Genomic DNA, 223394 nt, shown 5'->3' on the forward strand with positions numbered 1-223394 from the left:
GATAGGCGCCGTACCGAGGAAGTGTACTGAGTCAGAAAAATGACAAGCCGCTGCTTCAAAGTGTTTGAGAAATAAAGAGTGCCAAGCAAAATACACTTATCCTATTTCAATTAGTAAGCAAAAAGTTTGGACAATGTAAAATACATTTCGAGCCCCGCTTTGAGCACAGTATATACGCACCTTGCGCCGTTTGGACAAATCGTAATGACGGATGAAAACGCTAATATGTCTTCTGCAGCTGTGGCTAAAGCTTCCTGTCATCCACCCATTCACTGCCTACGATATCCTCCGAAAAAGAGATTTTCTGAGCCGCACCATCGTCATCCACGTTCACTGTAAGCAGTGAGGCAACGGATGCATGCAACTACCCCGCTCATGTGCTAATTGTCGCCATGTTGTCAGTAAAGTTTCGTTCGTTCTCCGTCCTCGCTTCACCGTTGGAACTTGAAGCTTCTCGGACGATGATCGGCAGTTGTTGATCAAACGCAGGCAGGAAACGATGAGATCAGATGTACAAGAAATATTTATAGGTAAACTTTTCTATATACATGGCAGGTAAAACAAATACATTACAAACTTGAACAACTGAGAAACAAAGTCTCACTCTTCGACTGTCTCAATGACTGTTAGAGCCCAGACTCGTTTTAACGTACATAGTACGGAGGCTCACTGATCTATCAGCAATCCTGATTTCAGCCAAGTCTCCGTACTATGTACGTTAAAACGAGTCTGGGCTCTAACAGTCATTGAGACAGTCGAAGAGTGAGACTTTGTTTCTCAGTTGTTCAAGTTTGTAATGTATTTGTTTTACCTGCCATGTATATAGAAAAGTTTACCTATAAATATTTCTTGTACATCTGATCTCATCGTTTCCTGCCTGCGTTTGATCAACAACTGCCGATCATCGTCCGAGAAGCTTCAAGTTCCAACGGTGAAGCGAGGACGGAGAACGAACGAAACTTTACTGGCGCAGCCGACAGGATCGGCAAGCCCCACAACGAGCAACGAGCAGCGAGCCAGGCGCAAGGCATCAGAGGGCCACCAGCCAATTCCGCAAGGGTTGCACTTCATCTGGACGAGGACGTCAGGCGGCGCCCCCAGCAGCAACGGGTGAGCGGGATTCCTTGCGTTTTGTCGAGGTTGGCATGGCTGTTGTTCAGTGAGGTTAATGGTGTTCACGCGCAGAACAGCAAATCCGATTGAGGCTAACGTAAACATTGATACTGCATCTGAACAAACAGAGGGTCAGAGACGGCAGGAGCTGCAACGCGTCGGAGAGACCGAGTCTGAGACTTGGCTGAAATCAGGATTACTGATAGATCAGTGAGGCTCCGTAATATGTACGTTAGACTTGGCTCAAATCAGGATTGATAGATCAGTGAGGCTCCGTACCATGTACGTTAGACTTGGCTGAAATCAGGATTACTGATAGATCAGTGAGGCTCCGTGCTGTGTACGTTAAAACGAGTCTGGGCTCTAACAGTCATTGAGACAGTCGAAGAGTGAGACTTTGTTTCTCAATTGTTCAACTTTGTAATGTATTTGTTTTACCTGCCATGTATATAGAAAAGTTTGCGTATAAAAATTTCTTGTACATCTGATCTGCATCGCTTCCTGTCTGCGTTTGATCAACAACTGCCGATCATCGTCCGAGAAGCTTCAAGTTCCAACGGTGAAGCGAGGACGGAGAACGAACGAAACTTTACTTTGTCCATGCAAACTTGTTAATCTATTCTGCCCACCTAACTTTCTGCCACCTCCTGCTACGCTTCCCTTCTCGGAATCCAGACCGTAACCCTTACTGACCATCGGTTATCTTTCCTCCTCATTACTCCTCATTACAACTCTTATCCCCAATTCTTCCCAATACAGCTCCCTGAACACCTCCTGTAAACATGCTGTGAATAGCATTGGAGAGATTGTACCTCCCTGCCTGAAGCCCTTCTTTGATGGAATTTTGTTGCTTTATTTATGGAGGACTACGGTGGCTGTGGAGCCGCTATAGACATTTTTCAGTATTTTTACATACGGCTCGTCTACATCCTGATTCCGTAATGCCTGCTTGACTGCTGAGGGTTCGATTGAATTAAACGCTTTCTCGTATTCAATGAAAGCTATATATAAGGGTTGGGTATATTCAGCACATTTCTCTATTACCCGATTGATAGTGTCAATGTGGTCTACTGATGAGGAGCCTTTACGAAATCCTGCCTTGTTCTTTGGTTGACAAAAGTCTAAGGTGTTCCTGATTCTATTTGCGATTACCTTAGTAAATACTTTGTAGGCAACGAACTGTAAACTGATCGGCTTATAATTTTTTTCATGTCTTTGGCATCCCCTTTCTTGTGGATTAGGATTATGTTTGCGTTCTTCCAAGATTCCGGTACGCTCGAGGTCATGATGCATTGCGTATACAGGGTGGCCAGTTTTTCTAGAACAATCTGCCCACCGTCCTTCAACAAATCTGCTGTTACCTGATCCTCCCCAAGTGCCGTCCCCCTTTCCATAGCTCTCAAGGCTTTCTTTACTTCTTCCGGCGTTACTTGTGGTATTTCCAATTCTTCTATACTATTCTCTCTTCCATTATCGTCATGGGTGCCACTGGTATTGTACAAATCTCTATAGAACTCCTCAGCCACTTGAACGATCTCATCCATATTAGTAATGATATTGCCAGCTTTGTCTCTTAACGTAAACATCTGATTCTTGCCTATTCCTAGTATCTTCACTGCTTTTAGGCTTCATGCGTTCCTGAGAGCATGTTCAATTCTATCCATATGAAACTTCCTTATGTCAGCTGTCTTACGCTTGTTGATTAACTTGGAAAATTCAGCCAGTTCTATTCTAGCTGTAGTGTTAGAGGCTTTCATACATTGGCCTTTCTTAATCAGATCTTTCGTCTCCTGCGATAGCTTACTGGTATTCTGTCGAACGAAGTTACCACCGACTTCTACTGCACACTCCTTACTGATGCCCATAAGATTGTCGTTCATTGCTTCAACACTTAGGTCCTCATCCTCAAATAAAGCCGAATACCTGTTCTGTAGGTCGATCTGGAATTCCTCTATTCTCCCTCTTACCGCTAACTCATTGATCGGCTTCTTATGTACCAGTTTCTTCCTTTCCCTCCTCAAGTCTAGGCTACTTCGAGTTCTTACCATCCTATGGCCAATGCAGCGCACCTTACCGAGCACGTCCACATCATGCATGATGCCAGGGTTAGCGCAGAGTATGAATAGGGGAACCATAACATCGAGCACTATGACGTTTCTTGATCTTGTTCAGGAAGGCGTCAGCGTGTCATTAAGCGTTTGTTTCAGAGAAAATTAATTCAAGTTACGTTTCTTTGCATCACAATGTCGGGTGTAAACAGGCAAAAATTGAAAGAATTTTATTAGAGGGTGTCGAGTACTCTTTGTGGATCACGTACAACAAGAATACAGCATTATTACAGAATATAATTCAAAACCAAGTGGACTTATTATTGAAGTGTAGTAAAATGTAAGTACCTCCACAGTTTAACTGTGGAGGGTGCACATAATGAACAGGCTAAATAAACAGTCTTGTATATCTGTAGCACACTGGATAGACCATTCGCGCCATGACAACAGGATAAAGTTGCCCCTGAATCCAGAAAGTCTAGTGGGCAATTAATCGGCCATTTGGTTCTCACCACTTACAAATCCCGCGAAGGACGCGAAAACACCACGACGACACGCCACTGTACGCCAGCAAATAAAGACAACTTTTTTATTGTGAAGCTTTCTTTGCTTCTTCCTTCGACTTTTTCACTTGTGCTGTTACTGTCTTGCACGCTGTGTCGGAGAAGGTTCAGAGCGTACATATACATGGAAGGAGCGTGAAAAAGAGGAAAGGCGGCGCATAAACCTCGTTTGGACCTTCCCATCTCGTTACATGTGCACAGTGCCCTCTGGAGCTCCCTGCGCAACGTCACATTAGGCTCTTGATAGCTGTAATTATCCGTGACCCCCCACATAAGCATTGCAGAAACTGCAGCCCTTACCGTTATCCTAACGTGGAAGTCCCGAAGAGAGGTACATATAATCTTAGAGAGAGGGCAGGGAGAAGAGGCGGACAATGGGCAGAACCGGGGTATTCACGAAGCGAGTGAATAACACTCTTGCCATTCTTCGCTCGCAGTTCTTATACAGGGGGGAAGGACGGGACAGGGAAAAGACGACGGGAGAAGATAACGAAGCCCTAGTACTATGGACACGACAGCGGTTGCGAACAAACTGAAGGCACGCTACTGTACGTTTCTGCTATTTCTAAAAATATAAACACCATGTAAATTTGTCAAGTGGACAACTGAAGCAGGGTGTGCAGACGCAAACCCGCAATTATTCACCGTAGGGTATAGGTGAAACTACTGAAGTGGTCGCACGTCAAATCAGCATTTATGTACCCGCCGCGGTAAGATTAAATTAAATTATGGGGTTTTAAGTGCCAAAACCACTTTTTGATTATGAGGCACGGCGTAGTGGAAGACTCCGGAAATTTCGACCACCCGGGGATCTTTAACGTGCACCTAAATCTAAGTACACGGGCGTTTTCGCATTTCGCCCCAAACGAAATGCGGCCGCCGTGGCCGGGATTCGATCCCGCGACCTCGTGCTCAGCAGCCCAGCCCAACACCATAGCCACTAAGCAACCGCGGCTGTTTCCGCCGCGGTAGCACGACAGCGGCGAACACAGTCGGCGATTGTCGAAAATCTGATCAGCGGGTCAAGCGCGTCGGCTTTTATACATCAGTCATCGAATGTTCCAGAGTAATCGCTGGGACCCGCGTGCCTTCCACAAAGTTCTCCATTATTCGCGTCGCGCACACATGCAATCAGATTACACAAGGCTCGGTCACAGAAGCGGATGGAAGCATCGATAACATTCCAGAAACTTCCGATACATGCCGGAAGAACCAGAAATTCCGGAAGAAACCAGAAACTTCCGATACTCTTAATATTGACCCTAATATTCTGAAATGGATTGAATGTTTTCTCAACAACCGTACCCAGTTTGTAACAGCTAACAATTCCGCATCCCCGCACTGCGCCGTGAAGTCAGGTGTTCCTCAAGGCTCCGTCTTGGGACCGTTATTATTCCTAATTTATATAAACGACTTACCTGCCGTAGTTAATAGTTCTATTAAACTTTTTGCCGACGATTGCGTTCTATACCGTGAAATAACTAATCAGCATGATAACTTTATGCTTCAGAAAGATCTAGATAACATTTCAAGGTGGTGCTCACAATGGCTAATGTTCTTAAATCCGACTAAATGCAAAATTATGTCTGTCTCACGTCGCTCGAACTCACCAACTCCTTTCGGCTATATTATCAATGAAACCAACCTTGAGCCCGTGACTTATTATAAATATCTTGGAATCCAGCTAAACAGTAATCTTTCGTGGCATATGCGCACATCGAATATATCACGAACAATGCAAACAGATCTCTTGGCTACATTCGCAAGAATTTCTCAAAAGCCCCACCCCATATGAAGTTACTGCTCTACGAAACACTAATTAGACCGAAGCTAGAGTACGCGTCATCTGTCGGGGACCCTGGTCAAAAAACACTAGCAGATACCATTGAGTCAGTTCAGAACAGGTCAGCACGTTTCATCCTTTCTAATTATTCCCGCACATCTAGCGTTTCTTTAATGAAGTCAAACCTTGGCCTTATTAACTTGCACATTCGAAGAAAAATTTCCCGTCTCTGCCTTTTTCAAAAAATCTTTTACCAAAACAGCTCGCTTAAACAAGACTTAATTTCAGAGCCTTCGTACATGTCGTCGCGTCTTGATCATCGGTTTAAAGTGTTCATTCCTTTCTGTCGCACAAATGTTTTCTCTGACTCATTTCTGCCGAAAACCAGTGCCGAGTGGAACCGCCTTCCCCCCTCCCCCTCCATTGCCTGCATAGAGGAGGCATCATCTTTCACGACTGCAATAACGGATTATATTTTGGAATTTATCACCTTAATACTAATAATTATTTGAGCATGTATTTTTTATTGTTATTATTGTACCCACCCCCTCTGTAACGCCCTTCTGAGCCCTGAGGGTACTGTAAATAAATAAATAAACTGTAGAAAGGAAGTAGCGACCCCGGTCGGTAAGAAGTTGACAAGGAGTGCCGTGGTGAATAATGATGCTGTGGAACAAGAAGTCGGCTACGTCTGTAGCACATGAGTTTGGAAGGGCTCAGGTGACCGCGAACCGAGTTGTATAATCAGTCGCGACAGCAATGCACTTGTTGCCTGAGTCAGGTGTGGGGAAAGGTCCCAGGAGTTCTACACCAACATGACAGAAGAGTTCGGCAGGAACTTCAAGAGGTTGGAGTCGACTAGCAGGGATCACAGACGGCTTCTTCCGGCGCTGACAAAACTCACAAGAAGCGACATAGCGGTGGATAGATGGTACAGACGAAGCCGAAAGAATCATTGCCGGACGCGGTCGTACGTACGAGATGCCTCGAGGTGACCAGAAGTGGGGACATCGTGCAGCTGGGACCTAATAAGTGGTACGAAGATGCTGGGGAATGACAAGCAGCATCTCAGGTCCATTGGGGTATATGCTGTGCCGATATAGGGCCAAACAATGAAATCTTCCTTACCTCAGTAAGGAAGCCTTCATTGCGGTGAGGCTACCTTATGTCACTCTGTAATACCACAGTCACACGGGCACTTTCAAAGTCCTTTGAACCAAAGATCCTTTACTTCAAGGGAGAATGCGCGCTGTCACACGGGCACAGCAAAGGAGCCCTACTGGAAGGGAGCTTTGACTCGAAGGAGTGCGCGTTCGTCCTTTGAAACCTCAAGGGAATACTCTCGAACCTAGAGGGCGTCCGACAGCAGAAAAAAAAGATATCCAAAAATATGGAAGTTCAATTTTTACGTCTTCAGAACAAGCTTATAAGTACGAAATACTAATACTAAGGTACTAAACACTTTCGGGACACCCGCAATCTCCATCATGAAGCCGCCGGTACAGCAGCGCCGGCACGGCCTGTCGTCAGCAGCAACATCGACATGATCGACACAAACACGGGCAACACGGGTGCCACGTGCGATTTGTTTCTTTGGCGAGCGGCAGCTAGGCATTTCAAGTCTCCTCGGCTTTTTTCTGCGCGTCTTCCCTCGTCACTTTTGTTTAGTAGTTCTGTATTTTACCTCGTTTACGCCCACCAACCGCTGCCTAGCCACAAGGAATGAGCGCCTCCGACTCCTCGCAAACGGCAACCCAACAGACGGCCCCGCCGCAACCACGAACAACGTGGGGCAAACGGGAGACATGGGCTCTTATAAGTCTTTGGGAAGAGCATCTAGACCACCTGAGAGGAGAGCGGAGGAATGCTAGAGTATATGATCGCATTGTGCAAGGACTCGCCAGGCTCGAAATTATCCGGACAAGGAAACAGGTGCAGAGCAAGATCGACAACCTCACCCAAATGTACAGGTAAGCCTGGATATTATGTGCTGCACATTGGCAGAAACAGCGTTGGCACTTAATTTCCAGTCATTTAAGGCTAGTATACTGATGTCGTGAGATGTGTGTTTGGGTTCATGCGCATGTTTTCGTCGATCGGCCGTGGTTCATTCAACGCGGACTGCATTGTTTTATTTCTTTGTCTTTTTGTATTTGGTGAAGATGCACTTGATATGCCCGCCGAATTGAAACGTTAGACGCAACAGCTGAATTCCCTCACACGAGCACTACCGCAGCGTCAGTTTCAGATCCATATGTGCTGTGCTTGTCTTTCAAAAAAAAAAGGGAACGGCTGGGAGCGTAAAGTTAAGTGTGTAGTGGGATTTAAGTGGTGTGATTTAAGTGTGTAGTGTGATTTAAGTTAAGTGTGTAGTGTGAACTGTAGTGTGATTTGATGGAACATAAAATTCCCTAAAGTATTCATTCCCTGTTACCAAGACAGCTAACCATGTCTACTGGATGGTGCAAAATTCGCTGGCCTGCTCAGCGACAGTGAAAATTGTTCAAACAGCAGTGCGTGCATGCATGTTAACTTTGAGAGTTGCGCAAATGCTAGTTATGTCATGCTTAATCGAGGTCACTGGCACACGGCCACTGTTTATTTTGAAAGTATAGCGCTAAAGCACATACTGTAATTTTCTTCCTGCATGAAGTGTGCTTACTATGCCTATGGATTTTGCCTAGTTCATGCAATAGCACTTATGCTGTTCACCGACCTTTCCAGAAGTTGGGCAAAGAAACGCACAACAGGCTCTGCACCTGTGCCATGGATGTATTTTAAGGAAATACATCGCTTTCTTGGAACGCTGCCAGCGAATGACCAGTCGCTGGTAGAAGAAAGTGCAGCGCACTCAGATGCCACAGTTGAACAGGCAAGTTTGTCATGATAAACCTGTACAAATGCATGCTCATAATAGTGCATGAAGCAGACTCAGCATGACGTGCTTTTAAATGCATAAGAATGGACAAGTCAGTACAGCTTCGGATAGGTATGGCTGAAAACGCAAACAAAACAAATTGCCAATTGAGGCAGGACAAGTGCTCCCGGAAATTTTTTATTCAGAAGAATGAAAATTGTATACATAAACTGAATGACAACGAGGTGACAGAAGAGCATGGAAAGCAACATGATATAAAGGCATGATTCAAGTGCAGTTTAATGATGCTGTTGAATTGTTTACACACATCAAGCTTAATTAAAATGCTTCAGCAATTTCCCTTGCTCTCGTCGTACCTTTATTACAGTAAAGAACTGATGTGCGCTCAAGCTGTAACAACGCCACATATCAAGCAATGTACCTACATATGCAGACAAGAATGCCCTCTAAAGCATTGCAATGTGCATGCAGGCATATAATGAGGTAGTGCCCCATCTTCTCATGTATAGCGCTACAAATCGCATGCTTTCTGGTAAAACTGGATGCAGAAAGTGTGCAACAGGAAGTTTTTTGGTGTCGTGACCACTAGATCCACAATGTAAAAAATGCCTATAGAAGACAAGTGTATGGTTTTGATAATCAGATGTGATAAGGCAGCCTTAATGAGCTAAGTAGGATGCTACTAAATCAAGTTTCACTGTTGTGTATGTGTGCTTAAGATACAATTCTTTTCACCCTTCAGTTGATCTGTAGCATGGAGCATGGCTACGAATCGCCAAACAACGAGGATGAATGGGAGCTGGAGCCATCGGAAGCTGTCCCCGCATCAGAACTAGCAGATGAGGCACCATCACAGAGAAGTCGAATAACAAATGAAAACCAGCGTCGTTCTCGAAAGAGAAAGCTCACAAGCACAAGCGAATTTCAGCGGGACCTCCTTAACGAGCAACGCCTGCTTCGGCAGGCATTGGAATCGGCGACCAAAGAAGACCGGGTGCTCAGAGAGCGACAAATAAATGCTCAAGAAAGACTTGTTGGACTGCTGGAGCAGTATTTTAATAAAGATTGACGGGAGGTCGCGTCCCGCATTTGTTGTGACCTATTAGTCATTTCATCCTTGTACCTAGTGAAGAATGAAACTGATGCAGCTGTTGCTCAGCTTACAGCGTCAGGGCTGCAGGTTGTGCATGATGCTGGAATTCTTTAGTAGTACAGAAGCATTCTTAATAGATGTTTTCTATTGTGTACATGCAGGGCTTCTCCAGAAAGTAGTAGGACTGAACTAAAAAAAAATGTATTCACAATTTTGACACATCGACTTAATACTTAGCAAAATATGCCCGGTCTGCATCAACGCAGCATTTTCAGCGACTTTGCCAATCACTGAAGGCTCACTGGAACGCAGAAACTGAAATGCTCTTCAGCTTCCTCGCTACACCCCCCCCCCCTTGCTCTCATCCCTCCTGAAACAAATTGTGCCACTCAAACGCACTTCATTATGCAATGGGTCTCACTCACAGTTATGCAGTTTGATGCAAAACTTCACTACGTAACGCTGCTCTAACAGACGATTCATTCTGCAGATGACGATGCACTTTTAAAGTGGTTCAGCTTAAGCTCTATCTACACTCCCTGAAGGCTTGCAGACGACTGGCGCAACCGTAGCTAAGACCCCCACCACCCAACCAGTGCAATAACATCTTCCTCCTTCACCACGTTGTGGTGGGAAAAAAATCAGTGCTACTACTTCCCAGACAAACCTTATATATTGTGATACAAAGTGCCAGCATCAGCTGGCGCACATCAGCAACGCACATGTACAAAAGGGACCACAAAACATGTTTTCAATCAGTCCAGTCTCCTGTCATATTGATACAGAACTGCTAGTTCATTAAACAAAAATGGCAGTTGAATAAATGTTACAAGACGTAATTGTTTGTCGGAACTATTGGCTGTGCTACAGCAGAGCCGCCACCTGCTACCCACTATGTTTACATGTGCTAGGAGAGCTTAAAGGTGATCTGTGTTGCAGTGCAGTCTGCCTATAAATGCTGGTTTGCACTTTTGCAGTGTGTAAAAACATCTGGTCTTGCACTGTTATTGCATTGTAAGGTCAGTGACTGAACAGTGTAAGATAAGTCATTCAGCTTTCAAATTAATTTTCCTACTTTCTCTGCTACAAAAGAAAAAAGTATTGTATGAGGATCATGATTGTGTTTGACATACCAGTTGCTAGATGCAAGAGACATAACGGGGAGCTGTTCAGCAGCTCCTATAATTGGCTATTTACTGTGGAATTGTTAGTTTGACTGAAGGTAACAGCTATTATGAGCCTACAGAAAATGTTGATAAAAGGCCTGCAAAATATTTGATACTATTTCGCATCACTGTAATGCATATAATCATGCAGGCAATTTTGTTGTTTCTGTGATAAAGATAACTTGTGAAGCAACATGATGACCCCACTAACATGCTGTTATTCAGTGATGTAGCTATTTTGACTTAGAAACTGCTTTTCTATTTCACAGAGAATTCAAAGGGGGAAACAAAAACACGTGGATATGTATGCATACAAGTGGACAATGAAGAGCAACGCAGCAAACTGAACACAGCCCTGCATCACAAACTTTGGTGGCCTTCACGCTCGCGGTAATATTCAACGAGGGCTCCTCGAACATCTGGTCCGCTTCCAACTTGCACATCTGTAGAATGTTCAGGTTGCACATACACCATACTTTCAATATCAGACTCTTGCAGCCACTGCTGTGAAAGAGAGTCTGAAAAGTGTTCACATATGTTGTGGAGCACACAACAGGCCCTTACGATCATTGGCACATTCGTAATGTCGGCGTCCATTTTCTTCAGAACCAGCCTAAATCGAGCTTTGAGCCTCCCGAACGCGTTTTCAACAATCCTTCGGGACCTTGATAAATTATAGTTGTACGACCTGTGCCGATCGTTCTCTCCAAAGCTCTTGAAGGGTTTCATCAGGTTAGAAGTCAGCGGAAACGCCTGGTCGCACAGGATCAACGGTGGTACCACAACTCCGCTGATTGTTGCTGTTGGGGCTTGGAACAAGGGTCCCTCAACCATATCGGCCAATACTGACTGGCGGTACACATACGCATCGTGACAGCGCCCTGGTGAACCGACGTTCACGTACCTGAACCGGTACTTATGGTCGACCATGGCGAGCAATATGATGCTGTACCTGCAAAGAACAACGTCATAACTATTAAGTTACATAGCACAAGAAAATAAAGAGCAACGAATTACACTTACACAGGTCATAGTGCACCACTAAGAACGAGCGTTATGACTGGTGAAATGTCGAAACGCGCAGCAAGCCTAGCATTTATCTTTTAATTGCTTTGAAAACATTTAACGAAGGCAATGTTAAATGTTAATCCTTCAATTTGGTGAAACGTTTTCATCAACTACAGCCATAATTATTCATCACGTCAACGACAACAAAACGACCTAGAGAGAGATACTTACCAGCCTTTGTAGTTGTAGTAATCACTTGCGTGCTCCTTTGGCGGCGATACTGGTATGTGACAGCCGTCCAGGGCCCCGACGCCTTGCGGAAAGTCACACACTGCCTGAAATTCTTTTATGTGCGCTGGCATGTCGTCCGGTGAAGGCATTGTGACCCATTCCTTCTCGAGGGTGGCAACAACAGTCGCACAAAATTCCCTGTAGATCACGTTCACGGTAGAACGACCAATGCCAAAGATGTCTGCTATTGCCCTGTCCTCCGCGCACGAGCACAGCTTATACAAGCTCACCGCCACACGCTTTTCTAGGGCGACGCACTCGCGCATGTTGGTCGCTTGCCGTTGCATTGCTGGCCGGCAGACGTCAACCAAGTATCTGAACGTCGTTTCTGATACCCGGAAAGACTGCTTGAAATGCCGGCTGCCAAGGTTTGGTAGCGTTTTCTCGAACCATTGTTCATGGCGACGATAGGCCCAGACCCGTCGCTGAACTGCGCGTCGCGATGAAGCGAGCGCCGTCAACAGGCAGTTGTTGGCGATGAGACGCCGCCGTATATCGCGCACCTTTTTGCTTGACGCCTCGACGTCCATTTCTAACGATGCCACTGCAGCAATCGCCAGTGCTATTTCATACTTTTTTCGCGCATCTTCAGCGTCGTAGCTCATCTTCACAATCGTTGCTTTGAAAACAGGCGAGAACACTAAACCTAACGAACTGAAGCAAGGGCAACAACGAAGAATCGACGCCAACATGCGGTATACGAAGCGGCACACATGGTGGCCATCATTACAATAAATACGTCTGTATTTGGTAAAGTAATGCCTTTACTGCGCGTGCATTTTGTTTTGATGTTTCTATGTATTAAAAAAAATAAATATTGCTGAAAAAATATACATAAATTTATTATCAGACGCATTTGAGCCATATTTTTTTTATTACTTACGAGGCGATGGCAGCGCTAAGGATACGTTGCGGTTTCTGTTAAAAGCTTCAACGGAGACCATCTGGAGACCGTGTAGCACCGACACATCTCCCTTGAACTAATGGGCCTTTGAAAGCTCAATGCTCCTTAACCTCAAAGGACTTTGAAAGTGCCCGTGTGACTGGGGTATAAGCTTCCTTTCTGAGGGGCCCTCGGTGAAGGCTTCCTTGGCGCTTCCTCAGCATAAGGTAGCTCCAAAGCTACCTTCATGCGTCCTTACGCCGCTCCTGGCCCTGAACGAGCGCTTCACCTCACTGCTTAACCACGTGACGTTTCTTTGCGCATGCGCGCTGTCGCCCACCTGCGGAGAAGCGCGAGCACGGTACGTCTTGCCATGCATGCTCGTTTCAGTCACGCGTGTGGCATGAAAGCGTTGCTAGGCGTTGTACGACGCCGGCGTGCCAGCGTTGATGGAGCACATCAAGTTTTTCACTCTAATGCGCTACATTTTTAAAGTTTAGTAAACAAAACTAGAAGAAAGCGTCCACGCTTCTGTATGTTAGCTCCTCAAATTAAAGAATGTGCCACGATACAACATTGTTTTATTGAATAATGATTTTCGCGTAAAGCTTTTAAGAAATAATCTCGAACCCAGGTATGCGGCAACCGCTCCTTACGTGAGGACGGGTGAAGGGGGCTTTCAGTGTACGCTTGCTTCCTCCATCGCTCCTTCGCTGTAAGGAGGCCTCACGTAAAGCTAGGAAGCAGTCGAAGGAGAGGAACGTTTCATTGTTTGGGCCATAAAGTGCCGCCGTGGAGTAGAAACATGCGAAGGGACAGATCACTCGACCCAGATGTGAGCTGGTTTACGATGCCGTGTATGTTTGGCTCTCGGCGCTGTTCAGTAACTCAGTCAGCGAAAGCAGATAGCGAAAATACAGAACCAAAAGCACCGGTCCCAGGAACAACAAGAGGATCGACTGGGTGGCGGGACAAGCAGTCAGCATCTTGGTGTAAACGGTCGGGCTTGTAGGCAACTGTGAACGGGCATTCCTGTAGACGTAGCGCACGGCGACCTAGGCGACCGGTAAGGCCTTTGAGGGACTAAAGCCAGCGGAGCGCATGGCGGTCTTTGGGTACTGTAAATGGCCGACCATATAAGGAAGGGCAAAATTTCGCCACTGCCAAGACAAGTGCAAGGCATTCACGTTCAGTAATGGAATAATTCCGCTCAGTTTCAGAAAGCATACATACAGCTGGCGTATGCAATCACGCGGTCGTGGCCTTGCTGATCTTGGCATAATATTGTACCGATTCGATGATCACTGGCATCAGTGCGGACTTCTGTTGGAGCAGACGGGTCGAAGTGCACCAGAATGGGCGGATGTATCAGGAAAGAGATAAACTTCGGGAAGGCGATTGCTCATTCAGGTCCCCAAGAAAATGAAACGTCTGCATTGAGAAGAGCAGTAAGGTGACAGGCGACTAACGAAAAATTGTGCGTAAAGCTACGCAAGTACGAGCAAAGGCCAACGAAGTTCCGGACATCTTTAGTACACGATGGCATGGTACGGCACGAATTTGTCCGGGTCTGGGCGCACACCAGAAAGTAAAAAAGATGACCGAGAATCTCTTATTTGGCGGCGTCTGAAGTGACATTTAGACGGATTAAGTTGAAGGCCAGCATTGCGAAAAGCAGAAAGAACGAGCGAGAGGCGTTCCAGGTACGTGGCAAATGTAGGAGCAAAACCGATTACGTCATCTAAGTAGCAAAGACAGATGGACCACTTGAGGCCATGCAGGAGTGTGTCCATCATGCGTTCAAAAGTAGCTGGAGCATTACATAAGACGAAAGGCATCACTTTGAACTGGTATAAGCCATCAGGCGTTATAAAGGCAGACCACGTTTCGGGGTCCATGTCGTCGACGTCAATCTGCGCGTAGCCAGAACAAAGGTCGATGGAAGAAAAGTACTTCGCACCGTGGAGGCAGTCGAGTGCGTTATCAATGCGTGGTAGAGGAGAAACGTCTTTGTTGGCGATCTTGTTGAAGTGCCGGTAATCCACGCAGAAACGCCAGGTATCGTCCTTCTTTTATTGCGATAGCAATTGTATAGACACTCCAGGCGCATTTCTGCTGTCGGCGTCACCGTGAGGTTCCGTATTAGTGAAGCGTGTGAGAGTAAGCCGGCGAACGTGGTTCTAGGTCAATTCGTTTGCATGATGGTCGATTCGCTTATTGCTGCCGCGGTTCCTCACTCCAGAATTTTGACAAGTAGTTTCTACGCTCATCGAGCGAGATGTGTTCATGTCTACCTGTGCGCGCGCGACACCGTGCTGGTTAATTTAGTTAAAACACGTTGGCGGGCTAGTTGGTTTGAATCCATTACAGAATGTGTAAGCGCGACTGAACAAGGATGTAGTAAGTACCTAACAAACAAAGGCAGCGCCGTCTCTGTGCGTCTGTTTCTTTCTATTTAACTAGGACGACAGGGGACGTCCAAGGAGTGGATGACGCTTCGACGATTCCTCGAGAGAGCATCTTCTGGAGATCCGTTTGAGGGACTTATCGTTTGTGCAAGGACACACGGTATGGTCGCCTGTGAATAGGGTGCGCGACGCCGCTGTCAATACGGTGTGTCGTGAGAGAGGACTGCCTAAAGGGCGACCATTCAGGCCGAAAATGTCGCTGAACGAGGAGAGCAGGTGGCATAACTGGGCGGAGTGGTGAGGCGGAAGTTCGGGAGCAATCATGTTTGCGAACTAAGGAAAGACCGCCGGCAAAGAAGATGAAGAGTCAACAGGAGACGACGTAATATCAGCAGTCAAGGCTCATAATTGGCAGTGTTGGTAAGAAGGGCGTCAGACAGGGAGATACGATCTCTCCAATGATATTCACAGCGTGTTTACAGGACGTATTCAGAGACCTGGATTGGGAAGAATAGGGGATAAGAGTTAATGGAGAATACCTTAATGACTTGCGATTCGCTGATGATATTGCCTTGCTTAGTAACTCAGGGGACCAACTGCAATGCATGCTCACTGACCTGGAGAGGCAAAGCCGAAGGGTGGGTCTAAAAATTAATCTGCAGAAAACTAAAGTAATGTTTAACAGTCTCGGAAGAGAACAGCCGTTTACGATAGGTAGCGAGGCAGTGGAAGTGGTAAGGGAATACATCTACTTAGGGCAGGCAGTGACCGCGGATCCGGATCATGAGACTGAAATAACCAGAAGAATAAGAATGGGCTGGGGTGCGTTTGGCAGGCATTCTCAGATCATGAACAGCAGGTTGCCATCATCCCTCAAGAGAAAAGTTTATAACAGCTGTGTCTTACCAGTACTCACGTACGGGGCAGAAACCTGGAGGCTTACGAAAAGGAGTCTACTTAAATTGAGGACGACGCAACGGGCTATGGAAAGAAGAATGATAGGTGTAATCTTAAGGGATAAGAAAAGAGCAGATTGGGTGAGGGGACAAACGCGAGTTAATGATATCTTAGTTGAAATCAAGAAAAATAAATGGGCATCGGCAGGACACGTAATGAGGAGGGAAGATAACCGTTGGTCATTAAGGGTTACGGACTGGATTTCAATAGAAGGGAAGCGTAGCAGGGGGCGGCAGAAAGTTAGACAGATGAGATTAAGAAATTTGTAGGGACTACATGGCCACAATTAGCACATGACCGGGGTAGTTGGAGAAGTATGGGAGAGACCTTTGCCCTGCAGTGGGCGTAGCCAGGCTACTGCTGCTGCTGATGATGATGATGATGACACTTGTATGGGCTTGCGGGTGTCTTCGTCATGTTTGGGCTGTAATGGCCTGTGCAGTGTTAAAAGGCTGCGGTTACAGGGATGGCCACAGGTGTACAGGGACGCTGCGAGCCCTCTCAAAATAAACCCAGACATTCCGCACGTCACGTTCAGAAATCATGTCCCGAACAATAATACTAATTAACATTAAGATATTATAAAGTCCAACTCGCTCGAGTTTGAGACGAAGTTTGGATATTATAATTTCTTGCACATCTTGGGAGACGACTGAATTTGTTAATAAAATAGAAACAACCAAACTCTGGTCGACGTCGTGGAGTACAGCGCTTGTCCGAGTCCACCAGGCACAACGCATGTGCTAGTCAATTGCACAATTCGTGTCTAATTCGCAAAAAAAGTAACTTTTTTCTCTCTAAATTTTTCGCACCACACCCGAGCTATACAGATAGTTTTTTAGTTCACGCGAGTGTACTATATGTTTCCGCATGTCTTTAATAAAAAAGATAAATAGGGAAAAGGCGGGGTGCCTTCAACCCCGTTAAATTGGATCGTTATCCGTGCTTAAGATAAATGTTCTCACACATGAGCACTATACACCCTCACGTTCTTGAGGGGTACTGGGAGCTTCTGCGTTGTCGGCGCTCCTCGATGTCGTTTAGCATGCCAGTTGCCCCGTGTCGCTGTCACGTGCACGCTGATGTCCGCTCGTTCTGATGCTAACTTTTCAGAACTCGTTAGCCAAAAGACAACCAAAGAACACCATGGCGAAAGCCCCACCTCCGTGGTGCACTGTGCCAAAGAGCGAATGGGAAAAAACAAGAGGCACGGCAATGTATTGTAAAAAGACATCCTTTATTTCCTTCTTGCGCTCAGTGAAAGATATACTATAAAGATGTCGCTTTGGGCAGGCACGCACACACACGAGCGCACACTCGCACACGCACGCAAGGTACAAAGTTCTCGATAAAGGTTTTCAATAGATTAGCATATATTACATACTTTGGAGCCACGGCGCGTGGCTCGCCTATTTCAAAGTCTCTGTCCATGGAACCCGGCACCACGACAGGATCGGGATGGCTTCGTAAATGTATCTCGCTTTGTTCTTCAGATCTCAGGAGTACACCGTCATCAAGATCATCTGCGAATGGATATCGGAAGGAAAGGCATAAGATCGCGCTCATCCAAAAATTAACGGCATTGTTGGCGTCAGTTGGTTGACCTGGAGCGCAGTCGTCGTGCTTCTACATTGTTTGTGCATACAGCAGCGCCACCATATATCCGAGGGTGGTTTTCACTCCACATTTAGCTTTAGCTTACTTTAGCGCTTACTCCACAGTTTAGCCTAAAGTTGTGTCTCTAAATGCAAACGAAAAAAAAAACGTTTTTTATATCTCTAGTAAACTAGATCGTCACCATTATGCCGTGTTTACATTTCCCAACGATATATAAATGAAACTTGCGGATATAATGCTTGCAAATAGACTGGGTAGCGAAAGCCTCCTGTGCACTGTACAGAAAAACGTCCAGTGCCGTTCTTTTTTTCTATTTCGGGGGAATGTACTAAGAATTCGTTGCTAATCTCCTTCCTTTGCGAAATTAGTTAATATTTGGGATTGTCGTCTCTTTTTTCCCTTGTTTGGCTACTTTGTAAGAGACCCGCCTGATGGCTTAATCGTTATGGCGTCGTGCTGCTGAGCCCGAGGTCGCGGACTCGATTGCCATTCGCGCCGGCTGCATTTCAGTGGGTGTGAAATGCAATAACGCTTCTGTACTTAGATTTTCGTGCTCCTCAAAGAGCCCCCCACGGGGTCAAAAATTAATTCAATGCGTCCCACTTCGGCAAGTGCCTCATAATCGTATCGTGGGATATTAATATGTCCCTTATTTAGTGCTGCTTGAATGGCCAGACCAACTCACCTCTTCCAGGGAGATGGTGTTCTCCTTGAGCTTCTTTTCCACTTGACTGTACCTGTCTGCGAACGATGACAATAAATAAATAAATAAATAAATAAATAAATAAATAAATAAATATCCAATTGCTCAGTTAGCAATAAGACGTCAAGGTTTAAACGTATTGTCTTGCGTATATTAGAAATTTTGGATACTAATCGAGTAGTCACTGCCACACCATTCACATTCGATTCGAGAACTCACTATTCGAACTTGTCGAATATTCGTTTCTGTCGAATATATAGAGGACAGAAACATTTATTGGGGGTGGTCTTGATGGAGACAAAACGACGCATTTGAGGACTGTTCCGAATGATTCTGCTGTAGGATAGTTGCGGTTAATGCTTAAGCTCACTGCTTGCTGAACGAACGCACGGGGCAGATAACGTCTGCTCAATAATTTTCAGTCATTCAATGAGAATGGCTTGCCTTTATAGGCAGCCTATATACGAATTTGTTACCTGGTCAGTCACGCCTGTGTCTGCATCCCTTTAAAACAATGGGCGATGTTGCAGTCTCACATTTCTCTTCTTCAGCGAACACGGCACTGTCCGTGGAACTGGTAACATCCTGTTACATTGTTTCTTTACTGCCATTACCATGATGCTCAGGCAATTGAAAGCAGTTGTATATCATTTACAAGCTCTTCTGTAGTCCGGACCTCTACTTGTGAACTATATTACACAAGCGTGTCAATGTATAATTGTCTGATTTCGTTTTTTTTTTTTTTTTGCCAACTCAACTCCGCGCAAACTTTGTATTCCATGTTGCTTTAAAAATGTTAAAATATTCGATATCCGGTAGTCGTCTGTTTCGAATATTCCCGTTCGCTTCGATAAAAAATTTTCACTATTCGAACACCCCTTTAATACGACTTGCGTTGACGTAATTCGGACTGCGCAGCTTACCATGAGCCAGGTACAGCTTGACTAGAGCTCCGATGAAAGCCTCCGCTGTGATGGTGCAGTCTTTGGTGTAGCGGATGACCAAGCATTCCAGTACCTTGTTGCTCACCGTGATCCCTGCGCGCGTTGAGTTCAAACGATAAAGGAAAGCACGCAGCGGACAGGCACTCATCTTAAGCATCTAACACTCTTGCTTAGTAATCCCGCCTGTCGTACATATTCAAAACTCAATACAAATACGATACAGATTCAATGCACATTCAAAACTTTTTACCTTCGTGTGACACTCTCGCTTCAAGCAAACTGTAGAGCAACGGTATCATTGGACGACTATTCTTAAGACTACGTCTGCAATTAAGGCTCTCTCGCTAAGACATACGTCGTTCCATTACTCTTCAATATCTTTGTTGGGCCTTATTTCGCTCCCCGTCTTTTCCTGCGATATAAATTTGACATGTTGAAGTTAACCCGCCGCAAACATTTATGGAAAACACAAATTACGTTCAATAGAGAGTGACTTTTCACTTTTTCTTTTTTGTTTCCTCTACGCTAGGCTTTCTTGTTATTTGTTTTTGCGATATTGTGAAATGCTATGTCTTGTGCGATATTAGGCGTTATGCATTATGATCATTGTTTCTGCACTGTTTGAAACAGCCGTTCTTTCCAGGACACACCATGCAAACACGACGGTGCCTGGCACGGCATGATTGAATAAAAATATTCTTCTTCATATCATCATCATTATTATTATTATTATTATTATTATTATTATTATTATTATTATTATTATTATTATTATTATTATTATTATTATTATTATTATTATTATTATTATTATTATTATCACATCTTGTGAATTAACACTGCTATATAGGTTCCCTGAGCATGTTCTGTTCGGGCAGCTATTGAAGAAAGCTTGCGTTATCCTTTTTATTTAATTACCTTCAGGGCGTTACTGCGTTGGTGAGGACGTGGCGTGGAAGGAATGTAAAAAAAAAAGGAAACAAAGGGAAGTGCACGAACGGCCGTTCCCAAAACGAGAACAGTTATGTGCATACTGTGTACTTAAGCGACGACTGTCTTTCATTATTTAAAACAGAAAATTTGAGACAGAATAATAATTCTTTGAAGGACGAAGGTCGGCATTCCCAAAAAATGTAATTGCGCTAAACTTGTGCGTAAGAGAAAGTGCCAGTCAATCGCTATGTCGGACATATTATTGAAGGCGGCCGGCCAATGGTAAACAACACTTCCGAACGAAAAGATTTGTGAATGAATTTAGCGCAATATTCGCAACAAGGGTGGACAAAAGAAAATTCTCTGTCGGATCGTTTAGCAGTTTAATGAACTAAGATTCGTTAATTAACCTATTAATTGTCGAACTTATACCGGCAACGCCAATTGAACTTTTACGGCTATAATGACGAGCTCATGACAAATTGACTTTTATAACGAACCAAAAACTGTTGCAAAAATTTTGCGAAAATCCCTCGAATCGGATTGTTATCATGCGGTGGAACTCTCATCACAATTTACGTGCGGGGCGACGTGAATTATTGTACGTGTCTCGCACTGATCTACTTCAAGCCGAACCGCTTTCGGACTTCCCGTCGTAAATCATTCAGTGCCTTTTCTGTACCCCCCCCCCCCCCATCCCGAGGCCACACAGAAGAAATCTACACGGTCATTAGGGGCTTCGGCGTACTTCAAATATCTACTCTATTATATCAGCCATGCTTCTGGCGACAAAGATCACCAGTCGCTTACCTGCCTCCCACAAAAGCGGCCTCAGGTTGAAGCTGCTTGTTCGCCCTTTGTGCGGCCGGTCAAACTTTACGAAGACGCCCTGCATGTGGAAGAAGAAAAAAACGAAAGGCGGAGAACATGGGTTAATGCTGCGGCAGTCACGAGAACAAAGCGCCGCTAATGGAGATAGCCACCCCCCATACGCACCCGCCAAAAGTGCAGCATGCTCAGGATTAAGGGCACGTCCTTGATGCTGATCTTTCCGTTTATGACGGGCTGGTGTCCGGTTAAGGCTTGGTAGCAGGGAGCAAACTTTCATCGCAACATCCATGAATGTCAGTAAGATAGACTCTCAAACAGGTATAGGCCTCACACGCAACGCGAATCAAGCACCCGTGTTCGTCCCTCTTTCTATGTGTGCGCATTGGTTAGCGCTAATTGCATCCAACGGTTACGCCAGACCAACTAGCCCGACAGTTCAGCCTCCAATATTTTTACGCCCTAAGATGATACCGGCGCACAGTACCAGTGTTTCGTCTTCCGCCATTTTAAGTTCCTTTTACTGCGGTTGGTATCGGGTTGTTAACATTATTTGGTTGCGTACAAGTATTTTTTTTTTCACAAGCACCGATGACAATTAATTACGGCATACATGTCAGTCGGTCACTGTTGTCCACTTATCAGTCGGTTATTACTTTTGTTACTTTTTAATTCTTTTTTCGACAAAAAGGTGCTTTGTCGTAACAATTGCCGTCACATGTGACAAAGCACTGCCGCCAGTTTCGTTATATCACATAAGAATACATCGCATTTATGCCGCGAGTTACCCCCGTAGTCTACGAAGGAATGACGTAATGTTACCCAAAGAATTATAACAAAAGCACGATAGACCTTACCCCAATCGATACCTGCTGCTTAAGAATCCCGAAGAACATCCGTTGCATCATGCCTGCTTCTTGGTACGTCAAGATTATTGAAAGCAGGTGTGAAACTTCGAAGCGTGTGCGCGGTGTATGTGCGGAATGTGAACGCCCGCCAAACTGGGTGCACCTGTTAGGTGCTTGCCTGTCTTCGCCTGAGCTTTCGGGGAAAATACGTTGCATACATTTAGTTTCCTGGTGTATCGTTCACTCTTCTTAGCATTGTGCTGCTTCGCGCATCAAAGTGAGATAAGAAATACCTCGGTACTCTACCAGTTCACGCACTCGTCTGGCAAAAAGAGGAGCGAGAATCCAGTCTCGTGAGAGGGCGGGCTATTCCGCTCTTCAGTCTACACGGCTGATATCGGTTGCGTCTGACGACGTGCATGTGTTTGAGCCAGGAAGGAGCCTATATATAACTGTAGGCTGCCGCTATAAAAGCTTCTTCTGTTCGCTGCACTGGCGTCCTTGAGGTTTGGGCGCCGATATACAGTTCGATAAGCCTGCGGCGTTCTCTCTCTCTCGAGCTTGCGCTGTATATATATTCGCAGGAACGCATCTCTCTGTGCGCTTCATTAAGCACCGCTTTCAGGGTAACTGCTTCCGTAGTACGTGCGACACACTACCCAGACAGCCCGCGGATCCAGTACAAAAGGATACATCCTTCAGCATGACGAGGTGCCGGCACAACTCCAGAGTAGGCTTCTCCAGCAGAAGCTGCGTATCTGAAAGGCACAGGTTTTCTGCGCGGAATAAGCACAGCGACCTCCGTGAAGATACTCGCACAGACACGCACCACTGGCATCAATTCAAACGCGAACTACCAAAAAAAGAAAACAAGGCAAATCTGAACATCTATAGCTCGCGACTACTTCAAAGAGCAATGTGCAGTGATTTTCTAAGCGTAATGCAGTCCGAAAACTATACAAGTCGGATCTTTGATTACGCTAATAAGCGTCGCGTTGTTAACGCGCAAACATGCATACGCGATACCTGATTTTGATTTCCCCCCCCCCCTCCCATTCCTGTTTTCGAAAACACCTGAGGCAAAGAAGGGTATACAGAAACTTCTTCCAGCCCAGCAATTTATTGGTCGTTGTAGCCGGAATGAGGTGAGGTGAGTAGTACGGTGTGGCAACAACTTTATACAAGCACGTATGCAGTGCAACATGCGCTTTTTTTGCAGAATATATTTATATATATCGTTCATAGACAAGCGCTAGAAGAAGTTTAAAGCTGCGAATAAAAAAGGTAAGCATTCGCTGTAAGAGGTTCCACTTGCAGTATTCAAGCCAATGACAGTTGTATCCCACTACACAACCATATAGTGCGAGACCAGTCGTCCCCATCAGTAACGATGATTTTTTTTTAATCTGCGGCATGAGGGAGGAGTAGGGTGGCTTGAATACAATGCTGCCGGCGGTAAGTCTTTACTTTCGAGCACAGGTGTGGAGGCGAGGGCCCACAGTTACAGTTACAGTTACAAGTGGTGAGTATTACGTTGCAAAGCCATAAGTATAGGCTATGAGGAACGCTGGACTGAAAGGTCGGGAGGAGAGTACGGATTAACTTGAACTCATTTTCTTATTTTTCAAATTGGCAAATGCTGGCAGACACGCGTCCAGTTAGCGAACAGAAAAGTACGAAGGCTCAGTGGTGCACGAAAACTCATACCCATGGGACGCCAGCTATTTTTTACATTTATTTTTATTTTTATTCCTTTATTGGGGGGGGGGGGGGTATTTTTGAGGACCCACGGAAGCCCAACATGATAAAATTTCTGACAGGCGTTATTACACTCGCATACACGCTGCACTGAAGAATGAGAGAGCATGCATTCAGTAACAAGCAACACAACGATCCGGCTATTGGTCTGTTCTTCGAGTCACTTACTTCTGGAGATGGCCCGCAATATCTTGAGCAGCATGTAGGCGTCAAGCTCACATGGTAGCTGCAATAGATGGATGACACAAGACGTCAATCAAATACGCGTCCAAGAAAATTTTCGCCCGTATCTTTTCCCCGAGAATTTTCCACTTCTTGTCACACTACATGACTGGGAATAATGCACAACCACACAGTAATTATTATGCTTGAATATGTGACAGCGGCTACAAAAGAAGTTGAAGGAGAGGAAGGGGACCGGTTGGCCACTGCTGTCCCAAAGGAGGCACAAAAATTGCCTGCCTGCTCTTTAGAAAATGAATGAAAGAATGAATCAAGTAAGGAAGGATTAATTAATTGATTAAAGATGTATCGTCTCTGGAGGAGTCACTACACTAAGCAAACCTCAGTCGAGGGTTCCGCTCCTTAGATCGAAAGGGGGAGAAATAATGTACTGAAAGAACAAAGACAGGAAGAAAGGACGCGCTAACACGTCGTAACGGCTACAGCAAAACTACCGCTTCAGCTAAACTGATATTACGGCACTTGTAAAAAATTAAAACAAGAAATTAGCTCGCCGCCACACCCAATATTGAAGCGTAAAATGAAAATTGCATTATATATAAGCTATGCCAATTTAAAAACGCTTTCAGACCGTGGCATGCTCAGCCCAAAGGTAAACATATGAATACTTATGATCACAAAAGTGAAGCTAAGTCACTTGCTGAAGTAAAAAGAAAAAAAAAGGGGGGGGCGGGGCATTTATATACGCGAGGATCTAGGTAACGTCGAGGCACATAAGCTCGATGATGGCAGTCCAAACCACCAACAGTCTGATTTTGCCATCCCAAGAGCTCTTTCAGGAGTGCCGCGGGATGTATGCAACATGCAGAGCGTGTACCAATGTCATGTGACCGAGAATATCGTAAAATGTTCAGTGTGCGAAGAAGAGATACCTCAGCCGAGTGCTAATGTTTCGATGGGGACTTGTTTTCTTCGAAGATATATATATGGGCACGAACTCTAAAACAAGTCTCCTTGTCGAAAGGCTGGCTACGGGCTTTCCTCACACACACACACGAAGGACAAGATGGACGGCACGTGCAGTCTACCATAGAGCAAAAGCTGGCTCTGGTTAATTATCACTACTTGCAGGACCAAATAAAGTTTTCCATCCATCCATCCATGCCGTAATCGTGAGTGCATGTAATGTTGCTTTCACTGCTCCCAATAAGCTAGGTAAGATATGCGCTGCCGTACAGAATAAAAAGGAGCGGGTAAAAGGCAAAAAACGAACAGATATTTGTCCAGTGAAGCACAATAAGAACAACTGTTTTACTGACTGTCGTATGGGTGTGGTTTATAAAATTCCCCTTAGCTGTGGCCTGTTCTACGTAGGGCAAACGGGACGGTGTATCAAGCAGAGGCTAATGGAACATAAAAGGTCGTTAACCGATGGATTGCCTTCTATTCTTTCGCTACATTGCCGAAAGTGTAACTGCACGCCAGAGTTAGATGAATGCGCGATATTGTACAGGCATAAGAATGAAGATACGCGTCTTATGGTAGAGGCATGGCATATCTATAATGGTGGAAGTGCGTGCGTGAGTCAGCCTTCGATTACTTTACATAAGGAAGAGATTAAGTGCCTTAACAGTTATCTCTCACGTAGGCCGGCACGTGTACCCGATTGACACGTGATGTTACCATTCCTGAGCATGCGCAGATGAGTTTTCTGTCTTCTTTCTTTTTTCGCCTCAGTGCCCCCTTCAGTTGATAGTCGGCGTTCGTGTTGTCCACTTCTCTACTCTTGTGTCCTGTCTGCACGCCTCACTTCTATTTTGCATAATGAATCCTTACCAACTAGCTCAGCTTTCTGTCGTTCTAATGCATGTAAGCATGATATAGCTACCGGCAAAGCAGAATGGCTGGAGATGATACTAGCCACAATTTTAAAATGGGTGCAGTGCGTGTTCGCAACGGCACATCACACCACACTGCACCACGTCATACAGTACACTGGCCCATATGGACGCAATAGTTTCCTGTCACAGACAGAACCTCACTGCAAGTCTCGTTCGGTCAAAAGCCATTCACGGCGCGCCGGACGCTGCCGGTTTGGACGCTGCCGGACGCGCCGCGGGGCTCACGGACTGTTGGCGCTGAAAAAAGCACTCAGCGCCAGAAGATGGCAATCAAGTGTATAGGGCCGTGTATCTGCCTTTTGAGCGTCGCCTATTGGAAATGACAAATAAAACTTCGGCGTACTAGAAGTTACAGCTTGAGTGATATCGTGAACAAACACTAGGAAGAACTCGAAAGCAATATTTTTTGTAACCTGTTTGGGAAGTAACTAGCGTATGTAATGCGATCTTGTCTGGTTGCCTGGATGATCTCCGTTTGTTCTCGCAACTTGCCCGTATGTTCTCCTTTGAGTGCCCGGATAGCGGCTGGCTTTTGGCTCGAGGTCACGTGAAGGTCGCCGATAACGGGAGCTAAAAGCATTTCATGCTTAAAAACAAATTTCCTCTGAAAATATTTGCGCGCACTCATCGGCACTCCCCAACGGACAACTGCTCTCGTTCATTTTTTAGGTTGCTAGTGAAATAGCAGGCCGTATAAGTGCAGAGAACCGACAATGTTATGGGCAAACGATACGTACCTTGTGCGCTAGCTTGGAAAACATGGCAGGTCCTTTTGGCTGCGTGAAATATAAAAGGAGATGACAGATGTCAACTTACTTTCGTGGTAGAAATTATGACACAGCTTCATCAAGATATCAAGCTAAGCACACTGGGTGGTGTGAAAAGTAATCAACGTTGCAGCTCCTAATAAGTAACCAGAATGATGCGTGCCTTGCAATAATTTAACCTGGGGGCAGGGAAGATATTCTGCAAGTGTCCACTTAGTGTCCATTTCGTCTACTGCTGAAGCGCTGATTGGCTGGGCTAGGTTACGCGTCAGAAGGAGACAGGCGCGCCTAGCCAATCAGTGCTTTAGCAGCAGACGAAATGGACATGTCCACTAGGTGGACCCTTGCAGAATACCCCCCCCCCCACCCCCACCTCCCTTACCCCTACCCGCAATGACAAGTTCTTCTCCGGATGCCGCTCGAAGAGCCAGCGTCACTGAGCTGCCTTAGGGCGAGATGTTTAAAGGACGACGTTCGTTCCGCAGTGGTATTTATTATGACTACTTAGAAACTAACAATCGCGGCAATGGCGCCGCGTTGTCACTGAAACACTGTGGCGTCTTTCTCCATTTTGAGTTCAATATGTCATAATTTTCGGTTATTCATATTGGCAAAACGAGGCTAAAAGACATACCTCAATGTGGAAATGTTTTGTCGGCGCTCAGATATTCCATGTTTCTCATATTCCCTAAAGAAATACGGTATATCGACAAAAATCGCACATGAAACTCCGACAACAATGACAGCGTTACAAAACGGCACACAGGAAGGAGGTCACCGCACACCAGCTCTGCGGCCAAAGTTCAGTGGAGCTCCGTACGACGAGACTATTCCAACCACTGGAACGGATCGTAATAATGACCCGAGAACCCATACCCAAGCCAGCCAGCGGGCTAAGCTTGGCCCCGGCCCGCACCAAATGACCTTCGATTCGGACAGGTGGACTATGCATTACAAAGCCGGACTTGGGCACGACAGTGATTTTTTACTGCAAGCGATACTGCTCTAGATACCGAGATTCTTACTGCGCGTAATATAGGACTACGCTGTCCCTGCCTCTGTACTCTGCCAACTATCACCGAAACTGCGATTTTTTGTTGGCATCGATGTCCGTTGACGCTGGCCGTAGGTAATATAATAATTTTAAGAAATACACTATGGCGCCAGCACCATTACAATAAATGCTGAAAACTGCACCTGCACGCCGTTTTCTACTGACTCCGCCGTCTCACCACCTAAAAATACGGGACTGCTGGCAAATGGTAAGATTACAGGCACAGGGACAGCACCTATATGGCTCGCGTCGTTCTTGCACATGTTTTGCAATGACTAACGTGGCCCCTCCGCAGTGTTACAGGAAAGGAGGTCAGCAGCACGTAAAAAGATGTATAAAAAAATAAATGTGGCGTTCCAGGACCTGTACTGAGCCCTAAACGTAATGTTTTTGTGACACCCACCGCGGTATAGCGCAGTGACATGGCCTTGCGCTGCTGAGTTCCAGGTTGCGGGTTCGATCCCGGCCGCGGTGACCGCACTTCGATGGGGGAAAAATGCAATAACGCTCGTGTACTTAGGTTTAGGAGCATGGTGAACAACCCCAGGCGGTCAAAATCAATCCAGAGTCTTCCACTACCGCGTACCTCTTTATCAGATTGTCGATTTCGCGCGTATATAAAACCCGATAATTCTTGTTTTTAGTGACGTTAGTTAGTGAGCTGCTTCCCCTATAGCAATGCGTTCACGTGGCTGCAGGCAACATTTCAGAGAATGCTTGACTACAACACATCAGTCTGCCCGCCGGTTTTGTGTAGCTGGTGAGACCCGCTGCTGTAGAGCCTTTCCTTAGCCAAACTCCGTCTATATATAGCGCTGGCCCGCGCCATGAAACAGCGCTGTTGTTGCATGATAGGCATTTTAGCAATCACACGCGCGTGTTGGTCGGAATCCTATTGTGCGACACAAGCGAATATTGTGCAGCACGTGCCCATTCGACGCGTCTCCTACCTCGGTGGTCTTGAAATGGCAGTAGAGACGCACATGCGGAGTTTTGAGAATTCGCGTAAGAGTGCACGCAGAATACTCACATGACCCGTGGTCCCATTCTTTGTCAAGCTCAAGTTGCGGTAGATTAGGTTGTCGTCGTTGACTTCCCTGCGATATAAGTGAGTGTGAGACGCCGAAATAATAACGTCGATATTATATCGGGGGAAAAAAACACACTGCAGCGACTACTCCGGCTCTGAAATCATTTACTGCTAGAGCAGCAGCTAGGCTCTCACTGCGGACACCGCCGTCTTCCCAAGAACAACTTCTTTGTGCTGCGTACATGTCATTTTCGCCCACTGCTGTGGCCTTCCAAATACATGCGCCAACGCCATCACTCCAATAGTCTGCACGGAGCGCAAAACCCCGCGCAAATTGCCAAGCGCGATTGTTGCGCTACAGCTAAGTGGTTGGCGCGTCCGGCTCGCAACCGAACCCTGCCGCAGGGGGCATAATTTGAACCCCAAGCGGTGATGGCCGGCAATATTCAGTGTAACAGAAAGAGCCGACGGACGCAGCAAACACAGCTTCGGGCTCTTATAATTGCTGTCGCAGTTGAAAAAAAGAGAATGACCTTGCTTTTGGCAATTATGTAATAATTTCACTGAAGTCATCGCTCACAGGCTTCTTATATCTTACTTTATATTTCCGGGCCAATAAACATAGAACACAGTAACAAACGAAGTCACTTAAAATGAGAACTGATGCTCTTTGTCTTTGGACTTAGACTATGTACCCAGTTTTCATGCGGCTAAGGCTCTTAACTACGAAAACGCGGAATTGTTGCCCTGCCTCAGCGGGCCACCTTATGGGGGAAGAACGCAAAAAACGGCCGTGTGACCAAATGTGGTCAATGCGTTCCACATTCTTTAAACATGAGATGAGATGCAATACGGTTGATTGTCGTCGCTTTTACGACTTCGGCATAGTCAACTTATACTACAAGGCAAGAATTATACAGATAATCATAAAAATCAGACGAACAGGCGGTGTGGCGGCATATCTTTAACCGAGAAAATCAAGCGGTCGATATCAATGCGGCCTCTGAAACCCGTCGTCCAATGAGTTCACAACCAATTGCTAGAAGCTAACGCTACTAATTCTTTCGCAGTAATTAATTCTGGCCAATGGACGACTTGCAGAATGGTGCGCCTCCGCTTCCGTGCACCGGCAGTACTACAAAATTTGATTGAAAAACGAGGCATAAGTTTGACTGCGTTTCGGCGAATTAAGTTCGAGTTCTGGCACAGATGAAGTGATTTTGCTTTGTTTATGTAAATACTAGGCTTCTTACAAAATAAAAGCTGCGTGTTCCTGACGAAAGTGTTATCTTCGTATGAATATTGATGACGTGATCAACAATAAAATTCGCTAAGACATTGATAGTTCGTTCTAAAACCAGTAACACAAAGGCACACGTGGACCATGTGTCTGTGAGGAAAAATGAGCTGTATTAAGAAACTTTGGTTGGAAAATACCTTTTTGCTCATGCGCAGTATATTTCTGGGCAAAACCAAAAAGTGCCAATGAACGAAACCGTCAAGCTTTAGCTCAGCAGACTAGTCATGTGGCAATTTCCGTCTCACCACGCGTCGGGCGTGCATGAAGCGAAGGAGATCGCGGCTCGACATAGAAGCTCGCTCGTGCTCGCAATACGGCACGAGGCGTGGACAATCACGTTAGTATATGGGCAGTCTGCTATAGGCGCACACTTCTGCACGTCCCGACGGCGCTGCGTCACTCAGTTATCGCGTTAAGCGTGTCTCAAACACGCGGCTAAGGCAGCTCTAGTATGCAGCCTGTGTGGCACCATTCGAATGTTTAACCCTCCCGACTAGGCCACACGAAATATAGGTAAATCCTAGCCTTCGAGTACGCCACTGCACATGCGGCCCGCACTTCAGTTGCGCAGCGTCCACACGACTTTGGTCCCTGGCACGGTAAGTGACGGAGCGCCCGCCCGCATGCATTGCTGTGCGCACAATTTGCGCTCAGACTGGACGAAGCCATCTTTTGTTTCCGTAACCACCGCATCACGGCCACGCATTTTGTTGTTCGCGCTTTTACCCTGCAGACTTTCTATCAATGGTGCCGTTTGCTGCAATGGTTCAATGCTGTGAACCTCACCAGTCTAACCCGTTCGCCCCAATGTAACCGAATTGCCGAATTGTAAACAGTCGCGGATGACATACACGAAAAAAAAAAAAAGTGGGATGCAGCAGTCGGGTATACATAGTCTCGTACAACCCGCTATTCCGTTACCCATCCTGTACCGACAAAGCGGCATAACGGCCGCCGCCGGTCAACGAATGTTCCCCGTAGACGTAACGGGAAATATATCTTTTAGTACGCTCCTCGTGGCCGAGCCGAGAACATTACCGTGTCCGCGCGTATACTCGGCGTAACGACCTTAGCACGCTCGCGCAGTCGGCGCGGGTCGAGGAACACATTACGCCAGCTATGCACCGCGTGTCCGGACGCCCCAGATAGAAGAGCTCCCCTATACAGATGACGACGCACCACACGTTACTGTGCTCGTCGGTGAAGATGCGCAGCAGGAAACGCGTCTCGCAGTTGGGCGCACTGGTGCAGGGCAGCACGATGTAGTCGCCGGCGGGCAGCGTGAAGAAGGTGACCGTCTCGCGCGTCGTCGTGTGCACCGTGACGTCCAAGGGCCGATGCGTGGCCACGAACTGCGTCGTCAGCCGCGTCAGGTTCGCCGGGATCTGCGGGACAAGTAGACGCGGGCGTCACTAAAACAAACAAGCAAGGGCGTCCGTGGTGTACAGCTAAATTGGAAGCACTACGTAACGCGCTGGATCGGTAGAGTGTTACATTTCAAAGCAGTAACCAGGCTGTGAGGACTGCCTCAGCCAAAGGGCTCTGGATTATTTTCGACTACTAATTTCGAAACAATGCAGTCGTGCTATTGCTATTCCACTACTTGTCGCGCTCTGTCACTGGCCTCTAGCAGTGCTCTACCTATTCGGTCCCCGAGGTACCGCTTGAACAAAGGTTTTTGCAAAAGGGAGCGACGTTGGACACAAGAAATGAGCACGGAAACCACAAAAGCACTCGTGTGGTGTCTGGTCTCCGTTCTCGTTCTTTGCGCTGTTCCCACGCTTTCTTAGAAGCTGTTTAACCGTAAGTAAATTTAACCTAGGCTTTTCTTCACCTTTCTGTCGGAATAGCCGAAAAGTGATATTGAAGAATAGTGGGATACGTCGCTCGAAGGGTAGTGTTGACCTCAACCTTGTGAATTTCTAAAGTCAAGTGGAGCGCGCGTAGCAGCGCAGTGGTTAGGATCACGCGTTTCAGTCAGGTGGTGTACTATCATTATTTACAGACTACAACCCAACTCACGCTGGAGTACAAACGCAAATAGAGAAAGCTTTGGCGTCTCGAGTTACGGTAATGGGACAGTAAAAAGAAATAGGCGAGTTACCAGTGGTTGAGATCGAAGACAAGCTAGATCTTCCGGTGCCCATTAGGGTATCATGTGGTTTGTTGTTCCATGCTTCTCTATGTTTGTTGTTCGTGCGGAAAGAAAGACTCCCCCAGAAGATATTGTCTTTATTTCTTCGACCTTCTACCGCTGTTGAGTCGCCTTAACTTCATGTATACCGTATACCCTGTTCTTACATAACATCTTACTCTTACATAGAGTCCATTACCTAACCTTTACTTTTCTTTGCTTTTCTTTCTGTCTTTTTATACTCCATTATCTCCGGGATCGGCCACATGTCTTTTGTTGAATAAAGCCACACTTCAGGTTCCGGTTTTAGGCACTCGCAGTTTGAACGAGTGCAGATATGTTTCATTTCGGTATTTCTTCGTTAATGGGGCATTATTATGTATTGCTCCAGTACGTAACTCTCGCTAACTTCGTGCATCGTTTTCGTTTCAAGCTTCATTTTGACGCCCTTTTTCGTTGACCTACGTGCACCAGAAGGACTAAAATCGTCTAATTTACGAGGCGACAGTGGTTAGACACCCAATTTCCACGAACCCCAAATCCATCTGAACTCGGCAAAGAAGACCTCGTCTTCAAAACAAGAATTCAAGCTCTATTTCTTCTATACGATGCCAAACAAGATCGCTCCTACTCGGAGAAGAGGCTTGGTGACCCAGAAAAGACACGAAAAACGAAAGAGCATTGTGGCGCCTCCGCATGCACAAGCTCGTCATGACGTCATGGTTTTTGACGGCGTCTGTTCGGGCCTAGCTAGTTATTTTTTTTTTATTTATAAAGGCTGAATATAGTGAATTACAAAAAGAAAACAGACTAAACTTAGCAAGTTTCAAGAACTTTTACTGAGCCACAACGGCCCAAATCCAAGAGTATACTTTGAAATCCATAACGTCACAATGACGTACCACGGATGAGGTTTCGGCTCGAAATGAGAAAAAAAAAACTTTTACCTTGATTTTCTGTTCTATTAAGCAACCTATTACCGTAACATTACCAGAAAATAGAGTATTGAAAGAATACTTTTTGAGTTTAACCTGTTTCAGTGTTTCTCTTAGTGTCCCGTTACTGTGCTCATTAAACTAACAATATACGTATACGGCGCTAGCGCGTGGGTTGAGGATCCGAGGCACTCAATGTCTGTTTCTGAACAATGTTTGCAGGAGCGATATTTTTGAATACGAGTGATTTCCTGGTACCTATACTGTCGCTTCGTCGTTTCGCGCGTCTCATTTTGAGTAAGGACAAAAAGGGAAACATCCACAAAGCTATTCGCGTGGTTGATTCACAGTGCACCGACAGCGCATCAAAATGAAGTCGTGTAAGGCAGCAACACGGCTTTATTTACTTTGGGTATGAACGGGCTGAAACGGTAATAAAGTAGCCTCTTTATAGTGTTTATACACGTACATTGCATGATGCAGATTCAAAGCCGTCTTGCTCGTCCTTACAGTGGCACTGCCAGAGCGCCCCGAAGTGACCACTCGAATACTACATAACTTAACACGTGGCTTCGGAGGATCGAAAAACTATTCCAACAAAATAGTCCTTCGGTAGGTTACCCTGCGATAGCCGACCGTCAGTAAGACTGCCCCAATTTTATTCCCCCCAAAAATTGGCTCAACTCGCGTGACTGTTCGTGTATGATGCTGGAAGCGAGCAAAATGGAGGTGTGTTGGGCGCACGTTTCAAAAATTTGCTATGCTGGCGCGTTCGCCCACGCACGTTTCGTCATGTCTAGAATTCACGGCTGACAACTGAATGCTCGTAGCCATACCTATACGTGTAGCACCAAGTGGTCGTGATCAGCGGCTAAATAATGCAAACATAAATGACATTCAAAGTGAACAGATGTCATTTCTTTGTTCATGTTGGATAGAAATAGGCGCTTGAAGTACCACCACGCCTGTGGCTTGGTGTTATCTCAAAACCGCCACAGCGAGCACTATTGGGGGCGAGCTTCACCACTGGAAAAGCTGGTGCCACCGTCGGTGTGACGTGGCATGAGGGATCGTGTGGACACAGCGGCAGCGTCGGATGCTTCGGAAGCGCCGAAGCGAACTGAAAACGAAAGTTTAAATTCCCACCTGCGCTGCGGTTCTGATTAAGTGATGAGGTTCTCCCGCCTTGTGTATCTGCCTGACAGCATTTGAAAGCACTATAATAGGTATTGGCTGCCTTTGGAGGCGTGCAGCATAGGCTACTGTTCGGTGCCGCAGTGCCAGACGCCCGCAACGGAAGCCGGCGTCAACCTTATTCACACGTAGCCGCAGGACAAGAAGCTGCGTAAAGCTTGGCTCGCGAAACTTAGAATCGGAAAACAGCCATCGGCTGCAACTCGGGTATGCAGCAAGCACAGACGCGAAGAAGATTTCTGCTACGGTGCCGGGACTGCGATGTTCGGTGAGTAGCAGAAAATGCGGACTCAGACACTCGCCAGCGCCCCCTGCGCGGCTTATGACATGACGCTTTAGTTGGTCTATGAAGTTGTTGATGCTAGATTCTGGCAACTTCACTGGAATGGAAAGAGAGCGGTAAGAAGCACATTAAAAGAAGGCACAGCACATGGTTATGTTTGTGCTATGAATTGATGTACTGGATTACGAAAAAGAAGCAGCGGGAAGTCTCACGCTGAGAAAACCGCTAAACATACAGTGCGACGCAACTTTAGAAATAATATTGAAACGTCCAAGAATTTAGAAGAAAAAAATTTTCAGTCGTCGCGACGGCACATAAAGTATAAACCTTATGCAAGCGATCTTGCACGCGACGGCGACAAGCGATGCGATGGAGATGACTGTCGCGTTCGCTCGTCGCCTACGAGTCGTACCCCATGCGATTGACGAATTCGAGCGACGTCTGCTCGGTGTTGCCGGTTGAGGGCACCAAATACACGTCGAAACTAGCGTGACGCGTGCTCATCAAATTAAGTTGATGTATTTTACTGTAAAAACAGCATAAATATTTCTCGAGGTCTTGCAGTAGGTTTTTATCATTGCTCGCATAAAAATTCAATCGTTTGCTTGTTCCGTGCGACAATCGATAGTATTTGAGCGATGTACATCCAGTTCCGGCTTCGCGCTATAGGCTAGTCGCTCGTAGCCCTTCCGGGCGTCGAGCGGCAAATTCTTGATTCACAGAATCGAGCGATCGAGCGACAAGACCGAGCGATCTGTTTAAGCGACGGCCCGTTTTGTCGCTCGCCGCCGTCGCTCGTCACCGTCGCGCACAAAGTCGCTCTCATGGGGCCTTCACAGTAGCCGTAAACGTCGAAGTCTCTATAACGAAATTGTTTTTGAACAGCTCTGATAGCGTCCACGCAACAATGATTGCTAGTGTACTGTCAAGTGCTCATATGCTGCGGCCTAAAGCTCACGGCACGGTGCGAAAACGCGCTCGCAGCGAAAGTAAAACATTGTGCACGGACATGCATGCAGACGCGCAATCGGTCGCTGCGAACCCGTGCGATCACTGCACTGAGGCTTCACTCTGTTATGCTCCATTCAGTTATACAGACAGCCCACTATAAGAACATATTTCACGTAGTTTGATCTCAGCGTTTGCCTACCTTTCACTCAAGGAGCCGGTTCTGGAGACTCCATCTTTACCGTACATATTTGGTAAAGAGATAGTGTCTGTAAACGATTATTTTCCTGCAGTTTGCGCAAGATTATTATATCGACAGTCAAAAGCTTCACTCGTTTTGAGAGTGCTTACATAAATGTCCAGGAGGGCTGCCGCGTAGTGTTTTTATTGAGCGCCGTAAGCGAAACCCGTGAGGAGCGCGCCGCGTTATCACTCATACTAAGCGAGACGCTTCCGACAGATATGGCGACTCCGTAAGTCCTTTCCCCCAATACATGAAACAAAAAGGACTGCTTCGTATCCTCAACATAAAATTCAGTCTAAGTTGAGGGGCGCTGATAACGGGTGTCCCTCCGATTAGCTAATGGCTTTAGGCAGGGCTTCGCAGAAAAACGAGGACAAATATGGAGACATATGAACGTACAACGAGGACTGACAGTAGCTGCGACCAGTTCTTGTACATGTTCCTTTATTCATCGACGTGCTTACGCGATGCCCTGTCTGAGTTCTCAGAGTATATGACTACTAGTTCAAACCGAGGCTTTATTGTAAACGCCTGAAGGAGGAGGGGGTGCTGATTTAAGTTATATCATGGCGCAGTCTATAGTTATTGTTTTGGCAGTCGGTCCTTTTAATATACTTCCCATTCTCTCGCGATAAATTACAGGAGCAGGTGCCCCCTCACTAAGCTCCTTCTTTTCTTTTTCATATTCACCACAACATTTGGTATGTATATAGACAAACGTGTGTAACTCCTAAATGAAACCGTGATGAGGAGTTCTACTCCGGAAGCTATTTAGCGTATGATAACGAGGCAGGTTGCGTGCTGTCGTCCGAGCGACCTGCCACAGAAGCGCCACAGCCGCTCGCGCGTGACGCCAGTGCATCCGAACCTCGCTGTGTGCGGGCTCTGCCGAAAAAGCTCGAAAAAGCCCCGCGGGAATACGATCCTGCACGCGACTATGGCACGCAATTGCTTTTTCTCGTGTCCCCTGGTATAGCACCGCCGGCGCGACTGCTTTTACGACGTGGCGGCCGGCGTTCAAGGTTGTGCACGCCACCTGCACAAAGCGGGTTAGCTCGCGCCAGCGTGAAATCACGCGACGCGAACGACCGTCGGTTGTTTAGACGGTGAGCCGCATAGGGACACCGAGAAGAAATCCTTCGTTGTCGACGGATGCGCAAACAGGACCGACGAAGAGCCGCCAAGTGGGCAAAAGTCGAGAGAGTTGACGAGCCTTTGTTCAGACGCTCGCGCTCATCGAGGTTAATTGAAGCACACGACGGACGAAATCGCTCGTTTATCTTCTCCGAACCCACGGGGACGTGACTCGGTAACAGCGAACCACGCTTAATGGCGTCGCGGACTATATCGGTGCCGCTAACGTCGTCGCAGTCTGTCAGGTGAACAGATCCGTGATCCCGCTTGACGTGCGAACTAACCTGTATTCGGCGAGCGGAGTTAACACGTATGAGTGCGTAACCTCAGGCCGCGTCTCATTTCACAACCGCCAATGCCGGTAGACTATTTTCACATTTTTATCATTGAAAGATCCCATGACCTTACAGGAAAACATCGCTGCTGAAATAAACGCCTCCACCACCATTAACTCTGCGCATAAGGCCAAGTGTATATACGCTATATCTACTACACAAAGGGTAACATCTGCAGCTTTCTTCGCATCAGTGCCACAGCTGAGATATCACTAAAACATTTTTTGACCACTTCAGCATTTTCTGAGCGGACCGCCTTAAACGGATAAAAAAAAGAAACGGGAAGAGGGGGAGGAGCGAAGTGCTAGGTTCAGATTTTGCAAGAGTAGTTGCAATTTCTTGGTGCGAACACAATCTGTATTTCTTTTTCTTGGAAGCTGGCTTGGAAGGAAACTTTGCTGGCTACTCAAAAAAAAAAGTGAAAGGGAGGTGAGGGGGGGATGTCAAGTAGTAACTCTGACTACAGCGCACACCCGCATTTTACGTACGCAATACGACGGTTTGAGCCTTTAAAATCGCAATGTCATCTCTGAAAACCGCAAGCATATACTTTGCTCGAGCTCACGTCAGTAGTTCGACTGCGTAATGTACCGTTCTGTAGGCACACGATTTTGTCTCTTCGTTGCAAGTGCTCTTCCATTTGCGAAAACATCATAGTCATGATATTGACACTGCAAGCGAAACGGCACATCGCTACGCCAACAGCGCACAACAGCACAATTACGACCTTATAGATATTGTAATACTGCAAATGTCGGCATGCCGTGATATTACTAACCCTCCCCCTAACCACCGACATAACTGTATTAGAGAAAAGTATAAATAAATATATATTGACAATCCAAGGAATCTAAACATGCTTCGGTTCTAAGTACCCTCTCTACAAGTTCAAGTTCAGAAAAGCTTAGAAGAGTGAAAGAAGTAAGAAGAAGAAAAAAGAAAAACAAGTAGTAGAAGAAGAAAAGGACAAAGAAATGGAGCGCTTAAATTTAGGTTATTTCCGTTAGAGTAGTAATTCTACGTTTAGTGAAGACATCTGCAGCGAATATGGTGTACTATAGATAACACATGTAAATAGGTGGAAGCAATGAGCGATGCCCACCACATGGGACACGACGTCGAGAGAAACGCACAGTGACTGAGTACGATTTTATCGTGCTTTTAATACGCAGTAGAAACGATCACCAGAACTCACGAAGATGTGAATAGACGAGGTGCTTTATGTTCTCACATATGTCAAGGCGAGCAAAACACCTTACATACACTATATACGACATAGCACATTTGTATATCGCCAAGAATCGGAGCTCACCTCGTATATGGCGAAACCAACGGGGTGCAACGTGGGCTTCTTTCCGGCGTCTCGTAGGACGTCTGTGACGTACTGCTGCGTCACGGACACCACCATGTGGCATTTACTTGAGTTTGTCTTTGGGATTTGCACGTGGAACTGTGGGTTGCATCCCGTGGTCTCTGTCGGAATAAGTGAAATGAAAAGAGAGAGAGAGAAGGCGGATGAGAATAGACCATGTAAGGCACAGAAATTAGGCTGGAACGAAACGTTATCATTGTTTCATAAGCAGGACAGCAAGATATTTATTTTGCATGTTTAACTAATAATTGGGACGTATAGCGTCAGCTGGGCGTTCATTTCGACAGCGCTAATGAGGTAAGTGCAGAAGGAAATCGCACCTTGCAGATGACTACACCCCCAAGCCGCTGCACTTTTTATATAGCGATTGTGGTAGCCCATGGAGTTCCGTATATAGACTGATTGCTGCCCCTTCACACCGGGCATACTTAATGGGGTATTTTGACTATTTTACGTTGACAATATTTAGAAATATCTGAGTTTAATGCAAGTGGGTTGAATTGGGGTACAGGCCCCAGCACAGCTGACTCAATCACGGGAACTGTGTGCGATAGCATTTGTTGGCACCGTCCAGCGGATGTTACTTGGTCGAGACCTTATTTGCAAGCGGGGCCTTGTTGGAAGGTCAGCGCTATAGTCGCGCTGCCCTCTGTGTAGCGAAGACAGCCGCTGTACCCCGCGCTACTGTGTGACAATTCACGTGGTTCGATAAGGCACGCCACCATTTCGCGTTTTGGTGTATATTGAGGCTCGCCTGACGTACGGTGAGGTCGTTGGTAAAATAGACCAGCGAAAGCAATTTGCATACCAAGCCGGCACAAGTCCCATCTGGGAATGCATGCTCAATAGAAATAGACTCGAACCCTGTGACTTACGGTATAACGGCACCTACGCTGGCCTTCGCAATATTTCGACCAACTATAGAGTTAAAGAATGCTGTGTCATCAAGCGATCGACTATTCTAAAACTATTATATCATTTAATAAGTGGCACAGAGTGCATTTTCATCTTTGACAGCAGCCGTCACATTTACTTAATCTGTAAAGCTTTCAGTGCTACAAGGAAACGTTTTACGCTCGGCACTTCTTTAAATCTGGAACCCATACAGAGCGTTTTCTTTTCGTTTCACAGCCTCTCAGTGGGACTGTTTGATGCCCGGCACCACTTAGCTTCTCGAAGTCTCTGTAAGCTTGAAGGCGCGAATATTGTAGCATCCTGAGTTTTAGGCGTACTGGATACCCTGCATTGTCCACTGTACAGTTTGTACCCTGGCGTTGAAGCGAGAAAAACAGCAAGAAATTAAGCTTGCGCTTTAAGTAAAAGCTACCACGGACCTGGGTGGCTTGGTCCCCCACCGGCGTTGTACCCGGCCCTCCAGCGACGCCTGGCCAGCACGGCGCGCCAGGGCTTCTTACTGTGGAGCGCCGCCTCTTGCATCCAGTCGTCCGGCCCGATGTGCACAAGGTCCAGATGCGTGAAGTTCAGCGTGAAGTCCTCGAAGGACATCCTGCGAAGGAGAGCCATGCTATACGTTTTGTAGCACGATGGCTCGCCCTCGGCGTCGCACCTCGAGCTCGCGATTTCTTAGCCGAGACATGAGGGCGTGGCTACCACACATTGTACGAGTACGTGCGGCCGACCTCTAAGTGCACGTAGTTGTGAAAGAAACCCGCGAATACAAGCAAAATTGCCGCGCGAATGGCCGCTCGAGGCACGTTGCGTGTATTCGAGGGCTTCTTTCACGCTCGGAAAAACAATTTTAGGTAGCACGTATTGAGAAACAGGAAGCTCTATCGGGAGGTTTTCATGTTGCTCTACAATTTTCTCACTGACACTTTTTCATCTAATTAAAATATTTGAGAAGTTGATTAACGAATTAAGACTAATTACGTGATTAGGCGGAATGCAAACAAATAATCTTAATATCTCCAAGCGACGGCAAAACAGCATTACCTTGGTTCTGTCCATGCTACATGGCTTTTGCATATTTTTAAATCTTGGTGCATGATAGTTGGGACACCCTGTATAGAATAACCATGGCTTATTGTACCTTGTTCCAGAGTGGCTGTTGCCTTGAAACATGGTATTAAGTGTCCACGATGTGCGCGCACTATTTCAGTTAGAAGCTCTTGAGGCCTTTGAAAGACAGTTTCTATGATCGTTGTAAACTGTGAGCGTGCATCGGAGGGAATTCTGCCGGGAAGCGTGCGGAACACGTGTTTGAACTTTGTCATCTATGGTTGTCGAGGCAACCGACCAGAACTCTCCATCGGAGGGCGGCTGCCGCAGTCCGAGCAGCTGCCGGTCCCTCTCGGAGAGGCTGTCCCACTCCCAGGAACGGTCGCTCCAGGGCCCGTTCCACTCGCCGCGGCCCCACGGGTTGCGCAGCCGGATGAGCGTCACCTCTCCCTGTTTGACGCGCACCTGCAAACAGCGCCGCGCAATTCGCATTTTTCGACAGGGAAATGGCACGTACATGTAACATCCCTAAGAACGCTGGCGAAACGCCCTTTATCGACCGCAAACGTCAACGTCACGAAAACGAACAAACTAAGCTAAGCGTATTCACGTATAGCACCCGCCGAGACGTTGTTTCAGTGTGGGTTACGCACTACCCCTGCCTCCGTAAGAAATTTTGCAGATGCGACGCTGTAAACCGATTCACAGCTTTAAGCGTCCTTAAGGGTGCAAATCGATCTATAAATCACATCCATAGGCCTTTACTGCTGTAAGGTTATGAGTTATAGGCAAAACACACTCTTAAAAGTGTAAATCGGTTTACAGTGGCAGGTGGCCTCTGCCAAGATATAATTACCACACGTATTTTGCGCACTTTAGAACTTATCTCGTTTTTTTCTTGACTGATTATTCTTTTTCTCGTGGAATTCTCAGCGCGTTTGTGTATGATGAACATGCCACAGAAGTAGAGTATAGCGTGCCGACATCTCCCTACACAGCTAACAAAAATTAAAAACAAAACGCAATTTGTAAGTCAAATGAACATGAAGCAAACTTCAGCTAAAGCACTTCGTGTGTAGGCTCATGGCATTGCTGAAGCTAAAAAAAAACAATTTGACATCAATAAAATCACGGCAATGTTTTACTTCATTGCCTCCTGTATCAATGACGCGGGGCGACACAGTCAAATGGGCGACGGCAGTTTGTTCACTGAAATGCGTAATACACTGCTGGTTACGGGGACGGCCAACGGTAATTAACGAGAAACCTTTAACTCTTGCCACAACGCCGTAAGTATAGTTCTGGGCTAAATCGCTTCGCAGTATATATTAAACTGCTGCTGCCGATGCTTGCGCTGCAAATGTCTTCCTTTAGGTACCTATAGGTGTTCATTTCGCGGCCATACGAAACACTGAGAGAACAGCATACAGTGAAGTGGGCAACAAAAGTGCTGCATCGCTGGATGCGTTCTCGTAGAAACGAAACACGAAGGGAACAAAACGAACGGGAAGGAACGGCATGGGCTCCGAAAACGGGACTTCGTGCCACCCTTTCACGTACACGTCAATGAAACTAGAATCGGGATAACTGCACTGGTAACCCCCTTTTACGCTGCTTTACACTACTTCATGCAATATACCACGAGCAGGCTTGAGCATACAGCTCGCATTGACCCAAGCAAGATGGAGGACTTGGTGCCTGAAGGTAAAATTAGGTGTGAGAGTGCGAACCCAAGAGCCACCATCCATGCCACCAGCTTCCCTTGCTTTCTTTTGGGTTCTAACTGCGTGAAATTGGAAAGAGCCAATACAAGAAGCATAAAATAAGTTCATGTGCAGAGTGAGTATACCGACTAGTTTGTTGAAGCTGAGCGTCACAACATATACATACAATTGAAGATGAACTGCGCGTGCACTGGTGGACAGATGCCCATAGGACCGCAGTATCTTTCTTGGTTGACATATTCTGCTGTAATAAATTTTTGTGATCTTCATTCACTGGTTATCTAACCGCGTGTGCATGTGCAGTTGATCATCGGTTGTACTTACATAATTATGAAGCTCGGCTTCAATGAGCTATGTGGTATAGTGGCCACTTGAACTTCTTTTAAGTGTCTTCTTCTCCTGCGTTGGCGTTTTCAAGTTCGCGCAGCTAGTACCCAAACGTTAACATGAACCAATTAGCCCCTCACGATGCAGTTGCTTTCTCTTTATCACGGCGCATGACCTTCGCCTTTGACAGTGCCGCGCGCAAGCGTTGACGGCCATGTGTGAGGCAACTCGGATGTGTGCTGAAGCTAGCTTGCGGAATTACGTATGTTGTCTGAGACACACTTGTACACAGTACTCAATGAGACGCACTCAGGGAGCTCTGTACAAACACGTGAGTGATAGTGACTAAGCACGCTTATCGGAGAGCCTTAGCACTGCGCAGGAAGTTCTCTGCTGTGCTGTGCATGGCCGTCGGCGTGACTGCTGGCACCGGAGCGACGTTCGCACATACTGTGCTTTTCTGTCAGTAGTCTGCGGGCAGCATGGTTGTTGGAAGGTAGAAATATTGCGCAGTTCAGGTTATCCATGGGTGCACAATGTACCTGATTAAGTTTTCGGTGTCACTTCATGCAGCAAAATGGCCCTAGACAGACTAACACACTATCTTACGGGCAGGCTTGAGAAAGACATGAATTCAATGCTCCTATGACATTGACCGTGGCAAATCACCCAGCGAAAACCGCTCCGCAGTGACCTCTCCGCAGGGCCACTAACTTCAGTCGAAATTCGCCCTTGCAGTCACGCACCGGGTGCATATTATAGACCCCCAAAACACGGCACTCGCTAGCTCTCCTTTTTCTTGCATTGGTATAGTATTGGTATAGTTGACCATAATTCTCATGGACATGATCCGCTTCTCATATAACTAAATTATCATCGTTCTGGTAACTGCACGAGGATAGCTACAGCTCGTGTGACCCTTTCGCCATTTGCCAGCTGCCCACTGCAACACACTGAATTTGCGCGCGCATCGACTGCTCAATATCACAAGTGTGGTTGACGGAGCTCAAGTCTAGACCTTTCACACCGAAAAGAGGCTATAAGGACAGCAGTAGCCGCTTTTCTGTGTAAACCCATATTAGTGCAACCTTTTCTTCTAGACCACGACATGCACGCCGATTATTACTAAGTACAATAGTAAAGAGCTGCGTACTGCTAAGTATCATGACGAAATATGTGCGACCCTCACCTTTGCTATCCCCGTCACACTGTAGGCATGTTGCGTGTATAATCCATTATTTAGTCGTGCCGGGCCCTTGTGATGGTCCTAAAAAAAAGGACAATGTAGGAAGTGTTAGGTCACATCGCTTCAAGCACAAATGCTGGTCACAGGCTTGCCGAGGACAATGCGTGCTATCAGCCGTATATACCGGCTTCTAGAATCCTTCGTGGCCGCATAGGTGGATTGCACAACATGAAGTGTACACTCACTAAGCCATCGCTATACTCGCCACGCACGAGTAACATAAACAGTTCTTAAATGAAAGCGACGAAAAGGACTAATGCGTGCAGAACGTCAGAGACCTAATGCATAGATCGTGTAGCGAAGTCAGGACAATGACGCTTTCAGTTTGACTACGAGCTTTCATGCACGGTACGACGCTAAGAAGGTTTTGTTGTGCAGCAATATGACTCTAGTAAACCTTTCAAGCGTATAGGAAACGCCGAAGGGTCATGTGAATGGTGCAGAACAAAAAACAGCGCCGCCTCCCCACCGGTATGATGCAGGCGGCCATGAGTGTGGAACGGGGCACCGCACTGGACACCATGGAGAAGGCCATGGGCGGGTCCACGTGCGCCATACGGAAGGTCTGCGCCACGCCGCCTGTCAGGTCCTGCAACGCGCGGCCCGTGTGGCCAGCCTGCAGCTGGTCGTAGCCGCCATAGAACCTGCGTTACGGGCATCCAGATGGATTGTACACGTGAGCACGGAACTACTTTATTTGCAGCAGTCGATATACACAGCCTGCTGGAGCAGCAGATGATAAAGGCTGGAATCCCGTCACGGAGCGTTCTGACCATTCTCAGATTGCGACGGTCATGACGTGCTACATGAAGGCAATCGTAAACATTATATTTTCTCTAAGTAACAATACTATACACCATATCGTCGAGAGGAGCATCTAGGAACTACACCGTAGCCAAAAAAATACATCGACAGCATATTTCTTTTACTTCTTATTAAGCGTCATTACGCTCGAACATAACCTTCTGCATTCAAATTTAGTCACTTATCTGCTAATTTCTGTACGATACTTTATTTATTTAATGATCATATTACTTCTCAGGTTTGCTTTATATTGTGCTTAGTCTAATTCCCACGTAAAAAGGTTCCGTTTGATGTGCTTCATTTGGGAACTTTTCCTGCGCATATTCCTAATTGCTTATCAAAAAATTTAATTAAATTAATGCAAACGAAGAAGCTGAATTTAGATCCTGTACCCGGTAACTCCGACTCCCGTGCACATCATTGCGGAATCAGACGGTAGTGATCGAGAGAGAGCCAAGGCACGAGGCTTACTTGGCGTACGCCTTCTCGAGCAGCGCCGCCCAGAACTCGCTGGGGTCGGCCGAGTGCATGTAGAAGAGGCGCCCCCGGTGCGTGGGTAGCCGGTCGTCGACAACCAGCTCGTGCCACTCGCCGAAGCGCCAGAAGCGGAAGCGGAACAAGCCGCAGTATCCCGGCCCGAAGCCCTGGTCGGACGGCACCACGCGGTCCAGGAACCGGGGCGTGCTCGTCAGGCACGAGATGGCCGACAGTAGCCAGCGGTCGCCTGCGACGGCAGCAAGGATAACACCGTTCAAGTTCTGAAGCCTGCCTCAGGGGCTGCGAATGCGGCTTTGACGCTGGAAAGCCAAGCAGTACGCGGTGCGAGAGAATGTCCTTGTGGTCGGAGACCTGTTTGATTCATGCAGGGTACGTTTATGCAGTGCTGCCAACTTCGAAGTGACTGCTTGCCCTAACGACAAGTTTTTCAGTTATTTCTTTTGTCAAAAAATACTGGAACCGTGGTCAAATCAGGTCGATGGCGCAAAAGGCCATTCGTGCACTAGTGGAGGTCCGGCCTGAGAAGTGACCGCATATACTCCTTCTGTGCATCCATCCGCGTGCGCCCGGTGCTCGTGCCCCCACTTCCTCCTTCTTTTCCTCTTTCCCATTTTCCTTAACTGTCAGTGTAGGGTAGCAAACCGGACGCTCGTCTGGTTGACCTCCCTGACTTTCCTCTCCTTGCTTTTCTATCCTCTCTCCAGAGCTCTTGTATTGCCCGCTTACGCCTCTTATGACCAGAATGAACGCACTCTGCTTGGGAGAGGGAAAGGGAATATTCTAAGACAGACAGAATTATGGGACACGGCTTCTGGTGAAGGAATTGTCAGCAATAGTAAATAAGATTCTTGTGCCAACCAGACGACCACAAAAGGAATACACATAGATAGAACGTGCGCTGTGCTGTCTGTGTGTGGATTCCATTAGTGGTCGTCTGGTTGGTGCAATAATCTTCGAATTTACTGTCATGCACTAACAGTTCCAGTGACATGCTATTCCTGAGTTGCGAACATTCCCTTTGTTTTTTAAGAGTGCACTACTTGTGAGATAGGCACTAAAGCTTCCCCTCCCCTTATTTTTTTATCTCTCTCTTTCGGTTACGGAGACAGGGTAGGCTTCAATGCGGAATTGCTCTCTTCCTCAATGCGACCAAAGAACATGAGCACCGTGAAATTAGGCGTGAATCAAGAACTGCGGAACTGGTGAAAACAGTATAATTTCAGCCTTGAAAGGATTCTCTGACAGTGTATATACTTTATTCTGCGTAAAACAGCACACATATGGATAAAACGGCCGTACAGGACTACACATATATAGGTAGTCTTAAATTCTCAGGAAGAATTAGTGCCATCAGTGGTGCGGGAGATACGCGGCCGTGTGCCATTCCGTGCTTTTGTACGCAATTCATGAGACCAGACAGAGAAAAAGAAAGACAGGGAGGTCAACTAGACTTCGTCCAGTTAGCTACGTGGGGAAGGGGGAGTGAAAGAAAGAGAAATAAAACAAAAGTACAAGCTACGCACCTGCACTGGACGATGCCCAGCGCTTGTACAGCTAGGCGCTCAAGTCTGTCGCCTTCAGGTACTAGCTGTAGAAGAGCTCGCGTGGTTTTCTAGGCTGATGAGTTCATTCGTGTTACTCGCGCCTCTTTTCTCTAATGCCGAGTAGCAGGTCAGGAACTTGCATAAGGCTGATATCTCAAATTTCCTGCCATAACAAATGTCTCTCTCTTTTCAGCTCATTCAGGAACAATTTGACAAATTTCTGATAGGGATTACTCAAAATTCTAGAGACCTTTACGACCGGAACTTTGGGTACCAGTAAAAAAAACGTGGTTTCAGATGACTTGTCGGTACGGCGCCGATGAAGTTGTACCAAGCAAAAGCCAGTTGGAATAGATGACGTCCAGGTTAAGGCTGCTATTTAGGCCTGTTGGTGTGCCATTAGTATAGACCTACACAGCGAGTTACGGACAAAGTCGACAAGAAGAAACAAGTGATACACACACGGCGTTAACTTTATCCCCGTGTGTATTATCATTTGTATTTTTCTGTCGTCCTAGAAAGCGCTGTATGAGTATCATTTGTTTCGTTTCCTCCTTGTCCGTAACGCGCTGCGTAATCAGGGCGTCTATAGTCTGCTGACTTGGTCAAGTGAGAAGCCTCCCCATAAAATATCATCATGCAAAATAATATTTTTCTTTAGTTAAACCCTTGTCAACACTTACTGCAGTCTGCTGAAATCTACGGCCATAAATGCATGCATCGTGAAACCAGATTGTGAAAGAACCCACACGCGACACCGCCATTCTTGATCTTGTGTGTATCGCGCATCCAACACGCTATTTCTGCTAATGTTCTAGAAGAAATCAGTGATAACAAGTTAATCCAGTTTAATTATCAATTTAGCGCTAATTAAAAATATTGATCCAGCGAAAATATACTTATGACTACTCTAAAGCAATTATCTCCGCAATCAGTAGGTTTCTTAACGATTCCTTGTCACCTTTAGAGCATGACTTCAGAAGCCGTTATGTTGAAGAAAACTGGTCACTATTTAAGCACATGATTTTGCGCGTAAGGGATTTGTTTATCCCAAAACTTTGTATTTGTCCCAGCCTGAAAAGTCCTTGGTTTACCCTACACTGGAAACGCTTAATAGGAAGAAAAAAACGCGCTTACCGCACTGCTATGTACACTAACAAGGCTGATGCCTGGGTTAAGTACAGAGATATTGCACGTCTTTGTAAAACTGAAATAAAAACGTCTAAGGATTCATTCTTCAATACCACACTACCAGGAATTGTAAAAACTAATCCCAAGCATTTCTGGAAAATAGTTAACCCTGGAAAGTCTAGAGTTCAGCCTAACATAAAGGACGCATGCAGGCCCGTAGCTCTTCCCCGTCAAGACCGCTAACCAACTTAATAAGTCATTTGCCAGCGTGTTTACTATGCTGAAAGGAACATGCCCCCATTATGTATCCTACCTCATTCTCAGTGTATTAGCATGCCGAATGTGGTTGTGACTCCGGAAGTTTTAAAAGCCGTATACACCGTCTTCCTAATAAATCGAGTCCTGGTCCTAACGGTATATGCTCTAAATTACTAAAAATTACTGCTCCACACTCATCCGTTTTTCTGTGTATGCTTTTTGAGCAATCTATAGATGACAGTACCCTGCCATATGACTGGAAACTCGCGCACGTCATTCCCATCCACAAATCCGGCAATCGCGACGACTGCGGTAACTACATACCGATATCATTAACGTCAATACCACGTAAAATCTTTGAGCACATTCTTTACAGTAACATCATACAACACTTATTAAATGACAATTTGCTTTTTCCGAACCAGCATGGCTTTCAGGAAGGAAAATCCTGTGAAACGCAGCTTTTCGAACTCATCACAGATATTCGATCACTCGGTTATTCACTCTTTAGGCCAGATTGATGCTGTGTTCATAGCTTTTTCTAAAGCATTCGACCGGGTTCTTCATCATCACTTGCATGTAAAACTTCAAACTTTTAATCTTAATGAAACCATTTTAAGTTGGTTTTATAACTTTTTAACCGATAGACCGCAGGCTGTCCTACTTGATAACATTGTTTCTTCACCTACTGCTCTTAAATCTGGAGTTCCCCAGAGGTCCGTCTTATGCCCACTATTATTCCTTTTGTACATTAACGATCTTCCCAATAATATCTCGTCGCAAATTCGTCTTTATGCAGGTTACTGTAGCATGTATCGTCAGATTAATGAACCCAACGGTTCTCTTCTTCTGCAGGCTGATTTGACTACATTATCATCATGGTGTGACATGTGGCTAATGCAGATTAATGTTAATAAAACCAAGGCATTGACATTCACTACACGTCACTCGAAATTATCATTTTCTTGTAATACCAACAATGCTGCCATTGAGCTGGTAAATCAGTTCAAATACCTGGGTGTCATCATGTCAACTAACTTAACATGGAATCAGCACATAGAATACATCGCCAGCAAGGCGAGTAAAACACTGGGACTAATACGTAAAACACTCTACATGGCTACGCCTGACACAAAGCTTCTGGTGTACAACACTCTAGTCAGACCACAGCTGGAATATGCCTCTGTTATGTGGTATCCGCATCAGGAACACTTAACGCAGTCATTGAAATCATTATAGGATCGTGCGATTCGTTTTATAACAAGCAACTACACACACGACAGTATTGCACACCTTCGAAACACCTTGAATCTTCAAACACTTCAGCAACGAAGACGCATTTCTTTACTTCATTATTTCTTCAAACTAGAACATATTCGCCCTGCTTCATACGTCTCCCAACGCACTGATCATCCATTCAAGTTATACCTATCCCATTGCAGGACTAACTTGTTCAAATTTTCTCCTTTGCCTTTAGCTATTAAAATTTCGAATGAGTTGCCGAAAGACATTGCGTCTATCGAAAATTGTGATGCATTTTGTGCCGCTGTATCTTCTGTATAAGCCTGCGCCTTTTCTTGTTTTTGTGTTGTCCGTTAGGGTACAATAATGTCCCCCCCCCTATTGTAATACCCATGTGGGGTCTTTAAGGGTACTGTAAATAAATAAGATAAATAAATAAAACACAGCTGCCATGATAAAATACCGAGCCGCTCGCTCGACACCCCCGCTAATTATTTCGTTTTCGGAGCGACCGATCACTCCTGTTATTCTCATCGTTGCATTTTTATTTTTGTTCTTTCCCTTTCTTTCTTCTTTCTGTGTGTGTGTGTGTGTGTTTGTGCTTGTGTAACGCAAGAAGATCAAGTACGGTCGCTTACATGCCCCTTGCTTCTGAAAGGAAGGAACGAAGCGAGCACGCTTCGCCAGTTATTCTCCCCCTCCTCCCGGAACCTGATCGACCTGCCTGGATCTGCGTCGGCGGAGGCGAACGACGCTGTGATTCTCGAGCGGGGGTCAACATAGCTAGATTTCCGGCGGATGAATGTAAACAGAACAGCGGAGGAGGAGGCCATTGAGAGAAGCCACGCAACGCCGCAAGTCGCCCACTAGCACACGCCTACTATCTCTCTCTTTTCCTATCCACAACCCGAGCCTTTGTTCGCGCACTCTTGCCGGCCAGTCGACGCATTTCTCCTTTCTTAAGTTACATATAGCGGAAGTTTATCGTTTTTTACTCCTGGCCTTCTGCGAGTGACCTTAGCGGCAACCCAATTTCGCTCTTTCCGCTACCGGGCACCTCGACCATCGCTTCTCAGCGCAGCACGCTATAGCTCGTTCAGTGGAATTGACGAACTGAACTTTTTTCCACGAGCTCGAAGGGCTCCTAAAGAGATCACGCGGCTACGTGCCGCTATTCAACGAGCACGACATAGGCTTTGCTTTCCCCAGGCGTGTCCGCACGGAACAGCGTCCCCGCTCTCGTTGAGTGCAAAGAGATGCTACGAAGGACAACACCATTGTGTGACCCTGCAGTAACCGCCCGCTATTACGAGGGCCAGTTTGCGGTCGCCCTGAACGTGGTAAAAAGCTGCTGGAGACTGCCTACATGACCCGTCCGTGTGGGCCGACGCGAAGTAGGTGCACCATTTGCAAAAGGGCTGACACAGCATGGCACAACTCTTGCTCAGCTCGAACGGCCAACGTTTACGCGGGTCCTACACATATAGGCAAAATTCCATCCGACCAGCGGTCTCAACCCGCGTCTGTCTAGTTCGCCCGATTTCATGATGAACGGAGATTGACTGCAGTTGCAGCTACATCGTCGAAAAATGTCGTAGGGGAGCTTCAATCTAAAGCAGCGGCAGAGCCCTTGCCCCCAGTGTATATATATATATTCTCTTTGTCTGAAATATTGACAATCGCATGACGCGGCAGAGTAACACGGAGCGGCGTAAAAGTTCAAGAAGTTTGCTCAGTTACGTGTACACGTAGGGGTCACCGTTACATTCCTTTTTTTTTCTGAAGAAAAACTTCTTTTTCTAATCTTGTAAACACACAAGGTGTTTAGCTGAACTTCACAAAAGCTGGATAACTCTGGGAATCTGCCTGTCGGGCTCGTCTAAGCGCTGGGGAGATGGAGTGAGACAGCCAGCCTGCACCGAGTGGAGTACAAATGTCGATTCAGCCAAATGGCTTGGCTAGATGCTTTTAAATGCAGACAGGTCAAGCCGGTGATTACCAGCTACGTGAGCAACCAGCCAACCACGAACTCTGCTCGAACCTCTATATCCGCAGTAGATTCGGTGTGCCTCAGTGCTACTTCCGACTAGGGATGTAAGCGGTTGAAAAAAAAAAAACATCGGAAATTTCGGGGGGGAAAACTATTTTTTTTTTTCAACTAGGATAAAATTGAAAAAAAAAAACGAAGAAAAACTGCCAGTGCTTCCCTGCAGAATTCTTCTGTTGCGATGCGACTCCTTTCGGCGTATCTAAATCTTTGGCCTAAAGAAAGAGTTGGGGAGTCTGCGAAGCACCTGGATCCATCCACGTGGTGGCAAGGGCTTTGCTTTAACCAACCCTCGAGCCCCGTCGCCTGTAGCGTACTGCAGATTCCCCCTTCTTCTGTGCCGTGTGAAAGAAGCTGGCCCGAGCTTGAAAGTGTGCACACCAAGCTACGCAACAGGCTCGCAAGGTATCGCGTGAAAAAGCTTGTGTACGTTCACTCGCACCCGTCCGTTACACGGCGAAGCGTTGATGCCTCAAGCGGAAATTAATCATAAACAGATATATAGATACAGATGTTGGTCTTGACGCTTTGGTGTGAAATCAATGCCTTGATGTGAAAGCGTCCCTACATTTTGAACCCGGAAGCTCTGCTGAGACTTTTGTGATGCAGTAATGTAACAATTATATTCTGTTCAGTGTTGGCGAAATAAATGCGTGGGGTTTTTCATAGCTCTGTGCGCAATCGTCTTTTTCTTTTCTTCAAGTTTTCTTATTCTTCTAAAAAGAAAAAAGAAAGCTGAAAGCAAACAGTTTTTCTACCGCACCTCAAAATTTTATGAAATTTTACATCTCTACTGACTCGACTCCCATGGCGTCATTTCAGAAATGATTTTTAAAAAAAAGATGTGAAAAGCCGAAAATTAAGACTGAGGCGGTAGCTAGATCAGGATAACTTACCCAGTTCTCCTTGCTCGACATCAAACCGCGACGAGCCTTCAGAGATAAACTTTGGTCTGGCACATATTTCCTGCGGAAAAAAAAAATATATATGACAGTGAAGCAGCGTGGCTGAGGCTTTGCAGACACATGAAATGAGCAGTTCCTTTAGTGCATGAAGCGCAGCGAAAAAATACCGTGATGCAAACGTTTGCGCTGGTAGCTCCGTCTTAAGTTAGAAGTAGTGACATCATAACTAGCGCATAATAATTTCGTTGTGGCGGCTGTTGTTGTTTGAGAAATTTGGCACTTGCCCTAGAGCAGAGAGATTATCCAGGGTTCGCCGTGAAAACCAACATGATATGGCTTCACATTCCCGCCAACTTAATAGTAAACAACAGATATATTTCTAAGAACAATAGAAAGCAGCTGAAAAGGGAACTGGAGGTCCTAAATTAGGCTTGTGCTTCCCCCTCCTTGCATTACTTCTTTTTTCCCGTTTCAGCCTTGCGGGCGCAACAACAGGGCGGAGGGCCTGTGCGGGGTTTCGTTTTGTGCCGCTGCCTTTTATTAACTATATATATATATATATATATATATATATATATATATATATATATATGTTTCACGTTCGTGACGGGGCGTGTAAGCCTCGTGCACCCCAGTGCACACAGCAAATGCTGCCTCGTGCTCCATCATTCGCTGGCCGCGCTTGAAATTCGTTGATGTCCTGGTGGCACAGCTAATAAAACAGTTTTCGATGGTTTATTAGTGACTTTAGCTTTGGAATGTCCTTCAGGGAAATTCGGAGAAACTTTTGTCTTAATTCTCACGCTCTATGGTAAAGTAATGACAACTAATAGCGACGACACGTCATTTGAAATGTCGCAGCTTTGCACGTTGTTACATGTGCACTGGAACATCGAATCAATTCGTTCTTCAAAACTGCACTTAATCAATATGCGCCTGAAGAGCTTGTGGGGAGGCAGAACGACTTCCGAACGACTTCCGACCGAACTGGTATAGTCTTTGTTGAGGAAGTGTTCGTGCTTTCCTCCATTTTAGTTTTTAGCTTTGAATGATATTGCCCGATGAGGGGAGAATGTTCAAATTCAAATTTATCTCCTTTGAGAAGAGGAGTCCGGAGAAAAAAGCTGCGAGAATAGCTTGACAGGGGGCTCAGGCACATGTTGCTTGACAGCAGGAACATGAATACATCAGTGACATTTGAATACGTCATCAGAAAAGTAGATAACTGTAAAATGAAAGGTTGCATACGAATTGCATGCCAAAGCTGCGCCTATACCTATATATACGTATTTTTCTTGAAAAAGAAAGAAAAAAGCTACTATGTGGCTGCTTTGGCTGCTATGCATACACCTCACACACGTATATCTAAGGAAAAGAAGATTTCGGTGGTACATCCAGTCGAAGCGTCAGTACTTAGAAGGGTTTGGAAGGGAAGCTTAGACGTTCCAAAATGGTTGAGGTTCGGAATTTTTCAATATGAGTGTTTGTTGTCGTCATGGCGACACCACAGTCATTGCCGAGGTGATACTATACGGCGACGACATACGACAGCGTCCTATACGGCGACGCCAGCAGTCGAGGTGGAAAGCGCCATTAATAGCTGTCGCTATAAAATTTATAACAATAAAAAGAATGGTGACGTTGTTCGTACTGTTGCAGGAATACCTCCTTGCCCTACATCTTTTCGGCTCAGGCGTGGTTTTACGCAGTCGAATCACGTTACCAGTCGCTGATAAATTGTACTTTTAATCCTCCTTCTCTCTCTCCATAAGGCCCAAGCAGGAAGTACTGCACCACGCGTCTTCCCACGGACGCAGTGACATTGCTGGAGATTTGTCGTTACAGCGCGACTACTGGAGCGTGAGAAACAAAGCAAGCGTTGCGTGCCACGCCTGGTCTGAGCGTTCATAGAACCAACATTGAAGGCTTTAAAATGGACGAGTTAGCAACGCGCGTCGAAAAGGAGCATCGTTTGTGGATGGCCATTGCTAGTAGTTAAATCCTTCGGACACTCAGACTGCCTCGCCAAGCATTCGCTACGGAGCACCACCGCGAAGTACGACCTGAATCTCGACAATCGATGCGCCTATACTATATACATCGCGCATAGATATGTATCGCCATCGCCGAACATAAATCAGGCTCGCTGAAAAACAGCATGCGCCACGAAACATTGAAAAGAATAAGAAGCTGGACCTATAATCCGCAGTACCAGCATCGCTGCCGATAAAGGGAGAGATAGATTAAAGGTGGTGGTAGAAACGGCGGGGGCAGGGTTCGAGGTATTAGCGTAAATTATTATACCGTCGTCGAAAAATATATGCTTTGTTTTGTTTTTGCTCACGAACACTGTCATATAAGTACCGTGCGCTGACCAATTGCGCCACTGGAGACCGACTATTCCGTTATTACCGTGTGCCTTTAGTATAACATACGCATCGCATACACTGATGCTTGGCGGGAGGTCAATTTCGCACTAAAACGCTTCCAAGGATCGGCGCGATTGAAAGCCAAAATCAGCAGAGTAGCGAGAGAAAATATAAAAAATTCATCGACGATTATGATACTTTCTAATGCGAATTTCGAGCGCAGCTGTTTAGGTGTTTCGAATTCGCGATATATTGTGGCAAAGAATTTTTCTGAACGACAGGGTGCTCTCGGCGACGAAGCTTAGCCTCTGATCGGGCAGCTAGTTTAGCAGCTGCGGCAAATGAAGCCCTTCCACTGGTTGCGTCGCTCACTGTTCAGAAAGAACTGGCTGACACTATTTTGTATTATAATATGTTGTCAGGTGGTTTGATCTGCCGTTGTTAAAAGCACTCGGCTATCACTTCGACCGATTGTCACGTGGTAGTCGCAGTGAAGAACGACACAGGAAACTGTGGGTTACAAATATAACTATTGGGCGAAGTTGCGCCCAGCAAAACAGGTAACACTCAAGCACAACAATAGCGGAGAGCGGAGTCGGTGATCGTCGAAAATCTGATATGCGGGTCAAGCGTGTCGGCTTTTATACATGACTCGTTGAAGGTTCCAATGTATTCGTTAATGTCTGCGTGGCTTCCAGAAAGTACAGTCAACCGACAGTACCCCGCGAGCGTTATACAGGGACATTAGGCTTGCCAACCTGCCCGCGCCTTCTAACGGCGCGAAGCGACAAGGTTAGCAACAGTCGCGCATGCGCACCAAGTTCACTCGATGCGCAAGTTTCGTCTGCTAGGCTCTTCCTATACCACTACGACCAGTACGACACAGCCCCTGGCACGATTAGTTCGGCGCAAGCTTCCAGCCTTTGGAGATAGCAGGAGCGTGTGCCCCTGGTTTATGTTTTCTTTCTTTACTTTTTTAGCGCCTGCTACTCTAGTGCGCATGCACAGGAAAATAATAAAACGTGCAAAGCTGCAATGCAGATGTGCGCTTTCTTCTTTATCTAACGGCGCATGTGCACTACAGCGGCATTTATCATTAAAATATACGCGTCTGTGTTCACGCGCACTTGCTGTACCCGATAAGTAGGGAAGCTTCCATTGAGTTAATCGCAACAGGGACGGTGTCATGCTGTGGGAAGAGCCTAACAGACGCGCTTCGAGTGAACTTTGTGCGCATGCGCTACTCTTGCTGATCTCGTCGCTTCGCGCTGTTAGAAGGCGCTGACTGGCCGGCCAATCAACGCCCGTGCGGTATTGTTAAAGAATCGGTCGAGTCTACTACAGAATTTGCGTCGCGCATACAATCAGATTACAAATACTATGGCGCCATCTCGTAGTCTTGTGCGGTACTCTGCTTTCCTCCTCACCCTTTCTCCATACTCTCCTCCTCCACTTTCCGCCTCATGCTTTCACTGTAGCATCCTCCTCCGCTTTCCTCTTCGCGCTCTCTTCGCTATCGCCGCCTTTCATCCCCCGCTGCGCTCCGCGTTCGCTCGTTCATCTTTCGCTGTGCTCCTTCGCTCGGTTACGAGTTACGACGCCGAGGTACGCCGACGCTCAACGCAGGAACGGGCGCCTAAGAGCTGCGCTCTAAAATAGTAAAGCAGGGGCTGCGGTAAGGTCGATGTGCAAACCACGTTCTCGACTACGGAAGCGGAGGGCTTCGTTTGTGTTGCGGAAACAGAGGTGGTTCTGCAGCCCTGCATAAGTCTTTGCCGCCATTTGCTTCGCCGGAACTCCGTAAAGCTGTATTCGCACGACGGACTGAATTCCGCAGGTGAGCATGACGTAACTCAGTGCAGCCGATTCACGCCGCACACAAGGATGCCGCAGATGGGCTGCCGACGCGATACGTTGCAGCTGAGCCAGGTCAAGCCCCGTCTGCGGACTGAATCAGCGATCCGGTCCGTCGTGTGAAACCAAGGACGCGATGCCTTTTCCGATGTTATTCCTTTTCGCACTTCGTCAGTGGTCAGAACGGTCTTCCACCCGCGTTATCAATGGGGTCAGCCGGCTGTGACCGGTGAGTGACAAAACTGGCATAGAATCAAGCGAAATTAAGGCAGCCCTACAACATTACGGCCCAGCTTAATGAGTTCTTGCCGCCATTACCATGGCCAAGGCGGCCAGTGTGGCCTAAAAAATTCGACAGTGCCTTAACCACCGCGCCTCCCTCTCCAGGAAGCTCAAGGGAACAATATATGTTCGATAATCTCCGCAGTTGTGTTCCGCCTGTTATAGCGCCTTCCTGCAAAGTTTAGCGCTCTTCCTTCAGTGTCGGACACACTATAGAAAGTACACTTCCCACAGCGTTGTAAGAGGGAAATATTCGTAAATGAGCATGTTTTAGTAACACGGCCATACTCCATATAGTCACCGGGCGGAGCTTTGCTGCCGCTTGCCAGGTGTGCTGTTACGCGAATAAGCCCGTCTTCAGAGGGTCTTCACGGAAGGCGCGAAGCTCAATTCGCTAAAATACCGTTTCTATCTAGATTCAAAAGAATCTTATACACCAATACCGCATATAGCTTATCATAATTAAAAAAGAAAAGTTCGAAAGTAGTTAGCGCTGTGCGGACTGGCTTTACAAAAGATCTTCATTTGTGAGGTGCTGTGCCTATTACGGCGATAATGGAAACGCCAGATGACGAAAGGCGAAAATATTCGGATTGGGGAGAGCCGGAATAAAATAGTTGTACGTATTTTCACGGGCACACGTGTCTTGATTCTCGAAGTTGTCTTGACAAAAAATATCAAGAACAATCACCGTTCTGTGCGGCAATTCGCACGGCATGCATTATACCGGGTGAGCCTGCGGTGAGACGAGCACGCAGCCAGGTAGTCTCCCATCCCGCGGTCATAGTCATACACAGGTATACTATACCGGCTGTCCCACCTAACATGAGCCAACCGTTAAAAATATGCAAATTAAGATTATATTCTGAGGTTTTACATGCCAAAACCACGATTTTATTCGGAGGCACGCCATAGTGGGAGAATCCGGAAATTTCGACCACCTGGGATCTTTAACGTGCCCCCAATGCACGGGACACAGGCGATATTGCATTACGCCCCCATCGAAATGCTGCCGCCATGGCCGGGATTTCATACCGCGACCTCACGCTTAATGGAACTTGCTCAGCAAGTTGATATTGATTCATTTTACCTATGTTTAATGCGCAAAAAACGACACACAGCACATAAGAGAGGACAACGGGACCAGAGCGAAACTCACTACTATATTTTCACAGAAGACACGTACATATATCCTCAGTCAGCGCCTGCGCAGCAAGCACACTCGATCAAGCACAGCCGATCAAGCATAGGCTATAGTCGATCGACCATAGCCGCTGGCCACTATGGAGGGTAAAAAAACAAACAATGCAAATGCCACGTAGCTGGACAGAACCAAGGTAATGTTGATTGCCGTTACTTGGAGATGCTCAGATTATTTTTTTGCATTCCGCCTAATTAGATAATTAGTCTTAATTAATTAGTCAACTTCTCAAATATTATGATTATAATAAAAGTGTCAATTGAAAAATAGTAGAGCAACATGAAAAACTTCCGAACCAGCTTTCTGTTGCTCAATACGTGTTACATAAAAGCGTTTTTCCAAGTGTGAAAGCAGCCCGCGAATGCACGCAATATTGCCGCGCGACTGGCCGCTCGAGGCGCGCTTTGCCTCCATTCGCGGGCTTCTCTAATGATTGGAAAAACACTTTTATGTTGCAGGTACTGAGCAACAGAAAGCTCTAAGTACTATATATATATATATATATATATATATATATATATATATATATATATATATATATATATATATATATATATATATATGATAATAAGCCAACAAAGCCACCAAGGACAGCACAGGGGAACTTACTTGTACGTACTAATCGACTAAAAGAAATGGCAAATTAATAGAAATGAAAGCGGATGAAAAAACAATTGGAGCGAACACACTTGTTCGGGTGCATGCACTTACGTAAGGCCTCATCCAGACGACCTGGGCGCTGGCGTACTTGTTCTTGGAGGAGAGGGCGCGGTTCGAGGGCGGGAACTCCGGGTCCTCGAACAGCGTGCCCCGGTCCCGGCAGAGGCGCTTGAGGTAGGAGTAGCCCGGCCCGTGGCCGTTGGCCAAGCCGCCCTCGGACACGCCCATGGCGCTGCTCACGCGGCCGGCCGGCGGTCCGCGCTGGCTGCGCGAAACAAGATGCCGCTGACGGGCGAGCGCTTCCGCCGCGCATGCATGCACGTATGCACGCAAACAGACCCGGTGCTGCAACGCTACACCCGTGCACGATCGAAAACAGAGCGAACGGACGGGGACAGGGCGACAGACGCAGGAGCGATTGCCGTCTGTCGAGCTTCTCTGTGATTGTTCTGTTTTTTTCTCCTCGCGGCTGTTTTCCGCCATGTACTTACAACATTAACCCACACAACCCTACGTTGTTCTGCATCTGTAGGCCGCTGATCTCAATAGTTCCCGCATGGCGACGGGTACGATATGTAGAGATTAGCTGCTCACACAACTCGGAAGCGCTGCGGAAACTAAACGCCAAATTCACATACTTTTTTTTTTTTTTGCGCTCGTAGCATTAGCTCGAGCGCCTGCCTTAATACTTTCGCTTTCACGATTGGCCGGTACCTGTTCGTAAAGACAATCTACTCCGAATAGCGTTCTCAATACGTTTCCAAGAAAGCCCGCACAGCACGGCCAAAACCGTTCAGACACTCCACCGCGAGAGAGGTAAAACCATCATCAGGCCAGCCTCTTAGAACAGACGCGTTGCAAGCAAAATCGCTACGTTTGGTACTTCTCAAGTTTCTGCTTACAGTCACAACTCCCCGAGCGTTCATTGTAGCCGTAGTTGTATCTTCAGACACACATATTTGTATATAGAGGCTGTGTGGAGCGTGCAGTAAGAACGCTCAGATAAAAATACTTCCAACACTTCTGTGCCAGAATGTTAACGGGTACCCTAATGTTAGCCGCCGCAGTGGGTTAGCGGCTATGGTGTTGCGCTGCTAAGCACGAGGTCGCGGGATAAAATCGCGGCCGTGGCGGCCGCATTTCGATAAAGGCGAAATGCAAAAAAAAAAAAAAAAAACGCGTGTGCATTGCGTGCATTGGGGCCACGTTAAGTTTTCCCTAGCGGTCGAAATTAATCCAGAGTCCCCCACTACTGCGTGCCTCATAATCAAATTCTGCTTTTGGCGCGTAAAATCCGAGAATTCATTACCCTAATGTTGATAATGAACAAACTACTTAATAATCCCCTTATAATGCATTATATATATTTGGTCACCCTATCACGCAACTACTAAAATTCGCGACAATGTGAACAACGAGTTGGTGAAGAATACAAAAATGACGCTTGATCGCTACAGCGCTGTCTTCACATTTTACTATTTGGTCACCTTTGCTAACGCACATTTTAGTTACGCCTGCCATGCGGGGCACGCGTGCAAAGGGCAGGATTTAGTTCAGTCGCCTTATCTGCCAGAACTGGCGAAATAACGCAGTCACAACCTGACGCCCTGACAAGGTCAGGAGAGGGGGTGCGCCGTGAGCCCGCACGACGCTGTGGGCGGCGGACGCCACAGCTGCCGCTCGCCCCGATCGCGTGCGACGCGAGACAAACATGCGTGGGCAGGAGGAGCCTGCGATGCTGCTCGCAACCCCATTGAAGACATGTGGGAGGCATGACAGCGGAAGCGCACCCCTACGGCCATCTCCGCCGCAGAGGTGTTTCCTCCGCCGGCAGACGACCCGACAAGAATCGCTTTACATGCGTTCGCCTTTATCTGCGAAGGATGCCGAATCACGATGCGCTGTCGTAGGAAGTGCGCGCAAGGTTTTCTTCTTTTTTTATTATGGTGTAACGTATGGAAATGACGCCAAACCCCTTTCCTCATGTCGCCCGTCATTCTTTGCTTCTCATCGATGAGAAGTGAGTGAGTGAGTGAGTGAGTGAGTGAGTGAGTGAGTGAGTGAGTGAGTGAGTGAGTGAGTGAGTGAGTGAGTGAGTGAGTGAGTGAGTGAGTGAGTGAGTGAGTGAGTGAGTGAGTGAGTGAGTGAGTGAGTGAGTGAGTGAGTGAGTGAGTGAGTCCTGCTTCACTGTGGCTTCGCTCTGGAAACGCTGCTTTCTAGACAAATATCTTTAAAGATAATTTCTAAAAAAGCGGGTGCCGAAGCCGGGTGCACATCGGACTTGCGGACACGCTTACATGCGCCCGTGTAAGGCGTGGCGTTGCTTGCTAGGCAGAGTGAAAGTTTAAGGCCAAAAAGTGTGGGCGCTCGCCGCAGAGGCACTGCGGTGATTAATGGAGACGACAGGGAAATAACAGATGCTCACGTTCTCATTTCGCCTCTTTCTAGAACAAGGTTGCATGCGTGCATGATGCGAGTGGAGGTGGGCTGTTCTTGGAAGATTAAGCTATATAGCGTATTCGGAGAAACTATAGGATTACGAACGAGACCATCCTGGAACGCCGAACTGTACAGTCGTCACACCAGAAGGTAGCCAAGGCACTCTTGAAATTTTTGCGTTCGAGTGGCCTATTAGAGAGACTCTAGTTCTCACGGACGTTCCCAACCTCCTCTATTTATTTGTTCTTGTCTTTGCTTTTTATCCGCTCTTCTTTCTGTCTTTCATTTCCCCTTACCCTTCCCCCGGTGCAGGATACCAAACTAGAATCTTCTCAAGTTAACTTCCCTAGCTGCGTTTCCCACCCCGTTTATCTCTCGCTCTCCTTATATGCTATAAACGACTTTACAGGCATATACTACGTCTCGCCAACTACATGCAATGAAGCGAATGCTAAAGGGGATCCTGTCAGCCAATCAGTAACGAGAGCCAGCTGCACGCTGCAGAGAAGGGAGGAAGGGTCGGCCATTCTGCGCTACTGATTCTTCCTTGATGCTTCCATTCAGTCAACGTCGCGTGGAGGACAATCACAGGCGTACAATGGAGGAGCCAGGTTCTTGCGGTTCTCTTTTTTTGAAGGGTTGGCGCCACCCATTGCTTTGTCTGCACTGCACGGATTTAGCCAGATGGTGTATATATATGTAGGCCCATCATTCTCATGCTACGCAAGAAACGATGAAAACGGCGATTAAATAAAAGGAGAAGCCGTCTAATTTATCTCGCTGAACTTTTGTCAGCATAATGAACAAGGCATCAGTCTGTAAAAGCCTGCTCCGTATAGAATTCGCACACAGCAGACTGTTTCGCCAATACACATAGTTGTACTGTGGAGCAACCGCCCCAAGATTTTGACGGAAACGAGACAGCTGTCTCTTCCGTGAACCCGTGTTCACGCCTCAAGGTTGCTCTGCGTCAAAGCCCGTCTGTCCTGTCGCGGCTTCATCACGCGGCGCCTTGCCCGCATTTCTCGAAAACAAAGGCACGGACCGCGGGGGTAAATGTCGCCGTTCCAGTCTGCACGCGAAAGTCGCGCGGCTACAGCGCGTGCCTCACGGCGCAGGCAATCTTTCAGCGTGCCGCTATTCCACGCGTTATAAGATAAACACCGGCGAACGACAACTTATTGACTGGCTTTGCACGCGAGGCGGATTACACGTGCCGCGCGTGGCTGCACCGACACTTTGATGGGCTGTTTCTCGAGCGCTCGCTCGAACCCTCCCAAGGCCAGCGTGACTGACAACGGAGATCGGGGCGCGGGCAATCATTTTCTCTTCCGCCCACCTCTGAGCCATCGTTGTTCCTGGGCTGCAGCGATGACGCCCGCTGTCTTGGCCGATCGAGCGGAGCGGCGTGCAGCTCGCGCACCGCGGCACGTGCGTGTGCCCGCGCCGCACGCATCCTTCGTCATCGCGTCGCGGCAAGACCCGCGCACTATGCGATTCATCCGCAAGGGGCACCGGGGGCAGAACCTTGTCCCCCCCTGCCGCCGGTGTATCCCACTGGCCGAGCGGCCCGTTTGTTTGGCCTGCCCAAAAAGCGGGCCTAATTGCCGGCTCGCGACGCACTAGGCCGCAGCAGCGAGAGCGCGACGCGGCGCTTTTTCCGCTAGCCCGCGTGTAATAACGGTCCCTGCCGAGCTCGGGCTCGGTATACGTCACCGCAGCCAACCAACGTGCACGAAATGGCGGCGGCGGCTTACCGCCTCGCCGCGGTACGCTGGCTGCGACCGAAAAGGAGTGTGTAGTGCGCGATGAGGTTATCGCAAGGACTCCACGTTGTCTTTTCGGATATAGTTGAAGATTGTATTTGATTGATAGGGTTTACGATCCCAAAACAACGCAGGGATTATAAGAGACGCCGTATAGTGGGGAGCTACGGGTCAGTTATTGCCGTGGGTTCATTAACGTGCGTGCACCAAAAGCACGATACACCATGCAGGGTAAATTTCTGCGTTCCGCCCACATCCAAAAGCGGCTGCCGTGGCTGAGAATCGAACGCGAGACCTCGTGTTCAGAAGCAGAACGCTGCAGTCACTGAGCAACAGCGGCGGGCCTGGGAGTTTCGATTTGTATTGGCTTAATTCCTGTATAGCGGAATAATTTAGTTGATGCGGCTGGAATGTCGTCATCAATACTTTACCGCATTCTTTAACGCTTTAGTGTGACGCTATTGCGTCACCTCCCGTTACGGCTGCTTACACGCCAAACTTCTCATGGCTATAGTTCCTTTGCTCCTTAATATCTCATAATAATCGCGTTGCCGAATTCTTGCGCACTCCCTCTCCGGTTGCTAGGAGATCCAAGCGTCAGGATGATGCAGACTTTTCTAGTAGCTTATTCTTCACTTTTTAATGCCAACATGCACGTTTCGCGTGCAGGCATAATGAAAGAACTTAGGGGTACAACGACCCTGTACAACGACACGTTATCGTAGCGTGCTAAAGTTTGTTCAAGGAAACCAAAATATTGGTAATTCGCCTCAGTTGAATGATATATGCCGGCACAACCCTTAGGCCCACTGCTGAGTGATCTCGACACCAAACACGGCACCCCTTATACATATTTCGCTCGTCTATGTCACAAACAAACGTCCTATCGGAATTCGTACACCGAACATTTTATGCTTCGGGCGCAGCGACACTATTCAGCAAAACTCGTGCTCCGTCGTCAATGTGAGACTCACATGCATGACTGGTAGATTGAAACATGAAAGGCGTGTTCATTTATAGACCGAACAGATGTATTACATAAACAAGAAGATAGTCATATGCTTCTGTTCTCTTACATCATTTACTATAACTAAGGTACAGAGGATATGCCACCCCTGTCACTGCGGTTTTAACGTGTTTGACTTGTAGGCATATGTAGATCTGCTGTCAAAAACTCACCTTTCGAGTTGCACGATACCTTTCTTTTGTTGAATAAAAAAAAATATCGCATCAGTTGGCATTGCAGTCTTACAGATTGCTCAAAATTTTATTTGACAAAACCTATTATTGCCGCGCAAGGCTGCTGTATAAAGACTTAAAAAGCCCGCGCCTGCTAAGTATATATATCTAGTTTATAATTTTGGCTTGGCAAGAGCAAATGTATCTTCGTAGCGAAAGTACACAGCCGTTCTTGAAACTGTGTTCTACATCGCTGCGTGTCTGCAGCTTGTGTGACATCGGCATGCACCTGTCGGTAACCTTTCACCACGCGTATTATATACCTCGCACAGATGTTTTGGGAAAGCAACTAACCTGATGGTCAGCGTCACTTAGTTTAAGTACAGAAGACCAGTCCCATACCTGGCCCTTGCACCAATAAACACCACACATTCATTCATTCAGAAGACCAGTCTAGTTCTTTCGAGGAGGGGGGGGGGGGGTGCAGACCTACATAATCTCCGAGAGAAACGCTAGAACCGCAACTCTTTGCTGAATCGTATACCCGCGGTGGTTCCGTTGCATTGCATTGAGCAAAAAAGGTGTTCAGCGTTGTGGGGAAGAAGAAAGGGGATGTGAAACATGGTCAGGATTTGTCGAGCGACACTGTTGCATTTTTTACATTTGTAAGGCACGGGTCTAACGCATATTTCTGCTGCAGTTCTCGATATAAGTTAACTTGTGCAGTAACGTAAACGAAACAAAGTCAAGCAATGAGTCGCACTTTTGAGACAATTGAGTGAGAAGAATTATGTGACAGCTATCATCTTTCGAACAAATTTTTTCTAACAATTTTTTTCAACACTGGAATATGGAACGTATCGTAAATCGAGGGCTATAGTTCATTTCTTGCGTTAAAGTGGACTAGACGCAAGTCTTCAGGAAGAATGCCAGCTCCCATAGCGAAACTACACCTCTATACCTATATGCTGTATACCTTGCACTCTCGTCTCTATGCTGTCCATCGTCATCCTTCTTCTCCTCCACTTTCGTCTCCTTTTCGTTTCCCCAGAACCAGTGGCAGTCCAGAGCTTGATCCACGTCAGGCCGACCTCTCGGCTTTTTTACGATTAAACTCTCTCTTTCCAGAACATGGCTATCAACCCTCCAACATGGAGTGAGCAACGTATTGTGACAAACGAGAAAAATACGTCGTCTCGTCTTTTTCAAACTCGACAGTTGCCTGATTTTTACGTCACAAACCTGCACTCCTAGCTGTACTAGTTATGAGCAACACAGCATTAGAGAGCTCCAATAACATTTGAAGAACTCCTTAACGAGCCCGGACACGTACCTTGTAGCACCATGGGAAGCTTTAAAATTTCGCTTTATCAGAGTGCGACCGTCACAACCAATAATCGAACTAATAACTACGTGCTGAGCGCCGTGACCGGTATAGAATGCCACAAGCGTTGGGCGACTGCGATTGCTGTTCGCGTATTCTATTCACAGCACTGAAGCTGCAACGGCGCCGTGGCTGCTATAGCTGTCTGAGGTGCCCTGAAGGCCGCGTGTGGCTTGCCGGGCGGCAAAGCACGCTGCTCGAGCTACTCAGTCCCCAACGTCATCTGCTGTAGCATACATTAGAACACTATTAAAAGCTGCACAGGTGGCATACCTTGCTGTACTCGACATCCGGGACGTCTTCATTCGATAAACGCGATCTTCCTAGCTGTATAGACAGCGCTGAAAAGCTGGCGCACGGCCGCGACGACGCGCCGAGAACTTCCTGGACAGTGGCGTACCATTCGCGTGCGCGTCGGACGAGCGCCTCCCTGGAGTCTCTCATCACATCCGCAGGTGTGCTGAATGATGCGTGTAATTTCCCTATTTCTGCATAACTTGGTAATGGTGGCCATGCCTCGCCGGCTTCCAGTTGACCAAGAACAGCGCACGCGCATCTGTATGCTCGCATAGGCGACCGTGCTTCGTGGTATCGCTGGAGAGGTGGCTCAGGTTGGGATGGCCTAACGGAGGGCTTCTAACCAAGTACCTGCGCAGTGTTTTACTCCGCCCCTGTCGCAGCACCTTGTTGATCAATTACATCGGTGCGAACGGGACCAAAACGTTGCCGTAAGCTTCTCGTCCCGCGCTATGTTATTTACTGTTCGAACACTCCGTTAGTTGAAGTGCTAACAAAAGAGGCATTCGACATCTGTGTGCTGAAAAGCATAGCTCAACACTGAATGGGTCGCTTATTGCTCTGCATTTCGTACAGGTATAAAAACAAGAGTAGGTTTTATTGGCTCGCCGGAAATTGGTGACCATCTGTGTTCGCTTTGCAAAAAGGAAGTATTCGATATACGCTTCGAAAAGCCCCTAAAAAGGACATGATCTGAAAAAAAAACGCACCATACGAATACTTTTCTTGTTGTTGTTTGCATTGAGAAAGGCGACATTCAATGATGCCGTCGAGGAACCGCATGTATAGAGAATATTTAATATCCACAATATCTCTGATATTTGCCCTTTTCAATATTATTCACACGCTTGGCCATTTCACCGAAGCTCAGCACAATATCGGAGAACAGCGAATGTATACACATGCACATTTGAAACCATAAAGGACAAATTGAAATTAAACAATGGGTTCCGTGTCACTGGCATGTTAATGGCGCACTGATACGGACAGCGATACTATTCTGACGTATTTCTTAAACTGCAAAGCTTCAGCACGCCAGGAAAGTACTCTGGTTGTTTTTGGTACACTGAACTTCGAGTACTATACCATCGCACACAACAACAATATTGTGGTTGGTCTGTACGACTTGTTCAGGACATTGCGCAGTCGGACTGTAATACGTGCACCTCTCTATATGCGATGTCTGCTCAAAGCCAAGTAGCTGTGCGCGCTGGAGTGTCATGCGTCAGCTATACTGACACATCCGATTTGAGAGGCCTTCCGGAAAAGCGTGGTGCCGACCAGTTCCCCAGCATGCTTCAGCGAGACTCTACTGAAGGAGCGGGCGTATAGCAGAGTTCTACCAGTGAGCAAGAACTAACTTGTCTCACGCCATTCTTTCTCAGTGTAGCTGTGGTTACTGGAATCCATTATCCATGTTTATCAATGAAATGTAGAGGCTGTGCTTCGGAGTCGAGTGCTGAGGTGGGTATTTCTTAGGTATGTTCTCAGGTAGGTTTGGGCACAACGTCTTGACCTGTCTGAAAAAAAAGCAGTATATAACGAACATCAGCCATTTCTCGCGGTATAGGGTTTTATCTCTTTGTTTTTACTTATTTACGTGAATGTAACCGCGGTGCAAGTCCATTGAATTCGACTAACTTATGTCGCACGAAAAAAAAAAATACAGCATAATGGCGCGACCAGTAGAGACAAAGTATCTATAGGTCCGGAGACACACATTGAGTATACACGTAAGCGACACATTTATTCCGTGACAGGACTAAAAACAATGCAAATCGCACAACAGAGCTCTAACTAAAGAACACAACACGCACCTAATAACAAGTAACTGCAAGGATTCACGCGAAATTTTGACTTGCTGCAGATTCTATTGTGCGTTTTTCTCCGCAGTCAGCGCAATCATTTGCATTCGTCTTTTTGCCAAATATTTTACACGCCCTCCTTCGTTCAACTAGTGTGCAAGGGACGGTATTGCCAAAAAAAATAAATAAAGGTTGCAGCTTCAACCATAATGCGAAGCCGTGGAGCGATAGTTTGTGGAATATTACGCGCAGTAGGCCTTGCATTGTTTCGTGAGATATCGGTTGGAGTAAACATTCACATTGAGGTTGTTGTCATCTGATGCTGGCGCATCACGATCATCGCACCTCGTCACGTTTTTGAATCAGGCAATCGCGATTAATGCGAAGGAGAGTGAGCAGCATGATAAAAAAAAAATCCCGGGCACGTGACTCTTATTGTCAACGAGTTTCACCTCAGCATGTGAAGGCGTTTAGAGCAGGCCTTGTGTCGATTCAGAATTCTCTACTTCCATCGGGGGTCTCGTGCAATGATGACCCGACGCTCGTAAGGCTCCTACTTCGCTCTGATATACATGACAGTGCAGCAGCAGGCCATTTCGATCACTGGCTATGGCGTATGCACGCCGGTATATATGCATCTAAGGGACGCACGGCCGCGCTTTCGTCAACACTTGGCTCCGAACCGCTATACGGCGCTGATATATCATTCCAGTTTACTGTTTCTTTCAGCATCTCGCAGGGCGTTCCCTTACCGTGCGCGCGGCTATAGTCGCTTTAGTACGCACCGTAGGGCTTGTATGGCGTTCGCTGCTCTCACAACGTCCTTAAGCGCTCGAAAACAGCGGTGGAGAATGTATATACGCAAGACATCGGTAAAGGACTGCGGAGAGTGAAAAGATATTGTTTCGGGTCCTCGCATATATATATATATATATATATATATGTTCGCATGCGACCATTACCATTTACCGTTCTTCCCGCCTTGTCTTTCCTTCTATTTTTTTTTTAATCTTGCCAGAGTATCCGGGCGCTTGTAAGGGAAATCGGGCGCCCGACGTATAATGACGCGTCCGCTGGCGCTCTCAAGGCGGCTTCTCCAAATGGCCCGCGGCGTCGAGTGCGCCCGCATGTGTACCAGGGTATATACGCGAACTGGCTCGCGCGTGCTGGCGCGTGATATAACGACGCATTCTTTCCATTCGCGTATAGTTCTGCCGCACGCTATCACTTTTCCTGTATTTTCCTCGGGGCAGCGGCTCGCGTTTTTTTTTTTTTTTTTCTGTCCATGAATGTGTGTGCGCGCGCGCGTGTTTTCCTACTGGTCGTCTCCCAACAATGGATTTTCGCAGGCGTGGTGCGGCCACGTACGTGTTCACGATGCAGAACGTCTTCGGAAGTCTTGTTCTTCCTTGCGGGCCTCGCGCCAGCTTGGCGCCCTCTTTTTTCGTAAACAACAGATTCATCTGTTCTCCAGCCTGCCTTTGCTTTCCTTTCTTGTGATTTTTTTATTATTATTAATATTTGTTCCTTTGGCTCGCTTTAGTTTAGGACCGTAACATAAATCCCACTCGGGGGCGAAACGAGGAAAGGCACAAAAGAATTTGAACCGCACCCGGAAGAATTCAGTAGCTACGCGCGGTCGCTCTCATTATTTCTGTGAGCGTCCGTAAAGCATGCGCTGCTCAAAGAACCGTGTTTAACATGACTATAGCGTCGCGAGAGCTGGGGACAACGCTTAACAAGCTTGGCTACCTGCAGTGCACGTGTTCTCTGTAAAGGTAAATGAATAAAAATATCGACAAAAGCGAGCTATCTAGTTACGCCGTCATGTCTTTAGGCTGCTATCACGTGCGCGAACCAAAGCATGGCTTTCAGAACTGTTTTTTTAGCCACTCTTAGCAATGTAAATATGCGTGCCTGATTTACTTTCAGAACAACGAACACGCCTTACGCGTATTCTACGAGGTCAGTGAGAACGTGTGGTGGAGCCGTGCGTCCTTGCGTCGTTTACGCTCATGTCAGCGGATGGTGAGCTAAACTATATCGCGTGTGCATTACAGGTACGCCTATATAGGTCCACCTTTGTTACTGTAACACGTGCACCAAACATTGTCCGCTTGACGCACGCCGGTGCAGTGACTCATCAGTCGTTTATTTTGGCATTTTGCCTCTAATGGCAGTTTGCAGGAAATGCGTTTGTGCACTTCGACACGCAAGAATAAGAGAAGAAAAACAAAAAAAGAAACGAGGTTGGAGGTTTGAAGAGGCAAGTGACCGCTTCTGAGGGTTTCGTTCGTAGGGTGGCGCACAGCAACCATCTGTAAGTTCATTTAAGCTGAAAGGCGCACTGATGCGAAAAAAAAAAAAAAACTTTGCACATATTCGGAGTATAGGAGGCCATTAAAATTCATACGCCTTGAACACGTCAAGGTCGTCTGAATCGCAGACCAACAGACAGACTGGTCGCTAAAGAACGCGCAATGGGTGCAGTTGCTGCTTCCTTTACGACGAAGTTGTCCTCGCCATGAAAGAGGCTTCATTAGAAGGATGGCTGGTTACGTTAGAACGTCGCTGCTTTCACGCTAACTTTCAGTTGAAACAAAATCGGGCTGGGAGAGCCGTTATAGTTCGTTAACCGATATAATGGCAAGAATTTTAAAGGTAGAAGCAGTCCTGCCAACGGTACAATCAGAGTGCGGCGGTGACGAAAAAAATATATATATGGGGTTCTACGTGCCAAAACCACGATCTGATTATGAGGCACGCCGTACAGTGAGTGACTCCGGATTAATTTGGACCACCAGGGTACCTTTAACGTGCCCCCAATGCACGGGATGCGGGTGTTGTTGCATTCTCCCCTACCGAAATGCAGCCGCCGCGGCCGGGATTTGATACCGCGACGTCGTGCTTATCAGCACGACACCATGGTCGCTGAGCCACCGCGGCGGGTGTGCAGTAAAATGCGACATACAAGTTAAGCAAAACGTGAAGGGAAGGTAATGTGCGCCCGGTGGCGTGGACCCGTTCCGCCACGAAATTTCAGAGAGGCGATATAAGCTCATTTCATTGCCAGTTCATGGGCTGTACCCATTACGCAATAAAATCATGCCGTAAATGAGAAGCTTAAAGCTACAGCGCCGCATAAATCATGGTTTTTGAAACTCGTCTGCTTGCGTGTGACGATTCGTGATGAGTCAACCCCCATGTAAATCACTGCTTCAAATCAAGTAACCAATCGCCATCGTCAGTCCCCACGACAAACGCCTATGTTCAATGACTCTGGTCAACAATACTAAAATCAACTCGCCAGCCGACCACTATCTGTTGTCACGTACAAGTATTTTCGGGAATTCAACCATCAATTGCTGACGGTGGCTGTATAAATTCCACAGCGCTGCATAATTTTCTGTGACGACAGAGCTTAGGGCTTCGATGAAGGTCACTATGCGAGTCTCGCAGTTTACTTCCGTTTAGTGACCTGTCACCCGTACAATTTGATAGCTCGTTCCGTATTCCGCTTGCACACTCGACTTCGCTTGCACTGCGCGTGGAAAAAAAAAAACGTATAGGCGTCTTTCTCGTGCAACACTTGCGCACGCGAGTAGCACAGACTTTCACCGTCTGGAACGTTTCTTTCTTAAGTTAGTCCGCGAAAAAACAAAATATTATTTTGCGCCAGGTATACGGCGTGTGCGGAGTTGTGTCTGTGTCATTTGGTCAAGCACTCCCAAGGAACCGAAGGAAAGCCACGAAAGCTATATCGCCGTCTACAGGTCATGCTGTTAGTGTTACGTGCAGCTTGCTCGGCGGAGTGGTGAATGTTGCTGCGCCAGTCGCGCGCCGCCGTCCGAACAAAAAGCAGCTGGCCCTGTTCTTAAACGAAGAAGAGGGAGTTGCGATCGCTCGCGCGCGGAGTTCGAACTGTGTTCCACCGACAGCAGCGCTTTGGGACGCCGCCTCGCCCGGACGATAGCATCAAAAGCCACCAGAACCGCGCGTTGCTCACAATGGACGCCTATAGCTGCGCGCGGAGGAACGTTGAAGTCTGCGTCACAAGAAGAAAAAAAGAAAAGGGCGTCGTTGTCATTGGCGTGGCGGAGCACATTTATTTATTTTTATTTTCGCGCCATTGTTTCTCTTCCGATCCACAGTTTTGTCGTCTCCGCTTATCGGCACGCGTGGCGTTAACAACCACTGAAGCCGGTTCTTGTTCTCGCGCTTTTTTCTTTTCTTTTTCTTTCCGCGTTGCGTTTGTTGCCCGCCGAGAGGAGGCCGCCCGCTTTTTTGCTCCCGCGCGTGTCGCGGACAGCAGGGACAATTTTCGAGCTTTCCGAGGCGCGTAACGGTCCAGCAGTCTCGAGGAAGTGCGGCCCTGTGACACGTCGGAACGCAGAACCGCGCTGCGCCGAAGACGGCGACGACAGCCGCTGCAGGAGGCGACGAGTGAAATCGCGGGGCGAAAGCGGCCTGCGATTATGTCGAAATACCCCGTGGTAAATGCGTTTTCCGACCCTACCGATAAATGCAGGAGCGACATCCGTAGGGCACCTCGCGCGATATATCGCACATAATAATGACGCTCGCCTAGCTCTGCGCAGCGCCACGCCTGAAAGACGCGACCATAGCGGTTGGAGACGTCCTGCCACAAGGCTACTTCCTTTTAGTCCAACATACCTTGCACTGTAGTTGCCTGGTGAGTAATACACGGTGAAATTTCGATTTCTCGGAGCAGCGTTCACTGATTTTTCAGGTGAGCGAGTTGTCCGTTTAGCCTCGGAGCCGTGTTCATTATTCTTCGTACAATTCTTCCCTGTGCGTGTATATATATATATATATATATACACACACACACACCCGCCACGGCGACTCAATGGCCAGAGCGTTTTGCCGCTCAACACGAAGTCACGATCGAGTTGGCCGCGGTGGCCGCTTTCCGAGTCGGAGGAACGCATTTATTTATTTACATATACTGCAGCCCAATATAGGGCTATAGCAGGATACTGAGGTATCCGCGCAGAACAATCCAAGGCCGCCGAAATAAAGCCGGGCGTCCATCAAAACACCCCGTCCCCTCATTACGGCGTCTCTGATAGCCCACGTCAATTCCGACGTAAACCCCCTGGTATTATTTCCGCCGTATGTGGCTTCTATTAGTATATCAGGGCACGAGCGCGTGCACTGATCACGCAACCAACGGGGGTCGGGTACGTGCGGCAGGTTGCCATCCGTCGGTCGAACGGCAGTGGTTATACTGGAAGTTGAAGATATTCGTTTCTCAAGCCGCCGCATTCGGGACACGTGATTTAAAAGATGCGGGATCGATCCTTCCCGAGTACATCACTGGTCCTTGCTCAAAATTAAGCGCACTTGGCCAAGATACTTCACGCCCCGTCACGTGCGCGCCTCGACGGAGCAAAGCCGGCGGAAGGGACCAGCTGCTGCCCCGATAGCGCGCCATGTGTTGCGTGAGCGGAGAGGGCGACGCTGCGTCACCCTCGCTCTCGAAGTCAGTGTTATCCGCGCGTTCCTTGACCGCGCAAGCTCTCGCCTGCGTTCTAACTTGGCCTCGGTAATCGCTCTAAATAAATTAATGTATATAAAAAAACAATAAATTCGAAAGGAAAAACGTTCGCTGCAGTGAGTCTAGAACCTATACGACCCCACGCTCAGAGGCCGAGTGTCTCACCCACTGAGCTAAGCCATCGCCCCCTTGATGCCAGGCCCGTGCACTTTGCTTTCTGGCATCATGCTACCTGTACCGAAATTCCCATTGCCAAGCCCGGCGTGACGAAGGCGGTGCCGTCAAAATCACGCGGCTTACTCAGTAGCGTCCCCTTTATATAGATTCTATGGCAGTCGGGCAAGGTAGCATGACGTGACGGGTCGAAGTACACCGGCCTTGAGCTAACTAGGGTCGATTGATTGATGTTTTATGTTTTATGGCGCAAGGGCCAAGTATGGCCAAAGAGCGCCATGTCCGTGGTAATGAGTTCTATGAAGTTGGTGTGACGTGGCTGTAAAGAGGCCTTAAAAATAGTCGCTCTAAAGTGCGTAAAATATGTATAATAAGATTATGGCGATGAGGTATGACGTGTACTATGAACATTAAGATGCATTTAAAAAGAATGATACGATAGGTACAAATATATCAGGTTATAATATGCTAGAGCACTACTGCCTCCTTAGAGCCCTTGAAACACAAGGGCCTGGAAGCATGTGCTATGCAAAACAATTATCGCAGCGGCATCCTCTGGAGCGAGGATGCTCTACGAATTTAATGGGCTTATAACGTGCAGAACGACATCATTTAAGAAGTTGAGGACTGCCTTGGTGTTGAAAAGCGGTTCCTTACCAAGAAACATAGCCGGGTGCAGAGGGATGTAATAAGGGTATGCAAGCAGAAAATGTTTCTTTATCTCCGTTTCGGCTTCCCACACTCCAGAAGCACATGGAGGACGGTCAGCCTCTCGCCGCATCTACCACAGGTTGGAGGTTCACTTCCAGTAAGCAGAAAATTATGGGTGCCGAGTGTGTCTTATTCTGAGACGACAGAATAGGACGTCTGTTCGCCGAGATTTTGTTGGGGAGGGCCAAAAACCTAACTGGGGCTTTATAACTTGCAGTTTATTATTTGTTTGCGCGTCCCACGTGCACTGCCAGTGGTTTCGCAGTTGCTTTCGTAAAAAAGGCCTCAGATCTGTGACAGGCAGATCTGCGGTAGGGTTAACAGCTTGCGATGCGATTGACGTGGCCATCTCGTCCGCCAGAACTTAATCTTCGATTCCCCTATGGCCAGGCACCCATCATATTATGATATTCTGGTTAAATGAGTACGCTTTACAGAAGATCGAATAGAGTTAATTAAATACGGGATTTTTATGTTTGCTGAGTGACATTAAGACCTTCACGACGCTTAGAGAGTCTGTATAGATCGCTGCTTTTGGAAGTTTTGATTTTCTTATATGCTTCACAGCAGAAAGTAATGCGTAGGCCTCGGCCGTAAAAATGCTTGTTTCCGGATGCAGTACATCGGATTCCGAGAAGGATGGGCCGACGGCTGCATAGGATACCCCGGCATTTGACTTCGAAGCGTCTGTGTAGAACTCTGCGCAGGAGTTCTTGTACTGAAGTTCTAGGAAATGCATTCTGATTTCGGCCTCAGGGGCGTGCTTTGTAACTTTCATAAGGGATATGTCACATTGTATCACCTGCCATGCACTCCCAATGAGGTAAGAGCTTGGTTAGGTGCATTAAGCGATGCTCGAGGAGTGGGACATGCATTTCATCGCTAAGCTCCTGCACACGCAGCGACAAAGGCTGTCTTATAGAGGGGCGATTGCTGAAAAGTGTAGCGCGCGTCATATCGGTGACGGTACCAAAACATGGATGTTCAAGATTAGAGCGCACTTTAAGGAAACATGTAAAGCTGATGTATGATCTCTGCAGGTGGAGTGACCACTCATTCGATTCGGCATATAAGCTTTCAATTGGGCTTGTTCTGAAAGCGCCCGTGGCTAAGCGGATACCTAAGTGGTGAACAGGGTCTAGCATCTTTAGCGCGCTCGGGGCGGTAGAGTTATATACCACGGCACCATAATCTAATCGTGACCGAATCAGGCTCTTATAGAGATTTATTAAGCACTCCCTGTCGCTACCCCACGTAGTCTGGAATAGAAGTTTCATTAGGTTCATTGTTTTCAGACATTTTTCTTTAAGATGTTGAATGTGTGGGACGAAAGTGAGTCTATTGTCGAGTATAACACCTAGAAATTTGTGCTCTTTGTTTACAGGTATCTGTTGTCCACACAGTTCTAGGCAAGGATCCGGAACCAGGCCTCTCTTTCTTGTAAACAGGACACAAGAACTCTTTTGAGGATTGATCTTAAATCCATTTTTCTCTGCCCACTTTGACACCTTGTTCAAACCATGCTGTACCTGTCTCTCGCACACTGCGAGGTTGCAGGATTTGAAACCTATTTGAATGTCGTCCACATAGACGGAATACAGTATGACCGGTGGTAAGGAAGCACGAAGTGTTGCCATCTTAGTAATAAAGAGTGTGCAACTGAGCACGCCTCCCTGGGGTACACCAGTTTCTTGTGTAAAAGGACGTGACAGCACATTGCCGACTTTTACCCGGAAGGTACGATTGGACAAGTAGCTTTTTATTACGTTTAGCATATTACCATGAATGCCCATTTCTGACAAATCTCTCAAGATTCCGTAGCGCTATGTTGTATCGTACGCCTTCTCCATATCGAGGAATATCGATAAGAAAAACTGTTTGTGTACGAATGCGTCACGGATATTTTCTTCAATACGTACTAGATGGTCGGTTGTGGAGCGCCCTTCTCGGAAGCCGCACTGATAGGGATCAATCATTTTGCTCATTTCAAGGAAATGGATGAATCGCCGATTAATCATTTCTTCAAAAACCTTACAAAGGCAACTTGTGAGGGCTATCGGGCGGTAACTTGCCACTGAGGAAGGGTCTTTGCCTTGTTTCAAAACAGGGACCACAATGGCTTCTTTCCATGCGGTTGGAAGGTACCCTGCATCCCAGATAGTGTTGAAAAGTGTAAGTATTGTAACTTGCGTATCATTGTGTAAGTTTTTGAGCATTTCATACATGATTCTATCAGATCCCGGTGCAGAGCTCTTGCATGCACTCAAGGCAGCTCTCAACTCTGCAATACCGAAAGGACGGTTGAAAGGTTCATTTTGTAGACATTTTCTGATGAATGGCTTACGTTCCTCTATTTGTTTGTATTTGAGAAAGGATTGTGAATAATTTGTTGAACTTGACACGCTCTCAAAGTGCTCCCCAAGTGAGTCTGCCTGATCTTGCAGTGTATTGCCCTGTGTATTTACCAGAGGAAGTGAGTATGTTTGTTGCCCTCTAATTCTATTTACCCTGTTCCAGACTTTGGCCTCATCTGTAAACGAGTTAATACTCGATAAAAACTTCTGCCAACTTTCTCTTCTGGCCTGTCGGCGGGTTCTTCTGCCTTGGGACTTTACTTTCCTAAAGTTCATAAGATTATCTGCAGTGGGGGAAGCGCGCAGCAGCCCCCACGCTTTGTTCTGTTTCTTACGAGCGATCCTACATTCGTCGTTCCACCACGGGACACGCCGTCTGCATGCCAAGCCACTTCCTTCAGATATGCATTTAGATGCGGCATCTATAATGAAGGCTGTAAAATACTGCACAGCAGCACCAATTCCTAAAGAAGACATGTCAGCCCATGAGATACATGTGAGAGTTCGAAATTTCTCCCAGTCGGCTGTATCAATCTTCCACCCACCTAGGAGCCTGTGGAGGATATTCATTTTCTTTAGATGTTCTTAGTAGTATACGGGGAAGCGGTCGCTGCCGTAAGGGTTGTTGGTAACTTCCCATTCGAGTTCAGGCAGTATGGACGGGGAAAATATGCTAAGGTCTACTGACGAAAAGGTTCTGTTTGCAAGAGAGTAATATGTGGGTTCCTTCTTATACAGCAGCCACGCACCAGAAGAAAAAAGGAACTGTTCAACGAGACGACCTCGCGCATCGATACGAGAGTCTCCCCACTAGCTGCTATGTGCATTGAAATCGCCAACAACAACATAAGGTTCTGGCAATTCATCTATAAAGGACTGAAATTCAGATTTGTTTAATTTGTAATGTGGGGGTATGTAAAGCGTAAATAGTGATGAGTTTGTTTAGCAGAACAACTCGAACCGCCACTGCTTCGAGGGCCGTTCGTAGCTGTAAACGTTGACACGCTATGCTTTTTTGAATTACAATGGCAACACCGCCCGATGATGCGATAGCATTATCGCGATCTTTGCGAAAAGTAACATACTGTCGAAGAAAGTTTGTGTGTTTTGGTTTTAAGTGTGTTTCCTGTAAACACAACACTTTTGGATTGCGTTGGTGGATGAGTTCTTGTACATCACCAAGGTTTCTCAGAAGACCTCTGAAGTTCCATTTAATGATTTTTGTATCCATATTTAAAGTAAATTGGTGCTGTGTATACGGAAACAGAAGTGATGCATTAGATTACACAGCCCTTGCGAGGCCCTGTAACCGGGGTTTTGCCTTTTCTGAAGCGTTCGAGGGAGCCTCGCCGCACCTTAGGCACTTGGTGCGCCGTGGGGATAGGTGTTGTGTCCAATGCCTCTTGTGAAGCGCCGGACACGCGCTCTTGCGAGCGAGAAGTTTTTCGAGAGGGTCTCACCTCAGAAGGCAAGACCCGTGCGCCCACCAGCCCGGAGGTCGATGGGGCTCCCTGTGGGATTTGGCTGCGCCGGCTGTTGCCAGGGCTGGAAGGGGCCGGGGAGGTTGAGGCAGCCTCGGCTGCGCCTACCTTCGTGGCCGCTAACGGTCCGGCGGGATCGCTGCGTGTAGCGCAGGTTGCCGCAGATAACTCTCGTGGGGCCGGCAACCCAAGGGTAGCCTGGCCTGTTTGCTGGTTGGATGGAGTAGGCTTACCTACTTCCACCCTGGGGGCAGGAGCCAAAGGTACCAGCTCGCTGCACGCAGGCTGGGCACTTGGCAATGGCCGCTGCGACGCCGCCCCCCGACGCGCCGCATCAGCATAGGGTGTGCTCTGGAAAGGTGAGCACCTCTTACGGGCTTCCTTAAACGAAATGTTTTCTCTGACTTTGAGGGTGATTATTTCTTTTTCTTTCTTCTAGTTCGGACAGGAGCGTGGGTAGGCTGGATGGTCACCACTGTAGTTCACACAGTGGGGTGTGCCACTGCAATTGTCGGAGGGGTGGCCCTGGACTCCACATTTTGCACAAGTTATTTGACCACGGCAGCTCTGCGAGCCATGGCCGAACCTTTGGCATTGGAAACAACGTCTAGGGTTTGGAATATATGGTCGGACTGTTAGCCTAATGTATCCTGTTTCAATGGTTTCCGGAAGAACGCTAGCTGCAAATGTTAAGACGAGGTGTTTGATCGGAATTGCTTTGTTGTCCCATCTAAGGATAATTCACTGTACATCAGTCACATTTTGATCTTTCCACCCTTCCAAGAGTTCAGCTTCTGTCAAATCCTGAAGGTCTGCCTCTGACACGACTCCACGTGAGCTATTCATTGATCGGTGTGGTGTAATAGAAACTGGTATGTTACCAAATGTCACCAGACTGTCTAGCTTCTCGTTGTGATTTTTTTGAGGGATCTCCAGAAGAAGGTCTCCGCTTGCCATTTTTGTCACCTTATAACCTGACCCTAAGGCTTCGGTCAAAGATTTTGAAACTATGAATGGTGAAACGAGTCTGGCCTGTTTTGCAGCGTTCTCGCTGTGTACAACATGGTATTTCGGGTAGGTTTTTTTTGTGCGGGTCAAACATGTGCTTAAGTCTTCGGTGCGTACCCTCTTCTGAGGGTGACGATCAAGTAGGCGGGGAAATGCGGGTGTTCCCATGGTATTTCGGTTCGTTTTCGGTAGCAATGGCGGCCACCCACTACGGAGCCCAACATGGGGACGCTGCAGAACTTAACTCGTAAGGCTGCAGGCGCCAACCGTACATTGCCACTTTAACCTAATATATTATACCCAAGGGAGGGCACATACACAAGGTTAACCCTAGCCGCCCTAGGAAATTAGGAAGTGACGGAAGGGAAGAGACGATAGGACAGTGAAAGAAATAAGATAAGAAAGAAAATAGATTGAAGAGGGGGACAGGAAAAGGTGACTGCCGATTTCCCCCGTGTTGTCAGTCCAGGGGTGCCGTCTACGTGAAGCCGAGGCCAAAGAGGTGTGTTGTCTCCGCCGAGGGGCCGTAAAGGTCCAACAGCCGGCATCGGCTCAACCCCCAGGATCCCCTTTTCCCCGGACACGGCTAAGCCGCGCACGGCTACGCGCGGGAGAGGCCAACCCTCGTGTGCTCGGGTACCTGGTGTCGCAACACACCAAACGCCTGGTGACGCAGACGCCCCTGCGGGGGAGCTAACTAGGAGGTGTTGGCCAAGCGTCTCAACGCACTCGCTTGCCCGCGAGGGGTTCATAACTCGAAGGAACGCTCAGCGGCATAGTTTCAACTGGACATTAACCCTTTCGCATTCACAACTCAAAAGAAGTACTTAGGTCTCTGGATTTTTCTAATCTTTCTTTTTATTGTTATTACTACAAAACACTGTTATACAGCAGCGCCATTGCAATCATTGGCGCGGCCGGTTGTTTTAAGGGTCCTGTGTTCGTTCACAGTCTATCGTTACGCGATACGCTGTGACGTCAGCGGTGAGAGTATGCGGCGTCGAAGAGTCGTTTATCCTGCGCAGCCATAGGAAGAAGTTGAAAACGAGAGCTCGGCGGAGGCGGCGCGGTCCTCGCCAATGGGTTCTTGGTCTGACCATTGGCGCGTGACTGGCTGGCCGGCGGCATCCGGAGTGTCGATCTTCTTTTTGGATGCGCAACACCAAAAACAGGGTCGATGTACCTCTTCCAGGCCGATCTCCTCTACCTTCTTTGGGCATCATTTCTACATTGTTTCTTCCTTCTTCTTTTTTTTTTCTTTTCACGTCACCGTTCCCACTTATAAAACCATGCACCCCCCTCGCCCCCCCCCCCCCAAAGAAACAGAGCAAAAGCATTTCCGTTGTCTTCTTTCCTCAACATCGCATGTACCGGGCGCGTGTTCACGGCATAGCCGTCTGCAAGTGAAAAGGTAGGCGGTGTCGCGCTTTGGCGTCGACTCCAAAGGCACTTGCCGACCTGTTGCGTCGTTTGAGTACGAAAATTGCGCGCCACGGTCCTAGAAAGGGAAACGGTGCTCAGTGACCTGCGTAGGGACTCTTCTGGAACAGAACAACCTCTGCTATCACTGACGTCGACGAATTATATTTAAAAAAAAAGTAAACTGAAAAATGCAATACAGCCTGACCCCAACATTTGTGCTATGCTTGAAGTCTGTCCGACACTATTCAGTGCAAGATTACACCGGTCCACTGCAGATGCCGCCGCATCTGGAAACCCAGATGAGTACAGCATAGCGCCAGGCATTTCGGCGGAATGTTCTCAGGTGTAATAATCGTTTCCGGTGTGTGTGTGTTTGCGTGTGCGTGCGTGCGTGCGTGCGTTGATGGCATGAAAGAAAGCGTTGGTGCCCGATATTTGCTCTCTAGAGTTTCTTTCATGTTTTCAAATAGGCGCGTATTCCTAATTATAGACCTACTGGGGATGTCATCCGAGCACTGTTCACATCATTTCATGATATAATAACTATGAATGAATTTTGGGGTTTTACATGCCCAAACCACGATTTCATTACGAGGCACGCCGTAGTAGGGCACTCCAGATTATTTTTTACCACCTGGGGATCTTTAACGTGGCCTCAGTGCACGGGATACAGGCGTTTTTGCATTTCGCCCCCGTCGAAATGCGGCCGCCGCGGCCGGGATTAGATCCCGTGACCTTGTGCTTAGCAGCGCAACACCAAAGCCTCTAAGCCACCACTGCGGGTCATACAGCAAGTAAGAACGTGGAATTAAATCGAGAATTTAACCTATTGAAGACGTACCAACTGCTTGCATTACCACCAGGCGTGTCACCTTTCTACAAGGCTGATAGCAAAAAAAAAAAAAAAATGTCAATTTCCTCTTCGGAGTTTTCCGATAAAGTTTAGCTTCAAGAAAAAGTTTAACGCGTTTGTCGACGAACACCACCCAGCCCCACAAACCTTATGCTAATGAGCGTTTACCGAATGAGCGTGTTTACCGAATCCACCAGCGAAAATCGCGACCCCTTCCCCCTACCCCCACTTGCTGAAGGCATTCAAACCTCATTCTTTCGTGTTGAGGCCAGTGTCGTCACTATTTGGCCGCAGCACTGACACGTATATGACTTAGTAAACATTAGTTACTTCCAGGCAACAAAACGAAAAAAGAAGCAAAACAAAAGCTTTTAAATTGTAACGCTGCTGTCTACAATTAAGTACTTCTTTGAGGTGGAAAACAAGATAGGAAGACGAGAGATAATTGATATATATATATATATATATATATATATATAATTGTGTAACTATAATATGATGATAAATTAATAGGTGTAATTTTTTAGCCAAATGTTTATCCTATATTATTTCGAAATTCGTAACGCAAGTTACACTGACAAAGAGCTTTTTTTTTTATTTCAGAATCATCACTTTAGGAGACATATTCCGGCCGCGCAGGGGTAACTACAGATGGTAACAACCGACTTATTAAGCAATCCTATACGCTACCTAATTTTAATAACGGAGCTTTGACTTATCTAATACATAGAATTTCTTTACACAGCATACATTGTTTATTAAGTTTCTTCTAGCAATGTATATCTACTAGGTTATTATTTTTTATTATTAATTTTTCTTCTGTTCTCTGCACTGCTGCTTAATAATAATGCTATTTGTTTTGTGCACTTGACAGGAGGTCCCCTTGCAGCTTCGTGCTCGGGGACCTCCTTCTCTATCTTTATTTATGTATTCCACTTTGATAAGTCAATAAAGTTGCATGATTCTGATTCTAAGCTTTTTTTTGTCAACACGGCAACATTCGTCATGTAGTGCCGCTTCTCCGTGCTTCTTGCATTCTTCGAGGGTAAACGTCCGGCCTCTTCAAGGCCGTCGACTGCATTCACTCGGAACAATTCGCGGACATAAATGTTCCGGCTGTCATTCACTGTGAGCCTTAGGCCGTCTGTAACAATGACTGTCGTCCTGTCTCGTTCACACCAAACTCATTACTCAGCCTCGATTCGCCTCTGCGTGTGTTCGTACTTCTTTCACATTGTGGAAGAGTAAAGCGCTTGCTTCCATCAATCACGTGCCATCAACTTGCTGTCTAGCGTAATCTCTTTTTCATACGCTCACCGCCTTCACGAAGACTTGTATAGCTGAGACGACAGCGGCGTTGCTTCATTTTCTTTTTTTTTTTTGTCGACTTATTTGAACTACATACAGTCGTTCTACTGGCTGTCCCAAGCCCTTACTTCCTCTGATGGATTCTCGCCATCGTCCAAACTGCGTTCTCCGTTTGATCGCAGCGGTTGATCAAACGTGTCGCAACATTTCTGCGATGATAGGGTAGGTTTCAAATCAAATCAGTTTTTTTCCAGAATAAATTCTCAACAAACTCGTTCGCTCGTTTGTTCGAAGAAGCTCGATGTAGTCCGCGTGCTTGACTCCCTGATCATGTAGCCTACGTCCGACGCGTACTCGCGTCACCTCGAAGCCAGCGCGGGAATTCAGTGGCTATGGCATTCTGTTGCTGAGCACGATCGAGGTCGCGGATTCGGTTCCTGACCGCGGCACCTGCATTCTGATGGGAACGCAATGCAAGAAAACGCTCGTGCTTTAGGGTGCACACTACAGGAACCCCAGGCGGCAAAAATTAATCTGAAGCTCTTCACCATTGCGTCAACTATTACCCTTATGGGTTGTTTTGGGACGTTACATCTAGTTAAACCTCCACAAGAAACCAGCCATAAATTTTGTCTCCCTGTTGTCCAGCAAAGAACTGTCGCATCGCGTATCTATGCAGGGCCGGAGAGCGTAGTTTTCGGAAGAACGTTTTCTCGTCGGCGCGCGCACACCTACTTTGAGTGCTATATAGGCAGTGCCTGAAAGCCGGACCAGTTTACTGGCGCGGCACCCCGACACTGCTGGGTGCTTGCTTTTCGTTTTTTGCGACGTTCTTCCCAAGCAGCCGTCGCCGTTGCGAGGGCTTGCACGGAACGTCGTTTTTCCATTCACTAAAGCATGGGTGCATGCGCGGGCGTTCAGAATTTGAGTGCTAGCTGGTCGAATAATTCGGTTCGACCTTTGGATGTCTATATAGTACGTGAATCGCGGGTGACTTGAGCCATCGAACACTTATCGCTGCTGGCGTGGTGCCCAAGTACGCATACCGGTATGGCTGTGTCGCACAGAAATAGCTTGAACAGCGCGTATCTTCTTGGCATGAAACTTCGCCGCGCGTAACTCATTTTCGCCGCTGCTTGACTCAATGCGGAGCCAATGCTGCACTGCCTCTGTTTGCAAGGATCCGTGAAGCGATTCGACGCCCTCCAAACCACAGGTGTAAATGAGCCCCAGCCGAGCGTACCTAATCAGATCGTACGCCGCCGAATCTACATACCTTACGTACAGTATATATGTAGATGACGTGCGTTCTAAACGAGCTCAACGAACCTCACTGGCCGGCTGCGCACACTGCGCGGCCCTATATCCTGGAGCGGCTTCTCTCTTCGATCGGGAACGCGGTGTCCGGACGGCGCACGGCGACGCTGTGCGCACGCACCCCGTGGCGTCGTGCCGAGCTGTGACGGAGCGCGGTGACAAAGCCGCACCGCTCCACATTCATGCGTCGCCCGTACGCGCACGGCAATTAGCACCGATCGGGCGGAGGCGGGGCGCCCGGCAGTGACGCGTGCGCGCTCTCTCGACCGCGGCGCGGGAGGAATGCGGCACGCTTGGGCTGCGCGCGAGGGCGCAGGAATGTTTGCGCTGCGCGCGGTTCATTTCGATCCGGCGCGCCGATAAGACGCTTGATTAAAGGCTCAGCCATCCCTGGGCCTCTCCGCGAAACCGCTACGCACAGCACACCAACACTCGGAGAGAAGGGAACGCCCTTCATTAGTCGCTCGCTCTCTGGACGCTCGTTTTCAGGGTGAGCGTTCCGCCGCGAAAGCCGCGGTGCGCCGACGTGGTGAGGGCGCGCGGAGAAGCGTCGGCGCGCATCGAGAGCCACCGATTCGATAAGAGAAAGTGAGAGCTCGTAAATCCCAGGGGCGGTGAGTAATAACAATCGTTCTGTTCCGAGGGGCGCGAAGGCGCGGGATACACGTTATGAAAGATGCGCTTTGTAGAAACCAAAGCTTGATGGGATAGCATGCTGAGAGAGAGTCGGCGCAGATCGCAGGGTACCATAACTGCGACGCGATTTCAACACGCGGGGCACGATGACAGGGTCGCTTTTTCAAGACTTTTTTGTTGTTGTTGTTCGATGGTATCGCGTGACAGCGGCAACCGACAGACGAACGCTGTAGCTATCACGGCATCCTATAGAGCCAGCTTATAGAGAGCTATAGAAAGCTGTAAACAAGAGACAAAGTACGACGAGCTGTATAGATCGCACCTATATATGACGGCATCCATGAAGCCACACAGCGGTTACTGCACCTGCTGCCTAACACAGCGTCCCATGCATATTAATTGCGCCGATGTGCGTCTAACGCAGTTTCTAACGAGCAGTTACTTTACATTTCCAGCGACAGATAGTGCAAATGCAATATTATCGAGGTGACAGAATATCCCAGACCACATCGAATACTATACAGAGTCGCGTGGTACAGCGAGAGAAATATCACGTCTGCAAAAGGATGATGAAATGTGTTTTAAGGGAGTTGGGGGGGAAGGAGGTGAGGTGGGAACAAGAATTTTGATTTGCGTCGATTTGCGTGTTTTCGGTTATAATGACTTCGACATGACAAGCCGAGGCAAAGAAAAGAAGGAACCGCTGGTTATCTCCAGGCGGAGCTACAGCCTTGTAAAGCCGGAAACTGCTCTGGCCGCGCACCATCTTTCTACGTGTCTAGTGCTGAATGTGGCGCAGGGATATAGAGGCGTAAGTTGGTTGCCTATATGCCACCAAACACTGCCAAGGAAACGTGCTAAGGTCATCAGTTAAGAAATAGATTACACGGAACAAAGGCTGGATGCTTCGACAGCACCCAAGCACTCCATTCCACCCACGGTGTACTCTTCGCTACACCATATATAGTATATATATGCTGAAAATCATCAGACCGGCAGTTTTGCTCGAGCAACTTTGCCGCAGGCAAATAAATAAATAAATAAATAAATCCGCTCTCAGTCTTTACCACGGCGATTTACTTTCAACGACTGCAAACTACGAAAGTGCACGCGCTCAGAGACCCCTGCCTACGTAGACATAAGGATGGTATGGCTTGTGTGAAACGCTGGTCTCAAGTGTCTTATCCCTTCTTGACCAAAAGCTTTGTGGGCTTCTTTGAGCTCCATTTTTGAGAGAATCTCTTGGTGTGGTACATAAAGGGAGATGTTTGTTGTTTTTTACGAGCAGCTTTCATTACGTCATATTTAATTTCGGCTCCAGTTTCCAAACCTTTTAGTGCAATGGAGTGCGCTCCTCCATTATTTACTCAAGTGGTGTGTAATTCACAATTGATTCAAAGCTGTTTTTGTGGTTTCCGTTCTCAGTAACTGTTCCCAGCAAAAAAAAAAAAAAAAGAAGCTGACAGTGGCGAGGTTGACAAACGCCGAGGCGTTGCTAACCAAAATTGTGGGGTATTTACTATAACAGTGAATGTGTGTGTGTGTGTGTGTGTGTGTGTGTGTGTGTGTGTGTGTGTGTGTGTGTGTGTGTGTGTGTGTGTGTGTGTGTGTGTGTGTGAGAGAGAGAGAGAGAGAGAGAGAGAGAGAGAGAGAGAGAGAGAGAGAGAGAGAGAGAGAGAGAGAGAGGCTTGGCCGGCGGCACACCTAGCAATAAAGGAAATGATTGCACACCAGACATATGTTTGTCATGTGCCTGTTAAGTGTTGCATATATACGGGAAGTTGTCATTTAGCTTTTTTTTTAATTATTGCAAGTACCAGATGCCCGCGCAAGCCCAAATGCTCCGTGAGCATCGAAACAGCGTCCCTCTAGACTGCAACTCCAGAGTCGGAAACATTTAGTTGAGCGGGTCAGACAAGACAAGTGATTATATTACGTACTCTGCGCATGCAACCTGCGACCGCATCGCGAATTATTGTCTCAGTGAAGCCGGTTCTCTAGTGCCAGCTTCTGCATAATATTTTACGCTTATATCCAATATACTCGTTTTCAAATTGATTTGCCAAAACATATATATATATATATATATATATATATATATATATATATATATATATATATATATATATATATATATATATATATATATATATATATATATATATATATATATATATATGTGTGTGTGTGTGTGTGTGTGTGTGTGTGTGTGTGTGTGTGTGTGTGTGTGTGTGTGTGTGTGTGTGTGTGTGTATATATAAACGTCTACCAATCAACGATATTTTATTCGGGAGCCGCATTGCAGGGGACGTGTGCTGGCTGGCGCGACCACTGATTCATGGCGCGGCCGTCGCCATTGTGTCTGCGGCGGAAGAGGCAGGGTCGCTTCTCGGAGCGCATCGTTTATCGTCGTCGTCGTCCAGGCTAGCATACGACAGGGCACCCCCCTCTGGGTCAAGTGCTACTCCGTGCCCTGCGCTGCTTATCGCCGCCATTCATACGCGTACACCAGCTCACTGGCACTGGCGAGGGCTCGGACGGGTTGCCTTGCCACGCTAGAGGTTCGCGCGGCAGTGTTACGCGCGCTACTTCCTCTGGCTACTGCCGCGCTACCCGAAGGTGATCGCGCTGCGGTAGCTGAGAGAAAGAGAGCCAGACTTACGTTAATAAACAAAATAACAGATAACAGCTTGACCGTGTGCGCCCGGCGTACGTGCTCCAGATGGAGAATGAAAATGAGGCGACACTTAAAATTGGGCTCCTAGGCGCAGCTGTCACACACACACATGCGTAGGCAAATTCTTGAAGCGCGCAAAGTCTCATTGACTTCCTGTCGGCCTTCGTTGCACGAGGCGCGCAGAATGTCAAGAACTCCTTGCACGTATAGCACAAGGTACGATGGGACGGAAGCCTAGAGCGCTTCATATATATATATAAGGGCTGTCTCATCCATATATGGGAACACAAAATGTAAGCTTACAGCTCGCGATCAAATGTTCGCTATGTCTGTTCACTTCAAATTATTTTAATCACAAATGTCGCTCCGTGTCAACGAAAAATGCTTCTTCTAATATTACCGGCACCAACGGACGAATCCTGAGCGATCGAAACGGCAACCCGTCCGCTTCATCCCGGCTCCTGTGGCATCCTTGATTTCTGCGCCGCACGCTGTTGCCTCCCGCTCAGTGTTTGCTCCTTAGTCCTTACAAAACGTCTTAGCCCAAGTTAACCCGCTAGAAATATGTCTTCTGTGCTCGTATTAATAAGTCTGACCGCAGCTGTACGTAGATAAGTCGACATCGTAAATTGCCATCGCGTCGTGCCTGACAAAAGCAATATCTGTGGTCTCGGCATTTGTGGGATGCCAGAATACCGTCGTCATTTTAAGATATAAGTAGCAATACAAGTTGTGATGCCACAGAAAAGCGATATCAAAAATTAAATTCTGGGATGTTGAGTTGCAAAAGCCGCGATTTGGAAATGAGGCACCTCGCAGTGGGGAACTCTATTTTGACCAACTGGGATTCCTTAATGTGCACCTTATGCATGGTACACGGGCGGTTTTGCATCCCGCCCCCCATGGGAAAGCAAAATAATAGACATATTTAGTTCAACGTATGCCACGCTCTCGCGTCCGCCAGCCAGTTGCCTATCAACAGTGCGCGTGTACACTCTATACTAAAAGGGACTATAGAGAGTACTAGGGTGTTCTTGTTCAGCTGCACCAATTTTTTTTTAATTTCCTGTGGTTGATAACAACATTTCAACTCTTAATTTCGATTACTCGATGAGGCGGACATTACTTCTACGATAAATAAAAATACTTAATTAAATAATTAACATCATTGCGCCAACTAACGTCTTAATTAAGTATATTACGGCACTTATATAAGCCTACGAATTGATCAGCTATAGTGAGTTCGCAAAGTGTATCCATTTGGAACGCATTCTTTGGAATGCACCAGTTTCGAGACAATAATTTTCAAAGTGTCCGACAAAATGCATTGGCGTTCCAGTTACTTTTTTAAGAAAACGCAGTTCTGTGCATTGAAGGACAAAAGTAACTGCTGGAACACAAATGCATTTCGTCGGACACATTAAAAATTATTATCTCGAAACTGGTGCTGTCCCGAAAATTCATTACAAGTGGATCCGTCTTGCGAACATACCGGCTATAATTCGTACATTGAATTATGTGACATAGAATAATTATTGTAAAAGTTAATTAGCTTAAGTATGTTAATTATTCAACTAAGAATATTGGCTTCTGGTAGAAGTAATGGCCGCGTCAACGAGTAATTTAGATCAAGGGTTAGAATTGTGTTATCTGACACAGGTAATGTTTAAACATTTGGTGCAGCTGAAAAAAAAAACCCTATATATACAGAACGTAACCTATTGTAACGTTTGGCGTTGTGTACGCGTGCACGCATCTCTTTCTTGCTCGCGAGCTATTTGCGGTGCAGCTGTCGCGACATCACGTTGCTGGCGAGAGCGCTTTGCAGAATGGTGGGCGTTAAGGTGAGCGAGAGCAAGAAATAGAAGGCATAGAAATAGCCGCTTTAATAAAGCAATTATGCACTTGAATGCGTATGTTTGTGGCAGTGAGAACGGAGCCAGCCACCGACACATCTGATAGCATATGGGGTCGCATATGCGCCGATTTGTTTTATGAGCGCTGTCCTATGTGTGAGCCATTGGGCAGGCAGCAAGCAGCAGCCGCTGTCCGTCAGCAAAGAACGGAAGGGTTCGCGTAGAAAGGTTCGCTTTAAAAGAAGTTCTCTCTTTGTTCCACACGCATGTTCTGGCTGCGATTGCGTTCCAAAACAAAAACTGTGGAAGTGAGAGTGCTGATTTTGCTTTGTTAGTTATTGCCAAGGTCGCATAGGCGCACATTAACAACTAAATCGGTGCACCACGACCAACAAAACAAAAATCAGTAAACATAAACAGATTGGCTATGACTTAGTCTGGCCGAAACACAGTAGACAAAATAGCTATAAGAGTTGAACCAAAATAACTCTGTATTTTCTAAAGGTTCTATAACGCTTCTCGAGACAGCGCGCTGAGGAACACGCTGAATCAAGGCAAAAAGAAAAAAAATTATTGAGCGGTGTCCATATCGCGAGGTATTTGGTGGTTATTTGTGGCTACGAGGTTCAACACTCACCTGAAATGGAAAATTTATTGTGGACGCAGCGCTCATGCGTATTGAGTACGTGACATGCAGCTGCGTACTGTAAACTAAATCGGTGTAATATTATAGCGAAAAACAGAGATGTTTGAAGAAAACATAGCCTTTTTTTTCGAATGCCGTGCGCAGCAGAACTTGCTCGCGTAAGGGGCATGATGCTGGCTTTATCTGCGAGCTAAAAAAAAAGTCAGAGCTGCTTTAGCGAAACCGATCAGGTGTGTCACTTTAATAAAACGCGTGTCATCCTGTCACCTGATGTCATACTGTTGTACACGATGCGCTTTACGCTTTCCAATGTTACGTCAATCTGAAAGAGACTTAGTTGCGCATATCGCAACTTCTAAATAAAAAAAAACAGCATCCTTGCAGCTTTGTGCATCATAATATGTAATTAGTACCGACTGAGACCGTCCGCAAATGTTAACTGAAACGGAGTAAAGCTTTTGGATAACGTGTGTTGCCGACGAATTATGGGTCAATAAAAGTCACTAATGGTCGACAGACGATAAAAGCGTATGTACAGTCGCCGAGCCGACAGCGTCAAATAGTCAATCATTTTGCTTTTACAGGGTAACAAAAAAACAAACAAAAAGCGATGTCATCGTGTTGAGTGGGCGGCCGGGTACCTTTTTCACCGTTATCCGAAGTAAATTTGGTGGCGAATATTCTCACCATTTTCGTGCAACAAAGGCATTGTACCTAATCATGACCTGTGCAGGCTTGGCTGATCCTTGGACGAGACTTCCTGAGCATCCAGCTGTCGAATGCGTCAGTTATATTGTTTCTTGCGCCATGCATAATGTGCTTTGTGTCTGAGGCCGCTGTTTGTTCTATGCGAATCTCATCACAGACCGCGCTTTGCAGCGCGAGACTCGGGCCTTGAACAGCGCGACATTCATGACCCGCAAGAAAGCATTGCGCACTGCGCGCAGCCAGGCGCTTCTGTGGCTCATCAAATGCTCTTCGTAGGAGCATCACGCTAGTCTGACCCCCCCTCCCCCCCCCCCCCCGTAGAGACAGAAAGCGTGTATCATGCACTTCTTCTTTATCTCTACATTGTCACAAACATCAGCCGTATGTCTTTCCTCTTAATCGTCTGGGTACGTGTGATCATCATGGGCCACGCTATGTCATTGCCGAGTCACTCGGTCGGATTAAAACACTGTACGAACTATTGCCCAAATATACATTGAGGTGCAAATGGCTATTATATGAGGTTAATTTACGTTGATGCATTGGCTAGTTGGTTTTCATATTCAGGCGGAACAGCGCTAAGGACAAACGCAAGTGCAGGTTCATGGAAAGCGACACACCACTCTGAGTATCAATTGATTTGTTATTGCGACAAGCATTTGAATATGCTAGAATGCATCGTCAAAGGCACAAAAAAAAACATGAAAAACATAAAGAGAGGCAGGGCTTGGTCATCCTTACACAATGGTGTATGCGCGCAGAAAGTACGTCTGGTCACACATAGGTTAGCAGGTAAATATGCACTTTCCTCGTCAAATCGCAAAACATTCGGCGCGCTGACACACTTCTCTTTGAATAGCGATATTCCATGGGCTTCGATTATTTCCTGGGTCACTTCTTGGCTGCTGTTCCTTTTTTTTTTTTTCTAAACCTTTCCACTTTGCGAATTCAGGCCGTCAACAGCCCACTTCTTAGAATGCACACCCAGATGGCCACTGACATCTTCCTCTGTGAAGGAGTTATGAGGGTCGGCAACAATTGTGCGGTTCAAAACGTCCTACACTTGGGATGAACGACCATTGGCGCGATTACCTCCAATATTGTCTATTAGTGAGTGGCCTGTCCTCCTAGCAGACAGCGTGAATGCTCTCCAGACCTCCTAACATACATAAACATTTCGGCCACGGCGGCCGCATTTCGATGGGGGCGAAATGCGAAAACACCTGTGTGCTTAGATTTAGGTGCACGTTAAAGAACCCCAGGTGGTCAAAATTTCCGGAGTCCTCCACTACGGCGTGCCTCATAATCAGAAAGTGGTTTTGGCACGTAAAACCCCAAATATTATTATTATACATAAACATTTCTGCAAAACATAAGCGAAGGTCGAGGTCGCCGAACTTCAACTTTCAACTCTCCTTATGTCGGGTAAGCCCGAGCAGCTCTTTCTATGCAAAGCTTCACAAATATAGCAATTTGATCGCAAATATATCAATCAGAAAAACCGGGAAATTTTTGAAGCATTTTGTATCTCCAATGAAAACGATTGCTGTGTCAGTGCTCCTTCTGTTGTACTCGGGAAAAAGGAACTTGATTATCTCAGGGCAAACGGGTGTGTCGAATCAGCTAGGTAGGGCGGGAGATGAGCAAGATTGTACTGAGTGATGTAAAAAAAAAAAGAGGGAAAGGTTTTTTCACCTTTTTTTTCACTTTTTGCTTTTATTCCTTTCTTCTTTTGGTTTGACACTTCTGATGACTGTTGCCTAGACCAAGGAAATATTTTTGGGTGGTCCTGCGCACTAGCAGCCCCCCCCCTCCCTCCCCCTTTGTGCATAAAGCCCTGTTTTCCATGAATAAAATTCAGTTGCCGGCCTTCGTGTTGTCTTTCTCTTCTCGTCCGTGTTCAATTGTGCGCTGGAACGATGTTTCATATTGCTAATCACAACCAACTAGCCCAGCTGTCCATACTTAACGCTCTCAGTAACGGTTACATTACCAACCTCGCGCACTCTCTACTTGTCGCTCACCCACTAAAAGACGACATCGCTCTCGTCTGGACTCCAGCACATCAAGAACTCCAAGGCAACGAAATGGCTCATGCCGCTGCTCGAGGATTCACGGACCGAGCGGCCGCAAAATTGGGCCTAACTCTAGAACACAATGACTCCCAACAACACACCAATAAAGACACACTCGTCACATTCCATGAAATTTGCACACATTACAGACACCAACGCGTAATGTATCCACCTCTCTCTGTGCCTAGAACGCGCCAGAGAGAAATACTATGGCGCCAACTGCAAACTCGCACTTTTCTTACCCCGCGCCACTTTGCACTTATTCTTTGCCGCCACATACCCGACACCCAAGTGTCGCTTTTGTCCTGTCCCGATAGCAGATCTCTCCCAAATCATGCGGCGAAGCCCCATCAAAACTCCCCCGCCCCTCCCCCCCCCTCGCATGCTCAAACCATTAATTAGTAGCGAGGAGTTGTGGGAGACTGCCCTGCACATCTCCGATCCCACCCTAAAGGACCGAGTCCTGAGGTGGGCTGAGGAGGTAGCGGAGGCCTACCAGGACAGGTAGACGGACGTCTAGCCACATAATGTGGTGAAGGACGCCTGCTGGGACTGAAGTACTTAGACCTCTTTCTCTTCCCCCCGGCCCCTCCCCTCTCTTAAAAGGGGAATAAAGTTCATTCATTCATTCACGCTCTTGTTACTGGGACGTCCATCATATGGATACGTGCTCGCTTACTTTTTTTTCTTAGAAGAGTTTCTTGCTAGGCTAGCTGGTGAAACATTGCTTAATGAACAAGAGACGCGAAGAGGTGCCTTTCCTTTTTTAATCTGCTTCCGCCTATATCCTGCATTTCGCAATACCTCTTGCGCAAGAAAAAGCGAGGGAGGGGGATGTGGGGAGGGGGGTGTTTCTTGGAAAAGTTTTGAATGGGTGTCTGGCTCCTCCCAGTGTGTGTGTGTGTGTATGGGGGGGGGGGGGTGATATGAGCTAGAGACCTCCCGCCCCTTTTCCCTTCCTAATACGGCGCGCATCTAACCCCACTTCCGAAGGGATCGGTGTGCATCGGGCCAAGCGGTGGCGGTCGCCAACAGTGCACGCTCTGAACGTTCCGTCGCCTTTCGGAAGCACACACATTGTGTTTGCGTTGGAGTCGTCGCCAAAGAACCCACCGTTGCGCGCCGGTGGCCATGCAGGGGTGGCGGTGAGGGCGCGGTAAATGATCTGCTCTATCCACGCGAGCGAGTATACGTTGTAGCCTCTATATTCCATTTCAAGCTCCGCACACGAAAGCTTTGTCCGCGAAGGGGCCGCGCATGCTGTGACTTTCCAATAAAGAAAAAAAATGACCGTGTATGCTGCAGGAAGTGGCTTCTGATGAGATTTGGCGGGCAAAAAGGCGTTGAAGAGAGGGCGGCGGGTGGGAAAGAGGTACGCAGGGCGGAGTGCCGCGCGGCCTCCCGGCAAGAAAGTTGGATTGTCATCCGGACTCGCCGCCTTTTGTTCACCTCACTGGTCCGCGTCTTGAAGTTTTGCGGGGAAAGATAAAGCAGGCGAAAGCATTGTTCTCCGCGTTCTTGACTGACGGCGCATATATTGTTTTCTCAAGACTGCGCGCGAAAGCGGAAGCAGACAAAGTGGACCAGTGGACAAAGTTTAGCGTGACAGATATAGGCCAGACGTTTTGGGGAGGAGAGGGTGGGGGAGAGGGGCAATGATATCGCACCCGTCTGCACGGACAGAAACAAAAGACACCGGTGGGCTACCGGCTTCAGGAAATGCGGAAGACGAAGTGAAAAAGAAAGTAAGAAAACACGCTGAAGTGTCAAATGACGCGCAAGTTCTCCAAAGGTGTGGAACTGAGATTGGCGCCCTGTCAGTCACGAAAGCAGCCGAGAGCGCGCGGTCAAGCGGTTCGATGTAGACACGCGTGAGAAGGAAGCTAAACCGGCGGATATACGCTTTCTTCTACGCACACGGAGGCAGCGAGCCGTCGAAAAGAACGCTTTCTGTTCATTGAGCCGTGGACATACGATGTACGAGTCACGATGGATCAAAAGCTTTCCATCTGCGAATCAAATGGGAGGCTGCATAAGAATACAATATGTATCAGGTTATCTCACCCAGCGAGCGCAGCGAGCTCTTCAACGCAGAAACGCTTCGCTGCCTTGGCCTTTACACAAAACTCCCGTCGAAATCTGCGAGAGCGATACCCTGGTTCTATAAACGTTGCTCGCTCATTGCATAGCGAGGGTTTCAACTTTGGCAGCGTTGGCTGTTTTGAGGTAGCGTACGGAGGTTTATCGGCCACCTGCCTGCTGTCAAGTTCACGATACGCCTGCGGTTGAAATGGCTGTTGCAAATCTGTCGCTATATGTTTGTGAATGGCGCTGGTTAATACTACCTGGGATATAAGCTGCTTTTTTTTCTTCCGCGTCTGTTATCCTTTCTTAAGAATATTAAGCTTAATTGTCGCAAAATTTTGCCCTCGTTCATGCCGAATTCTGCATATTCATTTTTAAAAATAGTTAATTTTCTCTGTGATCTTTTGGCAAGTTGTCTCCTGGCTTCATATAGTTGTTATTAAAAATGGGGCCCCTAGGTCCTCCTGGCGTGCTATTCTGGACATTTCCAGATACCGCCATGTTGTGAAGTTCTGTAATGGCTGTATTTTGAGCCAATCAGAGAGGCCGAAGCAGCCTTCTAGGCCAAGCAGAGCTGACAAGATGACTCATTCGACAACATGCTGGAATTCACTCATGTCCAGTGTAGCACCCCTGTGTGATCCTTCTCGATCAAAATGTTTAGTGAAACATACGTCTTCATTGTGCTACTCTTCCATCGTCGCGCTCTCTTTGCTTCGCATACAGTCGAAGTGCCACGATTATTTAACGCGCTCGCGATAGCAGTATAGCGGGCTTTAACCTTGTCAGTCGTCTTAGTCTCGCACGTGTTCTTTTCACGACTCCTCGAGTGGTCGGCTAACGCGTTTCTATCTACAAGCCCGAGTACTTATATAACCTTCTGTGAACATGCATATTTCAGACCCCATCAGAACACCTCCTGCTGATACCAAGTCAGCTTCACTGACTTATTTCGTAAGGGGTTGCATGCGTGTGCGTTTTACATTTTATTTACCTATTAATTTTTGGCTTTCCATGCTCCCTCTTTATCTCCAAACGATAAGGAATGGCGGCGCACTTTTCTAGTAGTCGCAAAATGTTCAGTGCAGATCGAAGCTGTAGAGCCTATTGGCAAATATGCAAATAATTTCTTTCCGGTATAATAGCTGCTGTGGTTTTAATTTTTTAGGGATGCAAAGAAAGTGCGCGAAATTTGAAAGCGTACCACGTTACTTATAGCAGGCGCGCAGTCTCCGCGGTCTCGTCACTTTGCTCCTTAGACCGCAAGACTGGCGGACGCCTCTGGACAGCTGCATTGTCCTGGGGGTGGTCGTCGCATGCACCGTGGCCCGAAAGTTATTATTTTCTGACCCATTGTATTGTTCCTCGTGCTAAAGTTAAGTAATTAGTCGAAAATTGTTCCAATCGCAACATGTTTTTTGTCTTTTTTCGCTTTAATAAAACGACTGTCTTTGTCGACGCGCGCTTATGTTTGTGCTTGTGTTTGTGTTTGTGCTTCGCCTGTGAAATACGAAGTGCATCAACAGTTAAAACGACTGCATATTTGCTGCTGTAAATTTGTCCCCCCCCACCCCACCCCCCGGTATGTTGCTGCAGTACGTTAGGTGGCCTTCAAGCTGCACTAACCTCGCAAAACCAGGTTTTTGTGCTACGTCCTACGTGTTTATACGGTGCGATAGAAATAAAGTTCAACTTCAAGTTTAAGGTAAGACGTATACGTATCCATTTTCAATTGATGCGCAGAATAGCGCAGTTATAGACTTTGCATTGAAAAAAAATCACGAGACACGGTCGAGTCCACACATACGGAATTAGACGAGAGAGAGTACAATGGGGCCCCTATATATGTCACAGTAAAGAACTGCAGACGACGCGTCCATGTGAAAACCGTCTCGAGACTGCTTTCTTACATACCTTCTTAGCATAACGAGAATTGAACGCGATCTTGCATTTAAGGTTGCTCTTATTTTTATCTTTACTTGATTTGGTACTTGGGTCCCATTTTCGCATGCGCCTTCTTTTCTCTCTCTCTCTCGCTCTCTTCTCTCTTTCTTTTCTTTTTGGTACGTCCTGAAATTCAACCGAGCCAGAAGTAGTTCACATCGGTCACCTCTTTCGGGTCATCCACATCACTGGACTCATCGCCCATTAAATAAAAGACCAAGAAACGCCTGTACGTGTTTGCTGTTCGCTTCGCTCAAGCAGAGTGGAATTGATATGTATGTACCTTTCTTTTCCCGTCTCGGGTCGAGCCTCAGCCCCTCCTCCGACGCTCTCGCAACGAAGTTGGCAACTCTATCGAAGCGGCTATTTTTCACGCAAAGTTAACTGCGCCGGCCCCCTTCCGCGCGCGTTGTACGCCATTCGCGGCCGCTGGGCGGAGCACCACGTGCGGCGCGCGTGCATCGGGTGTTGTACGCACCACCCATCTGCCAGCGAAGTCGCACCCCTGCAGCTCGGACAGCGCGAAGAAGCGCGCGCTCGGTCGCGCGGCTTTGCAGCTGCAAACGACGACGCGGGGGCAGCGCGAGAAATTGGCGCGCCGCTGATCCCCCCCACCCTTTAGGTATAATGCTGACGGAGCAGCTACTCTTTTAACGCGGTCATCCCTGAAGAGCGCGTTTCCGCTTCTTCTAGCCCATGTAATGACCACGGCGCCGAATCGGCTCTTTCTGAAGGAAGAGAGAGAAAAGCGCAAAACAATAAACGGGGAGCACCTCTCCCCCTCTCCTCCGCCTTTTTAAAGGCGCGCGCTCGGTCAGAATAAACGAGCCCTCGTTACGCTGTGGGGGCGCCCGTGCAGGGACGGCACGCGCTCCTCTGCGCACGGCGCCATCGGTCAAGCGCGCACCGCACCAACGAACGCAGCGCGCGCGGCGCGACCCGAGTCGTTGCGCGCACGAGGTCAAAGTGCTGACGCCGAATGGCCGCGGAGCCAAGATTGGCGGCGCTCGGCACGAGGACGCCTTTCCCACACTCCGCGAGCCACCTTGCGCGCTGACCATCGGCGCTACGCGGAGCCCACAGAGGTCGCACACCCCCGCCACAGCTTGAGGAATCTATTATCGCGCACCTCGATCCAAAGCAAGCGACGCCTCTGCTGCGCGCCCTCAACCCTCAATCACTCCGTACACATGCACTCGCGCGGGCACGCGCGCGTGTAGTATACTCACGCAAATGCGGGTTCAGGACGCGATGTTCAGGGCTCGTCATTATAGAAGGAGCCAGGCACGGTCGTGGCGGCGGCAAGGCAGGTGCATTAGGAAATCAGAAAGGTTGCTTGATTTGTTAACTATTACTCGCAGCAGGCGTCTCTTCACTAAAGCTTCGGTTCACTTAGATTTCAACGTGTGCGTTTGATCTGAATTTCATCTTCTTTGTTTTTATTTTTAGTTTAGCAACATCCGGCGACATTCCCCCAGCCGCAGCAACACCATCGTCATCGCCTTAGATTTAGCGTGCTGGAGACTCCAGTACATCGTTCTCTGTTTTAAGTGCAACAAAACCTACCTTCCGCTTTTCACTTCCTTGTATTAATAATAGTCAGAATATTACAAAAAGAAAATCTTTCGTCAGTGCTGCGAAATCATCCAATGTTTCGCCCGTTCTCAAGAAATATTCTGAGGAAGATAGCACAGCAACTTGAGCAATGACGATAGTTGTGCAAGGTATCAACACATAAGAAGCACACTACAACACGTTATAGTTGCATGCATGGTTCGGCCTATTCCGACTCCGTGCACCCACCTGATCACTCAACTCCATTCTATCGGGCTTGGGCCGCACCCATATACTGAAGTGTACATTCTTTATCGGGAGGGCCGCGGAGACGCATGTAACCAAACTACAGACCGACAACGATGCGCAAGTCGTTCGCACGCTGCTGCGAATCTTTACTGCATGCAACTGACACCGCGCGAAACCCTGAGAGTGTTACCGCGTGTTAATAACGCTATTTGGCCCCTAGAAGCTTGAGGAGTACCCTTTCGCATGTATAGTCGGCTGGGGTGGACTGCTGTGTTCGCCAGGAGAAAGCAGTTTGACGCGGACAATCAGCGCATACTCTGCTCCAGGTGTTGAAACCTTTGGTGTCGCCAAGATTGTAGTGTATTCCAGTACATTATATTTCTAGCAACTTCGATACGTCGAGCCGTATAAAGCTGCAGAATCTTGCTGCCCCTCTGGCCGGTGTACGTGCAACCTTCCTTTGACGTAAAGTTTTTTCTGAGTAAAATACATTCAAATGCCGCATTTTGGCACTTGACAATTTAATTCTTATTTACAACTGCGCCAGACAACTGTAGGTTTAAGAGCTAAGCTTGCTTGGAGAATATTGGATACGGATGTCAATATAATGTTGTTCTACAGAATATTTTCGGTTGTGTTACAAAGTGTATGAAACGTCTCATAGATGGCCGACGCCATCTTAGGAGCTTGCAAGTAATACCCTTTCGCGAGGAAGTCGGGTTGGGCGGTGAGGGGCAGGTGACTGATGCCGCGCCACTTTACAAAGTGCTGCAAAGTTTTACCTGAGCGGGAAAATTGAACTTGATGATTTCCACCATGTAAGTAGGTATACGCACGGCAGGTCAAAAGGCATTCAACTCGGCTCCTGTCCGTTAATCGGCTCACTTTACATGTCATAAACAAGGAATACAAGTTAGTAAACAGGCTGTTGACGGAGAGTTTTTTTTTTTTTTTGATCATGCCACAGACAGCGCGCACACTTTACGAGAGCGACATTTCTCCCAAATAAATACAATCGCCTTACCAAAACTGGACTCAACCTCGGCAAAACATATATATATGCGAAATATACGATATGCATGGTCGTAAATATATTTTGTGCAAGTGTACCATTTACATTTTAGCGCTGAAATTATTTCAGGCCCTTCTCTGCATCACCGGATTCACGGCGTCTTTCACATAGTCATTGCGCAATTATAAAACGTTACGCACCATCAATTCAGAAGCTGCATTTTTAGCGGAACTTGTACATATTCGCAATTCAAATCCTCCTGCCGAAGCGCTCACAAAGTTATGTGCCATGCCGCACATAAGATTATTCGTGTGGCAGGCTGCTCGATTCGACGTGCTGTTTTCGTGATACAGTAAAATAAAATAAAAAGAAGAACCCGCCTCTTTTGACTGCATACGTTGATTCCTGTGACCAAATGGTTGTTATCTGGCACCCTTTTATAGCACTTTCTGTAAAACAACCCCGTAGCCAGGTCCACCGAAAAGCCTTGCTGCGTTTTTTTTTTCGTTCTTTTTTCCTCGTTTTGATAGTTTATTTTAGCTCTGGAACTGGATCACTGGAGGACAGCGCGTCCGCAAAGAGTTGCCTCCACCGCTTGGCCCAGTCGCGAAAAGTATATCCGTTCCGAGTGCGCACGGGGCGGATATTCGAGTGACTGTACCGTACGGTCTCAAGGAACGGTGCAACCCTGCAGTGAGGCTCGAAGAAGGTTATTTCGCACGAGAACAACGGGCCGCGGACGATCGGGTGGACTCCCAGCACGTACGCCCCGCGCACTGACGCCCCTTCTATAGCATACGTACAGGCGCTCGGCGCCTGCCGGGACCATGCGTGCTCGCTTATTTTCTCCGACGGTCCCCCAAATCAGACGCAAAGAAAATGCGGCCAAGCGACGGCGACGGGGAAGTTAACCTTGTATTCTTCCGTCCGCTTTGACTGAATTGTGTCACAGGGACTGGACGGATTCTTCACACCACCAATCTCCTTCCTTCTCAGTGTAAACAAGAAAACGCAGACTCACAGCTGTGAGAGAGTGCCGGCCGGAGGTTTCCGCGCGATTCCATATTGTTGCCTGTCGAGCGCTGTTTGGCGCGACGTGCGTGTGTCAAGTATATGCGAGTCGTGGCGCACGCTTAGTCCACCGGGCCACCGCCGCGTGGGATTCGCATATGAGATACTCGCAGCGGTCGGCGCCTTTGGGAGTCTTGCTGCCGCTGCTGGCTCAATGTACATTCCTTCAAAACACGACGGCCACCGTTTTTAGAGCCGCGCGGGCATAGCAAGGCGGGCGGGCGGGCGGGCGCACTGCGGTACTCAACCCCCCCCCCCCCCCACCCCTCCCCAGCGCGTGTCCGTGGGAAGTGGCGCCCAGCGCGCATGTAGCGCTTGGGCCGCGCGAATCGGTGGGCGGAAAAACAGCGGACGGAAACGGAGACTTCCGTAATTAGCACTCGGGGGTTCCCTGGCCGCTATTCCCAGCGGTGAGAAAAGAGCCAGTGGGTTACGCGGCGGCGGCCCGCTCCCGCTGGCTTGCCTAACGGGACTGGCCTCCACCACTCGTCCTCTTCACTTCAAGTACACACACGCTATACGACCGCGCCGTCGTCACGCATCGTCCGGTATACTACTGCCGGATGTTTCTTGCACACCCCGATCCGTCGCCTGCTCCCCGACCAACGGTGGGCCTTTGAGCGCGCCCATCGTGGTACTATATAGTATACTATGGAAGGTATTATACCTATGGTGTCGCTTATGCAGTCGCCGTCTTTTTTTCTTTTTCCTGGATTCCTGCAGTTGAGACACTGCGGTATACTGGAACTGGTATACTGAACCAGAGCTTTCAACAATCAGCAGCTTTCTGTTGATCAATACGGGCTACGTAATTGTGTTTTTCCAAGTGTGAAAGAAGCCCGCGAATACCGCGAAGGCTGCTCGAAGCACTCTGCGTGTTTTCGCGAGCTTCTCTGATGCTTGGGAAAGCACTTCTAATGTAGCAGGTATTGAGCAAGAGAAAGCTGTGTCGGGAGTTTTCCATGTTGCTCTACAATTTTCTCATTGACTTTTTTTTTCTAATTATAGCATTTGAGAAATTGATCGAAAAATTAAGACTAATTATGTGATTAGGCGGAATGCAAAACATAATCTGAGCATCTCCAAGCGCTTACCATGCTCATGAAAGGCAAACCAACAAGAGAAGACAGGTGCGTCCAGATCCTATGGATACCAGCCCACACCACCGACTCAACGGGACAGGACAACCCTAACGCGGCGGCACACAACGCACCTCGAGGACTGACTTTCCGAGCTGCGATGAACGTAGACCCATCGACAGGGCCGTCCGAATTATGGGAATAGGAAGACAGATTGACCAGGTTCAGTGACATCACCAACCATTACAAGATGCAAAGATGCACTTATCCTCCACCCCATCCACAACTCACTAGATCGCAAGCTGTGCAGTGGCGACAACTACAGACCAAATCCTACAAGAGCCCGATACTAATGCACGCTATACACTCTAAGAAGAATTCCGGGGAAAACGGGAGTAACTGGGCAGTTCGTCCTAAAAAGGGCGCTTTCGTCCCTCAAGGGAGTAACTGCATGGATGTGCGTGTCGTGTGCAAATTTTGGAGAGTAAGTGTTTAGTCCCTGGTCAGAAAGAGAGCAACGGGAGGACGAACGGCAACAGTTACTCCCCATGCGCTCCGCTGTTTTCGTCCATGTCGTGGAGTGATGCGGCAAAAACTGTATTGTCTATAAATCGTGAATAGTTCGAAGTTAGTGCGCTGTCTATTGAACTACATGCAAAGCAGCACTTTGCCTCTTCGTGAGAAAATTGCTTGAAATTTAAAGTTGGAATGTGAAGAGCCATGGCCTTCGTGGGCACACCATAAGTGAGCGATACACATTAAACGCGCAAGTCATTGATAAACTGCCAGATTGTGCTGGTCGATAGTACCTAAGTTCATTCCGTTCCAAGGAGATAACGAACTTAACTGAAGTGGTGTGTAGCTCAAACGGGACACACTAAGCGACAGAGCAATTGTCCGTCTCTGTCGTCTTAGGTGCCCCGTTTGAGCTCGCATATACACGTTTACATCGCGTAGTACCTAAATTTAAAGCACCCTAAGAATACTCGGGCAGATTTCTTTTCGCACTCGCTTATGGTTGCAGGTACACTCAACGTTACACTCTCCCCGCACAGCATACACAAAATGCCGAGTCGCTTTTACATTGCTGCACCTGCATGCCAATGCTTAACATGTCTCAATTTCCTACCCCGTCAAGCAATCTCCCGTGGCGCAGTGGTTACAGTAGCTGACTTGTGGGCGCGAGGAAGTGAGTTCGAATCCTCCTTTCGGGCACATTTTTTTTTTTCTTTTTTTTCAGCTCAGTAATCCTTTTTATTAGTGTATAAATGCCTAATTTTATTAATTCCACCTTTGCGGAGCATCGGAAATAATGACCGTTACTCCCTTGAGGAGCATCGGAAAAGAGCAACTGTTAGTCCTCGGAAGAGTAACTGCATGGGGAGTAACAGTTCATCCCCTCGCACTTACCCCCTAAAGGGAGGAATGGTTGTGGCAGATCAGTTGCTCCCCTAAAGGAGTAACCTCAATACCCCATTTCCTCCTTTACTTCTTAGAGTGTATATCCAGAAGTATACACAACAGATAGATGCAAAGTTTGTGGCGCCAGAGCCACGCTACAACACATGCTATGGGAACGCCAGGAACTAATACAGGCCCAGAAAGCAGTTCGAGCGCTTTTTCGCTACCTGAGGGCAACAGGCTTGAGTGCCCGACTATAGACATCCTACACCTAAGTTCTCTCTCTCCCTCTTTCACTCCCCATTCCACTCCCCACGTGTAGGGTAGCAAACTGGACTCAGTCTGGTTAACCTCCCTGCCTTTCCGTCTTCCCTTCTCTAATACAGGACAATGCGAGCGCAGCCTCCATCGACTGCCTCCGCTCGCGATGGCAGGCCGCGCTGCACAGCTCAAACCTAGACCAACTCTAATCAGTCCAGAGGGCCAAGGAAGCCGCCGAGAGGCAAGAACTCTTGGCCGTAACTTCGGCGGGTGCCCCAGCCCGCTAACTCGCCGGACGCGAATCGTTCCGATTCGAAATAAAGTTTTCTCACTCACTCTCCAAGCGACGGCAAACAACATTACCTTGGTTTTGTCCAGCTACGTGGCATTCGCATATATTTAATCTTTCGCTCAAGTTACTTGGAACATCCTCTACAGAACCCGAGAGGAACCATTTAACTTAAAACAGCGGAAGTGAGTTGGGAGAGCAAAAAGTGCCGAACACGTTCGACAGAACCGCCCGCTCGAGCGCATGGCTTTTTTATGAGACTGTAGGCTCTTTAGCGGCAGATCGCGTCCCTGCGGAGGTCCCTCTAACGACGCCGTTGCTATGCTTCGCGCGTGGATCGAAGGATATGTCGTAGAAAAAGTAGAAGAAAAAGAAAGGCAGGGAGCTTCGAAAACGGGAACAATTCGCCGCTTCCGGGCCCCTCCCCTGTCATTACGTGCCCGTTCTGGCACACAATGCAGAGTGGTGTGCGCGCGCGAGCTATATATCTGCATCTGCAGCCCGAGGTCGTAATGGCAGCTCGGCACTTCGCGCGCGGGGCCACCCGGAGACCGATTAATGTGCGCTCGGCCCCTCCGCCGAAGCCCAAGTGATATGACGGCCGCGCCGCGAGGGTGTCCGTGTGTAGTACATGCGATCCCTGCTGGGGCAATTATGAGTCGGCGCCAATTAGCCCCTTCGATACACGAGCGCCGCTTCGTTCCATTGCCCCCCCCCCTTTCGGCGTAACTAGTGCTATGTATACATACGTGGGAAGAGTGCAGGCACGGGGGCACCGCCTTCGGTGTCCGCATAGTTCTGCTGCGGAGGCCTCTCCCTTCGAGCTCCAGGCGGGAGAATTCTGGCATTATATGTATGCCATCTGCCGTAGGTTGCCGACCACTTCACCTAGTACGATATGTGAAACCTGCAAGCGCGCTCCTCCACAAACGTAGTTCGACCTAACAAAGATCGCGGACCTCGTGCTTGAATCGTAACTCCACGAAATCTTATTGAGTGGCCTACAAAGGCATAGATTTCGCAAAATTAAGACAATGAAATAACGTACGAATTACATTGCTTTGGCGACAACAAAGCTTATACAGGAAGACTATATTACGCATGTTACAGAATGTGGTGTTGTTCCGTGCGACTGTAACAGTAGGGACACATTCCAAGTGACATCCATGGCTCCAACGTGAATGCCACCCGACCTCGATCAGGTGATCCGATGATCTGTTAAGAGTTGGGTAGAGAAGTCAAAACAACCCGACATACCTTTCTGTACATTTACTACCATGACGGCTATATCCTGATAGCATGAGCTTGCAACCTATGTGAAGGCGCACAGAGGCATAGTCAAACTGAGGGCTGCTGAGACGGCCGTGCCACTTCTGCTGCTGAGCAGGCTGCGTCGCAGATTACCCCCGTCCTCCTGGGTCCGCCGCAGAGGACGCTAGCTGGAGTCGTCACCGGTTAAACAATGCCGTAAAAAATTAGAGCTTTTCTTTGAAGTAAGACTGCATTTCCGTATTATTTGGCTGGCGAGGGGAGAAGAGGGAAGAGCAGGAAGAGGGCGATAGTGGGAAAAGAAACAATGCGGAGGGGGGGAGGGGTTAAACTGGCTGCGCGAATGAGAAAAGCACGAATAAAATGAAAGACCTGGACAGACGGCGAAGATGACGCAAAGTAGGAACGAAAGTACGAGCGTGTCGAACATTGTGACGAGAGAAGTCGGGGCGCGGCCTTCTGCGGCGGATGCTCTGCGCACGAGCGAGGTCAGCACGACGACGACGACATCGTCCGGAGGGAAGGCGTCAGACAGGAGACAGTAGAAGAGTGGGCACGGGGGGGGGGGGGGGGGGGGCGGCTGGCCGCGGGGGCTTCCACACCGGGAGGAGGTCGCGCGCGAGAGAGAGCTGCGCAGGTAGCCTGCATGGCCCGTAGGAGGTGACCGCGAAACGACCTGGGCACGACGCGCGACGACTCGCGGAAGCGCGCGCTCCGGATGGAAAAGAAAGCGTGGCCGATGCGCGACGCAACGCCATCGGCCCGTTCCCAGGCGACCGCTGTTCGGGGAAGAGGACGCGTCGTCGTGATCGCGCTGCTGCTGCTGCTGCTGCTCGGCGGCCTTTCCCTTGAAGCCGCGCGATCTGAGGGGGGGGGGGGGGGGGGGTGTGCTGTTTTGCTGCGCCGTGAAGAACGTCCCAGCTGGACGGCGCGTTACGCACACAACGGGGCAGGCCCGCGCGATCATCGCGTCGCTAGTGGGCGGCGGTGTGCCCGCCGCCGCCGGATTGCTCCAGGCTCCCGTGCTGCTTACTGAGGGCGCGAAAGCGTTCGAATGCGGCCGCGCCGGAACCAAACGCTTCGCTCGCTCGCTTCTTCTTTTGCTGTTGTCGTTATTGACCTCGTGATCGCCGAGCTGTGCGCTTTATTATTCGGTGCCCTCCCCGGCGGGAAATCGCCGGCGCGGCACAGTGGGAAATGGTTCGCCCTTGACTGGGTCCCGATGAACTTAGCGCTCGTGTTCAAGGGCGCAATCATGAACGTGACGACGAAGGGCAATGGTGTTGCCGAGGGAGGCTGATTCTTGGCCGGAAACAAAGAAATAGAAGTCTGCTAATAAGCTATCTGCTTTCTACGTCGTGATTAATTCCTTCTCGTGATCTCCACACCGAGCCGAATGCAAGCAAAATTTGCCAATTTTCTCGAGCCTTAATTTCGCTAAATTACCCGCCGTGATTGCTCAGTGGCTATGGTGTTTGGCTGCTATGCACGAGGTCGCGGGATCGAATCCCGGCCACGGCGGCCGCATTTCGATGGGGGCGAAATGGGAAAGCACCCGTGTACTTAGATTTAGGTGCACGTTAAATAACCCCAGCTGATCCAAATTTCCGGAGTCCCCTGCTGCGGCGTGCCTCATAATCAGAAAGTGGTTTTGGCACGTAAAAACACATAATTCATGTTCTTTAATTTCGCTCATTACGCCCTACTTATGCCACCACACTTGAATTGTCCCGTGTCCCCTGGCCACGGGACAATGCAAGTGTTCGCGCACGTGTGAGATGCGCGCGCTCACTTCATCGTCCTATTTCCTGAACAATAAATATTGTAGATATGGGACACTATCATATTGGCGAGGGAAATGTTATCGAACGGGAAGAGAGAGAGAAAGAAAAAGATAAGAAGAAAAAAGCGTCGAACTTGAATCACGCCGCGCGAGCATGCATATGCAAAACCGAAGGTGAAAAATGGTTGCGTCGCGAGTCGCTTCGCGTGCATAGGCTATGTTTCGCGAGCCGACGCCCGTTCCCTGCATGCGGCACACGCGTGTGTCTCTTGCCCGGTGCTGCAGCAAAGAAAGGCGGGGTTCGTGCACGAGAAAGCGCACGCGATATGCGCGAGCAAAAGGAGCAGCGCGGCGGTGCGCTCAGTGGTGGCTGATGCATGCCGGGCTTCCTCCCCCACCACCTCTATAGGCCTGCGCGATCGGTGTTATTGTTCCTTGGTCGCCGACCGACAGCCGTCGAGGCGAAGGAAATTAGTCTCCGGCCGTTCTCCGATCGACATTTTCCCGTGACGCAACGTGGCAATGCTTGCCAGCCGTTCGAGGTCATGGGAAGCAGCCTTGGATGAGGCGCGCGCAGCGGCAGAGTAAAGGACGCCGCGTTCGAACGCGCGAACAATATGAAGCCTGAGCAGAGCGGCACCGCCAAACTCGCTCGGGGACCCAGCACGAGGAGAGAGCGAGTGGAGCCGGCGAGCCACCTCGCGCGGCGTCGTCCCATACAGTGAGTGTGTGTGTGTGGCCTTGGAAAGGCCGATCATGTTGTGGTACCAGATCCATGACCGCTGATTAGACGAAACGGAGGACCTCGCAGCGGAGAACAATAGCGAACGCGTAGCGTATACGCGGGCGCACACTCGCGCGTGTATACGCTGCGCGAGAGGCGAGGTTTTTCGACAGAGCGCCGAGGTGTTCGGCCTCCAAATACGATCAAAGCATGCACGGAATTCGGCACTCCGAATTCTTTCGACCGAGCGGGATGATGCGCGGAGGTCAAGCGGAACGCTGCAAGGATGGTCGCGAAACAACGGCGCCGGCCAGTCTATATAGCAACGGACAGCTTTGTCAACTGGAACGACGTTCAACAACAGCACGAAACAGGATGTTCGCCGGAGAGAGTTTCACCGATGGAATGACCCCAGGTGTTCGTGTTCCTTGCGACCTTTTATTTATTTATTTATTTATTTATTTATTTATTTATTTATTTATTTATTTTGTCTTTCTCGTGACGGTGGTGGTGGTGTGAGTTTAGGGGTAGCAAGCTTCCAAGAGACGAAAGTGTGCCTTTGCAGTGTTCATTTAAACAGCCCATGGAACACAGAGGGTGCTAAGGAAAAGTACCGCATACTACAACAACAAATCTTGTTGTAGCATGCGCGCTGGGGCTGCAGTACCATACTTACTCTTTTACCCTCTTTTACTTTTACATTTACCCCTTGAAAACAAATGATCAACTGCGCTTGCAAAGAATTAACAACGTGCGCCACGCCACGTCATATCCGCGGCGAATCCAATTATTTTCTGTACTGCGGAGTTTGAATATAGCGCACCGCCTACAAGCAACGTCGATATGTTGCAAGTAAACAGCACTGGCATAGTGCGGGTTTCAGCAGTAGTGAAAATTATTCTTGAAGACAGCGCTCTAGTTTCTTTCTTTCCTTTTTTTTTTTGAGGAGGGGGGGGGGGGGGCATCAGAAACTGAACTACAGTGTCTATTCAATATTTTAAACAATTAAAATTGACTTATTAACACCATATGAAGTCCACAGACCACTGCTGGCTTCATATGATAAAAATGGAGCCCTTCGGTCCCTTTGATCAGTTTTCAAAAATTCACCTATTGGCATGAAAGTATTTTCTTTACGATGACGGAACTGAAGTGAGTGCCAAAGCCATATATCCATATATGCTGGCAATCCAGAGACAAGCACCAGTTTCTAAATGACCGTCCGCAAAATATGTGGCCCCGTACTCATTGGTCTTTCACGTATTACCTATGCCTATAGAAACGTCCCTCGCGCGCAGTGGTAGAAAATTATAGAAAGGCACCAATATTATTTGTGACTAATTCTTTAAGGTTTATTTTTAAACTGCTTCTCGTCTCAGGGCTGCTGCTAAAAAATTAACACGCCTTGAGTCCCGAGTGACTTCACCTGGCCAATATACCGATTTCGGCATGTTCAGAGCGCATGCGCATCGACGCTTCCTGCGCCATCTTGACAGTGACACTCGTCGCCTTGCCGCTTCACTTGAGTTTAAGGCAAGCAGAATGCCGAATAGAATGCCATATTGCGGTCTTCCTCCCGTGAATTTTAAGGGGAAGTCGGAGGGAGAATGCGTCTCCTCAACTCCGCTCCCTATTATATTATATATTTATCCTCACCTCCCTGCCTTTTGATCTCAAAGCGCCAAGTAAGTTTGTCATTGTAAAAACACAGCATGCATCTTATCAAAATCGCTCTTCAGCCCGCTAAGGACTACTACTATATCCCCGTATGCATCGTGGTAGCGGCGGCGTAGTGAAACTCGTCATGAAATTGGTCCATTGCGATACGTATCCTAAACTTATTAATTAAGGATTCAACAGATAGAGACAAAAAAGGAGAGAGAGAGAGAGAGAGAGAGAGAGAGAGAGAGAGAGAGAGAGAGAGAGAGATGAAAGAAAGGTTAGTTCGGCTTTGTCGAGTTCGTTCACCTTAAGTGTGGAGAGGGGGATACAGGGTTGAAGGACAGGATTTTAGAAGAGTCAGGTGTACTAGACAAGGGCACAGCGTGTATATAGGCAGGCACTCAAGTCCGTCGCTATCAGGTACTGTTGCTTTGTTAATTAAGTCGCTAATCATGCTAAATACGCGCATCCTGATGTACCCTACACAGATAGCGATGTCTTGCTGGAAAAAATTACCTCCCTCCGGAAAAGGAAGAAATATATTTCAAATAAATGTGGTTTCATCTCAACTCATTCGGAATTTTTGGTCTTGTGGGCAATGGATTATGCATTCGCAGTAACTGGCAGTTGTACGCGAGGAATACTATTGTATTTATCTACGCGATATAAATGCGGAGAATATCTGGTCCATTATAAACGACATTTTCAACCATATGCGGCTAAAATGCGTGTAAAGGCCGTTATTCTGCAGGAAGTGCATTGATGTACCCGTTAATAGAGGTTTCCGCACTGTGACAAAATGCAGTACGGAAAAAATCTTAACCGGAACAGCGATTCCTTTCACGGCACATTTAGATCTCCGTATTTGTCGAAACTGATGAACGATGTTTCTGAAGCAGTATGTTTTTCTTTGAGTAATCATCATCATCATCATCATCATCATCATCATCATCAGCCTGGTTACGCCCACTGCAGGGCAAAGGCCTCTCCCATATTTCTCAAACAACCCCGGTCATGTACTAATTGTGGCCATGCCTTGCCTGCAAACTTCTTAATCTCATCCGCCCACCTAACTTTCTGCTGCCCCCTCCTACGCTTCCCTTCCCTTGGAATCCAGTCCCTAACCCTTAATGACCATCGGTTATCTTCCCTCCTCATTGCATGTCCTGCCCATGCCCATTTCTTTTTCTTGATTTCAACTAAGGTGTCATTAACTCGCGTTTGTTCCCGGACCCAATCTGCTCTTTTCTTATCCCTTAACGTTACAACCATCATTCTTCTTTCCATAGCTCGTTGCGTCGTCCTCAATTTAAGTAGAACCCTTTTCGTAAGCCTCCAGGTTTCTGCCCCGTAGGTGAGTACTGGTAAGACACAGCTATTATACACTTTTCTCTTGAGGGATAATGGCAACCTGCTGTTCATGATCTGAGAATGCCTGCCAAACGCACCCCAGCCCATTCTTATTCTTCTGATTATTTCCGTCTCATTATTTCCGTCACTACCTGCCCTAAGTAGATGTATTCCCTTACGACTTGCAGTGCCTCGCTGCCTATTGTAAATTGCTGTTCTCTTCCGAGACTGTTAAGCATTACTTTAGTTTTTTGCAGATTAATTTTTAGACCCACTCTCCTGCTTTGCCTCTCCAGGTAAGTGAGCATGCATTGCAATTGGTCCCCTGAGTTACTAAGCAAGGCAATATCATCAGCGAATCGCAAGTTACTAAGGTATTCTCCATTAACTTTTATCCCCAATTCTTCCCAATCCAGGTCTCTGAATACCTCCTGTAAACATGCTGTGAATAGCATTGGAGATGTCGTATCTCCCTGCCTGACGACTTCAACTCTTTAACTGCAATATATATGGCCCTGAAAGTCATGAAGTAAAAAGATAATTGATGAAGCTTTGCTAGTCGTATTGACGCAATGACCGCGAAAATTCTCATGTCGGCCACTGCTATAAAGCTATTTCAGGTAAATCTAGCATATACTGTCGCTGGCAGTGGGCAGACCCGGATTCCTCTGTGGGACTTGACCCGACGTGACCTACGTTCACCCCCCCCCCTCCCCTACGTCAGGGAATGGTTTCTCTCTGTATTCTTCTGTGTGGCCTGACCAGTGTGCCGACAAGGCCCTCTACCAGGGAGCAAGAGAGAATGAGGTTGCCCAGATTGCGTAGGGTATAAAAAGGCCAGCTAGACGCCACGTAGACATCTCTGCCCTTGCGTGAAGGGCCACGCATGCCGAACGTTTCTGTTTTGTTTTTTTTTTGTTTTTTGGAACGCACTGCTCACCCGTAATGATGAATTAAACTTATGTTATTGTTTTTACATCACCTCGTCTTCTCTGGCGAATCCTCTCCGATGGTCAACCTGGTTCGAGCTCCAAGCAGACGCTGTTGAAGGTCACCGAAACCCCGTCCCTGTAACAACTGGTGGCAGCCTTAACAGTGCCAAAATCACGATTTGATTATGAGACGCGCCATAGTGGGGGACTCCGGAATAATTTTCCGGACCACCAGAGGATCTTTAACGTGTTCGCAATGCACAGGACACGGGTGCTTTTGCATTTCGCCCGCATCGAAATGCGGCCACCACGGCCACGATTTCACCCCGCGACCTCGCGCTTAGCAGCGCAACACGTGCACAGCCTCTAAGCCACTGCGTCGGGTGGTGCCGAAGTCGTGCTATATCCATATATGCCAGTAATTCTAAGAAAAGCACGAGTTTCTAAATCGTAGCCCAAAAAATTCTGCTAGTAGCAAATCCAAATCACTTCCTATGTGCTAATTTATTTATTTATTTATTTTAATTTGAATGAAGAAAAATTGGAAGGTAGGCTTCGTGAGCCCCCTATACTAGAATCGCCAGATACATTCATCAGGCAGGGATTTAAAAAAAAAATAGAAAACGCAAGGAAAATATCAAATAGCACTATACACACACGAACACGCCCCCAAGAACCATACACACACTCGCTGTGCGGGCACCAGCAGCTGTCAAATGCTGCGGTCAGGGGCAATGCAAGTGTTCGTTCGTCCGTCTTTTCAATCGCTGTTCCGTACGGTCAACACCAACGTATAGCCAAGGACGCAGCACGTAGAGAGATAACAAACTTTATTTGCTCCAGCGGCAAGGTTCTGCAGAGCGCGGAGACGCGCAGTTCGGAAAGATGCTCGTTGACAACGCGCCCGCACGCCGCTGCTCGCGGGTTCGCAAATCAGGCGTCGAGGCAGCGCGACGGGATGGCCGAGAGACGACGATGGCCCAAGCGACGCCTCTCCTCTCGCGCCCCACGTGCGCATGGCGCTCGGCGAAGCGCGGGTGGCGCAGCCATTTCAAGGTGCACGCATCACGGCCCGCCGAGCGCGGCGCAGGCGCGACCTTCCGCCGGTCGTCTCCTCCAGCGGCGTCCGCAGAGAGACTCGGCCGGCTCACGCATGCACGCTCGCCATGCGGAACACGCTTCTTTTGTGCCCGCGCGCTGCTCACCGTTATACAGAGGCGCGCGCGACTCGAAATACATCCGCGCTGAAACTGCTGGACGCGGCGAGCGTGAGTTACCCCCGGCCGGGCACACGCCCGGCGCCGAAGACGGAAGCTGAGCGCCGCGCCGGCGTTGGTGGCCGGAATCGCGGAAAGCCGCGCCCGCGCACACAATCTCGGCCCGCCGCCGCTGCGCTCGCCATTATTATCTGGCGCCAAGGAGCGTAAAACAAGCGAATATATGGAAGCTGCAAAAGTGAAACACGCGCCTCGGGGCAACGAGAGAGCGGCTCCTGTTGCGTGTCCGCCAAATGGCCCACACCAGAGCGCGAGCTGGGGAGTAAGCGCACGGAAGCTGGTGTGTACAGGGTGCTGGCATGATTATTTCTTTTTTTCTCTCTCTCTTTTTTTAACAACCCGTAAGCCTTTCGTTATGTGCGTCTATTACATTCCGCGATTTGCATGAATTTACGCTGGGCGCTACGGGAACTTCTTTCTTGGCAGCCGCTGTCCTGGCAAGCACAAGTACAGGCCTCGCACGGAAGGCTATATAACGCGAGGCCTCTACTTCTCCGTGGTACCAGCTCGTGCCACCAAAACAAAACACGCGGGACCGCACAGATCTCCTGCCACGGGCGTACGCGCTTTGCATTATTTATTTATTTTTTTTTTGCGCAGCTATAAACTCGAGGCGTGGGGAGGTAGGGGGGATGGAGTGCCTGAGCAGCACCTCCTAGTAGCGGACGCTGTCTTAGGCGGAAATGACGAACGAGGTACATTGCAGGAAGTCAAACATGAAATTGTTCTGTGCGCAATTGTGGAAATTACCATTACGCAGGACAAAGAGGAAAAAAATGGCGCCACACACACACACACACACACACACACACACACACACACACACACACACACACACACACACACATATATATATATATATATATATATATATATATATATATATATATATATATATATATATATATGTATGTATGTATGTATATAGTAACGTTCCTTGACGAAGGCCGGACCCCGTTTGAAACGTTGGAAATTAATAAATCGTTTTTTTTTTCTATACGTGTGTCCGCATGCTATAAAGAAGTACACACATACACATTATTATAGGAAACATTGGTGGCGCTTTCTAGACAATCACATGTAAGAAGACAGGACAGACGCAAACTAACAACTGAGGTTTATTCCAGAAAAAAACACATATATCAGACCATACCAGCGCAGGCGCATCAGGGTATCAGCAGCGTAACAGAAGAACAACACAAAATCAGAAAAAATAACCGTTATCGCCTTTGCGCCCGCATTGGGAGACTTCACGCCGGAAAGAAGCAAGGTGGCTGCGGCGTGAAACACAAGAACCCCTATTTAAATTGCCAAGTTGGCGTTGTTTATCAGATTCCCCTGACATGCGGCAAAACCTACATAGGCCAGACGGGCCGATGTTTGAACGTGCGAATCCGAGAACACGAAAGATCAATTATAAACCGGGAGCAACGTCATTTACCCATGCACTGCTTAGAACATAAATGCAGGCTTGTGCTCAACCAAGTTAAGATCCTGCGCAAGTGCAGTAATGAAAAAGCACGTGAACTTCTTGAGTCATATTATATAAAAAAGAAGGGACAAGCATGCATCAGTGACACATCAGTCATACTTTACAATAGGGAGGCACGTTTTCTTGATAGTATGTTTAGGTGAGCCACGCCTTTGGTTTTTTCTGATTTTGGGTTGTTCTTCTGTTACGCTGCTGATACCCTGATGCGCCTGCGCTGGTATGGTCTGATATATGTGTTTTTTTCTGGAATAAACCTCAGTTGTTAGTTTGCGCCTGTCCTGTCTTCTTACATGTGATTGTCTAGAAAGCGCCACCAATGTTTCCTATAACAATGAACCAACTTGCCCAACAATGCATACTGCTAAACATACACATTAGAACGACAGAAAGCTGAGCTACTAGGTAAGGATTCATTATGCAATAAAGAAGTGAGGCGTGCAGACAGGACACAACAGTAGAGAAATGGACAACATTCGTTTTGTCCACTTCTCTATTCTTGTGTCCTGTCTGCACGCCTCACTTCTTTTTTGCACATACACACATGTATATATGCTACCGTTTTTTTTTCTCTTTTTTCTTTTTTCTCGAACATCTTTTTTTTCTAAATTGCCGATATGGGGACGCATGACGTTTTCCCTGCTTTTATGGCGGGTCTCTGGAAGGGGCGTAACTTACATGCATGAGAAATCGCAATCTCCGAGTCGGGAATACCCGAGACAACGGCCTTCGCATATCGAATCGAATAGCACACCCCTACTACCTGGACATCACAATTTGTCGTGCAAGCAGTGTCCGGATTTTAAGATAGCCCACCCGAATTGCCCGAATTTCGCGCTATATGCTCCATGCGATTATTTAAATAGCTGCATGAACTAAAATAGCAAAGAAAGCACAAGAGGAAGAACAACAACTACTGGATATTAGGAGGATACCATTAAGGAAAGATTACCTTTTGAGGAAGCTCTTGACGTACTTCAGCTTAGTGTTAGAGAAAACGGATCAGAATGTATAGTGAGGACTTTGTTTGACCCTCCTACCTAAAAATTTTGCCAAGGAGAAAGTAAGAAAATACTTAAAAAGAAACGAAGTCCCAGAACCAGCACCCCTAAGGTTGCCATGGGAAACATCGTAGTCGTAGGACTCGTACGCTTGTGCCCGAAGTCTAATTAGCTAGATTACAAAGTTCTGATAGGGCTTGACGCCGGACGATGTATGTACGAAAGTGGAAAGGACTGCCACGATAATATCGTTCCACCGCTATTTCTTTTTTCTGCTTTTTTTCTCCTCATTTATTTCTACATTCCTTTGTCACTAGAGCTAATTTTTATTATTGGGATAGCTGGCCCTCCGGTAACATATTTTCCCAGGATCTTATTATTTAACAAAACAAACAAATAATCATTTCTTCCTGAGGTTTCTTGGTCTTCTTTTCCGCACATTTCCCTTAAACGTATTTGGCGCGAGAACTCGAGTCATCTCTGAACACTTCCGCTCATGGAAACGTCTCCAACATCTGGTCACTACGTCGCTTTCCCGACCCTGACAATATGTACGATCAGTTTAAATAGAGAGCAATGAGAGAGATAGGAAGAAGACATGCAGAGAGAAAGCATGCGCGTGATGGTTTATTCCACAAAACACATCACGATTTCTTACGTTGGTTGCAATAAGGACAAGCTGCAGTGTGGGGGCTAATGAACTGGCATTGGCACACGGGAGCTGAATCAAAAAAAAAGGGAGCCGCACGTAAGAACTACGGTTGTGCGAATAGTAATTTTTAGGGCCGAATCGAATGGCGCCAGAAGTGATTCGAGTTTAATCGAGTATCGAATACTTAAGTTCGAACAGCTTTCGAATTATGAGCAGCCGTTTTTGCCAATAATATACAACGATGGTTGCATCCCCGTATTCACAACGTTAGCAATTTCCTGTCATTACGTCGTGAAGCATTGTTTATGAGAAGCACGAATACAGCACTGGGAAAAACTAATGGGCAGTTCGTTTGCATACTCGGGACAGCTCGGCGAGTGCGAATGATCGCGCTTTAGCTGGAAATGTCTGGCTCCAGGAGGGACTACGTAACTTACCGAGTTTTACGTTTACTATGGCCGCCCCCCCCCCCCCCCCACCCTCATGCGAAATTTACCGTACTTTCGCTCTAGTATAATATTTCATCGTCTAAAGATGACGATTTCAGATATTCGAACACTATTCGAAAAGTATTCGCATTCACAAATAGTGAATATTCTATTCGAAAACCGATTCGAATAGGACAATATTTGATTCGTTATTCGAAACTTTCAAATATTCGCACACCCTTTCCGAAATAATTCACGATTTGCCGGCATCCGTGCGTAGGCCGTGTCACGACAGCTAGCAACACGATATTTATAGGGAGCCGGACAGTCATGACGAAGCTGGTCTATATGTGTACGGACAGCACTGATAGATGGCCATCCCATCACGTGAAGTGTCAGACGCCGCTCTAGAGCTCCCCAATATCGCTGCAGCTTCCGCATGCTGTTTGAACTATGCAGTATCTGGAGGTCCATAGAATGCATGGTTGACTGACATGCCTGTAAGCGCGCGACACACTGCAGAATCCCTTTTTCGTGAAGCTTGAGCTTTTACGTGTGTGTGTATGCGGCGCAGGAACTGCCACCGGATTGTTGGACGGACTGGTGTGTGTGCGTGATTTTAGCCGAGTTTTGAGTGCGTACACGTGCAGCGGTATGTCTTCTCTGATATGATATTCTCGGTTTTGTGTTTTCCATGCATTACCAAAAAAAAAAATATGTACGAGAAAAGAGCTAAGCCAGGACATGCATAGCACCGCTAACTCTCCAAGTATGCGATCGCATATACTTAGATTGTGATGGTCGTGACGTCTCGACAGCTGCGCGCGCGTGCCTCACGGGTGACCATGAAAACACCCATTTATCAAAGTGAAATTTCTATGGGTCGTACTACTTGAGATTTCCTGCACACTGCGACAGGACCGCGTATACGCTCAACACGCCTCGAGTTTTCTGTTGGTGAAGTCTGCGTTCAGTCTCTTGAACATCTTGTCTTCCAGCATGGTAATTCAGTGCTCTAACCCTTAGAATCACACACATGCTTCTCCCGTGCCGAAGTCGCTATTTAAGACATCTGGCGTGTGCGTCACGTGTCAGTTTCTCCCATTATTCCCTCGTCGCTGCTAGCGCTTTGAGAAGCTGTGTCAGACTGCACTGCCTTATAAACCCGCCCACATTTTTCATGAGACGGATGCCTACAAAGTGTGCGAGATCCGTCTATAATGCTATCACATTAAAAAATCCTACAGAAAATTAGAATTGCCTACTAATGCGTAAACATTCTTCGGCTCGGCTGCCAGTTCGCTTTTGCTTACTTATTTAGCTAGCTTATGCATGTCTACCCATCGCTACCAATAATCTACTATTACACTATTATGACGATTGCATGTATTAACTTGACAAATTATGGATTTATTTTGCAGATATATCCCATTAACTGAACCAAAACGACGTCACAACCGTTTTTTTTTTTTTGCACACCACAGCTTTTTTCCCCTTTTCTCCTTTTTTGTTACGACCTTGGCGCGGTGACGACGACGTCATCAGCTTCTTTCTTTTTCTACAGCGAATCTGTATATGGCTAGCCGATTCGTCCGTCCGTCCGTCCGTCCGTTGGTCGCCTGTACGCCGAAATCTCCTCCGGCGTAATCTCATGTGCATGCGCGAAAAAAATAAAAGAAAAGGGATAAATAGGCGTGCGATTAGCCAACACCCCCTATAGATAGCACAACGTCTGTTTACTCCGATTCATGGCGTCACGCTACCTGGCCCGAAATTTCCATTGGCGAGGCTGGCGTGATGAAAGCGGTGACGTCCAAATCACTGTTGCCTACTCGGGAGCATCCCCATTAGATTCTATGGCAGTCGGGCCAGGTAATATGACGTCATGAATTGCAGTGAAAAGGCCTTGTGCTATATAGGTGGTGTTGGATTAGCTGCGCCAGTAGTGACGTCGTTGCCCTCCGTCGCAGCCGAGCGAGCGCGTAGCAGTTTCTCTCCGGCTCCGAAATGGGCAGGCCACGCGCCATACGTACCCTTGAGGAGCAGACAGCTTTAGATCAGCAACGTAGCGAGCAGAACTGGGATTGAGCTCGTTTACGCCGTCCCGATGCTGCAGCCCGGGTACAAGAACAGGCTCGTGCCGCCGAGCCCAAGCAGCAACTGCGTACCGAGGATCCGGCAGCTTATACCAAGCCGTCGTTTATGAACCGTCGGGATTAACCCAGTGATAAACACCGGGGCCGTACGTTTCAGGTTCGCTGGTTAACCATCTGTACGGAGTGTTTGGGCGGTGATCTTTTTCCTTTGTAACGTTACCAATCATCTACTATTACACTATTATAGCAAATACATGTGTTGACTTGACCAATTATGAATTTATTTTGGAGATATAAGGCATCACGGGACGGACAGATTTTGCTAGGGTAGTCGCCAAAGAATGCTTACGCATTAAAAGAAACAAGAAAGCCCTTTCCGTGGTTGCAACTCTGGAATTGGCGCCGAGTTCGAGTCCCAATCCTGGCGACCGCTTTTCTTTTTTTTCTCTCTCTCTCTCTCTCTCTATTTTTTTATTTTTTTGATGGAGACACAATAGGAAGGTGCCTGTGTACAAAAATTGGAGTGGTCATTAGGTGAACATCGCGTCGTTGGAATTAAACCGGGGCCCCCAACTAACGGCGCATCCTCCAACACATAGTGTGGAGACAATAAATGCGTCGATTATTAAATATTATTATTACAGTTTCCATTCGAGGCAATCTTACAATAAATAAATTGCATTAAAGCGCCGCTTTTCACCGTGCTTGCCACGACAACGTAGATGGAAGCCATAGGTCTCGGTTTACTTCATCCCTAGCTTCCGCAGCACTGCACGGTTTTCATAAAACGGAGCGTGTGCACACAGGGCTACAAGCGCGGTTCGACATACCATCGACGAATAACAAGCAGGCGTCGCGTGCTCGTGCGACTCATACGCCTATCGCAAACCCCTCTGCGCGTTGCGAAACTGTGGCGCGTAGACGTCGTGCATGCGGGCGAAGCGGGGGCAGCCGAACAAAGGGAGTGCCCACGCTCTTGGGAACTTCTTCGCCGAGTTCCGGCGAAGAACAGCCACACGCCAGAGATGCGCGGCCAGGCACGGGGCGTCCGACTACCCCGTGTCAAGGAGCCTGCAAGGCGAGGAGCGACGCCCCTGTTTGATGCACGCATGATGCACACGCGACTATTCTTCGTGGGCCGGCGCCGCGTGGGCAAAGCGCCACGCCGCTTCGGTGCGCAGATGCGCCCCGACGCTCCGCTTACCCGGGTCGCACACGGCTGCCCAAACAAAACAGTCCGCCTAGCTTTTACTTTCTGCGTTTCTGTTGGAATGAGCCGACTAATGCGAAAAGAGACGAGTCCGCTTGCAAGCGCAACATGTCGACGGATGCTGCTGCTGCTGCCTGGTTGGCGTTTCCAAAAGACCGCCGTAAAGTGCAGTTTGTTTTCCCTTCCGTCGCATTCACGAGCAGAACCCGTACAAAGTTGGCGAGAGCTAGGAGGAGCATGAATTAACGAGCGTGGTAAGTGTCTGCCCGAATGCATGCGCTCGCTAATCGCCACGGTTCGCCCAGCGCGGCGAGATCGTTTCGCTGCACCTGCGGATCAGCAAGAAACACATGCATTCGCGAACGCCGCTCTTTTAGAGGCACTTTACGCTGCCTTACGCTGAAGCTTTCCCCAGCTGACAACAGCGCCAGAACACATACATAGCGAGTGGTGGAAGCGAAATGGGATGAACGCAATAAAACTATCTCCGAGGTGACATCGATTGCTTATCTCAAGGCAAGATTTTCTGCGATATGAAAGTGTCCAAATTAGCATGCTCCCCCTGATTATCACGACCGAGAGTAGAAGTGCGAACATATCCGAGCTTCAGAGCTCAGCAAAGCTCGATGCGTAACCTTCAGAAGAACGACGAAGCGTGGGTCGTTGTCATTTGGAATATAGTGTATATTCGCATCCAAATACGGCATAGCGGCCGGTGTCAGCGACGCATGAGGTTATAAATGAGAGCGTCGTAGCGTCCCATGACCGGTGCAAGGTGTCTATATATAGGCATAGACGACAAGTTGTAATTGGAACGCATGCAGGGCAGGGAAGGCCTGACCGATGACATTACCGTGTAAATACAGATTGGGATCCAGTGAAGTAAGATGCAGGCTTGCGAGTTCTGTATATGCTTCCAAAAACATGTGCAATCGGAAGCGCATGATGCCTACGGCCGTTGCGTGCGCTGTAGTGTTGCTGTATGAACTGCATGCCTATGGGGTGCTGCTTTCATTCTTTTCAGATCTGCATCCTCTATAGTTACAGCCTGTACAGACGACCGCATGCTCCGACACCCACCCCCGAAGCAGCACAGGGCGATGTGCTTTCGAAGAGCCTGCGCACACCAAACCTGCATGCGTGTTGCCTCTTTGGAAGCTGCCATCTCGCTGGGTAGTTGATTTTGACATACCGTTTCTTTTTTTGTGCACCGGGAAGCAAGAACTAAAGAAATACGTACTTGATCAAAGCTTTGTTTGGCCGCTGCAACACCTATACAAACTTAGGCACAAATGTCAAGCGCCATAAGCATACGCTCCACGTCGTCAAAGGCATGCAGTGCCTGATGCATGCTCATAAGTTCTTCTAAACGCGAGTTTTCCATGGAATGAAGAGACAATTTCGTAGGTTTTCCATGCCAACCAAAACTGCGATGTGCTTATGAGACATGCTATTGAGGGGGAAGAGCGTCGATGGCATAACGGTTACAGTATCGAGCTTCTGTGCTAGAGGTCCATTCGAATCCTGCCACTGGACATTTTTATTTATTTAAATAATCACAGAATCGCTATAAGGACGAAGTAGAAGAATTATGGGGTGTTACGTGCCAAAACCATGATCTGAGGCACGCCGTAGTGGGGGACTCAGGAAATTTCGACCACCTGGGATTCTTTAACGTGCACCTAAATTTAAGTACATGGGCGTTTTCGCATTTCGCCCCCATCGAAATGAGGCCGCCGTGGTCGGGATTCGATCCCACCACCTCGTGCTTAGCAGCCCAACACCATAGCCACTAAACAACCACGGCGGGTCAGGGGTGTAGTAATGAATGCGATAGCAGCATGTTAGAATATCGCGTGAAGTGATAAGGCTGCGTAGCTGTTGTGGCAGTATGAATTGCAGCAAACATATAAGCTGGCTAAGTAAACACGTTTAGCAGCAAAAACCGCACACCGGCCTTTCTTGATTTTTTGCGCTACAAAAATTGCCTTGCAGTAAACGCCGACTCGCCCAATAAGAAGTTATCTTGAAGTAAAGACGGGTCATGTGACGTGTGAAGACACGTGAACAGAGATAATTCGATGACCGCAAGCAGCAACCGTTGTAACTTACGGGGTAGCGTCGCCTTCCAGTACTGCGGCATGCTAACGGAGGGCACGGTGTGTGCGTCCGAAATTTAGCAATTTTTAACTGCACTGTTTTTTCGGTGTTGTCGCGTAGGCTCGGCCTCCTGTTCTCGCAGAGCCACGTATGGGCGCATCCGGCGTTGACCCCTGCAGTGTGCGCCGCCCGTGCAGCAGCAAATTGTTTCTGCATCTGAACCAACCGAGCAGTCTTGGCGCGAATGCCGGCTCCGTCTTGCTTCAGTGCGATTACCTTTTCGCTGGGGCCTCTCGACGGGCGTTCTGACAACACGCGGGGCCATGTTTGCGCGACGCGGTGCATCGCTGCCCGCCCCGACAGGTACTGCTATATGCGACTACTACGTGTGGGAAAACGACGGCACACGCCGGCAGGGTCCGCATATAGGCTGCGTTGCAATGCGTTCCAGCAAACAAAACCTGAAGTCTTACAGCTTCTTCCGAGCACCAGTCTCTGCGATTGGAACACGAACACGCCTAAACATCTTTCGTCACCTGGCGTTCAAATTCAGGCGCAAAGTGGAATCGCACAGTTAATGTGAATAATGTTCTTCAGAAAACGTCTTAAAATTAAATAAGTTAGCATTTTTATGTAATTATTGGCGACGGCGAAAAATCGCGTGGCGTTTTCAAATAAGTCATATTGCAAAAAAACGCGCCAAGAGTCTCAACGCGCTGGCCACGCGAGTGAGAGAGAGAGGAGGAGGAGGAGGAGGAGGAGGATGAAAGGAAGGCAGGGATGTTAACTAGTCAAGAGTCTGGTTGGCTACCCTGCGCTGGGGGAAGGGAGAAGGGGAATATAAAGAAGGGAGCGAAAGAGAGAGTGGAGGTACGCGGGAAATTCTTAATGTTCTATGCAGCCTACTGAGGCATGCGCACGTGGTCTAAGGGTTAGATCTCTGGGTTGCTGTGCTTTTAGGGGTCTTCTGTTCAAATCCTGCCGTCGGACAATATTATGTGAGGCTATATATATATATATATATATATATATATATATATATATATATATATATATAGTATGTGTGTGTGTGTGTTTGTGTGTGTGTCCGGAACAATTCGGCGAACAGTGGTCCTAGGGTGCATAGTAGTACATATATAGGCCCCCGTTTTTAGGCTGCACTATCTCCGTGATCGGCCCACGGTAAGAGGCTACAAACATACACGATACTAAATGTTCCGGTAACTCGCCAAGCAAAACTTTGCCTTCAAAAAAACGCGGTGCATGAACGCGGGCAGCTCCGCTATCGTTTCGAGCTCAAGAGCGCCGCGTCTCGCGATGAGGAAGACCGCGCGTGTCCTTGGCCGCGTTTCCGCGATGGCGCTGTGCCAGAAGCAGGCGCCTTCCTCCCTATAAGCAAGTGGGCGCTCCAGCATCTTCCGCCTCCTCACGTTCTGCGAACGCGTAACCTGGCGGCAGAAGCACGAGCAAAGGGGGAGCACGCGCCAATGCCCGCGTATACATGCAAGAGCCGCAGCAGCAGTAGTCGCCAAACGACGTCGGCCGACTTCTCTTTCCCCTCGCACCCCCTGACGAGTTGATCCAAATTAACACCTGACCCATCACTGCTATACTTGCCTTGGCTTGCGAGCGCCGCAGTACGCAAGCCTATAGCAGCCACGTCGTCGTCGGCACCGTACACGAGGACCTGCAGAGACTGACGTGTGAGACGAGCGCAGTAAACGGAGCGCGACCGGTGGGCTGCTGCGAGGGCCGCCGTTTGGGCCGCCGTTAGTGCGCGCTCCGCGCGGTTTCTGCGTACGCAAGAACTGCCCGCGCCGGCCGGGCGTTCAGGCAGCGGACGCCCGGCGTTGGGTGCAAGAGAGAAGGGCTCAAATACGCAGGAACCACTGCCTCCTCGAAAAATGGGGCAGACTATATACCCCGCGAGGCGGACACGTAATAATCAACGTGTCATGTTCGGGAGATTACACGGCACGTGATTTTGCAATTCAAATTCCCCGACGCCGAGACACGGAGCAGCGCTATATACTCCGAGCGTTAGCGGCCAATTATCGTTGGCGCCCCATCTGCGGTAGATAGTCGTGGGCCAAGGGCCGTCTTCATGATGGAAAAACATAACCGATGATCTCGCGACAGCGAGAATGGTGCATGATGCATCGAAGGGAATGAGGCAGACGCGGAGCCGATGTGAAAAGGGCGCATCGCTGTTAGGCTTGGTGTTAATGATGCTATATTCACGTCGCCACCTTACCATTAGCGCACTCGTTAACGTATTTGTCGTCGTCGTCGTCGTCGTCGTCGTCGTCGTCGTCGTCGTCGTTGTTGTTGTTGTTGTTGTTGTTGTTGTTGTTGTTGTTGTTGTTGTTGCTGTTGTTGTTGTTTATCCTCAAAGTTCAAGGAAGACGTTCAGAAGAGGTCAAGAAAGCCTCTCAAGACTTGAACGAAACATTTCATTTTACATCTAAAAAATTCGCGCAGTCCTCAAATATGCTTCTGTTGTTTCGGACACTGACGCTTTAGAACGCATAAACAAAATAGGAACCATTCAGAGCAGATCTGCCTGTTTTTTCATGAACTCTTATCGCTGCGAAACCAGTGTATCATAACACTAAAAAAAATCGTCTCATGTGGGACTCAATTCAACTTTTTCGAAATTTTAAAAAACTCCTCTTCCTTGGCCCTTGCGCCATTAAACATCAAACATCATCATCATCCTCTTCCTTGACCAAATTGACCGCAGTTGCACTGGTATCTCTGGGCACTTATATATCAAGCCACCATTATACATTATAAGGAAAAGGAAAATGAGCAGAAAATGAAGCTACTTTTGTGCCGCACAAAAGTTCTCCTATCAACGTTCTTTCCTTCCACCAATTGAGCATGGAAGTCGTTACCTAACGCAATGGCTACTGCTGATGCTAAGTCATTTCCACAACCATTGTCCCTATTTGCGTCTCTAAATGCATTTAAGTTCACGTTATTTTATTCAGATAGCTGCAGTACTTGTATATTGCTCCCTTCGTTGCCTGCCTATTATTTGCATCAGTGTCGATTATTTCTGTCTTTTTTTCTTTCGTGTGTTGCTGCCCTATGATGTATTTCCTTAATTATGCCATTCAGAATCTTGAGACTTTCCTCCACGTACAATAGTGCCCTGAGGGTGAATGTAATGATATAAATAAATAAATAAATAAATAAATAAATAAATAAATAAATAAATAAATAAATAAATAAACAGAGGCATCGTCGTAAGACGTTGATGAAGATGATAATAGCAGCAAACGCAGTGGAGCTCGCAGCGGTTGATTGTGGAGAAAGTGGAATTTTCCTTAGAAAATAATAAACAAGGAAAACAAACAAACAAACAGGCACACTCTAATGACAAATGTGTCAAAGTAACTATCGCATATCTGCAGCAACGGGCTCGACACGCACGCCTTCCGCCCCGACACCGCGCACGAACTTGTCGGTCATGTGGCGAAGCCAAGTTTACTGTAGTGTGACGTCATCGGATGGCGGAACAGCTTTCGCTTTCCGTGCTTTCTGTTATTTGAAAGGGACACCGAAGTTGTTCCGGATTTCATCGTGGATAGAAGAAAGCACAGGGGGAACAAAAACAAGCAAGGACTTGACGAAGGCTGTGGCGGAGGGCGGTCGAGAGGGGGGCGTCGCCTTCTCCCACTCTCTGCGAATCGCCGCAGGCCAATTAAAATTCAGCTAAATTATGAGGTTTGACGCCCGGAAACTGTCCCAGTGGGTTGTGAGGGGCGCCGTAGTGGAGGACTGCGGTCTATACCTATTATGAACACCTGGGGGTCCTTGGCGTGCATCCAAAGCACAGTACACGCGAGCGCATGTGCACTCCGCAGCCAATCGGAATGCGTCCGCCGCGGCCGGTGGTCGAGCCCGCGACTTCGCGCGAAGCAGACCGCCACAGAGAAAAGTATAGGCAGTGGTGTCTCTAACGGATTGATGCTGGTTCTATTCCTATACAAGCATGCGATCGGTGACAACGGAGAGAAAAGAAAGAAAAAAAAGCAAGAACGGAAGAAGTTCTCAGAGTGTTCACCAAAGGCTCTTGTAGAAGATAGAGTAGAGGTGCCCTCATGCTTTCTTCCTCTTCTGCAACTACGTTTACGCACACCTGACAACGTCGGGGCGCGCCGGGCCGAAATCTGGTCGTCGGCTTCACGCAAAAATTCGATGGTCGGACCGAGGAAGCATCGGTGCGCCTTTAAAGGATCTATGTCCGCGTCTTAACGACGCCGAATGAGCATGGCTCAGCCCAACTTTTGACCCGACGCCCCCCCCCCCCCCTCCCGTCCAGTTCACGTGAACTTCGATGCCACAATCAGCCTTCAATCCGGTGCGCTAACAGAAAGTCTGCATAATTGACCCCATTAGCACTACGGCAGCCATATCCTGCGCTTTCTGTGAGTGCTATAGATAATACCCGACTGTTTAATGAGAGAAAGCCGACGAATTCGTCCACATTCCCGTCTGTTCCACAGTTATTGAACAATAAAAACGAATTAATCTCAGGGATGCGTAAGCACTTTCAACCGTTGCGATGGCCCAGAGGCAACGTGCACGCAATTTTGAAGCTGCGATCCTGGCCTCATGAACGCGTGTGCGCACTCACATACAAGGATGTTGTTCTTGTTGCTATTTTGTTTTAAACGCGGACATATAGCTTGTGATTGTGATTGATATGTATCACAATAGCTATTAAAGTACTTGTGACGCCCTCAAAACACTCTCAGTTAAAAAAATCCTTCTGGTGTTAAACTTGCTGATCTTACACGTGTTGACTGACCTGCTTACTGTGTTCAGTTTATAAGTGTTCATGGTTAGTTTCTTTTTCCCTTCCCTGTCTGTTTGTACTGGGACTCGTCTTCCGAAAACGTCTTATCCTGACAGTCGTGTTGTGTATAATACTGACAGTTATGTAGTGTCCGATTGTCCTTTAAAAAAGGAAAGAAATAAAGAAAGAATAACTGCTTTTTGTGTAAGTTCCATAAATCACTTCGCAGAGCTTCGTCATCGGCATCACAATGGCGCTTTTCAGCTACTTCTGAAGGGAGAATTATGCTGTGGAGATGACGTTCAGAAAATGATGCTTCTGCTGAAGACGCCAGTTTACTATAGACATCATGGGATATATACTTCCACGGACCCGCGACAAACATTCAAATGTTTGCAAACAGGGCTGTAGCATGACTACACTTGCTTGACAAGCGTCCTCGCGTCTCAAGCTTACCGGGGATAAGTCGACGTTGAGACAACTGTTTTCGTCAACCACGTAGTCCACTATATCATATAACGTGGGTGCTTCCCCTCGCAGCAGCATGCTTTTGTTTTTCTATTGAACATTCCGCAGAAGCAAAGGGCGCCCCCGTGCCCGGCGTGGGCTCCCACATAAGCGGGGCCTTTCTTCTACGATAACTATAGCACACTCGCCCAACACTTCACTTATGTTGCTGCCGTGTATTCCTATGTCGTATGCACTCCTTCTTTTGTCCTTCTCTTACCGCTGAGCTACGACGAAGGACATGAACATTTGTCACCAGGAATATTTGTCATTGGCCCGCTGCGCTTACTAATACCATGCTTGCTGTCATACTTGATTGACCAGCGCCCATTCTTGCGAACAGCTCTAGCGTATACGTACGTTACCCGAATCAGGCGCCGCCACAGAAGAGCTCTATTGTTACAGGCTTTATACGACATCCCTGCGCGTTTCTGCCTTGAGGCTCGCGGTGCAGAAACCCTGCTCCAATAAATGAACGTCCACTTCCACCCACGAGTCTGAATTTACCCACAAGACCTGAATTTACTAAATTTTCTTTTCAAAACCATTGATTTGCTTTGTTGACAGGAATCTACCTGATAAATTTGACGTCAATCCGATCACTTTTTGCGTGTTGTTACTCTTTACGCCGTCTGGCCCCATTTGTAGGCCAGGCGCGCTGCGCCGCGGCCCGGGCCCGCGCGCGCTTCGTCGCCGGATGGGAGGGCGAGACGGAGGAGGGCGCACGCGGAAGTGGGCCATTAGCGACTTCGCCCCCGCTCAGCAGCAACAGCAGCAGCGCGTCGGCCACACGAAGAGCGAAATCCGGTCGATCTTTCGCCCCCCCCCCCCCCCCCCTGCGCAGGCATGAGACACCCCCCTCCCTCCCTCCGATGCAGTTCGCAGCGGGCCGGTCAATGACAGCGGCGCGTTCAGCAGCAGGCGGCCGGCCCGAGACATTCGGCGGCTCCCCCGAAGAACAATGGGTCGTTCATTAGAACGCCCCCGAGACGGGGGCGAACCCTGCGCGCGAGAAAGTGTTGTGGCGTAACTCCGATGGACAGGACTGGACGTCCATTATCATCCCTTCGCGGGCTCTTCCAGGCGAGGGTGGCGGTGAGGCGACAGCTGCCAGACCGCGCTAACAGCGAACGAGGCGGAGGCGATAGAGAGAGCGCCGACAACGAGATGGGATGACGGACGTCATCCCTTCGGGCGAATGGACTGTGAGCCCACTGTCGCCTAGCAGCCTTTCACTCTGTCAGGGCTCACCACTTGGTCCGCAGCCGATGCGCGGCCAGCCGGCGCAGTTGTGCTCTCCTGGACGTTCTTCATTGCTGTGTCAGTAGCTGTAGCCGCAGTTTGGAGCATCTTGTTTTTTTTTTTGGAGGAAGATAGGCCCGGTGTTCTTTCAGGCTTAGTACTAATGTCTTGGTACTAATGTTAATCAGGTTTGTCCTATTTCATTTTTCTTGCGGTCCAAATCAAAACGCAAAAAAAAAAACAAGGCGTCAGGACGACTGTCAGCTATCTACTCGCGTCGGACGCCCGCCATCAGTGCCTCTTGCCGTCCCCGTACTCCCAGTACCCGTGACAGGAACGTGTTCTGGTTAAATGCGCGCGTGTGAGTTGCGACTCGCAACCGCCGGCAGCATTCGGCGCGCCCTCATGAATGCATGTCTACGCCGATATATTATTATGCATAAATCCAGGTGGGCAGATGTTAGGGATTCCCTGGCCTCTGTGTGACACCTCACATGGAGTGGCCTCTGCCGACAAGACAGGTTTATGGGGCTGCACGCAAAGCCCTACACTCGGTCGCATAGAGCTGTCAAGTTGTGTTGAATGCCATCGCAATGGCACCTGGTGCTAGAACCACCTGTCCTTCGTTCGTCTTTTTGTTTCCGGACTACTGTAACAACCGCACACAGTAACGATCGCATAATTTTTTGCACACCGTGCCCTGGGCTTATTGGGCAGATCTAACCGTTATCTCGAACGTACAGCGTAGCAGCGCGCTAAGCCCAACGCACTCAAGTGTTTGTGTCCGCTCCCGCTAAAACACATAGCAATCACGATGTGGGGCGTATGCCAAAACAGTGACTCTGAGCAAGTTAGTGAAGAATCATGTCGAAAATTCAGCGCGGAAGCATAGAAAGACGTAATGAAGATAGCGATTAGATACGAGCACTGAGGTTTATTTCGGAAGCAGGCACAGTATATGGAAAAAAGTATGCAAAAAATCACTCCAAAGTACAACGTATCTACATGTCACCGGATCAAAAATGAGTCGACGAAACATATCATAAATGGCGAAACGCATGAGTCATCTCGCGTCGAAAAATGAGCAATTAAATAAATAAATAGATAGATAAATATGGGTGTTTTACGTGCCAAAACCACAATGTGGTTATGGGGTACCCCGTAGAGATACGACTCCGGATAAATTTTACCCATCTGGGATTCTTTAACGGTCACCCGATGCACCGTGCACGGGTGTCATGTCACCCCTATCGCAATGCGGTCGGCGCGGCCAAGGATTCGATCCCGCGCCCTGGGGCTTCGTAGCGCAATCATCCGCCATAGCCACTATACGCCACCAGGGAGGGGGGGGGGGGGGGGAGTCATCTCGCCTCAAAGTCTTGGAAAAGCACATCGATACTGTTCCGACACGCGGAGGGACAAATTGACGAAGGCACACAGTGAGGTATATATATTATACTGTAGATAAAAAGAAAAGGAAAACCTCGCCGCTGCGTCTCACTGGCTATGCGTTGCAGCACGAACTCGTGGGTTCGATCCGGGCTTCGGCGGCCGCATCGTCGTTGGGGCGGAATGCAAGAGAGGCTGTGTACCACACATTGGGTGCATGCGTTCAAGAACGCTAGTTGTTCAAAATTAATTCGGAGTCCCGCACTCCGGCGCCTCAAATGATGCCTCGTGTGTAGTTTCGGAACGTTAAACCGCATAAATCAATTAATTAAGGGGGCAAGGTGTGTTAGCCAGCCCTCCGTACCGCCTCATAAAAAAAAAAAGCGCTGTCTTATATTCTAATGCATGCGGGATGACGCCCCATGGCGCTTCGCCGTTTCTAATGACGATTTTCAATTCCTTTTAGAACTGTTGACAGACGGGGTCGGTTTCGCTACGGTATTCTTCGCATATGCGCTTGCGCATTTTTCTCCGGTGTTATTAACCTCTGTTTCTGACATAAACATCCGTTAGTTGACAATCAGTAAACGTACTGGGGTCTGCTTTCTTACGTCTTTGTCTGATTCTGTGTTGAAGTTTCGACATGAAGTTATATACTCACAGAATAAAATGACTGACATACACGCGTGACAAAAGTACCAATGTGGTCACGAGATAATGGCCTGAAAGATACGTAAGCTTAGGTGAGGTGGGATCGAAAACAAAGCGCCACATGACACTGAAATCTAGCTGTGCTGGTGCGTTTGAGCTAAACGGAAATTACCAAAACTGACGTGCTCGCGTAGACAAGTATGACATACTGGTATACAGTGGTTCGTGATGGAGGAAATCATAGCGCTCAGTGAGATTGCAGCGCTGCGTTCCGTTTGCCGTTTACCACGAGGTGTTATGTGACATACATACATACATACATACATACATACATACATACATACATACATACCAGATGTCTTTGTGAAGTATATATATATATATATATATATATATATATATATATATATATATATATATATATATATATATATATATATATATATATATATTCTTTTTTCAGAGTTTAACAGCGATAAAACGCAGCGCAGGTAGCAGCTGTCTGTCCCATTCGTTTCGTGGCCGTCGTGATGATCCAGCGTTCACACGCGAGGAGCTGTCAGACGGCCGAGTGAGAGGGATGGAGAGGGGGAGTACAGCCATAACAACCAGAGCACGAACTTGTCCGCGCGAATGTTCCAGCCACGAGAAATAGGAAAAAAAAAAGTGCATAACGGGAAGTTGCGGCACAGTATAGTTTCCGCGTTTTTTGAACGACTTGGGATGATGTCGGTTGAGGTATAGTGGGAGGGAGGAGGGGGGTTGCGACGAAGGCGTTTCCAAGGTCAGCCGCTAATGGCAGCGGCTGTATACACGCCTTCCTGCTCGCATCACTTGGTCGTCCACGGTTGGAAACTTCAACACGCGCCTTCCACTCGCTCGACGAGCTTCATGGACCGCGGAAGAGGTCAAGTTTTTCTGAAAGTGCTCCGCTGCCGCCATGCATGCTTTCACTGCAGCACGCGAGGGGCACGCACACACACACTCCTCTCTTCCTTCTTCACAGTTGAGAAAAAGAAGAGCAAGAGACTGGGGGGAGGGGGATGGAGAGGAGCGGGGATAGGTGAGTGCTAGCGAGCATCCGAAGTGGCGTAACGACGCGGCGGAAACCGGCGACGGCGAGAGAGAACGGTCACCTCGCAAGAGTTGCGCGGCGGTGCAAATGTAAGCAGCCGAGGCGAAGCGCGCGCGAAAAGCGCCGACCAGCCGTGGCACGGAAGAGATGCGCGCGCGATCCTTTTTATCCGCTCGCGGAAAAGGCTTTAATTGCCCCAGAGGAAGAAGAGCGGGGTCGGGCCGATTGGCGCAGCTTCCTGCTCGTCAACTTTTTTTTGCCGCCCGAACTGCTGCCGTCGGCCGCGCGTACACCCGAGACACGCGCCGCGCTATCTTCAGACCACCACCCTCTCCCCGCGAGCCATATAAAGCATGTGTCTCTCTATTCTACACCCCTCCCCCCTCCTCTCCTACCTGCATACCCAGCTTTGATGCCTCGGCGAGTAACTGAAGGAGACTCGGTCTTTTCATATCTGTATCGAGCTGCCAATTAGACGCGCTGCCCCTGTCACGCAACCGAATTCGCTGTCGCTGCCTCGCTCTCGAGCCGCTGGGCGAGCCTGCCTGTAGCGCTCTGAGCGTCTTCGCGGTACGTAGTGGAGATCTTTGCGCTCAAGTTTGAGCAAGAAAGAGAAGCGGGACTTTCATTTGTTATTCTACTTTAATTATTTGGCGAGGCAGAAAGCGAGAATAACGTGCTGTCCGTTCTTCCCCATTCATTCAGCTCATTTCCGCCTGATCAACGAATTTGTCCTCTTTTTTTCCCGCAACAAGAATGTGTACCGATACAGCGTGGCGATTCCTCTCACTCGATTCTTTCCACCGCTCAAGACTAGGTGGCCCCGGGGATAATGTGGGCGGAGCGCTGCTCGGACCACTGACGATGCGCGAAAGGTAAATAATTTCAATAGGATCGTTACATTATGCCGACCCTGGGGCCATATTTTACAATGACCCAGATAATTTTCCCTTCGTTTGGCTCTTCTTCCGTTGCCTCGGACGCCACCGTGCCGCAATTATCGCCGAGGCATAACGGATGACATAACGTAAGAATGGAAAATGAAACGGATTACTACAAAATGGCGCCCCATGATTGCGTAGCCGCATTAGTGTTATTGCAGAGTGTTGAAACGCGCACTTTGAAAATTTGTGACCTGCAATTAAGGCTGAAATTAGGATAAATTGCTTGAACTAATTAGCATGTACGAGCATTTGTATCGTACATTCGTTTTCTTCGTGTCGCTTCCTGCATAGCTCACCCCCCTTCCCCAATTCACCGCAGCCATTTAAGGGCAAAAATGTGAATAAAGACATGTAAACAACAACCTCCCAAAGCAGTAATAAGTTCACCTTGCGACACTTTCGTTTTCTTCACTAACTGCAACACGAACGGTGTGAGTTTGGACGACTGCTCTTCTTTCGCAAAAAAAAAAAGAGAGAACAATTATTTACTCTTGATAATGATGACGATTTATTGGCATCTGGTTTGAAACGGGGCGGTGACAAATAGTCACTAGCCTGCTTGAGTTACTCGGGTATGCTATACATGCTTTTAATTATAGCATTTTGCATTATTGTTTTCTCTCTCTCTCTCTCTCTCTCTGAGACGCTGTAGCATTTGCTGTGTGAGTGCCCGGCTTGCTCGTCCGCGCGCGCGACCCTCGCGCAAGTCTACCGTGCGCAAAACCGGCCATGTGCAACGGTCGACGATCTTCTGCACCCTTCGGGCTGCATCTCGAGGCAGAAGCTCCTCTCCCGCGCGATCCTGGCCTTTGACGAGAACGTCGCCCTTTCTGATCGGCTCACGCGTCCGGCGTTTCGGCCGCTGCTTCTCTCCCTCTCTCACCCCTCTTTTCACTCCCATTCCCCCCTGTGCAGTGCGGTTGAGGTGTCCTCTCCAGAGATACAGTTACTGCGCTGCACTGCGCCCAATATTTTCACGTCCGTTAAGAATCTCTCCTCAAAGCTTCTCTACCATGTACCGATACCTATGCCTGTAACGGATCCGGTCGTATCAATCTCTTCCCTGCTTTTTTCCCGCGAATACTACAAACGTCTCTTGCTTATTTCGACTGCTGACCAGTTGATGCTGCCGTCCGCTTTAAATCCAAGCGCTTCTGGAAGGACGTGCACTCCTCCTAGCGGAGGCTCCTATACATCGGTCAGAGACGTAGCAAAGTAGCTTACGATTACTCACCGTTGCACTCGAGTGAGTTCAAAATTTATTGGTTTTGTAAACCGTTAAACTTTGGTTCGCAAGCGATCTGCGCACAGTGTCTGTGCAGCCTGATACCCGCGTCGTTTGATACCGGCATTACGGGGGAAAAAAAAAAAAGAACTCGCGTTAGCTGGTCATTGAGAGTGCGGCAGCGTGTGTGGCGTCCAATTGACGTATCTTCGAAGTGGGCTAACTGCCTCGGGATCGACATGCGAGCTAGTCGATAATGTATCGTAGTCGACCAGTAGTCTTTGATCTACCCTGCTCATATTCTGTCCTGTTAAAGTGTGCCAGATACGTATGTCGATACAAATAAAGTGACAATCAGCAGTCAAGTGGAGGTGACACTAATATGCGCACTTCTGCGCTTATATGTATACAGCTGTCAAATATTGTAAATCGCTGCGGTGAGTCCAAGCAGAGCCAGCTGCGTGCCTGCCAGCTGCAATACAACGGCGTTCTGCTGCGAGAGTTGGAGTTCTAGACTTCAGCGTGGACATGTTCGACGAGAATGAATGACGGAAAACGCACACGCAAAGAATGATTGCGCTGTGACGAGATGCTCATTTCCCCTGGGCTGCCGAGCGTGAAGCGCAAACGTTTGCCAATCTTTCCTGCGGATGTTTGCATGCGCATAACGACCGGCGATGCCGAAGGAGTCCACTCCCCGGAGCCAACGAGGGCGACACTCTTGAGCGAGCAGCGGCTAGCTGCGCGCATGCGTCTACGAAGCTTCCTCCTCTGTCTCGGGCTGCATGCTGCGACTCCGCGGCACTTAGTGGTCTGCAAGTGGGGACGGCAAGGTCTCCGCTGTTCTGGTGAATCGCGGCATCCCCGCAACAATGGGTGCGCCTTTCGAAAGCCCAGAGACAACAAACCCGTTCCAGGGCACACACAAACACATGGCTGCCGCCGGTCCGTTTATTTCTGCGAAAGAAGAAGGGCGACCGCCGTCGATTGCGAAAACGGCGCGCAAGGGTTTCGCAGTGACGACGACGGCGGCCGGCGGTGTCAACAGTGCGCGAGAAGTGTGCCACGCGGGTGGCCCAACGCAACCTAAACATCGCTTCCTGCCCTCCTTCCGCGCACGCGCGTTTAGCCTCCTCTCTCTCGTTGAGACGCACACCTTCAGTGTGTTTTTGTGCAATCGCTGCATGCTCGACGCCTGCCGCGCACAGCAAGGCGACACAGTGGCGCATCTGTTTTGCGAGCAAACCGCCTTCCCCGCGACAAGAACACAATAAAAAAAGCGTACGCGATTTTTTTTTTCTTTCCCATTTGCCAGCCGACAACGATGTCTCAAGCTTCATTGTCATCTCACGCTCCGAGTCGCAACCTACCACCGTGCTGTCTTTTCTTCTGCGCCACCGAGCGATTTCTGGCTTGTCGCGCCTTTCGCCGCGGCCTCCCATGTTGACGCACGGGCCAAAACGTTGTACACATGCCGAGCGGCCCCCATCGTGACAGTCACGGCCTCTCAAATACATACATTTCGTGAGTGATGCAATAAGACAAGTCAAAAGGGAGAATGTGTATCCGGCAGATTACGGCTATTACCTGCCGTGTCCACTTTCGGTGGCCCCACCCGGTTGCGTCAGTCTCACGATTTGCCCACTCTTCTTCCCCCCCCCCCCACCCCATTTTTTTTTTTTTTAAGTTTGTAAGCTGCTCGCGAAAACGTCTCAAGTAGGCAGAGAAACAACATCGCTGCCTGCTCTGCGTCGGCGTCCAGGCTGAAATCTGCCGCGGAGTGTAGAGCAGGAATTTGAGAAGAAATAATTATGGCCGCCTCGGCGGCCGCGCTTGCGGCAGCTCTGACTATAACGGGCAAGGATTTCGGTGAACGTTCCCGTGTATGAGACAGATGCAATATCCAACGCCTTAACTCATAACAGCTTCCCGTGTGCGTTTGGCTCCCTCACTTGATTTTCCATGCTTTTGCCTTGTGTTGTAGCCGTTCCACGAGTAAAATGGTGAAAATAGTTTTGGTCGTGAGCTCCAAAGTCAAGAGTTTAGCAAGGGCAGAGTTTCTGGGTTCCAGAAGAAACAAGCCGTTTCAGAGTTCAGTGCCCTATTATATTGACTTTTACTTTCCAGGTATAATTTCCTCCGCACAGATTTACAACAAAGTGATGCCATGAGAGACATGATTCATCGCAGACCGAAAAGAAAACAAGAAAAGAAAAAGAATATTCTCAGCTTAGTTGCACTTCTGCCTCTCACTTTCGCATTCCTCCACGCACAAATAATTAATTATGCATGCTGCAGAAAAAAAGGAGAAAAATTAAGGCAGTATGTGCTGAGCGGAGAAGTAAAATCATGAGTGTTGATTACTTTCATCTGCATGGCCGTTGCGCTGCTAAGCGCGAGGTTGTGGAAGAACTCCAGTGTGCCGTGCATTGGGTGCACGTCATAAAATCCCAGGGGGTCAAAATTCATCCGGAGTCCCCCACTACGGCATGCCTCATAATCAGATAATCGTTCTGGCACGTAAAACGCCCGAATTTAATTTTTAAATATTTTCCGCTGGTTTTAATTTAGTGGTCTCTCTCCACATTGAGGTGATCACGTACTCGCGTCAGCGATTGGTCTACGCGGCCACGCCTAGTGATTGCTTAGTCTCGATTACGCTGCGTTTTGCGCTGTGTTTGCAGCTGCGCTTTCCTCGAACGAGAAGCCCCGCATCAACAACTATCCACGCGCTTAAGTTCGCGACCAGCCAGGCGCCCCGACGATCTTCCTCCGTCTCCTCGAGGGGAACGCGCGTGCCACTCATCGAGAAAAAGTAAGTCGGCCCGCACGCACGTATTCGGTCAGAAAAGCGAGGCCGAACTTCCTCCTCCATCGCCCGCCAGGCTCATAGGTCGTCTTCTTCGTACATCTGCGTTACCTGCGTCAGCTCTGCAGCATTTGCATACGAGCAGCGCCGTTTCCTTCCCGAGCTGGGCTGCCGCCCCCCGTCCCCCTTCTTTCAAATTTCGGCCCTTCTCTGGCGCTTCTCCGAAGTAGCACGAAGCGAAGGATTCCTGTTTCTTATTTTTCTCGTGCCACCGCGCAAGCAGTCCTCCCCCTTCCAACCTCCCTTGTCATTCCATCGGGCGATCGCCGCATGAACTCTGGAGGTTGCTGCGGGCGCGGGGTTGACTGCTGCCGCGCGCCCCTCGGGGGCGCGAGCTCGCGAGAGCGACCGCGCTCCACGCTACACGCCGAGGTCAAGCCGAGCACGCGGGGTCCTCCTGCTCAGGGCGCTGCTGAGACGCTCCCTCTTTGGTCACCCGTTAACACAGTTTTCTTACGCGCGCGCGATGGGGGCCCGGTTCTGGTTGCGCGGGAAGGTCCCGGCGGAGCGAGTAGTAGTGACCCGCCATGCGAGCGGGTCAACGACGGCTGACCTTGCTGCGGCGGCCCTAGCGCGCGCGCTTTGACGCCCGGACAAGGGGAGCGCCGTGTTCGGCGTCTTTCGCGGACGTGACCGCGAAAACGGGGCCGCGCGTCCGAAGAAGAGCACCGCGCGGGGGGGCTCTCCCCTCTCGTCTTGTCACGCGCGCCGTTCAATACCGTGCTCGGCTGCCGTGCTCATTTGCGTGTCGCCATTGTGGCCGCGTGTGCACCAACACACGCCGTTTCCGGACCTCGCCCCCTCCCTCTTCCCCAAAAGCGTGCGGCCACAACAAAGACGGGCCTCTTAATTCTCTCTCTTTCTTCCTCTTCCGGAGTTGTTGTTACGCGCGCGGTAATTGTAGTAAGTAGTTGCGTAACGGTGCGGCGTTTTCGGGCCCCGCTTCCCCCTTCTGCACTCGTCCAGCTGCTCTCATGCCCCAGACATTTTTAATTACAAAATCGCACCGAGCGTTCCAGCCAAAGGTCACCCATCGCTTACGCCTATTACGTAAGGCGCCCTGTGGTCTGGGAGGATAAGCGTTTGTGGTGTGTATACCGTACGACTGATAAACATAGCCGGAATTAAGAAACGGAACGTAATGGAGGGTTGGGGAGTAAGGATTCTTTATCCTCACTCCCCTCTCCTACTCTGGCATTTGTTTTGTTACAGTCAGACTGGCGATCAATACAGGGATACAAACGAATGTCAGACAATTATTGCTTTGAAAGTTTCCCGTAGTAAATACGAGACACTGCTCTCACTTGATTCGCACTCTCGCGTATTCATTTTCCCGAGAATAAACTGAGGCGAGTGGACCCACTTCGCTTTCCGATTATCAGGATTAAAGGCCAATGGGTACTGATCTTTCAGTGCCTTCTTAAACCGAGAACGGCTAACTGAAAAAAAGCTGTCGTAAATACCCTATGTGATATATACCTTATGTGACGTCTAGTTCAGTATACGTAGGGGGGAAATGTTGCTATCACAACAATGTGCGACGTGCGGTCTTGCGTGCGAAGTTCATTGATATTCCAGTTGCCCCGTAGAGGGCCACTCAATTTCTTGTGCGCCTGAAGGCGGCCCAGGAAATTCACCCACGTTATCAGAATTCTATAGCATATAATACCAGGACACGCACTAAACAAGGCAAAATGTATACCAGTGTACGGTCCAAGTGCGCGGAAACACACGAGGGCCACAGCTTCCGGATAGGCGTGCAGTTGTCTTATGTTATAATTGCGAATAGGCTTGTAGTCAACGTGCGCTACCGAAGGATACACAACTTTTTCCTCGTTAGAGAGAGGCCCAGTTAAGGTGCTAGGCCCGTATTCACAAAAAGCTCTTAAGCTACAACCATTCTTAAAAGCTATTTCTAGCTAATCGTGATGCTGGACATATTATCGAAAGGGGCCAGCCAATGCCAAAGAACACTTACGAACGAAAACCTTTGTGAATTCGACTCTTTGTCTTCTTTGCCCGCAGGGTTACCTCTGAGACGTTCTCCAAATGCACGCGATGTAGCACGGTCGTGCAACGTCCCCGTAAGTGTTGCTGTTTTATTTTCAACGCGTACACAATATAAGAGCATCCCTGTATGTTTCAACAGCAGTACTGATTTTACGAACGAGGTCTGCCGAAGTCGCCTGACGATGTATCACTTCTCAATAGTTACAGTCAATAGTTATGCGAAGTATCCAAGTACTGCGGCATCAGAAGGACGCGGTAACCACTAAACGACGCAAAAAAAACAAACAGCGTGGCAACTTCTTAGTGGTTTCTAGCCATTTCGTTGCCTTCCGTGGTAGCAAAAGTGGCAACAGCGAACTCATCTGCGCATTTTCTTTAGTGTCTGCGAATTTTCTCGTGACTCTTGGGAACGTCCGTGGTCAAGAGAAAAATGAACATAGCTATTACGTACATATGTTTATCTGCGGCTTCTGAAATTCGTGCAGGAGCAGGACAAGGAAACCCAAGGACAAGAAAAAAGTAGAGCTAAATAGTTCAAGATTTGGTCTCAGAAATACCGCAAGCATAGATTTCCAGAACCGCGTGCCTGTTCATTGTGAGATGTGTACAGTGGATTATCGTACCTTGGCGCAGTCCGCATGGTACTTAAAGTGCGCCGCGAATTCCGCAAGTTTGCAAACTTTCTTTTGTTCTCACTCGGATTACTAGAACTTGTCTTGGGGGCTCTCTTCATGTGCCGCCTTGTGTGGCGCTGACTCCACGTTCTACTGTGCAGTTCGCCTTATTCTAGACATATTCGCGAAAAAATATTCATAAACTGCGTATTTCAAAGTAGTTTCTGTTGCACATATTATCCACCCTTCGAGTAATAGTGTCCTAATTAAACGCATGACTTAACATTTAAGCAGAAAAATACAGAATTTGAAAGGATTGCGAAGGCAAATTTAGAGCCCTATCCAGAAAATTAGTTCCAGTTGCATTTACTATCCTCGGAAGGCAACAAAAAGCAAAACTCTCAGGAGCAAGCATGATGTGTGTTAATTTCTACGATAATGCTAGAAAGGCCTGGCGAAACCGCGCAGTCCCGCAGAGGTCTTCATGCAGACACGCGATATTCGACAAATTAGGGCTATCCGTCCAAACATTGCTGCAACGCATCGCGGGCAAATGCCACACCACGCCTACATCATATCTCAACGTATCATTGTTCCGAAGAACTCGTCACTTCAAGACGGTCCCGATGTCTCGCCAGGACAGACTACTTCCGCGATGGAGCATTTCAAACACACCTTTACGGTACGGCTGCTGAAACTAATCCGTCCTTACAATCTTAGTATAGATATGTCGGCACCCTTTCCAAGCGAACATCCTCGCAAACCGCGCGCTCACGAGAGCGTTCACAAGGCACGTGCGACAATGCTTCGGAGTCCGAGGCAGCACGGAACGCCGACGAAATGGGCCAGGATCCGTTTACGAGTGCTACACGACACGCTGACAGGACAACCCCTGACCGAGGCGTCGTCAGGAGTAGTTGTGTCAGCACGGTGCTCGCGAGCACGCCAGGGGATCGCCGCACTGTATTATACCGCACATGGCCCGCGGAATCGGCGACTCACCAGTGCGCATGGCCTCGACGTCCGTCGATAGCAGCAGCTCGTCGGCGCGCAGTTTTCTCCACTGGCGACAGGACGATGCGGGATCCTTTCGCCGCGACAACGGGGAAGGGGCACCGGCAGTCCTGCTGCCGGCCGGCTTCCTGGTCTCGAAGCGACAGCCCGCAGGTCACGCGGGCGGCCGCCGCGGTCGGCAGCCGTCGTCGTCCCGCGCGGAAGCTGTCACAACACGGCAGAGCAAACGGGCGAGTTCGAGACGGCGCGAGCACGCGGAGCTCACTGGCACTTCTCTCGGGCGGACGCAAATCATCGAGCGACGCAGGTGCCGAGGGCAGCGGCGAGGAGGGCAGGGCTCCTCGGAAGGAAGGGAACCGAAACTAGCCGGGCAACCCTTCTTCCCCCCCACCGCCTGTTTCTTTCTCTCTCTCGGAGGCGAGCGCGATTGCGGGGCGCGCATACAAACACACGCAAACTTTGCGAGCGTGCAACAGTTGCGATGTGCCAGGTCGCGTAACGCAAACAGCGAGCGACCGGCAACACCGATGGTGGGTGACGTCGCATGTATATGCGGGCTCCGAGATCCCCGAGCGTCTGACCGCGACAGCGGTCGCCGCCTCTTGAAGATGGCGGGCTCTTCTTACGAGGCGACTACTGCGCGACCCACTGCGGAGCCTGGTGCGCGTATGTAGCTACTTGGCCCATCATATAAGATTTCGCTCACGTCGTGAGGAGGAGCCGCGTCACTCGGGGAGCACTGCGAAACAGTGCTTTGGTGGGGCTGCGAAGAAGTAAAAAAAAAAAAAAAATATGGCGCTCTCTGTTTTTTGTTCACCATCGTGCAGCTATTTCCCAGAATTCCTTTGCGATTCCGCCCAGCAGCAGCCTATTGCCTGTCATTGAAACCGTAAAGGCTGCTTTCTGAATGCTGGTACTCACGAGCACCTCAGACTTGACTGTCACAAGCAAGCTAAATACGAGGGAAAGACATAGCGAACGGATATCGAAGCGTTTTTCTTTCAGCAGCTATACGTATTTTCAAATCTCAAGAAAGATCGTAAACTGGGAACCATTCTCAGGGCCACGCGTGCTCAGTGACAAAAGAAGTGATCGTTCCACTTTTTTTTTAAGGTACACAAAGAGAGGTTTTTCACTATCACCATTACCAGTTGTATAAAAATTAGAGAAAGAGAGATCGAGATAGCGCTATGTACATACGGAGAAACTGTCATTAACCAGTTGCCATAAGCCGAGCGTCAGGCAGAAAACCCATCTACCACTACTAGTAGTAGTCATTAGCGTATCGCGCGCACCCTTTCGAATAGTGCAACAGCATATACGTACTTTCAGATGGCTCACATCTCCCGTAGTGCACTCCTGAAGATTCAGGAAATCAAACTTGGATTAGTGAGCATTGAGCTATTCTGTGAATTTCACAATTCGAAACGTGACCGTACCAGTTTTATTTATTTATTTATTTATTTGTTTGTTTGTTTGTTTGTTTGTTTGTTTGTTTGTTTGTTTGTTTGTTTGTTCGTTTGTTTGTTTTGACTCGCTGGCTGGTTTCATCGTGTACCGAACATGCTGCCTTTCGAATTGCAACAGGAAACAAGTATCCAACTGATCATTAATAACCGCACAACTATTCCGACGTTTGACCCGCCGTGGTTGCTGAGTGGCTATGGTGTTGGGCTGCTGAGCACGAAGTCGCGGGATCGAATCCCGGCCACGGCGGCCGCATTTCAATGGGGGCGAAATGCGAAAACACCCGTGTACTTAGATTTAAGTGCACGTTAAAGAACCCCAGGTGGTCGAAATTTCCGGAGTCCTCCACTACGGCGTACCTCATAATCAGAAAGTGGTTTTGGCACGTAAAACCCCATAATTAAGAAAGAATTCCGACGTTTTCGACTTTCGTGTTTCCGACGCGACAAAAATAAAGTAAAAAGCAAGCTTATTTTTCTTCTTGTTTCCGAGATGAGCTATCCGCACCTGGATGCTGTCACAGTGCTCCAGTAACAGAAAGAAAGAAAGAAAGAAAGGGTTCGCTTGACGTTCTAGCCAATTATAATCACAAAGTACTACTATACATTGCATGTGCACAAAGTTTCTTAGTTTTCTTGCAGTTCGCCACAACGATTCATTATTGGTCGATTTTGCTGCTCACGGTGCTACACAACATCAGGTATTAAAACTGTGACGTCCCGCTAAACTTACAAATATTGCCATAATATAGAAACTCGAGAAACTGGGACCAAATTCACGAAGCTTTTCATTCGTAAGTTCTCTTTACCGTTGGCTGGCCGCGTTGCCTAATGATATGTCCAGCATCATGATTGGCTTAAATTTGATCTTGAGAACAATTCTAGCTTAATCGCTAGAACCACAGACGACATCAGATTCAATTTAAAGCTCTGGTTCAGATCCTAAATGGAATCATAGTGGTTATGACTTGCTCTCCGAAAACTTGACATATGACGATATACTCTACGCAACGGCACTGACTCGCGGTGACATACGTATGTTGCGTACATAATCTGGTAATACCACTTTGCGATTCGGTAGAGTCAATGTCTTTTTTAAGTCAAATAGGATCCCCAGACATTCGCCCGTCAGCGTGTATTATTCGAAATAAGTTTCTAAATTATATTCGCAACTAGCCGCTGTTCGATTCGAGGACGAAATCAAATAGAAAATTCGGTTCGTTATTTCTATTTTTTTTTTCGGTATGAGCTCACCCCTTATTGTTTATACAATACTGTTCGCACGTGGGTGCATTTCCTCGAATAAATGAACATGCGTAGTTATAACCACTATAGCTTCCATATTATCCAAGGCAGAGCAAAGCACGCAGTTGCGCTACCATGGGAGAGACAAGCCACGTGCGTTCCCGTATTACTGGAGCATTAATTCCTCAAGCGGCGCTCTGGGCGACGCACCCAGATGTATTAGAAACCTTCAGGTAGTTAATATTGAACTTTTCTTAACGTGCCGGTGATCGAACACGCCAAGTGTTTACGTAAACAACGAATGTGTTTCACCCAGGTTTAGTTTGTTGTTGTTCAGAAATGCTGCCTTCAACGAAAATTGTTAAATGGCCACAAGAACAGTCAGAAATTTGAATTCTGAAAGATTACACGTCATGCGCTCGCACAAAAATAAATTCACGTAGTGGGTACAAAAACACAGACCCAAGGCTAATAACAGGTGTTGTTAAATCTTGCTCCATAGAAGTCCAGGAGCACATGCATACCACGGAGGCGGTGCTTTCTCCGCTAAATTTTTAAAAAAATCGGCAAAGACATTTATGATTACTGACGTGTGGGAATGCGAAAGCATTATACTGTTTATAGACCTCGGAACGTCATGAACGCGCTCACTTTATACCCTCATGACGTAGCGCCACCTCCTGCCCGTTGACTGCGCCGTCGCGGGCCCAGTGAAGCGCCCACTATAGACCACACCTTTGGTCAGCCAGATGGGTGCGATGTGACGTTGCAATAACGCACGCACTAGGCAACACCTTTATAGTCAGCCAGAAGCGTGCAGCCGCCGTGGCTTCGGGGAAGCGAGCTCGTCTCATACCCCGGTGGCCACGGCTCGATTCCCACCTAGACCGAAATGTACCAAATTTTCTTTTCAAAGCCATTGATTTACCCTGTTTACGGGAATCTCCCTGAGAAAATTCATTTCGAGCATTTTTGACGTACTTTAGCCCCTTGCGCCGTCGGCCATTTTGGTATTATCTTTCGGTCACGCCGACGCTGACGAATTTTCGCGTAATGGGGCATATAATGCTTTATCATTAGGAAACGAACTAAAGGAGAAAACTAATAATTATAAAAATAAACGCACCGCAGCTTGAAGCTCAAGTACTGACGCAAGTATACGCCATAGAGCCACCGTCGGAGTCCTTAAGACCAACAGGGGCTCCAGATTATTCGGAGAACATAATGCAACGCACCAGAATGCGCAACATCGTATGTTGAGCGCAATGACCAGTTTAACTCGTAAAATTTGTAGTGCAGGCAACATTCAGACCGATCTGCGGTAAAGGGACGCATGGCGTTGCCTGATTCATATTGTCGTACGGTTGTCTTAGGTGTAGCGATTCCGACTGTAGCAATGCGAGTTTCGTTTTTTGTTTTTCCAACCAAGGAACCCGTCTTCAATTTGACAGCGCGCGCAGAAAGGCTGTCAACGCGCGCGCCAGCATCGCATCGCCGCGCCGGACGTGGCGGCTCGCAGCGACCAGCCCGTTCACCGGAGCCGTCCCCGCCGAGCCGCTCCCTATATCGGCCCATCATCGGCCAACGCTGCACGCGTTCGGGGTCCTGCAGTTCCACCTCGCGCTTCAAATCACGTGTCCCCATCTTGGCCACATATTTCGGGGCCGTGCGTCGCTCCTATCCTTGTTTCTCCCGTGGCAGGCACGGCTCGCGGCGCGATCCGATCCTGGCGTGACCAAAGCGTCACGATTGGCAGGGCATTCGCGAGCCGGCAGTGCGCACGACACGCCCCATCATCGTTAACGTCGGCGCTGCTTTTTGATCGCGTCTGCTATTGCCACTTCCACTGTTTTTCTCGTGTATTTACTTTTTTGTGTTTCTGACGATGAGCTGACGCTGCTGCGAAAGAGAACGTCTGAGCGTGATGCACGTGCAGAAGAGCTGTCAACAGGAGTTGCGCACAACGCGGAATATTAATTGAGAAGTCTTTCGACGCACCACAATGTGTTCGCTATCGTGGTTGTTCCGAGTACATTAAACGGCCGCGCTACTCAGCGCACTTTCAACACGGAGCCGAATTTCTCTGCGATGAATCGCTCTGTCGAGGTGGCACGAACATAACGTTGGTTGTGTTGCCTTCCTTACTTCCGAAATGCGTTACTCGGCTACGGCGGGGCTACGTTTACCGGCACTAGCTCGAGTTTTGTACGGCATGGCTTGTGCCACGAACATTAAAACAGAAGGCGAAGAGAAGATTGAAGGCCCTAAAGCTTCATCCGCTCTGAACTGTGCCGAGAAAGGCACAGTTCAGGGCGAGAAAGGATAGGTTGATAGAGTTTGTCTGAGAAGAATAAATACGACAGATATTAACTGCGGTGGCAGGCCAGAAGTTGAATTTCGGATTCCTGAAGCATGCAATTCACAGCCGCATTAGAGGAGTGTGGGAAGCAAGAAGCTGTGTGTCGACAATGTGACGAACAGATAGATAGATAGATAGATAGATAGATAGATAGATAGATAGATAGATAGATAGATAGATAGATAGATAGATAGATAGATAGATAGATAGATAGATAGATAGATAGATAGATAGAAGCAGACAAACGCAGGCAAGCAGACAGACAGACAGACACCAGCAGGCAGGCAGGCAGGCAAATCCTAATCTTATACAAAACTTGTTCTCACAGTTCTGACGTAGCTTTATCCTGCATATTAGTTCTTCAGTAACTCTTTTCGGAATCTCGTACGTTCTATTTCACGAATATTAGGGTATTTCGTTCTCCATGCTGGTATTCATATTTATTTATAACGTATTGTCCGAAGACCACGCAGGGCGGCTTAACAAAAAGCAATTCGTAAGAGAAACATTACACAAAAGTAGAAGTAGTCAAGATATGGTTAAGTACTAGAGGTTGATCATGACTAAAGACAGAACAAAATTACTGCGGCAACGAATGAAAGACTCAAGTACACTATACTTCAGTCTAAATATTAAGTAAGTTTGGCGCGGCTAATGTTAAATTTGCGGGAATGAAGCAAGTTCTAGAAGTTTGGCTATCTATCTATCTATCTATCTATCTATCTATCTATCTATCTATCTATCTATCTATCTATCTATCTATCTATCTATCTATCTATCTATCTATCTATCTATCTGTCTGCTATCTATCTATCTATCTATCTATCTATCTATCTATCTATCTATCTATCTATCTATCTATCTATCTATCTATCTGTCTGTCTGCTATCTATCTATCTATCTATCTATCTATCTATCTATCTATCTATCTATCTATCTATCTATCTATCTATCTATCTATCTATCTATCTATCTATCTATCTCTTTTTCTTGTGTGAGTCCGAGTATGAGCGCTGCTGCGCATGGCTCCTGATGATTCTGATTTCGAGTGAATCCGGCTTGGCCTCCATTTCGGTTACTCAGTAAATTATACAGGGTGTCCCAATTATTATGCACCAAGTTATATATATATATATATAAAAGGAAGGCAGGGATGTTAACCAGTCAAGAGTCCGGTTGCCTATCCTAAGTTGGGGGAAGGGAGTAAGGGAATAAAAAGAAGGGAGAGAAAGAAAGAGATGGGGGCAGGGATACGTGCACGAACAGCAATGCAGTCAAAGGCTTAAAAGACCAAGACTTAAAAAAAGAACAATCGCGTTACTCGAAGAAGACTTAGTGCATATTGTTTCCAGTACAGCGGAGTAGCCGCCAGTAATATTTTCGTTACTGAGATTTAATGAGGTAATTATGGTTATTTATCTAACTCGAGAAGTACTGTCATAATTATCAAAGTGTCAATGAGGCATTTGTAGGCACCCCCAAATGACATCTAACTACGGTGCTTTCAGTGACGTACTAAGTGCGTACAATTTTTTCCGGCTCGTAAAGAAACCCTACGAAAAATGAAAAATACCACGTGAATGCTCTCCTACCCCCATCATAAGGCAGCGCCCTCAAATGAGCTGATTGAAAGCAACTGCTTTGCATGTGGGAAACCCGACAAGAAAGCGCATCAACTTGATAATGGTATGATAGGAGCACCAACAGCAGGTTTCGCGGCTTCGCAGCTATTCTTTCCTCTCATTTCTAAGTCACACTTATTATCCGTCTCTCAAGGTCGTCTGATCACATTAATAACAAAATCCCCTCGATAACGCTGCCGAAGCGCCACTCTGACCACGCACGAAACGAGAAATGCAACCGGGAATAGGTATAGAAAGTTTCAAAGTCCCGGCTCTGCTTGCACCGCATCTAAAGAGTGCGCGCGCAGCTATATTTCGCGCCAGAAACTTGCTTCAGACCAAAGCCAAATTAAAGGGGTGCTTTTATTTTTTATTCGAGTGTATACGAGCTGCAAAAACAGGTTCGTGGCAAAAAATAAAAGCGAAATAAACAGACCGGGAAGCTATTCACGTGTAGAGAAATGGCAAAGGTAAAACCGATGCGTTCAAGAACGCAAATGCACCACTTCTAAATGAGCCGAATTAGCGATCGGCACGCCTGCAAAAAAAAAGGGAAAAAAAAGAAAATCCACGCAGAATTTTTTCTGGGATTTATCTAAATGATGCGTAAGCATTTCATAGTACTGACGTGGGGTTTCGTGATAGTATGCTGGTGTGTTTCGTACAGTTGCGAGAACGACCGCGAAAGAACCGTGAAACGGAGAAGCGCGGTTGCAACACCCAATTGTGAAGTGAGGCCTGCACCAGACGACGTAGAAGAGGCGAGTAGAACCAATGTTCACTGGTGTTACAGACAGCACGCAGTGGATGTAGACGTGCGATGAAATTACCAGGGAGATGTAGAAGAAGAAGAAGAAGAAACTTTAGTAAAGAATAGTCCGGCAGTTCTTGATGTGGTGGCCTCAGGTGACGGCTCGAAGTTCTTGGACTCGAGCGGCATCTTTGGCTTGCCGGACGGCCCAGAGCTGGTCTGCCAGCTCTGAACTTCTGATAGCCGCCTCCCAGCGGCGGCGACGCCTACGGAGAAGGTCCCCGGCGGCTCCCGCATCCGGGGCGGCGTCGGGAAGAACGGAGCTCGAGCCTTCTCCTACTCTGGCAACAGCCGCGATTCTGGACGCGTCGCCAACGGAGCTGCTTTGATTACCGTTTTTGCCGGCACACTCCCAGAGCATGTGTCGCAGCGTTGCTCTGTGTCCGCATGTTTTACACGCGTCTGTTGGATACAAACTCGGATAGCAGTGGTGTAAGATAGCGGGGCTAGGGTAGGTGTGTGTCTGGAGCAAGCGTAATGTTACGGCCTCGTTCCTGTTCAATTTATCGTGCGGTGGCGGGAATGTGCGTCTTTCGAGTCTGTAGTGTTGGGTGAGGTCTCTGAACGTGGTTAGGCGATCGCCCCACGCCCAGTGTGTTTCTTGTTGCTGTGTTTCTGTTGTAGTGTCCCGATCCGGCAGATCCGATGCCCCGCTCTCGGGGGCGGAGGCGGCCTCATAATCAGCGGCGGCTCGGCGTGTGAGACCTCGAGCCGTGGCGTGGGCCGCCTCGTTTCCCGCGAGCGGAACATCGGTGAGTGCCGGGGTCCAGAGGAGGAAGACCGTAGAATTTTGGGGTTGCGAGGGCGAGTCGCCGTCGTCAGAAATTTCGAGTATGCGGGCCGCTTCCCGCGAGACACGACCACGCGCGGTTACCGAGTGATAAGGATCAAGGCATAACGGGAGATGTAGAAAATGAAAGAAATATATGCAAGATTTATTAGGTACACTGAACCATTGTGAACCGTGATCAACCGTGCACCGGCGGCGGCTACATCTAGCGCGGTGGTGTGGCCCGTATCTTGAAAGCAACTTACGAAAGCAGCTTCGTCGTTGTGCGGGGCGAAGATATAGACGCACGAAGTCCAATTATGATTTGAGATTGGCTAGACGAACGCAAAAGAAAATACAGCGTCACATGAGCAAGCTGGCTTCGCGACAATGGGTATCCTTTCGCGAGTCCCTGGATCCGCGAAAACCTATGTCGCTCATATGGAGGACCGTTCATGGCCTTCGCGTAACCTTTGGTCAGCGCCACCCGTTTAAATCTCTGGCACTCCATCTACAATGTAGAGATATTGACGTCGCTGAATCTTTCTGCAGAAAGATTGCTGGCGAAGCAAATTCCGATGGAACGGGTACGGGAACGCTCGACCACCCACTGTTCTCACGCGATCCTCGCATGGAATGCCCTTTTTCTATGGAAGAACTAGAAGCTGTGCTGGCTTTGTGCAGGTGTTCCTTAGCGCCAGGACCTGACGGCATTACATACCGTGCCCTGTGTAAACTAGAAGACCAAGCTCGGAAGGCACTCTTGCTCCTGTACAACGACTCCTGGCAGACGGGTACGGTTCCGCAAGAATGAAAGTCAACTCGCCTCATTCCACTTCTCAAAGCTGGCAAGTCGCCTTTGGACATTTCCTCATACCGTCCGATCGCACTTGCCAGCTGTGTCGGAAAAACAATGGAAAGAATGATTTTAACACGTCTGGAATGGTACTTAGAGCACTAGGAAATCTACCCAGATGTTATGGCCGGATTCAGACGTGGCCATTCGTCAACAGACAACGTTTTTGACTTGATAACATTTGTGCAACACCAAAAGGCCTGTAAGCGACTATCTGTTGCTCTCTTTCTAGTCGTTAAAGGGGCTTATGATAATGTCACCCATGAAGCCATCCTAAGCATGTTAGAAGCCGTCGGACTTGGTGGTAAGATATATATGTGGGTGTGCAGCTACTTACAAAGGATACCATTCTACGTGCACACAGAAAATGGCCCGACATCCGAGCATTACGGTAGCCGAGGGGTCCCACAAGGCGGAGTGCTTAGCCCGACTCTTTTCAATCTCACCCTCTTTGGATTAGTTGACAACCTGCCAAGCACCGTACGACTTTCCATCTATGCGGACGACATCTGCATTTGGGCATCAGGTGTGACACGACTTCAGCTTCGCGCTCGGCTTCAGAAGGCAGCCACAATGACATCTTGCTACCTTCGTGAACAAGGACTTGAAATTTCATGCGGTAAGTGCGCAATGGTGGCATTCACGAGGAAGCGAATTTCTGCTTACGGCGTATCTATTAACGGGCAACTTATACTATACAGCAAAAGTCACAGGTTCTTGGGAGTCGTAACTGACAGAGACCTATCTTGGACTCCGCACGTGAATTACGTGAAAAAGCGGCTGACTGCTATCTGTCACTTGTTCAGGTTCCTTGCAGGAAAACGTTTGGGAGTATCTATACACGCTATGTTACAGCTGTACATGGCGTTGTTCGTTGGATTCCTGCGATACAGCCTGCCTGCAATATCCAGCACCTGCAAGCCTAACCTGCGTACGATTCAGAGTATTCAAGCCCAGGCCCTTAAGATATGTCTTGGCTTACCACGCAGTGCATCAACGGCTGAAACCATTGCCCTTGCGCAGGATTACCCAATCACAACGCACATTACCGTTGAGACAATGCGTATGCATTTCAGGCATTATGCTAGGACCCCTTCCCACCACTTGGCGAGCCTCACTGCTGCAAGGCCCTGCTCGAGATTTAGCGGTATTGTCAGTGCACATCGTGCGTCGTTTACTTCAGGGTACGCACCTGCGACCAAGCCAGCGTTTCCTCCGTGGTGTTTGAGTCGTCCACAAGTACATATAATGATTCCAGGACTACAGAAGAAGACAGATCCACCGGCCCCTGCTCTAGAACAGCTGAGCTTACTTCTTTTGCATGAAAAGTACAGCAACCACGTGCACATCTATACCGATAGATCGACTACGTCGTGCAGTTCTGGTGGTGCCGTGGTTATACCAACGCGAGGAATGACACTGCGGTTCAAGACATTGCATGTCACGGCCTCAACTGCGGCAGAACTAACGGCCCTGCGTCGAGCACTGCAATTCATTGATTCTGAAAGACCTAGAAAATGGGCTGTGTTCTGTGATCCAAAACCGGCATTACAGTGCACGCAGTCAGTTCTCCGACACGGATGCCATGACCAATTGACATATGAAATCGCGAAACTTTACCATCCCGTACAACAAAAAGGTCACGAGGTCGTCTTTCAATGGGTACCTGGCTATTGTGGAATCAGTGGCAATGATTCCGCCGATAACGCTGCTCGCACAGCACACCAAGAAGAGCACAGCGTTCCAATTCCCCTCTCGAGGGCAGACGCTGCAAGGTAGCTTCGACACCTGGCACGCAGTCTCACACTGGCCGAGTGGAACTCGCCAAACTTACGACTTACACGACTGCATCGACTAAACCCCTCCCTGCAACTCCGGTCTCCACTCGGACTTCCTCGACGTGAAGCTACGCTTCTCTGTTGCCTTTGGTTAGGAGCTGCCTTCACAAAGGCATACTCTACATTAATTGGAGTGACTGACAGTGCAGCATGCGAGGTCTGTGGCACCGAAGAAAACATCGACCACCTGCTGTGTCACTGTCCATGATACACCCCAGAGGGACAAGAACTTGCCAAAGCTTTCCAAAAACTGGACAATCGGCCGCTTTCTGTGCAGGTGCTGCTGGAACAGCGCTCCCATCGCCCGTCGGCCCATAAAGCGGTGAAGGCGCTTTTGTGCTTCTTAAGAACGACGGGCTTGTGCGACCATCTGTGACTATTAATGCAATTTCTGTAAGACCACACATGCCAGCGAACTCACCGCAATTTCCTTCTTTCCTTCCCTCCTCTCTCTCCCTGTTATCTTTGTTTCCCCCTTTCCCACTCCCCCGGTGTAGGGTAGCCAACCGGACATTATTCTGGTTAACCTCCCTGCCTTCTACTTATCCCTTTCCCTCCTACGAACGCGGAAAAATGCGGCATGTGCTCAGAGCTCCGTGAGCGCTGTGTTCTCGCCGCTTCGTTGGCGTTGAGGTGAGAGGCTGCACGCAGGTGAGAGATAGAGATTCTTGTTTGAGGAAGGAAGAATTGGGGTAAAGTGCAGCACAGTAACTGTCTCTCAGATGAGGACACCTCAACCGTGCTGCACAGGGGGGAAGGGATAGAAAAGAGTGGTGGAAGAAAGAGGGATGGAGCAGCAGCGGCCGAACCGCCGTAGGCGTGGGGAGGGGGCTCAGAGACGATCAGCTAGGGCGATGTCCTCGGCGAACACCAGAAACGCTCGGAAGAGGCGCCTCTGGCTCGAGATGCAGCCCGAGGGGTGCAGTAGGTTGTCCACCGTTGCACAGGGGAGGTTGAGTATACGGTAGACTTTTGCGAGGGCCGCGCGCGTGTTCGAGAAAGTCTGGCACTCACACAGCAAGTATTCCAACGTTTCGGTCGCGCCGCAGTCCCGGCAGAAAGGGGGAGGGGCTCGCTGCTGTGGGCGCTACGTTAAACGCGATCGTATTACGGGATGGACGCAGGGACGGTTTTTCCGTTGGGTAAGGATAGAAATGCTTGCGCATTTAAAACCATCCGATTTCAGCGGGCCCTTATTATCTATCAATTCGTGAGCGCCGTTGAACACGAGCTGCTACCTAGAGGACGTGTTCGAATAGGTGTCCTTCTACAGCTACGCCGTACTGAGTCCACTTTACCACATCTTCTGTAGGTTCCTTGATGACCGACGCTGGAATTCTGCGGCAGACATCCGTTACTCTTGCCTTGAGCTCATCTAACGCCCGCCTCGATCATGTAAACACGACCTTTCACATAACACCAAAGAAATCGAGTGAAGAAAGGTCAGGTGACCTATAGCCGGCCAATTTACAGGCCCGTGCCTTCCAATCTATTTCGCATGAAAAGTCGCATCCAGCCAGTCTCGTGCTCGGTTGCTGTTGTGTGCTGCTGCTCCATCTTGCTGATACCACAGAAGTGGAAGACGTGACAGCGGGATTTCGCTGAGAAACTGATCCGCTTCTTCTTCAAGCATTTCGTCCACGTAAGGCTGTCCACTCAGTGTGTGATCGAAGAAGAGTGGACCGATTATAGCACCGGCGTAAATTCCGAACCCCATGTTGAGCGACCACTGGTACTGGCGCCGATTGCACTTTACCCAGTGTGGATTGGAGTCACTTCAATAGTGTGCATTATGCAAATTTTCATGGCCTTTTCTGCAAGAATTGGCTTCATCTGTGCACGTGTAATGGCTCAAAAAAGCCAGGTGACTCATCGGCTTTTGTGAGGACCCAATTCTAGAAAGTTAGACGATTATGCAGGTTCCTATCTTCCAAGCACTGGTGCAGGTTAAGGTGGTACGAGTGAAAGGCCGAGTCATTTAGAATCCTCCAAACTGATGACTTTGAAATTGGCACGTGGGCGGCCGCGTCCCGCACACTAGCATGAAGGTTTGAGGCCATAAATGCTATAACATCCGTGCGTAGGCTAAGACTAAAGTCATCCGCCGCTGTTTCTGGAAGCTGCTGGTTTGTCTCATGTTTTCATAATTTCTGATGATAGTCAATGCGTTTGGTCTACCTCCACACTTCCATGACTGATATATATTTGCGGCCTTCCTCTTGTTGCCATTTCAGCTCCCATGGCAAGGATCATGAGAGACAGAGAGAGGGCAACGAAAAGGGAAAGGTAGAGAGGTTAACCAAGGACGTGCCCGGTTGGATAGTTTACACTTGGGGAGGGCGAAAAGGGAAGAACAGGTCATGCTTCAAGTTCTACTCATTAGAGATAGACATGGCGACTGGGACGAAGCAAAATGCACCTTTAAACATTTGCACTGACGTTGTCAATTGGCTTTTGTGGCAATAGGTATTGTGGCAAAAAAAAAATATTCCGTGCACTTTATCTACGCTAAGACAACAGCTACGGCAGCTTGTATCCAACTGAAACCAAACGCGTCGTGTTACTTCGGCCAGGGTGCGGCAGATAACGCACTAGCTCGATCACAATGTTTTTCTTTAATTACTTTATTTCGTTCTGGATAACTCAGATGGAGCCTGTTCGAGGGCGCTGCTTTATGATCCGGGTGGGAACGCAGCCATGTGGTATTCTTCATATTTCGCGGGGTTTATTTATCAGTCGGAAAGAAAATTAGTACGCACTAAGTACGTCGCTCAAGATACCGCAGTTAGATGTCCCTTGGCTGTGCCTACAAATGCCTCATTGACATTTTATTATGATAGTACGTCTTGAGTTAGATAATAAATAACAATTACCTAATTAAATCTCAGTACTGAAAAGATTACTGGCAACTATTCCACTGTACCGGAAACAATTTTATCTAGGTTTTCTTCAAGTAACGTAACTGCTCTATCTTTAAATCTGGGTATGTGGGTGCATGATAGTTAATTGAGACACTCTGTATATATTTATGATGTCTGCATGCAAGTGACGATGTCTTCATCGCTAACAAAAGTTGTAAATTATTAGAAGAATTTCTTTTTCATCAGTCGTTAGCATTGCTTACTGGAAATGGAAGCAATACTGAGACGCATATCATTCACGTGCATTTCACACACCATTGATAGAAGACTGCCGAAAAGGTCACTGAAGTCTGCGGGGGGGTTTCTTCCCCTTTAATTTCATTTTCACATAATTTCATTGCCTTAAAGACACCGTAGTAGGAGTATTACATAAGGGGTGGGGATACAACATATACAAACAAGTGTTATAATGCATTCAATTCTGTAAATAAAAAGTTGTTACATCTTGAACAAATTGTGAAGAGCAGGTGACGGCAGCGATTTGATGAGGAAGGCCATTCCAGTCTTTAGATGCTCGGTAGAAAAATGAGGCTGAAAATGTATTTGTGCCTGAATGTGGTTGTGCTAGCCACTGGAGATGGCCAATGCGTCGTGGCCGGCGTGTTGGGGGAACAACGTATGGTGGCCGATTAAGCGTCGAATAGTAGAACCTGAGGGAGAGGGTGGCACATTTTTCAGGGTCAAAAGATCACGCAAAGCAATTTGAAACGAGGGGAACATAAAGCAACATATTCATTCTCTGGGTATAGGCTGTTCGTACCCTTAAATACAATTTTTATTGATTACCTTTATCTCTTTGAAAAATATAAAGGACGTTATCCTGTGTGTATGTTTAAATATATTGTATATGCACGTGGTGCTTACAGTGGAAATTTAAAACAATGTTGAAGTGAGAAAATACGGATGAGGCAGCCACCGCTAGTGCTTCTAATGCGCGGGTCCTCCTATTGTCAGGATTTGCAGAAATAAAGCGAAAGTATGAATTAAAAGCCGTGCACGTCCGCGCAAACAACCATGCAGTAAGCTATTAGCCCCAATAAAATTTTAGGTGAAAAGGTCGAGGCAAGTCATAAGAAACCTGAAATGATGTGAAGGACAAAACTCTGGTAATGATATTTTAGATGGGGGGGGGGGGGGGGGGCTCTGCTCCCTCCAGAATACTCCGGAGGGTGCTCTGGCCTCTGAGCCCTCTCGTAGTCGGTGCCTATGGGTGCCATCCTCGAAATTCGGTCCAAGTCGATATGCCTTGCAAACTCATTAGCTGCAATTCGTACTTTGAAATATATGCTATCGAGTAAATCATTTAAAAATTAATTACCCTGATTATGTTAATTATTCAATTCAGCATTCTGATTTTTTGTAGAAGTAATGGGCACCTCATCGGGTAATTAACATCAAGGGTTGGGATTGTGTCATCTGTCACAGACAATTTTTAAAGATTTGATGCAGTTATAAAGAAACATAAAACCACTCTATATAGTGTGTGCACGCCGTACGAAACGAAGCTTTTTAGAGGAAGATGACCAGGTTTTATTAATATGGGTCAACCACGTCAGGCGAATCGTAACCGTAACCACTAGATAATCGTATTTATTGACCTCAGTCAAAGCGCAGTTACGGGAATACTTATTCTTTAGAGGTGAGTTCTAACTTGCACTATGCATGAAGACGGATTTCTCGCATTGAGTTTCGTAGTCCGATCTTCACAGCACTCGAAAACGGGATGCAAGCCATCGTGTTCTCCCAGTAATCCCAATGAAGCTGTAAAGGTATACTTGAAGACTCACCAACCATCGCTTGTCCTGCATTTCTCTCAATCAATATTCATGGTCAGCTTGCCTTACGCCTTCCACGCTTCAAACTTTGACAATATCATGTCTCCTTGGGTTTCTTCATTATACGTGCTGTCGAGAGGCATAGCAGCCTGAAATTTGTTAAGAAGGGAGGGAGGAGGTAAGTATGTCAATTGGATGAGTTGTGGAAAATCATCGCTTTCGTTATATGCGCTTTAAATCAATTTGATAGTTTTAAATATGTTCCGCGAAAGAACTAATGGTTGCGTACCGAGTCCAAAACTTAACAGAAATAGAGTAACTATCTTGAAGCTCCGAAGTTGTACTTGCAGAAGTTTCCTGGGGGAGTGGAAAACCGACGCTGTCAAAGAACTACTGGGATAAGGTTCAATTTATGGCTTCTTGTTTCTGGCATGGCTTCTGTGGGCTCGAACGAATCAGATTCCTTCTTTTTTTTTTTTTTATGATAGCGACCTTCGATCGTCTCTAAAGATGTACGGAGCTGGTTCTGTGTATAAATTTAAACGTGCTCCCATGAGTGGGTGGGAACCAAACGATCTTAGGGCTACACGCACACCGCAGGGGAACGCGACGTAGACGGCCTTTAATTTGCGTCAGCACACTGCCCACAACCCCGGCACTTCCTTTTCTCTTACTTTCTTTCTTGCTTTTTATTGAGTAAGCCGATCCGGTAGAGCCGCTTTCTCAGCCGTTATGTTTTCAGTTGAAATTTGTATTTATCGTCGTCAGGATCAGTAATGTCTCTTCCGGTAACGATTTTGTGTGCTCTCATTCGATCAGCGGCTACTGTTGGATCGCTGAGCCCGTACCGAGGAAATATCCATCTAATACTTCAATACAAATGAGGTGGCTTATCCTGGAGGACAGATCGCCTTAGTCGGAGTTGCGTTTGTTTTTGATGGCAAGGAATTAAAGCCGCGGTTGTGCATTACAGCTGGAACCTCAGATATATCAATGTTTAAAAATGTTTGACTCAGAATGCAGAACGATGCTGCGGTTAACTAAGAATTGTTAAGAAAGCAAATCGCAACAAATATTTTCTACCCAGCGCGTGAATGAGTACATCGTATAAGCAACATATTAGGCTCTAGAGAAGAAAGTGCTATGGCCATCTAGATTACACTTTACAAGGAAGTGGTGGACGCAATTTATCCGTTCGATATTGCCGTCGTGCTGACCGTGATGCACACGTATACCCGAGTGGCACATAAGCTGGAAGTGGGAAGAAGGGGCAGTTAGTGTGGACGTAACAGATAAAATGATCGATTCGAGACTTGTTTTTAATCGGATTAGAATTTGCACTGATAACAAACACTAAAAAACAAAGATATTACGTTAGAATTGATAGTTGGGCGTGTTGGTTAAGCATGATCTGAAGTGAAGGCGCAGTGTTGGAAGTGTGTGTGTGTGTGTGTGTGTGTGTGTGTGTGCGTGTGCGTGTGTGTGTGTGTGTGTTCCTTCTTCGTCCACCGTCGTTGTCGCGCCTTCACGTCAGCTCATGAAAACAAAGATACGTTGCATCAAAATCGCCATAAGAGCGAGGGGCACAGGCTGAGCACGCGAGTGGCCTCGCAGCATGCAAAACTTTCCATGTCGCGAGCGACTTCGATGTGCAAGGTGTGTTAGCTGAGGCACTCGAGAAGGCGTTGAATTGAAGGGACGCGGAATGTATCAGGCACACTTCCGTCGCTTGAAGCTTTCGCCAGACATCGGCGGTGATGGGCGTGTCTGTGAGTGTTTGAGACGAATTCGGCCTCGCACGTTTTTGCAGGCGTGATTGGAAAGACGCAGCCGGCTACTCTTACAGAGTAAACAAAAAAAAAGAAAGAACAAAGTATAGAAAGAAAGAAAGCTAGGCTCCCAATCTTGACAAGCCAATAGTTCAAAATCAGACAGGCATACTTTCTTGCAGCTGGCTTGCATCATGCGCTTTAGAATAAGAAGGGCGACATGTTGCGAAAGTCGATTAGTTTATATCAGTAACACTGAAGTGAGTGCGTACCACTGCAAAAAATGGGCTCCAAGGCCCGCGAAACAACGTTGGTGCTGCATTGGCCTAACTTTCAAAAGGAAGTTTTCAAAAGAAGATCGCCTTTTTAAGATAACATTTTTAAAAGGTATCTTGTCAGTATTTTTGAAGTGACGAAATACTTTTGTGAGTACCTAGTACTCTATCTCAAATACATTTCTCAATTCGGTATTTCATACTTATCTAAAATAGCCTGTGTCAGAGTCGTTCAACTAGGTCGCTTGGACGAAGGAACCTCAGCGCCTCCGCGTACGTATTGTTTTCCTCTCCGTCTCTCCCTCTCTCCGTCTCTCTCTCTCTCTCTCTCTCTCTCTCTCTCTCTCTCTCTCTCTCTCTCTCTCTCTCCTCGTGTGCCTTGTGTTTTCATCTTTCTGTCTACCCTTACCTTTCCCACTGTGCAGGGTAGCAAAGTTAATGCTTGCCTTCCGGTTAACCTCCCCGCCCTTCGCATCTCATTTCACTTTTTCTTGATACGCTAGAGAGCAAAGAAATTCAGAAAAAGAAATTACTCATTAATCAATCACCGCATTAACTGAATTATAACTTGAATAACAATTCATTTTTCTTTTTGTACAAGTGTACACTCCATGGCCAAAAATAAAGGTGAGAAAGTTGTTCCAAGTTTCCTTGATATGTGAAAGTGTGTTTAAGCACAATAGGGTTAGAATAGACAGCCAAACGGGCTGCAGGGACTTGCGGCAAGACACTATGCTATATATGCGGCATCTGCACGCACAAGCCTAAATGACATTTACTCGTACCCCAGGACATCGGCGGCCCGATCCAATGGTATTCTGGGGAACCCAACTTTAAGGAGGAATGAGCTTGCTCATGTCAGCCATGCTTGGCGAGAAAACACCAGTACCCCTTTTGCCCTGGCCACATAATGAGATCCTATGTGTATTCCCTCGAAAAAGCAGTAAGTCAAAGCACCGCAGGTTTTCTTCAAACCGCTGTTACACGCCCCCCCCCCCCTCTCTTCACTCGTATGCAATATAGTTAGTCGTTTTATTATCTACCCAAACTGCCAAACAGTTTGTCGTCATGTTCTCGCTTTAACTTTTCGATTAGATCACTACACCATGCACGCGAACGTTCAGCAGGTTTTCTAGAAGTTCGAAAAGTAAAAAGAAAATTAAATTCTGGCGCTTTGCATGCCAAAAACCACGCTCTTATTGTGAATAACGATGTAGTAGGAGACTCAAAGTTAATTTTGACCACCGTTATTTAACGTGCACCTAAATCTAAGCACACGAGCTTTTCTTTTTTTTTTTTTTTTTTTGTATTTCTCACCCACCAAAATGCGGCCGACGCGACCCGGATCAAACCCGCTACCTCGAACTGAGCGGCTTAATGCCATAGTCACTAAGCAACCGCAGCGGTTCCAATTAGAAGAAAATGTGGCGAAGTAGTGCGATATAAATTGGTGCGGACGCAACGCGTTAATTGTGAACACTCTTGCTTTCACGTGCAGCGCACACGCACGAGTTCAGTGTACGTTGGCGAAAATATGCAAGGTCACTTAGGCATATACAAGCTGGTTCTAAATCAAACTCTTAAACGCGTGCCTAGAGAGAAGCGATATTATTATTACCTGTACATACTGACGCTTGTATGTATAAACCTGAATACCGAGCCCTGCCCATCGATTCCTCTTTTAAGCTACGACTCCGTCCGCCGCGGTGACACAACATGCCGCTGTTTAACTGCTATAAGCACCAGGTCACGGTTTCAATTCCTGGAGGCGGCAACAGCATTCCGACGGGGACGCATTTGCAAAATCGCTCGTGCCACCTCATGTTTCGGGTGCGCGTTCTAGTACAACATGTGCTAGTAAAGCTGCAATCGGGGCCAGTTTGTTATAAATTATTTTGGGTACAAACGATCTGTTCTGCGCAAAAAAAAAATAATACTAGAACGACTTCAAGACGGGACGGGACACGCACCACACAGAACGTGTGTGCCGTCCAGTTTTGAAGTAGTGCTTGGTTTTGGTCGAAACAGCGGCGTTTACCCAAAACAACTGGGAATCAAAATTAATCCGTATATATAGGCCTACACTATACAGCGTCTCACAGCCCCAGTGTAGTTTCGGGACGTTAAACCTAATTCATCAACATCCGATGTTTAAGCACGGCAGTGGATGCTTCGGACATCAATAAGCACATACCTGTTGGCGGTGATAACATTACTTTTACGGCGTTCGTTACTCCGAGAGCGCCCTTTTATGCTGACGCGTCCTTCATCTGGGGGCGGAAAACACGTTGGATAGCATCAGCAAAAAGAACGCTGGTCACGCGACCATAATTTTCTTTTCCACGGAGAAGACAGGGGCTAACGGAAACCGAAGAGGTGAGGCCTGTTGCCTTCATTATTTGCTACTTTAGCTAACGTTAGTAAAGAGATATAAGAATAACGATGAAATAGAAGAAACTGAAAAAAATAATAAGATACAGATAAACCATTCTGCTCTCTGTTTAGGTAAATTATAGATTATTTGTATATCTCTTGTCAAAGTGTATCTTTTTTGCAATAAGTATGTTTAGTTGCTTCCCATTCATATTTATTTAGAAGTGAACCGCGGCTCACTTGCTGCTGGACTGTGTAGGGGACCGCAGCCTTGTCAAGCTGCAGTTAGCGGCTTTTTTTTCATGACCCCCATATTTCTCATGGAGAAATAAAAGTTCATTTGATTGATTGATTGATTGATTGATTGATTGATTGATTGATTGATTGATTGATTGATTGATTGATTGATTGATTGATTGATTGATTGATTGATTGATCGATCGATTGATTGATTGATTGATATAGCAGGTCGTAAACAGAGAGGGGTAATAATCTCCGTAAGTCCAGCCTGCTTCTGCATCTCCAGTCCGGTAGACGAAAACGAAAACCAGTCCATATAGCCATAGAGCCATACTCCTGCTCCAAGGTGCAAGAAGGCTATGAAACCTAAGCAGCCTGCATGGATGCCTCAAAAGCTGCAACGAGTCTTGCGCCAGGTGCTGCTAATAACCGGCGAGCAGTCAGCAACGCGCCCGGCCGCCCGGCCGCCCGCCCGCGCGCACGCACGCACGCACGCACGCACGCACGCACGCACGCACGCACGCACACGCACACACACACACACACGAGCACGCACGCACGCGCACACGCACACACATCGTAATAATTGTAATGACCATGTATCTTCGGCCATGCTAGACTACTTCAAGGCACGAAATATGAAATTCTCGAGTTGAATACTTGGACCTGAAACAGAGCGTTCGACTCGTATTATTCGCACACCTATAAAAAAATAAGAATTCTTCAGTAGAATATTTCAAAACTTGAATAAAAAACTCAGTGCCCTTCCACTAGAGAGCAACGACGTCACTACTGGCGCAGCCAATCGCACGCCTCTCTTTCTCTTTTTTTTTTTTTTCGCGCATGTACATGGGGTTGCGCCGAAGGAGTTTTCGGCGTACAGGCGACAGACAGACGGACGGACGAATAAAATCTTTAGTTTTGAAGGACTGATAGCATTGTGAGTCGGATAAGTGGTGGCAGTGACCCCAAGCTATTAAGTGTTCGGTTCTGTGAACGTGCCGTACGTAACCTGGGAAAGCAAGTTGGCGGCGCTCTTCAACAAATGTGCCAGCAAAGGAAGCAAAATCGGAGTTCACCGAAGCTCTCAAATACTTTGTATTCTCTTCGTGCTATATGAACCAAATGGAGGGTGTGAGAAAATCAAGAACTGCAGTTCTTGATTTTCTATTCTTGAGTTCTTGATATTTCGGGTCCAGCAACCATGCCATTTCTAGAAGACGAGCTTACTCCCGTGGAAAGTCTCGTATCGAAGGGTCAATGCAAAACGCAGGATGGGCGAGGCAGCAGTGCTAATAACCATACGTATTATGAGCCTCGAAGTAAGTACTTTGAATAAAAATAGGTTGAAGTTGTACTGAGATAATGTAAATATATTGGCGTTTTAAGCAACTGAATTTTTTAACGGAAGCAAAGCGGCTCCCCAGTTCATGAACACTAACCAGCACGCAGATGGGACGGGACGGTGAGTGATAGAATAACTGCGGTGCCGTGCTGCCTTCTCGATGACGCGCCTGTCTTTCCGAGTTGACCTTTGATGAGGTAAGCGATAGAGCGAAGGGTCGCTACACTGCTGAAGTATATCGATCGGTGAACCGCAGCGGGAGAGTCAATCATCGGGGAGCGCGAAACACTGCATACCACACGCGCCCGTTACCTAACTGGTTCTTGCCGGGCCATTGCGCACTGCCATACACAGACGCGCTCTCGTCTGCAATGCCATTATTCTGCGTCGTCCGCGCGCTCATCCTTCGAACGGTGGTGCGCGGTGCAAACAGGCGCCGATTTCCGCATCTATCGGCGTAACCCGCTGCACGGATCGGGCGTTCGGTGAAACCGGACTTCCCCCCCCCCCCCCCCTACGGGAGGAAATAAAAAGAAGCGGCGAGCGAGATCAGTGATGGATGGCACGCAGTGGCGCGCGTCTCTGCGGCCGTTCTTGTACACCGCAGCGTCGAAACCGACAACCGCAGCGGCTGCGTTGCGGCGCACCAAGCGTCTCCGCTCGTCGGAACCGCAGGTCTCGCTCGCCGCAGAAATCAGGAAAAGCTCTGGCCGTGGTCAAGGGCGGCGGCCCGCAAATTGCCCACTTTCATCGTCTTGCGTCGTCAGTCCAGCACAATGTGCCATCGGAATGCAGGTCTTCCCACGCGAGAGCATCCGAGCACCACCCGCGGGTCGTTCCCAATGGTCTTCCTTGCAGCGGCAAGCTTTTGCGTCGTCGAAAAAGAAGCACTGTTTCGATGGTGCGTCTGTGTTTTGTGTTGCTAGAAACTCTTGTTATTTTCTGCACCCCCTCCCCCGTTCCAAGTTTTCTTTCTATTTCTGGGTGTGTATGTGCATGTGCCCTGACTTAGGTGAGCATTCAGGTGCGTTCTGTGCGCAGAAGGCATGAAATGTCAGAAATACTTTAGAGTGGTGTCGTTGTTGCGCCTTTTCAACTTTAACGTCACAGGTGAGTGGGCTTCGCAGCGCGACTGGCCTTTATCTCTTCCGCGTTCTTTTTGCCAATAAAAAGTTTCCGTCTTGTCAGTCAGTTTTGATTGGCTGAGAAGACACCGTCTTTGTCTAGCTCAAAGCGCCAAGATAGCGGACCTTGACAATATGGTACAATTTGACAGTTTACAGAGTGGCACCACAGCTGCTATAACGTTTCTTTCTTTCTTATTTTGATGAGCAAAAATAAGAGAGAGAGAGAGAGAGAGAGAGAGAGAGAGAGAGAGAGAGAGAGAGAGAGAGAGAGAGTAGCGGGGAGGGGGTGCAGGCATGAGGCGAACGGGACTATGCTTTGTTTGGGGGTGCAGCGATCACGTGCTTCAGTCAACTTATTTAGTTACTTAGTAATATACATAACAGGGGTACATGGATACGCATAGCTTGTAGTGTGCTTTGTTTTTGGAGCGTACAAAAGCGCATAATCACTTTCGAAGACTCTTCAGGAATGAACATGCACGCTGTCCGCCAGATCACATGCCGGAAACATACAAGCTTGTCGTACGGTAAGTTGCAGCGGTGGTGCAGCGGTGGCGTAGAGGTGGAACACCCGCCTCGCGTACAAGAGGTCCGTGGCTCGAATCCCGGTGCCGCGCAATTTTCCACCGGATTGAAAAAAAAAATCCGCGTGTTGATAAAATTGCATAAACAGACCTGGAGTGTGGCCTGATCCCGGTGACCAGAACCGGTAACGCACTCCCTCATCAGAGCAGGATTGGCCACCCTGGTGCAGTACTAGGCCACAACCTCCTATATGAACACAACAATCAAACCCCGGCCCTCAGTCCCCAGCAGCTGCGAAGCAACTGACCGCGGCGGTGGTCAGACATGCGACGCAGCACAGGGTGCTAAGAATCCCTGGCTCCGGACAGGCCGCCATTGGAATATGAACCTGGCAACGTTTAACGCTAGAACGTTATCTAGTGAGGCCAGTCTAGCAGTGCTATTGGAGGAATTAGAGGGCAGTAAACGATATATAATAAGACTCAGTGAAGTTACGAGGCCAAAAGAAGCATATACCATGCTAAAAAGCGGGAACGTCCTGTGCTACCGGGGCTTAGCGGAGAGACGAGAACTAGGAGTCGCATTCCTGATCAATAAGAATATAGCTGGTAACATACAGGACCTCTATAGCATTAACGAGAGGGTGGCAGGTCTTGTTGTGAAACTTCATAAGAGGCACAAAATGAAGTTTTTCCCCCATGCTATTCACAGCGTGTTTACAGGAGGTATTCAGAAACCTGGATTGGGAAGAATTGGGGATAAAAGTTAATGGAGAATACCTTAGTAACTTGCGATTCGCTGATGATATTGCCTTGCTTAGTAACTCAGGGGACCAATTGCAATGCATGCTCACTGACCTGGAGAGGCAAAGCAGAAGAGTAGGTCTAAAAATTAATCTGCAGAAATCTAAAGTAATGTTTAACAGTCTCGGAAGAGAACAGCAATTTACAATAGGTAGCGAGGCACTGCAAGTGGTAAGGGAATACATCTACTTAGGGCAGGTAGTGCCGGCGGATCCGGATCATGAGACGGAAATAATCAGAAGAATAAGAATGGGCTGGGGTGCATTTGGCAGGCATTCTCAGATCATGAACAGCAGGTTGCCATTATCCCTCAAGAGAAAAGTGTATAATAGCTGTGTCTTACCAGTACTCACCTACGGGGCAGAAACCTGGAGGCTTACGAAAAGGGTTCTACTTAAATTGAGGACGACGCAACGAGTTATGGAAAGAAGAATGATGGTTGTAACGTTAAGTGATAAGAAAAGAGCAGATTGGGTGAGGGAACAAACGCGAGTTAATGACATCTTAGTTGAAATCAAGAAAAAGAAATGGGCATCAGCAGGACATGTAATGAGGAGGGAAGATAACCGATGGTCATTAAGGGTTAGGGACTGGATCCCAAGGGAAGGGAAGCGTAGCAGGGGACGGCATAAAGTTAGGTAGGCGGATGAGATTAAGAAGTTTGCAGGGACGACATGGCCACAATTAGTACATGACCGGGGTTGTTGGAGAAGTATGGGAGAGGCCTTTGCCCTGCAGTGGGCGTAACCAGGATGATGATGATGATGACGACGACGACGACGACGACGACGACGACGACGACGACGACGACGACGACGGGAAGTTCAGAAAATGGCGAGGGCAGTTTCAGTAAGGAGGCGGAGTACGCCAGGTGCAGCGCTTTTCAGAGCATTCCTCGCGGTACATACCACTTATTAAAAGAAAAGCTGTAGCTGCCCTCAGTATATACAATGGTTAATTGTTTAGAAGTGCGAGGCAAACTCTAATTTGTCTATGTTCATTCTGACGGTATAAAGTCACCAATGAACCACAGAGTAGCTTGTATGCCGTTGCGCTAACGACGACCGTTATTAGTTATCATTGTTGTGGTCGCACCGCTGGCGCGAGTTGTTGGGAACTCGGCGCTGACGCCCGTTGTTGCACCTGGGTCGCAAGCCCCAAGGGTAGCGTTGGCCTGGCGGCCTGGGGTACAACTGGAAGCATCCGAAGGTCCCGGCAAAGCATGAGTCGACTGGTAACAACAAAACAACTTGTTTATTTTAACATCGCAAAGAGTTGGCGGTCAGGTTGACCGAAGTAGAGAGACGGGAGTGCACTTTACTCAACAGAAGAAATCGGAGCCCTCCTTTGGCGTCCGGGGGCAGCTGCTTTTATACTCTCGCAGTTGAGGGCAAGAAGGAACCCCTCTATAGACGAGCACGTGACTATGCCGCTCGGGCACAATGGGATAAGGTGACGCATACTGTCGTGTCGCCGCCGGTCGGGCACAATGGGGAGGAGAAGGTGGCTCACACTGTCGTGTCGCCGCCGGTCGGGCACAATGGGGAGGAGAAGCTGGCTCACACTGTCGTGTCGGCGCCTGTCAGACCCCCTCGCTTCACAGATGTTGGGAGCTCCTCTCCCCGGCTGCCGCGCTTCGACAAGCGTGGGCACCAATATGCACATACACTCACACACGCACATGAAGACACGTGGCATCGGAACATGCCTGGACGCGCTTGGCGGGGAGGCGTAGCGGCGACGCCGAACGGGCCAAAATGTCTGCCGCTTTGTTGCAGCCGCGTCGGCTAAACCGCGCGTCGTAGGCGAAACGTAACAGACCGCCCCGCCGGGGGAAGGAGATCCCGATGGACAGGGGACTGCATCCGCTGTCCGGAGGGATGTCGCTCGATGATGCTCATAACCGAAGTCGGGCGTCCCTCGACGTTTCTTGAGCGCAGCGCACAGAGAAGGCCTCGTTCTCTCGTTCAGGTTCGCACAGGACACTGCAAAGTGACTTCGGGAGAGTTCACATTTTGTTCTCGTTCCCGGCAAGCGTTAGAACTACGCTGAAACTCAACCGCTCAGTCAGCAAGCACGGCACAACCCTCACTAAGCCCTGCCAGTCTCTTTCCCCTTCTATACCACTGCCTAGTTCCTTACAGTAGTCTAGCAGCACTTAGAACGCGTCCACAAATTGGAAAATTGCACTAGAAAGCATGTCATCACTTTGAAACACTAAACAAAAGCAATATGTTAAAAATCCTGCCTCAGGAAGAAAAACATCAGTAACAAACAATTTTGAGGCTGATTCCTACGTTAGGGGCTTCGACTTAAGCCATCGGCGTTACCGTTGAGACTCCCCTTTTTGTAACGCACCTCAAAGGAATATTGTTGCAAAGCGAGGCTCCAGCGCAGGAGGCGGCCATTTTTGGGAGAGATGGTCTGCAGCCATTGGAGAGGGCAGTGATCCGTCTCAATGATAAACCTCGAGCCGGCTAGATAGCATGACAATTTCTGAACGGCCCACACGAGACATGCACACTCTTTCTCGGTGGCGCTATACGCCTGCTCACGACTGGTCAGCTTACGACTAGCATACAGGACGGGGTGTTCTACTTCTCCATTTTCCCGTTGGCACAGTACAACGCCCATGCCTCGCTCACTAGCATCGCACTGAACAACGAACCCTTTTGTATAGTCTGGCGATCGTAGCACAGGCTGGCTTGTTAGGGCACTCTTTAGGGCGCTAAAAGCTCTTTCCTTTGTCTCGTCCCAGACGACTGTTTGAGGCTCTGTTTTTCTTAGAGCATCCGTCAGGGGAGCCGCGATATCAGAGTACCTGGGGATGTACCTCTGATAGTAGCCGGCGACACCTAAGAACGACCGAATATCGGTCTTCGTGCGCGGTTGCGGGAAGTCTCGCACAGCGGCCACCTTTATTTCAGAGGGGCGGCGACGACCCTGACCACTCACGTGACCGAGGTAGACAACCTCGGCCTGTGCTAACTGGCACTTAGGAGCCTTGACTGTCAAGCCCGCTTCGCGCAGGCGGGTTAGCACTGCCCGCAAGTGTGCCATATGCTCAGACCAGGATGCGGAGAATATCGCTACGTCGTCTAGATACGGTAAAGCGAATTCTTGCTGTCCCCGCAACACTTTATCCATGAGGCTTGAAAAACAGTATGGCGCGTTCTTCAAACCAAAACTCAACACTTTAGGACGGAATGTTCCCATTGGTGAACTGAACGCCGCATACCTACTAGCCTCTTCTGTAAGTGGAACCTGCCAATAACCCCTGACAAGATCTAGGGTGGAAATAAACTGAGCGCTACTAACTTTCTCAAGGCGCTCCTCGATGTTTGGGATCGGATAAATTTGATCCTTAGTGATGGAATTAAGCCTGCGGTAGTCGACGCAAGGACGAGGTTCCTTGCCCGGTACCTCAACTAAAATCAAAGGGGAGGTATAATCACTCTTACCTGCCTCAATAACACCGAGCTGTAGCATTTTCTTTACCTCAGCCTCCATAATATCGTTCTGGCGGGGTGACACCCGATACGCCTTGGATCGTACTGGCTCTGGGGAGGTAAGTTCTATATCATGAGTAAGTACAGAAGTCCTACCAGGCCTCTCAGAGAACAGACCTTGAAACTCTTGTAAGAGCTGGTGTAGTTCGGTTTTCTGCTCAGGCGACAGCGGTGCTTTACTGATAAGGTCACTAATGACTTGACCGGTGTCTTCCCTGTTCGTCACTGAGCCTAGTCCCGGAAGCTCGACCGGAAGCTCTTCAGGAACGTTTACCATCATGCACACCACTGCTTCCCGTTGTTTATAGGGTTTGAGCAGATTACAGTGGTAAACTTGCTGTGCTTTCCGCTTTCCTGGCAGACTCACCACGTAGTTAACGTCTGACAGTTTCTGAACAATTCGTGCTGGGCCCTCCCACTGCACGTCTAGTTTGTTGTTTAGCGATGTGCGCAATATCATGACCTCATCGCCCACCTCAAAACGACGGGCCCTGGCGGTCCGATCATAATAAACCTTGGCCCTCTGCTGGGCCTTTGTCATTGCTTCACCTGACAACTCCTGTGCCCTTCTTAAGCGTTCGAGGAGCTTAAGCACGTACTCCACCACAACTGGGTCGTCGCCCCTGCCTTCCCACGATTCTCGAAGCATGCGAAGCGGAGACCGAAGCGAGCGACCGTACACCAGCTCAGCTGGCGAAAACCCCGTAGCCGCATGCGGCGCGGTCCTTAATGCAAACATCACCCCAGGCAGACACAGCTCCCAGTCAGTTTGATGTTCAAAACACAATGCTCTCAACACGCGCTTCATGACGGAGTGGAGCTTCTCAACGGAATTCGACTGTGGGTGGTACACTGAGCTGTGTAACAGCTTTACCCCACACCTTTCGAGAAAAGTTGTCGTCAAAGCGCTAGTAAACACTGTGCCCTGATCTGATTGGATTTCCGCAGGGAAACCAACTCGCGCAAATATGGACAGTAGTGCATTGACTATCTCAACTGAGCTGAGTTCTTTAAGCGGCACTGCTTCAGGGAACTTTGTCGCTGGGCAGATCACAGTCAAAATGTGTCTGTACCCCGTGGCTGTTACCGGCAGAGGTCCCACTGTATCAATAACGAGCCGTCTAAAAGGCTCCGTAATGATAGGTACCAACTTCAACGGCGCCCTCGATTTGTCCCCTGGTTTGCCCACCCGCTGACAGGTGTCACATGTCCTCACGAAATGGTCTGCGTCCCGAAAACACCCTGGCCAATAGTACTCTTGCAAGAGACGGTCCTTAGTTTTTTTAACTCCTAGGTGTCCGGACCACGAACCCCCATGCGACAAGCGCAACAGATCCTGACGATAGCATTGAGGAACGATCAGCTGATCGAACTCCACTCCTCTGCGGTCTAGATACTTCCGGTACAGGACTCCACCTCTTTCCACAAAACGCGCATTTTTCCTGGCGATACCTTCCTTGACATTGCAGCGCACGTTTTCTAGGCTGCCATCCTTCTTTTGCTCGGCTATCAAAGCCGACCGGCTGACTTTTAGCAACCTATTAAGTCCGTCTGACGTAGGCGCGATGAGCAAATCTGCAGATAGCTCTTCTAACTTTCCCGCATCGGGATTTTCCTCTCCGGTATCTGGTGCCTTTAACGTTACAGACTCAAGTTTATTCAGTTCGGGCGTGCTCTGAATATCAGCTTGCTGCGCCTCTGACCCTTTCTCATTGTTTGATAACGTCGGCCCCGCAACTACCGCCTTTGCAGCGAGCTCCCGAACCTTCGACCTGGTTAAGGCCTGAACGCTAGCCTCACCAAACAAAAGCCCCTTCTCGCGCAGGAGGTGATCGGACCTGTTCGAAAATAGGTACGGGTACTGGGGGGGCAGCATAGATGACACTGCCGCCTCCGTCTCAAGCGCTCCGAAAGGTCCTTCAATAAGCACTTTTGCTACCGGCAGACACACGCTATGAGCTTCCACGGCTTGCTTGATCCATGCGCACTCGCCCGTGAACATATGGGGTTCTACGTAAGACGGGTGAACTACATCCATTGTAGCTGCGGAATCGCGAAGCACTCGGCACTCTTTCCCGTTCACGAGGAGGTCTCGCATGTAAGGCTCGAGAAGCTTCATGTTCTCGTCAGTGCTGCATATTGACAAAAACACAACTTTTGGTTTTGTTTCCGGACACTGCGCCGAAAAGTGACCCGGCTTCCGGCACGTATAACAAACGCGCGCTTGCCTCATCTCGAACCGTTTTCTGCGTTCGGCTTCGGTTGCCGCCGTCTCCTTTCGTTCGTTTTGCCGCCGTCTCCGCCGTCTCCTTTCATCCGCACTACGTGTGTCGCCCCTTCCTCTCATGGGCGTGAACTTCGGCCTCTCAAACTTCGAGCCAAATTCACCCTTTTGACCGTCCTTAGCTCCGCGAGCCCGACGCGTCACAAACTCCTCGGCTAGCTCAGCGGCTTTAGCCACCGTACAAACGTCTGGCCTATCCAAGACCCAGTACCGCACGTTCTCAGGTAACCGACTATAAAACTGTTCTAGCCCGAAACACTGCAGAACTTTATCGTGGTCACCAAACGCTTTCTCTTCTTTGAGCCACTCCTGCATGTTTGACATAAGCCTGTACGCAAACTTTGTATATGACTCACTTTTGCCTTTCTCATTTTCCCGAAACTTCCGACGGAACGCCTCCGCTGACAGCCTGTACTTTTTTAGCAGACTCGATTTCACTTTGTCGAAATCCTCTGCCTCCTCTCTATCCAAGCGAGCGACTACGTCGGCCGCCTCGCCGGGTAACAAAGTGAGCAAGCGCTGTGGCCACGTTTCCCGAGAGAACCCCTGCTTCTCGCACGTTCGCTCAAAGTTAACCAGGAACAAACCAATGTCCTCTCCAAGCTTAAACGGCCGCATCAGGTCAGTCATTTTGAACAATACGCGTTCTCCTGCACCGTGTGCCTGACTTCCATTACGAGCGCGTTCCATCTCTACCTCAAGACGCTTCATTTCCAAAGCGTGTTGACGGTCGCGCTCTTGTTGCTCTCGCTCTTTCTGTTCTTTACGTTCACGCTCTTCTTTTTCTTTCTGTTCTTTAAGTTCGCGCTCCTGTCTTTTTGCAGTCTCCCTCTCCTCAATGGTCTCAAGGCATTCCGACAGCTCGTCATCCTCAGCTTCTAACTCAAGAATAGCCTTTAGCAGTTCAGGTTTTCTGAGTTTGTCTGAGACATCCAGACCCAACTCTCTTGCAAGCTCCAGCAATTTCGGTTTGCGCAACGACTTCAAATCCATGGCTGCTCTGAATGCTGCTTTCTCTACTGCTTACTATTGTCTTGCCGCAAACTAACCCGGCAGCAACGACAACCACAATTACCAGCTCTGTTTCTGACACTAACAAAAGCCTGGCAAAGCTCAGAAGAAGAAAGTCCCGCACTCACCAAACCTCGCAGCCAAGAGTTCAGCGCAGTCGTTCCGCTGCAGGCAACCAGTCATCACACAGGGCTCGTTGCACTGCTCCCGGATCGTCGTTGAGCTGCTCAGCATACAGTCAACTGCATATCTTCGCTGCTGGCCTCCGTTGTCGCGATCCCACCGCTGCCACCAGTTGTTGTGGTCGCACCGCTGGCGCGAGTTGTTGGGAACTCGGCGCTGACGCCCGTTGTTGCACCTGGGTCGCAAGCCCCAAGGGTAGCGTTGGCCTGGCGGCCTGGGGTACAACTGGAAGCATCCGAAGGTCCCGGCAAAGCATGAGTCGACTGGTAACAACAAAACAACTTGTTTATTTTAACATCGCAAAGAGTTGGCGGTCAGGTTGACCGAAGTAGAGAGACGGGAGTGCACTTTACTCAACAGAAGAAATCGGAGCCCTCCTTTGGCGTCCGGGGGCAGCTGCTTTTATACTCTCGCAGTTGAGGGCAAGAAGGAACCCCTCTATAGACGAGCACGTGACTATGCCGCTCGGGCACAATGGGATAAGGTGACGCATACTGTCGTGTCGCCGCCGGTCGGGCACAATGGGGAGGAGAAGGTGGCTCACACTGTCGTGTCGCCGCCGGTCGGGCACAATGGGGAGGAGAAGGTGGCTCACACTGTCGTGTCGCCGCCGGTCGGGCACAATGGGGAGGAGAAGGTGGCTCACACTGTCGTGTCGGCGCCTGTCAGACCCCCTCGCTTCACAGATGTTGGGAGCTCCTCTCCCCGGCTGCCGCGCTTCGACAAGCGTGGGCACCAATATGCACATACACTCACACACGCACATGAAGACACGTGGCATCGGAACATGCCTGGACGCGCTTGGCGGGGAGGCGTAGCGGCGACGCCGAACGGGCCAAAATGTCTGCCGCTTTGTTGCAGCCGCGCCGGCTAAACCGCGCGTCGTAGGCGAAACGTAACATCATGTAGTCCTCGGGCCGTGCCACCACGTCCTTAACTACACACTACATTATCCTCTTAGGGCGAAGAAAAAGAAAGCTTATTCCAAAACAGCTACACCACTGCGGTTCAAACTCAATGTCACTGCAGAACTGTTTAACAGCACGCAGATGTGCCTAATAGATCAGCGCATAATATCCAACAAAGTTTTGGTTATGGAAGTGCAACACTCATGGAGGAAAGAAACGAAATGGGAGAGGCCCTAAACGTCAAAATTTTCAAGCCGGAAGGGCAGCAATGTTGGTGTGCCATCTCCTTTTGCGCCTCCAATCAGCTCACCGCATCAGATAGGCGCGAGCTTTGAACTTGCAGTGCTACGAGCCGCCGGAAGTTTGTGCTGCTGACGTGCGTCAGAAGAAAGCCTACGAAACTTCTGTAACAGTTTTAGTGAAGGAGACGCGCTTCCGTGTTTTTCCGTAGCACGTTGAAGAAGTCGACGAAGACCCGTGCCGTGATTACTTGAGTGTCTCTGTTGCTGGCTAACACTCACACTCACAGACCCAAAACACAACTTTGAGGCTTACACACCGCACTCCAAAGCCAGCTTGTTTCGCGAACAGAATTTACTGCGAGAGGGACACGGGCCGAAAAATCTTATATCACTATTCAGAGGACAAAAGCAGCCGCGAGAGCTTCAGGAGTTCGGTTCCTATGGCAACGTTGACGTTTGGGGTAGCAGTCGCAGGGCTCCTTTGCCAAAAACAGCCCGTGACTTCCGCCACACTTTCTCCAACACGTCCGTGCTGACCGGGGCCTGTCTTGCGCTTTCCTTCATCCATGGCAGCACCTAAGGTGTTGCAAAAAATTAGGTGTTGCATATGAACGTTGGCAAAAGGTGCTGGCGGTAGCCAAACTAACGCTTACGCACTTGAAAAAATGAACTCCGAGATTGTGTGGGCCTGCGCTTGTAGCCCGACCTTGGAAGCCATGAGAAAAAAAAAACTGCCCACTACTGCCACTGCGATTCGAACTCATGTCCTTAGGTAATGTGCACTTGGGAGCAGGACGCGCAAACTAACCACTGAGCTATCGCGTAACAACAGCGTTTGGTAATTAGTGCGAGGTTTTGCACTTCACACAGACTCTGAGAGCGGTGCATACAAGCAGTAGTGTAGGGGAGGAGGAAGACATTGTGTGCATCGCATAGAAGTTATTCTTCACAAGATGGCAATATGTTGGCGTACAATTGTTTGTCGTCATGCATGTGAAAACAGCGTAAATGGCACAAAAGAAGCGCACATGACAATGATGATGATGAGCCTCAAACATGACAAATATACGCGCAATAGAGGATGCACCAAGAATCAGGCAAAAGCAGAAAACAACGTCAAAAGCATCGACGATGTCATTGCAACAGCGCCGTCGCAACGACAACGTCACATAGTATCTGACATAGTCGCTCACACAATTTACAGCCGCCAAGGGTCCGATATAACAGCAATGCAAATTTACGGGGAAAATAAATGATTCGCTCAAATTTTGCAGGTGGCAAAGCATCATATCGCTCGTGATATCAGTTGCAGGCTGATATTACAAGCGAATCCTCACTATAAGGTGGAAGAGGTAAAGGCATAACCGAAAACTACGCAATAAAGTCGCCGAAATAAACAAGCAGCCGGCTATGCCGAGTCTCTATGCAAGAAGAATTGACTCAAATTGTGCGACGGGCTCCAGGAAACCCTATCCACTAGGAAAACCTGGCTCCTCCTACACCGCTTAATCGACCATCTGATCAGTAAAGATGAGTCCCACAGCAACATGGCTCGCATCCTCAGCGCCTATCAACGATTCCCAGATAATCTCCTTTATGACCTTGGAAATAATTACATCTACATTGAATGAAACTTCCACCCACCGCCGTACATAGTGCAACCCAATACTAAGCTCTAAAGGCCGATACAACTATGTAAACACCCCGCAGTCATTGATGAAAGCAGGTGAAGCAGTGCCCCCGGGCCCGACCAGGTTACTTAGAAACTCTTGGTAAATCTCGAAGATCAGGCCCTAGGCTCCTAGACCACTTTAATGACGTTTAGACATCAAGTGAGCTACGGCAACAATGGCAAACAGCCGAAATACGCTTTATCCCCAAACCCCAGACGTTGACAACATGCGGCCGATATCCTTCCCATTGGGAATATGCAAGGTCATGGAAGTGGTAGTGCTCAAATGCCTACAACAACACCTGGACGAAACCCAGCAAACTCCGGGCACCATGTTTGGCTTCAGGCGACGCCTGCTGACTCAGCACGTGCTAATTCAATTGAAGGAGGAGATCCTCGTCCCTTCCCCAAGCCACTCTCCCCGTACCATTCTCGCGCTGAACCTGAAGGGGGCATTTATAATTACATCGTTGACTTTCTATCTGACCGCACAGCCACACTCAAGATCAGAAATATAGCCTCTGATCCCATCACACTCGGATGCAGAGGCACTCCCCAAGTCTCGGATCTCACCCCGTTCCTCTTTGACATCGCGCTCCTGCGTCTCCCGGGACGACTGGGGAGTATACCCAACTTACGTTATGCACTATACGCAGGCGATATGACCCTCTATACGGGTACGGACTAGCTCGGGGGCCTGCGAGACACCCTGCAATTGGCAGCGAACACGGTAAACCAATATGCAAAGGAGAGCGGACTTGTCTGCTCCCCTCCGAAGCCAGAGCTTATTGTGGTCCGGTGGCTCCGCAACAAGAAGGATGAAGATAGCATACAGGTCACCATTGAGGGATACGTTATAAAGCCCTGCAAAACCCTCAGAATCCTGGGACTCCTCATACAAGCTGATGCAAAAATCGACCAGTAGCTCCAACGCCTTTCCAGGACGACGGAGCAGGTCTTACACATTATCCAAAGAATAGTAAACAGACACCGAGGAATGAAAGAGAACAATACCATCCTCCTCGTTCAGGCCTTCGTCCCCTGTAGGGTGACATATGGAGTGCCGTACGTGGTATTGACGAAAACCGACAAGGGCAAACTAAACGTCCTTATTCGACAAGCCGCAAAGCAAGCTCTTGGTCTCACTATGAGCACATCTACAGACAGACTTCTTCGTATTGGTCTCCATAACTCGGTTGAATACCTCATAGATGGGCCCCTCTCCAGTCAGAAGGTGCTCCTGGCCATGACCCAAACAGGCCAGAAAGTCCTTAAATAAATCAAGTGGAACTCCCTTACAGACGCTAAACCATCCAGACAACTCCCAGAAAAGTGGCGACATCACAGACACCATCACATCATGATCACCCCTTACCGAAAAATACGCGTACTCACCCTGATCATCACCAAGGGCGGCAAGAGCAAAGGCCCTGGGCAAGACTTACGGCTCCCTCCAGGAGGTGGTCTACACAGATGCAGCCGCATACCGTGGCAGAAGAGCCAAAGGTGTCGTGGTGACGACAAAGATGGACCTACTCATTGGCGCCACCTTGACAGATTGAACAACTCCGGAAGCAGAGGAACTAGCCGTAGCATTATCCCTCACACATACTAAGGCAGCAGTCATTATAACTGACTCACAAGAAGTGTGCAGGAGCTTTACGTCGGGCTGGGTGGCGTCGGCGACTCACCGCATACCAACAGCCAAACTGCAAAACCGAATTGTTGAAATGGTGGAGACACACGCTCATGCCTCCCTGGAGGGCAACAAACTCGACCACTACAAGGCCTGAGAACCATCGACCAGGCCCCTGAGGACACAGAAGAGCTCACACCACTGACAACATACCAGGAAATAACACTACAGACTCAATCACAGAACACTACCGCCACCCCACCCACAGCTCACGAAGACGCAAGAGACAACACTCAGATTGTTGAAATCCAACAGATTGCCACACCCAATGAGGTTACATTTCCTGTTCCCAACTCAGTATGCCGAGTAATGTCAGTACTGCGAACAGCTAGGTACACTCCGGCACATTGTCATAGAGTGTAAGAAAAATCCAGGCTTGCCTCCTCTACTACCTGCCCCCAACCCCCAGGATAAGTGGGAGATTCTGCTGTCCAGTTCCCGGCTCTTGGATCAGATCGTGTTGATTGAGAGAGCGGTCGTATACCCACTACGACGCATGGACTCCCGTGAAAAGAGAACCACTCCTGCAAAGCCATCCTTTTGCTCACTAAAGATGTTTTACCTCTCTATCTTGCTCATTTGCAGACGTTTTGGCCTCAGAGTTGATTAATCCCGAGCCGGGACCTTCTAATCGACTCATCGAGCCTGAAAAGCAGGAAGCCTTCAACTGAGCAAGTGCTCCATCGCCGGCGACTTAAACGTTGATTTACGCAAACACTGAATTTCAAAACTGATGTGAGGAAACCTTATATTTCAAGAAGATCTAAAATTCCACGATGCCGATACATCGGGCATGCACTTGCTTGGGCGTTGTCCTAGTGAATGGTGTATGCAGATAATATGACTGTATTAACCAACTTCTTGTAACTTATTGCAGTGACCAAAACACAACCTCACCATGAGAAAGGAAAAGAAAATAAACAAAACATGATATACCGAGATTGACTGAATCAAATATCCTCTAATAATAATAATGTAGACAGCCTCGAAAAAGAAAAATTATCATAAGCCGTTTGCCAAGCGACGGTGAAGACACAGGTAAACATTTGAACTAAATAAAGCTGGTCTGATTAGATATGGCAGTCTCAGAGTGCTAAATTTTGTTAATGTATTTCAAGTTCCGCAACATGCATTAGTGAATATGGCAAATCAGTTCTGCGGAAGACCCCAAGGAGGAAATTAGTACATGTTTTATTGCATTACTATGTCATTCATTACTATGTCATATAAGCAAAGGAAGTTGCGTACATCAACGAAGAAGATGAAGTCACGAATTATTTACCTAGCAACACTTCTGAAGCGACAACTTTCTTTGGCTTTTTACCACATTTTGTGGTTTGTAGTTTTCTGTCAGTCGTTTATGGTGACCCTGAAAGTAACCTTGACAGCTGTCTGTTGTTGGTTTTGAACCCTGTTGGCCCCAGCACAGAGGCCCGATGCTCTAACCACTAGGCCACTGAAGCATGACTAAAAAGGCGAAATAGAAGATCGTTACGAATTTCCCTCCTGCGAGTCGGCGCTTTGAGACGCTTGGCGCATTCGGTGCGTTGCATAGCAGCAATTTACATATAAAAAGCAAGCACGCGCATCTTCTAGCTGACGGTGAAGTTAGGGGAAAATTCGCTGCCTGTCTCTCATCAAATATAACGTGGTTCTGTGGCGCGTTTCTACATACAAGGTGAAGCACGTCGTGTCTTGTGATTCAACACAGTTTTAATGCTGAATAAAAGTTCCGCTTTCTCTGCAACGTCCACCATGGTGGCCGAGGGACGCCCTCGTCACTGGCATCTGCGGCGCCGTCTCTTGTCGTAATGCACCATTTTGCCTTGCTGGCTCATGAAACCTTCGCGTACACCGATTCCCACAGTGCTTGGGACCTGGATAGCATGCTCTTGTTTTCTAACTTCATAGAATTTATACCTATAATTAATATTGTTCCAGACATTTTTTTATTAAGTTGTTGCTTAAGTTAATACTTTGTTCTGAACCACAGAATTAGCACCTCTACCAGCCAAGCACCCTAAAACCGTAAGTTATTAAATATATTCTGCTGTAGTGGGTGAGCGCTTATTTGAGGAGCAAGAATGCAAGCACAAACAAAATATTGGTATTCAGTGGGAGAATACTGCGGTCTCTGTAAATGAGTTCAGAGCCGCAGGAATCGTTGAAGCCTGCAGCTTTATTTTTTTCTTCCTTGTCAGTGATTCCCTTTTTGCGCTCCTAAAAGGTCATGTCTCACAAAAATGACTTGAACTACGCGCATACAAAGTTCGCATTGCTCGAGCATCGCAATCAGACGACATCACATGAGAGTAAGCGACTTTTTACTGTTTAATACACTACCATATATATATATATATATATATATTCTTGGATCGCAGCGATAAAATATACCTATATCACATTGAGACCAAAAAGGCTAAGTGAACTGCACGTATATCGCGGCCTAAGCCAATCAATGCCGAACACGTGAGGCGAAACCGAACGTCGGCTTTTCGAACGCGTACAAGATAGCGGCCCTGGTTTTCTTCTTGGACGACATTTTCTTCTAAGAAGTATAGACCCAGTGCGTGCCCTTAGTTATGATTTGAGCGCACTGATTCGGTGAAGGGGCAGGTGGAGGGCTGTTCCGAAGTCCGTTTTACATGAGTGAACTCTCGTGCGTAAGCGCGTCGACCAAGCAATAGACGTTTCGGCCCATACAACGGCGCAAAAAGTGATCTGGTTGTGGAAGCGAGGAATGCAATTCTGGCAGTGCTCGCCTTTGATGTCGCAAAATTGCGCTTACAGCTTCCCTGGTGAAACTGTACGAGAAGCTGCCGGAAAAGCGGGAGTTTCGCGTTTTACTTCGTCCTTTGTATAGGCCAAGGCCGATGAGGTGAAATTGGGGAGGCGACTCTGTTTACGCCGTAAGAATATAGCACACGCTCAGTTACAGCCGTCTGAAACGAGACTGCTCGGGCAGCCGTTTCATGTATGGGCAACTTCGCTCTGCGCAGAAACGCCGAAAAGTCTAAAGAGACAAAATTCGGGCTTGTTTGCGACACCGACAGCAACCGGTATCTCCTACGCGCTGCTGCGACGAGTCGTCGTGCATGCAGAAGCAGGAACACTTTGGATCCTGCTGTCGTGGTCAGAGTCAAGAGAGAGAGAAAAAAAAGTGGGTAAGAAATCACAGCAGAGGAACAGTCATTATGAGGTATGGTCTCACTCAGCCAAGAATCACTCGCGTATAGGCGTAGCCCTCGTGATGTCTTTTCTTTTTTATCCCTCTTGAGCAGAAGTGTGGTAAAGCTGTTCGTCCTCTCTGCTTTTTTTTCCTGGTTTGGAGGAAGAGTGGCGATGCATAATGTGAAACGGGCAACAAATGAGAACGGCAGAAAGCGGCACGCGTTTTGCCTTTCTCCGTGCTCGTACCAAGCATGAAATATGCCATGACGTCGAACTTAAGCTCTTTTATCAGTATTTTTTTCTTTTACGTTCTTATTTGAAATACGTGTATCAAGGAGCGCAAATTAGTTTTACCGCGTTGCCGTTTTGCCGCGTGGGGCCCGGCGTTGGTGTCGTTTTGTCGTGAATCGGTTCAGACCACACCCCGAAACAGCGCGAAAATTTCCCACTTATATTTTTTTTACCATCGGGCGTATTACTCATTGTCGTCAGCCTATATTTATGTCCACTCTCCCAGCGATCTCCAATTACCCCTGTCTTGCGCCAACTGATTCCAACTTGCACCTGCAAATTTCCTAATTTCATCCCCCCACCTAATTTTCTGCCATCCTGGACTGCGCTTCATTTCCCTTGGCACCCATTCCGTAACTCTAATGGTCCACCGGTTATCTACCCTACACATTACATGGCCTGCCCAGATACATTTTTTTACAGAGAAGCTGTCTATGGGCTAGGATCTGAAAAAAAATGTGCCCGAGGTGTAGACAAAAAAAAAACAAATCATCATATGGGCCTATCCTGGCGATAGTGCAGAAAGCTTCCAAGCTCAATGGCATATACACCTGTGGGCTCGGGGACCTCTAACGCGCCCTTGAACTACCCTTGTCACACGTGGGACTCAAAGAGGTCCCAGGCACAAAAGTAAGAACAGATGTCTTTGAAAAAAAATTTTTGTACAACTTTTTCCAAAAGGACTTAAAAAATTCTCGACGCCAACCGCGCAAACGCGCTAGCGCCACTGCTCGCGCGTTCGTCGTTGTCGTCGTCGTCGTCATCGTTGTCTTCCATAGCTGGCTCCGTTGTGCAAAAATCTATCATCATCATAGAGAAATGATAGAGAAATGTGCGGAATATAACCAACCGTTATATATAGCTTTCATTGACTACGAGAAAGCGTTTGATTCTGTCGAAACCCCAGCAGTGATGGAGGCACTAAGGAATCAGGGTGTATACGAGCCGTATGTAAAAATACTGAAAGGTATCTATAGAAGTTCCACAGCCACCGTAGTCCTCCATAAAGAAAGCAACAAAATCGCACTAAAGAAAGGTGTCAGGCAGGGAGATACGATCTCTACAATGCTATTCACAGCATGTTTAGAGGAGGTATTCAGAGACCTGGATCGGGAAGAATTGGGGATAAGAGTTAATGGAGAATACCTTAGTAACTTGCGATTCGCTGATGATATTGCCTTGCTTAGTAACTCAGGGGACCAATTGCAATGCATGCTCACTGATTTGGAGAGGCAAAGCAGATGGGTGGGTCTAAAAATTAATCTGCAGAAATCTAAAGTAATGTTTGACAGTCTCGGAAGAGAACAGCAATTTACAATAGGTAGCGAGGCACTGGAAGTGGTAAGGGAATACATCTACTTAGGGCAGGTAGTGCCGGCGGATCCGGATCATGAGACGGAAATAATCAGAAGAATAAGAATGGGCTGGGGTGCATTTGGCAGGCATTCTCAGATCATAAACAGCAGGTTGCCATTATCCCTCAAGAGCAAAGTGTATAATAGCTGTGTCTTACCAGTACTCACCTACGGGGCAGAAACCTGGAGGCTTACGAAAAGGGTTCTACTTATATTGAGGACGACGCAACGAGCTATGGAAAGAAGAATGATGGGTGTAACGTTAAGGGATAAGAAAAGAGCAGATTGAGTGAGGGAACAAACTCGAGTTAATGACATCTTAGTTGAAATAAAGAAAAAGAAATGGGGGGGGGGCATGGGCAGGACATGTAATGAGGAGGGAAGATAACCGATGGTCATTAAGGGTTACGGACTGGATTCCAAGGGAAGGGAAGCGTAGCAGGAGGCGGCAGAAAGTTAGGTGACCGGATGAGATTAAGAAGTTTGCAGGGACGACATGGCCACAATTAGTACATGACCGAGGTAGTTGGAGAAGTATGGGAGAGGCCTTTGCCCTGCAGTGGGCGTAAAAGGCTGATGATGATGATCAGCAATGGGTCCAGCGTCGTCGTCTTCCACAGCTGGCTCCGTTGCCATTATTCCCGCGTAGAATTTGTCTTCTGTCGTCGTAATGGGGAGGCCGCGTTTACGTGGGTATCAGCCATTGCTTAAGGGGGTATGAGCCATTCGTTGTCTCACGTGACGGACACATTTAAAAACAGAGGTGATACGCGAATGTTTGTGCGCGCCACAGATTAGGACGTATGTTCGTACCTTTTTTTTCAATTTTCTGGGTAACCTCTGTATCGTGCGCTAAACAGCTTTCCTGGTAAACCACCTTCACAGAGTGGAATCACTGATGAATTTTTTTCTTAATGCCAACTAGAATATCGGCTATACCCGTTTGCTCTCTGATCCACACCGCTATTTTTTTCTGTCCCTTAACGCTACGCCTAACTCATTTCGTTTTATCGCTCTTTGCGTGGTGTTCAACTTATTCTCGAGCTTCTTTGTTAACCTCCAACTTTCTGCCCCATATGTTAGCACCGGTAAAATGCAATAATTGTACACTTTTCAATCACAGCGGTAAGCTCCCAGTCAGGATTTAGTAATTCCTGCCGTATTCACTCCAAACCATTTTTATTCTTCTTTAAATTTCCTTCTCATGGTGAGGGTCACCTGTGAGTAATTGACCTAGATAAGCGTGCTCCTGTGCAGACTCTAGAGGCTGACTGGCAATCACGCATTCTTGTTGCCTTGCCAGGCTATTGAACATTACCTTTGTCTTCTTCATATTAATCTTCAACCCTACTCTTGAAATTTCTCGGCTATGGTCCTCAATCATGTGCTGCAATTCATCTTCAGTGTTGCAGAACAGACCAATGTCAATTGCAAACCGAAGGTTGCTGAGATATTCGCCATTGATCCTCACTTTTAAGCCTTCCAAATTTAATAGCTAGCATACTACTACTAAGCATGCAGTGAATAGCACAGAGATTGTCTTCCTGCCTGGCCCTTTCTTGATACGTAATTTCCTGCTTTTCTTGTGGAGAACCAAGGTAACTGCGGAATCTTTGTAGGTATTTCCTAAGATATTCACGTATTCCTCCTGTACTCCTTGATTACGCAATGCTTCCATGACTGCTGGTATCTCTATTGAATCAAATGCCTTTTCGTAGTCTATGAAAGCCATATGAGAGGTTGATTTTACTCCGCAGATTTCTCAATTGCCCGATTTATGGCACAGATGTGATCCATTGTAGAATACCCCTCCCTGAAGCTGCTGCCTGTTCTCTTAGCTGATTGAAGTCAAGTGTCGCACTAATTCTATTGGAAATTGGTGAATATCTTATACAATACTAAAAGCAAGCTAATGGGCCTATAATTATTCAATTCTTTGATGTCTCCATTCTTATGGATTAGTATTATGATGGTATTCTTGCAGCTTTCTGGTACACTTGAAGCCGTGGGGCATTGCGTATAAAGGGCCGCAAGCTTCTCAAGTATAATATCTCGTCCATCTTTGATAGTTAAATAAGGATCCTCTGTATTTTGTTCATAACAACTTCGAATGAAGGTAGCGTGACCGCTCTGGGCACTGCGCAGGTCAGTATAGAATCCTTCCGCTGCTTTTACTATATCATCGAAAGTGCTGATGGTATTACCCTGCTTATCTTTCACTGCATACATCTTGCCTTCTCCTATGGCAAATTTTCTTCTCACTGATTTCATGCTACGGTCGTTTTTTTTTACTGCTTACTCAACTTTTCTCACGTTTGAATTTAGAATATCCCTTACTTTCTTGTAGTTGCTCAGTTTTGACAGTTACGCGAATTCTATCTGATCTCTTGAGTTATATAGTTGCATGCTTTGCCGTTTCTTTATTAGGTCGTTTGTTACTTGGGAAACCTTACCTACTACGTGCAACTGTCAACAGATGATCGAGCACGTGTTGTGTTTTTGTAATCTCTATGACAACGAACACAACGTTCTTCAGGGGGTGTTAAACCGATTAGATAACAGACCATTTTCAGAGATTCTCGGACCATGGCCCCACGCGTCGCAGGCTTACAAAGCGACGCGGGCGCTGGTACGTTTCATGAAAGCGACTGGCCTCAGTGACCGATTATAGGCATGAAGTTATGGACATCCGCACGTATTCACGCTGATAGCACCTTCTTCCGTCCCTCTGCTTTCTTTTCTTCCCTTAAACCCATTCCCATGTGTAGGGTAGCAAACCGGACATGCGTCTGGTTGACCTCCCTACATTTCCTTACTTTTCCTCCTCCTCTTCCTCCTCCCTTACCTACTGGTTGCCTTGGTGCCTCACCAACCATTTCAGTTGCTGCTTCTGAAGTCAGCCTAGTTAAGGTTTCTTTCATTACCTTGTGGTATGTTGCGTTGTCTGAGGAACGAATCCCAACATAGAAAAATGACGATGGTTTATTGCCTCAGCAGCAGCAGCAGCAGCCGCAGCAGCAGCAGCAGCCGCAGCAGCAGCAGCAGCAGCGGGGGATCGTGCCAGCACTTCGCGCGTCCGGTTAGCAAGCGTGTTTTTCAGGCCACGCAGCCTGCTTTTTGTAGCTTCCCTGTCACCGGCGGTGGCGGTGTTCCTTATCGGCCACGCTGTGCCGCCAGTGCAGCACGCAGCCGTGCTTCGCCGGGGTCGACGATGACGAGGCGGAGGCTGCGCGGCAATGTTGCGCAGAGTGCGTCGCCACCACCTCTATGTTATCTTCATCTTCCTGCTCTAAAGCCGCATATTTGTGAGCGATCAGCAGCCTGAATTCGTCTGCTTTTACCCTTACTGCATCACGTTGGCCCTATTTCTTCTTGACTAATTTTATTCTTTCTCTCTTTAGATTGAGAGAAATCCTAGACCTCACTAACCTCTTGTCACTGCCCTTTGCCCTACCTAACACTTCTACATCCCGCACTACGCTGGGATCCGCAGAAGGTACGAAATCTGTTTCATTTCTTGTTCTTCAATTGGGGCTTTTCCAGGTCCACTTCCTGTTACTCCGCTTGCTTTTGCTAAAGAAGGTACTAATTCTTTGGAGTCTATTCCTTTCCGCGAATTTTGTCAGCCTCTCTCCTCTAGTGTCCCTAGAATTGATGCCGTAGTTGCCAATTGCTTGTTCGCCAGCCTGCTTTTTCCCAACTTTGCCATTGAAAACGCCCATGACTACAGTATGCTCAGTTTGCACCTTTCTCATTGCGAATTCAACATCTTTATGAAACTGTTATATTTATTCATCGACATGATTGGAGGTTGTAGTGTAGGCCTGTACTACATTTAATCTATATCTCATTCTATATCTCAGCTTTATTACGACGACTGCTACCCGCTCATTAAGACTGTAGAATTCATCAGTGTTGCCCGCTGTGTCCTTATGGATTAGGAATCCTACCCCGTATGCTCTCTTATCTGTAGGACTTCTGCAGCACAGGACGTGGCCGATAGTGGCCACTGTATAAGCCTCACCAATTCTTCTAACCTTACTAAGGCCAATAATATCCCTAGCAATGTTTGATAATTCCTCAAACAGTCCTGCTAAGCTAGCTTCACTCGAGAGGGTTCGTGTGTTGAACGTTGCCAGGTTCAGTTTCCAGTGGCGGCCAGTCCGGTTGGTCAGGTGCTCCTTAGCTGCTGGGAACTGAAGGCCATGGAGTAATTGTAAGAGGGCGTATCACTCATATTTCCTTAAACTTAGGGTCTTCTGGCATTTCTTTCTTTTTCTCGGTGGGGGCGCACAGAGAACTGGACAAATTGGTGTTCGATTATGACTGAGGTATTTCGATGGGGGCGAAATGCGAAAACGATTGTGTGCCGTGAGTTAGGTGCACGTTAACGATCCCCAGGTGGTGGTCCCAATTGATCCGGAGCCCCCTCGCCTGCGGCGTCCCTCATTCAACCCACCGTGCAGTTTCGGGACGTTAAGGTCCACAATTTAATTTTTCAATTAAAGCTCTCATTTTCGTTGCCTTAATTTCTACCAGTGGTTACATCAGGGAGGAAATGTTACGTGGATACGCCTGTGGCTCTAGCTTTCGCAAGTGGCGCAATCTGAACGCGACAACCAGAGCGAAGTCGGAGGTGATAAAGGAAGTCTCGATCCGGGAGCAGGAGCAGACTACGCTTTTCCCGCAAAAGGAGACGCGCGAGACATTGCTATAGGGCCTTCTGAATTGCAGGGCGAATCACGGACGTTAAACTGTTTCGTATCAGCTTCCTGCTGTTTTCGGTGCATTAGATTTTCCTTAAATTTGTGCATGATTCATTCACTTAGCTCGTAAAAGCACCAGTGCTTTGTCTAATTATATCATTTCATGCACCAGGCAATTTTCTTGTTGTTACATCTTCGATGTTCTTAATGCTATATGTTAAAATTGTTTTAACTTCATACTGTTAAGCTTGCCATGTAGCTCTAGATCTATTCCTCTATCTTGTACTATACAGGGTATATAAACACAAGTGTGCCAAACCTTTAAAAAAAAACTAGATAACGTGCTATGAATGTGCACTCAACTCTGTATTGTCGATTGACCTTTGGAGCAACTGAAAGCATTTTTTCAGTGAGGATAAATCATCAGCTAGAAAAATATAGTTGACCAAAATGTAAAGTAATGAGTTAAACGCGAAACTTTCAGATTATAAGTTTTATAGTGTATCGGGAAATATTCAACGGATTTCTTTTCATGAAGGTAGCTGTTGTGGTTTAATTTTTCCTGGGCGTCATAGAAAGCACGTGCAAAAAGAAAAAAGAAACCGTAGGTCTAGGCGCTTGCGCACAGCGACATTAGTGTTTTCAAACATTATTCGAACCACCGTACTTCGAACGAATGATCAATGCAGCCCGCACTGAGAAAATAGTGAATAGGCCGCGAGCGAAGATTACGGTTGCGACGCTACACGGCCACGGCCGTCGTCTCAGATGCATCGCCTACTGCCGCCATAACCTCCTCGTCCACGCAGCCTGTCAACAGGAGAAAAAAAAACAGGCCTTCACGAATTTTTATGCGCTGTTTATCGCGTATCCCATGGTTCCATTCGCTCCATCGCCTCAGCAGTGAAATTATCTTAACAAATGTGGAAGCCCGGACCGTTGTCTTTCATCCGTCTCCTTTGCTTATAGCATATTCATGCATCCTGTCTGCGTGCACTGATCATGCATTCGAAGTACGTTTTGAGGGCCCTAATGTCGCTGCGCGCAAGCGACTAGGTTAGTGTCCGAGATCCGGCAGACTCATCCTCGCGTTCTAAAAAAAAACACAAAAAAACAATTGCCACCGCGGTTAAACCAAGTTTGTCGAGCGATAGCACGGTTTTGCTTGCTTTGGGAGAGGATACAGACGCTGCTCGGCGCGCCAGAAGCCGCGAGCGAATGGACCTTCATGCTGCGTCTCACTTCAACGCGAACTGAGCGTCAAAGCACAGCGCATACGAAGCTACCAGCACTCGGAGCACTTTGTACACAACGTAGGTCGTTTTCAAGATATGGGCGCCCACGCGGAGTATGCAGCAACCGCCGGTAGTGGCAGGCTAAGTCCCAGTTTGACCTTGGCTGAGCTTGAAAGTCAGATTTATGGAACCAGGCGCTTTCTGGGTTCGTACCTGGAGCTATCGCTCTAAAAGGGCCGCAACAGCGTTTTTCAGTGGTTGCCGGCTCATAGCAACGTCGTTCCCAATGACCTGACAATGCCACTCGGTTCACCCACGACACTGCCCGGAAACTTCGGACAGTCTAGAACGGACGCTGCAAACAAACTGGGATCACTGGCTCATAATGACACTCTAGCTGGCTGGAACTCCCCCCGTCTCTTTAACTGTCGCCTACAAATTCCCGACCCATCCACGAAGCAACAACTCCCACATTGCCTCTGCCGCTGCGACGAAACATCATTGCGTCGATTGTGGCAGCGTGTGGCATACACAAACTATTCGTTCCCCATTGAGTAAGACACTTTCGTGTCACTGTTGTAGTTGTGTGGAGTTTATCGAACATCTCCTGTGCATCCGTCCCCACTACGACGACCAGCGACTTCTACTTCCCACACGCTTGATCACCCGTATTCAACATCATTCTCTTCCACAAAAAGTATTTGAACCATGGCCACATGCGTCACAAGCCGAGAAAGCGTACGTGCCTTACTGCTGTTCTTGATGTTGACAGTCCTCATTGAGCGAGTTTAATTCCGATGTGCATCTCCGAACCAAGTGTTACCCTCGGCGTTTTCTCTCCTGTCTTTCTTTTCACCCCTTAACCACTTTTCCCCTGCGTAGGGTAGCAAATTGAACGTGCGTCTGGACTGGCCTCCCTGCCCTTTCATTCGTTTTTATATATTTCAAAATCTTTCTCAGATTTCGCACGCTCTTTTTGAAGCCCTGAAGAAATAAGACTGCAAAAGCTATATTATTGGAAAGAAATCAATCGGATGTTTCTCAATACGGCTCTACAACTTCTATATTGAAGTTTTTACGTTTAAATCAATATTTATAAAGTGGATAATTAAGTTTGTTAATTAATGACATAACCTGACAGTAAAAGTACTTTGAGTTGCTCAAGGTGATTATCAACAATAATGAAGTACTTCGATTCGCGTATAATGCAAACCTAATTTATTTTAAGGCTGGACACGATATTGCTTAAACGCTGTGCATATGCTGCTGCTGCTTGTATAAATGAGTGAAATAGAGTATTAAAAAACTAGTTTAAATACTCGTTTTTAGCTATTCAGTTTCGCGAGCATCTAGAACGAGTATGTAAATCTATCAAGCCCACGTCGGCCTTGGCTTTTCGATCTCGGTTTATTACCAAAGAGAACGTAGAATAAATTAAGTGAAACAAAGTGCGCATTTCTATTGTACGTGCTCCACGTTAGTAGATTACATCAGGAGCACACTGTATGGTTAGAATTTATGATGAAGAGGAGGGGGGTGCATGGGGGCAACCGCCATTCAGCGTACCAATTACTCCGCTTATACCGGAGGGAAAAAAAAAACTGGTTTGGTAAGCTTTCAGAATAGGTGCCGTCGGGTGCTACGGATATTTCAGACGCATTGAAAAGTCGAACCTACTGGTGGCTCTCATGCAATAACTACATGGATTCATATAATTGTTACATTAGGTAAAAAACAACACTGAACGTTGCGATAGTCAAAAGTTGGTTTTGGGCTAGGCAGTAATTGTTTTTATTTCTTTTGGCTTCGTTGACCGAGTGTCTTTATGCAGCACTGCAATATGCCACTGCGAAAGGCCCCGTAAGGGAAATGAAATAGCTGACCTTTATAATAGGTAACCCGGCCTCCACCTATCGTTAATACATATGAAAGTGATTTATGGGGTTTAATGTTCCGAAGCAACTCTGGTGCCTTGAGAGACGCGGCAATGGAGAGCTGAGGATTAATGTTGAGCACCGGGCAGAAGTGCAACGTTCCCACATTCCCGAAGGGGGGAGGGGCGACTCAGGTGGTGGCGCCACCCGGAGGAGGAGGGGATGGTAAGCCGAGCGAATAGTGCCCCCATTGAGGGAGGCACACAAAATAAATCAGTCAGAGTTGTGGTCAAGTTTATTTCAGCCTAGTTCACTCCGGCCGTAAAAAAAAAAAGAAAAAAAAAAGACAGAACGATTACAGCAGTATACTACATGTTCAGAACAAACAGCAGCCAGTAATTAGGGCTGCCTAAGGTCTGTGGCCTGGGGTTAGGGGGGGATGCGAACGCACATCGTGGTTTGAACTTCAACCTATGGTTATTTTCGTCTATCTTCGAGCAATAGGGGTTACATACTTTCGCTTCTGAATGCCGCCGTGTTAAGCGAGTTAACGGCTTTACCTGAGTGAATACGCATTGTCAGTGCCTGACGTAGTAGTTCTGGTCGTTGTCTAGTAGTAGTTCTAGTATAGTTCTGGCAGATTGTCAGTGCCTGTGCGCGTATATGCGCGTTTGTGTGCCTGATACACAGTTATCGAGGTTCACGCAGAGGAACGTTACACCACGTTTTCAAAATGACACAGCGCAACAAAGAAGGGAATAAACAGCCGAGGCGGTCAAAAGAAGTAACTTCCAACTGCTTTATTAGCAGTTTGTACGAATTATATAACCACAAGAAAGCGTCAGACAATATCGTCAAAACACGTCGCGAAACGTCACATTGAGAGAGAACAGCACCATCATTAGTCATAGAACACGTGCAAATCTTTTGTGCACGGCTGAACTGATCAATAAATTTTTCCTCCTGTGAAGATCGGCACAAAGAAGGTGCGCTGACAAACGTGCTGCCAGCGCTTAGTATGAAGTCAGCGTCAGTAAACTCTCGCGTGAGTTGTGATCGGTGCTTTTTCAGCACTTCACAGCTACCAAAATTCGGCGTACATCCACAATCGCGGCAGCGAATTCCTATATGTCCCTGAATTGCTCTGTGCACATTATAATAATGTTCTTGAAAGTAAATAGCGACTGGCCCAATCCTCAAACTGTAGCTATACCACGGAAATCAATGCCTCTGTCCACGGGCACACAGAGTCACTGCAGGCTGCGCTCTCAGCAAAAGAACATTGAATCATGTCAAGAGACGCCATTGCCCGTAGAATCGTCAGTGCTATACGCAATGTACGATGTAAAAGAAATAACATCGAAGTCAAAGCAGCGTCCATGAATACTTTGTTTAGCGCAAAACAACAGACACAAGAAAGACGACAGGACAAGGCGCTTGTCCAAAAAGTACTTTGAGTTGCTCAAGGTGATTATCAACAATAATCAAGTACTTGGATTCGCGTATAGCGCAAACCTAATTTATTTTAAGGCTTGGCACGATATAGCTTAAACGCTGTGCATATGCTGCTGCTGCTTGTACAAATGTGTGAAATAGTGTATTAAAAACTAGTTTAAATACTCGTTTTTAGCTATTCAGTTTCGCGAGCATCTAGAACGAGAACAAAGCGCCTTGTCCTGTCGTCTTTCTTGTGTCTGTTGTTTTGCGCTGAACAAAGTATTCATGGATTCGCACCAACTAGCCCGCCAACGCATTGTGCTGAACTATCAAAGCAGCGTGTCTTTGCGAATCTAGAAACACACAAATGACGATGTCCGTCATTACCGGCCCTTAACCTTATGTAAGTGCGTTTTCATGCTTTATTATACAGGGTGTCCCAGCTAACCTTAGCCAGAGTTTAAAAATATGCAGATGCCACATAGCTGGACAGAACCAATGTAATGTTGTTTGCCGTCGCCTTGGAGATACTCAAATGATTACTTTTCATTCCGTCTAATGAGATAAATAGTATGAATTAATTAATCAACTTCTCATATATTATAATTCGACGAGAAGTGTAAATGAAAAAAATTGTACAGCGACCTGAAAAACTCCCGATACAGCTTTCTCTTGCGCAATACACGTTACATGAAAGTATTTTTCCGAGCGTGAAAGAAGCCCGCAAATGCACGCAAAGTGCCTCGAGTGGCCAGTCGCGCGGCAATTCTTGCGTGCATTTGCGGGCTCTGTTCACGCTCGGAAAAATACTTTCATGTAGCGCGTATTGAGCAAGAGAAAGCTGTATAGGTAGTTTTTCTGGTCGCTGTACAATTTTTTTCATTTACACTTTTCGTCGAATTATAATATTCGAGAAGTTGATTAATTATTTAAGCTTTATTATTTAATTAGGCGGAATTAAAAATAATCTAAGTATCTCCAAGCGACGGCAAACAACATTACCTTGGTTCTGTCCGGCTACGGGGCATTCGCATATTTTAAAACTCTGGCTAAAATTAGCCATGGAACGCCCTGTACATCGCCAGTGTTTCAAGCGCTAATCTTTTATCGAAAGAACACCAGTAAACAAATGTCTACAAAGGAAGGCTAAAGAAAAGCAAGCGACCATGTTGCGCACCGCAATTACATTTATTTTTCATTAACTTACCTAAGGTATAGTGCAAATAACAAACAGCAGGGTCGTCTCAGTAGTTTTAACAGCACCCGGTAAATGTGGCCGGCTCAGCGCGTCACCCTACTTGCCTATTTTTTCCTTCGCCACATATTTGCATTTTGTCTTTGGAGTTGTATGCCCTTGTAACACCCTTCGCGGGTCTTTAAGGTAATGAAATGAAATGAAATAATGTATACGCTATGAATCAAAAAAGGGTTCTGTTCACCCATCAGCTGGAGGGAACACAAGAAGCGGCGCCACCCGGTCACACGTGCGTGGCGGTGCGTCACCTCCCCCTCCCGCTTTTAACACCACTGATAGAAAGCAAAGATGTGACGAAGCATAAATGTGCCACTAAGTAAAGCCACTTCTAACATGACTTGCCCTTTTCAGTTTATTAGCTTTTAACGCAGACGAGAATGATGGCTGATGATCAATGACCTTGGCATGAAAACGGCGTTTATTTTGCAGCAAATGTTCTGGTTTGTCGTAATAGAGGGGGTGGGAGTAAGAGGGCGAGGGGACTTATATGGCCTACAGGTCTCTTAAGAGGAGCTAAAGCTTCCTCTTAAGAGGAAGCTTTAGCTCGGGTGCTCCTATCTAAATCCTATCTATAAGAATCTTATGTGCATGTTTTTGTGGTAACGTGTTCAATATGGGTATTCCAGCTTAAATTTGAAGTAAACAGAATACACAGGTGCTTAATGAAGATGTTGAATCGATAATAACACGCATTTTATACTGATTAGTGGCAGAGCAAGAAACGGAAACGAACGTTACATGCTTAGCCCTTGCTATGTTAATTTCCATCTGCCATTTTTGTTCCACGATTCAGTTAGTTTTGATAAATCAGGCTGCAGTGCAATGACGTCGGCAGAGCAGCATATTTCCTTACACACGACACAATCATCTGCGAAGAGACGTATTTGTGAAATAACATTAGTTGCGGCATCATTTATGTAAATTAAGAATATCATAGCAAACCAAGGACAGGCCCGATCGAGGAACTCCCGAAGTGACGTCAGTGCGGTTACAAAGTATAGGCGAAGATGCTGGTGGTGGTCCTCAGCATTCATCGAATTCATCGAAACGAATTTATCGAATAAGCGTTGGAAGGTCTGTTCCTCGTTTCTAAGGCTGAATCTTATGAAGGGAAACTCGGACAAACCAAACGGCGTGATGATAGCAGTCGTCGGGACGTCGTCCACACTGACCGGAACATGCGTGCAGGCCTCAAGCAGATCAAACACGGAGAAGACGTGGAAGCCGTGGAAGCGGTAAGCGCGATGCCTTGTATGTGTCTATCGGGAATAGTGCGATTGTTGAGGGCACGTTAATCCGCGCAGGGCTGAAAGCCGGCTGTCTTTTTCAGTATTAGATAAAGCAGCGATGTCCATGGTCCCTCGGAGCTGAAGGTGTGGTTTACTTCTTGGAGCATCGATTCAAACTCAGTTTGGGCGATGCGCAGGCGGTTCGAAGATAGGTGACGGGGGCGGCAGGAAACACAAGGGGGGAGGGGGGTTAGGCTGCGGTGGTCCGGATGCATAGTTAACGGCGGAAGTGGAAGTCCACTTGGACGAGTCAAGTCGACAAATTCGGCAAGAAGGGCGATGGATATTTTACGGCGAGTACTTAAACGTTCGGCTTATTGGTGATCATACGCTAGCCTGTCGAAGAGAGACCTCTTGTGGCGTCGATGAGGTCGTCGTGGCGACACTCCGGCAGGAGGTTCTAGAACGCGAGAAAATTGGAACCGAAGATTGGCTCCGAGACGTCTGCGAAGACGAAATTCCAACGAAAAAGAAGGCGTAAGTTTTTGAGTAGGACATGGAGGGGGGAACGAGCCGTAGGTCTTGATGGTGGGCCGGTTCGCTTCACTGAGGTCGAAGTATGTAGACGGACGGGGATCGTGAAGTTGTCCTCGTGGATAGCATCGGATCCGCAATCGATGAGGAACCGATGTCTTGTTATTTGGTAGGTTATAAACTGATGAGGTGACCTGCAAGTTGGCCGCTCACGGCCGCGTTTACGAGCTGCCGTTGATGTTTCCATGTCGTCCGGCAGAACATGGCGATTGACTTTTGCAGGCTCTGTCTCCGAAGCGTCGGTGGTGTATAGTAGTATCGAATGCTGTCATCACGCTTCTACGAATCGGGATTGGGGTGGTGGCTCTGAGGTAGTTCGCCAGGGCAAGATTGCGGGCGTTCATCCCGACGCTGTTGGATGGAGCCGAGCTGTCGTGTGTTGTCGTCGATGCGACAAACTAGCTCGCTGGTGCGCGGCAGCGCGTTGACGGCCTTAACGGTGGGTGGTAGCGCTGGCAGAGAGAAGTTCCAAGAAAATCAGCTGATCATGTCGAGGCCAAAAACAGGCCGCGTGCTGCCGTGGATCGGAGCAGAACCTCGCTGGGTTAGTTGGTGACATGGCAGAAACTTCTGCATATAGCCAGGTGGCAGTGGTTGCGACAAGAATTGTCATATTATTATTATTATTATTATTATTATTATTATTATTATTATTATTATTATTATTATTATTATTATTATTATTATTATTATTTTTATTATTATTATTATTATTATTAGGAGGAGGAGGAGGAGGAGGAGGAGGAGGAATATCGGCAATTTCCGCCAGGCGGAGGCAACAATAACAACAACTTAGCCTTGAAAAAGTTTCGGCAACTGCTCTGCCAGAGCGCCACTTAACAAGTACGGTATGTGCTGACGCATAGGCGCCGACTACGGGGGGGGGGGGGAGGCTTAGCCAGCCCTCCCCCCCCCAGGCGATGCCGAAGCCCCCTCTCTCCCCCGCCGCAAACACACCCAACGTGCCGTTACCAGAGCTTTGTCACCCACATAATATGCAGATCCTTTTGACTTGCGTCGACCTTTTCACTTGAAACTTTAGTGACGCTAATAGGTTACTGCATCATTATTGGCGCGGACGTGCATGGCTTTTAATTCATACTTTCGCTTTATTTCTGCAAATCCTGACAATAGGAGGACCCGCGCATTAAAAGCACTAGCGGTGGCGGCCTCATCCGTATTTTCTCACTTCAACATTGTTTTAAATTTCCACTGTAAGCACCACGTGCATATACAATATATTTAAACATACACACAGGATAACGTCCTTTATATTTTTCAAAGAGATAAAGGTAATCAATAAAAATTGTATTTAAGGGTACGAACAGCCTATACCCAGAGAATGAATATGTTGCTTTATGTTCCCCTCGCTTCAAATTGCTTTGCGTGAGCTTTTGACCCTGAAAAATGTGCCACCCTCTCCCTCAGGTTCTACTATTCGACGCTTAATCGGCCACCATACGTTGTTCCCCCAACACGCCGGCCACGACGCATTGGCCATCTCCAGTGGCTAGCACAACCACATTCAGGCACAAATACATTTTCAGCCTCATTTTTCTACCGAGCATCTAAAGACTGGAATGGCCTTCCTCATCAAATCGCTGCCGTCACCTGCTCTTCACAATTTGTTCAAGATGTAACAACTTTTTATTTACAGAATTGAATGCATTATAACACTTGTTTGTATATGTTGTATCCCCACCCCTTATGTAATACTCCTACTACGGTGTCTTTAAGGCAATGAAATGAAATGAAAATGAAATTAAAGGGGAAGAAACCCCCCCGCAGACTTCAGTGACCCTTTCGGCAGTCTTCTATCAATGGAGTGTGAAATGCACGTGAAAGATATGCGTCTCAGTATTCCTTCCATTTCCAGTAAGCAATGCTAACGACTGATGGAAAAGAAATTCTTCTAATAATTTACAACTTTTGTTAGCGATGAAGACATCGTCACTTGCATGCAGACATCATAAATATATACAGAGTGTCTCAATTAACTATCATGCACCCACATACCCAGATTTAAAGATAGAGCAGTTACGTTACTTGAAGAAAACCTAGATAAAATTGTTTCCGGTACAGTGGAATAGTTGCCAGTAATCTTTTCATTACTGAGATTTAATTAGGTAATTGTTATTTATTATCTAACTCAAGACGTACTATCATAATAAAATGTCAATGAGGCATTTGTAGGCACAGCCAAGGGACATCTAACTGCGGTATCTTGAGCGACGTACTTAGTGCGTACTAATTTTCTTTCCGACTGATAAATAAACCCCGCGAAATATGAAGAATACCACATGGCTGCGTTCCCACCCGGATCATAAAGCAGCGCCCTCGAACAGGCTCCATCTGAGTTATCCAGAACGAAATAAAGTAAATAAAGAAAAACATCGTGATCGAGCTAGTGCGTTATCTGCCGCACCCTGGCCGAAGTAACACGACGCGTTTGGTTTCAGTTGGATACAAGCTGCCGTAGCTGTTGTCTTAGCGTAGATAAAGTTCACAGATGTTTTTTTTTTTTTCACAATACCTATCACAACAAAAGCGAACTGACAGCGTCAGTGCAAAGGTTTAAAGGTGCGTTTTGTTTCGTCCCAGTCGCCATGTCTTTCTCTGATAAGCAGAAAGTAAACTTGATGCTTGCTTTGGGATCTGCGAATGGCAACAAGAGGAAGGCCGCAAATATATATATCAGTCATGGAAGTGTGGCGGTAGACCAAACGCATCGACTATCATCAGAAATTAGGAAAACCTGAGACAAACTGGCAGCTTCAAAAAACAACGGCGGAGGACTCCATCTTTGAGTCCTAGTCTACGCACGGATGTTCTAGCACGTATGGCCTCAAACCCTCATGCTATCATGCGGGACGTGGCCGCCCGGATACCAATTTCCAAGTCATCAAATTGGAGGGTTCTAAATGACTACCTTAGCCAGCACCAATGCTTAGAAGATAGAAACCTGTAGAATCGTCTAGATTTCTCGAATTGGGTCCTCACAAAAGCCGATGAGTCACCGGACTTTTTGAGCAACATCATGCGTACAGATGATGCAAATTTTCACAGAAACGCCCAGGCAAATTTGCATAATGCACACTATTGGAGGGACTCCAATCTACACTGGGTAAAGCGCAGTCGGCACCAGTACCAACGTTCGTTCAATGTGTGGTTCGGAATTTACGCCGGTGCTATCATCAGTCGCATCTTCTTCGATCACACACTGAAAAAATTGGACAGCGTTACGTGAACGAAATCCTTGAAGGAGTGGGGGATGAGTTTCTCAGTGAAGTCCCGCTGTCACGTCTTCCACTTCTGTGGTGTCATCAAGATATGGCACCCGCACACAGCAGCAGCAGAGCACGAAACTGGTTGGATGCGACTTTCCATGCGCAATAGATTGGAACGTATATACGGGCCTGTAAATTGGGCGGCTAGGTCACCTCACCTCTCCCCACTCGATTTCTTTCCTTGGGGTTATGTGAAAGATCGTACTTACGTGATCGATAGAGACGTCAGATTAGTTCAAAGCAAGGATAACGGATGTCTGCCGTAGAATTCCGGTGTCGGTCATCAAGAAAGCCACTGAAGATGTGATGAAACGGACACAGTACTGCGTAGCTGCAAAAGGAGACCTATTTGAATACGTCATCTAGGCTGGCGTTCAACGGAGCTTACGAATAATAGATAATATGGGCACACTGAAATCTGATGGTTTTCTTTTTGTGCAGACATCGTGATTGCCAATTCGGCTCACTTAGAAGTGGTATATTTACTTTTTTGAACGCATCGGTTTTGCCTTTTAAAGCGAAAGCTTTACTGGCCGCGAACTTGCGATTTCGCCGTGGCGGTGCTCCGAAGAGGCACATGACGTTACAATGCGCGCCTCTCCGCGGGTATTTCTCTCTCTCTCTCGCTCCCTAGTCACTACTGCGCATGCGCCACTAGTAGCATCGAGCCACACGTGTTCCGTCGCTGCCACAGAGTTAGTATAATCACCTCTAGAGGAAAAACTGGCCCGAAAAAGTGGAAACCGCTATGGCGCCTCCCTGTTGCTACTGGTCAATGTGGCCAACGCAGTTACTATTGAAATAGGTGAAAACAAGTACAGGTCTCCTTATGCTTTGTCATTTAAAAACGCATACCTGATGGCTTTATGAAGGTGAGGCGTTGATATTAAGTTTACGGTAAGCGCTTGCTAACTGCGTGACTTATGTAAATCACGATGTGCACATTCATGCAATAAAGGATGACACGAATTTTGGTTTCGAATCTCCGTTTTTTGAATGCGTAGTAGTTTCGCACAGTGTAGGTTTGCCATGCGATCGCGCGTCAACATCTGACGCTATGGCAGATTCGTGCCTTTTGTGCCACCGAAGCCCCAAAGCTTTGCTCTGGCATACACCTTCACATGTAAGTAAACGAATGTATCTTCTTGTTCAGAACATCGCGCGAGTAGACAGCTCCTGTCATGCATCACAATCGTATGAGAAGCGTCACAGTAGAGCTTTTTTTTTTTTTACATGCGGAGTGGTGTTTTTATTTGCAGGTTTCCCTTCAGTAGGAAATTGCTGGACAGGCGAACAGCGCACCGGAATTGTACTGGCGAATACACAAGTCATAGAATCCGTTTAATTGTTGCACTTGTAACAATCATGCTTCTACAAAGGCCACAGCAGAAAAACAGCCCTTTGCCGAGTATTTCTGTGCCACGAAGGAATCAAGAGGCGAGTGCCTAGTACGGACGAAAGCGAGTTCATGAACCTACATATGAATCAAGGTCGATTCATATAGGTCGCGAAGCTTCGGGCGAAAAGCGGTTCAGTACAGATTGTCACCGACATCAGCATGGGGGGTTATGGGAGCAGCGATTGAAGCGCGACAATGTTTGGAGGGAACAAACATTGGGAAATAAAAACGCGTTTTTTAATTCAAGCGAGACACAGTTAGATTCATTCAACGAAAATAAAATGCCTAGTCAATTTTATATATTCGTCAAGAGTTAAGAAAATACAAGTTTATTTAATTTCATTATTATTAATGAATGCATTTCTTTTCAGCGCCCATCGCGTACAGGGGGCGTTGACGCCACTATCACTCGCAATGCAATGCACGTCTTGAACTGTGCACAAAGGCGCACTCGTAAAGGTCACCTGTTGAAATACGCCCCCCTCACAGTTTGTGCTTTCTTGCTTGTCGAAATTTGTCTGAATGTGGTGACGTGGGTAGCTTCATCGCTTCTTAATCTGTTCAGTCAAAAGTACTGAGTTACGACCGCCAGATAATTGTGTAGTTGTTTCCGCGCGACTGCGCTGGCCGACGGGCTTGGCATCCGACAATAGGATCAGCACTCTACACCTAAAGCTTTCGTCGGCCTCCAAAGAAAGTATGTTCTGGGCAGGGATGCGATTTCGACAACCGTACGGCTGGCCTTTTCCTGCATCCCTTTCCACGCTGAAAGCTCGAAACGCCCATCAAGTCGAATGGCGGGGTATTTGAATATATAGCTCCAAAGGCAGGTCAACAAAACAAATTTCGCGCCTTCGAAAACAACATGACGTCACTTCTGCTTTTAACGGACATGGCGTCCCATTTTTTTTTCTTCCGCCGGAAGTGTTCCCACCACATACAGATGGCGCTAAGCCCCATGAATCACCGATGGACCGCCATGTTTTGAACGTATGGGCTCGTATGGAAGCTTCGCTACCAGGTATATTTACCTTGTATGAATAGCGTAGGCGTTTTATAAACTGTGCAATATTTTCAACACTTCCTTCCATGCCATTTCATGTGGCATATTTTTTCTGGTCATAAATGTGTGCAGCGAATCTATTTGCATGGTCGACTCTGGGCCTGTGGGACCGGTCACTTGCACTTGATGCTGAGTCTTTTACGTGTATCCATAAACTTCAGATATGCACATCAGATCCCTACGAGAATTTTCAAAATTCAATTATTTCAGACACGAGACACATATATGCAATACTGACATAATCTCAAGTACCACTAAGCAGCTGGGACACATTTTTGTTGAGTATACTCGCAGATAAAATAGTAGATCATGTGGACAGCTCCAGCTCATTTTCCTTAAATCAGTACTTAATTTTTTAATCGCTGCTTCTGCCTTCTTGATTCCAGTGGTTCCAAGTTACATATTTTTAACATTTCAGTTACCAAGTCACGTCGTCAGTATTTAGAGCAGATAAAGCGAACTGACATTCTTTGAATTCGTTCTAGTTTATGTTTTAAAACCTTTTGATGGGGGCTCCACACAGCACCAGCGTATTCAAGGCTCGGACGGATATATGTCTTGTATGCAATCAACTTGACTTCTTTCGTCGCCTGGCGTAATTTCCTTTGCAAGTAGCACAACTTCCTGTATGTTGATTGACATATTTTCAACATGAGGACGCCAGTTCAATTTATCTGTTATGGTTATACCCAAATATTTGAAGCTACATACTTTTACCAGTATATTATCAGCAATATTATACGTGAACGAGATCACTTCCTTTCTTTTTGTTGTGTGTGTGTAAGTGGTTTTTTAAAATTAATTTCCATACCCCATTTTTGACACCATGAGCTTAAGCTTTGAAGGCACTGGTTGAGTTTAAATTGGTCTTCCATGCATGTTACCGGACCATAAATTAGGCAATCATCTGCGAAAAGCTTAATTTTTACAGGTGATTGGACAACCGCTGAGATATCATCAATGTATAGCAGAAAAAGTAGTGGCCCTAGTACGGAACCCTGCGGCACGCCCGAATACACCTCACGATTTCTTGAAATAGTATGTTGACGCGACTCTTGACGCGACTCTATGACGCGACTCTTGTTGGAATCTTTATTTATTCAAACTACTGACAACAGTATCAACAGGACTGATGGAAATCTTCCTGCTAACTACACCCGTTCCCTACGTCACATTTTGGCATAAAAACGACTTGCGGCTCTTGCCCGCTTTTAGTGTGATCAAGGAACCCGTACGGGTCCCGAAACGTCTCTGTGTGTTCTTTCACCTTGACTTGGTCAGTAGCCGTAATTTCTTCATCATCATGTTACCTGACCAGACGAACTTTCGTCGAACTCTTGACTACTTAACTCTACTGAGTAAAATGTACCCAGCCAGATATGCACCTTACTGCCTGGGGTGCGGTCAAAAGCTTGTATCACACCGCATGGGAATGACAACTTATAACAGCAGTCCCCAAAATCATAAATCCAAGTGCGGAGCAATGGGAGGCACTGCTGGCTAACAACCGGTAAGAAGGCCAAATTGGTCTCTTGCAGCGAGCACGCAGGGTAGCTGAGGCCGTTGGAGCCCAGGACAAATGACCCCACCCCTGATAAACCCAGCCACGAGTGTTCAAGAAGAGCCTGATGGAGTGCCACAAAAGACCCTGTAAATAGAGACCAATAAATGTTTTATTGCGATAGCAATTATATGGACTCTCCAGGCACATTTATGCCGCCGTCGTCGTCGTCGTTGTTCTGAGGTTCCATATAAAGTCCAAGGGCGATAAATCGTTACCGGGCGCCGTATGCTGTATGTGCGAGTGAAAGCGTGTGAGGATGAACTGGCGATAGCGTATCAATATTGCGCACACAGGGAGGGAAGCGGGGAGGAAGCGCGCCGTCTGCCGTCGCTCGCAAGGCTCCGGGGGCAGGTTAGGAAGGAGGGGTGCGTTCTACTCCGGGCCACTGTATCTTGAAAGTCATCTGTGACGGGGACAGAGTCCACCGCGCGCTGTGTTTCGTGGCTTAGTTCGCGTTGGGGGGGGGGGATGCGAGACACAGCACAAAGGTCAATTCGCTCGCTGCTGCTGCCGCGCTTCCTCACTCCACCATTTTGAGAGCGAGTTTCCATGGTGGTAGAGTAATATGTGTTCATGTTTAATGCTTGTTAATTTAGTTATTATGCCTATGTTTACAAGATTATACGACCAATAAAACCACTATCCTTACTTCGTATAGCTGTCCACTAATTTGCTATCGCAATCGATGCTTCGCCTTTCGGGCGAAACTGCGAATTTTTTTATTATGATGATGATCCCGTCTTCTATTTATGCCACAGCGGCTGAATTTCGGTAGGGGTCAACGTAAAAAAAATTCTAGTAATTACTAACAGTATTTATCAAATACCGAAGTGCTGGTACTGTAGTATTTAAATATATAAGCCTAAATAAGCCTACGGGATCCACATCGCCGGAGCCCCCCACTATATTGTTCCTCGTATACCTGGCGCAGTTTTGGAAAGGAAAATTTATACGTACGCTGTTATCATGAGCATGCACTCAAAAGCCGAAGCAAATACTTGCCCAGCCATAAGTATGTTTGTTAATACAGAACCGGTCCTAAGAGTTTCCTCGTGCGTCGGTTGGCCACTGGTCTTGCCTGTCTGGGTCGTAACGGTGGTCCGGTTGTCACGCAGCTTGCGTTGGTGTTGAGGGAAGCTGAAAGATGCCGGGAGACGACGCGGTTGGAAATAAGTGCGAGCGCCGCCATGTGGGCTCTCTCATTTCCCTCATTTCCCTAGATGCCCTGGTGACCAGGGATCCGATGCAGTGTTGCAGCGACCCCGCGGGCCCCCACGCGCCTGCAGGCCTGCTTGACGAGTTCTGTAGAGAGTGCTGGGCAGTATCGAAGATACGTGAATCTTAGATACTATGATACTCTTTGGATAACTTGTACCTGTATCATGATACATCTGGCAAGACGTGTATCAGTATCTGCATTATGGATACATGAAAGAATTATCGCGTATCTTTAAGGGACAGGCAACCGCTCAGAACATGAATCGAGAGAACCCCGCTGATGGAAAGATTGCCTATTGTTATAGTGGCTAAAACGAGGCGTGTTTTTCTCATTGAATGTGCATTTAGATTTTCACTTCTTCACTAAAAGTCGCGAAAAATGACCTTTGGTGCCCCACGCGGTGAAAACATGAAGGTGCATAAGCGGCCTATCACGTGACCTTCTACTAGTGTACGCGGTTCCTAATCTTTTAAGTAGTATTGAAATGCAGTACACTTTTTCCTGTTACATGTTTTTTTCTTTGCTTACAACGGGGGTGCAAACAAGCCTTCGTCTTCGTTTTCGATGAGTTGGCTTGGCTCGTCTATCTTCTTTTTTTTTATTCACATCTAAGAAAAGTTTACACCCTTCGGAGTGTATATTTGCCACACAACAATAATCGTCATCTGTCTTTCCCGCATTTCCTTTCTTGAAAACACTGCGCTCATTACTTTCCTGTCGGGAATGCTATGTCATGCGGATAACGCGCATGCCGTTCGTTACTGGCATGGAGGAAGGAAACTGAGGAGAGGCCCTACCCCCTCCGCGCGCTAGGAGAAAAGTGTGGAGGGAATTACGTAGTAGATTCTCCTTTGTTTTGCTTTTTTTTTATTTCTTTGTTGTAGTGTCCCCGCCTTTCGGGCCACACTGGCGGCTTTGTTATTGTTCTGTGCGCTCACACATGTTGCTCCGTAGGTTTCGTACCGTGGCAAAGGCGCTGTTGCGTTTCGCCTGCGACACGTGGTTTTGCCGGCGCGACTGCGGCGGGGCGGCAGACATTTTGGCCCGATCGTCGTCGCCGCAACACTCATCGCCAGGTGTTTCCAGGCGCGACTGCGGCGATGCGACCGCCTAGGGATCATCCTCGCATTCCAGTCATTGTGCCCGAAACAGGCGATGCCAAAGCAGGGATCTCATTCCAGTCATTGTGCCCGAAACAGGCGATGCCAAAGCAGGGATCTCGTTCCAGTCATTGTGCCCGAAACAGGCGATGCCAAAGCAGGGACCATCCTCTCATTACAGTCATTGTGTCCGACCGGCAGCGCCACGACAGGGTGCTACGAGATCGTGCTCGACATGGTGCTACGGCATCGCTACGACAGTGTGCGTCACCATTAGCCCATTGTACATTCACGTGCTCGTCTTTTGAGGGGTTCCTTCTTGCCCTCAACTGCGAGAGTATAAAAACAGCTGCCCCCGGACGCCAAAAGGAGGGCTCCGATTTCTTCTGTTGAGTGAAGTGCTCTCCCGTCTCTCTACTACGGTCAAACCTGACCGCCAACTCTTTGCGATGTTAAAATAAACAAGTTGTTTCGTTGTTACCAGTCGACTCATGCTTTGCCGGGACCTTCGGATGCTTCCAGTTGTACCCCAGGCCGCCAGGCCAACGCTACCCTTGGGGCTTGCGACCCAGGTACAACCACGGGCGTCAGCGCCGAGTTCCCAACAGATCGTACCAGCAGTCCGATCCCAAACATCTGGTTGCCAGCGGTGAGATCGCCTCCGACTTCAAACAACTGTCTGCCAGCGGTGAGATCGCGACAACGGAGGCCAGCAGCGAAGAGATGCAGTTGACGGTATGCTGAGCAGCTCAACGACGATCCGGGAGCAGTGCAACGAGCCCTGTGTGACGACTGGTTGCCTGCAGCGGAACGACTGCGCGGAATTCCTGCCTGCGAGGTTTGGTGAGTGCGGGACTTTCTTCTTCTGAGCTTTGCCAGGCTTTTGTTAGTGTTAGAAACAGAGCTGGTAATTGTGGTTGTCGTTGCTGCCGGGTTAGTTTGCGGCAAGACAATAGTAAGCAGTAGAGAAAGCAGCATTCAGAGCAGCCATGGATTTGAAGTCGTTGCGCAAACCGAAATTGTTGGAGCTTGCAAGAGAGTTGGGTCTGGATGTCTCAGACAAACTAAGAAAACCTGAACTGCTAAAGGCTATTCTTGAGTTAGAGGCTGAGGATGACGAGCTGTCGGAATGCCTTGAGACTATTGAGGAGAGGTCAAAAAGACAGGAGCGCGAACTTAAAGAACAGAAAGAAAAAGAAGAGCGTGAACGTAAAGAACAGAAAGAGCGAGAGCAACAAGAGAAAAAAGAAGAGCGCGAACACGCTTTGGAAATGAAGCGTCTTGAGGTAGAGATGGAACGCGCTCGTAATGGAAGTCAGGCACACGGTGCAGGAGAACGCGTATTGTTCAAAATGACGGACCTGATGCGGCCGTTTAAGCTTGGAGAGGACATTGGTTTGTTCCTGGTTAACTTTGAGCGAACGTGCGAGAAGCAGGGGTTCTCTCGGGAAACGTGGCCACAGCGCTTGCTCACTTTGTTACCCGGCGAGGCGGCCGACGTAGTCGCTCGCTTGGATAGAGAGGAAGCAGAGGATTTCGACAAAGTAAAATCGAGTCTGCTAAAAAAGTACCGGCTGTCTGCGGAGGCGTTCCGTCGGAAGTTTCGGGAAAATGAGAAAGGCAGAAGTGAGTCATATACAGAGTTTGCGTATAGGCTTATGTCGAACATGCAGGAGTGGCTCAAAGAAGAGAAAGCGTTTGGTGACCACGATAAAGTTCTGCAGTGTTTCGGGCTAGAACAGTTTTATAGTCGGTTACCGGAGAACGTGCGATACTGGGTCTTGGATAGGCCAGACGTTTGTACGGTGGCTAAAGCCGCTGAGCTAGCCGAGGAGTTTGTGACGCGTCGGGCTCGCGGAGCTAAGGACGGTCAAAAGGGTGAATTTGGCTCGAAGTTTGAGAGGCCGAAGTTCACGCCCATGAGATTAAAGGGGGACACGCGTAGGGAGGATGCGAGTGAAAGCAGTCCGACCAAACGTAAAGAGACGGCGGCAGCCAAACGCAGAAAGCGGTTCGAGATGAGGCGAGCGCGCTTGTGTTATACGTGCCAGAAGCCGGGTCACTTTTCGGCGCAGTGTCCGGAAACGACACCAAAAGTTGTGTTTTTTTCAATAGGCAGCACTGACGAGAACATGAAGCTTCTCGAGCCTTACATGCGAGACCTCCTCGTGAACGGGAAAGAGTGCCGAGTGCTTCGCGATTCCGCAGCTACGATGGATGTAGTTCACCCGTCTTACGTAGAACCCCATATGTTCACGGGCGAGTGCGCCTGGATCAAGCAAGCCGTGGAAGCTCATAGCGTGTGTCTGCCGGTAGCAAAAGTGCTTATTGAAGGACCTTTCGGAGCGCTTGAGACAGAGGCGGCAGTGTCATCTATGCTGCCACCCCAGTACCCGTACCTATTTTCAAACAGGTCCGATCACCTCCTGCGCGAGAAGGGGCTTTTGTTTGGTGAAGCTAGTGTTCAGGCCTTAACCAGATCGAAGGTTCGGGAGCTCGCTGCAAAGGCGGTAGTTGCGGGGCCGACGTTATCAAACAACGAAAAAGGGTCAGAGGCGCAGCAAGCTGATATTCCGAGCACGCCCGAACTGAATAAACTTGAGTCTGTAACGTTAAAGGCGCCAGATACTGGAGAGGAAACGCCCGACGCGGGAAAGTTAGAAGAGCTATCTACTGATTTGCTTATCGCGCCTACGTCAGACGGACTTGATAGGTTGCTAAAAGTCAGCCGGTCGGCTTTGATAGCCGAGCAAAAAAAGGATGGCAGCCTGGAAAACATTCGCTACAATGTCAAGGAAGGTATCGCCAGGAAAACTGCGCGTTTTGTGGAAAGGGGTGGAGTCCTGTACCGGAAGTATCTAGACCGCAGAGGAGTGGAGTTCGATCAGCTGGTCGTGCCTCAATGCTATCGTCAGGATCTGTTGCGCTTGTCACACGGGGGTTCGTGGTCCGGACACCTGGGAGTTAAGAAAACTAAGGACCGTCTCTTGCAAGAGTACTATTGGCCAGGGTGTTTTCGGGACGCAGACCATTTCGTGAGGACATGTGACACTTGTCAGCGGGTGGGCAAACCAGGGGACAAATCGAGGGCGCCGTTGAAATTGGTACCTATCATTACGGAGCCTTTTAGACGGCTCGTTATTGATACAGTGGGACCTCTGCCGGTAACAGCCACGGGGTACAGACACATTTTGACTATGATCTGCCCAGCGACAAAGTTCCCTGAAGCAGTGCCGCTTAAAGAACTCAGCTCAGTTGAGATAGTCAATGCACTACTGTCCATATTTGCGCGAGTTGGTTTTCCTGCGGAAATCCAATCAGATCAGGGCACAGTGTTTACTAGCGCTTTGACGACAACTTTTCTCGAAAGGTGTGGGGTAAAGCTGCTACACAGCTCAGTGTACCACCCACAGTCGAATTCCGTTGAGAAGCTCCACTCCGTCATGAAGCGCGTGTTGAGAGCCTTGTGTTTTGAACATCAAACTGACTGGGAGCTGTGTCTGCCTGGGGTGATGTTTGCTTTAAGGACCGCGCCGCATGCGGCTACGGGGTTTTCGCCAGCTGAACTGGTGTACGGTCGCTCGCTTCGATCTCCGCTTCGCATGCTTCGAGAATCATGGGAAGGTAGGGGCGACGACCCAGTCGTGGTGGAGTACGTGCTTAAGCTCCTCGAACGCTTAAGAAGGGCACAGGAGTTGTCAGGTGAAGCAATGACAAAGGCCCAGCAGAGGGCCAAGGTTTATTATGATCGGACAGCCAGGGCCCGTCGTTTTGAGGTGGGCGATGAGGTCATGATATTGCGCACATCGCTAAACAACAAACTAGACGTGCAGTGGGAGGGCCCAGCACGAATTGTTCAGAAACTGTCGGACGTTAACTACGTGGTAAGTCTGCCAGGAAAGCGGAAAGCACAGCAAGTTTACCACTGTAATCTGCTCAAACCTTATAGACAAAGGGAAGCAGTGGTGTGCATGATGGTAAACGTTCCTGAAGAGCTTCCGGTCGAGCTTCCGGGACTAGGCTCAGTGACGAACAGGGAAGACACCGGTCAAGTCATTAGTGACCTTATCAGTAAAGCACCGCTGTCGCCCGAGCAGAAAACCGAACTACACCAGCTATTACAAGAGTTTCAAGGTCTGTTCTCTGAGAGGCCTGGTAGGACTTCTGTACTTACTCATGATATAGAACTTACCTCCACAGAGCCAGTACGATCCAAGGCGTATCGGGTGTCACCCCGCCAGAGCGATATTATGGAGGCTGAGGTAAAGAAAATGCTACAGCTCGGTGTTATTGAGGCAGGTGAGAGTGATTATACCTCCCCTTTGATTTTAGTTGAGGTACCGGGCAAGGAACCTCGTCCTTGCGTCGGCTACCGCAGGCTTAATTCCATCACTAAGGATCAAATTTATCCGATCCCTAACATCGAGGAGCGCCTTGAGAAAGTTAGTAGCGCTCAGTTTATTTCCACCCTAGATCTTGTCAGGGGTTATTGGCAGGTTCCACTTACAGAAGAGGCTAGTAGGTATGCGGCGTTCATTTTACCAATGGGAACGTTCCGTCCTAAAGTTTTGAGTTTTGGTTTGAAGAACGCGCCATACTGCTTTTCAAGCCTCATGGATAAAGTGTTGCGGGGACAGCAAGAATTCGCTTTACCGTATCTAGACGACGTAGCGATATTCTCCGCATCCTGGTCTGAGCATATGGCACACTTGCGGGCAGTGCTAACCCGCCTGCGCGAAGCGGGCTTGACAGTAAAGGCTCCTAAGTGCCAGTTAGCACAGGCCGAGGTTGTCTACCTCGGTCACGTGATTGGTCAGGGTCGTCGCCGCCCCTCTGAAATAAAAGTGGCCGCTGTGCGAGACTTTCCGCAACCGCGCACCAAGACCGATATTCGGTCGTTCTTGGGTGTCGCCGGCTACTATCAGAGGTACATCCCTAGGTACTCTGATATCGCGGCTCCCCTGACGGATGCTCTAAGAAAGACAGAGCCTCAAACAGTCGTCTGGGACGAGACCAAGGAAAGAGCTTTTAGCGCCCTAAAGAGTGCCCTAACAAGCCAGCCTGTGCTACGATCGCCAGACTATACAAAAGGGTTCATTGTTCAGTGCGATGCTAGTGAGCGAGGCATGGGCGTTGTACTGTGCCAACGGGAAAATGGAGAAGTAGAACACCCCGTCCTGTATGCTAGTCGTAAGCTGACCAGTCGTGAGCAGGCGTATAGCGCCACCGAGAAAGAGTGTGCATGTCTCGTGTGGGCCGTTCAGAAATTGTCATGCTATCTAGCCGGCTCGAGGTTTATCATTGAGACGGATCACTGCCCTCTCCAATGGCTGCAGACCATCTCTCCCAAAAATGGCCGCCTCCTGCGCTGGAGCCTCGCTTTACAACAATATTCCTTTGAGGTGCGTTACAAAAAGGGGTGTCTCAACGGTAACGCCGATGGCTTAAGTCGAAGCCCCTAACGTAGGAATCAGCCTCAAAATTGTTTGTTACTGATGTTTTCTTCCTGAGGCAGGATTTTTTTTTAACATATTGCTTTTGTTTAGTGTTTCAAAGTGATGATATGCTTTCTAGTGCAATTTTTCAATTTGTGGACGCGTTCTGAGTGATGCTAGACTACTGTAAGGAACTAGGCAGTGGTATAAAAAGGGGAAAGAGCCTGGCAGGGCTTAGTGAGGGTTGTGCCGTGCTTGCTGACTGAGCGGTTGAGTTTCAGCGTAGTTCTAACGCTTGCCGGGAACGAGAACAAAAATGTGAACTCTCCCGAAGTCACTTTGCAGTGTCCCGTGCGAACCTGAACAAGAGAACGAGGCCTTCTCTGTGCGCTGCGCTCAAGAAACGTCGAGGGACGCCCGACTTCGGTTATGAGCATCATCGAGCGACATCCCTCCGGACAGCGGATGCAGTCCCCTGTCCATCGGGATCTCCTTCCCCCGGCGGGGCGGTCTGTTGCGTTTCGCCTGCGACACGTGGTTTTGCCGGCGCGACTGCGGCGGGGCGGCAGACATTTTGGCCCGATCGTCGTCGCCGCAACACTCATCGCCAGGTGTTTCCAGGCGCGACTGCGGCGATGCGACCGCCTAGGGATCATCCTCGCATTCCAGTCATTGTGCCCGAAACAGGCGATGCCAAAGCAGGGATCTCATTCCAGTCATTGTGCCCGAAACAGGCGATGCCAAAGCAGGGATCTCGTTCCAGTCATTGTGCCCGAAACAGGCGATGCCAAAGCAGGGACCATCCTCTCATTACAGTCATTGTGTCCGACCGGCAGCGCCACGACAGGGTGCTACGAGATCGTGCTCGACATGGTGCTACGGCATCGCTACGACAGTGTGCGTCACCATTAGCCCATTGTACATTCACGTGCTCGTCTTTTGAGGGGTTCCTTCTTGCCCTCAACTGCGAGAGTATAAAAACAGCTGCCCCCGGACGCCAAAAGGAGGGCTCCGATTTCTTCTGTTGAGTGAAGTGCTCTCCCGTCTCTCTACTACGGTCAAACCTGACCGCCAACTCTTTGCGATGTTAAAATAAACAAGTTGTTTCGTTGTTACCAGTCGACTCATGCTTTGCCGGGACCTTCGGATGCTTCCAGTTGTACCCCAGGCCGCCAGGCCAACGCTACCCTTGGGGCTTGCGACCCAGGTACAACCACGGGCGTCAGCGCCGAGTTCCCAACAGATCGTACCAGCAGTCCGATCCCAAACAGCGCCGTGCGGGCAGGTTTGCGTTGGTCTCCGTGTTTTGTTGCGCTGCGTTATCTGGACCGTGCTCTACCGGATGTTGCTGTGGCCGGTGGGACAGGAGGAACTAAAGTTTGTGAAATGAACGCGCATGCAACGCTTTACGCAATGTACCGCGCCACGGCAATGGCAACGGACGAAGGAATATGCGCGGGAAATTTTGCCCTCTTTGGTGGAATCATGCTAACGTGCTAACAATTGTTTAGTATAGCTGCGGAGCGCGCGGGTCCGAGCAGCACGGTTGCGCGCAGCGCGGCGTGGTTTCGCGAGAAATGTAAACAAGAGAGGAGAGCTGGCCCGATAGGCGGAGCAACGCCATGAGCAACGCCAACTTCCGGCTTCACTTTCGCTTCACAAAGAGTGACGTCAGGGCCTCTCCTGAGTTTCCTTCCTCCGTGATTACCGGAAAGTACCGGGCTCACCGCGTTAAAGAAAGGAAATGCCGAGAAGACAGATGATGATTATTGTTGTGTGGCAAATATACACCCCAAAGGGTGCAACTGTTTCTAGAGTGTGCGGGCATTACATAGGGGGTTAAAAAAACCAATAACATGATCATATTGCATAACACAGTGAAAAATCAGAAAAGCATAAACAAACATGCGCTCAGGAAAACAGGGAACATATCTGGATAAAAGAAATGTTTGAGAACACGCACACACGTGGACCACAATGTTCAAGACAATGTAATAATGATAATATTTCGGGTTTTACGTTCCAAAACCACTTTCTGATTATGAGGCACGCCGTAGTGGAGGACTCCGGAAATTTTGACCACCTGGGGTTCTTTAACGTGCACCTAAATCTAAGCACACGGGTGTTTTCGCATTTCGCCCCCATCGAAATGCGGCCGCCGTGGCCGGGATCCGATCCCGCGACCTCGTGCTCAGCAGCCCAACACCATAGCCACTGAGCAACCACGGCGGGTTTCAAGACAATGTAAACAAGGATACATTTCTGATAATATTCTATTAAGGACCAGCACAGAGTAAGCACTTCAGTCTGTTCACAAATGCGTCGTAATTATTTTCGGAAACGATTTCTGCAGGTAGTTTATTCCAATGATAAATGGCAAGGAACAATGGCAAATGACGCATAAGTTTTGTGTTAGCTATCTTGGGGTCGCACTTTGAGGCAGTGGTCTAATCGGGGGAAAATGCGATGTGCTGGTTTGATATGAGATTCTGTGAACGGCGAAGGATTGTGATAGAGCTTGTGAAAGTGACATAGCAGGGTGACAAGTCTTCGCTTTTCAAGTGAGCTTAAATTTAGAGATGATTTAATATCTGTGATGCTGGAGTAGCGAGCGTATTTCTTTGTGATAAACCTAGAAGCCTTATTTTGAAGTGATTCCAGTTTATCGGCAAGATAAGCTTGATGCGGGTTCCAGATGAAACCGGCATATTCTAGTTGTCATCTGACTAAAGTTGTGTATGCTAAGAGTTTGGTCGCCTGATTTGCAAAGTACAAGTTACGCCTGATGAAACCGAAGGTTTTGGATGCTTTGGTGGTTATATATTCAATGTGTTTGTGCCATGTCAAATCAGAAGAAATGTGGACACCTAGGTATTTGATTGCAGGAACTTTTTCAATGGCCACGTTACCGATAGAATAAAAGATGGGTTCAGTGACTCTAGCCGTCGTAAATGTTACAACTATCGTTTTCGAAACGTTTATTTCCATATGCCATTGTTCGCACCACTTAGCGATTTCGTCAAGATCCGATTGAAAAGCATCAGTGTCATGAGTGTCAGTAATCTTTCTGTAAATAACACAGTCGTCCGAAATAGCCTAATTGTAGAAGTGAGGTTGCTGCTTATGTCATTAACGTAAATAAGGAAGAGGATCGGCCCGAGCACCGAACCTTGAGGCACACCAGACTTTACATCGGTTAGTGTGGAGCAAAATTCATTGGCAGACACGAACTGCTGTCTGTTAGTTAAAAAGTTAACAATCCAGTTCAATACATTGCTGTTCACGTTTAGATTTCCAAGTTTAAATATAAGACGATTGTGAGCAACTTTGTCGAACGCTTTTGCAAAGTCGATGAATACGGCACCAATTCTCATTAAATGGTGTATAGCATCGTGCAGGTCGGCCACGAGTTCAAATAACTGACTCGCAGGAACGGCCACGCAAGAATCCGTGTTGGTTTCCAAAAAAAAAAAAGTTCTGCTGACTGAGGTACTTCATTATTGCTGATGATATGATGTGTTCCTGAATTTTGCAAGGTATACTCGTCAGAACAATAATCGACAGAACAACGACGACGGGGGCCAACCAGCCACGAGCGAACTTATTGTACCAGCTTTTTTGTATATTTGTCCCACAACAATAATCATCTGCCTTGCTTGCGTTTCCTTTCTTGAAAGCTCGGCGCTCGCTACTTTCCTGTCGAGAAGCTGCGTCACACTGATAACGCGCATGCCATTCGTGACTGGGAAGTACCAGGCTCGCAGCGTTAAAGAAAGGAAACACGGGCCAGACAGATGACGATTATCGTTGTCGGACAAGATACGCCCCAAAGGGTGTAAATTTTTCTAAGAGTGCACTCTAAAACGGTTGCACCCTTTGGGGTGTAAATTTGTCCCACAACAATAATCGTCATCTGCCTTGCTTGCGTTTCCTTTCCTGAAAACTCTGCGCTCGCTACTTTCCTGTCGAGAATGCTGCGTCACACTGATAACGCGGCGCCGTTCGTGAGTGGGAAGTACCGGGCTCGCCGCGTTATAGAAAGGAAACGCGGGCAAGACGGATGACGATTATCGTTATGGGACAAGATAAACCCCAAATGGTGTACGTTTTTCTAAGAGTGGTCTTAATGCAGTTGCACCCTTTGGGGTGTATATTTGCCACACAAAGATAATCGTGATCTGTCTTGTCCGCATTTCCTTTCTCTAACGCGGCGAGCCCGGTGCTTTCCAGTAACGAACGGCATGCGCGTTATCAGCATGACATAGCATTCCCGTCAGGAAAGTAACGAGCGCAGCGTTTTCAAGAAAGAAAATGCGGACAAGACAGATGACGATTATCGTTGTGGGGCAAATATGCACTCCAAAGGGTGTAAACTTTTCTAAGAGTGTAATCGTCATTTGCCTTGCTTGCGTTTCCTTTCTTGAAAACTCGGCGCTCACTACTTTCCTGTCGAGAATGCTGCGTCACACTGATAACGCGCATGCCGTTCGTGACTGGGAAGTACCGGGCTCGCAGGGTTAAAGGAAACGCGGGCAAGACAGATGACGATTATTGATGTTGGACAAGCCCCAAAGGGTGTACATTTTTCTAAAAGTGTTATTAGGCAAAGTTACACTATGGTTACACCCTTTGAGGTGTATCTCTGCACACAACGATAATCGTCATCTGCCTGAATTGCTTGCGTTTCCTTTCTTGAAAACGCCGTGCCCGCCACTTTCCTGTCGGGAATGCTATGTCATGCTGATAACGCGCATGCCGTTCGTTACTGGGGAGTACCGGGCTCGCCGCGTTAAAGAAAGGAAATGCGGACAAGACAGATGACGATTATCGTTGCGTGGCAACGATAATCCATAGAGTTTCCTGCAAAAATTACTAGAGGGAACTCTGGCGCTATAGTGTCTACGGGAGCTGCAATGGGAGCGGTTGTCCCCATAGAGTTTCTCACTATAACACCTAGAGGGTAATGTGTCGCCACCGTCTATGGGAGTTTCTTAAGGGGGCACCGTGCCGTCATGGGAATGACGGTATATGTGTCTGCGAGGCTCGTGTTGGCTGGTGTTGTAAGAGGCTTCGTCTAAAACGTGGATATGGCTACATAAATAACGCGTTCTCAAAGAAAAATTTTCATAAAATGTTTCCATTCACGCATATTACATCTTTACTCACCCACGATGCATGACCAAACGAAGAAAAGCAAGAACAGAGGACCAACTGTTTCAAAGCGAGCGCGAACCTTGTCGTCTGTCCTCCAACTTTAGCGGCCCGCTGATACTTTTTACGTAACATGTAGTCGTACACACAATAACAAGTTCTCATAGTTAAGCAAAACATGTTTTCGCGTAATAATAAAGCTAAAACAGCTTTTCACGTGCTGTTCTAGAAGAAAATGAATCATTGTGACAGAAGGGACGGTACTTGCCAAGCGCGTCTTCAAGGTGTCCTGCCTCTACGAGAACGATGCCAATCCGAATCCACAATATACCGGCATTCCCATGCATACCACAGCGCAGCAGCGCCAGATTTCCCTCTAGGTAATGTAGTGAGAAACTCTATGGTTGTCCCAGCATGGGAATTATGGGAAGTACATGGATTTGCCTAAACTTCGTCCTTTCGGCTTCAAACGGCTTTGTGAACTCGTCATTTTCACAGTGTATTGCGCAATAAAGAATAAAATGAACATCCTTGAAATTGCCCGACGGCAGGATTCGAACACAGGGACTCTAGCACAGAAGCCTGATATTGAAACTATTAAGCCACGGACGCATGTATCGACAAGCGAATGAAACGCCCCTATGAATTTATCGCGGGCATGCCAGTGCCTTGAGACGCTTGGCGCGTTTCAATTTGGCCACCTGGACGAGCCCAATCGTTGTAATTAATAGCAATTGTACGCGTTCCTGGCGTCTTCTGCACTCCGAAAAATATAGATTGCGCTGAAATATACGACAATAAGATTTATATAGCGTAATATACAAAGCCACAAAAACGTTTGAATCCACAAGCACGAAGATCAGACAAATCCATGTACTTCCCATCATTCCCATGGTAGGACAACGATGGATGGATGGATGGATGATTGTGGCTCAACCCTTTGAATCGGGCGGCGGCGGCGCGCGCCACCTAGCCTTTAATGGTTCTATATGCATGCATACCTATGTATTTACTCCTTTACTTTTGCGTTGATATTGCCCACCAATCAGATAGCCTCCGTTTAGTTATTTCTACCTGTTCAAAGTCTATTCTACTTTCACTGTCTTTAAAACCCAAGGCTTTGAATAGTTCCCCGTTAGATTCAACTGCAGGGTGAAGTTGTTTACAAGCAAGTATCAGGTGTTCCACCGTTTCCTCCTCCTCTCTACACGCCTCGCACACCAAATCTATCTCCTGGTATCTGGCTCGGTACGTTTTAGTCCTCAGTACACCTGTCCTGGCTTCGAACAACAATGAGCTTCCCTTAGAGTTATCGTAAATATTTTCTTTGGCTATTTCTTGCTTAAACGTCCTGTATGTCTCCAATGCCGATTTGGTTTGCATCTCTGTACTCCACATACCCCTCTCTGCCTCCTTAACCTTTTTCTTGACAGATGATTCCTTACTTGTTCCCCCGCTACTGCCCAAGTATTTGCTTGTCAATTTTCTAGTTCGCTTCCTCCACCTCGTGTCAACATTCCTCGTGTATAAGTAACTGAAAACCTTCCTAGCCCACCGAATTTCCCCCCATTTTTCTCAATCGCTCCTCAAATGCTATCTTGCTACTAGCCTCTCTGCCCTCGAAAGAAGACCATCCCAGATCCCCCTGCACTCCAAGATTTGGTGTCTTGCCATGTGCTCCCAGAGCGAGCCTACCCACACCACGTTGCCTAATTTCCAACTGTTGCCGGGTCTCTGTTCTAATACATAGAACTGCATTGGCAAAAGTCAGGCCTGGTACCATTACCCCCTTCCATATCCCTCGTACTACCTCGTACCTATTGTAGTTCCACAGTGCCCTACTCTTCATAATCGCTGCACTTCTGTTACCTTTAGTCGTTAGATATTTTTCGTACTCTGTTAGATACTCAATGCCATTATTTATCCACACCCCAAGGTACTAGTATTTATCGACTATCTCCAGCGTGGCCTCCTGTATCTTATGCTCGCCGCAACTGTTATCATTAAAAATCATGACTGCTGATTTTTCTTTGCTAAACTTCAAGCCTAACCTGTCTCCTTCTGTACCACATATGTCCATTAATTCCTGCAGATCTGCATTGTCAGCCATTAATACAATATCATCCGCGTACATCAGTCCTGGTAATGACTGTTCAATCAATTTTCCTTCCTTGAGAAATGATAGGTTGAAGCCGAGTCCGCTTTGCTGTAATTTGGCCTCTAGACCTTGTAGGTACAGCATAAACATCAGAGGTGACAATGGGCACCCCTGCCTAAGCCCCCGCCGAATCATCACAGGCTCCGAAACCTGCTTTTCCCATTGTATAATCACCCGGTTACCTTTATAGATATCTTTTAAGAAATTGGTTACTCCATCTTGCACTCCTAAAGTTTCCAGAATGCCCCACAAGCCCTCTTGAAGTACACTGTCATAGGCTCCCTTGATGTCCAAAAAAGCCAGCCATAGGGGTCTGTGTTCCTTTTCAGCTATTTCAATGCACTGTGTTAGCGAGAACAGATTGTCTTCTAGCCTCCTATGCTTCCGGAACCCATTTTGTAGCTCTCCAAGTACCCCCTCGTTCTCTACCCATGCCTGCAGTCTGTCCTTTATAATCTGCATAACCACCCTGTAAACCACTGACGTCACTGTTATAGGCCGGTAGTTATTTATGTCAGCTTTGTCCCCCTTTCCCTTATATATCATTCTCATCCTACTTAGCCTCCATTCGTCAGGTACTTTACCATCCACTAGCATTGTGCTCACCACCTCCCTCAATGCTTTCTTAGATTTCGGGCCCAATTTCTTTAATAACATAATTGGAATACCATCGGGGCCTGCCGATGTGCTACTTGGTACCCTCTTCTCCGCCCTTTCCCACTCTTTTTGTCCAAGCGAAAGCAGTGGGTTGACCGGGCTATCCCTCTCCGATGTACTGCATGTACCATTTCCCTGTTTTGTGAATTTTCCCCTCATCATGGTTCCTATATGCTCCATTGCCTCCTCTCATTTTAACCGAGTACCTTGAGCTGTTACTATATACCTCTTGTTGCGTTTCGCCTGCGACACGTGGTTTTGCCGGCGCGACTGCGGCGGGGCGGCAGACATTTTGGCCCGATCGTCGTCGCCGCAACGCTCATCGGCAGGTGTTTCCAGGCGCGACTGCGGCGATGCGACCGCAAAGGATCACCCTCTCATTCCAGTCATTGTGCCCGAACCAGGCGATGCGAAAGCAGGGATCATCCCCTCATTACAGTCATTGTGCCCGACCGGCAGCGCTACAACAGGGTGCTACGATATCGTGCTCGACATGGTGCTACGGCAGCGCTACGACAGGGTGCTACGAGATCGTGCTCGACATGGTGCTACGGCAGCGCTACGACAGTGTGCGTCACCATTAGCCCATTGTACATTCACGTGCTCGTCTTTTGAGGGGTTCCTTCTTGCCCTCAACTGCGAGAGTATAAAAACAGCTGCCCCCGGACGCCAAAAGGGAGGGCTCCGATTTCTTCTGTTGAGTGAAGTGCTCTCCCGTCTCTCTACTTCGGTCAAACCTGACCGCCAACTCTTTGCGATGTTAAAATAAACAAGTTGTTTCGTTGTTACCAGTCGACTCATGCTTTGCCGGGACCTTCGGATGCTTCCAGTTGTACCCCAGGCCGCCAGGCCAACGCTACCCTTGGGGCTTGCGACCCAGGTACAACCACGGGCGTCAGCGCCGAGTTCCCAACAGATCGTACCAGCGGTGCGATCGAAACATCTGGTTGGCAGCGGTGAGATCGCCTCCGACTTCAAACAACTGTCTGCCAGCGGTGAGATCGCGACAACGGAGGCCAGCAGCGAAGAGATGCAGTTGACTGTATGCTGAGCAGCTCATCGACGATCCGGGAGCAGTGCAACGAGCCCTGTGTGATGACTGGTTGCCTGCAGCGGAACGACTGCGCTGGACTCTTGGCTGCGAGGTTTGGTGAGTGCGGGACTTTCTTCTTCTGAGCTTTGCCAGGCTTTTTGTTAGTGTCAGAAACAGAGCTGGTAATTGTGGTTGTCGTTGCTGCCGGGTTAGTTTGCGGCAAGACAATAGTAAGCAGTAGAGAAAGCAGCATTCAGAGCAGCCATGGATTTGAAGTCGTTGCGCAAACCGAAATTGTTGGAGCTTGCAAGAGAGTTGGGTCTGGATGTCTCAGACAAACTAAGAAAACCTGAACTGCTAAAGGCTATTCTTGAGTTAGAGGCTGAGGATGACGAGCTGTCGGAATGCCTTGAGACCATGGAGGAGAGGGAGACTGCAAAAAGACAGGAGCGCGAACTTAAAGAGCAAAAAGAAAAAGAAGAGCGCGAACTTAAAGAACAGAAAGAAAAAGAAGAGCGTGAACGTAAAGAACAGAAAGAGCGAGAGCAACAAGAGCGTGACCGTCAACACGCTTTGGAAATGAAGCGTCTTGAGGTAGAGATGGAACGCGCTCGTAATGGAAGTCAGGCACACGGTGCAGGAGAACGCGTATTGTTCAAAATGACTGACCTGATGCGGCCGTTTAAGCTTGGAGAGGACATTGGTTTGTTCCTGGTATAACTTTGAGCGAACGTGCGAGAAGCAGGGGTTCTCTCGGGAAACGTGGCCACAGCGCTTGCTCACTTTGTTACCCGGCGAGGCGGCCGACGTAGTCGCTCGCTTGGATAGAGAGGAAGCAGAGGATTTCGACAAAGTAAAATCGAGTCTGCTAAAAAAGTACCGGCAGTCTGCGGAGGCGTTCCGTCGGAAGTTTCGGGAAAATGAGAAAGGCAGAAGTGAGTCATATACAGAGTTTGCGTATAGGCTTATGTCAAACATGCAGGAGTGGCTCAAAGAAGAGAAAGCGTTCGGTGACCACGATAAAGTTCTGCAGTGTTTCGGGCTAGAACAGTTTTATAGTCGGTTACCTGAGAACGTGAGATACTGGGTCTTGGATAGGCCAGACGTTTGTACGGTGGCTAAAGCCGCTGAGCTAGCCGAGGAGTTTGTGACGCGTCGGGCTCGCGGAGCTAAGGACGGTCAAAAGGGTGAATTTGGCTCGAAGTTTGAGAGGCCGAAGTTCACACCCATGAGAGCAAAGGGGAACACGCGTAGTGCGGATGCGAGTGAAAGCAGTCCGACCAGACGTAAAGAGACGGCGGCAGCCAAACGCAGAAAGCGGTTCGAGATGAGGCGAGCGGGCGTTTGTTATACGTGCCAGAAGCCGGGTCACTTTTCGGCGCAGTGTCCGGAAACGACACCAAAAGTTGTGTTTTTTTCAATAGGCAGCACTGACGAGAACATGAAGCTTCTCGAGCCTTACATGCGAGACCTCCTCGTGAACGGGAAAGAGTGCCGAGTGCTTCGCGATTCCGCAGCTACGATGGATGTAGTTCACCCGTCTTACGTAGAACCCCATATGTTCACGGGCGAGTGCGCATGGATCAAGCAAGCCGTGGAAGCTCATAGCGTGTGTCTGCCAGTAGCAAAGGTGCTTATTGAAGGACCTTTCGGAGCGCTTGAGACGGATCACTGCCCTCTCCAATGGCTGCAGACCATCTCTCCCAAAAATGGCCGCCTCCTGCGCTGGAGCCTCGCTTTACAACAATATTCCTTTGAGGTGCGTTACAAAAAGGGGAGTCTCAACGGTAACGCCGATGGCTTAAGTCGAAGCCCCTAACGTAGGAATCAGCCTCAAAATTGTTTGTTACTGATGTTTTTCTTCCTGAGGCAGGATTTTTTTTAACATATTGCTTTTGTTTAGTGTTTCAAAGTGATGATATGCTTTCTAGTGCAATTTTTCAATTTGTGGACGCGTTCTGAGTGATGCTAGACTACTGTAAGGAACTAGGCAGTGGTATAAAAAGGGGAAAGAGCCTGGCAGGGCTTAGTGAGGGTTGTGCCGTGCTTGCTGACTGAGCGGTTGAGTTTCAGCGTAGTTCTAACGCTTGCCGGGAACGAGAACAAAAATGTGAACTCTCCCGAAGTCACTTTGCAGTGTCCCGTGCGAACCTGAACGAGAGAACGAGGCCTTCTCTGTGCGCTGCGCTCAAGAAACGTCGAGGGACGCCCGACTTCGGTTATGAGCATCATCGAGCGACATCCCTCCGGACAGCGGATGCAGTCCCCTGTCCATCGGGATCTCCTTCCCCCGGCGGGGCGGTCTGTTGCGTTTCGCCTGCGACACGTGGTTTTGCCGGCGCGACTGCGGCGGGGCGGCAGACATTTTGGCCCGATCGTCGTCGCCGCAACGCTCATCGGCAGGTGTTTCCAGGCGCGACTGCGGCGATGCGACCGCAAAGGATCACCCTCTCATTCCAGTCATTGTGCCCGAACCAGGCGATGCGAAAGCAGGGATCATCCCCTCATTACAGTCATTGTGCCCGACCGGCAGCGCTACAACAGGGTGCTACGATATCGTGCTCGACATGGTGCTACGGCAGCGCTACGACAGGGTGCTACGAGATCGTGCTCGACATGGTGCTACGGCAGCGCTACGACAGTGTGCGTCACCATTAGCCCATTGTACATTCACGTGCTCGTCTTTTGAGGGGTTCCTTCTTGCCCTCAACTGCGAGAGTATAAAAACAGCTGCCCCCGGACGCCAAAAGGGAGGGCTCCGATTTCTTCTGTTGAGTGAAGTGCTCTCCCGTCTCTCTACTTCGGTCAAACCTGACCGCCAACTCTTTGCGATGTTAAAATAAACAAGTTGTTTCGTTGTTACCAGTCGACTCATGCTTTGCCGGGACCTTCGGATGCTTCCAGTTGTACCCCAGGCCGCCAGGCCAACGCTACCCTTGGGGCTTGCGACCCAGGTACAACCACGGGCGTCAGCGCCGAGTTCCCAACAGATCGTACCAGCGGTGCGATCCCAAACACTCTGCTCTAGGCTTGTCCTATTACCCAAGGAATTCAGATGTTGCCAGAATTTTCTAGCTGCCTGTTTATCTTTTTTATTGCTTATTTTTGACAGCCATTGGGACCCTTTTGTCTTGATTTTCTCGTTGATCAAATAGGATGCTTGCCTTTTGCATTTTATGTAGTTTACCCATTTCCTCTCTACTTCTGCTTCAGGTTCTCCCTTACTTTTGAAATACCTGTGTTCCCTGGAGGCTTCCTGACGTTTCTTTATGGCCTTCTTAACCTCTTCATCCCACCAGCTCTTGAGTTTTCGTATCCCTTGCCTTGTTTTCCTGACTCGCGCCTTACCTAGCTCACGCTCAAATAGTCTCATTAACTTTGGGTAAGTCCAATCAGTTTCAGTACTCTCTGATATTTCCTCTTCAATTTGTTTGGCCGCTATTTCCACTTCGTCTTCTGAGTAAAAAATCACATCTGGCGTTTCCTCGCGCGTCGTTCGTGCTTTAGTTTCCCTCTTAAAACTCAACTTGATACGTTTGTGGTCGCTACCTATACTTCTGGAGCCCTGTTCATCTATAATCATGGCTCCTAATCTATCGTACATCCTATGTGACATCAACGCATAATCTATTGTCGAGTGTCGACCCCCTACCTCCCATGTTATGATCCCGTCACACTTTTCAGTAGAGTTACAGACAACTAAGTTAAGCCTCTCACACATATCCAGCAGCATGTTACCTGTGGAGTCTGTGTACCCATCCATATCTTCAACATGCGCATTCATGTCTCCTAATACAATTACTTCACATCCTTTTCCTAGCTCATTGATGTCCGCTGCTATACAGTCCAACATTTTTTTGTTTTCCTCTTTAGCATTTGATCCTGTCCAAAGGTATACAAAGCCCAGAAGTGTTTTCGCCCCTGCTACTTTTCCTTCTAGCCATAAATTCTCCTTGCATTCCTGTTTGACCCTTTGCCAATTTGTATTTTTATGAATGAATGCTCCAATTCCCCCACCCTTTCTGCTACCCTGCACTCTGTTGCAGTATTCTCATGCATAATCAGGGTTACATGGCGGTTGCTCCATGTCCCTAAGATGTGTCTCTACAAACCCATAAACCATTAAGTTCTCCTGCCTTAGTTGTTCTTCGATTTCCTCCCATTTTAGCCTATTTCTGCCACCTTGCATGTTAATGAACCCTATGTCTGACTTAATTTGGCTCTTGCGCTTATTGCTGTCGCCTCTCCTACAGTACCGATGTTCACGTGTTTGTGGCTCCTGCCTCGAATCGTCCACGCCTACACTGCTTCTTTCAGGGCTCTGGGTCCCCCTAAAAAAGCTGTTGCCTGGCGACCCATCCTGCCCCCTATCCTTTTGCCAGTGACACCACTGTAGTGAATACCATCCTGCACAAAAGGTCGGAAGCCGGTTCCGTACACGTCCCTGTTGACCTCCATCACGCTGTACCCGAGTCGTCCGCTCAGACTCCTAATGACCCGATTGGCCTCAACCACCCTCCTTTCTACCTGGTAAGCCTGGCCCTGGACCTCTGGGATAGTGCATATGGTCACATGCACCCTCCCGGAGGCCTCTCTAAGCTTACTCAGCCCAGTCTCAATGTGCCTCTCAAGGTCCTGGCTTCTCCCCTTAAGCACGTCATTGAGCCCAGAATGCATAATGACCAAGCTGTCGCTCTCCGTGCTGACCCCATTACTTCCCGCGCCTTGGTCATTGCTTCCGCCATACCCTTGCCCGCTTGCACCTCCACCTGTACTCGCCCGTCCGCCTTCACTCTCGCCATCACGCCCTGTTCGGCCCTCCCCACATTGGAGTCCCCTATCACCAGGACCCTTCTACGTGCAAACCGTTCGACTGCAGCCTGTGCCTGCTGCCCCTCCCTTTGCGCCCGCTGGCGCCCCTGTGGCTGCAGCGTCGCCTCACTCGGGGCGCGTTGTGCAGCTTCACTATAACTACGCCGTTTCACCGGCGGCGAGCTGACGACGGCTTGCTTTGGCTCCCTGCCTCCCACTTCGCCTGTAGGGTCTACCCTACTTTCCGAGTTTTTGCCAACACTTTGTTGTCCTGACCCGACCTTCTCCGCTGCCCGCGTCTCCAGCGCGTCGAGCCGCCTTTCCAGTTCGGCGCTCCTTTCTTTTTCTGCCTCAAGCTCGGCCACGGTCCTTACTAACTGCGCGACCTGGGCCGCCTCCACCTTGACAAAATTGTCAACTTTCGCCTGCAGTGCTACCCGCTTCTCCTGTTCCTCCCTCCGTTCTGCCTTAAGCTCGTCGAACTTAGCCGCCCAAATCCCTTCCAGTTTTTGGACGGCTTCCCTGACGCCCTCGCACGACCTGCACGTGAAGCTAGACCCCTCCGCGTCTGCTAAATTCTGGAACTTAGTTTCGTCGAGGAAGCACCATCGCAAGCACTCGTCGCACTGCACTTGCTCCCCGTCCCCCGCGGCCTTCGCGTTCTTCGATTTCATCGCTAGGCCTACGTCTCGAGGCCCAACGAGGAACTTCGCCAAATCACTCAAGCAAAGCCGACCTCGACCGCTATCCCAAACTAAAATAAAGAATTGTCACTCCCTACCCCATGCAAGAATCTGAGGAGCTAGCTGAAATAATTAACGAAGCCTATCAATAGGTCCCTCCTACCAACTAGGCCTAACGGGGGAGCCGCCAGACCTAGACAAAGCCGGTGCGTTTGCTACTCTTACCAAGAATTCGAAATTTGCGCCCCTACTCCATGCAACAGAAAATACTTTAAAACACTAGCTAATAAAGATAAAAAGGTACTTAGCTACGAACGAAGTCGCTGAAGCCTCGACCACAGGAGCGTCCGTACCGCCGTCCGCACCTGATGCCAACCCAACCAAGCCATAGAGTTTCCTACAAAATTACTAGAGGGAACTCTGGCGCTGCAGTCGTTGTCCTACCATGGGAATGATGGGAAGTACATGGATTTGTCTGATCTTCGTGCTTGTGGATTCAGACGTTCTTGTGGCTTTGTATATTACGCTATATAAATCTTATTGTCGTATATTTCAGCGCAATCTATATTCTTCGAAGTGTAGAAGACGCCGGGGAACGCGTACAATTGCTATTAATTGCAATGATTGAGCTTGTTTATGTGCCCAAATCGAAACGCACCAAGCGTCTCAAAGCACTGGCATGCCCGCGATAAATTCATAAGTGCGTTTCATTCGCTTGTCGATACATGCATCCGTGGCTTAATGGTTTCAATATCAGGCTTCTGTACTAGAGTCCCTGTGTTCGAATCCTGCAGTCGGGCAATTTTAATGATGTTTATTTAATTATTTATTACGCAATAAACTGTTGAAAATGACGAGTTTACTAAGTCACAAAGCCGTTTGAAGCCAAAAAGGACGAAGTTTAGGCAAATCCATGTACTTCCCATAATTCCCATGCTGGGACAACCGCTCCCATTGTAGCTCACGTAGACACTAGCGCCAGAGTTCCCTCTAGTAATTTTGTAGGAAACTCTATGAACCAAGCAACCAACCCACAAGCAGCCCACGACTGCAGCGCCAGAGTTCCCTCTAGTAATTTTTGTAGGAAACTCTATGGTGTAAGCCACAAGGGTTAGCTAGGGTGCTCCTATCTGAATACATGTAAAAGGAGAATTCGTTTTTCTCGGCAACCACTGCACCAATTTTGACGAAGTTTGTTGCATTTAAAAGAAAAACTTAGTCTGGTGACTAATGGTTCTGAATTTTTGAGTTAGATCGTCAATTTTTTATTAAAAATACGCAAAAATCGAAAATTTTGACAAAACGAAACTATCAAGTTTACAACTCTGTACCTCAACAACGAAAGATGATAATACGATTCTGTGATTTGAATGTAATAGTACATCTAAAGCGGACAAAATTGATATGTTACACATGAATATAAAAAAATTAGTAATATGGAAATACAGCTTTTGCAGAACCCTTGTAACCAACGTAACAAATACACGTAAGAT

At 48.0% G+C, this 223394-nt stretch overlaps 3 protein-coding genes across 3 annotated transcripts; 1 reads left to right on the forward strand and 2 right to left on the reverse strand.

Moving 5' to 3' along the window:
* Positions 1-7229: 7229 nt before the first annotated feature.
* LOC142581806 (myb/SANT-like DNA-binding domain-containing protein 1) lies at positions 7230-9477 on the forward strand. Its single transcript, XM_075691288.1, has 3 exons — positions 7230-7477; positions 8232-8379; positions 9128-9477. Exons 1-3 carry the CDS (start codon positions 7230-7232, stop codon positions 9452-9454), a joined length of 723 nt encoding a protein of 240 aa, XP_075547403.1. The 3' UTR covers positions 9455-9477.
* A 945-nt stretch (positions 9478-10422) lies between these two features.
* LOC142583210 (uncharacterized) lies at positions 10423-12747 on the reverse strand. The gene is made up of 2 exons (XM_075693575.1): positions 11884-12747; positions 10423-11596 (listed from the first exon to the last, which is right to left on the reverse strand). The coding sequence occupies exons 1-2, from the start codon at positions 12633-12635 to the stop codon at positions 11005-11007; spliced, it is 1344 nt and encodes a 447-aa protein (XP_075549690.1). The 5' UTR covers positions 12636-12747; the 3' UTR covers positions 10423-11004.
* A 4660-nt stretch (positions 12748-17407) lies between these two features.
* Positions 17408-139820, reverse strand: LOC142583218 (calpain-9-like). The gene is made up of 19 exons (XM_075693586.1): positions 139558-139820; positions 58739-58952; positions 52313-52382; positions 45168-45420; positions 44362-44536; positions 43836-43913; positions 40894-41060; positions 39971-40143; positions 38577-38737; positions 31237-31442; positions 28758-28824; positions 26644-26682; positions 23991-24048; positions 22758-22840; positions 21385-21453; positions 21199-21277; positions 19435-19548; positions 18494-18549; positions 17408-17714 (listed from the first exon to the last, which is right to left on the reverse strand). Exons 2-19 carry the CDS (start codon positions 58913-58915, stop codon positions 17688-17690), a joined length of 2052 nt encoding a protein of 683 aa, XP_075549701.1. The 5' UTR covers positions 58916-58952; positions 139558-139820; the 3' UTR covers positions 17408-17687.
* Positions 139821-223394: the final 83574 nt, after the last annotated feature.

This window comes from Dermacentor variabilis, chromosome 1 (genome assembly GCF_050947875.1).
Source record: "Dermacentor variabilis isolate Ectoservices chromosome 1, ASM5094787v1, whole genome shotgun sequence".
NCBI lineage: Eukaryota > Metazoa > Arthropoda > Arachnida > Ixodida > Ixodidae > Dermacentor > Dermacentor variabilis.

Excerpts from the sequence above, each read along its gene's own strand:
- LOC142583210 (XM_075693575.1), bottom strand. The coding sequence starts at position 12,635 with ATGTTGGCGTCGATTCTTCGTTGTTGCCCTTGCTTCAGTTCGTTAGGT. Across the intron at positions 11,597-11,883 it reads TACTACAACTACAAAGGCTG|GTACAGCATCATATTGCTCG; the intron begins GTAAGTATCTCT and ends TGTTCTTTGCAG.
- LOC142581806 (XM_075691288.1), top strand. The coding sequence starts at position 7,230 with ATGAGCGCCTCCGACTCCTCGCAAACGGCAACCCAACAGACGGCCCCG. Across the intron at positions 7,478-8,231 it reads AACCTCACCCAAATGTACAG|AAGTTGGGCAAAGAAACGCA; the intron begins GTAAGCCTGGAT and ends CGACCTTTCCAG. Across the intron at positions 8,380-9,127 it reads CAGATGCCACAGTTGAACAG|TTGATCTGTAGCATGGAGCA; the intron begins GCAAGTTTGTCA and ends TTCACCCTTCAG.
- LOC142583218 (XM_075693586.1), bottom strand. The coding sequence starts at position 58,915 with ATGGGCGTGTCCGAGGGCGGCTTGGCCAACGGCCACGGGCCGGGCTAC. Across the intron at positions 22,841-23,990 it reads ATTGCGGGCCATCTCCAGAA|AAAACCTGTGCCTTTCAGAT; the intron begins GTAAGTGACTCG and ends TATTCCGCGCAG. Across the intron at positions 21,278-21,384 it reads GCATGCTGCACTTTTGGCGG|GGCGTCTTCGTAAAGTTTGA; the intron begins GTGCGTATGGGG and ends TTCCACATGCAG.